This window comes from Eulemur rufifrons, chromosome 10 (assembly GCF_041146395.1).
Source record: "Eulemur rufifrons isolate Redbay chromosome 10, OSU_ERuf_1, whole genome shotgun sequence".
Lineage (NCBI taxonomy): Eukaryota > Metazoa > Chordata > Mammalia > Primates > Lemuridae > Eulemur > Eulemur rufifrons.
The window spans coordinates 14,454,435-14,742,792 of record NC_090992.1 but is presented as its reverse complement, the minus strand read 5'-3'; the positions used below and the strand labels follow the sequence as shown (position 1 = coordinate 14,742,792).

Below are 288,358 nucleotides of genomic sequence, written 5' to 3'. Positions count from 1 at the left end.
GAAGGGAATTCATTAGCTCGTGTAACTATTGTACACCCCAGAAAGGAGTGATGCTGGCGTCAGGGACCACACGACCCAGGAGCTGGGATCCATTCTTCATGTCTCCTTCTCTGTCTTCCTCTCCCTGCCTTTCACCCTTCCCATCCCACCACCCCCACTTCTCTCTTCTCCGCACCTCCTCTCCCTCTCGGCTCCACTTTCTTTGGAGGTGGAGATCTCTTAGTGCAATGAGTAGTCATCAAATTACTCTAGAAAATACTAATGGCCCCTTGCCATGTGTCAGGCACTGTTCTAAGTATATGGCTTGTATTAAGCCATTTAATCTTCAGAACTCCCCGATAAGGTAGATAACTGTTGTCAGCTCCATTTTACAGGTGAGGCAGCTGAGGCATAGGGAAATCGAACGACTTGCAGGGTAAGTGTAAGAGCCAGAACGCCAAGGCAAGCACTGGATCCCATCATCCATGCTGTCGGCCACCTCAGTGGCCTAGAGGGCAGGGCTGAGAGTGCCCGTCCTGGAGTCCGTGCTCCGGGTACCCTCCAAATGGCCAGCCTGGGTGCCAGGACAGCAGGGAGTTGGAGTCCCTCACGGATTGTATTTTAGTCTTTGAAAATAAGAGTTACCATTTGTTGGCACTGGCCTAAGAGCTTAAATTACATGATCTCATTTTTCCACTAAAAAAATCATGTTGGAGATGAGGCAACAGTTTCAGAGAGGGTAAGTAACTTGCCTAGAGACACACAGCTAGGAAGGTAGAGAGCCAAAGGTGTAACTCAGGACTGCCTGACTCCAGTGCCTGAGCTCCTAACCATGAACTTCTGCCCAGGGCAAAGAGCCTGAACTCCGAGTCTGCAGTGAGGAGGGGAGGGCTGGTCAGAGGGAGAACCCTGGGCGGGTGGACTTTCCTTCTCTGCCACACTCCCGTGTCCACTCCCACCCTGACAATCGCATGGCCTCAGAGGCAGGGCTGAGAGGAGCTGCCCGTTTCCTCCCAAGCTGCTGAACTCCTCCCAGCCCTGAGTCTCCACAGTGTCCAGGAGCAAAGCTGCCACCATTTGCAGTAACTGTGGCTCTGCTTGTGTGTGAACTGTCCCCAACCCCTGGCCCGTGCCACTGCCATGGGTGCCTGTGATTTTCACAGGACTGACTCCACTGGACCAACGTGTCATGGTAACCATAGCTACCATTTATTAAATGCCTCGTGTAGGCCAGGCACTGTCCTAAGGCCAGTGGAAGTGACCTCATTCTTCCTAATGACCTGTCATCATGAGCGTTCAGGAAATTGAGACTCAAGGAGGTGAAGGAAGGAATGTGGCCAAGTCTGCACAGGCAGCGAGTGGCAGAGCCAGGATTTGAACCCGGGTCTGGCTGACTTCAAAGTCCATGACTTTAGTGCCAACTTGATGCTGCTTCTTAGTCTGTGCCAAGACAACAGTGAGAAGGAAGCCACCATCCCTAGTCTCAAGAAGCGTGGAGTCAAGTCGCAGAGATTCATGAACGAGACAGTTGGATGAGAATATAAGAAACTGCAGAGGTGTGTACTAGGTCCTGAGGATACACGGAGGAGAAAGATGTCAACTTGGACATTCTTCACGACTCTTAATGACAAGTGACATTAAGTGACAGGAGTCCAACACAAATTGGGTCTGGTGGGGGGAAGGGCAGGAGTGGGGCAGAGACTGATTGTTGGCTCATGTTTCTGAGAAGTTCGAGACGACTGGCTTCAGGCACAGCGGTCTCCAGGGGTCTGTCCCCAGCGTTAGGCCGGGCTTTCAGCCACACTGACTTTATTGTGAAGAAGGCTCTACTCCCTGACGAGCAAGATGTCCCCCAGCGGCACTCTCCAAGGTCAACATGGTTAGCAGCACCTCTGAAAGGAGAGTCCCTGTTTACTTTTGGCTTCAGCCAAATTCCCAGGACTGAGTGTTGTCGATTTGCTCGAGTCACGTGCCACCCTCTCAGTAGTCACTGCGGCTTCACAGAGGTGGCACCGTTGACTGGCTATCAGCCAGGTCTGGGTCCCCTGCTCACTGCTCATACTGAAGGAGGAAGCCAGCCCCACGCAAACTGGGAGAAGGGGAGCAGGGTGCCGAGGGGGCAAAGGTAGTGGAGTCCCACAGGTGACAGAGGCTCCCCAAAGAGGAGGCCAGGAGCTTGGTCCCGAGGATGAACAGAGCGTGCCGGGCAGAGCTGGGGCTGCGTGGAGAGGGTGTTACCGACCGGCGGGAACAGCCTGTGCCCGGGCGGGCGTGGACGTGTGAACTCATAGTTTGGCATAGCTGGAGGCCAGAGCACATGTGGGAGAGGAGTGGAGAAGTGGAGAGAGAGGGGCCGCAAGGGCCTTCAGGCCTGGGGACTTGCTCCTGCAGGCAGCCTGGAGAGGCAGCAACCCAAGGTCAAGGGCAAAGGATCTGGCTGGACCACCGCCTGCCCCCTCTATGGGTGACTGTCTCTCTGGTTCTCAGCTGCCGCATCTGGGGAGCGGGGTGGTAGGGCACAGCCTTCCCAGAAGGGAGGTGGGAGCAGACTGAGCCATCATGAGCACAGAGACTACACGGGGGAAGTGCTCAGAAACACAGCACGACTGTGGGCAGATTTTAGGCGTCAGACGTGCTCTGAGCTGAACTCTAGGATGCTCCCCCGGGACAGAGCGGAGGCTGGGCCAGGCGGCTGGTGAGAAGCGGTGAATGTATGTTCAGGCCCTGGGATAGACAGAGCAAAGCTGCTGTGGGTGGGCAGGGGAGGAACGGAGAACACAGGGAGAGGGCTTGGGGGAGAAAATTCCAGGGCACATGGCACAGAACCGGATGTGGAGAGAGGGAAGAATTCGGGATAAAAATAAACAAGAAGACAAAAATCTATCCTTGACCTTGGATCCCATAATTTTTTACTTTTGAACAAACAAATTTTTTCCTAAAAACATTCAACCAATTTCCCTAGACTTTTTTTCCCCTCTCTTCAAATACCTCAAAAAAATATCCCTAGATCCTTTAATTCCCAGTTTTGAAATCTTAGGGTTCCCCCCCCGGCCCCCCGCTTTGGGCCTGAACATGCTCTGAATGTCCTCCCCACCCCACGCTCCTGGAGGCCCACCTCCCCTTCCTGTTTGCGTTCAGGGGCGCGTTCACCCCGGTTTTCTAGGAAGCGGTGCTGTGTACAACTGGAACGTGGGCTCGTTTGGTTCACGGGCAACGTCACTCACCGTGCCGAGTCCAAATCTCAAGCAAGTTTTCAGGACTCAAGTTCTGAAACTTCACCAAAAATAAGAGAAGAGGAGGACGAAGAAAGGGGACAGGGAGAAAAGGAGGAGGAAGAAGAAGAGGAAGAAGCCCCGCAGCAGTCATCATGAATCCAAAAGAGAACAAAGTTTTAAACCAGAAAAGCCCCGCGGCCGCTCCGCAAGATATTTCACAAGAGCTATTTGATGTCCAAGTGTAAATAATGATGACGCTGAGACTTTGTAGGAAACTTTGTCATTTCAAAGCCATTTTTACAGTCATAAATTAGTTGATCAGTAAATGAATCAGAGACATATGGATCATATTTCACTTGAATCACATGATTTTAAATCAGCGGAAAACAGTTGGAGGGAAAACAAACAAACAGTAAAAGGAGCTTTTTAACTTTTTTTATTTTTTATTTTTTGGTTTTGTGAAGGCCTGGAGCTTGATAACTGGATGAAATGAGGCTGGACACAAATGGGATGGGTTGCTCATCATGTTTAATGAGAACATAAACCTCGGATTTCCATTACAGCACCTACGCTCCCCTGGGTGGGGACACTCAGGAAGGAGGAGACAGACAGGCCAGCTACCTGTCCGTGTACCCAATAAAGTCCCTGTGAGAACTTTCCCTGGGGAACCAGCTGCTGCGTGCAACAGGCCAGACTCACCTTGGACACTCCGATGTCAAACTGCTGTGGATGTTTCCGAAAAAGGACGTGGAGGCTCGTGGCCTTTTCATGCATCGCTCTCTGCTGGCAGCGTGTGGGCAAGTCCTCAGACACCTGAGAGGCCTGGTTATTAGTAATAATAATAAAGATCATAGCTGAAACCTATTAAACCGTTCCTATGGACCAGTACTTTCCCAAGTACTCGATATTCACTAACTCATTTAATCTGATGACCCTATGTACAATTTTCCCCTTCATAGATACTTCAGGAACGGGAGGTCTGGGGTGGTCATGTAAGTTATCCAAGGTCACCAGTCACCACTTGGGGAAATGATCTTGAAGCCCAGGAGCTGGGCTCCGGAGCTCAGGCTCTTGACCGCTAAGCTAGACGGCCCCCAGGCACGCTGGAGGGCTGCACAGCTTCCCCTGGCCAGCCAGCACGCGTGGCGGACGGAAAGTGTTCCTCTGCAGCTGTTCCCCAGCGTTGCAGTGTGCCCTGGTTTCTCCCCAAAATATTGGCTCATGAAAACACCAGCTCCAAGGCCAAGTCTGGGGGCTACTCTTAGTCTTTCTGGGCCCTGGAGAATGAGCTTTCCACTGGGCTTGCCCTCCTCCTCCTCCTACACAGGCCACAGCTGTGAGGCTGGCAGAGTGGAGACCCCTTAGAGGGGGAAGAAAAAGGGGGCAGCACATACTTCCAGAAGAGAGCATCATTTTTTTGTGCAAAGTCCAGAGTCTTCCAGGATGAGAAAGGTCCTGAGCTCAAAGGGGGCTGGGAGAAGAGGCCTGAGGTTGCCTTTTGCACCAGCCGGCCCTCCTCCTCGTCCCGAACCCCACTGCAGCGGCTCCACACGGACCCCTGCCTGTCCCTCAAAAGCACCAAGCACTTTCCCACCTCCTGCTTTGCCGGAGCCAGCCCCTCCGCCTGGACAGTGCTTCCCTGAGGCCCTCAGACCCCACCTTCAATGCCTCCCTCTCCCAGACACCCGCTCTGACCACACCACCAAGGTGGCCCCTCTACCCTCTCGCTGCCCCTGGCTTTTCCCTGTGGTCCCCTGGGCCTCTTTGTGATTGCACAGCTACTTGCTCATGGACTTGTGATTCTCCCGTTTCGTCTCAGCCCTCCAGGAAGCCATTTCCACCTTCTGCGCCTTAGGTAATAGTATCCAACCACACAGCATTTAGCCCAGAGCCCCGTACCGTACCTGGAAGACAGTATGTGCTCAAGAAATATTTTTTGTACAACGACAGTAAATCAGTCAGATTCTGAATTCACAGTGGAGCTCTGATGAGAGAAGTTTCTCTTCTTCGTTTTCTGTTTCTGGGCTTTAAACTCCATGGGAGCTGGCCTGGAGTCCTCAGGGGTACATGCAAATTTATTTTCATTTTATTTTAATTCAACAAACATGTAAAGCTGGGAACCTGGGACATGGAAACTGGGACTACTAGACCCTGCCCCCAGGGAGCTCTGAGTCGGGGGTGGGGTGGCAGGGGGCCAGCAAGGAAGGGGGAGGGGTGTCCCAGCAGAGGGTGGGGGAGAGAGGCCCAGAGCTGGGGGCCTCCTTGGCCTGGCGTGACTGGCATGGGCAGGTGGCAGAGGACGAGGCTGGAGGGCAGGCCGTCGTCAGATGCTCCAGTGTGCCAGGTGAACGCAGCGGGGGTCCCTCAGTGTGGTGGGTGGGCAGTGACCAGTGTGGAGCGGGCGGGACCAGAGACAGGGACACCTGGCAGGGGCAACGGCAGCATCCGGGCAGGATGAGGCCTGAACGGGCTGATGAGAGAGCAGATGTGGAAACTGTTCAGAAATAGATTTGTCGGGCTCCGGACGACGCGGCTCCTGGGGGAGCCGTAGCTCTGGCATCCCCGCGCCGGGGCGGCCCGGCCACCGCTGCGGACTCTCACCCGAGTAAGCGTCGTCCTCGGACTCCTGACCTCATCCTCCGCCGGCAGGTCCCGCTCAAGCACACCGCTCTTTCCTGCACCTGGATGAAGTTTCTGGAAGACCCCGAAACGTCCAGGCCTCTCCCAGGCCATCAGGGCGGGGGCAAACCGCCTCGCTCTCCACCCGCAGCTTTAACTCCCGGGTTCAAGGGCTGCAGGGAGTGTGAGGCACGTTTTGGCAGCTGCCATCGCCATTTCCCTCGCGACACGGAGCCCCCGATTCGCGAGGGTGAGCGGGCGGGCAGGGCTCCAAGAGCAGCGCGCCGCTTCTTCGCTCTCGGTTCAGAGCCAAGATTTAATTTTTAATTTTCGAAAACATGAGTGGTCAGACCACGGCTGGAAAATTGAAACCGTCCTCTGAGCACCTCTGCGTCTCCCACGCGGACCGTCCCGATCGCAGAGCGTGACGTCGCTGGGGCAGGGCTGCGACCCTGGCCGCCGCTCTCCCCCTGCGGAGCCCGGGCGGGGTGCGCCGCCGCTTCCATCCTCGGTTTTCTCCTCTGTTAAAAAGGAGCGTGAACACACCGCCTCGTGGGGCTGTCGTGAGGAGCAAATGAGATACGCATGTGCACTCCCAGGACCGTGACTGCCGTATTTTAGGTGTGTAATGGGAAATAGTTGAGTTTTCTCTGGGCTTTAAACCGAGCCAAGGCTTTTCATTTAGAGGAGCAAAAATGACATCAGCTTTACCCACTCACGCTCTCATTTTCTCCCCTCTCTGGCCAGGGCTACGGAAACTCTGAGAAGAGTGGGCAGCTGGGAGGCTCTGTGACCATGAGCGAGTCTGTGCACCTCTCTGGGCCTCAGTTTATCATCCGCGAAGTGGCAGCCATAGGGCCCACGCGCAGGCTGTGCACCCAGGCCGGGCAGCGAGCGACCATTTATTCAGCACTCCGGAGCATCTTCTGATGGAGGGCCGAGCCATGTGAGGACTCGAGTCTGCCCAGGAAAGAGTAAAAGGATTCTCGCCATTTCCCTTCCAAGAAGGAAGGGAGGGCATTGTGCCCCAGAGGACTGAGGTGTCCTTGGTCCTTTGGACAGTAAGGGGCTGTACTATTTTCAAGATCTTAGGTTCAGAGACAAAGAACTGGCTTGTCTGAAAGGGGCTGGTTCCAGAGGGTGAAAGAGAGGTGAGATTTCCAAGAATGGGCATGTGGTGGAGGGTGGTGGGCTCCACCTGCAGCAGGAAGGGGCCTCACAGCCCCCTGAAGGACACTGGGGGAATGGCGTCTCCAAGGATGATGACACATGGCTGGGCCCTTGGGGCAGGACTGGCTACATAATTTGCACGGCATGGTGCATGATGACAATGTTGGTCTCTTGTTCAAACGTTGTTCAGAATTTCAAGGTAGTGACAGAGAGTGTGAGACCAAGTGTGAGGCCCTTCTGAGCATAGCACCCTGGTCGGGTCGGACACTCGGGCCTCAGAAGCCCAGGGAAGGTTCCATGGCCCAGATGGCACCAAGGGAATTGGAGCCACAGGCAGAGGCCCCCTTGCCTGTCAGCAAACTACAGCCCTTGGCCAAGCAAGGAAGCCCAGATGCTCGGCCCTAATAATCAGTCTGTGTGAGGTTCCCAGCATTACTGTACAAGTTTAGAGAAAGGAAGCCTCTCCCCACTCCCACCCCTAAAGTGCTGGGACTGAACATGCTGAGCCACATTTCATGTGACTTAGAAGAGTGGAGAAATGTGATCACCCTTGTGTCCAAGAGTGTCCTACTGCAAAACTCGCTTAGCCCCCAAAACAGTCCTGCTGGCTCCAAGTCCAGTGCTCTTTCCACAAAGGCTCGTGGCATCCCAGGTCTCAAACCTCAAGCAGCTTCTCCATGCAGCTTCTCTGCCCTGGCTGTCCCGCCAGCCAGCCTTTTGTTAGCCTGAGCCTGGGCACGTGGCACATGCACGGGGAACATGGGACTCGCAGGCTCCTGGGGGGACATGTCCCCTTAGGGACAAGCACCCTCTGGGGAAATGACAAGTGTACAAGGGAGGTCAGGGTGTGTGGCAGGGATCAGAAGATGCCCTGGCCCCCCATCTAATAGCAATAACATTAATAACCATGATAGTAGCAGGAGATAGCATTCGCGCAGCACCTACTGGGGTGCGGCACCTCCTCTAGTGCTCAACACAACCCAGTCAACCTCAACCCCATCGCCCAGAGGGAATTAAGCAGGGTTCTCCAGAGAAACAGAACCAATGGGATGCTTCTATATATCGATATCAATATAGATATACTATATAGAGAGTATACATACATATGGAGAGAGAGAGAGAGGTTTGGCTCATGCAGTTTTGCAGAGTGGGCCAGCAGGCTGGAGACCCAGGGAAGCATCCATGTTGCAGTTCGGGTCCAAAGGCCACTGCAGAGCTCACTCAGGCTGGGGGAGGCCAGTCTTCCTGTTCTACCCGAGTCTTGTCTGGTTGGATAAGGCCCACCCCATTAGCAAGGGCAATCAGCTTTACTCAGAGTCCATTTAAATGCTGCTCTCACCCAAAAACCCCCTTGCAGAAACATTCAGAATAAGGTTTGGCCAGAGAGTTGGGCAGTGTGGCCCAGCCAAGCTGATGCTTAGAATTAACCATCACGGGAGGTAAACTCACCTAGTAGGTGGTGGCCCCAGCTCTAGCCCAGTCCTGGTCCTGGTCCCCTCCTCTGTGTCTCCACAGGCCACTGCCTGTCATGGAGGACAGTCAGAGCCACAGAAAGGGCTGCCTATAAAATGTTAAGTCGGTTTGTACTCTTTCGAGAAAATAATACAACTAGCATGTCAACCCCATGAATTATTGGATGTCATTTTATAGGAAGAGGCCAAAGAGAACAAGTGAATCTATTTTAGGATTTTAAAGCAAGATATTAAGTAAATACTATTAGGTTGAACCATGTGATATTGCCATTTTTATAAACAAAAATGGTCAAATAGCCGCAATTTCCTATGGCTCAAACCTGTGGGAAATTCCGTTTTTCATCATACTGCCTCCTTAGGCAGTGTGTCTAATGAACCAATGTCACAGACTGTCTGTTTTCTCCTCCAAGCGGCTGTAATGGGCCTGGTCGCCAAGAAGTGCAGGTCCAAGGTCCCTGACCACTGCACACTTGGCTGCAAGCCGAAGTTCACCCACGCAGGGATGGGGATGGAGCTTGCTCCCACACAGGGGCATGCAGTAAGCTGGCCGTGCCTGGCAATGTGCTGTTCTGTCATCAGCAGCCTTGAACAGCAGAGGGCCCTCAGGGTGGACCCAGATTGGAATACTAGTTTATTAGCTGCGTGACCTAGTTTGAGGGGCTTGACCTCTCTGCATCTCCTTTCTCTCTCAGTGGGAACTTGAGGCCAGGAAAAAAAATTATCTGTCTCATGAACTTCTAGACAGTGAGAACCACATAAACTCTTTCCCTCTTTGGCTTGGCCATTAGGAAGCTCAGAGCTACACTCCAGGGTTAATTTTCATAGTGTCCATAACTCCTCATGCAGCCATGTGCCCCTTACCTGTCTCCCCACTATAATTTGAACTGTTCAAGGACACACATCATCACGGAGGTGGCACATGATTCCCCAGGGCCTGGCCTATAGCAGGTGCTCAGCAAGTGTGTGCTGACTCAGCGCCTGTAGTCTAAGCCAGGGGCTGTGCTAACCGCTTTGGCTCAGTTAACCCTCACAACTATGAGCCTATGGGACTGTCACTATGATTAGTCCCATTTTTTTTTGCAGATGGGAGCACAGAGACATCAAGTCATTTTCCCAAAGCCCAAGAACTAGGTAGTGGTAGCTATGAGATTTGAGCTCATGTATCCTCGCTCCACAGAGCCCCTGCTAAACCACACTGCAGAACAAGCAGCTAAGAGAGAGAATGACTCATAACTTCTCTCCTCTCGGCAGTCTTTACCTTTTACCCCACACTCCTGGGTCTTGGTCTCCGTCACTGTAATGCCCTAATGTCAGGGCCTCAGGCCCTTTGTGGGAGTTGATGGAGTGACGGTGATGGCGTGACTTGCTCCCTGGCAGTGTTTGCTCATCCTGCCCTGCCAGACACTGCTGCCGGCCCCTTTGCTCTTAGAATCCCCCACGGATGCACAAGGGAGAGAATGGTAGTCCCATTTCACGTATGAGGAAACTGAGGCTCTGAGACGTGGAGTCCCTTGGTCAAGGTCACTCAGCTGGATTGAACCCATTTCTGGGTGACCTCGGAGTTAAACAAACAAAAGACAAGGTAGATTTTCTTCAGCAATAAGGTAAAGCAGGAAAAGACCTGCACATTTTCCCCCTCTAGCCTCAACTTCTCCATCTGTAAAATGGGAGGCATGAAGCCTGCCACTGACAGGAGCACATATTCCATTGTTCAGTGTCCTCGTGCAAAGTCCAGCACTGCTGGCTTTGTCACCACCTTGCACAAGTTACCTAAACTCTCTGTGCCGCAATTTCCTCATCTCTCAAATGAGGGTGGGGATAGTAACTGTCTCTAGTAAAGTTAAATGAGATTAAATCACGTACGGCATTCAGCCCAGAGCCTGGCACATAGTAGGCATTGAGTAAATGTCAGATGTTCTCATGGACATGGGAGGTTGGTTGAGATCTTTCCGGCCAGGACATCCCATAGCCTAAACACAGGCCTGAGGCCTGGTCCCCAGAGGCCTGGCCCCTGTCCCCTGCAGCCTTGGGGCAGAAGCCAGCTGTGGGCAGTGCTGCCCTTCCCTCATTGTCCCTGTGTGGGGGCACTGGTGGGAGTGGTGACCGCCTTGTCCTGCACATAAGCCTGGCAATGACCCAGGAGGTGTTCCCAGGGCGTGAGGTGATGGAAGGCTGGAGCTCGCCATCGTCACTCAGGTGGGGCAAAACAAGAGTGACCAACAATGCACCAGGGCTCCCCGCGGTGGGTTGGGGGCAGCCCAGCCCAGGTTCCAGCAGGCGGAGGCCTGCGGCTGCAGTCACACTCCGTCTTCCTGTCTCAGAAAGGGGAGACCAGCAGGCAGCAGGTCGGCCCTGCGGTGAGCCAGCCTCCTGCCAGGGGACCTGGCTGGAGCCAAACAACCTAAGAGCCCCCCTAAGTGAGCACCTGGCTCAAGGGTGCCCCCTCCCCAACCCACCCCACCCGCAGGAAAAGAGAAATGCAAATGGAATCTAGTTGGGGTAAATGTGCAGAATGAGTCTGGGCCTTCTCCGCTGTCAGACTGGCTGGGTGTCAGGCTCCATGCTGGACCCTGGGGGTTCAAGAGGTAAGAGGACCTGACCCTGAGCTAGCAGGTGATCGGGTGTGGAGGAGAGACAGGCCTCAGAAAGTGCAGTAGCTTTATGGTGATTCAGGGGAGCACAGAGGAGGAAACAACAAGGGAAAGGAAATCAGAGAGGGCTTCTCAGAGGAAGTGACCCCTGAGCTGGGTCTTGAAGGGTGAGTAGGCTGTCGGGCGGCCAGTCACAGAGAGGGTGTTGCAGGAAGAAGGGGCTGTATGAGCAAAGGCAGGGAGGCATGGAACAGCACCACGCTCTCCAGTACCTACAACGTGCTGGCTGGAAAGGATACGAGCAGGTAAGAGATGGGTGACAAGGCTCATGAAGTTGTCAGTGGCCACAGAGCTGTTACCTATGGGGAGCTAATTGGAGGACATGGCACCATCTCATTTCCTGTGCTACTACAGAAGAGGAAGCTGAGGCTTTCTCCAAGGTCAACTAATAGTAGGACATCTGGACCTGGAACCGAAGTCCACCTGCCCTGAAGCTAACCGCCCCGGGACCCCTCAGACTCCTGGGGACCCTCGAGAGCCAAGGTAGAGAAACGGATCTTACCCTGAGGCAAGGGGGATCTACGAAGGAGTTAAGCAGAAGAAAAGATGGTCACGTCTGCAACGAGCAGGCTCGCTGTGGAGCAGAACAGAGCCTGGATGGGAAGGATTTAGCATACAGCAAGGTCAGAAGACCAGGTGAGCCTTCCCCGTGTCCGCCCTGTGCGGAGCTTGCTGGAGGCTCACAGCCCCACAGTCCCTTTACCCCCCATAGGCACCAACTGCACGAATCACTTCAGCCCTCCCCGCTCTAGGGCATCTCTCCTCTGTTTCTGTCTGTGGTTCCCTCTGTCCCTGCATTCTCTTTGCTGCTCTTGGCCTGACTGATGTCCACTCCGCCTGCCAGGGCCAGCCTCACAGTCACTTCCTTCAGAAAGCCTTCCTTGACCAGTCACCTCTTCCACCCAGCCCGATAGCCAGGTTGTTTTGCGACCCCCATCCCCCAGCTCCTGCCCCTGAGCCTTGGTCACTGTTCTCCCCGTGTAGAAAGGGCAGAGCACTTTCCCTGCCTGCCCAGGGCCCAGCACACGGGGCAGTGCCTGGCATCCGGGGGGAGAAGGCTCTGGGGCGGGCAAGACCTCCTTGGAAGGCCCTCAGTCCCATTCCCCTCCCTCCCAGGCACACTCACGCTGGAGGTCCCCCCTCCCCTCACCCTCAGCGTCTCTCCTGGCCTTATAGACAATCTAAAGAACCGGGCACCTGACCCCAGTTTTAAGGGTATTTTCCAATCCTTAGGCCTAGGCAAGTATGTCATCTTGAGATATGGACAAAAATGAGTTGGTTCCAGAGTCTCCTGATCTGAGAAGACGGCCAGGCCCACTCCCGCCCTGTTCAGCCCCCTGTCAGGCCAGGTCGGGGTCCCTTCCTGGGCTCGCCCAGCATGTGAGCAGTCTCTTTGGGGTGTCATGCCTGTCTCTCCACTAGGCTGGGTCCTACTGAGCTCCAAGTCTGAAGGCTGGAAGAATGAATGAGTGAACGAATGAATGGCCTCACAAGCGTGGGGCACCATAAGGAGCAGCTCAAGCCAAAGGTTGTGCAAAGTCTGACTGTGGCCATGGGGCCACCCTGGCTCAGCGTGGCTGGACTGGAGGGGCCCATGTATCACCTGATCAGGGCAGGGATGGGCAGCGCCCACAGATGACGGGGACATGCTTGGCACAAAGTGGGGGCCTCACTTCTAGGGCATCCACCACTCCTGGCTGCTTCCATTGTGGGTTCCCATCTGGGAGGGCCAGTGCCAGCCCCCTCGTTGGACTATTGCAGGAACCTGCTAACCCAGGCAGTGGGACACAGGACTGGCCCCCTCTCTCAGAGGGACCCACAGACTTGCCCTCCTTGGTCTTGGGAGGTGGAGGGAGCAGGAGATGCCTGTTCCTAGAAATGGTGGGACACTCAGAGCTTGGAGTGGAGAAGGCAGGCCCCAAGGCACAGCAGGCTTTGTCCATATTAGCAAGGAGATGGGGAATTAAAATCTGTTAACACTTCCTATGTGCCAAATACTTTACACATTTTGTCTCTACGCTAGCTTTATAGATGGTTATTTACACACACACACACACACACACATGTATGTGTGCATAAACACACCCATTTTACAGGTGAGAAAGCTGAGGCTCAGAGAGCCAGAGTGGTAGGTCCAAGGTAACACACTGAATTCGTGGTGGAGACAGGGTTTGACCCGGGTTCCATGTGGCCCCACAGTGTTCCCAGAGACCCTCCAGCTCGCTGGCCCTCCACCTCGGGTGCCCTGTGCAGCCCTCCCGTCACCAGGACAGGGCTCCTTGGCCTCCTGCCCCTGAGCTGGGCTTTTGCTACCCAGTCCTCGCGCCTGCTGCCAAGTGCTCAGACCTGATTTGAATTTGGGGTTCTCTCCGCCGCAGCTCAACAGAGGTTTTTATTGGAATGCCCCTCGGATTTCCAGACTTTGAAGATGTTTCAACAACGCAGTAAAAGGCAGGTCTTTGCCACAACAAAAGGCAGAAATATCACCGAGGAGTAAACAGAATTCCTTGGCCCCTTCAGAGCGTGTGTCTCTTTTTTCCTCCTTCCCACCCCCTCTCTTCTCTTTTCTTTCTTTTTCTTCTCTTCTCTTCTCTTTTCTTTTGTCTTTTCTCTTCTTGTCTTTCCTTCAGATTCGGACCTTGTCGGAGAGGGTGCCTTCCTGGCACAGCAGATGCGGGGCTTGGGTAAACTGAGAACGCGCAAACTGCTGCGAGGCGCTTTCCTGATGACCACAATTGCCCACATGGAAAAGCCATTCCACCTCCCCGGCCCCTGGCACACACATGTGGCGGCCACGGCTCCAGAAACAGGCCTTCCCGGAGCAAAAATGTGTGCGACGTGTACAGGACGGCCCGCTTTCAACCGAGGCTGGAAATCAAATGCATTTGAAATGTCCGTGCTCAGGAACGACTCGGCAGAAAGCATGTCCCCTGAGCGCCGCATCTCCAAATGACACTGTGCTCCCCAGGCTGATTGCCACGGGATGGGAAGCAGCGGTCGGATCCCTCCGGGGTTCCCCACTCACCAAGGACTCAGCGTCCAGGGGCGGGGAGTGTGTGTGAGCCTGTGAGCTCATGAGTACGTGTGTGAGTGTGTGGTGTGTGTGTGTGTGTGTGTCTGTGGGTCTGCGTGTGAACATGTGTGAGCATGTGTGTAGTCCGGGAGTTTGCACGTGGGAGTGTGTGTGAGGCTGTGGCGGGCATGTGTTCAATACATGTCTAGTCTGTGAGTCTAGCCACAGTGAGTCAGTGTGTGTGTGTGTGTGTGTGTGGTGAATTTGAGTCTGTGCGTGTGTGTGAAGATGTCCAGTGTGTGCACAATATATGCACAGGTACAGCTCTGTGCACGAGTGTGTGTGTGTGTGTGTGTGTGTGTCTGTGGGTCTGCGTGTGAACATGTGTGAGCATGTGTGTAGTCCGGGAGTTTGCACGTGGGAGTGTGTGTGAGGCTGTGGCGGGCATGTGTTCAATACATGTCTAGTCTGTGAGTCTAGCCACAGTGAGTCAGTGTGTGTGTGTGTGTGTGTGGTGAATTTGAGTCTGTGCGTGTGTGTGAACATGTCCAGTGTGTGCACAATATATGCACAGGTACAGCTCTGTGCACGAGTGTGTGTGTGTGTGTGTGTGTGTGTGTGTAGAGACAGAGGAGGGGCAAGACATGGCCCTTCCATATTTTTTCAAGTCAGCAAATGTCATCTGAGCGCCTCCCTTGTGCCTGAGCAGAGAGGGTGTTGAGGAGAGCGCTGATCCCAGGAAAGGGGAGGTCGTGGCTTCTCGGGCTCGTAGTCTACTTGAGACACTGAGACTGTCGAGGAAACACGTGAAGAGCAAGCCCAGACGGTTTTCAGTGCCGAATGAGGCGGGGCGGGAGGAATGAACTGATCGAGCACCCACTGAGCGCTGGTGTGGACTCCGGAGAAACTTAGTCCTGGCTACGACTCCTCCAGACCACTCCCTGGTGGCCAGAGCTTGAGCACGTCACTGGTCTCTGGGCCTCAGTTTCCTTGCTGATAAAATGGGGTTAAGAAAACTTAACACATCCCTAGAAAGATTAAAAAGAATGTGTGCGAACCAGCTGTGTGCCAAGCATTCAATAAATAATAGCTCTTACTCGTATTATAATCATTCCCCCTAGAGGTGACCAGGGAGGGAGGCATCATATTCTCATTGTAAAGATGAGAAAACAAAGGCCCAATGGCCTCAGGGCCACACTGTGACAGAGTCAGGACTAGCCCCCAGGGATGTCTGGCTTCAAAATCCACCACACCATCTCTTCCACAGAGCTCTGACCTCTGTCCGGAAATCCTGGTTTCAGAGGAGGCAGAGCTCGTGTGGGCAGCAGCCCCCAAGATGCAGTGGGCAGGAAGGAGAGGCCAAGCCGAGGGAAAGGGCTTTCCTGCCAGGAGAACACTGTGGACACAGACACCAAGATGGGAAGTGGCCTCCAATGAAGGTCCTTTTTTTTGGAGCAAGGCAGGTAAGTAACTCCCATCTGCCAGGCTCAGGAAATGGCCTGGGAGTTGAGAGGTGACCCAAACACAGCCTGGGCCCTATTAAACACCCTTTCACCCTGGCCATATCCTCCCCCAACCAAGGGCCATTCCACAGCAGCTGTGAGCCTTTCCCAAGGAAAGGGGCTCGAGAGCACAGGGAGAAGCCATTGCCCATTCTAATGCTCACAGTGGTCCAGAAATAGAATGAGCTTCTCTGTGTGGGGCAGTGAGGCCCCCATCAATGGCTAGCCTGGGATACTGTAGAACAGGAGTGCAGAACATGCCGCAGTTCAGTGGCTGGTATAACTTAGTATGACATTATCTATGAAGAGGCTCTATTCACCCATCAGACATGCAGTAAGCACTTATGAGGCACCTACTGCACTCTAAGACTTCTGCTACGCACAGAAGATGCAGAATTAATATAGCATAATCCATGCCTTCAAGAAGTTCTTGTTCCAGCTTAAGTCTCTCTCTGCTGCTTACACCCCTTGATGATTCTTAATTTGGTTTAGTTATGCACTAAGTTTGGAAGGCCATGGTTTTAACTTTCTAAGCAAGTATATTGCATGTTTGGAATGTATTGTTCTTTTTTAAAAATAATCTTTAAAACAAGTCATTTGGGGTTGTTTTTACTAGAATGAGACTTGACCTGACAGCTGTTCTTCTAAAGCGGGGTTTCTCGGTGTCAGCACTGGTGACATCTGGGGCCGTCTGATTCTTAATGTGGGGGGCTATCCTGTGCTAACAGCATCCCTGACCTCTACCCTCTAGATGCCAATAAAACCGCCTCCCCTAGTTGCGACAATCAAAATCTCCAGATATTGCCACAAAATCGTCCCCAGTTGAGAACAACTGTTCTTTAGAAAACTTTAGGTCTCTCTCCACCATTACAAGGCCCAAAGTGGGGAAGAAGATCCTACAGGAAAGTCAGGGTCCCTGTACCCAGAGAGCATATAATCCTATAGGACCTACACATATAACCAGGTGGAAGATAAAGCATCGCCAAGGACCTACTGTGCGCTGGACTCTTAGCCCCCACTACTGGAGAGGAGAGGGCCTGGGTTCCGGGTCAGAGAAACTTGGGCTTGAATACCCGTTTCCTCACCAGGAGAGGGGGAAATGGGATCACTGTGAGAATTTGAGTGAAATCCAGTTTGTACAAAGCACGAAGTAGGTACAAAATAGTTGTCCAATCAACATGAATCCTTTCCTTCCTCCAGCTCCGTCGCCACTGTTCCTGACCCCAGGGTCAATGCAGCAAATGCCACCAGCTAGCAACTTCACTGCTGCTTGTCCCCCACTCTGTGGACCAAGCGGCTGAGTCATACAGTGTCCCCTTGGGAGTCAGGCAGGCAGGCACCTGAGCATCTCTGAAGTGGGGCGTCCAGGGTCTGGGGTACACTCATCACCCCGGCATGACTGCCCATCTTTTATTCCACTCACAGGGCAATTTTCAGACTCATCCAAAAAAAAACAAAAAAGGTTTCCACAAAGCCAGACTTCGAAAGCATAAAATTAGCTGCAGAAAAGTTCTGAATTTTGGCCATTATTGGGCAGATTTTGAGTGCCATTTGCATTTGTTGAAAACAGCTCTTGGAGGGTTTCTGGGAAACCTGTTGAGCAGTGATTTTTCAATTTCATTAGTCACCAGTTGCTAAACACATGGGCATCGTAGCACTGTGGGCACCAGGGTTCGTAAGCAGCTGAAAACCTGAGATCAAGTGCAAGGAGGGCTCTGGCTGCCAAATTTCAGGGCAGGGGGGGAAAAAAAGAAATCTGGAATGTGTTTCTACTTACTGTCCATTCCAGTAAAATGAAACGATCTCTCCTCCAAACATGTGTTACTGCTTAGGCCAGAAACTGTATATATTGGTCTAAATCCAGAATGGTCTATGTGACATATTACTCTGTATGACAAAATTACTACAACCTGCGTTCTCCGTAGAAGTGCCTGCTGCAACAGTATAGGATGATAATTTGTTGTACAACAAAAGTACATAATAACTTCATGTCAGTGTGGGCCAGGCCTTGGGATTTTCAAAAGGAAATCTCGGATGCGTGTGGACCAGTGTGAATAGGCACCCCCAAGAAGCCCCCCCACCCCCGCCCCACGCTCATATGGTGTGTGATCAGAATGGGAGAAAGTGGGGCTTTATTTATAACATACCATATTCTGCTTGAAAGTGACAAGAACGCACACGCACACACAATCAAAAAACTAAAAATAAAGCCAAGTGGAAATCTGGTGTTCTCATGCATGAGGCATCGGTGGCCAGAGCTGTTCACCTATCAAGGGGTGGAGGGGAGCAGAGGCCAGAAGACAGGAATGTTCATCTTTCAGCACTGAGCTGTTTCGAGCCCATCCGGAGTAAAGCCACATGCATTCCACGAGACCCCCCAAACCACAGCCCCCTCTTCGGCCCTTGTCTGGGCTAAGGTTTCATTACGAGGCCCGGGCCCCATTCCAATCCTCTCATCTGTCCCCCTAACGGGCTCCGACAGATCACTCCGCAGTACACGGATTCTCGTCGGGATAATGTCTCGGGCAGTAACAGCCTGAAATACGACCCAGTCGGAGTGCGTTAACGGGAAAGCCTGTCTTTATGGCACTTCGCACAAAGCAAGGCTGCAAACCGGGGAGAAATATACGACGAGAAAAATTCAAAGCAGAACATAAAACAGCTCCGTTGCTGATACACTGTAGTGTGACACCATTTTCCTGATGTGCAAACTTCGGTTCTAGGAAAACGTTAAAACATTCTTTTCCTCCCTCCCTTTCCTTCCTTCCTTCCCTTGCTCCCTTCTTTCTTTTCCTTCCTTTCTTCCTCTCTTTCCTTCTCTCTTTCCTTCCATCTTCTCTCCCGTTCGGTAGGTTTTTAAAGTGGGGAAAAAAGGCCCTGGGAGCTTTACCCAAACTTCCTTTCCCGATGTCCCCAGAGAACTGGGAAATACAAACACCGCCACGGATGCCCCCGGATCACACTGTCTGAATTTCACCCCTACCGTTCTACCAGCAAGTGAGCTGGGCTCTTCTCAGACACACTTCAAGTGTTCCTATAAAAGAAAAGATCCCATAAAAGCCTTTTATATCTCAATTACATCAAGATCTGACTTAATTTGTCTCTGCTATGGAGGGCAGTGGCTCAGGCCTGGGACTGAGCTTCCCGAGGGTCGGCCTGGGCAGCCGGGACGTACGCTGGGTTTGATGACCGTCGAAAATCTATCTTCTGAGAGTTTTTTGGTTCAATAAAACCTGCAACGTATTTTGCCTGGCATTTTTCCTCAGGACTTTCAAACCCGTGTGTACTTTATGGCAAATGGGACCCATCTGTCCCCGATTCACTGATGCTTGAGCCATTAGGGTGCTGTTTCGTAAGAACACTTTGATGTCCCCGGGCCGTCCAGCCGCGCCGTGTGGAGGGCTTTTTTCCTTCACAAACAGGAAGTTTTCCCTCCTCCAGGAGTACACAGAGCAAGGGGCCAGCTCCCCCAGAACCCGCGACAGTGTGCGGGAAGCGGCTCCCGCCTGTCAGGGAGTGTGTGTCTGGCCCCCAGACCCTGCCCAGGGCTTGGGGTGGGAAGGGGTCTTGTGTAAGGAGCCTCGGAGCCCGGATTGGGCCTGGCCCTGGCGCCTGGGTCATTAGTGCCCTGCCCACACCCCGGGGACTCAGACCCGTCTCCCAGCGTGGACTCAACACGCCCTGGCATGTTTACTGCTTTTACGGGACATCGAAATAACACGCAGCAAAACAAACAGCCAAACACCACAGTGAGGAGAAGGGTGGGGACGTAACTTGCCCTCCTTCCCTCATGACTCCCACAGAGATCCTGCCCTGGGGTTGTGCAGGGGACAGACCGGTCCCAGGAGTGGCAGACACCGCCCCCAGGCATCTGAAGGGCTGTGGTAGTTGGGTACGGTGACTCAAATGTCAGGGACCAGCCTGCACCTTACGAGGTCCAGGTGGACTCTGCCACCATCAGGGCAGGGCAGGGGGAAGAAACAGGGCCTTGGACACTGGCAGTCCTGGGTTTGGAATCGCAGCCCTACAACCCACTGGAGCCTCAGTTTCCCCCTCTGCAAGCAGTAATACGCAGCCCACAGGGTTGTCATGAGAACGCATGCCCAGAGTGGGTCAGCTGCAGCACCTCACCCACCCTCACATGGACATGGTCACTCGCTTCCGGCACTCGGCCTGCCTCTCCTTCTGCCCCCTGCACTCCCCCAGGTGTTTCCTGGGTGGGAGGTGTGGGCTCCCTCCCTCTCCTAAGCGGCAGACACGTGACTTAGACCCAGCAGTAGGATGATTGCTTCTATGAGTTTGAATGCGGAGCTTGTGACTTAAGCACATGAGGGTGGCCACAGGGCACACTCACTGCAGCGGAGGCGGCACCGGGACACGGGGTCTGTTTCTGCCATGTGTCCCTGCCTCCTCGACTCTGCGGCAGCCTGGGCTGCCACTCAGTCCAGTCCTAGCTCTCCATCCTCCTGTTAATTCTGGGAGTCCTCAAAGTCCTGCTAACGAGGATTCTTTTCTTAGGACAAAGGAAATTTTTGTTGCTTGCAGCCAAGACCCCTGACAGCTCCACACCTCTAAGCTCGTCCTCACATCCATCCTGACATCTACCCTGATGGCAAGCTTTGTTCAGCGCCATCCCAAACAACTCTCCGCCCACAGCGTCCTGCCCTTCCTGCTCGCTCCCTCCCTCACACCCGCCACACAGGTCCCCACCTCCCTCCTTGTGTCCCTTCTTCCTTTGCTCCCCACATGCAGAGGACCCCTGCACCCTCTGGTTCCAAGTGGAGCTGACTGTTGGGGCGAGCACACACCCAGACCTGGCCCATCAGAGAACGGCACTCTCCTGGCCGTGGGCATTGGCTCAGGAATGGACACGTGACCTGAGTTGGGCCACTGTGGGTAAATCTTGTATGACATTTCCTGGAACTCTCGGAAAGTGAAGCTGCCTTTCAGCTGGAGCCGCTAAACTCACTGGTTGTAGACTGGGAGCTGCTGGGGGCAAAGGTGGACACCGCAAAGCGAGAGACTGTTTGAAAGCGAAGCCGACACAGGAAAGCAGAGCCCAGAGATAAAGATGGTGTCTGGATGACATTGTTTAAACCCCTGGATCCAGCTATACCTGACACTGTGACATCCGTGGGCTTGCTGGATGTGTAAGCCAGTCTACTTAAGTCAGCAAAAGTTGGGGTTTTGTCACTTACAACAGAAAAAGATCTGATTAGTACAACACCTTAAACCTACGATTGCTCACTTGCACGAATCCTTCACCCATGTATGTAACTCCCTTGTGGTGGTCCTTCCACTGCCCCCACCTAGCAAAGCCCCAACCCTGGATCACTGCCGGGGTCAGAAAGCTGCTAGGAAAAACCACAGCAGACATACGGGCATCACTTCAACTCCGTGGTCCCCAAACTCAACCTGGTCTTCGGTGGTGCCCTGTACCACGCTGGTTCGCTGGTGGTGCCCTCCCCAGCCCAACGCAGCTGTCCTCAACCTTTGACCCTTCTTTCAAACCCCCAGTCTTGCCAGTTCCCTCCTGCTCTCAGCAAGTGTTCCTACCTCCTGCTTCCTTGAGAAAAGAAGCATTTACGGCCACCCTTAACCTCTGCCTTCTCCGTTCACACACTGGCCCATGACATTGTACCTGCAGGCACACCCAGCCTTTCCTTCTGGGCGCCGGTCTCAGCGGGAGAGGCAGGTTGCCTCTTGTCCATGTGTGAATCTTCATTCCTTTTCTTTTGGCTTTGAGCTCAGACAGACCTGAGTTTAACCCCAGCTCTACCACGAAACTGGCCACGTGAGGGAAGCCATGGTCGCCGTGGCTTGGCTTCTGCAATCAGCCCCTCCTGGGCTGTGTAGCATCACAGAGGACGGCACATGTCCCCAGAGTGGGCATTGCTGCGTAATTGCAATGTGACTGTTCACAAGCAACGTCACGTAATTATTATACGAGCATGCAGCAATGTGGTCCTGCTGGTATGGAAACAGATTATTCCTGTAATCCAATTTTTATAACTATACAAATATTTGTATTGGAGTTCTTGGGGCTGGGGGCGGGGTGGGGGATGAAAGGCCCGAAAGGCATCCACTCAGAGCTTCCTGCCACTTGGCAGGACTCAATGCTCGCTGGGCAGGCAGAAAACCACCCCTGCCACCCACCCCCCGCCCCCGAAGGCCTCCTTCGAGAGGGGGCTGGGGAACCTGAGGAGGCCCTGCCTGAACCCGGCCTAACGTCACCGTCACCGAGCTCTCCACTCTGCCCAGCCCCCTTCTGGCTCACTGCCCGGGCAGCACGGCACAGATGTGTGTGCCAGGCACGCCTGCTGCCACCAGAGCTCCCCAACCCTCAAACGCAGTATTCTGAAGGGAGGTCTCCCCTCGTGATCTTCCGCAAGCCATTCCGCCTTTCCAAGCCTGGTTGCCCCGTCTGCGGGGTTGGGGTAAGGTGACCCTCTCCTCTGAGCCAATGCCCAGGGCCAGCTGGGAAGCATGGAGGAGGGGCTGAATGCAGCCCTCCGCACGGCGCCCGGCCTGCGGTCAGCACACAGACCAGCGTTTCCCTCCCACCCTCTTCCATGCCGTGAAGTCCTCCTCCTCAGCCTATAAACCCATTCCAGTGTCTCACCTCTCGACTTAAAATGAAACCAAAACCTTCCTCACCCCACATCCAGCTACCTGCCCCCCAGTCTCCCTCTCCCATCTACAACCAAATTTCTTGAGAGTTTCTACCCTGACAACATCTACACTATCTTTTCCCACTCACACCTCAGAGCTCACTGCAATCTCCTGTCCCCCGAGCCCAGTAAAGACCTCGGAGTCAAGGCCTCTTTCTGTATGTACCTTAACCGCACAAACACTGACCACGCTGGTGGAAGACTGAGGGACGTATTGGAAGAAAATAGCCCCAGTAGGGTTGGGACTAGGGCATAGTGGGTGAGGCACCTAAGGTGCAGAATTGCAGGAGGGGACTTGCTCTCGGAGCTGTGCCTCCTTAAATGTTGTGATCAAGGCATCTCACTTGCCTCACTCTAGTCCTGGCCCTGTGTCTCAAAATCATCCAAAATTTAGTTTATTTCCAATCCGGAAAGGATACAAAAGTCACACGTATGGTAGAAAACTACACAGTCAGTAAAAGGAATGAAATGGATCCTTTCATACAGCTTTCATGGAGCTACTCCCTCCAGCCATTTGTTGCCATAGGAACAGAGGCTTCTCACCAGACCTTCTAACGTTTCAAGAGAAGTTGGAAATGTGAGATTTTGTGTGAAAGTTCATGACTTTGGAAATTGCTAACAGGATAGATTTTAAGTGTCCTCACCATAAAAAAAAAAAAAAGTATATGAGGTAAGAGATATGTTCATTAGCTTGATTTAGCCATTGCACAGTATATACATGTATTGAAACATCATGTCCTACACCATAAACATATACAATTTTTATTTGTCAATTAAAATAAATAAGTAAATAAATAAAAACTAAAAAAAAAAAAGAGCTCAGGATTTTAAAATGTTAGCATCAAAGTCAAAGTAAAAACCAAATGCTGTGTCTGCCAGACAAAACCTATTGTTAGGCTAGATTCAGCCCTCAGGCCATGTGCCGCTGACCTCTAGCCTCTGCCAGCTAAAGAGATGAAGACCAGGGTCCCAGAGGCGTAGACATGTGTTTCAGTGGGTGCAGAAAGGGGTGAGGAGGCAGAGAGTAGGGAACGGGGTGTCTCTGAGTGCAGGAAGAGTGGGGAATCAGCTCCCCATGTCCAGCAGTAGTGCCCCAGGAGAAGGCGGGACCCCAGAAATGGCTGAGTGGTCTAACCCTACAGACTGGGGTGAGACTGATGGAGAAGACTCCATCTCTATCAGGAGAACATGCAGCCCAGAGAGCAGGTGTCCCCTTGGCAGCCAGTGTGAACTGGGGGTGACTGATGAGCTCTTCCAGGGATGGGGGAGGCTCAGTCCTGACCGAAGTTGAGTCTCCTGCTGGGCCATCAGGATGGGCCTTCAGATCACTTTGAAAGCTGGTCAGAAGAAAATGGGGCACGCTTATTCTTGCCCACCTGAGATTCACATCCTCTATGCCTTTAAGTGCATTTTCTTCTTTTTTTGTCTACCTTTAGCCTTTTTAGGGATTTTTTTAAGAGTTGTGCCCAAACTAAGAACTGTTTTCCTCACCACTGGACCCGAGTGCCTGGCACGGCACCATCCAATAGAAGTAGAACGCCAGCCCCATACGAAATCCTGAGTCTTCTATAGCCACCTTTACAGAATGAAAACAAATAAAATTAATTTTAATAACATATATCAGTTAACTCAATAGATCAAAAGTAAATCATTTCAACAAGTAATCAACATAAAAAATAAGTGAGATGTTTTTTATGTTGATTTTTTACTTGTACTAAGTCTTCACTGTCTCCTGCGTTTCTGCACACAGCACATTTGTCTCCCGGGGAACAAGCCGTGTTTCAAGCGCGCAGCCGCGTGGCTGGAGCCTGGGTGTCGGAAAGGGCAGGTCCAGCGCGTTGCAAGCGTCCAGGAAACGACAGGCACGGGACCCTGAGGAAGCTAGCGACCCTTGCTAGACCGCAGGGTCCCCATGGGGGATGGTGCGTACCTGGCAGGCTGGTCTGAGGATCCAGCTCGAGTAGGTGACGTCCGGCCCTTAAGAGAGCAAGGGACAGTGTGGGGTCGCCACCACCTCCCAGTGCCTGGCACACAGCAGGCAAAAAATGTGTATTTGTAAAATGAATAAATGAAGAGTGTCAGCTATTGTACTGTTACATCTGTCTAAAGCAGTGACTCTTAAACCTTTTTGGGGTGACAGGTCCTATTGCAAATCTGATAAACACTATGGACCCTCCTTCCCCTAAAACAGATCCAAACTCAAAATATGTGGATAAAATTTCATACTTATAGTGTCTCTGTAAAACTCCGTAGCCCCATACGAAAGTCCATATCACAGACTCCCTGGTGTGTGGACCCGAGGAAGAAATCTGTGGTCTAAAAAATAATTTCTATTCCCAATGAGTGTTTACCAAGTGTGCAGTATATCCTCCATGCCTTTTATGCTTTCTTAAAAATGTTCATCCTTTAATTGGTGAGTTTCTGTTTTCTAGATTCATTTTTAAAAATTGGAAAATAGCTAATCTTCTTCCCAGTTGTGTGAGATGGTTTTGCCTGTGAAAGAAAGATTTTAGGTAAGTCCATCAAAAAATCACTTTTTGCCATAGAACTGATTTCTTTTTATTCACAGTGTCTAAATCGTATACAAGCACTGTATCACCAAATACAACTTTGGTGGCACAAATCGTTTGCTTTACTTGTTCAAATAACATATACTTATTGAAAGAAAATGTATTAAATAAAAAAGAAAATGCATTAAAAATAGGAAGAGCAAAAATACCACTGATAGTGCTTAGCACTTAGACATCTGTTCATGTTTTCATATATTTTTCCAGCATTTTTTCCTATGTATAGGTTTCTGATAATAATTATGTGTTTACTTATATTTTATATGTTTATGTCTTATATTTATGTTTGTATATCATTTACATTATATGAAATGTAATGAAAATACCCTTGGGAGAGGTCCGGTAACAGTAACTCATTTACTCTGTCAACACACTTGCCCTGGGCTTGATCCTGAGGGACCCTGTTCCCCTTCAAGGAGCTCACAGCCTGGTGAGAAGGACAAGCGCATGGCCAATAATTGTGACATGGTGGGAAAGGTGCTCTGATGGAGGCAGGAAGGCCTGCAGGGACACGGGGTGGCTGGTCGAGTTCACTCGGGAGGACAGGCTGCTCTGATGCGGTGGCATTCAAGAAGACTTTGACAGCCAAGCAGGCAGTTTGCAGGTAGAAGGGAGATGGAGAGACAAGGGTATCTGGGGGGGAAGCCCATGACCCTAGGCTTGCTATAGCAGCTGCTTCCTTTATAAGAGGAAAGATCTAGGGACACTGGGAGAGCCTAGCTGCCCTCCCTGCACCCACGAGGGTCTCTCGCATCCTTTCTGCCTCCGCAGTCCAGATCTCTGTAAGGCCCTGCCCAGCCCACCCCCGGCCTGCCTCTCCTTGCCCCACTGTCCTGCTCTCTGGCTCTGGGTCCCACTAGCCCAATCTCCATCCTCAAGCCTGCCATTCCCTCCCTCCTCCAGTCCTTTTCCCAGGCTCTGCGCCTGCCTGGAACACCTTCCTAGGTCGTGCCCACACTCCTTAGTTGATGCACTCCTTTAGAGCTCGGTTCCAAATGTCACTCATCAGGGAGCCATCTGTGACTTTCAGATGACATCAGGCCTCCTCATAGTCCTCTGAACTTTTCTGTCATAGCACTTATCCCGAGGTGTCTCTATGTTTCCTTGTCTGATTCTTTAATTAAAACCTGTCTCTTCCATTGTTTCATGAGTTCGGAAACCATGTGTGATTCGTTTGCTGCACAGCGACTGGTCTGTAGTAAGTGCTCAGTAAAAACGTGCTGCACACATCAGTGAACACTGGTGGGATGTGAGGACTGGAATTGGCTTATGCAGCTGTCGGGGGTGGCCAGCAAGTCTGGAACCCACAGGCAGGCCATCTGGAGGGGCAGCCAGGAGCCCTCGGGGACAGGCTGAAGCTGCTGTCGACGGGCAGAAGTTCTTCTTCAGAGAAACCTCAGTCTTGCTCTTGAGACCTTTCAACTGATTGAATCAGGCCCACCTAGAAGATCTGGGATAATCTCCCTTACTGGACGGCAGCTGATAGGGACATTAGTCACATCTGTAAAAATACTTTCACAGCAACACCTAGACTACTCTTTGATTGAGTAGCTGGAGTCTATAGCCTGGCCACATTGACAAAAGACAAGACCACCACAGACATCAAACAAAATCTTTGCTTCAAAACTGGGAGTCAACAGAGAGAAAAAGACATACTGTGCTTCAGAGCCAGGTTGACCAGCTCACCTTCTGCAACTTGAGCTGAGTGACCCCAGTGTGGCAGAAATTGGCTGGCTCTTCAGCAAAATTGTTTCCTTTTCCTCCTGAGCACACAGCAGACGACATTCCCCAGATCTCTTGCAGTTAGCTTTGGCCGTGTGACCGAGTCTAGCCAGTGAAATGTGAGAAAGCAGGTGTGTCACTTCCAGATTAGTCCAGAAACCCCCCTCCCTTTCCCCATGCTCCTTCCCTCTGACTGGCTGGAATGGAGGTGCCCCCAGGACAACTGTGGAATTTCTGCATTGAAGACGGAAGCCTCTCCGTCATCCTGGGTCTCAGACGACTGAAGAGAGAGGCTGCCCCACTGATTTTCCATCCACCCACTACTGCTAAGTGAGCAAGAAATAAGCTTCGTAGTGTTGAAGACTCTGTATGCTTAGTATTGGGTCTGTTTGTTACAGCGGCTAGCATTATACTGGCTGATACACTTCGGGCAAGTTGTTAAACATTTCTGAGCCTCGTTTCTCTCATCTCAACCAAGGATGGGAGCACATTTTTATAAAAATGCATAATGTATTGCTCAGGGTCTCTTTCTCAGCAACAGAACTCACGTTAAACAATGTAGAGACTTTGATGTCAAACAGTATCGAGATCCATTTGTCTCTCACATAAGAATCCAGGCATAAGCAATCCAGGGCTGATATGGAGGCTCCAAGGTGCCAGGACCCCAGAAGCCTTCCCTCTTGTTGATCTGCTGTCCTTAGGGTATTGCTCTGTCCACGTGGTCCAAGGTGGCTCACCACGTTTGTATTCCCGCCTGCACATAGAGAGAAAGGGACACACTTTCCTACTAAATATGTGATAATGAAATCGTACACTTCTCTTTCGCTCACATCCCATTGCCAGAGTGTGTTTCTACCTAGCTAAAAGAAGAGGGTGGGGTGTGCTGCCTTTATAGTGGACAATGACATGCTCAAGTTAAAATCAGGGGTTCTGAGCCTACGTGCAGAAGGGAGAATGGATACTAGGAGACATATGGCCGCCTCCACGCAGATGTAAAGCAGGAAAGCCCTGACCAGCAGGAAGGGCTGAATAGGTGCCCTTGATCACATCCCGCCAGCCCTTCTCCTGACTGCTCAGTTTCCTAGGCCTCCTCCTGCTTCCTCGTCCCAATCACCCAGACACTCTAACCCCTCCAGTGTGCATTTACATAGGATTGTTCACAGGCTTTCACTAAACAAGGTGCAGGACACCTAGCTGGAGAGAGCCTGCCCCTCCCCACCCTTATGCGGATGCTTAACAGTGTGAACCTATGGCCTGAGCCCCTGTCAAGCCGTGTCCCTGTGGTCTGGGTGACTGGGACGCATCCTCAGCACTTGCTGCTCTGAGCCCAGATGTCAGCCACATGAAGCCTAATGATCTGCAGCTGGTCCTTGGGCATCTCTGGACTCCCAGAGGCCCAAGCCGGGGAATGATAATAATTATAATAATAATTGCTACCATTTAGTGCTTGCCAGTGGCTTGGGTGCCAAACAGGGCCTTTTACATGCTTGCTCATTTGCACACACAGATTCTGAGTGGCGAAGTCTGTTTTCCGCTGTAGAAGTCGGGCAGTCAAGGCTGCAGTGGGCGGATTTGCCTGAGTCCACGCAAGCAAGTGAGTGGCAGAAGCAGGATTTGAACCCAGGGTTTTCATACCATCCATTCCTGTTCTCTAAAACAGCAATGGTGGAGGGCTTAAAGCAACCTCTGGGAGGCTTCTGCCACTTCCTCCCCAGCATCCGTCCCCCTTGTCTCTTGTGTGGACATGGGAGAGGAGGCTCCAGGCCACCCCGCTCAAGCCCGCGCAGTCTGGGTGAGGCTCTGCGCCAGCCTCAGAGGAGCGGGGGTGGGGGCACAGCCCAGGCCTGAGCTAGCTGGTGTATTGCACCTCATGGCCACACTGATGGGCTCAGGAGTTCGCTTGTGATCCAACCAACGGGACTGTGGCTGGGAAGGTGACACCGAATAAGAGAGCAGATGAGACCTGGCCCTGAGGCAGCCAACCTGTGCGGCCTGAAGAATGAAGGCAACGTGTGCTGGGGACACACTCAGGCAGAACCAGGAGAAGGCATTTCCTGGCCGTACCCCGGATTCCCTGGTGCTGCTCAGCTCCTGCTGGAGCTGGAATTACCTGGGCTGTTCAGGGCATGAGCCCAGGGCCACACATCTAGGAAGTGGCGAGACAGGATCTGAAGCAGGTCGGGAGCACTTGCCCACACGCCAGAAGGAAAGGTAGGTGGTGGCCACGCTGCAGCCTGAGAGGGCGGGTTCCACTCTCCCCCTCATCCCGCTGTCCACCAACCCTGCCTTTTCACCCTAACTCGGGCTCACCTGGAACCCCGAAGGCCGTCCCAAGGCTTATACAAGACCAATGTGGCCTTGAGCAAGGGACTAGAAATTCCTTTATATGTTCAGAGTTGGCAAAGTAAAAGCAAAACGACAGTTCCACAGTCTTGGAACTGCCGCATGCTCTCACCAGATTGGCCTTATGTGTCCTACCCACGGAATGCTGGGGGTGCCATCCTGAGCTGCTGGGGTGCAGGGAGGTTTGCAGACGGTGCTCAATGCCACGGTGTTTCCACTGTGTCAGGGTTTACAGTGCACCACGCACCAGGTGCTCTCCCAGCTGCCGGGGAGCCAGGGTGAGCAAACAGAAACAATTTCTGCCCTTGGGGAGCACAGTCTAGTGCTCCATGGAAACACCAGGCCTCCTTCCATGAAGGAGCTCAGGAGTAGATACCACATTCTGCAGCAGACCCGGGTCTGTCTTTGTGCATCTGGGCTTTGTAAGGAAGTCTGCAGCTTTAGCTAGGTTGAATGTGCTGCATGAGCTGGCTGAATGTCTATCAGGTGTGTGTCTGGGTACCCGACATGAGGGAGGATAACATGGTACGCCGCATTTTAATAAACTGGATATTTGAAAATATCCGTAATCAGTGCATCATTCAGGGTCTCAGGAAGAACAGATGGCACAGTCAAAGGGGTGTTAGCAGAGAGTTTCAGAAGGGGACTGTTTATAAGGGTGTGGGAGCCAGCAAGGAACTGTAAGGCCCCCAGAAAGGCAATAGTGGGAAATTGCTGCTGCCCGTGGGCAGAGGAGGCCAGGGAAGGAAGGAGGGCTGCAGAGCCCAGAAAGACCCCAGGTGTGGTTTCCTGAGGATCTGACACACGTGTGACTACGGCCATTGTCGACGTATCTCCCAGTTCTGTATCGGAAGCTTGGCCTTTTCTCTGGAGCACCGTCCCATCCACAGATGGATGGATACCTCCACCTGGCTCTCCCACAGCAAGGCAAAGCCAACACCTGCAAATCAGAACGCAAAGCCGGAACTACCCAGGGGGATGCAGCAAGCGAAGTACACCGTTATTTAAAAAAAAAAAAAAAATTTATCTGTGCAAAAAAAAAAAATGTTTACATTCGTGCCAGGGTGACTAGATAGATGGCTAGGAAGATAAAGGTAAACTCTGACCCTTACCTCACAACCATGCATAAAATATAACTCTTATAAAAGCTAAAAAATTTTAATTTCTAGAGTAAGACATAGGAGAAAATCTTTACAAACTTGGAATAAATGAAGATTTCTTAGATAGGACAAAAACCATGAAACAACAAAAAACCTATAACTTGACTTTATCAAAATTTAAATCTTCTCTTCACAAGATACCATTAAGAAAATTAAGAGGCAAATTACAGACTGGGAGAAGTTATTCTCAAAACAATGATCTGACAAAGGACCTTGTATCCAGAATTTGAAAGAATTTCTACAACTTGGTAATAAGAAGACAAATAATCCAATTGTTTAAAATGGGCAAAAGACTTTGCTTCTCAAAAGAGGATAGATGAATCTCCACTAAGCATATATAAAAATGTTCAACATTTTTTTGGTCATCAGGGAAATATACATTTAAACCACAGTGAGATACTACTTCATACCTGCTGAAAAGGCTAAAATCTTAGGGGGAAAAAAAATCTGACCACACTGAGTGTTGGAGAGAACGCGGAGCAAGTGAGCCATTCATGCACAGCTGGTAGAAAAAGAGAATGGTGCAACCACTTTGGAAAGCAATTTGGGAGTTTCTTTAAAAATTAAATATATATTTATTTCATGATCAAGCCATTTCAATTCTAGGTATTCTCACCTGACAGAAATGAAAATATATATTCTCAAAGGGCTTATACACAAACATTCTTAAGAGTCTTTTCATAATAGGCAAAAACTGAAGACAACTCAAATAGCCATCAACAGATGAATGGATAAAAAGTTGTAGTGTCTTCATACAGTGGAGTCCTACCTGGAAACAAAGATAAACGCACTACCGATATTCACAACTTGATGAATCTCAGAAATACGATGCTGAGTAAAAGGAACCAGACACAAAGTAATATTTTCTGAATAATTCTATTTACTTGAAATTCTAAGACAGGCAAAATTGATTATAGTGATACAAATCGGATCAGCAGGGGAGGTGGGAACTGCATGCACAGGGAATGAGGGAAATTATACAACAACAGAAATACTCTGTATCTTGATGGGGGTGGTGGTTACACAAAAGGTGTGCACATTTGTCAAAACTCATTGAAATGTGCACTTAAAATGTGTACACTTATTGTAGGTAGGTTATAGCACAGTAAAGGTAATTTTTTAAAATCATCTAAGTGGTCACAGGGAAGTCAGAATGCTGTAGGACTTCCTGGCAGGGCAGGCTTCCTAGGAGCGCACTGTCGTCTGACAGTGACCAGGGTCCCTGGTCTCCATCCAGCCCTGCCTAAAGTCGTCATCCTCCCTCCAGTCCCCCAAAGACTTCTCGCCCCCAGTTGGCTCTGGCATGGGCTCCCCTCCCACACCAGAAATAAGAATGGATTCCAGACACCTCCCTCCTTATCCCTCACCGAGTGCTATTGCTCCCACCCTACATCACTTCTCCTCCCCAGCCCCCACTCTGATTCAGGCTCCTTGCCCGCTCCCCCAGCCCCTCCACCACCCCCCTCCTATTGCTTCTTGCCCTTCTCAGTCTCCACCCGCTTCTAACTCTCCTTCTGTCAGAGGAGACAGCCCACCGCCTGCCCGGAATCCATTCTCCTCCTCTCCCTTAGGAAAATAACCCTGATTTTAGTTTGCCTGAAGACATGGGGGTGGGAGTCACTGGGTGAGACTTCCAGGAAAGCACATTTACAAAGGGGTTGACTCAGCTGGGGGACCTTGGGGACCATTTCCATCCCTGTTCCTCTTTCTTCCTGACTGGAATGCTAATATGATGGCTGGAGCAGCAGTGGCCATCTAGGGACCATGCAGGGAGGCTGGGGATGGAAACAGGTATTAGTACTAAGGACAGTTAGAGCTGAGACATGGAAAAGGGCCTGGGTTGTTAACAACATTGTGGATATCAGCTAACAGTGAACTGCCTACCTTGGATTTGTTTACAAGAGAGAAAAATAAATCTCCACCTGCTTAAACCAGGCCTATTCTGAGTCTCTCTTACACAGAGCCGAAAGGAATTTCTACGTGTGATAGTATCCTAACTGCACTCTGGAGAAAGTCTTGGATTCCTTAACGTCTCCTACAAGGCTTTCTGTGCCCTGGCCCTTGAGATTTCCACGGATGAACTTCAGTGGGTTCATAAAATTATATGCAAAATGGCTTGGGCATGTGCGCCTTTTTCCCTAGAAAGAGGACCAACAGTTTTCATCAGATTCTCAAAGGGACCTGTGACCCACCCCACCCCAAGGATGTGTCCAACCTTATATAACAACCCCAGCTTGTGTGCACACTGACCCGCTTCTACACTCGGGAAAGCAGACTCCGACCACGTGGGCGCCCTGTGCGGTGCTGTACTCTGGGCGAGGGAAGGGAGGAGGGATGGTGCGTGTGTTTGGAGAAAACGATGCCAGGAACGAAGCTGAATGTTCCCTGGCTTGAAGCCAGGGCAGAGGGTCTGCATTTGCACTCGGGGCCCGGAACATGCCGGGGCTCGCCGAGGCCCGCTGGGTGTCCTGCCTGGCGGGTCGCAGGGCTTTGGTTACCAAAGGGGATCCTTTCCACGAGCTGCTGTCGCAGTTCTACCTGCCCATAAAGTTCTCCAGCTGATTTCCCAGTAACTGAGAGTTTCTGGCTTTTGCAGTCATCTCATCAAGCTGGTTTGTTGCTCTGTCCAGTTGCTGGGCACCCCCAAGAGACGCACAGCCTCCATGATTCCAGAGCCTGGACCTGGAGCCTTGTGCAGTGGCCATGGGGGTGGGGGTGGGGAAAGGCCCAGCTGATTTGGGTAAGCCCTGGCTTTGCTCAGGTTCCGGAGAGTCCACACGACCGCTGAAAAGTGACAAGGTTTGCTGAGCACCTGGTCCGCCAAGCCCCCATCAAACCTCACAGACTCCCTTTAAAAGCATTGTCTCAGAGAACATTATGAAGGATTTTGTGTAGTAGACATTTGTCTTCCTGCTTTCAGGTGCCCAGTGTCTGAGCCTCCTTCCTGTGTTTGGAGAACTCGGATTGCATGAATCTTAGTGAAAGGCAGGGCCCACCTCCCTCTACCAAAGCTGGAAAGACCAGACTCTTGTTTCCCCCCAGCTCCCTCACAGGGCGCGTGGCCAGCACCACCAGCCATTGCTCCACACTGTCCGGTGAGAGCTGCTGACACCAAGAAGAGGGACAACGGAGAGACCGCCCTGGTAGAAGCAGCCAGAGTAACAAAAACATCTCACTTCTGGTGCCAGCCCCTGGTGGCCAGTGCAGGACAGTAGTGAAGTCATCTGTGACATCTAACAGGTGGTGTCTACAGCAGTAGCAGTGTCCTTGCTTGATGGTGGCCCGATGGTGGCTAAGGTTTTGGCTGCCCCCTATCCAGGCCCAGCTCTCCCCTTCACTTTGTAGATAGGGAAACTGAGGGCCTAGAATACACATGACCCACGTAGACAGACAGGCAGCAGTTTGGGACTGTAGTCGGGTCTCCTGGACCACAGGTGGACACACTCTTCTTGGAACTAGATTCCCTCCTTCAACTTTGAAGTCAGCCAGGACATACACGAAAGCCACACAATAGTGAAGGTCCTCAATTCCACGCCATGAGACTATCTCACCCACAAAACAGGCATTTATGTAGCACGTACTGTGTACCCGATCACTGCAGGAAGAGTGTATCAGCTGTTGGTCTATACAAGCCATCCTTATACTCAGTGGCTTAAAACAATAAGCATTCATTATTGCTCATGAGTTTACAGGTCAGCTGAGTGGGTCTCAGCTGGCTCGTTCATGCGTCCGAAGCCAGCTGTGTGTCATCCAGGTGGCTCTGCTGATCTTGGCCGGGATGGCTCACATACTTCGGGGTTGGCTGGCTGTGGGATGGTCTGCAATAGCCAAAATCTAGAGGAAGAAAATTGTAAGTTCCAGAAGAAAGTCAAGGCTTTGAGAAAATCACTCTGAGGATTCCTGGGCTCTCCCGTGACATCCTCTTCCTCCTTCGCCCTTGACTGGCCCCTCCACCTTCCCCTAGAGCCGTGAGTGTCTCCGCGCCAGGGGCTTCAGCACACGCGTCCCTTGACAGATGCAGAGATTGGGTTTCAGCTGAAGTTATTTATCTTCTCAACATTTTTAATTCTGCACTTCCCAGCAGCCCAAGTGGGAGTCGGGGAGCACTAGTTGCCTAATATTTATTATAAGAGAGAAAATAATTTGCAGCAAAGCTTTCCCTTAACACCTTCTGAAAAAAAAAATCTCACGTAGGGCTCATCCAGGGGACGCTAAATCCCACAGAGGACAAGCCTCTGCAGTGTGGCTACGGGAACACAATACACGGAATACACACAGCTGCTTCTTGAGCTGCCTCTGGGTGAAGATCGACAGACACAGACCAGAGGGGAGACTCATAGGATGTGGAGGTGATGTCTGACATGTGGCTCTGCAAACAGGCAGAGGCCTCGGGTGCAGAAAGCCAGGGGTGTCGTCCTGCAAAAGGGAAGCATGGCTGGCCTCTGGAGTCCCCAGTCTGCCAGGCACTGTGCTCGGCACCGCGCCTCCGGGATCTCCCCCACCCTCCACCTTAGCTCCTTGCGACGGGCATTTCCTCCTTTCCACGAAGGCAAACTAAGACCCAGAGGAGTTAGGTGACCTGCCCAAGGTCCCACGGAGGGTACGCAGCCACGCCTGTTGGATTTGTATCCCTTTTCTTCCCCCCAGGCCACACAGCAAAGCATTCATCTCCTCGGGTCCCTCGACTGTTATGTTAAAAACAGAAAGCTGCGTGAATCAGAAGCATGAACACGCATGGCTCCTGTAATTCATAGTAACACCTGAATTTGGGAGTCTCTGCCTAGTTTTTCGGATTTCAACTCAGGGGAAATGTTTAGCATGGTTACAAGCTCTTTCTCTCCTATAATGGCTTTTATAATGACGATAACATGGCATATTTCATTTGTTTGTTTGTTTACAGCTTCTTCCATTAAGGAGTTTAGAGTGGGGTAAAACAAAAGCATGCAGAATGTGTAGGATACACAGCACATAAGAACCAAAGTAAAGGAAAATGTGCCAATCACAAGGTAGTGTAGAAAAACTTGAGATTGAGGCTTGAATCTGGGTTTGAGCTTCCTGGAAGCCAAAGCAAAAAGGAATACAAGATTAGTTATTCACATATTCAGAAGAGAAGAAGGGCATATCTTTTCCTCAGGTTTCTCCTAATGCTGAATTCTAAAAGAAATTTACTTATGAAAGCATCATTGAGTGATGCATGAGACAATGTCTTCAGTGATATTTTTATAATAAATACATTAGTGAGTTTCATATGGCTATCCATGTATGGCATTAAAGCTCAACTCAGAAAATTAAAATGTGAGACAGGAATTCTGATGGCATTGCAGGAAACTGATAGAAATGGATTTTATATACTGTTATCTCTTTCAGTATTCAGGCATGGTATTGGGATTCTTATTAGACTAAATGCCCCAAATTATTATCCCACTCCATTATCAGATAGGACCATTCCAGCTTTTCAGTTGCAAGCCAAAAGAGAAAATTTTTGATCATGTTATTGAATAGTTCTAGCTTCAGGCACAGCTAGACCAAGGGACTCAAATAATATCAAATAAGGTTGGTCTCTTGACGACTCTTAGCACCAGGTTGGCTTCCTTCTAAGGATTCTTGTGGACAAAAAATGGTTCTTGCAGCTTTGAACCTTATGTATGATCTGCCTCACACCCAGGGGAGAGATCCTGACACTCTCCCAGCAGCCTCAGGAAGGAAAGAATGTATTTGCATCTTATTGTCAGGTTTTGTCATGAGCACATCCCTGCACTGAGTATGGTGGTGAGAGGAATGTCACACCCGCCCGGCGTGGTCTCCATTTCTTAGCATGACCGCATACCTCGGGAGCTTCCCGAAGAGGAGAAATGCACGACGAGGAAGCAAACGGCAACGGCACACAGCACGCGCTTTCTATACTCACGGACCTGCTTGTAAGAAAAGAGGGCTCGATCTGTAAAATTAGCTCATTTTCAAAGGCCAAAGAGATTGTTGACGCTTTCCAGAATTTGATTCTTGTACCTTTAATGACTATTAAAATTTATGATCATTAAATTATTGATAACTAGAGAACCATCTAGTCTGGGTTTTTTTCTTTTTTTTTCCTTTATTTTTCCAAAGACAGGGTCTTGCCCTATTGCCCAGGCTGGAGTGCAGTGGTGCAATCATAGCTCACTGTAACCTTGAATTCCTGGGCTCAAGCAACGCTCCCAACCGCAGCCTCCAGAGTAGCTGGGACTACAAGCATCCTCCACCATGCCTGGCCAATTTTTCTTATTTTTCTGTACGGATGGGGTCTCCTTATGTTGCCCAGGCTGGTCTTGAACTCCTGGCCTCAAGTAATACTATGCCTCAGCCTCCCAAAGTGCTGGGATTATAGGCATGAACCACTGTGCCCAGCCGAGTCCATCTTCTAGATGGGAAAATTGAAGCCTAGAGAGGGTGACTTGACTAAGTCAGTCCTATTCATTCAAACTATCACCCTCACCATGCGGTAATTATAATCTCTCACATTTCCTATTTTATTGGTTCTAAGATATATGTTTCTTTCATGTTAGTGTCTTTGAAATTGGGCTCTGTGATGGTTATTAAGCTGTCAAAAAAATTGCCAATTCTTTTTGCTCTAGGTACAAGGTGGCATTGCACTTCCACAGTTGTGTAGCCCTTTGAAGTTACACGTGCCCCTGTGACTTGCTTTGGCCAACAGTGTGATTCCCAAGTGGAAGCCTCGAAGAGCCAGTGCAGTTGCCACGTGCCTCTGCCCCTGCCACATGATTGTGGGGGGACGTGGCCAGCTGGAGCCTCCACTAGTCTGGGTTCCTGATACAGGCTGAGTTGTGCCCCTCAAAATTCTTCTGTTGAAGTCCTGACCCCAGTACTGCAGATTGTGACTATATTTGAAGATAGGGCCTTTAAAGAGATAATCAAGTTAAAACGAGGTCATTAGTGTGGGCCTTAGTCCAACATGATTGATGTCCTTGTAAGAAGAGAAGATCAGGGCACAGACAGGCACAGAGAGAAGACACAGGAAGAAGACAGCCATCGACTAGCCAAGGAGAAAGAGAACTCCAGAACTGTGAGACCATAGATTTCTGTTACGTATGCCATCCAGTCCGTGGTACTTTTGTTATGGCAGCCCTAGCAAACTAATACGGTTCCCAAGTGACCACAGTGAGCACAGCCCAGCATTTGACACGTAATACAAGCTAGAAATACACTTTGGTTGTGTTAAGCCATGGGACTTTGCAGTTGTTTGTTACTGCAGCATAACCTACTCTGTCCTAACTGAAAAGAGTACCTCTCATGGCTGCTAGAACAAGAAAGCAATGTGCCACTGTTTAATGGGCAGCCTTTTTTATTTCTTAGAAACAATAAAATAATTATCTTTTAATTAATGGCATTTTATAATAGTTGAAACATGATACATGCAGCACTTAATAGCTGATGAAAATGTATCATTATTACTTTGCATTTTAACAATAACACAGTTGTAGAAGAAATAAGAACAGTAATATCAATAATAATAATAATAGCTAACATATTCAAGCACTAACCTTGGGATAGGTATAATGCTAAGCACTTTCCAAATTCTGTGTTTCCGATCCTCTCAAAAAACCTAGGAGAGGCATTTTATCATCCCCATTCAAAAATGAGGAAATTTAGAGAGTTAAAATGAACACCCCCAAAAAACTCCCTAATAAAATTCAGAACTCAAACCAAGGTCCCCTAAATCTGGGACTCTGCTCTATTCCATGAGGTTGTCTATTGACAAAGTTTCTTTTTTTATTTTGTAAATGTCATTTATATCTTATTTCAGAATATGCACTACACTTGATATTAATAGTAATAGAACTCTTTTTTTAGTTTAGTCATTGAGGCTTTCCAATGAAATCTAGGAAGATTTTCGCATTCATGTGATTTAAGGCAGTCTCAAATATCTAAATATATTTAGTTAAACCACTGCACATAAATATGGTGGAATTTTTTATGTGTAATATCCACAGCACATGATATGCCATATTTTTGTTCTTGTTGAAAAAAACAGCCGTCCTACACACTGTGGGATGATTTATTCGATTGTTGTTATTCATGGCTAGGAAAAACTTAGAATGCTCAAAATAAGCAAAAACATTTTCGCAGCTGCTGCAGATGGTCTACTCCCCAGTACTAAGCTGGCCCTGAGCACCAGTGATCAGGCAGAAGTGCCAGCCTCATACTGAAGCCATTAGCACTTTAAAGGAGCACATGCTGAACGGGGGTGTCCTTGTGAACATTCTAATGACTGGTAGAGTGCCCAAGCGAATCTCTGACCCCGAAGTCAGCCCCAATCTCCAGGCCCCTCACATGCAAGAGCACCTTTTCTCATGCAACTGGAGCTGCGTGGAACAGGGAAGGATGAGGTGTTAAGAGAGTCCTAATGAGCCATGTTACAGATGTGTAAAACAGCTGGGGGGATGATGTCACTACGCTCCACACTCACCCCGCCGCCTCTGCTACTTGCTGCTGTTATTAGAAACAGACACTGGAGGAGGACACCTAGAATACGCGCCCGTCCCCTTCTCCGCCACTCTCTGGTCCTAATTAGGTAGGCTGGGCCCCAGCTGTGCACGTAAACCTCACCAGGTGACTCCGAACCGTCTAGGTTTCTAATCCAGATGAGCCCTGTTCCCGCTTGCTCTAGAGAGAGGCCATCTTCAGCAGAAGATTTATTGTACTTGTTACATTATAATCCTGACCTCTGGGTGGGTGGGGAGAAAAATTAAATTCTTAGGGAAAGGATCTGAGAAGGATTGCCATTAGTCACAAACTCGGAATATTTTTAATTAAGAGTGTGATTCTTAATGCTCCTGACTGAGGCCCGATGATGTCAGACTCTGTCACGCTGTCAGTCTAAGACTTGTTTTCCAAAACAAACATGAGGAATCAGCCTGTCTTTTGCTAACTCCAAATAGATACTCCCGGCGCCTCTTTAAACTGGGAAAGGAACCACTGAAGTGCCTACTATGTGCCAAGTGGTCACATACCGTGGCCCATTCAATCCTTTGACACCCCTAGGAAAGATTATTATTGATGAAGTTGGGCTCAAAGAGGTGAAGTGACTTATCCAAAATCAAACAGCCAGGAAGTGGAGTGGAATTTGACTTCTTTTTTTTTATTTCAAAATATTAAGGGTGTACAAATGTTTTCATCATATGAATACGTTGTCTAATGCTTACGTCAGGGCTTTTGGTGTGACCATCACCAGAATCGTGTTCATTGTGCCCTATAGGTAAGTTTTTATCCCTCAGTCCCCTCCCTGAACTCCCCATTCCTGGTTTCCAGTGTCCTTTATATCTCTTTGTGCCTGTGGGTACCCATCGTTTAGCTCCCACTTACTAGTGAGAACATCTGGTGTTTGGTTTTCTATTCCTGAGATAGTTAACTCAGGATAATGGTATCGAGCTCCATGTGAGTTTCTGCAAATGACATTATTTCATTCCTTTTATGGCAGAGTAGTATTCCATGGTGTATATATACACCACATTTTCTTTACCTACTCGTGAATTAATGGGCACTCAGCTTGATGTGGAGTAGAACTTGAATCCAGGCCAGCCGTCCTGCAGACCATGTTCTGGGCTTCCCCAACCACACTCACCACCCCACCTCCAACCTAGTTCAGTTTCTTTGTTATACGTTATTATACAACTGAATTTCCTTTCTTTAAGAACATTGACCTCAGTTTTAATTACAAGTTTATAGGGTTATTAGATAAATCTTTCCCATCAGACTGTGTGCTCCATGAAGACAGAGTCCACATCTGATTTTGCCAGTCATTTGCAGAAGTCACTATTGGTTGCCATCCATTGGTCATCTCACTCCCTTTCTCCTTGCTAACTACGTAAAGATTTTGTTCTGCTGTCTGCCTTCTTTCGAGTGATCCAGGGATAAGGCCCAATTAGTATAAACCACTCATGGTGGCCCCGTTCCCCTCACTAGTAATCCACTGAGGATGTGGGCACAAGGGCCAGTTCTGACCAATGAAGTAGGATGGGAAGCCAGCTAGAGGAATTATGGGGAAAGTTTCTCTGCTCTTAACAGCAAAAGCCTGGGAAGAGACAATCTCTCCTCTTCCTCTTGGCATTGTTGTATCTCCACGAGACCCTTGGAACTGTAGCAGCTGTCCTGTGACTATGAGAAGAGCTAGCCTAAGAGCAAAGCTGTGGGGAGAAGAGGGGAAAGATGGAAAGACCATTGGTACCTGATGACGTGGGAATTGTGAGAATTAAGTAACATTTATTCACCCTGTTAGTATTTATTGAGCGGCTACTAAATATCAGGCAACAAGACTGCAATAGTAAATAAACCTCAATGGCCCCTGCCCTTATGGAGATCCCTCTAGTGAGGAAGGCAGACATTTAGTAAATAAGCATACTGATACACAATCACAGGGAATTATACTTTCAGTAGAGTAACCTGTAGTATAATAAGCCTCCTGCAAGTCACAATGTACACTCTGGACAAAGTAACTACTTGAAGGCAATGGTTAACCTGTTACCAAAAGCAGACAGAAACTGGAGGGAAGTTGACCACATTTTCGCCTTAGAATACTTCTCAGTCTATGTAGCCCAGAGGGGCCAGAACTTAAGCAAAAAGCCTCAGTCATATTGGCTTGAGGAGTCAGAGGACGGAGTTTTAAAGGTACAAAGTGAGGAGGAAATACCGGGAAGGAGCCACAAAATGTGAAACCTCAAAAATTTGCATCAAAACCTCTGCCTCAAATTCTTCTTGCCTTCTGAACTGTGCATCTGTCAGGAAGGTTCTCAGCAAAAAGCAACAACTGAGAATTTGAAGGAATTGAGCAGTTCAGCTGTTATCCACCTCAGGGGAGACTGAGTTTGGAATTCAAGCTCAACCAAGCTAACTGCTTGCTGGAACAAAGATGAACACTATTCAGAGGAAGAGAACTGAATGCAGAGGCTCTACAAGGTGTGGTTCAAAATCTCAGGGATACAATAAAATGTTATTAGATAAGCAAAGAAACAGAAAAAATGTGACTTGTGTTCAAGAGAAAATAATAGGCAAGAGAAAGCAACCCTGAGACAATTGAAATGTTTGAATTAGCAGAAGAGCATTTCACAGTAGGTATTAAAAATGTGTTCAAGGATTTAAAGAAAAGCATTGCCATAATGATAGGCAATGGTTGAGGAATCTCAGCCAAGAAATTAAAACTACTTTAAAAAATAGAAATTCCAGAACTAAGAACTATAACATATGAAATTAAAAATTTACTGAGTGGGTTTAACAGCAGGTTGGAGATAAAAATATAAAGGATCAGTGAACTTGAAAATAGACAATAGACATTATCCAATCTGTAGAACAGAGAAGAAAAAGCAAAAAAAAAAAAAAAATGGAGTTTCAGTGACATGTAAAAATATATGTAGCGGTCTCACTTGTTTACCTAGCAATTTAGTGAAAAACAAAACAAAAAGCTCAGCAAAACCCAAGAAGGATAAATGCAAAGAAAATTATACCCAGGCATGTCACAGTCAAACTGCTGAAAAAACAGATAAAAAGAAAATCTTCATAGCAGCCAGAAGAAAGTAACAAAATGCAAAGGAACTACTCTAAAAATGACTAACTTCTCATCAGAAATAATAAAGCCAAACAGACAATGGAAAAGCATCTTAAAAATGCTGAAAGAAAAAAAAAATTGTCAACCCAGGATTCTACATAAGCAAAACTATCCTTCAAAAGTGAAAGTAAAGGATGGTTAATGGGTGCAAAAATAAAATTAGATAGATAGGATGAACAACATTTGATAGCACAAAAAAATTGTTACCATCAACAATAAGTTAGGGTATACTTTTAAATAACCAAAAGAGTGGAATTGGAATGTTCCTGACACAAAGAAATAATAAATGCTTGAGGTGATGGACACCCCAATTACCCTGATTTGATTATTACACATTGTATGTCTGTATCAAAACATCACATGTACCCTATAAATATATTACGTACCCTTAGTAATTAACAATTTAAAAAGTGAAAGTAAAATAAATATCTTTTACAGGTAAATAAAAATGTAGAGACTTCTTTGCCAGCCAGCTTGAAATACAAAAAATAATAAATTAAGTTTTTTCAGGTTGAAAAGAAAGTGGCATCAGGTGGAAACCCAGATCTACAAGAACACATGAAGAGCACTAGAAATAACAAAGATGTGAATAAGCATAAAAGGTTATATTTTTTCTACTCTTAATTTTTTAAAAAAATGGTAGTTTAAAGAAAAAATATAACAATATATTGTGGGATTTATATATATGCAATATACATTATAATAATGGCACACAGGATAAGGTTAATTAAACTATAATCTTGCAATAATGTATTTTATGTGAAATTATATGATATTAACTAAGTAGTCTCTGATAAGTTAAGGATACATAGGGTAATCTCTAGAGCAATCTCTATAAAATACAAAGAGACATAGGTAAAAATTCAATAGAAAAATTAAAATGAGATACAAAGAAATATTTGACTAATCCAAATAATACAGGAGAGGTAAAATAGAGGAAGAAAAACAAATACAAAAAATATAGAACAAGTAAAAAAATAATGGGACAAAATCCAACCATATCAATACTTGCATTAAACATTAATAGACTAAAAAACTCCAATTAAAAGGCAGAGATTATTAGATGGATAGGATGTAAGATTTAGCTATATGCAGTCTACAATAAAGGAACTTTAACTATGAAAACACAGATAGATTGAAAGAAAAAGGTTAGAAAAAGATACCAGCAAATAGTAAGCAAAAAATCTGGCTTGCTATATTATTTAATAATTCCAAACACACTAGACTTCAAGAAGAGGAGAATTACCAGAGATAAAGAGGGAAGGTTAAAAATGATAAACGAGTCAAATCATCAGGAAGACATAACCATATAAACATTTATGACCCTATTAACAGTGTTTGAAAATATATGACGCAAAACTTACAGAATTAATGGGAGAAATAGACAAATGCAAAATCATGTTGGACATTTTAACATCTTTTTCTCAGCAACTGATAGAACTAGACAGAAATCATAAGACTATAGGAGACCTAAACAAGACTATAAACTACATTGGCCTAATTGACGTGTACAGAACACTACATCTAACTACTGTAGAATAACCAAATGCAGGCCCATAAAACACATCTCAGTGGGTTTCAAAAGATTGAACTTTTACATAGTATGTTTTCTGATGACACTAGAATTAAATATGAAATAAATAACATTAAAATACTCAGAAAAGCTCCAAATATTGAGAAATTAAATAACATTTATAATACATTACATTCAAAGAAGAAATCATAAGGCAAATCAAATTATATTTTTGAACTGAATAATAATAGAATACAATATGTTAAAATTTATAAGATTTAGCTAAATCATCACTTATAGGGAAATGTATAGATTTAAATGCTTATATACAAATCATCTAAGTTTCCACCTTAAAATGCTGAAGAAAAGCAAGCTAAATACAAATCACCTAGAGGGTAAAATAAGAACAGAATTCAATGAAATAGAAAATAGACAAACAATAAAGAAATTAACAAATCAATAATTGGTTCTTTGAACACACTGAATCAGTTGATTAACTGCTAGCAACTCTAAGAAAAAAAGAAAGAATACAAATTACCAATATCAGGAATAAAAGAAAGTATATAACTACAAAGCCTAAATACATTAAAAGGATAATAAAATAATATTTTGAAAAACTTTATTGCAGTAAATTCCATAGCTAAGATGAAATTGATGAATTTCTTTTAAAAATGTTACCAAAACCTCTGCAGGATAAAATAGAATATTTGTGTGTGTATATATATATATATATATATATAAAATTATTATTAAAACCTGTCCCAAAAGGAAAACTTGAAGTACAGATAGTTTCACTGATGAATGTTAACAACAATTTAAAGAAAAGTAATATTGGTCTTTTACAAATTCTTGTTGTATCAAGTCAGATATCATTTGTTTCTCTGTCTGTCTGTCTGTCTCTCTCTCTCTCTAAACACACATACACACACACACACACACACACGCACACACTTTCCCCTGAACCATTGAAGAACAGATGGCGTACATGCATACATCATGGCTCTTTACCCCTAAATACTTCAGTGTATATTTCCTAAGAATAAATATATTTTCTTATATAATGAGTTTAGTTAGAAATTGTATTAGATTTAAAATTGATATAATACTTTCATCGAATCTAATTTTTATCTAAGTTAACATTGATATAAAACTTTAATTCCAATTTTGTCAGCTGACCCAAGATGTACTTTGTATCATTTTTTTCTCTCCATTTTGGGATTCGGTCTGGGATCAGGTATTGTATTTAGTTGTCATGTCTTTCTAGTGTCCTTAATCTTGAATATATCCAAAGCCTTTTGTCATTTATAACTTTGATATTTTTAAGGAATTCAGTTCCTTCTTTTTAAAAATGGAATGCTCTGTACTTTCTCTCCAATATCTCCTTATTGCTACAGTCAAGTTTTATATCCCAGGCTATGACCCTGTGTCCTTCTCAGGTCGTTGCATCTGAAAGCAAACAGTGCGCCTCTGCCCCTCAGTGATGATGTTAATTTTGATCTCACAGAGAAGGTATTACCCAATATCTCTACTGTATAGTTACTAATTTTTACTTCCAATTAATACATGATCTGTGGAGAGACAATTAACACTATGCAAATATCCTGTTCCTCATCAAAATCCCCGCCCCCCCATTTAGCCTCCATTGACTGTCCTTGTCTGAACCATCTTTACCAGGATGGCCGCAGAATGTTTTTTGTTTAACCTCCAGCATCCCTCCACATTCACCAATCACTTATCAACATTATGCTGTCAGCAAGAGCTCTCCCTTCTCCCCATTTATGTATCTACATATTATAGGTGTGGACTCATGGATATCACTTTTCAATGGTCTGTAATTAATTGCCACCCTTAATTATTCTGGAGCTCAAGTTCTCCTGTATTTGGCCAGTGAGGGTCCCTTTAAGCTGGCTCTAATGCTTTATGTATTAGTAGTAATGGGGAGATATTTTTGAAATAGGCCTTAGCAGTTATATAATGCAATCCAAAAATCCAAATATATCAGGTTTTTTTTTTTTTCCTTTTAACTAACACCTTGTTCGTGGAACACATATATCAGCTTTATTTCCTCAGTGATACACAGTAATAGACCCAGAGTTAGTGATGGTGCAATCTTCGAAATGTCACCCAGTCTTATGTTAGGTGAAATAAGCCAGGCACAGAAAGACAAATACTGCATGGTCTTGCTCATATTTGGGAGCTAAGAGACTTGATCTCGTGGACATAGAAAATAGATAACACAGACTGGGGTTAGGGGGTGAGAATGAAGAGAGGTTGGTTATGGGTATAAATATACAGTTAGGTAGGAGAAATAAGTTCTAATGTTTGATAGCAGACTAGGGTGACTATACTTAACAACAATGTTATGTGTATTTCACAGGAACTAGAAGAGAGGACTTGAAATGATATTAACACATAAAAATGATAAACACTCAGGGTGATAGATACCACAATTACCCTGACTTGATCATTATACAATTCTTTGTATGTAGCACTCATGTATTCCCCATAAATATGTAAACTGTCATATATGGATAAAAGGAAAAAATGTCAGTGAGTCTATGTTCATGTAATTAACATGTCCTGGCTATATTGGTCAGGACGCTGGTCAAGACCCTTTATGTAGAAAGTGACAGAAAACCCAACCTAGAATGAGATACATGAAAATATATGCAATTAAATAGTCCAGGATCAGATGGCCTCACGTATGACTTGATTCAGCACCTTAGACACTGGGGTCTGGTCTCCCTCTTCCTTTAGGTTCCACTCTAGCCTCCTGAGTCTGTAGGTGTCACAAGAAGGCAAGATGGCTGCTGTAGCTCCAGACATCTCATCCAAGGTCCAAACTAAGCAAGAGAGAGAAAATGCCTACCAGGGTGACTTACGTAACAGCCTTAGGGTTCTCTCTGATTGCCTCAATATGGTTTGGTTTGAAGCCCATTCCTCAACCAATGAATCTGATTAGGAACATAACACACACTGTGACTGGCTTAGGCCAAAGTTAAATACTCTATTCTTAGATGTGCTGAAGGACCCACATCCAGTCTAACTGGTAACCATTGTCCAAACTAAAACTGGGAGCCGTCTTCCGAGTAAAGGAATATCGAACATTTCTATGTTAACCTGACCCAACCACAGCTACTGAAAGGAGCACACCTGTCAGTTCTGGCCCTCCTCTGACTCCACGTACACATATCCAAACCTCACCTGAAGCAAAATAATTACGCACCTGAAGCAAAAGGAAGTGATCCACAGGCTTGGCCAAGAGCCACTCACACCCTCTCTCCATGACAGAGTAATTGCTCAAATGACCCAATTCCTCATGCCTCCCGGTAGCCATGTCCTTTGCAATGTGACTTCGCAGCTTATTCCATCAAGAGGTGGAATCTATTTCCACTTCCCTTGAATATGAGCTGGCCTCGTAACTTGCTTTGGAAAACAGAATGCAGCAGAGGCGATGGTGTTCTAGTTCTCAGACGAGGGCTCAGGAGGACCTCTCTCTTGGCCGCTTCTCTGCTTCTCTATGAGGACATAACCAAGCCAGTCTGTTGGAGGACAAGCCACATAGAGCAGCACCAAGTCAGCCCATTTGACTCAGGTGAGGTCCAGACGTAGGAGAGAGCCTATCCTAGATTCACAGAGCCACCCAGCTACCCGAAGCTGACCACAGACGCATGAGTGAGTCCTGCCAAGCTCAGCACGGCCCAGCGGAACCAACTAGTGCGCAAAAGTACATTTTCTTCCTTGTATGACATTGAGGCATGAATGTTTGTTACACAGCATTACTGTGGCAACAGATAGCTGTTACACTCTCCCCCAAAACATCAGACAGTCCCAGAGCCAGCAGCCTTGATAGATGGGGCTGAACTTGGACAGTCATACGGAGATGGGGCTGGAAGTGGTGCTAAAATCCCGGTGTGAGCCAAAATTTTGGAGAGACCGAAACCACAGGGAGGCAGAGAGGCTGGCCTGCTGCCTCCCGGGGAGAAGCAGAGGTGCCAGAAAGGAAGAAAGGGGGAGACGAGCTGCCAGCCTGCCTTCTAGCTCCCACAAGGCTGGCTGTACTCTGTGCTTTCTTTTGATAAGAATCTCCTTTGCTAATCTCCAACTAATCACTCTTTTCTCTGAGCTATTTGAAATGGGTTCGTGTTCCCTACAGTCATCCTTTATTACTGTGGAGTAGATAGACCTCGATGTTTGTAATATAAAAAAAAAAAAAAAAAACCCCATCTAATTTCACATATCTTTGTGGGCCCAGATACTGCCCAGAGCTTGGCCACGTGGCCAGAAACATCAGGCTATAGTTCTAGGATCTATACCCACTTCCATGATCAAGGTCACAGGGCTACTGGACAGGCACCGTTTTCGTTCTGCCTCAGCAGGTCCCCCTGAACCTCAGCCACACGGCCAGTTCAGGCATCTGATGGTGAGACTCATCTTCAGGTCTGTACACAAAGGCAGCCTCTGAAACCCGAACCAAGGAGCACGACTCCTGAAAAATTGGGCCGCTGTCCTGAAAGACACCCCTGTCCACAAAATGGCTGTAGGTCGTTCCTAATCCGCGACTGCAGAGTGGTCGGGGCAGTTCACGGTGAAACGGGAACTCAGCTTCCAGTTGCTGGATGCCCGCACCGGTTTGAACCTGAAGTTCTGCATTTCCATCGACAAAGGAGCGTGTGCTATAGTTTCTTTTTCTCCTGTAGTCCCAACTACAGATTTACTCAGATGTCTTTTCACATCATTAAGAAAGTACAATCTTGAGGAGTCACTGGGGAGGCCATCAGGTAAGGTGGGGCACGGGGAGTATTCAACAGGCCAGGTCTCTCAAAGGCTCTAAAATCCCAAAACTCTTGGATCTGAAGAATTCCTAAATTTCCCCCAGGAAGCTGCATGAAACTAAATGGGTTCTTCACACCCAGTTCACACTTCTTACAAATATTCCCCCAAACTGACAATAGAAAAGGCACAAATAGAATTCATGATTTCCGTGGATTTCTTCCGCCCTTGTGTCTTACAATGAGTCTCATCTGCAGAATTCACAGCAGACGAGACCTGATAGTGGAGGGATGAAAGGAGAGTCTGGTGGCCTCATTTTCTGACTCAAGGAAAGGGTTAAAACCATTTTTCCCTTTCCCTGCAGGTGCCCCTCTGGGGCAAATGAACTCAGCTTTTCCATGTTTAGACCAAACGCCTCAAATTCCTTCCTGGCAGGTGTTCATGTATGTGAGCAAATTAGATTTTGAAAGTATTTTTTTGCCCCAAGTCTCAGGCCAGCAATGCAGGTCGGAAGTGGGACGTCCCGGGCTGGCCGGTACCGGCTCCCCAGGGCGCCGTGAGCTGGAGCAGGTGGAAAGTGCGAGAGGCAGAGCTCGGGATTCAGAATCAGGCAAGTCCTGGGTTCCAGTTCCCGTGCTGGGCAACGCTGGGCATGTTACGACAGCTCCCTGAGCCTCAGTGTCCGCACTTGGAAATAGGTATAATAATGCTTTCCTTGCCGGGGCGCCTGAGGATCTGACAAGATGTCACATGTCAAGTGTCTGGCTCACACTTAGCATTTAATAAATGGTTGTGTGTTAGTCAGGGTTCTTGTTTGCAAGCTGTGTGGTAATCAAATGGAATTTATTGGAAGGCTATCAGGGGCTCATAAAATTGGCAGAGAATAGTGATGAGGTTTGGAAAAGGGCCAGAAATCAAGGTATTGCCAGGGGGTTAAGCAACAGGGGACTTAGCAAGGTCACTGGAATGGGTGGCCGGCACGCCACCAGTGCCGCTGGCCTGGAGAGGCTGCAGCCATTCCTCCCGGCCCCAAATCACTCACTCCAAGGACCTAGGTCCTAGAGGGAACATCTGGCCACCCTAGTCTGGATTATGTGCCACCCTGTGGTTACAGCTGGAGCAGAGGGGGAGAACTGGGTGCTGGTGCTTCGGTGTAGGAGGCGGGTGCACCACCCACTGTCCCATGTCTACACGCAATGGCAGAAGGGTGGGTCCCCATAGGGAAATGGAAGTGCTGCTGGCTACTGAATAGTCCGAAACCCAGAAATGCTCGCTGCAGATGTTGCTGTTTAAATCGAGGAGAGAAGGCAGATGCTTCTTGATAAGACCTAGGCAGAGTTACGGGACGTGGTAGGAAGGGGTAGGCTTGGGTCTCCAGCAAGCTCCATCTGCAGGGGTTAAAATCACCTGAGGTGAGGGAAGGTAAGAGGGGCAGAGCGCAAGCCTCCACTGATCCTGATGGTGTCACCTTGAGCAAATGACTTCACCTGTCTGAGCTTCTGAGCTGAGGGTCCAACCAGATGATACACCTGGAATGTGCCCGGAACAAGAGCAGGCACACAGTGAACACTTGGGAAGAGCTAGCTCTGGTGACCACAGTGTCTGCTGCACAGAGAGGAGGACGGGCTTCTCCCACAGCTGGGGGCCCTAATGCAGAAGAGCAGGAGCAATGAACTTGGGTAAAGACTGATGTGTCTGGGAAAGGAAACAGCTGTCTCGGAGGGGCTCAGCCACCCACAAAGGGAGCTGCGTCCAGGCTCCTCTGGGGCTTCCAGCAACAACACACTGTTGTGAACGAGTCCGAGAGCCTGGGGTGTACGTTTCTCTCCAAACGCGAAGATGACTCTGCACCTAAAATGCTCCCCCAAATCACACTCAGTTCTGTCCCCGGAGGTTTTCCGGGAACATTGAGCAACTTACCTAGTTTGCAGCCCCAGTGCTTCCTACCTCACCCCTCATGACTCTGCTGAACTGTCAGAGAAACCCCCGCCCGGCTTCACGTAGCCCGAGAGCTGCGAAGGGCAGCCACCCCCAGAAAGAGAATCTGGTTCAGGCAAAACATTCTAGACAGAGCAGACATACACATCTTTCTTTTTCTTTTTTCTGGAAGATGATTTTCCACAGCGAGCCACGAGATTCATTTTCTAAATGAGAAAATAATGGCTTGTGTGCAGCCCTTGGGAGCCAGAGCACCTATCATTCATCACCTCCGCAGCGTATACCTGGCACCCATTCTGCATGTGCCACTGTATTACATCACCATCAGGGGTGACAGGGAAAGGCCAGACAGGCTTAGGATTTGGCTGGCTCTCGCTTTCTCCTGGGTCCCAGGTATCTCACCCTCGTCTCCCTCCGACATAGTTCAGTGTGACTTTGTCATGTCTTTGCTTAAAACCCTTTGCTGACTCCTCATTACCTTCAGGAGCCTCTCAGCACCTGGGCAGAGTCTTTCGGACCTGGCTGCTGCGCGCTCCTGTGGTCTTTCTCCCCTCCCCACCCCTCTGCCTTCCACCCTTCGGCCACTCACTCCTTCATCTCCTGCTCGTCCCTCCCACACAGGCCCCGGGGCAGCCGCCCACATCGGGTGCTGTGCCAGCTGCTGGGGACACAGCAGGGGGACAAGACAAATGAGATCCCTCCTCTCAAGAAGTTTACATTCTAGGGGAAGGCAAACAACAATGAGAGAAAGAAAGAAGCAGGAGCATTTCAGACTGTGAAAAGTGCCACAGGGAAAATGCCATGAGGTGATACTATAGAAAGTGACTAGGGAGGGGCCGGCGCCTTTAACTGGGTGGGCAGGGAAGTGAGTTGAGAACCAGCCGTTCCAAATGACTCGCAATTCCATAATCATCCAGCTTAGTCTATCCTGTGTGTCCACACGCACTGCTGTCTCCTCCAAAATGCCACCCCCCGGTGCCCACCTGTCTGTGAGCCTGGCCCCCTATCATTTCCCTAGGGAAGCCCTTCCCAATCCGCCAAGGGCCGCCTTGGGCACCCCTCCTCCACGCTCCCCAGAGGCCTGAGCCTTTCTCTAACTAGTGCCCCCTCCGCCCCCACAATGCCCAACATCAAGAGAGCGGACCCAGAAGTCACCCCTGCTGCACAGGGAAATCAGGGAAGGAGGAAAATGCTAACACGGGACGGGGGGGACCCCGCTGGGGTCTGAACTTGGTGAATATCAACAATTTTTCCAGCATTTTTTGTTTGATTAAATCCCAAAGGACATTTTTTCCTCCAACTCTTTTTCCTTTAACTTTTAAGCCATATGGTTTTGATTCATTTATACTTAACTAATTACAACATTGGTTTTGTAAGAGCTATTTGATGTCCGTGAGTCCTCTGAGCCCTTTCATACAATTTTCTAACTCTTTTTACTGTGAAACCCAAAGTGGTCTTTTGCCAGCCATAAACAGCATCCAGCGCCAGAGGTCATAGTTTGGTCTCGGTCTGATCACCAGGACCAGGCCCTGTGGTTACAAGGCCTCCAATTTTGGCAAACTGTGTTTTTTGACTCCCAGTGACATTCTCAAAAGGTTCTCAGAAAAATAATGAGAAGAGAACACATAAATAAGACAAACCACTCTTCAAAAGCAAGGTCTTTCCCTTTAGAGAAGGCCTCCTGTGGTCCTGGCTTCCTCCGACCTTGCTGGGACCGGCGGCCTGCAGTTTGATTGCTCAATCAAGTCCTGAGGCTTTTCACTCTGCAGTCCTGCCCTGTCTCCAGGATGTCAGAAAGTGGCATTTGTGTAAACAGGTAGGATTTTATGGGGACGCCAGTGTTCTGGCCAACTTGGCCACCAAGCAGCTCTATTTTTGTTGTAGGAGATGAAAGGAACTGAAACCAGCTGAGGGCCCACAGTGTGCCAGGCTCTCTGCAAGGCCAAGGTCATACAAAGATGAAAAAACACAGTCCTTGCTCTCAAGGGGTTTAGAGTCTAGTGTTCCGGTAACGTGCTATAGCAATACCATTCACTGACCACACGCAGTACACCAGGCTCTGCAGTGAGTGCTTCCAGAACGTTATTTCAGTGAATGTTTGTGATAACTTCAGAGGTTAGTACTTGTCTTAGTGCATTTTCTGTTGCTTATAAAGGAGTATTTGAAACCAGGTAATTTATAAAGCAAAAGAATTTATTTCTTGCAATTAATGGAGGCTAAGAACTCCCAGGTAGAGGGACTGCATGTGGTGAGGGCCCTCTTGCTGGTGGGGACTCTCTGCAGTCCTGAGGTGGCAGAGGGTATCACATGGCATCACATGGCATCACATGGCAAGGTGCTGAGCACGCTAGCTCAGGTCTCGCTTCCTCTTCTTATAAAGCCAACAGTCCCACTCTTGTGATAACCCATTAATCCATTAACCCCTTAATCCATGAATCAATGAATGGATAATCCATTCATGAGGGCAGAGCCCTCATGACCCAGTCACCTCTTAAAGGTCCCATCCCTCAATACTGCCATATTGGGGGTTAAATGTCAACACGATTTTTGGAGGGGACCAGCATTCAAACATAGTAGTACTCTCGGTTTCTCCCACTGGCACATGAGGAAAGTGAGTCTCCAAGAGCTTAAGTGACACAGTTGACAAGCAGGAGAACTGGGACTGGAACCCAAGTCAGTCTAACTCCAAAGACCACAGTCCATGGCACATGGAAAGAGGTGTACAAGGAGGCCCATGGATCCCGAAAAGGTGGATGCCAAGAATTAGACAAAGGTCATCCATGTAAAGCTCAAAGAATGAGGCATGGGGTGGGGGCAGGGAGGGAGACCGAGGAGGCAGCTAACATCATTCAACACCTGCTGGGTGCTAGGCACAACAGCCCCACAAGGTCAGCACTATTTTTATCCTCCTATATGTAGATGAGGAAACTGGGGGTAGGACTGGTGAGCTCACTTGCCCAAGGCCTGACAGCCAGAAAAGAGGAACTCATGAGTTTGGACCCTATTCTCTCTGGTCCCAAGGTTCCCTCCAGTGTACCTGTACCCGTGCAGGTGTGATCTCTCTTCCCCATGGGGTTAATGATAAAATCACCATCTCCCACATTCAGCTAAAATCTACCCAATATGGGACAATTCAGATGAAATCAAGGGAAGGTTTATTTAAGACAAGTTACATAAATGCTAAACAGGGAAAGGAACTCTGCCCCGAGAGCAGGGCTGAAATAATGGAAACAGGATTTGGAACGATTAACAATGGAAAAGATGTATGAAATGCAATAATCCCAAACAGTATATGTGCAAAGTCCTCAACAAAAGGATGAGAAGGGAGCAGACAATGGCCAGATTTGGGTGTGTGCTGAGAGGATAAAAAACTGAAACCGTGAGACCAAAATGTGCCTTGGTTGGTCAGGGAGAAGGGAGCTTGCTGACGGACTCCTTGCAGTTTCTTTTCAAAAGAAAAAGAAGAAAGGAAACCTTTACAGGGGCCTGCCAAGGCCCAGCCGTTTTCAAACAGGTTTATCTCATTTAGCTCATTTTCTCATTTAATCTTTACAGGGTCCTTCAAAATTGGCCTGATTCTCATCTACATTTTACAGAGGAGAAAAATAAAATCTTGGAGACATAACATGACTTTCCCAAGGTCACAGACCTTAGAAGTATAAATTGGATCTTATCCATCGACGCCTTCCCATGTGCTCAGAATCAAACATGAACCAGAACCCAGGCATCATCTGGCCCTGCGGACACCTCTGACTACATCCTCACGCCCTCTCCCCTTGCCTTGAATGCTCCATCGCAAGGTCATTGCTAGTTCCTCAAACACGCTGTTTTATTTCCAATTTGAGGCATTCAGATATGATGTTTTTCACCTACCTGAATGATCCATCTGAGTCCTTTGATTGTTCAAGTTCTGGCTCGGATGACATCTCCAAGGAGCCTTCCTTGACTTTATAGTCTGCGGTGGTCCCTCCACCCCTCGCCACTGCTCTCTCCGACAGCAGCCCCCGTTTTACCACTGACCGTGCTTAGCTTGTACCGGGGCATTTTCTTGTCGGCTGCCCATCTCCCCACGCGGGCCGTAAGCTCCACGGGAGCTGACTTCTTAGTTTTAACTCTCACGTGAAACAGTCCTCACCACGACTCAGTGACACTTTAGGCTATTGTTCAATAGAGCCTTTCTAGCAGGGATGTGAACCACAGCGCTGCCCCGTCACAGCTGCTCCTTATGTAGGCCACGTGACACCACAGCTGGTTGGGTACCACTCGGACACCAGACTATCTCACGACCCCGGGCACGGCCGTCGGGACCCGAGACGGGTGGCAGAGCTAAGAAGCCACAGACGGACCTGCAGCAGTCCGAGGTGTGTGAGGAAAGGGTGAACGGGGCGATCCTACTCCTCCCTCGGGAGTTTCCGGCGAGAACTGAAGCTGAAAGGATGTCATGGGGTCAAGTCGGGGTCTCGATGATTAGAGGCAGCAGGACTCATGAGGAGGCAGAGGGCTCTGGCCAATGAAACTAGAGAAGAGCACACAAGAGCAGACAGAAATAGGGTTGCCGCAAGAAAAGAAACACAACAGCCTCCTGTCCCCAGGGCTGCCTTGGTTTCTGCCTGCACCCCAATTCCAGCTCCCATAAAGGGGGATCCTTCTCCTCTTCTAGGAGGAATCTAGAAGTTACTTGCATAAAAAAGAACGAAAATGAAGCAATCTCCAAGCCAAAGTTAAATACCAAAAAGTGTTTGAGCTTGTGTGTGCTGGGGGAGGGGGGATGTCAATCCGTACACTCATGAAAGTACCAAAGAATTTTTTGTAGGAGAGATGTGCGGAAAATTGTGCTAGAATGACTGCCTCCATGACCTACGCCATCAGCATATTGCGGGGACAGCAGGTGTATCAGTCATGACTTTTCCCACTGCAAGAGACAGAACTGATGGATCTAGGTGCTCAAATGTGCCTTCTGCCATCTCTCAGTTCTATTTCCCTCTGCCTCAGCCTCTAAGAAAGACTTTCACACTTGGTGAGCCCAGAAGTCTGCCAGCAGAAAAGAAGCTTGTCTTTCCCAGTGGTTCCACAAAAGTCCCAGGACTGCAGATCACTAGACAACTTGAGCACTTAGCCTTGAACATTGGTCAGATGGAAGAAACACTCCGATGGGCCAAGATTAGATCATGTGACCATCCCTGACATGTGAGTAGGAAATGGATGGAGAGGAGTCAGTCTCCCCAAATGCATTAAGAGTGGAGTTGAGGTGATTTCTCCAAGAAAAAATTTAGACACTGTCACCAAAAGAAGAGGGGATTGATGCTGAGCAGGCACAAACACCAACGCCCTCCATGGGAGTAAACTCCACTTGGGGCAGAGGCCACCTGTGAAGACGACCCCTGCTCTCTGCCTGCAGGAGGGTGATCCGGTTCTAAGAGGAGGCTGGAGCAACTGAACCTGCATGAATGCTTCCCCTAGGCCTGGTCCTTGGAGTCACAGCTTTACCCTGGAGCATACTTATTTGAGGAACATGGTTTCCTTTTTGAGATGCATCAGAAACAGTCATAGAGACAGAATGCCTTCTCAGTACAACAAATCCTAGCCTGGAAGTTCCGATCTCCACTCTGCCACCTACCAGCTGGATGTCTTGGGCAAATCCTCTCACCTCTCTGAGCCTCAGCCTCCTAATCTGTGAGGTGTCAGTAATACCCACCTGGCATGTTTGCCATGGGGATTCAATAAGTCTCCACAGGTAGAGGACTCAGGGTGGTGCCTAGTACCACATAACGCTCAAGGGATGGTGATGATGATGGAAAAGAAGGTGGAGGAGGAAGAAGAGGAGATAATCATGGTGTTGGAGGTAGTCTCTAATCTTCAGAATCAGAAGCTCAGAGTTGGAAAGGACCGTAAGAAGTCACCTGGCCAACGCCCATGATCCACACAAAGACCTTAAGACACAGGATTTGACTTTGCCCAAGCTGGGAACACTGAGGCTCAAAAGGAAGAAGAGCTTCCCCATGGTCTCTCGGCCAAGGCAGTTGCAGAGATGGGTATGAAACCCAAGTCAGTTAGCTCCAAAGCCTGTGCTCTGTACCAGAGCCTGCTGCCACCCAGCATGCCCATGACGAGCACGGAGTATTCAGTGCCTCCAAACAAGCACATCCGTGACTTTGTCACTTTGCACCCGTGCACTGGGGGAGGAACTCACTGCATTATAAGACTCTCACCTCTTTTTCTCTGGGCTTTCTTTCTACCCTCAGTGAGCCCCAAGCAAAAGAAAAACTTCTATGTAAAAAGAAAAAAATAACACAAATTATAAGAGCCATCCATATTTCAAAAACAGTTTCACATCTGCACTGAAATTCCTCTACTTACAAACATTCGCAGATAAGCACAAAGCTATGCACTGAAGGAAAAGTAGGCCAACTCTGCCTGCACCCACAGATGGCGTGAAGCAGTCATGCGCATCCATTTAGTCTTGGCCATCGCGTTATTCATTAGTGTTGGCCCATGAGCTGTTTAAAGAAGTGTCTTCTTACCATGAAAAGAAGAAATTCAAAGAAAAACATCTTTGGATACATTTTTGAAGAGCTGAAAAGAACCAAGTAGAGCCAGAATCAATGCCAGCACGTCGCTGGTCCTTTTGTGAAACTTCACTTTACACAGACACGTGCACTGCCAAGGCCTATATATAAAGTCTCTTTGGGCTTAGAAAGAAATGGACTTAAACGTAGCCTTTTGGACATGATATGTTTGCACATGGATGGTTTCTGAATTTCTATCAACAACACTAGCACTGAGCACTCCCTTTAATGCTTTTATTTTAAGCAGACAATAAATGATATTTTCCAGAAATGACCATACTGTGCGTCTTACTGTGGCAGACATGGTTGGTTGCCTAAAGAACAGCTATTCCTCTACTCTTTCTTCTTCCTGGTAAATTCTCTCTCCAGTAATAAAAGTTGAAAATGGCAGATGCTTTCTCAGATGCCCTTGCACAGTGCATATATAGCACTGACCAATGAAATGTAAGAAGTCTCCAGCAGACTCCTTGATTGAAGAAATCAACGCAGGAGGAGAGGCCTTATGCTTCCTGGTCTGGATACTATCCTGTGCAGGTGTGATGCCTGGAGCTGCCGCAGCCATCTTGCAACCCTGAAGCAGTAAGCCTAAAGACAAAAAGCAACAGGCTACGATGGAAGAACTGCATCCATGATGCAGCTTCTTGATGACAGGGTGGAGCCATGGAACAAGCCAGCATACCTACTTCAGACTTCTTGTTATGTAAGAAAATAAAAGCGTTTGATAGTTAATCCACTCTCAGTTCAGTATTCTATGGCTTACAGCTGACAACATTCCAGCTCTTATAATATGCTCATGAAACCATTCTATATAGATAAGGAACCAAGACAGAGAGAGGACCGGTCTGCCCCACTCCTGGTGACTATCTCTGATGGACACCCCATTACTGGAGTGGGGCCCCGGCAGCCGGGTTTGTACCACACAGCCCCACCTCCTGGCCACTGCTGATGGAGTCCTCACCCAAGCTGAGTCCATCTGAGCCCCTCTACTAGGAGCTGCAAATTGGGATTCAGAGATAATTAGATTGTTTCTGTGTGTAAATTTGGGAGATACGTACACAAAGAGACATAGAAAGCCCTTGTGTGGACATGTCAAAGGAAGCAGAGAAGATAGATTTATTTGCTCCAGGAAGGAAGGACAAAGACGAAGTAAATGGTTGCCTGGTGACACTAACCTTCCAATCCTGGTTCCAGGCCCTCGTGATTTTCCATCTTTGTATTTTCTACCGTTGGGTCCCATGAAAGACCCTCATTGCCTTTGCTTAAGCTGGTTTGAAATAGGATTCTCTTTATTTCAAACAGCCTTGCCAAGACGCCAGGGAGTTGGTGGCCAAGCTACGATAGAACTCACATCTCCCTACTTGATGCTGTACCCTGCTGCCTGCAAAACCCATAACTCATATTCCCTGAGCATTTGCTAAGTGCCAGGCACTCATCTAAAGCACTCTCATGTGTTATTTTTCATCCTCACAACAATCTTATGAGATAGCTCCTATTAATAACCTCATTTTCCAGAAGAGGAAACTGAGGCTCAGAGATTTTAAGTCACTTGCCTAAAATCACACAGCCAGCATGTGGCTGAGCCAGAACTTGAACTCCTGAGCTGAAGCTTGTAACCACTTAGCTTTACTATCTCACCTTCCTATTCCTCTTCCCTACCCTGCCACCCAGTAGACTGACAAATTACACACATTTTCAGGGATTGCATCCTAACTATCTCCTGTCTTGCTATAGCCCCCATGATACCTTGTACGCACCTGGGAGCCCAGATGCTCTAGCTCTCATTGCCTGAGGAATCCACACCCGCTTCCTGGAAGAGGTGTTATTTGAGTAGAATGTTTAAAGGTGAGATGGAATTTGCCAGACAGTGGAAAGAAGAGGGAGGGTGTCTTAGCCTGTTGGGGCTGCTATAACAGAATACCATAGACCAGGTAGGACAGAAATCTATTCTCACAGTTAGAGGCTGGGAATTCCAGTGTCAAGGCACTGACAGGTTCGGTGTCTGATGAGAACCCATTTCCTGGTTAATAGCCATCTTCTCACTGTGTCTTCACATGGAGGAAGGTGTGAGGGAGCCCTCTGGAGTCCCTTTTAGAAGGACATAATCCCATTCATGAGGTCTCTGCCCTCATGCCTTAATCACCTCCCAATGGCCCCACCTCCAAATATTGTCACATTGGGCATTGGGATTTGAACATATGAATCTGTGGGGAATATTCAGTCTGTAACAGAGAGTGTACTAGTCAGAGTTCATAGTTGCAAGCAAAGGTGCTGACTTTGGCTCCTTTTTACCAGGAAAAGAACTCATTGAAAGGGTGCTAGGAGTTGCCAGAGCTGCTGGGAGGGACAGAGAACCGCATTCTAGGCAACACAGCCTGGAGCATTGCACTAAAGCATGTCACAGAACTGGCCCAATGAGGACCCTACTGCCACCCTGCCCCCAGCACAGGACACCACAGCTCCCACCACCAGCCACCTCCACAGGGGGTTCCTGGCTCCCTACTACTGTGCTTCAACAGCTCCTGATCTCAAGGTCAGGCCAAGTGCATCTTAGTGGTTTGACCTTGAGTCTGGATCACATGCCATGCTCTAGCTGCAAGGGAGGCTGGGAGAGTAGGCATTGGCATTCCGGGCTCCTACTCTGGGGGAGGGACGCTGTACCCACAGAGCCTCATAGGAAGGGCATTCAGTTGCTGGGTGGCCAAAGACAATGTCAAGTGTCCAGTACAGGGGGCATTTAAGGCAAAGGGAACAAATCGTGCAAAGGCACAGAAAGCATGTGATTGTCTTGGCTCAGAGCAGTGAGATGGTCACTGTGCTCCTTGGAGTATATATTTAGTGCTGAATTATGCCTCCTGAACTGCTGTTTGGACAGCTTGCCTTTGCATTTCAATGTCTTCCGTCTGCAAGGGCAGACTCGGTTCTTGACAGACCTCAGAAAGCCTGGAGGGGTGCCAAGTGTTCCCGAAAGGTTCAACTGCTGTTGAGAAGAAGGGGGAGGTAAGGGTAGGAGGAGGAGAGCAGCAGGGAGAGGGGAGGGAGGAGAGGACAAGCCCAAATGTAAAGCCATCACCCTCCTACAGTCAGAGTCCTGGCTGGTGGCCACCACACAGTCCCTTTGTCCAACCCAGAGAGCAAGTTCACCAAGGAGCCCAGCCTTCATGGAAGGTCATCCTTGCACATAAAACCTTCCCTTTCCCAGAAGACGCCGAAGTCCTGCTGAGAACAGTTCTTCTTAAAGGGCCAGCTACTGCAGGTCCAGTCTTTTCACGCCAAGGCCTCCTCTGCACACTCACATGACACTCAGGGAGGGGTGGTGACATCTGCTCAAGTTTCCTGTTTCTCCCCCAGACATTTACAACCTGAGACTGTCTCCAACCTTCAAATCCTGGCTAGAAATGCTACTCCAGGCTCTGGTCCACCTAAAGCCAAAATGAACTGATGTCAGACGGTGGTAGCAACAACGCAGCCATAGCCAGAGTTTTCGCTGGGAAGATGCGGGGCCCTCTGGCCAGGACAGTGACCCATCCGGCCTCTACTCACTCTCCTGACCTCGGAGGGCAGCAGCCATGGAGCCGGTTCTCATAGATGCTAAGAGACAGATTTCAGACCGGCCTAGAGAAGGTGGCAGTGACCAGAGAAGGAGGCCTGGATCCGGGGCTTGGCCTTTGCCCTGAATGCCACTCATCCACGCTACTCCTTGTCCAGGTGCCCTGGCGTGGTTCCTGGAGCAGCAGTCTGCACAGTGGCCCTAGCCAGGCACCAGAAGTCACCCTCAACGCCCCAGTCTTCCTCAAGCCCCAAACCCAAATGCCTCTCAGACCCGTCACTCCACTCCCTTTCCTCAGCCACCCCATCACCCCTCTTCAGAACAGCCCCAAAGGCCCCTTACCGGGACCCTGGCCTGATCCACCTCCTGGGCCGCAGCCTCTCTGGCTCCCCTTCAGGTGCCAGCCCTCCAGCCAAGCGGCCGGCCCCTGCCTCTGGTTTTGCCCTCTCGGAATTATCCACATGGCCCCTGAGGGGCGGGCAGTGTTTCCTGTGGTCCTAGCAGAACTTTTTTGTTCTAGAAAGGTCCAGTGTGCCTCTTTCTTCGCCTTAAGGTCGTGGTTCCCAGGCTGAGGTGATTTTACCAACTCAGGAGGCATTTGGCAATGTCTGGAGAGTTCTTTGGTTGTCACAAAATGGGAGAAGGGATGCTACTGGCATCTAGTGGGTAGAGGCCAGGGATGCTCCTAAACATCCTACAATGCACAGGACAGCCCCACAAAGAGGCATTAGCCCACCCAAAATGCCAACAGTGCCCAGGTTGGGAAACCCGTACAAAGGTAAAACTGTTCAGCCACATCCTGGTGGCCCCGCCTAGGCCTCCCAGGATCCCCACAAAGGCTTGCCCCGCCCCTGCTTCAATTATGCCCGGCCTCTGTGCCCAAGTGTCTTGCCTGTGCTGTCGCCCATGACCTTCAGGCCCGGGCACCCCTTCAAGGCCGAAACCCAGATGGCCCAGTCCCCAGCCCCACTGCCTCTAGAGGTCTCCCTGGCAGGCCCTGTACCACCTTGGCGGCCCTCCCAGCAGATCCAGGAAGACGCAAGACCCAGCGACCCTCTGTTCATTCAGAGACGGGTCTTTCTCCAAAGAGACTGGAGAAGCGCCTTTGCTGGTGCCAAGAGGAAGAGCCAGGCAAGGACCTCTCCCTGGCAGTCGCTCCACTTGGGGGAAAAATATGCTAAACAGCAACAAGGCCTGAGTCATTCCTTCTGTCTCCCAAGGCCCAGTGTCACACTCGTTGCCAGGAAGGTTAGCCAAGGTTGGGGCCGCAGATGGCTGGGGCTCAATGCAGGGAGCTGGGACAAAGGTGGCCTGAGCCACCTCCTAACCTTCCCTGCCTTGGCCCCTTGGGTTCCCCTGCAGGCACCCAGCACTCCAGCCAAGTGGCCGACCCGAGCCCTGCTTTCCTGCCTCTGGAGGGCGTGTCCCCTGCTAACACAGCCAGGCCTGCCTATTAGGTGCTGCCAAGGAAGCCCCCTCTGTCCCCTCCGTCAGAAAGGATGATAGCATTTTGAAGACATATTTTCCCCCCTGGGTTTCTAGTTATGAATGTTCATGCGTCATCCTTCCTAGAGAATAGTGACTTTCCCAAGGGCAAGGACAGGAGATGTCCCATTCCTCTCTGAGCCATCGGTGCCTAATACAGGGCTGGGCCCAGAGGAGGTGGACAGCCAGTGGAGTGAACATGCCACCTCAGCCATGGCCTCTCCCTCCTCTTAGCCTTCTCATAAGCTGTTCCCTCTGCCTGGAACAACATTCCCGCCACCTACCACCATGGCCCCTCTCCCCACACTGACTTCACAGGGCTGCCGCCCCAGGTAAGTGCCCCACCAAAGGAACCCATAACAGCTGTGCGTCTTTTTCTTCATCGCTTTTGCAATGCTTCAGTTAGGTGGCGCACCTAACCAGCCTCTGCTTAACCACCTCCCTGCATCAACGAATGCTCCCCACGCTCTCCCTCTGTAAAACACACAAAGGATGCCCGGAGCAAGCTGAATGCTCACACCCACCAGACCCCAATGCCCTCCATGCTGGGCTGCCTTCCTGGTACTCATGCCCCTGCCTTGGCCTTCCAGCAGAGCCCATTTCCCTGTATAGAGGCTGAAAATGCCAGTTACCTGCTTTCCCATCCTCCCTTGCAGCTGAGGCATAGACAGGTGACCAACCCTGGCCAATGGGACCTGAGGAGAAGTTGGCTAGGGGCTTCTGGGAAGGTTTCCTTTCTCTCTTTTTTGTTGGGTGCAGTTGTGTCTGCATGTTACAACTGCTACATGTGGGAGCCGTTTTGCACCATGAGGGGATGTTCCTAATTCTCTGAAGATGGCAGAACAAAATCTATATAAAATATCTGTGACCTTGAGGACACTGCTGAGCTACCATACCAGTACAAGGGCTTCCCTGTGTCTGGACTTCGTCCTGTGTAAAATAATAAATGTCCTCTGTTCAAGCCAGTGTTTTTCACACTGTGCATTGTACCCCATTAGTAGGACATGACATGATTCTAGTGGGTTGGGACCAGTGTTTTTTAATAGACTAAGAACAGAAAGGAATAGACTAGGATAGAAAGCATTAGATAGCATCAAAGTAAAAGTAAGTACCATTTGTGAAAATTTGCTTTAGTTCCTGCTTTCTGCATGTGTATGTGCATGTGTACTAAGTATAAAATGTATTTTTTACTATGCATCGAGAGTTTTTTGAAAGCAAAAATTATACGAGTTTTAAAGATTCTGTTACTTGCAGCCAAACACATCGTATCCCATATAACCACTCTTTAGCATGCCCATGACCTGCTGCTCCCAGCAGGTGAGTTGTTTACTGACCAAAAGATCATTGCATTTGTTGTCTAAGCTGTTTATGGCAGATATATTCAGTACTATCATTGCGTAATGCAATTAAATACCATGCAAATGAATGAAATATGAGCAGTAAAGGAAAACTGCTCTTTCTAAGTCGACTGCTTTGGAAATAATCAATAAAGTCAAGTCCCAGAAAACATATCTGTTGGATATGGTGAGGAGAATACTCTAAACAACTGGCAACAACAACCATAAAACCTTAGAAGGATTATGTATTAATTTATAAATATCTTGTTTCACTTAAGGAAAGTGGTTTATGCAAGACAATAAAATATACAGAATCTAGACCTCACAAAAAAAGACTCTTTCCTACATCAAAATATTGGTAAATAAGGGTATTTGTAAATATTTTTAGTAAAAATGTTTAAGGCATATAGGTATCACTTTTATAATTTCTTATTGTCGCCAAGTTTTTGTTTTTTTTTTTTTGTAATTGACTGCCTACCATTCCCTATTGCATTACACAGGGAGCTTCGAGTAGTTGTTTAATGTCTCTGTTCTACAGTTTATTATAAATTCCGCAAGAGCAGAAAACAGGCCCATACTGGTCCTCACTTTATACTCCTGCACAGCACCAGGTGCATAGGAGATTCTTTATAGATACTGTTCGAATGGATAAATAACTAAAGAAATTAACAATCAAACTAAGTGTTATCTCATTTGACCCTCACAAAAGCCTTGTAGGATAGACAGGGTTTTTATAATTTTTATCACCAAATTGGAGGTGAATTAATTAGGTTTCAGAATAGAAAACTGACTTAAGTCACACTAGTAGTACCGACAGCCAAGCCAAGTGCCCAGAATTCTTAGGTTGTGGGATTACTGTGCCACGAGGGTTATGACATGAGGCCATGGCATTACCAGAGATTCCTTACTACATTTCCGCTTCTAGTGCTTTGACTTGGTGATTTATTTGGAATGCTGCAGAGAATTCTGAGTTTTGTGAGTTTCCATTAACATTTTGAGGGTTATTGATGAAGTCTTATTAAGGAATTGGTTGTTTTTAAAGTGTGAATCTACAGACAGAGGCCAATATTTCTTCCCCAAAACAGAGGGTGTTTCCAATTTTATAATAGGAGTTGACAGGAAAGATTATTTTTGACAGAAATACACTTTACAGGAGACTTTGTTGGGTCACATCTCTTCAGTGAAGTAAAAGAACCCTGATTCTGAGTAGTCAAACAATTTCATACCAGTTGTCAATTAATATTAAAGATGTTTATATCCTTAGTTTAGCTTTCTGCTTGATCTTCCTTGAGAACTTGTTTCTTTTTTCATTCTAGGACATTAATGGTTGCTTATAAAAGAAAACATAAAAAATTGTAAAGTCTTTTTTATCAAAAAATGTGTCAGGGGACAGGACGTGAGGGAGTCTTCTAGCATGGGACATGTTCTGTATCTTGATCTGGGTAGTGCTTACCCAGAGTAAAAGGCTATTTAGTCATTTAAAGCCCATGTACTTTACTGTATATAAGATATACCTAAATTAAAAGGGCATTTTAATATGACTCTAATCTTACAGAGAGCCATAACATGTGAAATGAAACTAGCACATTCAAAAGTCAATCAGTTCAAGTCTATAAACATTTATTAAGTGCTTACTATGTACAGGGCATTGTGCTAGACCCTGAATGAGACAGAGAGTAGTGATTATACTAATTATAAATGGTCCTTGACAGAAGATGGGCCCTCAAGAAATATCTGTGGAATAAAAGAGTTAATTAATTAATAGCACAGATGGAGGGGGTAATTTTAAATAGGAACAGAGACATATTGGAAAAAGGAAGATAAAGATGTGTGAGTATCCTGGTTATTCCTTGTGGTCCTAGGGTATGAGAAATCCCAACGTGAATAGTTGGTCTTATCTCTAGAATGTCAGCATTCAGTCTTTTATGTGAAATATATTAATTTGGCACCTGTTATAGTTCATGCATCAAACCTGACAATAGATCAACAGTGAACAAGCCATTCATAGAGGGGAAAGGAATATAAGGTTGATCCTGTAGGGCAGTGAGGAAGTCACTGGATGCTTAGCCGTGCACTGATTGGAGAGAGCTGAAATAAGAAGGCAGAGAACTGAGCAGGAAATGGAAAGGGTAGAAGTCAGACAACAGTTGTAGATTTCTCTTTTGGAAATTTTGTAGGAGAAGAAGGAGATTGGACATTACTCAGAAAATGACAATGAAACAAAGATTATTTTATAAAATAGGAGAGACTTGATTATGATATAGACTGAGGAGAAAGGGAAGAGACGAGAAAGGTATTGAAAATATAGGGAAAGAAGGGAAATGGCTACTGAAGTAAGGTACTATATAAAAGATGGAGAGCCTTTCATCAAGGTTTACATCACCTCTCACCTAGTGATTGCAACAGACTCCTAATTGGCCTCCCTGCTCCCACTCATATCCCTCCAATCTATGCTTCTCAGGCATTCAAGGCAATCTTCCTGAAATGTAAATCTGATCATGTCATGTTCCTATTTAAAACCTCCCAAACCTTCTTAATCCGTGTTGTATAAAATTCAAATTTCTTGCCATGAACTTCAGAGCTTTCATTGGCTGGCCCCATTCATCTCTTCCCATTTTCTCTTTCCTTTACTGTGTTCCATGCACATTAACCTATTCCCAGTTCTGAAATGAGCCAATCTCTTTCCTGCCTCAGGACTCAACTAAAACAATTATTACATTAAGTATAAATATGCTGGGCATGTTGTCTCATACCTATAATCTTAGTACCTTGGGAGGCCAAGGCAGGAGGATCACTTGAGACAAGTAGTTTGAGACCCTGTCTCTACCAAAAAAATTTAAAAATTAGCCAGGCATGGTGGTACACACCTGTATTCCCAGCTACTCAGTAGGAGGATCACTTGAGCCCAGGAGTTGAAGGTTGCAATGAGTTGTGATCATGCCACTGCACTTCAGCCTGAGTGGCACTTTGGGCAACAGAGTGAAACCCTGTCTCAGAAAAAAATTAAATGTAAATAAACCAGAAGAAGCACTTCTGGAATGAAAATGTAGGGACCTCCAAAAGTCAGCTACAGCATAAAAGCACCACAAACACTGGCATAAACTGTCAAAACAAACATTTTCAGAACACTGGAAATTAACCAAAGGCTTGCAACAATTCAAAGAGACACTCTGGAAAGCAGCAAGAGAAAAGCAACTCATCATGTACAAGGGAGCCTCAAAAAGATTAACAGCTGATTTTTTTCATCAGACTCCATGGAAGCCAGAAGACAGTGGCATGACAAATTCAAAGTGCTAAAATTAAATAAAACAAAACAAAACAAGAAAACAACCAAAAAAAAAAAACAAAAAAAAACAAAAACAAAACCCTGCCAACCAAGAAGTCTATGTTCAGCAAAACTATTCTGCAAAAATGAGGGACAAAGTAATACATTCCCAGATAAACAAAAAGTGGAGGAAGTTCATTACCACTAGACCTGCCCTATAATGAATGCTGAAAGGAGTCATTAAAAATGATCAAAGGACTCAGATAGATACTTCTCCAAAGAATATATACAAATAGCTAATAAGCACACGAAAAGATTCTCAACATCATTAGTCATTAGAAGATTTCAAATCAAAACCATAATGAAGGCCGGGCGCGGTGGCTCACGCCTGTAATCCTAGCACTCTGGGAGGCCGAGGCAGGTGGATTGCTCGAGGTCAGGAGTTCGAGACCAGCCTGAGCAAGAGCGAGACCCCGTCTCTACTAAAAATAGAAAGAAATGATCTGGCCAACTAAAATATATATAGAAAAAATTAGCCGGGCATGGTGGTGCATGACTGTAGTCCCAGCTACTCGGGAGGCTGAGGCAGTAGGATCGCTTAAGCCCAGGAGTTTGAGGTTGCTGTGAGCTAGGCTGACGCCACAGCACTCACTCTAGCCAGGGCAACAAAGTGACACTCTGTCTCAAAAAAAAAAAAAAAAACCATAATGAGATAACACTTCATATCTACTAGGATGGCTATAGTCAATAAAATAAAAAATAATAAGTGTGACCTAGGATATGGAGAAATTGGAACCTCATACATAGATGGCAAGAATGTACAATCACTATGGAAAAGAGTTTGATGGCTCCTCAAAAAATAAATATACATATGTTTATATTTTACTCAGTAATTCTATTCCTAGGGATATATTCAAAATAATTGAAAAGAGATTCAAACAGATATTTGTATGTCAATGTTCAGAGCAACATTATTCATAGCCAAAAGGAAACAACCCACGTGTCTACCAACAGATGATAAACAAAATGTGGTACACATATACATTGGAATGTATTCTTCAGCCATAAAATAGAATGAAGTTCTGATACATGCTACAACATGGATGAACCTTGAAACATGCTAAGTGAAATAAGCCAAACACAAAAGGCCAAATATCACATTATTCCTCGTATATGAGGTATCTAGAACAAGAAAATTCATAAAGACAGAAGTAGAATGGAGGCTACCAGGGATGGGAGGAAGGGGGAATGGGGAGTTATTGCTCAATGGTTACATAGTTTGGGTTTGATGTGATGGAAAAGTTTTGGAAATGAATCATGATGGTTGCACAACATTGTAAATGTGATCGATGCCACTGAGCTGTACGCTTAAAATCATTAAAATGGCAAATTCTATGTTATATATTTTTAACTACAATAAAAATATTTCAGAAATACATCTATTCACATACGAATATGTACTGTTTAATAAAGGACCGTCTCCTCCCCACACACCATGTCTTTCAGTTAATGTTGCCTATTCATCAAAACTTAACATCTGCTGCTTGTCTTTCTTATCCGGGGCTGTCTTCCCCCTGTCCATTGAACTTCTATCAACAGAGTACTGACTCTCATCCCTTCTCACCTTCCTAACTGGCTTTTCTTACTCCAGACGCCACACACCAATAAGATGAAACTTCTGCAGTTTTCATAATGGCTCTTTTGTACTCAAGTACCTCTGGGGACTCTTCATGAATTTCTGTATCACCCAGCCTCCTGAACTTCATATTCTTGCCTCTCCACCATGTGGCTGACCTATCTTTCTACCCTCTCCTTGATTGTCTCTGTGTGAATCATTACTTTCAATTTAAATGGAATTTTTATTTTTGTCCTTGCTTCTGTTTCTTTATTCAAGCTGCTTACTCAAATGGAAACTGTGATCTCTGTTAACCTCATCTACTGACATATTGAATCCTTGAGCTCCCATCTCTAAACACATATCCTCTAAGAAAGCCCAGAGGCGTCTTCCCTCCCTTAAATTGCATAACAAATCCCCTTCTCTCTCCAACTGTATAATATACTCCTTAAGAGTTCATCTTTTTTTATTTTCCAAAATCTTTTTAATTCTAAGATTCTCTGGTAAATAATTTCTGAAATATTTGTCTCAGAATAAGTTAATGAATTTTTTATTGCTGTACAATGAAATGTACGTGGACCCTTTGAGTCTATGAATACTAGCGATGAGCCTCTGATACTGGAATGCAGTTACACGAAAGAGCTAGTTAACGGACTTTTAAGACATGCTCTATCGAAACAGAAATATCAGTAGTTTGGGTCTTGATAAATCACTGTAATCACAATTATTTTCATCCATTAAGTATACATAATACAAATACTAGCTTTAAAAAATGCTGTGTGGGCCGGGCGCGGTGGCTCACGCCTGTAATCCTAGCACTCTGGGAGGCCGAGGTAGGCGGATCGTTTGAGCTCAGGAGTTCGAGACCAGCCTGAGCAAGAGCGAGACCCCATCTCTACTAAAAATAGAAAGAAATTATATGGACAGCTAAAAATATATATATAGAAAAAATTAGCCGGGCATAGTGGTGCATGCCTGTAGTCCCAACTACTCGGGAGGCTGAGACAGGAGGATCCCTTGAGCTCAGGAGTTTGAGGTTGCTGTGAGCTAGGCAGACGCCACAGCACTCACTCTAGCCTGGGCAACAAAGTGAGACTCTGTCTCAAAAAAAAAAAAAAAAAAAAAAAATGCTGTGTGGCTATACTATTAATAACATACTAATATACTGCCAAAGCAAATTTTAACCAGAAAGTAGTACTTAGAAGGGCTAATGTTCAAAGGAACACTTCATGATGATAAAAGGGTTAATTCGACAAGAAGACAAAACAATTCTAAATTTGTGTGCTCTTAAGAATACAACTTCAGAATATACATAGCAAAAGTAGACTATAAAAAACGTACAAGAAGTTGAAAAACAAGTAAAAGCAGAAACAGACAAGTCCACAAGCACATTTCAAGATTTTTACATATCTCTCTGGATAACCGATATAGTAAGTGAATAAAAATCAATTCGGATACAGCCGATTTAAACAATGCCATCAACCAACCTGACCTAATGAACACTTATTGAATACTATACTTAGCAACTTCAGAATACATGTAAGTGTACACAGAATATAAAACAAAAAATTTTTAAAACTCTCAACAAATATCAGAGGAATAAATCATATATAATGTGTCCTCTGACCACAGTAGAACCAGCAATTCAAATGAAAAGATAACTAAAGCAAATGTTCCCACCACACCTTCTCCACTACCTGTCATTCTCCATCTTAGCGCCAATCATAGCATTTATCACAGCTTGAATTGTATTTTTTTACCTTTTGTATTTTTTTCTTCTATCCAACGAGACATCAAACTCCATGAAGGAAAGACCTCATCTACTTGTTTACTGTGGTATCCACCAGTGCCAAGAATAGTGTCTGACTCAAGGTAGGCTCTCAATAAAATTTTGTTAAATAAATGAATAGCACTGATGAAGGGCTTAATCTGAAAAAGAACCAGGTTGCATTGCCCCCTCATACTGGAATAAAGAAAATAAGGGTGTGTGTGCATATTGATCAGGACATTTTTAGTTAGTAGTAAGAGAAACCCAGTTTAAACTGACTTAAGCATAAAAAGGGAATTTCCTGGCCCTTTGGGGGCTAAAAGTCCAAAACCAGCATTACCTTCAGGAATAGCTGGATCAAATGGTGTCATTGGCTCCCTCTCTCTTTGTTTCTCCATCTCTTAGAGCTCCAATGGCTCTTTCTCCATCTCTTAGTGCTATGATGGATCCAGTCTCATGTAGACCCCCTCCTCATGGTATAAAGATACTCATGAGTAACTCCCAACTGTTATCCTCCCAGCTCAGTCATCCCAGTAGAAAAAGCTTCTCAGAATCATTCCTGCAGTCATTCTTATTTGACACTCTTTGGTCCCATATCTATCCAACACCCAATCACCATGGCCAGGGAGGTTGACCCAGCTATTAGACACCTAAATTCCAAGAACATGATGACTCCCATCCAAACCAGACATAGCGGGGCAGGGTTTTCCCAAAGGCAAACTGGGACACTATTACCAGAAGAAAGGGGCATGCATACTGAGCAGGCAAAACTGACAGAGGCCCCTCTAGTGCAGATGTAACAAGTGTATGGATGAGAAACAGGAAGTTGTAAAAGATTTGCCCAAGTGGCCACTGCAGGACACTGTGAAGGAGATGGGAGGTTAGGTTGAAGAAAAACAAGACAGAGGTTGATAAGCCGCAGTGGAGACAGCAATGTTTTCATGACGGTGTCAGTCCTCACAGTTGCATGAGCTCCTCTAGCACCAAGCCACCCGGGGACTTGCGAAGGTGGAGAGTGGCACTGTCCCAGGGCTGGGGGCTCACGAGGGGGTGTGGAGGGGCAGGGGTGCAAAGGGAGTGAAGATCCTGGAGGGATAACAAATGAAATAACCAGTCATGAGGTCAGGCAGAGCAGTGACAGGAGAGGAGCTGATAAACGGAGCAGTCAGGGACCTGGGAGTGTCAGGGGGCACAGAACAGACAGGAGATGCGAGAGACCTGAGGATGGGACACCGGAGCATTTTCAGGTAATGACCAAGTCTAGGGAGTGGAGCTTGAAGTGAAATGGGAGTAAGAGTTACCAGAGTTAAGAAGGCCCAGGAACTGTGATGTGAGTGTTCAGATGAGTTGTCTGGAAGGCAATGGGGATCTCTGTGACAGCTGGCAGGCGCCAGGGTGACGGCAGATGATTGCTCTCTGAGCCTCAGTCCTGCCCTCATTTGCACAACATCCACCAAGCAGGATGTCTGCAGACTGTGCCTGGACAGCATCTATTCCCCTTCCTCATGAAAAATAGCACCTCCTTTTTTTTTCTGGAGAACAGCCCCTCCCGCTATTTAGTCAGGCGGATCATGTGAGATTGATCCTACCCAGACTCCAGCATGGGCATGTGGCAAGGCCTAAAACATTGTCACATTTTATTCTCTTGCCACACTGATTGCATCAGGGTGGACACATGCCCCCAACTAGGCCAAGAGGAGCCTTTCTAGGACTTTTGTAGACTCTATTGAGAAAGAAGCTTTCAGTTTCTGCCAGGATTGTTCATCTGCTATGATATAAATCCGGAGTTCCTAGAGGGGTTCTCTGCAATGTCAAGGGCACCTCTGTTTGAGAAGGAGTCTATAAAGAGAGTGGAGCTGAAAGAGAGGGAGAAATACCTAATAATATCCTTGGTCATCTGGGTTCAGGTTCAGCCATTCCTATAGTTCCAGATCTATCCTCAGACTTTTAAGACACGTAAACCAGAGACTTTTGCTTCCAGGTATGATGGAGTAGATTACAGCAGATCTACATTTTCTCTGAGAACAACTGGAAAAAAACAGAAGATTAGAGCGGACAAGATCCAGAAAGGGAGGAACTGTGCAGAGGTGAGCTGGCATTCTGAAGCCACCTTTTCCTTGGGCACAGTTGCTGATTCAGGCAACAGGGGAACAGGAAGAGAATCCAGACCTTTTCTGGGCAGAGCTCACTACTGGAGGACAGAGAGATCAATAAAGCTGCCAAATTCTGAAGCTAAACACAAAGTCTTTTAAAAGAAGAGTGATGTTTACAGCAATCTCACAGTGCTGAGTAGACAAAGATTGGAATTTGAGGCCTTGCCAGGGAGAGGGAGTCCCAGTGAACACACTAGTCTCTCAACTGGAAGTCCTGGAGGATGAGGAGCAAACCAGAGTTAGATGGAGCCCACTAAAACTGCAACTCAGCCTGGATTCAGCTCAGTTTCATTTGATTAATGTGCTCAGCCCCCACACCATCCTCCTAATGTAGAAAAAGATGAATGAGCCTTCTCTGGAGGAAGATAACATCATCTGGAGACTCCACAATTTTTTAATATATACTGTCTAATATTTAATCAAAAATTACTAGATATGCCAAGAAACAAGACCATATGACTGAAAATAAAGAGAAATGATAAATAAGACACAATTATGTGAGCCAATAAATTCTCCGTTTAGCTTAAGCCATTTTTGAGGTGGGTTTCTGTCATGCACAATAGAAAGAATCCCAACTAATATACTCACATGCCTTCACTGCCTACACCAGCCACCACAACACCCACGGCAGCACTTGTGCCCCAGCTTTCCCTTATACTTAATCCAGGTATCAATCAGAATATTTTAGATGACAAGGTTCTAATATTTCACTATTTGGTTTCCATTACAAAAGTTGCCATATATAACAATTATATTCTCTGTTGTCTCAGACCATTCAAGCTGCTGTAACAAAATACCTTAGACTTGGCAGCTTGTAAACAACAGAAATGCATTGCTCATGGTTCTGGAGACTGGGAAGTCCAAGTTCAAGCATTAGCAGATGTGGTGTCTGGTGAAGGCTTGCTCTCTACTTCACAGATGGTGCCTTTTGCTGTGTCCTTATGTAGCTAGGAGCAAGCAGATTCCCTCAAGTATCTTTTATAAAGGCACTAATCTCATTCATGAGATCTCCACCCTTATGGCCCAGTCACCTCCCAAAGACCCCACCTCTTAATACCAACCCATTATGGATTAGATTTCAACATATGAATTTTGGGGAGAGACACAAATATTCAGACCATAGTATGTGTCTTTCAGCAAAGATAGCAATAATAGCTAGTAATTTGTATGGAAACTTACAGTTTATAAAATGCTTCACATTCAGGCCTTGCCAGGGGGAGGGGATCCCAGTAAACACACCAGTCCTTAACTGGAAGATCTGGAGGACTAGGAGCAAACCGAAGGTAGATGGAGACTTACTGCAATTCAGCCCCAACTCAGCTCAGTTGGACTAGGTTAAGGCGATCAGCCCCCATGCTCTTTGCCTAATACATGACCAATAGTCAAAGTCACATTGAATACTTAGGTAAATATTAGCATCCTCATTCATAGATGAGTAAACTGGAGTACGTGGTCATGTTGCAGCTATAGATGAAAAAGCTAAAGATTATAGAGCATGCCCAAGCATATAAAATGACTTGCCCATGGTCACACGGAAGTAGCAGAGGGGGGTCCTGAGTCCGGGCTTCTTGATTCAGCTGGACAGTGAGTCCAGTAGCCCTGGGTTCTGGTCCTAGCTCTAGCATTTACTGGCTCTGTTACTTTGAGACAGTCACTTCACCTCTCTATGCCTCGGCACATTCATCTGCCCTCCAAGATTGCTGCTGCTGCACTTCACCCTTCCTGGAAGTATTCGAAGTGTATCTGGCCTCTGTGTCTGGTCCAGTAAATTTGGTGTGAACATGTGATGTGCATTTTATGAGGGCTCATCAGAGTCACAAGGAGTTCCACGGCCCCCAAAAGTTTCAGAAACCTGCCTGAGAGCCATGCTAGGTGAGCAGCTACATATGACGTGCCTTAACATGTTTCCTCTTTTCTGAGAAGATCTGCATTTGAATGTGAACTTCCAATGCCGAATCCAAAGCAACGATAAATGTCAGAAACTTCAGTCACCAGGGCAGGGCCAACTCAGAGGATAATGTGAAATGGGAAGTTTTTGTTTCCTTCAATAAAATTAATACTCCTAATGATAATGCCTGTAGCACTGACAACTGATATTATCTCAATTTTGTTTTCAGCCTTCGTTCATAATCCTGTCATTAAGAAAGGAACAGACATAATGGTTCTCTGCATTAAATGGTTCCAAGAAGTTAAAAGAATTATTCACTATCTGGGCGGGGTGGTGCGCACCTGTAGTTCCTGCTACTTGGAAGGCTGAGGCGGAAGCATAGCTTGAGCCCAGGAGTTCGAGGCTGCAGTGAGCTATGATGATGCCACTGCACACTAGCCCAGGCAACAGAGTGAGACTCTGTCTCGAACGAAGGAAAATAATTGTGCAGGTGCAACAGTCAGTGTTTGAAATTGGGAGTTTTTGATTGCTGGCCATGTGGGTCCTTCATTCTTCCCCAGGGTGGAATCGGTGCAGTGAGGAAGGGGGCAGAGTCCTAAGCACACTCCTGGCCTCTGCCACACTCAGTGGGCAGCCCGCATGGCATCCCTCGCAAGATACCACTCTCAGGCCGAGAAGGGATGGCCAAAGTAACCGAGATCCACAGCGTGGCGTTAACAAATCACAGTTTCTTAATAGCATGCCATCCCCTCAGTCACATGCGTGTTTGTGGGCGTGCTGGAGATCATAATCAAGTACAGCTGGCCTCGCGCGGATGGCCAGGACACACGGGTCCGCACACACGCCCGCGAGCGTTCACACACACATACACATGTTTGGAGGATGCCTACTGCCAATTTCTTGCCTGGCAAACCAGAAACATTTTAGTGGTTTATAAATATGAGCCCAATCCATCTTGGGACACTTCTCAGGTTCAAGCCCATCTGTGTCAGGTGCTTACAGGGCTGTGAGTCCTTTTCCGTCGCCACCCACACTCCACCCAGCCAGGCTTCCACGTCCCATGACACACGGCAAACTCCTCAGCACCAAACTGACGATTGAACTGGACGATTTTGCAGGCTGCATCAGTCGTGTCTTGATTTGTTCTTTTTTCTCTCATGTTATTGAAATGTTATTTTTTCCACTCATATACCACCACCTCTCACCCCTCCCAAATCAGCCTGTTGGAAAAGATGTTTATTTTGCTTTTCCTTGGCATAATTTAATATCAGACAAGTGCATCCCTGATGCAGACAGTATATTCTTAGGGCATACATTTGAGATCCTGGTAGATTAGAATTACAAATTTGTCATGCAATCCTGGCCAATTTGGGATTTGGCACCATGACATCATGTTTATGTCCTTTTGGCCTTGCCAGCGGTTGCTAGGATTGTCGGGGGCTTTTTTCAGCAATAAGTTAGGATTTCATAAATAGTTGGCAGTGCCTTCAAAGAAGCCTGCTCTTTAACATGAGATAATGTATGTTTTCATTCTACTTACTTGGAGTAGGTCGGATTGGGAGCCACCCAAGTTCACTTTTAAATCATTTCTCCACATGCCAGATGAGGCTTTTGAAGTCGTCTGCAAGGGAAGCCAGTGCCCTGGCCTCTACCAGCGGCCCCACTGTGTGCCCGCGCCCATAACAGGAAGTGTGTCAGAGCCGGGTGGGCACGGGGTGGGTGGAGCAGGCACAGGGCTCAGTTCCACCAAGTGGAAAATCATCTGACGTGTCCTCAGTGTGTGCGTCTGGAGCAGAAGCAGGTCAGATGTCACCCTGGCCTCCAAGTCTCCACACGCCTTTCTGGTCTGCCCTGTTGGCCTGCGGAGGCAGCACATGGCGTAACAGCAGGCTTCTTCAAAGTGCAGGCCACAGGAAATCACATCTGAAGTGCCTGGCATGGAGGGTATTTTCGTACCGTTCACTTTTTCCCCTTTCTTTTCATCTGTTTTCTGCATTTTTTTCAGTTTGCTTTTTCTTCTTGATTTATTGTTGTATTATTCTATTTTTAAACCAAGACATACTTTCCCATCAGACTTTTTAATATAACTCATATGAAAATTAGGGATGGGTGGACCTCAGACGGTGCGGGGGCTGGATGCAGTAGGAATCGGCTTCCCAGAGCTCAGATGGTTATCTGAATCCGCACCAGCTGCTGCGGTTGAGGGCAGCAGAGCAAGGAGGAGAAACACACCCCTCCTTTCCTCCTTCACCAACCAATCTGGGGTGCGATAATGGGGCCCCTGCCCCACCACTTGAAAACGTAACGAAAGGCTTCTTTGTCCCGCTGGTGGCTAGGAAGTCACTATCGGCTTCCCCTTCGGTGTAGAAACACGTATTCCAATAAGAACCAAGGAATACCCAAGTCAGGAAAGAAGAAAACAGGTCGGGCCCAACCCAGCTTGCCCACCTGAGTACTGATCCCACTTGAGCCAGATTTCCAAGCAGGATGCGGCGACAGGTTAGGGTCACACACAAACCTCAGGGTGGCTGGAGCGTGTGGATGGGGAAGAGAGTGGTCTAAGACAGGGTCAGAGAGATACAGAGATACAGACCAAGTAGGGTTTTATGTCAGGATAAAGATTTTAGATCTTATTTCTAGTGTATTAGGGAACCATCTGCAGGTATTAAGCAAGATAGTGTGACATGATCTGATTTATGCTAATTAACCTCTTTGAGCCTCAGTTTGCGCATCTGTAATTTTCTCTAACCCTGGTGGTTATGGATGGAAAGGAATAATGTGTGGAAAGTGTTCAGCACAAAGCCTGAACTATACCCATTCCATATGTATGTTTGCTATAATTATTACTCCTATTTTATGTCCTCTGCTTACTCTACAGTGCCCAGAGCAAAGCAGACATTTAAAGATTTACTGGATGGTTTAGAATGGGAATGATAACAGTCAAAATATTTGTCACATTATAGAAGATTTTAGGGTTCCATGGGTTCAGGTCACAGCTCTGCCACTTAGGAATAAATTACTTCCCTCTTTGGAAGACTCACTTACCTCCTCAGCAAGAGGGAAAATAATACCTATCTCAATGGACTGTTGTAAGATAATGTATTTAACAAGTAAGGTAGATATGGCTTCTGGAAGGTGGGAGCAGTGCTGATGGACATATAGTTTTGGATTTCTCAAAATCCCATATAAAAATAGAGCAACTGGATAGAAAATCCAAAACTCATGTGCAACACTTACAACCAAACTACGAAAATTAATGCCCACAACCCCCAAAGCACTAATAGCCATAAAACCTGCATGTCATTGGCGCCCATGAGAGAGAATGTCGAAGAAACAACAAGGCACTTGATGGTGCTGAGTACAAGAGGACCCCAAAATAGCCAAGAGGTCTTCACGAGAAAGTGGGACAGGCCAATTTGAACACAACAACTGAAAACAGGAGGGGTTTTGCTGAACTCAGTAAGGGGTGAGAGCTACGAGTAAGACCTGAAGAGACCGGTGCAGTCTGGTTCCTACCAACTGTCAAAATGGACCCACCAGGCTCCTTTCTGGGACAGGGTCCCACGCTGAGGGGAAACTGCTGGGAATAAAATCAGAATTAAACAGGACAGGGAAAACAGACAAAGCAATGACAAAGTACAGATAAAGTGGGGGAGGAAAATATAGCCAGGAAATCTCAAAAAATATAGCAAGCTGCTGTATTTTTAAACTTTACATGAAAATAACAGAGGAGAGACCTGTGAAGGTATAAAAGCTTCCTAAGCCAACTACCTTTCTAGACGTTCTGAAAAATTAAATTAACATAAAAATGATCAATAAAAAAGCATCAAGAACAAATGCTGTATGAAGTCACTGTAAGAAAAAAGAGATGAAAGAAGAGAAAAATAATACTACAGATAATAGGAACACATCATAAAAATTCCTTTTAAAAAGAAATCAAAATTCTAACACACTATTTCAAAATAAATAAAAGACATTAAGACAATGACAGAACCACATAAATCAAAATGTTAAAACCTCATAAATGAAATGGCAGAACTCAAGAGATAATTAGAAATAAAAGAAAAAAATTATTTTATAAATGAAGACTAAACTGGAAGAAATGCAGTGCAGACAACACAACAAATAATGCCTTAAAAGAAATACGATAAAAAAGAGAGAAAAAAATAGAAAGAGAAAAAAAGAGACTAAAAGTAATTTGAGAAAAGAGATGGATGTCAGGAAGAATGGACTTAAAAGTTGATTAGCCTCACAAGACTAAAGTGTATGAATAGGGGTATCATATACATCCTCTTCTTGGCATCCTGCAAAGTATTCTGAAAATGTGAAACAGCATTATTATTATTATTATCAATATTATTATTAACCATTCAAAGTAAATATTAATAAATTGAGAGAAAAAACTTTAAAAAAATAATTTGAGAGAAAGTTACAATACTAAATGTAAACAAAGAAGATCCAACATAAAGATAAAAGAATTCCCACAGAAGAAAATGAAAGTAAGAGAGCAAAACAAATACTAAAATTTATGATTCAAGAAAATTTCCTAAGCTAAAAAGATTTTAAACTGCATAATGAGTGATGACACCATGTACCTGAGAATTTATTGACCCGACATGACCAATACCAAGTTATGTCCTAGTAAAGTTACTGTAAGAGAATAGTCCTTTGAGCATATGGGGGAAAATAATGTGACTTAGAAGGGAAAGAAAACATGATTATTATCAGACTTTTTGACACCAACACTTGATAACAGAAGTCACAGGAAGGAAAAGTGATCCCAGGATTTTATATCTAGCAAAACCAAACTTCAGGCCAGGTGCGGTGGCTCATGCCTGTAATCCTAGCACTCTGGAAGGCCAAGGTGGGAGGATCGCTCAAGGTCTGGAGTTTGAGACCAGCCTCAGCAAGAGCAAGACCCCGTCTCTACTAAAAACAGAAAGAAATTAGCTGGACAACTAAAAATATATAGAAAAAAATTAGCCGGGCATGGTGGCGCATGCCTGTAGTCCCAGCTACTCGGGAGGCTGAGGCAGAAGGGTTGCCTGAGCCTAGGAGTTGGAGGTTGCTGTGAGCGAGGCTGACACCACGGCATTGTAGCCCAGGCAACAGAGTGAGACTCTGTCTCAAAAAAAAAACAAAAAACTAAACTTCAAGTATAAATGGTACAAACTGCCGTGAACTCAAAAAAATGTTATTCCCATGAGCCTTTTGTGGAGTCAGCTGGGAACAAGCTTCAGATAACAAAAAAAAACTGGAGGGACAAACTGTGTGTAGAACTAAGACTAAATGAGAGTTAAGAGGGAAAGATGACAGTGGAAAATGGTCCTTGGATCTACGTGGATATAGTACAACCATTTTTTTTAAATGAGCAACAATGGAGCTAGTATGTGAAAAACATAACTGTTTTCAGTAAACTTAATCAGTGGTGGTAGCATTCATATTGCTATTTTGAGATTTTTGTATGTATAAAGTATAATAAAGCCAATGAGTAATTACGGTTTATTCTGATTCTACCATCTCTTGTGTCCTTAAGAACCAACGTTCTCAGTGTGGAAGAAAGCAGATAAAATGTAACATAGAAGAGGTTAAGTAAAATCTGTGAACTCCTGGATTTGAGTAGGAAATAGCATAAACTCACAAGGCATTTGTGCATGTGTGCATTCAAGTGCACACACGTGCACGGGGTTTTAGGGAGGAGGCCTAGAAACAATGAGGAGCCCTGTAGCCACCACCAACCAAGCACCCAGACTGTGATCTTTAAACACTACTTCCCATTAGTAGAAACAGGTTCCTTGGCTAAACAGCTGGCTCCAAGTCTGGAAATGGAAATATACAAGATGAGCCTGGAATATCTTGACATATCAGATAGCTTTGAGACTATCAAAGGCTACCAAAGTTGTATTCAAAGGAGCCAGAAGCCAATGCGAAGAGGCTCCCACTTGCCAAAGATGGGATAATTTGAGCTTCAGTAAGGTTAAAAGTTGCAATGGATTGGAAACCCATCAAATATATACTTTTTTAGAGACAAGGTCTTGCTCTGTCGCTCAATGCTCCTAAGAGCACTCCCTGATTAACCCAGTGTCCCTGGAGCTCTCCCTTCTGTGTGCCTGCTTTCCCATGGTTCCAAAGCCATTCCCACAGCCCTCCTGCAGAAAACCCACGCCACCTAACTGGACAAGTCCTGCCCTCGGCAACTTTGCCTTCCACCACTGCCCTCCTGAGCCAGTCTGAACTATTTGCAATTCCTCAAATGAGCCCTTAGGTCTCCCTGCCTGTAACACCCACTCCTTTCTCTACTAGTGAGTTTTGTTAAGATTTAACTCCTCTAGAGACATTCTTTGGAGGCCTCTCCATAGACCTCAGGCTGGGACCCTCATCCGTGCTCCCTGGTATCTGCCGTAATACCTATATACTAGAGTGTGACAGTCTGCCTACAGTCTGCAGGCTGCGAGCAGCTTCAGTTCAAATTGGGTCATTTGTCTCTGTGTCCCCAGTGCCCAGTAGAGCACCCTCAAATCTCAATTCCCCAGGCCCCTATAAGTACCCTTCTCCAATTTCCCCTTTTGAGATATTAGGAGACCGTCACAGGGTAGTGCTCCCCCTTGCTCAGGAAGTTTAATAAACCTGGCTTGGCATGATCAACGGGTTTCCCTGGTAGTCTTTGTATGGAACTTCAATAGAACCTAGGGCAGTGCCTGGCACACAGTGGGTACTCAGAAAAATATTCGTAGGAGGGAGAGAAAGAAGGAAGGAAGCGGGGGAGGAAAGGGAGGGAGAGAGGGAGGGAGATTGAGTATGTGGATCAATAATGAACGCACGGATAAAAAATCTGGCATTTTATTATTATTAATAATTTTTTAAAAGGGCACAGAGAAGATATTGAGTCTTTGATTTAGTTCTCAGTTTGACTGTTGTTGGCGTATATGAAAGCTACTGATTTGTGTACATTGATTTTGCAAACTGAGACTTTACTGAATTTATTTATCAATTCCAGTAGTCTCTTGGCAGAATCCTTGGGGTTTTCTAGATATAAGATCATATCATCAGGCCGGGCGCGGTGGCTCACGCCTGTAATCCTAGCACTCTGGGAGGCCGAGGTGGGCGGATCGTTTGAGCTCAGGAGTTCGAGACCAGCCTGAGCAAGAGCGAGACCCCATCTCTACTAAAAATAGAAAGAAATTATATGGACAGCTAAAAATATATATAGAAAAAATTAGCCGGGCATGGTGGTGCATGCCTGTAGTCCCAGCCACTCGGGAGGCTGAGACAGGAGGATCGCTTGAGCTCAGGAGTTTGAGGTTGCTGTGAGCTAGGCTGACGCCACGGCACTCACTCTAGCCTGGGCAACAGAGTGAGACTCTGTCTCAAAAAAAAAAAAAAAAAAAAAAAAAAAAAAGATCATATCATCGGCAAAGAGCAATAGTTTAACCTCTAGTTTGGGTTGACAAATATATATTTACCCTATTTAGCTTGGAGACAGCCAACCTGTCCCAGCTTAATGTATTATTTCAGGGTCAGAAAAATTAACTTGCTTATCCTGAAAAGAAGAGAAAATTTATCCCAAAAAGTGCTATTCTTTCATTAGTCCACTCAAACAGACACACACACACCTTTCTCCCCTTGGTAGTGTAGTCTCTGACTTTTAAAAAATAATCATTTCTTTCTGCTTTGAAAGACTGTATTAGCTACTCAGGGAATACTAGCTCTTTCCTTGGATTCAAAAAAAAGTATTTTATCCATTAAAATCTAACCAGGGTGTAGTAACCATAAAATCCAGCCACTCTGTTAGGAAGACGGATATCCTCAAAGATTTATGTCTGGCTGTCTCAAAGAAAATGTGTAAGATGGAGTTTTCTCAGAGACTTCCTGGCTGTGCTCCACCCCACACATAATTTCTGTTTGTATAAACCTCAGCTCAAAATTCAGGAAGGGTTAAGGGAAACCTTTTTGAACCACGGGTTATGTCTGCTCACCATCCTCGGTTGACCGTTTGGAATGAATTAACCAGTCCCTAACCAGCCCACAACTGGTTCTTGGACGGAATTAACCAACCTCTTCATCCCAAATAGTCAAACCATTTAGGGTCTCGGATACCATCTGGATTTGGGGTGAGGGCTTAGGTCACAAACTATATTCAAAGTCATTTGCATATCCCTATTGTTGTGGCGAGAGATAATGAAAACACGCCACATGATTAGTCTCCAGGATATGGTGGAGACCATTGGAAACAGCGGCATTCGGGAAGGGGTGGAGAAGGAGGTGTGCCTATTTTGAATGAACCTGAAAGAAAATACTTCCCGAACCTTCTTTCAGAAGGCGATTTCAGTTCCAATTTTTCGTAAGGTTGGAAAAAGTTAAGCAAACGAGAACTATAGACACTTGTTTATAAAAGGTTTTTCTCTTTAATTACTGTTTTTGTTTCATGAAAGAAAAGTCTCGTAAAATAAAAGCTCATTTGGGGTTCAGCGAGGCAGCGAGACTCCTGAGAACGCCGCAAAAGGGCCGCCTTGACCCTGGCCAGCCGAGGAGTCCTGAAGAGTCGAACGTCTGTGTGTTTCCATAGCAAGGCATGTGCCGTTCCCACCCTCCACCCTAAAGGTCTCTCCATACATTTGAGACAGTTTTTAAAATCTGAACTGTGGGACCGTCTGGTGGCTGGCGAGCATTCCAGACAAGTGGTTTTCTAAGAAGCCAAGTTCTGGTTTGACTCTTTGATTGGAAAAGTATCCATTTCACTAAGGGTGATAGGCCCCTGGATGCATTCTCACCAAAAACCCATAAACCAATACTTGAAATGCCAGCAGCCAGTTGTAGGGAATTCTTTTGGTTTGCCTTCAAGGACACAAAACATCGCAAAGGTCTTCTCTTTGGCAGAGAGGGGTCTGGCATGGAGAGTTGGCCCAGGGTGTGTGTGGAAAGAGTGAGATGTGAGAGTCAACAGACCTGGGTTCGAATCCCGGCTCTAACACCAGCAAGCCAGTTCTGACCTTAGCTGAGCCTCTTCTCTTCTCCTGAGGCTGACTTTCCTCATCTGTAAAATGGGGGCATTGACCTCCGTCTCAGGGAGGTGATGAGGGCTCAGTGAGATGATTTTCCCATGATTCCTTCCACCATGCCTAGTACACAGTGGTAGCTTAACAAGCATTTGTTTCATATCCACACCTCTCCACAATAGAGTGATGGAAATGCACAACCTCTCTGAGGTCACTGAATCCTTTCCGAGACTTCTGTCTGGGGTCACCTGCTTTGGGTAATCCAATCAACAGATCATTACAGGTCATGGACCCTGAGGCCCACACAGCCGAGACAGGAGGGGTTCTGAAATGTGGAAGGCCTTTCCCTGGCATAGGAGCTGGTGCCAGACAAAAAAAATGCACAGGAAGTGTTTGCTAATAACCCAAGGCATTGTGACTAGATTACTAAAGAGAGAGTAAGGTTCGAGGGTAGGGATCACAAGCCAGATGCCTTCAAAGCCGGGCAGGTAGCATCACAGCGTCTAGTCACCAGGAGAAGCCCCCAGGCCCCATCTGGAGGAAGCAAGACTACTCGGCAGCGGCAAGTGTTGTCACGCAGGAACGTGGGTCCGTGTGGCCAGATTTCTCACTCTCCATGAAAAGCCAGAAACCTGGATTTGCATGGGAAAGCTTCTAATTTTTCAATATTGGCAACTTTTTTAAAAAAATTAAACATTCGTCTGTGGTCCAGATGGGTAGAGGGAGACCCCTGTGGCTGGAGGACTATATACCAAGGAGGTGGGGCCCGTGCCAGGCCTTAAATGTGAGTGGGACTTAGACGTGCCTGTCTGTGTGCACACCGTTTGTGCACCTCTTAGGAGCAGTGTGGCTTGGTAGCTATGGACTGGGGGACTGATTCCTAACCTACCACATAAAAGTAAAATGGTGTCTATTCAGAGGGCGGGGGTGAGCATTGGATGAGACCAAGCTTGCTGGACTCGGCACAACGGAGAGTTTAGTACTGTCAGCTGTTGCCGCCTGTTAGGCCATCTTGGCCTTTGGAATTACTGTTGGTATCGAGAGTAGGGACTGGTGGCTTATAGCTCTGTCACTCTCCACCCCAACCCTCCCCTTCAGAGAGCCCACGCTTGCCGCTGCCTTGACACCATGGCCCTGTAAAATGGACAGTAACGTCATTTTCCCTAATTTACAGATGAGGAAACTGAGGCAGCACAGAGACAGGAAGGAAGCCATGCAGAGTTACGGAGAGTCAGCGCAGGAAAAACGGGAACCCTGGTCTCCTGGCTGCACAGCTCACTTCCCACCTCCCCTACATGCCCACGGGCCTGGACTGTGGATAACCCAGGAAGCCCCCGGGGCCCAGCTGTCCCCCACCCCTTGAAGCTTCTTGTGGGTTCATCCACATAGTCCCATGGCTCACTGTCCACGCCCTGCCCCGCCCCACCCTCCAGCTCCATCAAAGGCTCCTTTGAACTTGGTCGCAAGGCTCCTCCACAAATCCCAGGAAGCGCCTTGGAGGCAGAAGAGGATTTCATGGTGTGCCTTGTGAAAGCACAACCTGACATGCAGCTATTGTGTCAAGACTCCCTCTATTCCCAATTACCGGAAACCCCAAACAGCTTAGGACAAAAAGACACTGGCTCAAGGTCTGCGGGAGCCTCCTTTCAGGCCGTGTCTACGCGCTCACTCTGTTTTTATTAACTTGGCCAGAAGGCTTCCGACTCACAGGCCTGGGCAGGTCTCCCAAGCGCAGACCCAGCCCCCCTCAGGAGACCCCTGAATGTCCCCGGCCCCACGGGAAAGGGGCGTGGGGATCTGTTGGTCAGGGAGCGAAGTCAGAACTGGGGCAGTATTCTCAGCCCAGACACGGCCCAGACACGGATGTTTTGATCTCATCTTGAAGCCGTTTCAAACGCAGGGGGCTGGCTGCCAACCCCAGACACTCACCCTCTGCCACGTTCCTTTGACAAACAGAACCGAGCGCTCGCTGAGTGCCTCTGCGTTCATCACCCCTACACAGGGTCTTCCCGTCTAACGGGCCCTTGGCCACCTTCTTGACTCAAATTCGTATCTAGACAATCAGAGAGGGAAAGAAGCATCTAGAACATACCAAAGCAGTGCTGTCCTCGCACCCTCTGAGCATCTCCGCCACGTCCTGCAGGCTCTGCTCTCACGGGTCTCTCCCACAGAGGGCATCTTGCCCCTTTTAGGGTAACCCTCCTGGGAAGGGTCTTGTCAATTCAGGTGTTCCCGAAACAACCCGGACTCATGCTCGGATGAAGACGCCGCGGTCCTGCCGCCGCCGCCGCCGCAGGAAGGCGCAGCTGCGCTGGACTTTGCCTGCGTCTGTCCCTGCTCGGCCACACTCTTGCCACCGCGCTTCCCTTTACAGCCTCGCCTTCACGTGCGGCAGTAGACGTTTAGAACCCGCGCTCCGGAGTCTTGGGTGACGCCTTCGTCCCCCTTAGCCTCAGTTTCCTACCTGCGAAACGGCAGCCGTGTTTGTCTCTACCTCGTGGCGTTGCTGCGAGGATTCCTGAGAGAACATTCCACGCCGGGCAGTACACGTGCAAAGGGAGCAAATGTTGCCATCACTGTGGGCCAGAAATGTCACCTGTGTTATCTTTTTTTCCGTACGAAAAAAAGATAGGTATTATTTTTATCCCTACCTTACAGAGGAGAAAATGGAGACCTCCCAAGGTCGTGTGCAGCCCAAGGTCCCACGGGGAATGGGGGTGAAATTTGTCCTGAGGATGCCTGCCTCCACAGCCCAGGACCCAAACCCCGACTCAACAAGCCGGAGATGCGTGTAGACGCCCCTCGCTTTCGTGCACGTCCTCACCGAAGGCGGCTTTTGTTGGCCAGTGCAGAGCTAAGCCCATCCCCCACTTTCCTGCATCTGCAGAAGCTGCTCTGTCTGCCAAAAACCCGGCGTTCAACCAGGACTTCCAGGAACAGAAAAGTCACAGATTTCACACTGACACGCACCGGGCAAAGGACCTTGCATGGCAAAGGAGACGTTCGCCCTTCAAGCCTCAAAAAGACCATTTATGGAAATTCAGGGGAGCCCTAGAATCATCTCTCTGCCCATCGGCAGAGCCTTTCTCTCTCCTTAGCATCATGTTGCCCCCGAACGCAAGTGTCTGGGCTGTCACGTCTCAGAATTCTATTCCTAAGTTAATTTTCCATGAAGAGTCTTGGATTCGGGAACAAGCGGCCTTAGGAATTCAACAGCCCCACTGGGATTTCTCCCTCACCCTCCAACCCGAGACCCAATTTAACACACTCAACTAATTGAGGGGAGCGCTTCGCACTGCAATCTTTTCCACTCCTGCAGGTGGCGGCTGAAGTCATGTGCGGAAGGGCCCAGGTGTCTGAGGAATTCTCGAGCCCTGTCGTTGATTCATTTGTCTGCAGACATTCTAGACTCCGTGTCTCCGAGACAGGCCACGACAGAGTGCATGACGAGGTGAGCCCGCCTTAGTTTTCCCTCCAGCTTTCCCTCCTTTTTTTTTCTTCTTGGCCTCAGAGCCCAAAGTATTCTGGACATATTTTTCATTTTTCCAAATATCAATTGCTCTTTTATTCTCTCTCCGAAGCAGTGAGTAATAAGAGTTGTGTCTGGTCCTGAAATTCCGACTGAAATAAATTAGCCCAATGACCAACAGGAGGTGCCTAGAACAATAACGGCAGAATATTTGGCATGTTACAAAAGAGCCCCTGGATGTCGAAGTACAGTAAGTCTAGAAGCACATTACAGAGCAGCGTTGCCAGAACGGGTATGCAATGAGCCATCCAGGCAGCAGAACGCCTCATAAATTAATCCCGCTTTTTTTTTCCTTTTTGGTCCACTGTTCACAGTTCTCTCACCCTGGGCTTAATGGGGCATGCAGATGGGTGTACTGGGTGTGGCCTGTGTCCCTAGCAGGCAGGCACGCGCCAAGGCTGTGTGTGAATGTATACATTTGCCCCTCAGCTGGTCTCGACTCCCAGGCACTGCTTGCTGCAGTGACAGGAAGAGGGAGAAAACAGAATTTAGAGGCAGCAAGCTGTTAACAGATACTGAGCACCTACTAAGTGCGAGACCCGGCTAAATTCTGGAATGCCACACAGCACAATAGGGAGAGGATCCCTGCCCTCCTGGGGCAGGAGCTTAGACATCCCCCAGCCTCTCAGAGCCGGGTCTCTACCTCAGTGCAAATGGGAAGAGGGAACAGCAAGCAATGCTGAGCATCCCAAATCCCTCTTTCCCTGGAGGCAAGCCCCCACCATCAGAGTCTTGGGGAGTGGCACAGCCCTGCCTCCCGCTGCAGGAGCAGTGCGAGCCCCCATCCTCCTCCCCACCTCCTGGCGGCTAGGGCTCAGCCCAGCACTTGTCCCTGCCCAAAGCTTTGACTCTTCAGGGAGTGTCCCAGAGACATGGTGATAGGCTGGAAACATCTGCCCAAAGATACCCACACCCTGATTAATCCCCTGAACCTGTGACTATGACCTTATATTGCAAAATAGAAGTTCGCAGATATCATCAAATGAAGGATTTTGAGTTGAGGAGATTATCCTGGATTCTCCAGAGGGCCCCAGTGCAATCCCACATATCCTTGTAAGAGGGAGACAGGAAAGTTTCTCACACATGGAAGAGAAGACGACCATGTGACCACGGAGGCAGAGATTGGAGTGGTGCAGTCACAAGCCAAGGAATGCTGGCAGCCACCAGAGGCAGGGAACGGATTCTCCCCTAGAGCCTTCGCAGCGAGTGCAGCCACACTGGGGCCTTGATGGTTCAGCCTGGTGACACTGACTTTGGGCTTGTGGTTTCCAGAACTACAAAGAAACTAATTTCTGTTGTGTTAAGCCATCCCATTTCTAGTAATTTGTTGCAGAAGCCATAGGTAACTCACATAGACATCAAGAGAATTTAGAATTCTTTCCTGGCCTTGGAATCCTGCCACCTGGAGTGTGCATTCACCCCAGCATACAGCTCTGAGTTCAGGCTGTACCCGTGACACCCCCTCACCTGTGGTCCCAGCCTTCAGCCTGGATCTTCAGCCTTCCTGTCAAATCCAGGGGCTCCTCAAATCCCTCCACGATTTGCCCTTTGTGATTTTAGTGAGTCACCGGAGCTTCTGTTGTTTGCCATAGTAGGTAATACATGCCACATGACAGGGCTGTTGTGAGGATTAGGGACCAGGACAAGCTGTGTTTGGGCACAGTAGACACACAACAAATCAGAGTCCACACACTAAGGGCCTGCATTTAGCCCACACAGTATAGTGTTTTGTGAAGTTGAATTTGTTGCCAACATTTATAAGTCAGGAGATTTCACATAAAAGACTGACTTTCTAGCTTCTCTTGAAAAAATGTCAGATCTTGCAACACTGAACCCCACTTTCTCTTGGCAACAGTTGGCTGGTCTTTCTGAACACACACATTATGATCTTGCCACAGTCCCCACCAGGCCCTTTTGTTTTACAATCAGATTACTTCTCTGATTTCATTAATTGTTCAGTACCTCTAGGCATCTGAGTCTGCAATCCTTGCTATAAATATAAATCTTTCTTCCACAGACTAAAGGTAGGGCCCCAGACCCAGGCTAGCACTGGTCTAAAGCCTAGATTGTGAGGTCTTTTTGCCCATAATACTCAGTCTCCCCAAAAATCCTTTGTCCTCCCTTCGGGCTAGCCAGAAATGCCTCCTCCCTTATGAAGTCATCCTGTCTCTTCCTCCTACACCCTATTAGTGCCCACCCACTCCCATCCAGGCTTGCCAATTACACCGTATCTATCAGCTGCTGGATAGACCTTTCATATAAAGTCTTTGCATTGTTATATTACGGGAAGAATTAAATTGAATTGGCACAGGACTCGATAAATACTTGGAGAAGTGAGGAGAAGAAAGGGAGGGAGGACAGGAATGGAGAGAGAGGAAGTCAGGGAAGGAGGCAGGATGGTGGAGGGTGGAGGGACAGGGGCAGGAGGAGAGGGAAGGAGGGACACTAGCTGAAGTTCCAGTCGGAAGCAGGCACTATCCAGTCAGTTCGTCCCATTTAGCCCTCCCAGTGACCCCACAAGATATTTGTTATTATTGGCCTCAGTTTTCAGGTAACTGAGACTCAGACACATGATGTCACTTTCCTAAGTGAATGTTGCAGTGTCACCAGGATTTGAACCCAAGTGTGTTTGGGAGACAGGACTCAAGCACAGAGCACTGCTTGGTCTCCACTTGCTAGGTAGGGGGCAGATCTCTCCCTTGGCAGGTTATCATTTTTCAAGGCTGATTAGTTGTTTGCCGGGAACTCTATTCATTCACACATTTTCCCTTCTTTCCTCCCTCCCCCATTAGTTCCCACATTGTCTGCTCCTAATTCCCTGTTCCACTGGCCCATCTCTCCTTTCTCATCCCTTCCATCTTCCCTTACTGGGAAGTGGGAGCACCCAACAAAGCACTGCGGCTCCCCCAGCCCTGCCCACCACCTCTGCTTGGCACATCTCTGTGGCCCAAGGGGCTGTTCTTCCTACCCGCCCCCGCCCTGGGGCCAATCCTAGAAGCTCTGCTCTTCAAGGCCATTTCCTGGAAGAATTCATTGGGTTTCCCAGAAAATGTTCCTTGTCATCTTCTCTTTAGGTGACTTTAACTCATTACTTTTGATGTGTTAATTAGCTTCCTGTGCAGTCCTTGCATATCTGCATTTGACATTTGAAATGTGTCCACCAGGTAAAGCCCTGCAGGCGGGCAGCTTCTCGGGCACATGCAAGATCACCGAAGTGATGCAAATGGCCTTTTGAAGGGCCCCCAAGTGGGAGGCAAGAGACTTGATGTGAGTCCCTTTCCTGCACCTGTGTCGGGCAGGGCCCTTTCTTTCTCTGGCCTTGAGTCTTCCCATGGAAGGAGCAGTATCTTCCTTTGCTTTTAGCTGAAATTACATTAACTCCTGTGGTAAACTAAAAGACTTTGGAGATAAATAGACCTGTACTCAGGCAGGATATGTGACATGGAGTAAGGAAAGTAATGTCCCCAACAGAGAGACTAACAGCACCAGCCTTGCCAGGCAGTTATTGAGGGTAAAATGAGATAATACAAGGAAAGCACTTAGCATGGGTCTGGCACATAATAGGTACTCAGGACATGACAGCCACTATCGCTGACACCTTCCTTAGCCTCCCAGGCCTCAGTTTCTTCATTGGTAAAATAAAAATCATACCACCTGCTTTACTCATTCAACAAGTGTTTACTGAGCCAAGTTCTGTGAATATAAAAATGTATTCACCAGACACAGTTCCTGGCTTTTCAGAGCCCACAGTTTGAGATTTTTCATTATTCATCCTTTCAACAAATATTTTTATAGAACATTTACTATGTAACAGGCTGCATAATGGGTATTAGAAATACAATGGTTAAGGAGAGGGGAACAGACCAACCTAATGGGTACTATGAACACTATTTGGGTGACAGGCACACCTAGAGCCCAGACTCAAGCATTACAAAAACGATCCATGTAACCTAAAACATTTGTACCCCCTTAATATTTTGAAGTAAAAAAGAAGAAATCCAATGCTTATTAAAATAGATTCAATCCCCAACTACCTACAGAATTACAGTGTAGAGAAAATATAGTAAAATAATCTAGTGAAATGCCTAATGTATAACAGGTCTCAAGAAATAAGTTATCTGGGTGCTAATGAGAAGCTATGTATGTGTAACTTTGGGAAAGTCAATTCACAATATGTGGAAAATTAATGATTTCTTAACGCATGAAATTTGTTTGATACACAGGAGCCTTTAAAGTATGAGGACAGTCCAAAGAAAGTGAAATATTTAGATATATACTTTAAAAACATGGACAAGATCTATGTGCTGAAAATTACAAAATGCTGATAAAATAAAACAAGCCTTGGCCGGGCGCGGTGGCTCACGCCTGTAATCCTAGCACTCTGGGAGGCCGAGGCGGGTGGATCGCTCAAGGTCAGGAGTTCGAGACCAGCCTGAGCAAGAGTGAGACCCCGTCTCTACTAAAAATAGAAAAAAATTATATGGACAACTAAAAAAATATATATAGAAAAATTAGCCGGGCATAGTGGCGCATGCCTGTAGTCCCAGCTACTCGGGAGGCTGAGGCAGGAGGATCGCTTGAGCCCAGGAGTTTGAGGTTGCTGTGAGCTAGGCTGACGCCACGGCACTCACTCTAGCCTGGGCAACAAAGTGAGACTCTGTCTCAAAAAAAAAAAAAAAAAAAAAAAAAAACAAGCCTTAAATAAATGGAGAGGCATACCATGTTTATGGACTAGAAGACACAACATAGTAAAGATGTCAGTTCTTACCAAAGTGATGTGTAGGTTTAATGCAATTCCTATCACAATCCCAGTCGGCAACATTTTTTGTAGATATAGACAAGTTTATTCGAAAGTTTGTATGGAAATGCACAGGCCCTAGAAGAACTGAAACAATCTTGACAAAGAAAACAAAGTGGGAAAATCACTCTACTCAATATTAAGACTTACTATATAGCTCCCGTAACCAAGACAGTGTGGTATTGGTGCAGGGATAGAAACACAGACCGATGAAATAGAACAGAGAACCCAGAAATAGACCCACACAACATGCTCAGTTGGTTTTTGACAAAGGTGCGAAGCAATTCAAAGCAGGAAGGGCTGCCTTTCAACAAATGGTGCTGGAGCAATTGGATATACATAGGCAAAAAATGGACCTTGATTTAAACCTCACACCTTATACAAAAATTAATTCCAAATGGATCATGGACACTGGAACATAAGGCATAAAACTAAAGAAAAAAATAGGAGAAAATCTTCAGAACCTAGGGCTAGATGAAGCACTCTGAGATTTGACACAAAAAGCACAATTCATAAAATAAAAAATGATAAATTGGACCTCATCAAAATTTAAAACTTTTTCTCTCCAAAAGTCCACGTGAAAAGGATAAAAAGATAAGACACAGACTGAGAGAAAATATTTGCAAACCATCTATCCGAAGAAGGACTAGTATCTAAAATAAGTAAAGAACTTCCAAACTCAGCTTGGAAAAACCCATCCAGTTCCAGATATTTCACTGAAGAGGATGTGCAGATGGCCCATAGCACATGAATAGATGTTTATCGTCGTTGGCTACCAGGAAAAGACACATTAAAGAAACCGCAATGAGACTTCTCTAGACATCTATCAAAATGGCTAAAATAAAAAATAGTGAAAACACTAAATACTGGCATCAGGAGAAACTAAATCATTCATACATTGCTGATGGGAACATACTTCTTATAAAACCATCATGCAGTTATTAAATACATGACTCGGCAATTGCACTCTTAGGCTTTATATGAGAGAAATGAAACTTATGTTTACACAAACACCTGTACAACAATGTTCATAACAGTTTGATTCGTAAGAGCCAAAAACTGGAGACAGCCAGTTTTTGAACAAGTTTTGAACAGGTTTTGCAGTGGATGAATTCTTAAACAGACTGTGGTGTATATACATCATTGAAATACTACTCGGCAGGGAAAAGGAATGAAATACTGATACACGTAACAAACTGGAAGAATCCCAGGGAATTATACCATGTTTAAAAAAATCCTCAAAGGTTACATATTGTTTGATTCCATTTATATGACATTTTGGATTGGCAAAATTTTAGAAACAGAGAACAGATTAGTGGCTTCCGGGAGTCAGGGACTGTGGGGGTGAGGCTGGGAGAGGTGGCAGGCGCCAAAGGGCAGCACAAAGCTCCTTGCGGTTGTGGAATTCTTCAATATCTTGACTGCAGTGACAGGTACACAGACCTACATATGTGACAAAATCGTTTAAAACTATACACACCCGTGTGTGCGTGTGCACGTGTGCATACACACACAAACACACACACACGCAAAAATGATACAAGTAAAACAAAGTCTGGCTGAGATTGGTACATGGTACCAACGCTGACGTCCCGGTTGTGATGTGACACTACGTGAAACAGGACGTTTCCACTGGGGGAAGATGGGGACCGGGTACACAGGCGCTTGCTCTATTGTGTCCTACAACTGCATGTGAGCCTACAATTATCTCCATTAATTTCTCAATTAAGGCCGGGCGCGGTGGCTCACGCCTGTAATCCTAGCACTCTGGGAGGCCGAGGCGGGTGGATTGCTCAAGGTCAGGAGTTCGAGACCAGCCTGAGCGAGACCCCGTCTCTACTAAAAATAGAAAGACATTATATGGACAACTAAAAATCTATATAGAAAAAAAAATTAGCCGGGCATAGTGGCGCATGCCTGTAGTCCCAGCTACTCGGGAGGCTGAGGCAGGAGGATCGCTTAAGCCGAGGAGTCTGAGGTTGCTGTGAGCTAAGCTGACGCCACGGCACTCACTCTAGCCTGGGCAACAAAGTGAGACTCTGTCTCAACAAAAAAAAAAAAAAAAAAAAAAAAAAATTTCTCAATTAAAAATAGCTTTTATTGTTTTTATATTTTAGAATTAACATCTTATTTAAAACTGGCAGATATAGAAGAAAAGAAATCAGAAAAATCATTATCCCGAAATACAATCTTTTGATGCATTTTTTCCTGGTCTTTGTTGTCTATGTTTATATGGGAAAAAAAATGTGAGGGAAGGGGCTAAAAATCAGGGTGGTGAGAAGGTGGGGGTCCTTGCTGTCCCTCACCTTCTGTGACATCAGAACTCCATGCTCGCGGGATGCCTGGTGACCAGAGGTGGGGGAGGGGAAGGGTGCTATCTGCCTGCCTGGTGGGGAACCTCGATCCACCCAGGCAGTCTGACCCGAGGCCATGACAATCCAACAGGTGGGCAGCAGGGGGCGGGTGGCAGCCGAGCTGCTTGAACAGAGAAGGGGCAGCCACTGTGAGGACAAGAAGCAGGTGAGGCCAGGCCAGGTGCGTGCCACTTTCCTCTCATTCGGGCCCCCTTTGCCACTCCAGACAGACTGTAAGGTCCTCAAAGTCCAGAATGGGCTTTGGACCCAACTGTCCCTGGAGCCTGAACTCCTGGAGCATAGTTTAGGGGCTTAGGCACCTCTCCTGGAGGTCATTACTGACACTGTCTCACTTCCTTCTCAGCACCACCAGCGGGAGGTGTGTTCCAGGAGGGCTGGGTTTTTTGTTTAGTTTCCTACTAAATCCCTCGTGCCTAGAAGGCTGCTTGGTGCATAATAGGGACTGAATGAATGAATAAACTGAAATAAATAGGGTAATACTCTTCAAGCAGAGAGCTCCTGGAGGATTCGTTCTCAGGGTTGAAATTCCTCAACCTCATGTGGAATTTTGTCAAAACATTGACATTTGCTGTGCACAGCCTGGTGCTTCCACGTCCCCACTCTTTCAGAACTTGGAACTTTCCTGAGAGGCAAATGCCGTCAACCTCATTCACAGATGGGTATACTGAGGCTCAGAGAGAAAAAAGGCCATAGAGCTGGGACATACCAGGATTTGAAACCACATCCATCTGATTTCAGAATCCGTGGACACCAGGTCCACCTGACAGGAGAGCCCTGGGCAAGGCTCACCTGTGCTCCACGCTTCCCGGGGGGAGGACAGAGGAAGGGGTGTACACGGAGGCTGGGAAGCTCAGCCCGGCCTTGCACACTGTGCAAAGGGGTGGATTTTATTCTCAGGATAATAAGAAGCTCTTGAAGAGTTTTAAGCAGAGCGATGAATGACCGGCCTGTACTGTATGTGTTTCCAAAAGATTAGTTCACTTGTTCATTTAGGAGACATGCAGCCAGCTCCTCCTGCGACGTGCTGGACTCTTAGCATATGACGGGGGCCTCGACGGGCACCCCCCGTGCTGCAGCTTTTCCTAAGTGTTCCACAAACACCAAACCCCAGGAGTGCTTCTTTTAGCAAAATCGTAAAAAGAGTTCTGTGGTTTGGGGACCGCTGTGTACCCTCGTCCCCTCTTGGAGATTTGCACTGCTCGGTCACATGACAAAAGACTGACATGTCCTACAGCAGCGAAATCCACTTAGCTTTGTTAAGGCAGCATTTCGCAAATTGATTCTACCGCAGAGCCCCACGGTTTCTTTTTGAAAAACCATTCAGTGTATTTCAAAATCCATTTTACAGAAGAACAAACTGAGGCTCAGAGAGAATACATGATTTGGCTCAGACACCAAGCTAGTACAAAGAAAGGACGAAAACTTGACCTCGTCCGTGCTCCTCCCTTTGCCTCCCTGCAGCGCGGAATAGAAACAGCAGCCAGGGTGCTGGGGAGGAAGTCAAGCTACAAAGCGCATCGACAGAGCGCTGCTTAACTAAACAGAAGCGCATCCAGACCACAGGGTACTCATCAACCATTTGAAAGAATGAGACAGTTCTGTGTGTCTTCCATGAAAAGATTCCTAAGGAATCTTTTAAGCAAAAGGATCCTCAAATGTCAAGTGCGATGACTTTTACATTGGGGTCCCACATCCGGGCCACGACCACTGTAGAACATTTCTAGCACGGCGGAGGGTTCCTTGGGGCCCTCCCCCAGCTTGCACGCCATGCCCCTAACTGCCATTCTGACTTCTGTCATCAGAGATGAAGCTTGGACGTTCTTGCCTTTCATGTAGATGGCACCGTGTGTGCCTTTGTGTCTGGCTTCTTTCCCCTACCACTGTGTCTGTGAAACTCAACCATGCTGTCGCTATGTAACTTATTTTTATTTTTTAAAGTTAGTAATAGTAATAATATAGTTGTTAGTATACATAAAGAAAACTATCAGGGGAGAGGAAAATTAGACAAACTTTTATCTTCTTCATTGCGGTAGCAGACCTAAATCTTGCTTCACAAACTTGGGTGTGTAAGAAATGTTTTTTTTTTAATTGTTTTGTTATTATTGTTATTTTTATAATTTAAGAAATGTATTATTTCTTTAAGGCAAACTAAATCTGACTCAGCCCAAATCTAGTGATTTTGGAGAAAATTTAGTGTCAGTCAATATGTACACACATACACACACACACGTATATTTGAAAAATGAGAAAATTTTAAAAGCAGTGGCCAAAGTTTCCAAATTAGAAAGCAGAAAAAGAAGTAAGCACAATGGTAGAAGGAAAGAAATAATAAAGATAAAATTAGACATTAATAAAATGTAAAGCCAACAAATAATAAAATAAGCCATTTTTGAAAAAATTAATAAAATTGGCAAACTTCTAAATAGACTAATTTTTTAAAAAACAGAGAGAGAAAATATAAGTTTCCAATATCAAGAATGAAAGAGGTAAAACTATTGAAGCAAAAATAAAAGGCAAATATAAGCATAATTTCTTAAAAAATAAAGGATAGGAGAGGTCTCTTGCTTCCTCTCTCAACCTCTTTTCTTTATAAATCTTTTTAAAAAGTGAAAGAGAGATATCACAACAACTCCCACAGGCATTAAGAGAATATTAAGGTACTAGTAGGAACAACTTGTTTCCAATATATGTGAAATGGACAAAATTCTTGGACAATACCACTTATAAAATTGACTAAAGAAGAAATAGAAAGTCTTAATAACTATGCGCCCCAAAAGTTTTCACCAATAGGTTTTATCAATCACTTGAGACAAAAATAATACCAGTCTTACACAAATTCTTTATAAAACAGAGGAAGAGGGAATTCTTACCAACTCATTTTAAGAGGGCAACATAACCTTGACACCAACGCTGGACAAGCATATAGGAAAAAATTTAAACCAATCTTTCATGAGTGCATATGCAAAAAACTCAACAAAATAGTAGCAAATCGAATTCTGCAATATATAAAAAGGCTAATGCACCATGAACAATTAGGGTTTACTGAAGGAACTCACAGCTGGCTCAATATTTAAAAGTCAGTTAATGCAATTTATCACAAAAAGGGGATACTCATATAATCACTCAGTGGGTACAGAAAAAGTATTTCTCTAATTCAGCACTCGTTCATGTCAAAGTTCTCATGAAAGTAGGAATAGAAGGAAACTTCTTCCACCTGATAAAGACAACAATGAAAAATCTGCAATTAACACTGCACTCTTTCCCTCTAGGATATGAAACAAGATGATGGTATTGGTGGTTCAAGTCAATACACAGGCAAGGAAAAAAAGACTAATGACTTTTTTAAAGATGAAGACTAGAAAGGATAAGATAAACTTTCTTCATAGACAACCCAATTTTCTATATACAAAATCCTAAACTCTACCAAAAAAAACCGTTAGAATTAATGTCTCAAGATATAAACTCCATTGTATTTCTATAGACTAGCAACAAACAATTGGGATATGAATATTTTAAAATATCATTTATAATAGCATCAAAAAACATAGACTACTTTGCACAGATGTGCAAGGTCTCTACATTTGAAAACTACAAAACATTATTAATAGAAATTTTTAAAAAGCTAATGAAGAGATACACCATGTTCATGGATTACAAGATACAATATTTTTAAGACATTATTTCTTACCCAACTGAACTATAGATGTAACATAATACCAATCAAAATCCCAATAAGTTTTCTTATGGAAACAGAAAAAGATGACTCTAAAATGTGCATGAAAATGCAAGGGATGTAGAATAGCCAAAAAAAACCTGAAAAAGAACAAAGGTAAAAATTTTACACTATCTGATTTCAAGTCTTATAATAAAGCCACTGTAACCTAAATGATGTGGTATTATATAAGATAGATATATAAATCAATGAAACAGGGTGGTGACAGTGTAGTCATTATGGACAGAATTGTGTCCCCCAATATTCATATGTTGAAGCTCTAACCCCCAAAGTGACTATATTTGGAGATAAGGCCTTTCAGGAGGTAATTAAGGTTAAATGAGGTCATAAGAGTAAGGCCCTAATCCCACAGGACTGATGTCCTTACAAGAAGAGGAAGAGACACCAAGGATGGGCAAGCACAGAGAAAAGGCCACGTGAGGACACACTGAGAAGGCGCCATCTACAAGCCAAGGAGGGAGACCTCACCAGAAACCAACCCTGCCAGCACCTTGATGGTGAACTTCCACCCGCAAAACTGTGAGAAAATAAATTTCTGTCGTTCAAGACACCTCATTTGTGATATTCTGTTAGGTATGTGATATTCTGTTGTGTATATATTAATACAGATTTAGTATTGATGCAAAGATAGACACATAGATCAATGAAACAGGGTAGAATCCATCAGTAGGCCAACAGAATAGCCAGTGGATATATTTTTGACAAAGACACCAATGTAATTCAATGAGGAAAAATTAATCTTTTTAAACAAATAATTCTAGAACAACTGGACACCCATATAAAAAATCTCAATCCCTATTTAATCATGTACAAAAATCGATTCAAAATGGATCATACTCCTAAATGTAAAAGCACAAACAATAAAATGTCTAGAAGAAAACAGGAAAAAATCTTCACAACCTTGAGTAGGCAAATTTTTCTAGACTGCACACAAAAAGCACAACCACAAAAAGAAAACTTTGATGAACTGGACTTCATCAAAACTGAAACTTTTAAATTTCAAAAGACACTGATAAGAAAGTGAAAAGACAAGCCACAGACTTGGAGAAAATATTCACAGTGCAAATATCTGGCAAAGGACTTACATCCAGAATACAGGAAAAAAAACCTGTTACAACTTAATAAGAAGAAGACAAATAGTCCAATAAAAAATGGGCAAAAGACTCAAATGGACACACCACAAAGATAACATATGAATTATGAATGGTCAATAAGCACACAATAAAATGCTCAACATCATTAATCATTAGGGAAACTCATATAAAAACTAGATCAAGATATCACTAGCAATAGAATGCCTAAAATTAAGATAGACAATACCAAGTGTTGACAGCATGTGGAGCAACTAGAACTTTCATGACTTGTTGGCAGGAACGTAAAATGTTACAAACATTAGGAAAACAGTTTGGTGGTTTCTTATAAAATTAAACATACATTGACCATATGACCAAGCATTTGCATTTCTTGATACTAACGCAAGACAAACAAGAACATATGTCCACTCAAAGATGTGAACACTCATGTACTTTTATTCATAATAACTCAAACCTGGAAACAACCTAAAAGTCTATCAACAAGTGAAGAGATTAATTGTGCTATTTTCATACACTGTAAGTACTCATCAATACAATACTAGCACAGCATAAATATCATCAATAAAATTAAACACACGAAAACATCTCAGAAACGTTATCTTGAGCAAAAGAAACTAAACGCAAAAGCATATATACCATGTGATTCCATTTATACGAAGTTACGAAACAGGCAAAACTACTCCATAGGGAGAGAAAGTTGATCAATTCGTGATTCTGGCAGAATGAGGGTAAGGAGGGAATTGACTGCAAAAGGGCACGAGGAAACTTTCTAAAGTGATGGAACTGTTCTGTGTCTTGATTGGGGTGACAATCCACAGGTAGAGACACTTGTCAAAACTCACCAATAAATGTGCGCATTTTATTGTATGTAAATTATACCACAATAAAATTGATTCCTTCTCCAGATTAAATTAAAATGAAAACTTTTTAAATGAGGCAAAGAATGAGGGAAGAGGTGGACCTTCCTTCTCAGAAGGGAGAAAGAAAGGAGGCAAAAGACAAATGAAATGTCAGTAAGTTGCCAAGTTATCCATTTCCGCCATGTTTGGGGGTTTTGCAGTAAGCGTGTGTGACTTAGATAACTAGAAAAAAGGCTCTAAAAACTGCCTTACAGCAGCCCATGCCTGGCCCTCTGAGCCGGAAGCAGGGGGCCTGGAGAGATTCACCCTCGTGTTCCCTTTCCTCCTCCTCTCCCCAGACGCTGTTGGTATTGCTGGTCTTGGTGCTGTACTTGAGCACAGGGATATCAGGTGAGCGTTCTGGAATCTGAGAAAGAAGGAACTGGCTCCACACGGAGTCTGGCGGAGTATTCCGGAGATGGTTGCATGCTAAGGGGACTCCATAACCTGACTTCTTCTGCCCCCCGCCCCCTTCACCCTACTGGAGTGACCAACCATGTTGATTTCAGTTACCGCTCACTTACTCTTCAGAGATGTTGTTTGTGCCCATTCCAGGAAGAAGTTGGGAGGTGTCAGAGAGGTTCAGAGAATGTAACTGTTACCAGAATCCTGTGGCTTCCCAGGTAACATATTCAGCAAGGTACTGAGGTGAGGCAATCTGAGCGGGCTTCCCAGAGGAGGTGTCATTGGCGAGCTGGGTCATGAAGGATAAGTAGGAGCTGGCCAGGTGGCTAAGGTGGGGATGGGTACTGTAAGCAGAATGAATAGCATGTGCAAAGGCCCGGGAAACTTTTTGAAACCAGTGGTAAGGGGCCTTACATGAAAAAGCTCAAGATGCAACTTTGGTGTCTGCCTTTCAGGGGCTTGAATATCAGACCAGTGAACCCACAGAAGACCCAATAAAGGTCATCAGGATCTGGTTGAAGGAGAATTTGTATGTTTTCTTGGAGAAGTTAGAGGAAGAGGTACAAGAGCTGGAACGGCTAGTGCGAGACCTGGAATTGTGGCTGGATGCTCTTCTGGGAGAGTTGCAGCCACACTCGGAGGAGCCCTGCTGTGCCCACAAAAGCCACATGTAAAGGGCGGGGGTGGAACTGGGGGGAGGGGTTCCCAGGGGCTCCTCTAAGCAGGGCTGAGCTCTGACACTTGAAGTTCGAGGCAGGCAAGAAAATAAAGTAGTTGGGAAATGAAATCTGCTGTTCACCTTCATGGACGCTGACAGAAACAGCCTCAGGTGGACACCAGGGCCCTGCTGAGATGTCGTCCTTCACACCAGGAGAGGGTCCACTGGAAGCAGCACAGGCTGCAGAGCCCGCCATGGGTTCGGGACTCTTCTGCTTACTGGAGACATCGTGTAAATTTCCTTAACTTCTCTGAGTCTCACTTTCCTCATTGGTAAAATTAAAAAAAAAAACACACACTTTGCCTCATACAATCACTGAGTATATCTAGAGTGTGTATATAGTGTGTCTGGCACATAGTAGGTACCTGGTAAACATTTCGTCCTTTCTGACATTCCTTTTCCTTCCTCCCTGGAATGTTGCAGTAGGATACTTAGCTCTGGCTGAGTGTATGGATATACGTGGCACTCAGCCCTCTGACTCTGCTGGTAGAAGCGTCAGTTGCTAAAATCCCTATGCAGGGCAATTTGGCAATAGCCATCAAATTGACAAATGCATTTACTGTTTGACCTGGCAATCTGCTTCAGGGGACGTGTACCACAGCTATACTTGCACGTGTGTGAAGTTACATACATATAAGATTAGTCACCCTAGCTTCGTTTATAATAGCAAAAAAAGGAAACAACCCAAATGGTATCAGTGGGACTCTGGTTGAATAAGTTATGGTACATCCAGATAATGAGCTACTGAGCAGCTATAAAAGCGAATGAGGAGCCTTTCTGCTGTGGTCTGAATGTTGGTGTCCCCTACGTATTCGTGTGTTGGAACCTAACACCTAGTGTGATAGTGTTCAGAGGGGGCACCTTCAAGAGGCGATTAGGTCAGGAGGACTCTGCCCTCATTAATAGGATTCGCGCCGTTATAAAAGGTGCCTGTTGGCTCCTTCCACCGTGTGACACAGCTAGAAGGCACCATCTATGAGGAACAGGCCCTTACCAGATACTGAATGTGCTGATCCCTTGATCTTGGACTTCCCAGCCTCCAGAACGATGAGCAATAAATTTCTATTGTTTAAATGACCTAGTCTTAAAGTATTTTGTTGTAACAGCCCAAACGGACTAGGAAACTTTCCTTCTACCGATACGAAAAAGCCTGCAAAAATGGGGAAAAAAATCAAGGTGCAAAAATGGGGCGGGAGATAAGAATATGTATTTTGCTGTTGATGACATTATTAAATGCACATAAAAACTCTAAAAGGATACAAACCTGGGGGGTGAGGGGATTTGAAACTGGGCAGATATGTGACAAGGATGGGAGGGAAACTTTTCACTGTACACTTTTCATACTTTCTTGTTTTCAAACTATGTGAACGTTTTGCCTATTCAAATATTTTTGAAAGATAAAATTATCTACATCTTGCTTGCAGATAAGACTAGAATATAGTGTGTACAAGCGAAAATAATAGTATGATGATGAAATTATGAGGGACTTAAAGATTCTAATTAAAATTTTTTAATTATTCCAAAATAATAAATTAAATAATTCAATTTAAAATGATTTCAAGAGAAAAATGATTTATTTTGATTAAACAATGATAATTTTTATGTAGGATTTTCCCTTTTTCCTTTTGCCTCCAGGAAACTTAGAATTTAGTTGTTCATTATTGGAATTATGTCAGCTTCATTGTTTGGGTTATTTATTTTCCCCTTCCTATGACTTTTGTGTTTCCTATTTTGTTGGAGTTACTATATATGTGCCAATTATTAGAACTACCTCAAATCTTTGGAAAGTCAAGAGGGTTCCAATTAAACTAATCTCAGAGGACATCTGACTTACAGGGATAGCACAGCAATTCATTTGCCAGGAAGAATTAATCAGTTGCCATTTGGGATGGAAAAAGCCTTTGCAAATTATAAGCTCAATTTTCCACTTTGAATATTTGGCAGGGGGTGGGAACCAGAATCTGTTTTTTCTTGTTTGCACTTATTTGAGCAAAGGTTCTATGGGAGGGGTCTGATTGATATTTCCTTGCATATTACCGTATAGGGCTGTTGTTACATATGCTCATATTATACTTATATATTATATATCACTATATATTTTATATTATATATAAAGTAGGATTATAAATATATTAATAAGAATATATTTTTATATATGTATGTAAAATTAAGGGGAATACATGAAAAAAAAAATGGAGCTTAGATCCCTGAGGAATTGAACCGCCCCTGTGGATATTAGAGCCTTTGAGCTTCTTGTGCACCACCCGCCCTGCACAACACACAGGGCCTAGCCGGGCGGCCCATGCTGGTGTGGGCCCTCAACCCATCGATGGCGGTTTCTTTTGTTATGTTGGCTTGTGAGCCCATAAAGAACAGTGAGTCACTTAGAGTAACTCAGGCAATTAGAGTTTATTGTGGCGTAATAAGGGAGTCAGAATATTCCCGAAATACCATGACCTGGGATCATGGAGCCTGGAAAAGGAAGGTCTTTGAAAATTCAAGCTGGCTTCGGCACCCAGCTGCAGGGAGCTGGAGCTGCCCTCTAGCGTGCCATCTTTACCCGGATGCGCCACTCTCTAGCACCCACCTCCCTTTGTATGTCTGCCCCGTCTCTTCTTGCTTCCCAGCCTTGCATCTCTTATGCAACTCAGCACTTCTCCTTCTGACTCCTCATAACCCTGAGTTGCTCCTAGCCCTATATGGCCACTCACCTTCCCATGACCTTCCAACTTCTACTGAGCATGCGATTCTGCCCACATTCCCCAGGCCACATCCAGGGGGAGTGCATGGGTTAGGACTGACCCATCTCATTGGCTGGAGCCTCCTGTGCCAGGCCAGGCTCTACATCCAGCCTGCCTTTGGGGTGGATTTGGGGTGGGGTGACCACCCTTGATCCAATCAGCCACAGCAGGAGGACGAGGGGAGGATCAAATACTCTAGAGCAGAGGTACCTCCTACAGCCAGAGCCTTTCCCTCCCAGGGGCGCTGTGCTGTGCTGTGAGGACCTGACTTACACCATGCACGGTGGTCACGAATGTGGCAGATCCCAGACCTGAGCTAGGGCTGGTGTGAAGGCCGGTAGCTGAAAACAGTTGCTGAGAATGAGGTGGGTGGTGCTTGACCACCAGACTCACCATAGGTGAGTGGTCAGCCTGCCTCAAAAGCACTAAATTAGCCACAATAATAATTGGGTGATATTTCACTCTCTGCCTTCCATTTCTGGGTGTGAAAAATACAAATTACACACTTAAAAGGAAGCATATGACTACCTTTCATGACTTTGAAGTCTGTTATAATTTGAATGAGGTTAGCAAAGTATTGCCCAGTAGACCTATTAAGGAGCTCACTTTCATATGGACAAAGTATATTTCCCTTTGGGAGAGAAAATGTCTTTTGCTTGAGAAAGCTGCTATTCACAGCTCCTTCCGTTCAATCCAGAAGTATTTATTGGGCCATGCATGTGCCAGCCCCTGGTGATCGAGAAATTTATAGGCTAATGGGGGAAACAAATAAAAAACAAGTGGAAAAGTCAAGACAAGGTAATTTCAGAGGATAACAAACAAGAAGACCACTGAGCAAGCCACTGCAGTTTTCCAGATGAGGGATGGAGGCTTGGAGTCGAGAGAGCTGGCGAGGAGCTGGCAGGAAGTGCAGAGAATGAGGATACAGTTGGAAAGTATCATCGACCCGGCTGATGGAGTCGGGTCCAGACAGCTACTTGCCAGGCCTCAGGACTTCTCTTTTCTGCCCAGAGGAAACTGAGCCGGGATTTCAGGTAGCCCATGAGGGCACAATGGAAGAGATAGGTTTGGTCTTGTTAAAGGGAAAGTGGCCAGTTGGGAAAATACCATGACTACCCAATTATCCACATTCCTTTTCTTTGTTCCAGGTACCTGGTGCATGAGGTCAGCATCAGAGATCATTAAAAACTTTTAATTAATTTTAATTGATAGCTTTCTCCTCCATCTCTCTTTTACTGCATAGGTCTATTGGGCAACCCTCCGCGTGCTCCCTCAGGTTCTTCTATTTTGCTAACACTGGTTTATTCTGGGTTTTTCTTTTGTTGTTTGTGTTATTGTTTTTGATCAGCTTCTTTTTTTTCTCTTCCTTCATTTTATATAATGAGGGGGAACAAAACCCACAATCATTCAGACAATTCATGTTTTAAAGATAAGAATCTGACACTCTAGACAAAAATTGAATGAGGTAAAGGCTACTTACGTGTCAATCATGTCTATTTCTTAAGAATATAAAATTCATTAGGAAGAAATAATAAAATTACAATAGCTGACAATTTAGACGATGCTGCCTGTGTCCCAGCACTGTTTTAGGGGGATGTCAAGCGCTACTGCTCTTTCCAGTTTATGAGGTGGAAACTGAGGCGCAGGGAGATTATGTCATGGTTAAGTGAGGAGCTGGGGTTCAGACTTGTCTGGCGTCAGAGCCCCCACACTAAGTCAGTGTCCTTCACAGCCTCCTCTCCATTAAGCTCAGCCAAGATAATGTTTTTTCTCTCTGGAAACGTTCTCGCTTTATTGTTAAGTAATCAAATGCCAATTGAATTTATAAGGCCATAAATATTCATTACATGCTACTACATGTAGGGCACACACATATACAAAGAAATAGAAATCACATTCCCTGCTCACTAATAGGTTGTCTTTCTACCGGGAGGCCAAGAAACAAAGATAGGGGAAATGCAATAACTATATTGATTTACAAGCCATTGGACGAAGTGCCAAAGGCATCTAATTAATTGCCAATGAACTATATAAATATTTATTGGCCTACGAGTTCAGGGACGGGATAGGGCACTTGAGTTGGCACTAACCTGAAAATCTGTTAGAACAGCTATACAAAAATTCTGGAACTAAAACCAGGCTATGGCCAAGGGGAAATTGTGGGGAAACTGGTAAGAGATGAATGATGGGGTGTGGGAGGGATCACATCTCAGGTGTGGGTGCCGTGGCCCGGCCTCAACCTCAGGACCAGATCCCAGGTCTCAGGGAAGATTCGAGGACAGGCTTCCCAAAGTCATTTGTGAGAATCAAGCTGAAAAAAAACAACTCTGACTAGCAAGGATTTGGACTCCACTGAATCTATTCCCAAACCAGAAATGTCCGCTTCCTGTCTGCGTGTCATATTTTTGATGGTGTCAAATAAAAAATGTGGATTTAATTTGTTCCCTTAATCTACAAATTTGTTCAACAAAATTGTGAAATGCACTAAATCCAATTTGGCTCCAATCTGGCTGTCAGGAGGACAATGGAGGGTGATGAGGGATGGAGCTAAGGAAGACGTCTACCCTGGGGCGTGCAAATCCCTTCCGCTGTGACATTTCCATGAAGGAATGCATCCTTGCCTGAGGGCAGGGAAGGCAGAGGAAGGAAGAAAGAGCTTCATGCAGACCCAGAGACTGGCCTTCTCAGTGGGGTGGCTGTGCCCTCAGCAGAAAGGGCCTGGAGTCACCTGTGTGTTCTGGACAAACCACTCTTACCTCAGAGCCTCAGTTTCCTCCCCTGTCGCATGGGGTCACTGTCCCCTCCTCTGAGCATCTCCTGGGATGTTAAGGGGGCCTAATGACCACAAAGCAGGTGCCAGAAACCTGGCAGGTGCTTAGGACAAGGCAGCAGAACGGAAAATCTGGGTAGATCTAGTTCCAGGCTCAGTTAAATTCAGGGGACATGGACTTTGTTTCACTCTCACCATCTCACAACTGAGCTTGCCTCTGGGCTGGCCCCATTCTCAGGCACGTCCCCACCGTGGGGGCAAGATGGCCGCAGGAGGGACAGGCTATTCTGTCATATCCTCTGAGCCTCCCCAGAAGAAAGGAAATGCCTCTTCCCCGACAGCTGTGACCAAAGTGCTGCCATCAAGCCTTGTGGCTCTCTTGGATTGGATCACAGGCCCGCTTCTGAGCTAATGCTCATGGCTGAGGGGACACAGGCTCCGCTTGGCCAGACCTGTGTCACGCGGCCATCCTTCTAGCCAGGGACAGAGTCAGCCCCACCTAAGTGCGGACTGAGAGGAGGAGCTGCGGCTCCCTTAGGGAAACCGGGTGCTGCTACCAGAAAGGAGAGGAATGGGCAAGAGAAAATTTGAAATACTTTGCTAAATTATCAGTTATAACAATTCTTTACATTTCCATCATTCTCTGGCGGGGTATAAAGTGCTTTCTTTGCGACACTACCTCATTTGGACCTTAGCTCATCTGGACGCGCGACCTTTTTCAACACCCTGGTGTGTGGGACGTGCTACCACAGACTTGATTTCTGCTGCCTCCGAGCCTAGACGAAGTACATGGCAGAGGAGGTGTCATGAAAGAGCAGAAAGGACCAGGCTTTGGGGCCCAACGTCCCTGGTTCCAGTCCTGCCCCTCTCCCCCACTTCTCCACCGTGTGACCTCAGACAGGTCCCCCTACCCTTCTGAGGCCTATTCTGCTCGCCCATAAATGGGGTACGTCTACACATCTCTCGGGCCCACTGCGCCGATTAAGTAATAAGAGCCAAGTTTTATTTAGTGTTTACTATGCTCCAGGCGCTCTTCTAAGTGCTTTACGGGCATGACCTTATTTAATCCTTGCAGCCCATCTACAAGACAGTTCCTATCGGTGCCTTCATGGGACACGTAAGGAAACTGGGAGACCGGGTGCCTTAATACTCCAGGGCCCCTCAGTCCCTAAGTGGTGGAGCCGGGATGCAAACTCAGACAGCAAACTCCAGGGCCACGTGCTCAAACCCCACCCGGGGCTCCTTTCTGGTTACATGAGGTAATGTGCATGCAAGAGCTGTGTAAACTGTAGCACACTATATAAATGTCACTCGTTATTGCTTCTCTCCTCCTGCCCTGGCCATTAAAGCCATGAGGGACCTAATGAATCTACCGTTGAGATATTTTCTCACAGCTCTAGACTCAGTCCCTGAGCTTGCACTTCCTCCCAGCCTGCCCTTGACTCCGAGGCTACACCTAGAGACCCGTCGGATTCTTCTCACTCTAGAGCACCTGCCAAGTCATTTCTCGGATGTGGCCAGTTACGTTCTAGAGAGGAGTTCAACGAAGCCACGAATAGGAAGAGACACTGAGGCACCAGCTGAGAACCCTGGCTGGAGGAGCTTTCCTTGCACACGTGCACTCATTCACACAATGAGTGGGAAGAGACTTTGCATCACGCGTAATACGGGGTATGATGTCAGAGCCTCCCTGCTAGGGTGGGTGTGAGACTCGTGCCAGAGGAAGCACGTGGGGCAGGTGCGGTCAGAGCTGAATGCGTGCAAGCTGTTGTCGCAAAACAAATTCTATCGCCTCACTCGCTCCAGCATAGAGCTCAGCACTCACCGTTGTGTCACTTACTTGTCCCCTCGCCACAAGACATTCCCTGTTGCTCTTCGTTTCTCCTTTATTCTACATATCAGACACATACTTGTTAGCAAAAATCCAGGAAAAAAATGAAATGGAAAAGTATATATTTTTAAAACAGCAAGAGAATAGAAACAGAAAGCAGATTGGCAGTTGCCAGGGGCTGCTGGAAGGAGGGAATGGAGAATGCTTAATGGGTACAGGGTTTCTGTTTGGGGTGATGAGGGTATGAAAAAGCTCTGGAATTAGATAGTGACGATGGCTGCACAACATTGCAGGTGCACTTAATGTCACTGAATTGTACACTTTAAAATGGTGAAAATAGTAAATTGTTTGTTAGGTGTATTTTCCCATAATTTTCAAAAAGTCGCAGGAGAGCACGACCTCACTACCCAGGGTCAGCCAAAGCAATGTTTTATGTATTTCCCTCAAATTTCCTTGTAATGCATATTTTAAAATAGTTAAAGGCATAATTGCAAGTACAATTTTGTAATCTCTTTTTTAAACGCAACAGTACGTCATAAGCATGTTTCCCATGTCCTGCATAACACCGTTGGGCACTTAGGGGGTCCTTTTCTCCAAAGAACTATTCACTAATATTTACAAACACATTAAGGAAATGAAAGGCAAGCTATAGAGCGGGAGGAATTATTCATAGTACGTATATCTGACAAAAGACTTACACTCAGAATACATAAAGAACTCCTACAAATCAATAAGAAAAAGGCAAACCACCCAATTTTTTAAGAAACGTGCCATAAGTTTGAAAAGACACTTCAAAAAGAAGGTATATAAATGGACAATAAGCATGAGAAATGTGCTCAACATCATTGCTCATCAGGGACACACAGATTAAAATCACAATGGGCTGCTATGGCAACACCGCACATCGGCAAGGAAGGCAGAGCACTGAAAATCTGGTGGGATTACACAGTTGTACAGCCACTTTGGAAACAGGTTGGCAGCTTATTATACACACCTGCCCTATGTCCTAGTGATTCTACTCGTAAGTATTTATCCAAGAGAAATGAGAACTAATGGCCACAAAAAAAACTTGCACAAAAATGTTCATAACAGCTTTATTCATATAAGACAACTACTGGAAACAACTCAAACATCCACACATAAGTTGTGGTATATTCATACAATAGAATACTATTCATAAGCTTTTTTTAAAAAGAATGAACTACTGATACATACAACCGGATGAATGAGTCTCAAAAGCATCATGTTGCATGAAATAAGCAAGATACAAGAGTGCTTATTGTCCAATTCTGTGTAAAAGGAAACTGTGGTGATATAAATCAGGTCAATATCTCAGGGGAGGTGTACAAGGAAACTCTTTGGAGTAATAGAAACATTCTGTATCTTTATTTGAGGTGTTGGTTACATGAGTGTATACAATTGTTGAAAGTCATCAAACTGCACACTTTAAATCTCTTCATTTTATTGTATACAAGCTATACCTCAATAACATTGACTAAAAACAATAAAACAATACACCAACTCTATGAGCCAAAAATTACACTCCTAGATATTTACACAATTAAAAATCATATAGCCACAAAAAGTCTTATACAAAAATACCTACTAAAACTTTATTTATAAGGGCCAAAAACTGAAAATGAACCAAGTGCTCCAATTAAAACAGAAAGAGTATTAATCTGGATTTTTTAAAATGTATGTTGCTTACAAAAGATACAAATATAAAGACCCAGGAAGGCTGAAAGTAAAAGGATGGGAAAACATACCCATAAAAATACTAAAACATAAACAGAGATAGATAAGTAGGTAGATAGATATTTTTAAAAGCAGGGATAGCTCTGCTGCTCTCAGATCAAATTGACATGAAGACCAGAAATATTACTAGACATAAGGAATAACAATTCAAATTACAGAGGGGTCAATTCAACAAGATTACGTAAGAATTCCAAATTCAAATGAGCTTGCTAACGTGGCCTCAAACACTGTAAGAACTCAAAGGAGAAATGACAAATTCCGTAATCATAGTGGAAGGTTTTGAAATCTATCTCTTGGTAACTGATAGCCCCAACAGAGATGCAGATTGATAAGGATATAAGATTTAAATTAAATGAAGAACAAACTGGATCAGACCCAAACCTACCTCCCCACCTGATGCATGGCAAGGGCACCGCGGCAGAGCAGTGGTAGGGAAAGAACTGTCTTAGCAGTAAATGGTGCTAGGTCATTCGTGCATCCTCACAGAAAACACGGTTGACTCTTCCGTCACGCCATACTCAAAATTCTACTTCACGTGAATGATAGATCTAAATGTGAAAAGTAAAACAACAAACTTATGGAAAAAATGTAGAAGTATATTTATGACCATGGATAGACAAAGATTTCTTAAACAAAACACAAAGAACACCAAACATAAATGAAAAGATTAATAAATCAAGACACCATTCAGAGGGTGAAAAGGCAAGCATCATGGGGGAAGAGTTTGCAACACATGCATCTTACAAAGAACCTGCATAATGAACATATAATGAAATCCTACAAATCAATAAGAAAAAGACAGGTGTACCTCAAAACAGGCAAAAATTTGAACAGGTACTTCATAAAAGGGCATACCCAAATGGCCAATTAGTTATTCATGAATGCTAATTAAAGCCACAATGAGGTATCATCACCTACAGTGAGATGTCTTAATTTTTTTAAACCCACACCAAGTTTTGCAAGGATGTAGAGCTACTGGAACTTTCATATACTTTTGTGAGAGTATAAACTGATACAAGTGCTTTGAAAAACTGTTGTCAGTATCTATTAAATATGTATATGCATTTTATGACTCAAAAATTTCAGTCCAAATGTATCCTTTCAGAAATGCATATATATGTGTACCAAAAGCCATAACCAAAAATATCAGAGCAGCATTATTCTTAAGAACTAGAAACCATTCAAAAGTCCTGAATAGTAGAATAGATAAATGAAGAGTATTGCATTCATTTATATAATGGAATACTATCCAGGAATGAAAAAGAACAAACACATGTAAAATGATGGATAAGTCTCACAGATACAATGTTGAATGAAAAAAGTCAGATACGAAAGAGTACATGCTCTATGATCCATTCATACAACATTCGAAATCAGGCAAAATCAATCTATAGTGATACAAGTCAGGGTATCAGTTACTTTTGGGGAAAGGATCAGGAGAGGACAAAAGAGGCTCTTGGGGTGCTGGTAATATTCTATATCTTGTTCTGGATGATGAGTGCATAGGTGTGTGCACTTTATAAAAATTCACCAAGCTCTTCACTTAGAGTTCATGCATGTAACTGCATCGCATTAAACATCAGTTTAAAAGTTTAGCAAAACACAGCATAGGAATATTATTAAAGTCCATGGTACATATTGCCAAATTACTTTTGAGTAAAAATGTACCAACTCCCACCAGCAGTGTATAAGAGGTGTGTCCCAACTAACCCTCCCAAATATTGAACATATCATATTCAAAGACATCCTTTAGCTTTATCTTAACTTGATTTTATCCAACAAACCAGCTACAATGGGTTCAGATCAAACTGTGTCACTCTCTCTCCACTCCAGACCCCCGACTCCCACCGAGGCCGTGGGAAAGGACAGGAAGGGACGAATTTGAGACAAGGGAGGGAGAACCAGTAGGACTCAGTGCAGACTGCCTATGTGGCGCTCGACCCCTTCCTGAACGCAGTCTGTAAAGAAATGGGGAGGATGCGTAGACACTCGGCCTGGCGCAGAGAGCACTGGGCAGGAGTCAGGGGGGCTTGGTCTTAGCCCAATTCTACCATGACTCCATGGTGACCTTGGCAAGTCCCTTTCCCCCTCTGGGCATCTGTTTCCTAAACTGTAAAATGAAGGGTTAGGCTAGCCGGTCCCCAAGGCCTTTTTCCGTGTGACTTGGCTGTGACCACGTATGATACTGTGGGTTTATGTAACGCCACTGTGTGTTTTCAATGCTCTGTGAGGCACATGTGGGCGTAGTTAGAGATTAGTAGAACATTTAATTCACCAGAATCCTCCTTAGGAAGAGAAATGCATTGTTGGGGGGGAAGTGAGTCCCCACGGGAACCTGCATGTGCAGGAATGGGACTCTCTCATGGGAGGAGAAAAGGAGAAACTTCCAGTGAGGGAAGAAGGCAGAGGAAGGAAAGAGAAGTCCCCATAGACCCGAGAGATGGCGGAAGGCAAGTGGTTTGTAACGCAACCGCCTTCTGTGCCCTCCCCAGTCATCAACAACCGCCCTAAACTCATGGCGTGTTTGGGGCAGATTTTCTTATGGAAACTGGTCAAGGGGCTGAGCTTCCTGCACAGACGGACACGAGCCAGAGCCAGTCCCGAGGCAGCGCGTGCAAACACAAGCACCGGGAGGAAGAGGGACACGTGACAACATTGACCCAGGAACTGGCGTGGGGTGGAACAAGCCCTGGGATTTATTAAAGGGATTTGTTCTGTAAAATTTGGATTCCCTCAAAAGGCCACACTCAAGGATCCAGAAGGGCACAGGTTCCCCACCCCTGCTAGACTTTCACATCACAGGCAGGGAATTGGGACTTGGGTCTAACTGAACCCAATCTCCGGGGCACAGGAGAGCCCTAGGTGACGAACACATTACATTTTCTATGCCAACGACAGCTACCCACCACCCTCAACCTGCATGAAATAAACCTTGGGAGACAGACAGGACCCGGCTCATTTCCCTCCCCTCCTTTCTAACTGGACTCCCCTCACTGCAGCAGCTGCATCGGACACCCCCACCCCCACTGTCACCTGTCTGCCTCCTGCTGGAGGCCCCTCCCCCCAGCAGCGCCAGTGCCGTGGGCCAGCAGTGGGTGCTCTGGGAACACGTCAGAGGGCGAGGCGTGGCTCTCTCCACCCCGCACACGGGCTTTGCACCCTGCAAACCATTTCCTCCCCCTCCCCTGATTGGAAACAAAGTTGAATTCATAATCTTACAATTTTTCAAAACTGTCTAACTCCGAGGGGGGAAAAGGGAGCTTTCGGTAACCCCTGTTCGGTAGCGAAGAATTAGCAAGGAAAACACTGCTTCCCACTCTCTAATTGATGCCTCTGCCAAGGGCCCCAGGTATGTCAGATCCTGAACACGCGTCTCTGGGGAATTAGTCTCAAGAAACATATCCTCCCAGGCCACGTGTGCTTCCTGTCGCCGCGGGGCTCCCGCAGGCCGCTTGACGCTAATTTTCTTAATACAAAACCATTTCTTTTTTTGAAATGAAAAATGACTTGTTAAACTCCTCCCAGGTCACTTTTTTTTTTTCCGCCTCCCAGAGAAACACATTAAAGTAAACAAACGTGAGACTTAAAATGAAAACAGCGCCCCCCCCCCCCCCCCAGCACCTGCAGGGTTTTACCAGCTCACATTACAAAGCCCGTCTGAAGTGGCCCCAGAACTGTTTCCATTACAAATAGCCAGTTCTCTTGCAAGTAAGGCAAACGCCAAATTAGTCAGATTACATCAGGATATATTTTCCTGTAGCATAAGTTCTTTGGAAACACCTGCCTGACATATTTCAGACGTGTGCCGGGGCAGGCCGGGCCCTCGGTGGTTTCAAGGGCTCGTCAAAGTCTCAACAAAAATGGGTGTTTGGGTTTTACTGAGTAAAACCGGGTAAGATGCCTGAGTGGAATCTGAGCTGCTACGGACTGACTTTCTGGCACCTTCTAGCCAACAAGGTTTAACCAACTCTTGTCCTTGGTGCCAAGAGGATCCAGGAACTCAGGCAACCTGTACCTGAACCTCCCCCGAATGGCAGGGAGAGAGACATCGGGGTTACGTGGTCAGGGGGCCTGAAGGGCCTGGATGGAAACGCTAAAACGCTAATTTAGGGAAGAGCAGAGTGAAGGGGGGGAGGGGGGGGAAGCAGGAGACAAACACAGGGGATGGAGCGCACACCTGCGGCAGCGGTGCTCTGGGTTAGAGCCGGGGGGAGACAGCCCAGGCCCTCTCCTCTTTTCCTATATCCTAATTAACACCCCGCCCTTGACAACCTTCCCCATTTAGACTTTATTATTTATTTTGTTACCACTCAGTAACCATGGGTAATTTACTTTTTCAAACGATCTGTGTTGCTGAGAAAGTGCCCAGTCAAGTGGGTGACATAAATCACAGTAAAGCCATAATAGGGAATATTATGTAACTGTCACAATGAACGAAGGAGAGCGACAAGGACGCTCTCCTGTGTGGAGAGACCTCTAAGATAACATGCTGAGAGGGGGAAAAAATCAAGTTGCAAAATAATACAGATAAAATGATCCTGTTTATGAAAAAGGAAGGGGAGCAAAGGTGTGTGCATACATAACACACTCGGGCGGCAGGCGCATGGGGGTGGGCTGGGGAGGGATGGCCAGCTGTCGCTAGTGACCGCCTCTGGGGAGGTGATGAGGGGCGAGAAGGTGAGGAGGGACTTCTGTAGTCTTTTTGGAATGTGCTTGAAAGATTTATAATGAGAATGGAGTCATGTATTACTCGTGTAAAGAAAAATCCCCGTAATAAAATAATACAAAAAGTATAGAGATGGCGCATTCCGGTTGAGTTCCTAAAATCTGACAGCTGAGGAATTCCCAGCTCCCAGTGTGTGACGGGCATAGCCCTGGGGCCTTGCTCGGCACCGGGATCTGGATTCCTTGCACCCTTGTGCTGGCCAGCAATGCGCATTGGCAGAGCGCGGCCGTGGAGAGGGCTCCTCGGCAGCGACCTCAGGGTGGCTAAGGGAGCAGCAGCGGGTACAAGCTCAGGGACCGACCAGTCTGGATTCAGATCCTGCCTTTGCCACCCGGGAGCAGCAGGACTTAGGACACCGTCCTTGACCTCTCTGTGCCTACAGTAGAAGCTGCCTAATAAAGTGGGGATTACGGAAGGCAGCTCAAGCAGAAGCACTTAGCACAGTGCCTGGCGCGTGATGAACACTCCAAAATGTGAATTGTTGTCAACATAAGACAAATAATAAGGGTTTTCTTTTTATATCTTCTAGACAAGTGCCTGGCAGGGTCCAGTTCAATGGGTTTCACAGACGAAGCTTTCTCCCTAACACAAAGATGTCAATTCTGCCCATGGCAGAGTAGGGCCACACTGGTATGATGGGGCCGGACTGGGTTCCTGGCACCCAGCAGAGAGCTCTTTATTCTGAACAGAAAGATCCAAGGTGTGGACACACAGGACAAGACTCCACTCGGCTTTAGGTGAGGGCTTCCAGTGGGTCACCCCGAGGGTAGGAGCAGACAACAAAGCCGGAGGAAGGTGTTGGAGCAGCAGGCCCCAGCCAAGGAAAGGAAGGCGTCTGCAACCAGGGAGCCGGAGCGCCAGGCCTGGGGGCGGAGCGCGGAGGGCAGGGCGGCGTTCCACCCCAGCTGCAGCACCTCGCCGGGCTGCCAGCTGTATTAAAAGGCCAGAGTTGAACTAAACAGCCAGAGTCTGCTTAAAGCCAGGAAATTATTGACCTGGAGAGCAACCGTAGACGATCGTCAAATGCAATGTGTGCCGGGTCCGCCGGCCTCCCCTCCCAACCGGCAGCCATCGTAACTGTGCGAACCCTGACACCGGCCCCCTGGACTCCTTTGTCTCATACATCACAGCCCAGACCGTCAGCACAATTCCCCCCGGTCAGGATTTTATGACTGGTGATGATGTAAGGACGCAGAGAAAACACAGCTGGCCCTGCGTGCAGTTTACAGGGAGTGCGCTGGGAGAACGTGTGCCTGTCCCCACACACCAGCTCTCGCAGCTGCTCAGCTCCCCCCGCCCCGCCCCCCAGGCGGAGGGTCCCCACCGCCTCTCTCAGAAGGAAACACATGGCACAGACCGATGAGACATTCCTTTAATGAAAGAAAAAAAAAATCAGATGTAGATGTTTTTAAAGCCCTGAGATGTTTGGGGTCCTCCTTCCCTCCCCCCATCATCCAGTGAGCCCCCATTCTTGCCAGCTTTACCCACCCAATATCTGTCTCAGATGCATCCCCGGCTCCTCGCCTGGCTGGGATCTCCTTATCTCTCACTAGGGTTCTGCAACCACCTTCTCCATTCTCCCAGCCCTCAGTCTCCTCCCATCCCGCCTCCGCCCAGTAGCCAGAGGGACTTTCTCAAACACAAATCATACCCGCCTTCCTCCTGTTTAAAACCCTTCAGTGGCCCCCCATTGCTTCCAGGATAAAGTCTAAACTCCATTTGCCTGGTACAGTCCCTTCTTGTTATTCACCACAATCATGTTCTATAAAAGCATCGCAAATGCTGCTTGAATGAATACTGAACCACTGCTCCTAGGGAACATACAGGGTCAGGTTCCTGCATGCCTCTGCTCACAATATTTTCATCCACAGATCAATACATAACCTTGTTGTCTGTCTTCCTGTTTAATTTTAATATGTATTTAAAATCTATCGCTGATTCATTAACATTGAACTCAACATAGCCAACAGGACTACAACTCATGCCTGAATGAGGCTTCTCCAATGCACATATTTTCCTCATAAGACACATCAGATCCATCTTGTGCTTAGGAAAACTGGACAGCACTTCAGCACTATGTTTAGAGGGGAGGCACATTTTATACAGGGCACTTTCAACATTTTAAATCATTAATGAAAGGCTAAAAATGCAAAAAAAAAAAAAAAAAAAAAAGATGGCTTTAAGGACACTTGCTTACAGTGTGAAAGCTGGAACAGGAAGTCAGAGTGTGCCCTCGTTTGGCTTCAGCCAGGAACATGTGCAACTCAGTGGGTCAGGCAACTTCTCACTGCTCTCTGAATGTCAGTGAATGACCACAAAAGCACTGACTATTAATTTGGGGGTTACAAATAAATCTTAGCAAGTAAGCAAATTCACAAATAAGAAATCTGCAAATAATGGGAATCAACTGCATTTATTACCATAGCTTACCCAACACCTCTTTCTCCCATTTCCATCTGGGAGTGAGCATGAGGGTGGGCAGGTGACCGCAGACCTCGTCCTAATGTCCCACCCCGTTGGTTGCAGGGACTGATCCAGAGATTGGCACACACCCCAAGCACAATTGGAGACTTCTCCCTGGTTTTCCTACTAGAACCAGGAGAGAGGATTCTAGATTTGGGGGATGAACTGGGAAATAATTGACTCGGGGCTCTGATGATCATGTTCCTGGCCATGTTGGCCGCCTGTGGTAGGGACAGATGTCACCAAGGATAAGAGAGAGCAGGAGAAAGGACCAGGCACTGTCTGGTCTGGCCTCTCTGCACCTCCAGCCTCAGTACTCTGAGCTACCCCGGGATCTTTCAACAAATCCTCTCTTTTGCTCAACTTAATTTGGTTGCCTGTCACAATTAAGAGTGCAGACTAACACTGCCAATGAGGCTTTTCACGCCCAGGGCCCCACACATGCCACCTACTATTGGGTTCTTACTGCAAAATGTTGTCCCACAGTGCAGGGACACTGAGAGTTCCCTGCACACATGCTGCTTGGAGAACCACCTCCACCGCTGCTCGAGCTCTGCTCTCTGCCTGGAACCTGCTTTCTCTACCCCTCAGCTCCGCATTTACCCAACCTTTCCCTGACGCCCACCCTGGCTCTCTGCCGCTCTCTTCGGAAGAGATGTCACTGCACCAGACCAAGGTCCTCTCTTATCTCAACACGATATTGAACTTACCTGCTTATAGACCCTGAGCACCTTAAGGGCAGATCTGGCTTGAACATCACGTAGCAGGGCCTGGTGCGCTGGGGACACCCAGCAGCAGGGCGGCAAACTGTTGGATTTTGGGCTGGAAGTCCAAGGACGGTGGAAGTCTGCCGTTCTTTCCTGGGGCTAAGCTAATCTGCTGAATTAGGCCCTTAGTAAAACACTTGCCATCTGAAGGATGTCTTGCAGCTCAGAAAGCCCTTTTCCACACGTGATTTCTTTCGAGGCTCACGAGAGCCTCATGAGGCAGTGAAATCATTCTCTCCCTTTGAGGAAATTCAGTCTCATGAAAGTAAAGTGCTACTGTCCCAGTCACATAACCAGCTGGTGACAGTGCAGGGCACAGAATGCAAGCTTTCTGGCCTGGAAGCTGATGAGGTCTAGATTATGATGAAAACCTGAGCTCTTCTTAGATTGACTGTTCCTGTACCTCAAGAAGCCTGTCAACCTCATCTGACACAGATGAAGAACGTGGATGACAAGTGCCTCATATGAGACAAGAGAGTGGCCTGTCCTGTGCTGTGCGGAACTTGTGCTCTCTTGGAGGAAGAGGCCTCGCATTTTCTACTAGCTCCAGTCAACAGGTACTTGGTCAAAAGTTAGGTGGTAACCTTATGGAATATTTTCCACATGTCCTAAATACTCTGCCGGCCCTGTCTTGTTTCATCCTCACAACCAGGTGACCAACTCATCCCTGTTTTCCTGAGAATGTCCCAGTTTTAAAACCTAAAGTCCCACATCCCAAGAACTCCTTCAATCCTGGGCAGACAAGGATGGTTGGTCCCCACACTGTGCAGCAATGACATGAGACAGGTAGTATTGGAATCATTCCCATTTTACAGATGAGGTAACTAAGGCTCAGAAAGAGAATGTCAATTCCAAAAGTCACACCAATAATTAGTGGCCAAGCCAAGATGCAAACCAATGTCCCTCTGACTCTAGATCCCTTAACACTCCTCAACAATGCCTTGACTGTCACACAGCCAAGTGATCCGTCACCCAGAATATGTCAGCAAATCGAGACCTCTTGCATGAGGAGTGTTGCGTCACAAACACAGCACAGCCATGAAACAGGGCAATGGCACACCCAGCCACCCTGTTCACTGGGTCCACATTTCTCATCAGATCTTAACTACAGTTGTGTCTCCACAGAGATTCAGATCAGCTAGCAGAACAACAGGCTTGACAGATGTTTCTCCCCACAAATTGGCCAATGATTTGACTGTACCCGGTGCCAAAACAACAGGCCAATTATTTCAATTCCATTGGCCAATACAGTGGAAAGAGAAACTAAACAAAAACCAGTTGTCTAAGAGAGATGACCCATTTGAGGACTGAATCTGGCTGGTTATTTCACTACCCTGGGCAGTAAGTTTGGTTGTATCAGGTCACCTTGAGGACTTTGGTAGACCCAACCTGAATTAGTTGAATTAACCAGGTCTATACCTAGTCCCCATCTCCTCAACTCTAAAAGACTAGATCAAATTGATGATGGGAGTTGTCCATTTTCCGTGTTATGTAATGACTGCCCATGCTAAATGCTTGCTGGGAATCGTTACTTTCAAAGGCCTCTGAGCTGCATGTAAGAGGTGTTATGTAAGAGGCACTAGCTCATGCATTATGAGCAGGCCGGCGCAAAAATGACATTTAAGATATTGCACAAGTTTTAAAACTAGTGGCTCTACAAATAAACAGTGATTTTTAAAAGAAAGAGGATAAAAGCATTTATAAACCCAATAAAGATGTGACAAGAGCCAAGCAAGATGAAAAGAAGAAGTTTAAGGCTGTGGCAAGCCACCTTCTGATGCCTCCGGAACGCTCAAATCCAGAATTATTCCTGGTGCAGAAGAAGGCAGGGACGGATGCTGAGAAATGACAGCAGTGACTTACCCTCCTCCTGCCCCACCCGCCACCACCACTGAGCTGTTTGGATCCAGTGGAGAAAGCAAGTGGGAGCCAGCAAGGGTTTCACCAAGGAGCAGCCCTATCTCCCTTCCTTCTCTGGCCCTTTAAGCCTACTCAGCCCAGGTAGCTAGCCCAGCTCACCTCCCAGGGCAGGAGCCGGACACCTGCTCTGCTTGCTGCCCATCCAGATCACACCAGCTTACCCACTGGAACATCCAACAATGAATAACATTTATTAAGCACTTACTGAATACCAGTCCTGTTTAAGCATCTTATATACGTTATCACACTTAATCCTCAAAAAACTTCATGATAGATGCTATTATTGAATCCACTTTAAAATGAGGGCGTGGAGAAGTAAATGCCTTGGCCAACTCTGGTCTTACAGTGGTGCAGCTGGGATTTGAAACCCAAGGTCTGATTCTAGAACCGGGGCTCTGTATTTCATACTAAGTACCCATCCTCCCGGCCTCCCCCAGACTTGCTAGTCATTGGTGCTATTTCTGCCTCTCACTCACTGCCCCAGGTTCTTATTGAGGGGGACCCCACTGGAACCCTAAACTAAGATTGAGCTGAGGCTGAGTGTGCAAAAGTGGCCAGCAGGGGTGGATTGGAGGGGCTTTGGGCCAGAAGAGAGAAGAGAGATTTGCAAATAGCCAAGAACCAAGTCTCGTGATTTGCATCTGAGTCCTTGCAAGAGAAGAGCTAAAGACAGAAGGTAGAGAGAGCTACGTAGGGTCAAAATGCTTCAGCTAGCATCTAAAAGAAAACCCAATTCAAATTGGCTTAAGGTAGTCAATTTATCTGTTCATGTAAGAATAAATCTTGTGGAGGGTAGGGGACACTTCAAACTTAATTGCTCTGGTGTCTCAAAAATGTCATCAAGGACTTGGGGTCTTCCTATCTTTCCATCCACTGTCCACAGTGTCACCTTCATCCAGAGGCTGGTTCTCCTTGTGTCTGGGAGATGCTGTCAGCAACAGGTAAGGTTACTGTCTCCTCACCATGTTTGGTGTGAGAGAAAGAGAGCTTGGCTTCCTGCGGATCTCTCAGAACACTGAGAAAGCTGTTTTTTTCCAGAAGGCACCTCCCCTGCTCTGCCTGGAGCTCACCCTGGCTCCAACACGGAGTGAGCCCGAGGAGCACTGTTGAACCGGCCCTTTGAAGGTTGCAACTGTGGGGCAATCAGGGTGTCACATCTCCACCCAAGCATCTTGACGTCGCCAGCAGCATTGGCACTGGTAATGCACTGCCCTCAAGGAGTTTTGGGGGCAGCAGACATTATTAAGGGGCCTGGAGAATCATTGAAATGGATGGGTTCACATGAGACACCCAGAAGTAACCAGGAAGACATCGGGAAGCCCAATGTCCTACAATGTGTGAGTTACAGTAAAAGTCTGTGAACATTGAACGCATTTGCACCACAAACATGGACAGTCCTGGGAAAAATTAGGTTATGTTTGCTTTAATAGCCCTTTCGGAGCCGCTCGTACCTCTACCTGACCCTTAGCCCTCTCCCAGACACACTGTCCCCTCCGGCTCTCTGCATCAGGCAATGGGTGAGAGACACCTTCAGCTGGCACAACCTGTCCGGGAATGGCAATTATCTCTGCCAGAGGAGAGGCTCAGACACCAATTGACTCAATTTGCTCATCAACTTGCACAGCCCAACTAGTGTAGAAGAATGTTGGCTTAAGTACCCAGGTCCCAGTCTGGCTCCCATGATTCTAATCACCCCATTTCTTCTCCTTCAGCCTAACAGTCCTCTGCTTCGCAGACTAAGCGTAGGGCTAACAAAGACAGATGTGTTCGTTAGGGAAATGTGAAGGTCATAAAATGACCACCATCACACAGCCAGTCAACGGGCAAAGAAAACCTTAATATCAGACCTTGGTAGATCTGATGCCCCCTGCAAGACCAAGGAACCACGCCCTACACCTGCTGACCGCTCACAGCTGAGACCCAGCCCGGGAGTTGCTCTTGGCAAAGACTCTCCTTGACTAGACTTTATGTGAGCTCCTCTGAGCACTCTTTTTGGGCTTCTGGGTCCATCTTTGCAAGTATTCTGAGTCCCATCTTAGCTAAGTCAGTTTAGCAAGAATCCCTTCTTCCTTGACATCTGATCACCCTTGATACCTGATCAAGCTCCTTATCCCCCACCTTTGATGGGTATAAGTCCTTCACCTGCCATTAGCAAGAATCCTGGGGGGCCAATTTGGCAAGAATCCCCTGACCCCTGATATCTCCTCCTAGTAATTTTCCCATCCCCTGACCGTGCCCCCTGCCATCCTACTCATTGGCTATAAATGCCCACTTGTCCTTGTTGTTTTCAGAGTTGATCTCTCTCCCCTCTTGCAATAGTCTTAAATAAAGTCTTTCTTATCATTTTAACAAGTGGCAGAATAACTTTTTCTTTATCTTCCTCAGCTAAAGGAAGCTGCCTCATCCACGACTACACCCTCGCCCCCGCCAAGAGAAGCCCACATCACATGGCTGGTTGATGCAGGCACACAAAGGCCTGGCCTCCTTGCCACAATTCAGGACCTCCCCGAAGGACCATCTCAGCTGCAGAGTTCCAGAGGGATCGGCTGAACCTTGGCTGTGACTGCACCATGGTTCCACCTTCCATCTGCCCAATCTTGCCTCCTCCTCCCTGTACAGGTGCTGTCCCTGAGAACATGCCACCGTCAGCTACTCATTTGCAAATCTGTCTCACAGTCTCTTCCCTGGGAAATCCAGCTTAAGATAGATGGAGCAGAAATGGGCTCTAAATGGGATTTTAGAGTTGGATTACCTGCCGGCCAGCTGGCAGGGCCCCTCACTGTGGTAAGTGGAGCACAGTCAGCCACTGGCATGAGGGTTGCAGTGTAATGGTTACAACCTTCACCAGTCACGTGGGATGGGGTCGCTGGGCAGGGAATGCACGGGCAGGTACACTGTCTGGCTTTCGAGAGGTTTGGGGAAGTAGTAACTATAAGGACAATGGAACAGGATGGCTGTCGCTGGAGATGTTCGGTACCTTGGAGAATGGCAATGAAGGGCTGAGAGGGATGGATAATCACCAACTGAAGGCATAGTGTGAAAGCCAGAGGGTCTCTTTTGGCAGTATGCAAAGAGACTCGCCTTTCCTGCAGGAAAGTTCAGAAGAAGTTGAGGATTGGGCCCAGAACTTCATGTAGGGAGCAGAACTTCAGAGAAGGTGGAATTCTCAGCACCAGCAAGGCACTATGCCAAGATCAGGGTCCTAACTGGGGACGAATAGGACCTTGAGTCTTGGGATGGAGACATCTGGGTCAATACAGTTGAAAACCCTGAATCCCCAGAGTCCCCTGAAACTTTGGGGGCTGCGGAAGTGGCCCACTCTTCCCTGTTAAAGGCTGGAATTCTCCCCTTGCTTGAAGACGATGCGGCGGCCTGAGAACACGCCCACACTATGCCTTCCAGCCACTAGACTGGCAAGTGGGGTTAAGACAAAACAGAATCCAGTCAGGGAAGTGCTGGGCCCGCTAAGGGAAGAAAGGGATTGTGCCCTGCAGGAGCTGCGGGACCTCACCAGCATGCACGAGCAGGAGAAGGATCATCTGCTAGACAAAGCAGGCAGAATTAATCATCAAAGGGAGAGTTTATCAATATGGGCACACTCTCTTATGATGGAGGATTTAAGACCCTGGCACAAACCCCGAGAGAAAGCAGTTAACATGCCCCTTGATGGCTTTGAGAATGGCTGACACCAAGCGAAGGAGAAATGCCAGAGCTGCTGTCACAGGTGACGGCAGAAGGAATCAGGACTGAGAGATGCGAGCGTGCGGGAGTAGGTGTGTTCTCCAAGCGTGTTCCCCGCTCTGTTCTGCAGGTGGGTCCAGAAGATGCTCCGTCTACTGAGGGACAAAGGCATCGCTGAAGTTCAGGGCAACTGTTCTCCATAGGTCAGGGCCGCTGGGAGGAGATGATGCTACAGGAACAGGCTCCACGATGAATAAATAATAAGAGTCCAGGTGATAGTGCTTGACCGTAAGAAGCAAGGTCGGGGGCAGCATAGTCATGAGTGGCAAGACAGAGTGGAACCAAGGAGCCTGGTCCACGGAGATCCATGGGAATGGTGCCCCAGTGCCCCTCGGGGCAAAACAGAGGGACCTTCCCCAAAAGGATATTTCTCAAAGTACACAATTAAAAGAAATCAGGGATGATTGATCAAGAAACTGAAGGAAGTCACTTCAATAAAAAGTCCTGCTGGCTTGCTCAGTTTTTAGACCTGGAAACTGTGAACTGAAGGAGAGTTGGAGTCCCCATGTGGCAGGGCCCCGGAGCACCAGAGTGAGTGTATACAGTAATGATTTTCTCAATCATTCCCAAAGGGATCTAGAGCCAGGAAAAATGTCAGGTGAAATACCCAGACATTTGCAGGACTATCGGACACCAGAGCTGAGTGGCAGCATTGACGCAGTGGAAACATGGAGGCAGAAGGGAGCCAGGCAGCACATGGAGGCAGGGCCCAGGTCTGGGTCATGTCCCTGGTTCTCCAGTGTGTGAGTGCAATGAACATTTGTCAGTTATCAGAACCCCCACACTTGTTCCTTGACAGGTGGAGCCATCCTAAGGGAGAAAGCCAAGTGGAAGCCTTTAAAACTGCCCCCAATCCCTCAGCCAAGATAGTCAATCAAAAAGAAAATCACAGCCCATGGACAATGACAGAGATTAGTGCCACCCTTGAAGACCTAAAGGAGCAGCAGTGGTGGTCCCCATCATATCCCCATTCAATTCACCCATCTGGTCCCTTCAGAAACCAGATGGATTCTGGAGGACAATAGTAGACTGCCACAAGCTCACCAGTTATAGCTTGCTGGTCCAGATGTGGTACCTCTGCAAGAGCAGACCAACACAGCTCAGGTATGTGGTACCCAACCCCAGCTCTGGTAAATGAATTTCTCTTTGCCTACCGAGAAAGATCACCAAAAGCAGCTTGCATTCCCATGAAACGGTCAACAGAGGGAATTGATAGTCTCACTCTAGGGCTATATTAACTGTCTCATTCTTTCTCATAACACAGTCCAAAGGGGTCTGAACCCCATCTGGACATTCTGCAGAACATCACATATAATAATGACAGACACGGCAGATGTCACTATGTCAATGACATCGTATTAAACTGGATGGGCAAGGAGTGGCAAGAATGTGGGAGGCCTTCAAAAGACAATGAGCTCCAGAGGTTGGGAAATAAAACCTTACAAAAATTCAGTGACCTTCTACATTGCAGAAATTTTTAGTCGTAAGCATGCAGGAGCGGGTATACTATGTAAGGGGGCATCTGTTCCAAAATAAAGGACAAATTAAAGCATCTCCCACCACCCACCACTGAGAAGGAAACACAAAGCCTGGTTTGGGTTCTGGAGGCAGCACATTCCACACTTGGGAACACTGCTCCGGCACAGTTTACTGGGTGACATCACCGTCTCTAGGTGTGCTGGGACCCAGAGCAGGAAAGGGTTCTGCAGCAGCTCCTAGCTGTGGGCAGGCAGCCCTGCCACTTGGGCCTATGACTCAGCTGACCCTACGCTATTAACTAAGATCGTAGCTCTACGATATTAGAGTTCTCTGGCGTGGGAAAAGATGCCACGGGGAGTTTGTGGAAGGCCCCGTAGGAAAATCAGTGTGGAGCCCTGGGCTTCTAGAACAAGGCCATGCTATCCATGTTGAAGAAGTATGTACCTTTCAACAAACAGCTCCAGGCCTACTATTTGCCTGATAGCTATGAAGCATCTGACCATGAGATTCCAAGTGAACATGCAGCCGGAACTGCCCAGCATGACCCTCCAAATCACGAGGTTGGACAGGCCTAGCTATACCCTGTCTTAAGGTGGAGGCAGCACATTCTAGAAGGAGCAATAGCTCAATTGCACTTGAGCATGTCTGCACAGGACCATGCTCTTGGTGGGGGCACACTGAACGGGACATAGTTGCAGGGAGAATGTGTGCGGATGTGTTATTACACGGCCCCGTTCCTCCCGTTCCCTTCCCCTTCCTTCTAAGTTCCTGCCCAACACAAGCCGAGTTGCCGACTCTCCTCGAAACTCTATCCAGGGAACACGGTGAACGCTCAATAAAAATCCAGACGGTCTTGAAGGAAAGAAGTTTCCTCGGGGGAGTTTGTATATTAATCAGGAGAACATATGAAGTCAGATTTGGGTTTTTTCCCCTGAACTGCAAATATTTTTGAAGCTGGTTTGTGGTGTGCGCTCATCCTGTCCGAATGCTTGGCCTCTGAGGGCCCTGCACCCTCTCCCCAAGTTCTGCTCTGTGGCCGCTGGAACAGCAAACATCCCCTGCTTGTACACAGGGAGCTAGAGACAGGCCAACTCTAGCCGATCTCTGCTGCTTCCAAGATTATCCAGCAAGTTTGCTGGCACTGGTTCACGTTCTTTCAGGTTTTAGGAGGGGCAGAGGCTGGAAATTGGCCTCTTGAAGCACTCTTGGCTGAACTGAGTAAGCTCATGAAAAGGAAAGAAAAAACCGTGGAAAAACAGTTCCAAAGAATATTCCCACTGGGCCGCAGTTGTGTCCCTGCATCTGACCTCTTCCAAAGTAGGGGAACCATCTCTACAGAATAAAGTGCCCCCAAGGCAAGGGCACACCATGTACTCTCATGGAACGTACAGAGCTTGGTATCAGAAGGAGCCAAGTTCAAATCCTAACTCTGCCTACGTGTAGCCTTGAGCTATTCGCATGGCCTCTCAGAGCCTCGGTTTCCATTTCTGCAAAGAAGAGAGTGGCTGGAAGGTACCTGAAACACAGCAGATGCTCTTGGAGTCCCTTTAGCATAACTGGACCAGTTTGCACAGAACTTGAGCTCGTCAGAGTTGGGAAGGGCCAGAGAGAGCATCTTGTTTCAGTTGAATATTCAATTGAATATTTCAGTTGAATATTCAGTTGTAACAGCTCCTGAGGCTTCCTTCTGTCTTATGGCTGGCCTCATCCGAAACGGGTAGAGAGGGCTCAAGAAAGGAAATCAAGATGACATTTTATTAAAAAGAAAAATATTGGAAGGTGTGTTCCCCTACCTCAGTTTCTGAGATTTTGCTGTCATCATGGTTTCTGGGTTGGTCTGCTATATGGACCAGGGCAGGGGAGAGGAATGGAGGAGGAGGAGAGGCTGGTCTTTGGCAGTCATGCAGGGATCCGTGACCTCCTCTCCCCCGCCCCCATCGCATGTCCCCTTAGTCCAGTGCAAGGGTATAACTCAGAGACTGCCCCTGCAAGAGGGCCTGAAAACACAGCAGGGTGGAGGCAGTAGCTCTCTAAATCACTTAGGGACGATGCATGCCCAAGTCACACAAAACTAAAGAGTTAAGAGAACTTACTGGCTGCTACAACGAAGTCCAGAGGAGGGATAGGTTTCAGCATCCTTAGTGAGCAGCTCCATGCAGTCTCCAAGAACCTGGTTTCCTTCTATTTCCCCCCTCTGCCTTCGGCCCCGTCCACCTCCCCTCTTGGTCACAAGATGGCTGCCAGCAGCAGCAAAGGCATCCTAGCCCAACGGGAAAGGAGAGCTCCCCCAAAAATAGTTTCTGTGTGAGAATAACAGAAAAGCATCCTTCTCAGACGTTCCCAGCAAATGCTCCCCCAGGACACGTGCCAATCACTGAGGCTGGGGCGTCGAGCTGCAAGCACATGCTTAGGCCAACCAGGGTCTGCCTCCTGCAGCTGGGACTTGGGCCTGCTTCCCCTGGAAGTACCAGGGCTATGTGGGGGACAGTTCCCAAATGAAACTTGGGGTGCTGATGCCAACAGAAAGGGGGAGAAGATGCTGGGCCAACGGCAGCAAATATGCCTGACACTGTCAAATGCTTTGTCCTCCCTAGACATGCAGCCTTGGTTCTTCCACTGTGTCCACTGCCCTCTGTTCCTGCAAAGACAGACGAGTGAATCTGGCCAGTTCATGTCTCCCCAGGGTGGGCGCTGCTTCCTGATTCACTAAGGTTTCAGTGGAGGGGCCCAGGGCGGCCCAGCTCCTCGAGCTCGCTGGTTTCCAAAGTGTGTTCCAAAGGGTGCTTTTTTCCCATGGAGCAGTGTCAGGGTCCATTGTAATTGGAACAGAAAAGGGGTGCCTGGGGATAGAGGAGGCCAAACACGTGAGGCTCTGGACCCCCCTCTTCCACTTCAGACTCATGCACCTGCCCCTGGCACCACCTTAAAACAGGTCTCTGACACCCACTCACTTTCTTCAGCCTTCACGCTGCACTTAGACCTGCCTGCGTTCTACGCAAATGACAAATCCTTCCAGCCTCCACCTTCAACAGCTGGTTTCCTCAGTCCTCAGCCCACTTCCTCGCCATTTGCTTCCCTGGGGACCCTGAATTGACCCCTCAGCCTTCTACACGACAATGGCACTGCCACACACAGACAGCACTGCCCCTGGGCCAACCTGGAACTAGCCCTACGCTGGCCACTTCCTGCCTGTGTGACCCTGGGGGACTGCTTCTCCTTTCCCAGCCTCAGTTTGCCTCTCTGTTCAACTGCAAGAACAACCCTCAATTTAGACGAAGAAAAATGTTCCCTGTTAGGGCACTGGGGTGGCTGCTACACTTGCAGAATCTCTCTGTTTATTATCAGCAATGGCTGGAACTGCCCGACCGGTTCAACGTTAATGTTAACAGTATCCAGGCTCCATTAAAGAAATTTCAAAAAGCTCTTTGTAAAGGGAATTGGAGGCCCCCAAAGACAACACTCGCGCTAAGTGGGCTGCCTGAGTGGCCCAGGCTGGTTCCCTAGAGCTCCATAACCTCCTAGAGCCTCTGCAAATGGGAGCCTCAAAGCTGAGTCCCCACCCCAAAGCCAGGTCAGCCTTACAGACAGCACGCCTGCTCCTCGGCAGGGCTTTCTGCGGTGCCGATCCGCGCCCTGTCATGGCTGCCCCGTCCCTCCTGCCTTTGGACTGCAAGGCCCCGTCCTGATGGAGAGCGGAACGCTGCACGAAGGAAACGTACCCATCCATTCACTGGCTCATCCATTCACTCATGCAAAATCTGCTGCCAGCCACTCTGAGTAACCTGGCCTGTGCCTGAGGAGAGGACAGGTGGGCAGGGAACTATGTCATGGTGTCACCACACAGGACCCAGGAATGCCGGGGTGGGTCTTGCCTTTTATCACCATCACCGCCCTCCTCACACAGAGAACCCCAGGAGCAAGGGCAGAAGAGAAGCCGGAGGAGCCACTTTACAAGGAGCATTGCAGGTGGCCCTCGTAACTGCAGAGCACCCTGGTCAAAGTTCCAGATTGAAGTGGGGCCACCTATCTACCTCTACACCAAATCGTAACCTTAAAAAGATCATGCCAATGCATGCTGGGAACAAGAGCGAGGTGAGGGGGGGGTGGGGAGGAGAGAGGGAGAGAGAGTGCTCATAAGTGAGAAGCAGGCAGCAAGAAGGGCCCTGAGTTCCCCTCACCCACCCATAGCCATGGAGAGGGAAAGGAAGGCAAATAAGAATGTCTCTTGTGACCTCTCGAGCAGGCCTTGCTCAGTGAGGAATCACGTGACGGGGCTGGCCAGGTGCCTGAGACAGGAGAGCATCCCAGGCCCCTGGAACAGCATGTGCTCAGTGTGGAGTGTGAAAGGCCGTGGCATGTCCAGGGGACACGTGTGGCTGTAGCAGAGGGGCCAGAGAAAAGAAGAAAGAGATGAGGCAGGGAAGATTGCGGAGGACTGTACAACCCCACCTGCCCCACGACCCTAAAAATGCACTTTCCTATCCTTGACTCTGGACGCAGCCACGTGACTTCTTCTGACCTGTGGACACTGGCAGACATCGGGGGAGCAAAGGCTGTAAATGTGCTTCCAAGATTACGGCTGGACTTCTTGGACTCCTGCCTTTGCCACGAGAAGGACATGTTTTAGGCAATCACTGATACGAGAAGGTTGAGAGACGCTTGGGGCAGTCCCGGGACTCGACACACAGCCTGGGGTCCGGCCCAGGTGAGCGCGGCCACGAGTGGCCGCATCCTGGCCAGCCCACACGCGTGGGCAAGAGCAGGAAACGCTTATCGCAGCGATTGTGCCACTGATAGCTTGTGGTTATCTGCCACACGGCAGACGTTGACTCATCCAGCCTTGGATGCTTAGGAAAGACATTGGAATTTATCCTGGAAGGAGAAGAAAATCATTTTAATAACTTCATGCAGACAGTGTTCTCACAACCTTCTCAGCCCAATCTGGGGAATGAAATTCACTCCTTCAGTCCCTGGAACAGCGTTAGGCATCTGGAACATACATGCTAAATCCTTGCTAGTGAACTGACAGAACCACGTGCCTTTGCTCAAGCTGTTTTCTCTACCTTAAAAAACTTTCCCCACCTCTGCACCTAATAGATACATTTTTCTACTTCAAGCATCCTCTTTTTCAGAACCTTAGCAGAAACCTCCGGGGGCTGGATTCGTAGCTCCAGCAGACGTTATGCTATGGACTTGGTTTCTCCTCTTCTAGGCTGTGAACTCCTTAAGAACAGGGAAAGGGTCTCTTTTCTCTTGGTCCCAGCACCTAGGATAGTGTCTGGCATAGAGTGGGTAACTGGTAAATGTTTGTTGAATGAACAAACGAACTCCCCCCGCAGCTCCGAGCACAATGCTGAGCCACTGGCCCTCGTGCAAGGAAGACTTGGCTGCCCGGCTGCTGCCAGTACTTGTCCCAGTTAAATCCCACGCCTGGTGCTTCTTTCTTTCCCATTTAGAATCACAAACTCCCTCTCGGGCGCTACTCAGCTGCCGCTACAGTGACCTCTTTATTCCAATTTAATAATACCTAGACTATGGACAGAGTGACATAAAGGAAACCCGTGAGTCAAAACATCTATGGTAGGAAAAATACAGGTGACCTATAAAGCACTTCACCAACTTTCCTGAAGACTTCATGCTTGGACTTTATAAATCACGGGCGCCCGTCCCGCCAGGCTGCGCCAGCACCCGGCAGCAGGCTGCCCATCTTTAAGAGGCCTGGCGACACAATGGCTTGTTGATGCAGGGTATTTATACAGAATTTCCCACATCAATCTTGGTGTAAAAAGGGAGGTGATGTCATTAAGTGGCGAAACAAGTATCATCTGTACAAAGTCCTGAGCGGCCTCTGGGACGGAGTCACGCTTGTTTATTTATTCAAGGGTGTATGAATTGCAAGAGGAACACCGAAGCCGTACTACAAAGACCGGGAGCTTTCAAAGCATTCAGGCCCTCTGACCCTGAAACCATTCCCCTTCTAGGAATCTGCCCTAATGAAATCATCAGCGAGGGGCATTGAGAGATGCGCAGAGATCTGTGTGCACACATTGCTTCCTGGAATGGTATCTAAAACAGCAAAAATACAAACAACTTCTGCTTAGTACAGCTGAAAGGTGGCTATGCAAACTGGATTCTATCCCCATAATGCGGTGTCTTGCAGCCATTAAAAATGATCATTTAGGTTCTTTCCCCTTCATTTCCCTTCCTGACTAATTCAGTCTAAAAGCCATTAGGTGTGGCTGCGCAAGGGAGGTGTCTACAGAAGGTGGGAGAGGGAGAGGTGAGGAGGGTGTCCACAAAGGTGGTGGCTGTGGCAGGGGTTCCCAGCCCAGGGTGTCTCAGCAGGCAGGGTGAGAAGGGGACCCATGCAGGGAGCCGGTGTTGGTGGCAGACTGGCACGAGGATTCAGAGACTGAGTGGGTGAGGAGAGTGTCTGTGTCCACAGTAGTGGCAGCTGCAGTGGGCCAGCACATGGTGTGGGGGCCACCCTGGGGTGAGGAGGGGCTCCCATATGGGAGGAAGGGACATGCGTCCCAACATATCAGCTCAGAAGGCGAGTGGGTCAGCAGGTCATTCACATGATTGCAGGGTGGGGAGCAGCGGCTGTGATAAGAGATTGGTTACTTGCAGAAGCACTAAGCAAGTTATAGCAAATACATTCTGGGTTTCTCATTGTCCAAGAAGTGTTACTAGAATGAACCTGTTGTATTGGATTGAAGAAATCTGTGTGAGTTCATGAAGAGAGAGAGAGAGAGATTATTAGATATATCTGAGCCTAAGTGTGTGTGTCTGTGTGTGTGTGTGTTTGTGTGTGTGTATGCATATGTTCCCTAGCTCTGTCCATGGAGAGAATGTGGAGCAACCACAGCTCAATAGCAACAAGCACCTTAGCAAGCAGATCTTGGTTTCTAAATACCATCCTCCACTGAAAGGCACCAAGAGTCCATGAGGAAATGGCTCCTGGAAGAGGCAAACTGCTATAGGCCCAAGCATTCCCACACCTTCTTGATTGGCGTGCCAAGAATGGATCTGACTTCTCTTTCCCAGGCCTGTCTCAGGGTTGTGTTTGCAGTGAGCAACTTTGCAGAATGAGTAATGTCTCCTTTGGGGTAAAGATCAGGCTTGCTTAGTGCTTGCTGTAAAGGTGGTGGATTCCCCAAGCTCAGTGTTCTTTGACCGTCGTGTAAACACACTGCATGCATGACATCCAGTCGCAGCACACTGCTCCCATTGTACTAGGAGGAGGGAAACCAATGAATTGTGCTAAAGCTTGTGTTGCTTCCCGTGTTGTGAGTAATAAAGTCCTTTGTCTCCGATTCAGAAGTCTCATGTATTCTGCCAATATTCATGAAATACTAACAGGCTCTTATTGGCATATAAGTAGGGTAAAATCAAATCCCAGACTCAATGAGGAGACAAGCCTGAAATATCTTTTACTAGAAAATAAAGAAGTGCTCAGAGAAAAATGGGGACACATCTAAAGGATACAGAATTCAGCATGAACATGCTCTCACTGGCCAAATCTGGGACAATTTGACCATCAAGTAAATGATGATAGTAACTGATTATAATCTATTGAATAAGATAGGAACCCAAGATTTCATACTATATAAATGAATAAATAAATCCAATTGACCAATGATATTTCTTGTGCTGAGGAAAAAAAAATGTTCAAAGAAGTTTTAGAAGACATGGGCAAAATGATCACTCTACATATAGAATGGAAGACATGAACTCCTTTCAATTTGTTTATTTATCAAAATCCATTCCCTACTTCCGAATATTTGTTTGTGGTCCTCCCCTCTCTTGGGCCATGAGCTCTTGGTGAAAATCTCTGTTTCAGGCGTGGAGCACGTGACCCAGTCCTTGTCCGTCAAAGCAGGTCATGCTTTTTGGCCACTGCAACTAGTTCAGGGATGAGCACTTGACCTAGCCTGTCTGATGAAAGTGAATCTCAAAAACTTTTTAGGGGGTTGGGGGCACCACTTACTCTTTTCCCCATAACTTGAACTTGAGCGGGTGTGAGTTTGGAGTTGCTCAGTCATCTTGGCACAATAAGAGAAGAGACTGGAACTTTTACGGATACCATGTAAAGCCTGTGACTAAAGCTGTTGTGTGGACTTGTCAAGATCATTGAACATCTTTGATATGTATGTAGAATCTTTGGCTTTACGAGTCCTTCCTCCTTAAGGTAGAATTCAGAAAACGTACTTCTCTAGCCCCCTTTGCACATAGCCACCAATAAGATGTATCTGTGAAGACTTTGAATATTTTTTTTCTTTTCTTTTCTTTTCTTTTTTTGAGACAGAGTCTCACTCTGTTGCTGGGCTAGAGTGCCGTGGCGTCAGCCTAGCTCACAGCAACCTCAAACTCCTGGGCTCAAGCAATCCTCCTGCCTCAGCCTCCCGAGAAACTGGGACTACAGGCATGCGCCACCATGCCCGGCTATTTTTTTTCTATTTTTAGTAGAGACAGGGTCTCGCTCTTGCTCAGGCTGGTCTCGAACTCCTGACCTGAAGTGATCCTCCCACCTCAGCCTCCCAGAGCGCCAGGATAACAGGCGTTAACCACCGTGCCTGGCCTTGAAGACTTTGAATATAAAGTAAGCGACATGGAGGAGGCCCTGCTCAAAATCTTTCTTGCTGGAAAAGTAGCACCAAAGCATCTGGTTGCAAAGGTGATGGTGGAAGCTAGAAAGTCAAATTACTGGAGCGGAAATAGCACCAGTGCTAGCAGCAGTATCCATTGTACTGAAGCTGAGTTCCTGGCAGCGTTGCAAGCTATAGAATTCCGTGCTTGCTGGCAGCAGTGGCAATAGTTTTCTCATCATATCATGGCCCCAGCATATTTAGGGACATTATTTCTAGAAACTTAGTCTTAAACCTGATTCTTCTGCCCTTGCAAAAATTTTAAATTACCAAGCATTCTTTAATTAGTCTCCTTTTTCTGCTGACTAAGCCAAAGTAAATTTCTTTTGCCGGCAACTAAAAGTCCTTTCTGATTTTTTTTAACTTAAATTGGTACCAGGAGTGGGGCAATGAAAGTAACAGAACCTGAAATGTGGCAGAAAAAGGATCTAATCTTTTTTATACAATTGCAACCATTTGGTCAAACTGTTGCCTACTCCGCCTTAAGATTTCATGTCTATTGGGGTTGTAGAGTCCAAAGAAATTATTGGAAAATTCCAGACTTTTAATCCATGGTGGCTACTTTCTTGCCATGTTTAGCAAGGTCCTACGAGAGAGATGATCTCAGACAAGAGCTACTTAGTCTGCAAGCCAATGGAAGGGCTATAGCTTTGCTAAGGAGGCACTGTCTGACTGTAGCTTCTAATCTAAATTGACTGAGAATACCACAGTTTGAAGTCTTATGAGTTGAAAAAGCTCAAGTAACAGAACAAGCGATAACAATGAAGCTACAGTGTGAGCAGGAAATTAGACTAGTACCCAAGGTGTCGTCTAGTACCTTCCCTTAAGAGATCCCTGCCAAGTAAAGAGGGAGCACAACATGCAAAGATCAGGTTAAAGGAGGTGTCTCTCCACCCAAGGTTACTATTTTAAATTGCCCCCAAAGGATCAGCCAGTAAACCAAGAGCTAGAGAGTTGGACAGAGCACAGAGAAAGACAGTGGATTAAAAAATGACACTATTTAGGCTGACACACTGTGCCTAGATGAATTCTGCTGTAGTTACCTGCATATGAAAGTCTCTAAAATCAAAGACCAGATCTTCTATTACATGTTTTGTGGAATGTATATTTCCAAAACAATCTGAGTCTGGCCAAAGATAGCTTGTGACTGTTAAACTCTAAAAATCATCCTTGGGGGTCAAATTGGTACTAAGACGAAATGGGCTACAAAAGCTGTACAGCCCCCTAGAAAAGGCATCAACCCTGGTATCTTTTAGATGTTGCTAAGGTAACGGACAGGCCGTATCCTTCTACATCAGGACCCGATGAGTGGACCACACGTCAGCGCTCAGAGATCCTGGAATTCAGGATGGCTGCAGTCACTGGCTTTGGCCTTTGGACTATACATAAAACATTTGTACAGGAAGAAAGACCTGTGGATACTGGGTAACTAAAGGGGTGAACTATGGCAGACATGTTTAATTCGCCACCTAAAAGCCACCCACAACCATCTTCCTTGCTTTCCTGGATTAGCAAAACTAAAAAATATTCACCTTCCCAGACCCAAGGATGGCCTTGTGGTGCAGTTCTGGCCAATACAACATAAGGGAAATTGCTTGATGGGGCTTCCAGGAAAGATTTTTAAAAGAGATAGTCTCAGCTGATATAAGTCAGGCAATTAGCATTTTTCTTCACAACATATTAAAAACATTACATGCAAAGGTGCAGACTCCCTTGACCACCCCTCAACGCTAGCCTTCTATCCTCCCCTCACCTCGTGTTGTCAATTTCATATGCACCCTTCCAGACCTTTTCCCATGCATTTAGAGAGAGAGAGAAAGAATGTGTAACATTGCTGAGGGTTACGTAAATGATACCATGCTGAGGGTCAAATTCTGCAACTTGCTTTTTCATTCAACAGTGTTTTGGGTAGTCAGGCATGGAGGCACGCGCCTGTGGTCCCAGCTACCCGGGAGGCTGAGGCAGGAGGATCGCTTGAGCCACGAGTTTGAGGTTGCTGTGAGCTAGGTCACGTGGTGTCAGCCTAGCAACAGAGCGAGACTCTGTCTCAAAAACAAAACAAACAACAACAACAAAAAAAAAATGTTTTAGAGATATGTCCATGCCATATTTGTGGATCCACGTCATTCTTTTTACCTGCTGCATAGTTTTCAGTGTAAGGGTCTCGCACTGGCCAGATCTGGGACAATTTGATCATCTAATAAATGGTGATAGTAACTAGTTCTGGCCAACAGGCTAGGAATAAAAATGGCATGTGTCACTTCCAGGGAAAGCATTTAAACGCCGGTGTGTTATTTTCCATCTTCTTTCCTCTACCATGGTGAACCAGGAAGGATCAGGCTGAGATGGAGATACCCAGGGTTGAATCCTGGAATGGTGGGCCACCTCATGTCCCAAAGAGCCACCTGAACCTGCAATGGATTTCTTTAGCCATTTTTTAATTGATGAATATTTAGACTGTTTCCAATTTTACTACTTACTACTCACTCTTAGAAATGATACTGCAATGAAAATTCCTGTACGCCACTCATCGTACACGCATGCAAGCATTTCTCTAAGGTAGATACTCAGAAGTGTAATTTCTGGGTCACAGGCTATGCACATTTTTTTATTTTTATGCCCTTTTAAATTTTTAATAGATCCTGCCAAATTTCCCTCCAAGGTGGCAGTACAAATTTACAGTCTCTCAGCAGTGCATGAGAATTCTCCACACTCTCACCAACTTCAATTTTTTTTCCACTCTGAAGTTGGGTAAGAAATGGCTTCTGGTCATGTTCATTTGCAATTTTCTGATGAGCAGTGAGTTTCCCTTTATTTTTCAGACTCCGCTCTTTTTTGGCCTCAGCACCTCAGTGGGTTGACATCGAGCGTCTGTGTGAAGTAGAGGGAAGGTCTCTGGAGTAGGAACGACCAGAGTAGGGTCCTAATCCCTTTGTCAGTCATTCAGGGAGGCTAATGAGACAATACATGGGGGGGATTTAACCCAGTGCCTGGCACATGAGGAGCACCCAATAAATGTTGGCTTCTTCACTGTTGGTATGACCACATCACCACTCCTCTGACGTGTGACAGGTAGCTGCTGACATGGTTTCCAGTGGTCCCTGCCCTTGGTATTCATGCCCTTGTGTCATCCCTCCCCTTGAGTGTGGGCTGGACCTGGTGTCTTGTTTCTAACCGATAGAGTCCAGCAAACATGATGGAATTTCACCTCCATGGTTAGGTTACAAAAGACTGTGGCTTCCATCTTGCTGACATACTGCTGTTGCCTTCTCCCTTTGCACATTTGCTGAAGCAAGCAGTCACATTGGAGAGGCCCACAGGGCAAGGGACCAAGGGTGCCTTCCAGCCGTCAGCCAACAAGGAGCTGAATCCTGCCAACAGCCACGTGAGTGAGCAAGGAAGCAGATCCTCCCCAACCCAGCCTTGAGATGACGACAGCCCTGGATGACACTTTGAGTGCAGCCTGTGAAAGACCCTGAAGCAGAGGACCCAGCTGAGCCATGCCCAGATTCCACACCTACAGAAGTTGTGAGATAATTAGTCTTATCCCAAGACAGTAACTTCTGGATGATTTGTTACACAGCAATATCTAACCAATACATGATGTAAATTTCTTAAACAAATAAGCTCCATTGACCACCTTTCTTGATCAGTAACATGGAACCCAGAATCTCCCCCCAAAAATACAACAATGGTGTATATTTTACCAAAATAAGCTTACTGAATACTCCCCAAAGACAGGAAGATGTTGTGAGTTATTTTGGAAGAAAAGGGCTTCAGAGCATTTCATTGCCCTTAGCTTGATCTGCCACCTCCCGTTTACAAAGGTGGGAGGCAAGGTGGTGTGACAATGGACTCAAGGGCTGGATGGTCAGATGCACGTGGCTTTCAGGTTCAGCTCTGCAACTTCCTAGTGGTGCCACCTTGGGCATGTGACTTCTCCTCTCTAAGCCTCCATCGCCTCAACCATCCAAAGAGCTTTACAAAAAGAAAACAAACTCACATGGCTTTACAGTGGGGATGCAGAGATATATGACACATCCAAGCAGCTAAGCCACAGCAGGCACAGAAATATTACTAGCTTCTTCTAAGACTTTTTTGATCTTGACATTTATGCCCCTTCACAACCAGATAAAATACCGAGAAGCACGCCACGGAAATGGTACAGGATAAACGCCGGCTCTTTCGTACGAAAACGGGAGGGAGGCCCAGGCTCTGGCCCAGGATTAGGAGTAAGAGATGAGAGGTATGAGTCCACTCAGGGCTAAACAGTATTGGGAGGGACTGTTATCAAAATTGCAGTCAGCTGTTGCCCTCTCTTCAGCCTTGGAAAGGAAAGAGAGAGATGTGGAGTGTTACCTAGAAGGCTGAGGGTTGGCTTTTCTTTTAACTTTCAGTTAATCTTCTCAATTGCCTCTGAGTAATTAAGGGCTGAAAAGTAAAAGTGGTTGGTTTGAAGGAACCTTATCTGGGGCACTTTTCCTATTTTTTTCCGAAAGAAATACTCTTTCTAAAACCACAAACCTGCACCTGTTTCCCTTGACTTAAGGGCCCCCAAAATGATGTTTTCAATTAGTAGATGCCTTTCTTTCTAAAACTGATCTCCAGACAAAGTTTTATAGCTGAAATATTAATTTTTCTCACCGCCTTCCCCCAAACAAAAAGATAAGAAAGAGAAGGAAACATCCTCTGTGTCTTTCCTCTTTCGCTGAATTTTTCACTATAAATGTTCAAGCTTTTCCTTTGGTAGAAGCGCGAATCCTTTGAAATAGGAGCGAGAAACAGCCCGAGGCCAATTCTGGCTGCGGCCCAGGCGGCCAGGGCTCCTCTGCGGATGGCCCAGGAGGGACTGGCAGTGGTGGCTTGAGTTTCAGTTTTGGCCAGAGCCGGCTCCTGTCTGCCCCCCTCCCACCCAGAGGAGCGAGCCCTGTCTAGACAGTCAACCCTGCGGATTATTTCCATTTCAGACCCACTCCTTCCTTCACCTGCTCGTGAGTGGCGAGAGCTCATTGGTAAGAAGATCCTCAAAGTCTCTGCATCCAAGATGACTGGCGGGGGGAGGAGGGGAGGGAGGGGAGGACCTATCTTTTGCGCTATGAAAAGTGGGCACAGACAAGGAATGACCTACACGGCCCTCTTTGGGTGAAGGCAACTTTGAAAACCAATCAGGCAGGTGACTTTTTAAAAATGGGCGGAGGGCTCTGAGGAACTACAGCTGGTATTAGCTTTTCGGCTATTCTCAGTGTGATGGATCCAATCCCCTAAGAATCACACTCTCAGCAAGAAGTGAAAGGGGCAGAGGTTCCTTCACGCCCACCACCAACGCAGAGCCCAGTCCTCTGAGCAGGGGACCAGAGGTAGCAAATCAAAACACATGATGCCCAGTTAAATTTGAATTTCAGAAAAATGATCATTTTTTCTATTAAATTGGTTTTCGGTTATCTGAATTCAAATTTAACTGGGCATCCTGGGTATTTTATCTGGCAAGCCTACCCGTGGGGAATTTGACTCTGGAAGCAGTGACCCAAGGCACAGAGTGGCTCTCGGAGACTCATGGGGTCTGGATCGGGGCGGCACAGCCAGTCCCAGAGCTGGCAGTGCAGGTGGAGGGATCATGTGTCCCGTGGCTAATGGTGCCAGTGGCAACATGTGAAAGGAACCGTCGCTGGGCAGGGGCTTTGTCCTGCCTCAGTTTCCTCCTTGCTGCCTAAGGCTCCTCTCTGGCCTTCCTATTCGTTCTGGGACCTACCTAATTATCATCCAAGACATGTCTTTCCCGATAACGCATTTTTCATTGTCGTTTTTCTAAATACATCTCCTTTTCCAGTTCCCAGGGCAGTCCCAGAACAGCAGCGAGGTCCAGAGCCCCCACCCCGGCCCAATCCCTCAAAAAGGGCCGGGCACATGCTCGGGAGGACACTTCTCGGGTGGACATGAGGTGGCCGTGCTAGCCCTGACCTTGGAGCACTTGGCCACGCCGCAGAAATACCTCTGCTTGGCGCCAGCCACCTCTCCTCTGCTGTCGGGGGGCTCGCAAGGAAACGGGCCACTTGCTGGGTGGACTTTAGTGCCACTCGGGCGCTGCCATACCAGTGCTCGCTGCTTTTTATTCGCCCCCGAAGGCCGGTGCTGCCAGGGACAGGGGCAGCTTTCGCACTCCGTTCGTTGCCAGTGGAGAGGCCCTCGGTCCTCTTGTAGCCCAGCTGAGAACGGGTTGATAGAGCCACTTGCTTAAGAATTCTGTGGGGCACGACATGGTGGGACACAGCACCTGCCAAATATGGGGGCCCCTGCCCTTGCAGCTCATTCCCGGAGGCCCCAGCAGAGCCGGCCCAGAGCCACCCTCCACCCTCCACCCTGCGACCCTCCGCCTCTCCTTCCACCGTGTCCTCCCTACATCACCTTTAAAACCAAGGGGTGTGGCATGGTACACGTTCAGGTTTGAACCCTGGCTGTACCTCCCTGACACTATGATCTCAGTTGCTCTCCCTCTCTGAGCCTCAGCTTCCTTATCTGTAAAATGGGGGTAACAAATGAATCTGGTTTATGGGATGGGGATAAGGATGCAGAAACGATGCAGGTGAGGCGTTTCAACGGTGCAGAGGACATGCCTGGCCGTCCCTTGTGCTGCCCCTGCGTGACAGGGACCTCATCCCATCCCGGGAGGTGGGCTTGCTAAGTGTACCAGAGGTGGTGGCCTTGTCTTCCCCACCTGGACCAGGAGCCCACAGACAGTCCCTGCAGGATGCCACACAGAACAGCCTCGCCCGGTGCCAGATAACAACGAATCCTAATAACAATAGTAATTTCTCCCATTCACTTAGTGTCTTTATGTCCCAGGAACTGCAGAGGGAATAAAAGTAAAATAAAATGACCCCCAAACCCCTGCCCTCATGAAGTTTACCTGCTTTATCTCAGTCAGTTTTCACACTCGCCCTGTGAATAAGTGCTATTGATGGGTTCATTTTACAGATTGGGAAACTGAGGCTTAGAGATCGTAAATGACTTACCCAAGTCCACCCAGCTTACTAAGTAACCAAACTGGGATTCAAACACAGAGATTCCAAAGCCTGTCCCTTTAGGACTGCTTGGGTCCACTTAAGCTTCATGAGAAGGTTGTGAGGTTGGTGCCACTTTGCCAATGGTGAAAAAAAAAGGCTCAGTCACTTGCCCCACGTCCCCAGGTTGGCCCGGCGCAGAGCTCCACGTGAACGCTGGTGCGTCTGATTCCACAGCCGTGGCGCCCTCACCTTCCTGCCAGAAAGGCCACCTCTGGCACCCCTGGAGGAGGCCAACGGAGCACTGAGCTGAGGGCCCCTCAAAAACCTTTTGTTGAAAGAGACCCCAAGCCGCGCTCGGCTGTGCTGAGATTGGCCACCACACACCTAAGGGGGCTCCTCTTCTGGACGTGGCCAACTTCAGGGAACACCAGAGAGGTGTCCCGGGAGGGGACATCCTTTCTCCCCGTTCTTGGACGGCCGATGGCGCTGTGTCAGCCACAGCCCTCCCTGCTCAGCCCGGGGATGAGCTTGTCAGTTGCCCCTGCCCGAGCCCACGGGCCGCTGGATGAAGCCCACTGTGCCTCTACGCTCCCTCTGAGTGTCCCTCGGCAGCACCTGCCAGCCAGCGAAGTGACAGCCCCGGCTCATTTTTCACAGCCCCCATTCGAGGTTTTCCAAAATGCTTCTTTCCCTTCTAGAAAGCCTTTTGAAGCCCAAACTACTTTTTAATTTTTACCTGCCAGCACCCAGCCTGCTCCACACAGTAGGGGCATTGGTAGTAAAGTGAGCTTTCTCCGGCTCTGTCCTGCTTTGCTTCGGAGCTAAGGTGGGAGTTCTCGTTTAAATGGAGAGGCTGGTGCCCACGTGGCTCACTTCTTTTCTGTAGGTGCTACCTCTAGCTATTAGACTTGCACAGACCTGGGTGCAAAGACAAGCACTATCCTTGCAGGTGGTAATTTAATTAGGGGCACACTATCTTAATAGTTTGCTGACTAGTTCCCTTGTGTATTACTCAGGAATTTTAACTGTGACAGAAATCCAAACCAGCTAGTTTAAGAAAAAATAAGGAAGGGGTTGGACTTATATATTTATTGGTTAATAAAACTCAAGAGTCCAGGATTGTATTGGGGTCAGCTTCAGGCAGGGCTGGATCCAGGAGCCCAAACAAGGTCAAGAACTCAGTCTCTCACCTATCTCTGTTTTATTTTTTCTGTGTTGGCTTCCATTATGGGCTGAATCGTGCCCTCCCCACCACACCAAATTCATATGTTGAAATCCTAGCCCCCACTACTTCAGATGTGTCTACATTTTGTGATATGGTCTTTAAAGAGGTAATAAGGTTAAATGATGTCATTAGGTGGTGTCCTTATAAGAATAGGACACAGACACACGCAGAGGGAAGACCATGCAAAGACACTGGAAGAAGACAGCCATCTATCTACAAGCCAAAGAGAGAGGCTTCAGAAGAAGCCAGCCCTGCCAACACCTTGATCTTGGACTTGTAGCCTCCAGAACTGTGAGGAACTAAATTTCTGTTGTTTAAGCCACCCAGTCTGTGGGACTTTGTTATGGCAGCCCGAGGAAACTGATACACCTTCATTCTCAGCCAGGCTAGTTCCACGCGGTGACAGTTTGGGCCCCTACTGCTCCAGGTAGACATCCCCAGCTTAGCATCCTCAGTAGGAAGAGTCTCTTCTACCCAACACGACTAACAAAAAATCTCAGAACTGAGTCTCCTTTGCCAGCCTTGGGTCACATGGATGTTCCTGAGCCAATGCCTGCGGACAGGGGGATAGAAGAGGCTGGTTGGCCAGACCTGCGTCATGTGCGCCCCCTCAAGGGGTGGAGTCAGCACCCCTCAAGCCACAGGGCCTGAGGCAAGGGGTGGTTGGTTCCCCAGGGAAGAGCAGCAGCTGTCCACTCTCTGGTGTCTCCAAGCTACCCCCGCCTCACAGCGCAGCCTCCGCTGAGCCACCAGAGAGCTCTTCCTTCGTTTAAAATCAGACCGTCCCATCCCCTGTTTCAGCAAAGTTTCACGATCTGGCCCTGCCTGCCCCTCTTCTACTTCCCCCTCTGGACACCCCTACCCCTTGCAGCTCTTGGCATGTGACAGAGACCCTCAACTGCTGGGACCTCCTGTTGCTACTTTCTCTACCTGAAAAACTCCTCTACTTGCTCCTCAAGGCCCACAGCAACACGCTGTCTCTGGAACCCTTCCCGCTGAGCAGACCCGCCTCATTCCGAAGCGGAGCTGGTGGTGTGGAGCGGGACATGCTGCCCAGGTGCACATCTGTGCACTGTGTGACCCTGGGTAAGTTACCTACATCTCTGTGCCTCATTCCTTAGTGCCTGGCTCCTGCGGCTGGTGACAGAAGCGAATGGGTTAGTACCTGAAAAGCGCTCGGAGCAGAGATGCCCACCAAGTGTTCGCTGCTGTTACCTCGCCTCGTTTGAGCTCAGCTCTGCTGGAAATGAGCGACTTGCCCATCTGCTTCCTTCTTCTAGTCTGGGCCCTCCTCTGAAACAGGGTGTCTTAGCCATCTAGGGCTGCTGCAGCAAAATACCACAGGTGGCTACAAATAACAGCAAAGTGTTTCTCTCCGTTCTGGAGGCTGAAGTCTGAGATCAGGGTGCCACGTGGTCAGGCGCTGGTAAGGGCCTCTTCCAGGCTAAGGCTGACTTCTTCTTGTATCCTCACGTGGCAGGAGAGCCAGAGAGTTCTCTGGGGCCCCTTTTCTAAGGGCACTAATCCCATTCATGCGGGCTCCACCCTCATGACCTAACCTCCTCCCAAAGGCCCCACCTCCGAATACAATCACTTTGGGGATGAGGTTTCGACACACGAACTTCGGGGGTGGGGACACACACACTCAGTGGGTGACGGACAGATGCCTGTTCTTCGCAGGTGCTCGGGAGCTGTGCTGCGTCCCCAGAGCAGAGGAGGTGCTCAGAATCTTGAAACCATGAATGCAGCAATGAGTAGGCGCATGAGTGAGTGAGTGAGTGAGTGAGTAGAGGAAGAGTCTTGGACAATGGCTACAACAACAATCTCCCTCGAGCTGCACGAACCTCCACCTATCCCTGAAACAGCCCTCAGACCTGAGCCAGCCCCACCCTTTCTCCTCGAAACCATTTTCCTCCCACCCCCTCCTCCTACTTCATTCAGCCGAAGTTCAAGTGCAAACCACCGGGAAAACCCAAGGACTTCATGGGATAAATCACCCAATTACTAATCAGGTCCATCCGTCCCACCGTTAACCACTATTTTCCCTGCAAAAAGTAAACACGCCTCCTCCCCACGGCCTGACAGCGAGGGCCATTAAACCCAGGAAGGGTGTGTCTCCACAGCAGCCCAGAAACAACTCGAAAGTGGAAAAATACGGTGGATCGGGTGATTCAGTGGCCGTTCAGATAGCCAAAATGTTTGGTTTCAGCCTTGACGAAGCCGTTCCTCTCCTATTTTGTCTCGCTTGAGATCAGAGAGGTGGAGTCTGATAAGACACGCTGTGCTCCCCGACTGAGTCTGTCACGCGCTTGAGTTTCTTCCGGGTTTGCCCCCCCCCCTCGCCCATGGACTGGGCCTAGGGGTACCCAGAGGTTCTGGCACAAGGCAGGTGAATCTGAACAGCGCCCCCCAAAGGACGCTGGAGAACTGCTTCGGAAACCAGGGAGCACAGCCCCCGCACTTGGGTGACACATCTGACTCTGGCTTCTGGCAGCTGAGGCAGAAAGAGAAACACGTCGGCTACATAGTTTTCATTTTCCGACAACAGAAAGCATGTTCAAACCTCGGCAGAGACAACATTTGTACTGGAACCAGGCTCCAGAAGGAATGTATCGGGGCACTCTGGGGATAAAGAAGGCTTGGTGACAGGGCAGATGAGTCCTGCAGCTTCCTCCGTCCCCATGTTGGATTGTTGGCTCAGGTAGCAAACACCTGCTGAACCTGTGTGCTGTGTCTGGCCTCGGCTGGGGCCTGGGGCCACAGAGAATGCATGACACTGTCCCTGCTACCCAGAGCTTCCAATTTTCTCCCTCTTCCTCCAGCACTTAACGATTCCCACTCCTCTGTCCATCTGCCCATCAGGAACAACCACAGCAGCAGGGTTGCCCTAAGTGCTGGATTGGACTCACTTCTGGAATGTAACCATCTGGAGAGGAGATAAGGGCCAGGAGTTGCCTAGGGCCCCTCCTGCCCCCAACAGCCAGCTTCCTACTTCCTCTTTGCTAAGAGAACCCTAGTCTTGGCAGGGTGTGCCCAGCCCTAGGGGCTGCATGGTTGATCTAGGAAAACCTGAACATTCCCATTCCCCTCTATTGGATACTCCCTCTCCCACCCTTTGTAGCTAGGGATGGTCATGTGACCCAGTTCTGCTCAAAGAGATGTCTGCTAAGGCCTCTGGGAAAGTTCTTTCCTCTTTAATGAATGGAAAGCCCCTACTTTCTGCCTTGAACGCAGTGTGCAAAGACATGATGCTCTGAGCTGTGGCAGCCTTTTTAGGACTAAGAGGTGATAAGTCTGGACTCCTAAAGGAAATACATTGAGGATGGCAGAATAAAGAGACAGAAAGAGAGTCCTTGATGTTAACTTTGAGTCATTGAACCAACCTAGGACCTACTGCCAGCCTGCAGATATCTAGTATAAGATTCTTGACTGCTTATGCTACCGTAGTTGGTTATCCGTTACTTCACCCAAATGCATCCTAATTAATACAACAGGTATGCGTACAGCTTAAGAAAATTCACAAGAGATGTCAAGGGGGGGAAGAAAGCATGCTCTGGAGTGAAATGATTCTGGCTTTCACTGTGGGCACTAATATTTATTTGCTGTGTTTTTGGAAATACATTTTTACCTGTCCAAGCCCAGGTTTCCTCACTGGATTAGTGTAAAGATGAAGCAGAGATGGGGTGCGAAATGCCAGCCACGCTCTCCATCCACCTGGCCACCTGTCTGGTTCCCTACACTTTCCCCCACATCTGTAGACACTAGATAAAGTTTTATTGACCAAAACAACAAATTCCTTTCCTTCCCTCCCATAAAATGAGGGCTCCAGGGTTATTGCCAGATGTTCCCCATTGGTTAATTTGGATCCTTTCCCCCGATTCCCTGCACGTCCATTGGCCATTTGAGCTTCGCTCTTGGAATGTTTAATTAAGATTATCTTGATAAATGTTATCAAAACATTCATTTGATAAACACCAGAACAGCCCTTTTTTGCTTTTTCCAAACACTTTCTCTATCTATGATCTCACTGCCTCCCAGGTGGTGGTCTCATTTTGCACATGAGAAAATGAAAGCTTAGGGAGGTCGTTGACTTTCCAAGGTCATTTGCTAGTGGTAGAACCAAAGTACAAGAGGCCAGGTCTGTCCGGGACTGGCCCCTGGCCTCTCCCCGCTGCCCGGGTAGGGGGCGGAGGGGCGATGCTTAAGGAGGTGTGGATGATGGCAGGGACCGCAGACCCCCTCTTTGAGGGGGCTCTTCTCTGTGATGCGCCCTGCCCACCCTCCCGTCTCCCACCCATCCCTGTCCTTTGCTCCAGCTACACACACCTCGTCATTTAAGCCCGGGCACTTTGACAGGCTGCACCTCGCTGCCTCGTATGCGTGCCCTGCTCCCCCGAGGCAGCCTCCATGTCTTCGAGATTCCCCCGGAGATGCCCCTCCTGCCTTTCCCTATACTCTCAGGGCACAGCCCCGACCTCAACAGACGACCGCCTCCCACTCCAGCCAGGAGCATTGCCTGTTCGCCCCCATATCCTCAGCATGCAGCAGTGGCCCAGAGCCCAGCAGGGCCTCGCTGTCCCCAGAGAGAGATGGCAGCCTGTTTCCCACGTGGAGGGACTGTTTGGGAGACTCGGGGAAGGGACAGTTAACTGAGGCAATGCAACTTCGAGCCGAGCCAAGGAAAGGAGGCTTGGGCAGAGGCCGCAGGGGAGGGCTGGCGGCTGGAGAAAGGCTGCCCTGGTCCCAGGCCTCCGGGAGCGGGTGGGCAGCTTGTGCTCAGACCTCCCCTCCACGGAGAAACAAGGCTCGGGCTTTACCTCCTGTCTTCGAGCCAAAAGGAGAGGAGCCAACACCTGAGCATCCCATACACAACTTCCTTACTCAACTAAGGGGGAAAGTCCTATTTTACTGCCAAGGAGAAGGTCTAGCTAGCGTTCGGTAGAGAAATAATGACATCCAGTGGACACACGTGTCATCCCCAGACTCGGGCCTCCTAGAGCTGGGCCAACAGGAGCCAAGGAAAGCTGAGTCTGAATCTCGATTGTGCCTCTTAGCTGCATGAACTTGGGTAAATCACTTCCCCTCGCCGGGGCCCTGTTTCTTCCACTGAAACAGGGTCTGAAAGCGCTTTTTGTGAACCGTCTTGCAGATGAGTTTCTCCCACTATCAGAACTCGCTAAGACCGGGTTCAAAGCAGCGCTACCCGGGGGAGGGAGGGCAAGCCTTGGAAGCAGGCAGGGCTGGGATCGCGTGCCGAATTCCTGGCGGATTGACTGAGGCACGTAGCATCTCCCCGAGCACCCGGTTCTGCAGAAGGGCTCACGGCTCTTTCCAGCCCTGAAGGCTGTGGCCAGTACATGATGAGAGCCTCCTGCAGGTGCACAGGTGGCAGCGCTCCTGGAACAGGGGAAGGCAGAGGCGTCCCCACCCTGGGGGCAGAGGGAGGGCTCCGCAGATGGCAGCCTGGGTGTCAGCACCTGGGAAAAACGGTGGGTGGAGAGAGCCTCAAGGCCCCGCATTTCCTGAGCGGGCTGGGGCAGACCTCTCTCGCCACATCCAGGGGGCTGCGTTACATCTCACAGGGCTCCGGGGCCAGCGCCAGACAGAGGTCAAGGCCACCGTTTGGCAGAACACTCACCCAGGCCCAGACAACAGGACAGAAGGGGGGAGAGCCAGGAGAGAGGGGGATGCCCCCACCCCCATCCTACCCCACCCCCTCTGCCACCCTGAGAGGAAGGAGCAGCAAGCCCCAGTGAGGCCCAGTTGTAAACCCAAATCAATGGAGCCTCAATCCCCGAAATCAAGCCGGAAAATGGCTGGATAAGCCATCTGCCGCCAGGCACGCTGGGGAGCTGGGAAATCGAGTTAGCCTGTGCTCTCGACACAAGGTTGCATTTTCACGTGCCTGAGTCTGTGGCTGAGAAATTAATACTCTTGATTCAGGCAAAGCCTCTGGACGTAGTAGGCCCTCAAGAGAGGTCACTTGCCTTCCTGTTTCCTTTTCTCTCCGTGAAATTAGCTCCCGGCTGCACGTGAGAATGTGCTGAATAATTCGTCCAGCTCATCTCGATTTCCTGGAAGAAAGAGTATGCGAATGTAACCCTGACCCCCGACGTGGCTCACTCTGGCCACGAGCGAGCTCTCAGCACGAACAATGACTGGTTGTGCACCGTACCCCACGCTGAGCACCTTGCAGGCAGCGCCTCTCGTCGCCCAAGAGACCTGTAGGAAGCCTTCTCCCCCGGCCCCCCCACTCTACAAATGAGGACACAGCGGCCCTTCGAGGGGGCGTGACATTCCCCCAAGTCACGTGGATAGGAAGTTGAGGCGCTGGAGTTTGAGCCTGGCTTCTGGCCCCTGCCTCCCAGTAAGGACTCTGGGCTTAGCGGCGCTCGCTGAGCCCCCGGTGTGTGCTAGATAGACCTCGTGCCCACACTCCCAGTGCAACAGGAAAAGTTCCTGCTTACTCAACAAAGAATGCACGCCAGGCCTCAGGCCTGCTCTCCGTGCAGTCTGTCCTTCATCCCTCGCGAAATCCCTGTGAACTACTCTTTTCCCCCATTTTGCAGATAAGGACACTGGGGCTCCCGGAAGTTGACATAACTGAGGTGACTCAGCTGCTCAGCAGCAGGCCCAGCACTCAGTCCTAGGTCTATGCAATGTCAACGTCCCCACTCTTGACCACCGTGCGATTCCAGGTGGGGAAGTGATGCTGTAAAAGAGCCCAGGCGGTGCCTTGACGGGTGACAATGTCCATACTCTGGACCAGAAAGGCTTTAAGGCCTTCACTGTCTTTCAGTTCCTGCCATCATCCTCGTCACCATCTCCATGCCTGAGATTTGGCATATTCTTCTGCTATACACTATAAAATATTTCATTTCTCTTCCCTTGCCTACCTAGCTCTGTGATCGTGACAAGGGACCCCACCTCTCTAAGCCTCAATGTTCCATGCATGAAAGGGGGCCTTAAATCTCGTTTGCAAAAGCATGGCGAGCTGTTGTTTTCACCCCGCCCCCGTCCCTGAGCACACCCCGCGAAGGGCCCTCCACCCCCACGGCCTGGCCTCCAGCCACCAGCCCTCCTGGCCTGGCTTGTAACGTGGGTCCCTGCAACAGGCCAGAACATCTGCCTGCGAGCACCGTGGAACTCTGTCCCTGAGCCCGGGTCCTGCCAGCAAAGAGTTTAAACAAACAGAGCCGGGCAGAAACGAAATGGCCCATCGGTTGTAAACGGTCGCACCTCACGCTCATGCGCTCAGGTTTCATGATAATCCAAGTGATGGTTCTCCTGAGGAGGATTAGGAAGAAAACACTAGGGGCTCTGAGGGGAGCAAGGAAAAATGGTCGTGTACCCAAGACAAACACTGCCAAGAAAGTGGCCTTTGATGGCCAATAAACCAAAGTTAGTGGGGGGATGGAATCGGAGAACCGAGGAAAGGAAAATTCGGGCTCTTTCCAACTCTTCTAGCGCCTAAGTCAGACCTTCACCAGTAGGGGACCTTCCACTGAATTTGTGGGAAGAGAGTACGGTACCTCCAAATCCCTGTGGTGGGAAGCTGGCGGGGTCCCTGGCGTGGAGAAGGGCGGCAAGCTTACCTGCCTCCGCAGCTGGGCAGGCAAAGCACAGGGAGCACAGGAACACGCAGGACACACCCCATGAGCCAAAGCAAATGACACTTGGCCTCAGTGTTGGGAAGGCAATAGGGAGTGGTGGGGACTGCAGTGAGCTGGAAGACACACACCCCACCCAAAAGGGACACCTGGGACCGAGCTGTGAGCTCCCGTCAATCTCTGCCAGGCAGGAATATGGGCTCCGATGGTATCAATCTTCTGATTTTTTTCAAGAGAAGCAGGAAAGAATGGATTTTGTTTTTCAATGTGCAGGTTGTCAATTTTTAAACATTGGCAACTAGTTCAAATGTTTTTTGAAATACTGTGTGGGCCAATCAAAATATATCTGTGAGCCAGATTTGACTCACTGGCCACCGGTTTGTAATTTCTGAGGTTTTTGTGCTTTGGTAGAGGCAATGGGATCTGCCTGGATTCCAATCCCAGTTCTCCCGTCTGCTCGCCGGGTGACCTTTGATAAATCAGCTGGCTTCCCCATACCTCGGTTGCTCCATCTGTAAAATGGGGATAATATAACAGTAGCATCTACTTGATACCATATTTGAGAAAACACAATGAAATTGTGTCATGCAAATTCCTTGATGCTGTGTCTATCACGTGGCAAGCCCCCTAGACACGGGAGTTAGAGCAGTGGCAATGGCGAAAAGAGATGATGAAGAAAACAGACCGAGCAGGTGAAATAGAGCCAGGCCTACAAATGCCAGCCAAGCTTTCCCTGTCTTGCCGTGTCACAATGGCCCTTACGAGATGGTTGTCACACACTGGCATCACATTGACAAGAGAATTTTGAAAGGGTTGGGCGACGGCCTGAAGGGTGGCCCTCCACTGTCCCTTGACCTCTTTTCAGACTATCACCAGAGGGATCTTGCGAAACCTTCTGGATTATTGCAGAAGGAAAGGTGGTCAGAGAAGGGGTCCTAGAAGAGATAAAATGATGCCCCTAGTCTGGAGCTCAGCCACTGCCCAATGGTGTGACTTTAGCCAAGTCTTCTACCTCTGAGACTCCACTTAGCCAGCTGTAAAATGGGTTGCCGATAGCTGCCTCTCAGGATACTGGTGGCGAGTAGGAAAAATGCAGCACAGGGTCCTGTATAGACCTCATGTTCCACAAACGGGAGCTGCCACTATTGGTCATTGTTGCTATGGTTACTTTTATTAATGGCGCAGTAGAGGTACTTGCCTGACCAGCATCCCTTGACTTCTCTTCAAGTAACTGCCCTGGTTTCCTCTAAAGGACCGTTCTTCTCCCCCATCCCCAGCGAGCGGTTCAGTTGGTGTTGGCTCTGCCCCAGGCTCCGGGGACAGGCGTGTGAATCAGGCACAGTTAATGAGAGTAGCATAGTCTCCTGGGCCAATGGGAATAAGATCCAGGATTTCCATTCAAACTGTTAGGGAGAAGAAGCTCTCCCTTTTCCACCAGATCTGTTGTAGCGAGCAGTGGGCCGGAGGTGCTGGCAGCTTCCTCACCACCACACGGGAAGAGCCTAAGAAAGGAGTCAATACCAAGGAAATCAGAGCAAAGATTCGGACAAAAAAGTCTCGATTCTTAATAACATTGCTTAAGCACCTGGATCCAGCTGTGCCTGAAGCTAGAAATGTGTTGGACTATTCAGTTACATGAGCCAAAAAAAAAAATTTTTTTAGACCAATTTGGATTGGGTTTTCTGTAACTTACAACTAAGAAACTCAACAGATACATGAGCCTTAAAGATGAGTTAAGAAAAATGCTCAAAGGGAGAGTTTAATTAGCTGGCAGGTCTCATTGGCTCTCAGACCATGCTTTGAGCACGACAGCACTACTTTTCTTCTTCCAAGAGTATGATAAAATACTCTACAAGCCTTTCACAGACTTTGGATAAACTTCCCTTAAAGCAGTGGTTCTTAATGGGGGCGGGGGAAAGGGTGTGGATTTTGTCCCCCATAGAACATTTGGCAACAACCACATATATTTTTGGTGAGGCCAGGGATGCTGCCAAACATCCTACCAGGTACCCGGCAGGCCCCACAAACAACGATCCCACCCAAATGTCAGTAGTGCTGAGGTTGAGAAACCCAGGAGAAGTAATACATCATCCCATACTTTACTCCTATCAGCCCTCCATACTTAAAGGCAAAAACCAGGCTGCTTTGTGGAAGTTAAGGAACTTTAATACGCCTCATGATGTTTTCTTGGTGTACACAATGCTGTGACTCAAGCCCAATTCAAAGAAAGAAATTGCCCCAAGTTGTACGCAGATATGCATGACCCCGTCCTGGGCCTGCAGCCTGCCTCCTGTCACCGTAACAACCACAGCCCAGAACTAGTGGGCCAACAGGAAGAGCAAGCAACCTCTCTAAAGATGGGCAGTCCCATCCAGTGCCACATGCGTGTCCCCCACACCCAGCAACCATAGATCAGACACGTAAGCAAATTAGACAAATTCTGCAGATCCAATGAAGGGGAAAGACGGTATTTCCTTTCTGTCTAGAGTAGCATTTCTCAGTGTGTGCTCCTCAGAACGCTAGTCTTGTGAGAAACTGACGGGGAAAAATCATGCCAAGGTCCAATACGTGTGGGCAACAGGAAAGCCTCCATTACCTCCGTGGATGATAACAACAGGCATTAGCACATTAAAGACTGATAAGTTCGGCAGTTAAGTAAACCTGTTTCACTTTCTTTAACTCTCTACTTTCCAAACTCACGTGATCACAGAATCCTTTTTTGCTTATAATATTTAATTAATATTCCATGGAGCTACTGTCCCACAGGGCACACACTGGGAAACCTTGCAAGGGAACTACAGAGAAAATGAAATTTAAGATATTAATGAGATGTAAAAGCTGATCCAGGGAAACCAAGTGCTGGTGGAAAGAGACCAAGGCACTTTGGCCATAGAACTCTGCCTTAAACGTCTCTGCTTATCCTAATTTCATCTGGGCATCCCTATGTATGCATGGCTACTCCAGAAAAGTATCCTGAGGGCTAAGTGCCAGGCATTGTGCTAAATACTGGGATTTAGAGATAAGTCAGACTCCAGTGGCGACTGCAGCCGCAGAACCCACAGTGCGGGCCTGTGAATGGCAGCCCTCCTGGTGCACCCCCCACTCTGCCAGGAGACAGACAACAGGCCGGGCATTCTGCCCTTAAATCTTAGAGACCCCCAAGTAAGTTCCGGAGCCTACAATTCCTACACAGCAGTTTTATTGACTTTGTCAGTGCTTGTCAAGAAGCCAGAGCGGCGCCGAGGAGAGCAGACCTCTCCTGGCGGAGTAAGTGCCCTGATCTGGGAGTGGTGGCGCCAGCACACCTGAGCTCCCTCCTAAGAGCCCGCGTCCCATCGTCCCACCGTCCCATCCGGAGCCCCTTGGAGGGGAATGGCCCCGGGCCCTGCTTGAACAAGGGGTGACCACTGATTGGGCAAAAGATGTCCCCCCATTCAAGAGCAGCCCATCCGTTGGCTGGTTGGTGACCTATGAGAAGGCTGGAATGGAAAACCCGGCCCAGGAGCTGCAAACAGCTGGGCTGGAGACACACAGGAGCCGCGTGGACTGCAGACCCAGCCGGACTTGGGTTCAAATCCCACCGCGCTCACCGACCCCCACTTCCCTCCACACACTCTCCTCAGTTTATTTACATCTGTGATCACATTGTTCTCCCCGTAACAAATAAGCCTCTTGCCACATGTTAAAGCTATGAATAAGGCTTCATATTAAGCCAGAATGTAGTGATTTAAAATTTAGAATGGACCATTTTCTCGTCTCCTTTTCCCCTGTCAACTCCAGGTGGTTATTTTTAAGAGCAGACTCAATGGAATGACTGTCTGCAACTAGACTTTTCTCTTTCTGCCCTTGGCCAGCTTGATGGTTCTCAAAGTCTGTATGAGTGTAAGAATGGCTGCCCTGGGTCAGACGGCTCACACTCCGCGTTGTAAGGGTTTTTCAAGAGTCGTGGACTCTACGTTTTTTCACCTGAAGCGCTCACTTTACAATCTGCGATCAATGAAAGGGGAGACCCCACCGTACCCTGACAGTTCTGGAGTCCAGGAGTTTGTTCATTCAATACATCTGTGGTCGGAGCTGGGGACACAGAGAGGACCAAAACGTGGATCCCGGTGTGGAAGAAATCAAAAGTCCTCCGTGAACCCAGGCTAGGCTCACTTCATCTCTTTTAAAGCTCAGAGCAGGTCCAGGAGGAAGGACAGGTTAGGAAGAAGTGCCTGTCCTCAGTCACCTGGCCAATGCAGGGCTTAGATGAGATTGGAACCCAAACCCCTGTAACCCCCGAAGGCAGACTCTTTTTACCCTTTCCGCCCACAGACCTTCTAGCATGCACGTTAAACACTAAAATACCAAGAGAAGGTGATAAGGGCTCAAGAGGAGCTCAGGGGCTGGGGGATCAGGGAGGAGGTGACATTTGAGCTGTGCCTCGAAGAACATGCAAGAGTAGTCATTTCCCAGGTGGAAAAGCCACGCCCGGAGCAGCAGCAGGGGACACAGGTTTTGTCTGCACAGCCTCCGGTCCACCCTCGTTTTGGACCCCAGTGCCCTTTGGGGGACCTGTCTCCCTTCCATTCTCAGTTCATGTGGTTTGTGTGGGATGGGCTCCAAACCCCTGACCACAGCGGTGAGTTCTAAGGGGGCAGGGGCGCATGATCCAATCTGGGCCAAGGAGACTTAATTCCAAGACTCTTTGGGCCCTCTGGGAGGAGAGATTTTGCTCTACCAGAGATACTCAGAGGACAGGATGTGCTCTTGGGGCTGCTGGCAGCCTCCAGGCTACCACATGGGAAAAGAGCCTACCTTACACTGAGACCATGAAAGAGGAGAGCAAGACAGAAAGGCAAAGAAATGGAGACTCAAGAGCTGATGATGTAGTTTAAGCTCCCAGATCCAGCCATGCCTGAAGCCAGCCCATTCTTACCCGCGATGTGTGATATGAGTCAATAAATGCCCTTCTTTGCAAAAGCTAATTTGAACCGGTCTTCAAACCCTAGATCAATGGAGTGAGCAGAGTAAGGGCTAGAAATATTAGTCTGAGAGGAGTTAGCAGCTGAAACTACCCTGGGCATTACTATTCAGCTGGGGATGCAGAAATCAAAATTATTTTTCAACCCCTTGGTGAACACAATTTACAGATTGGTTGACTTAGAAGGCAGGGCAACAGAATTTTAAGAGCTTTAGCAGATCTACTGTGGATCCAATTCTCATTTTGATGAGGAAAGTGGGGCTCAGAGAGCCGAAGGATGTTGTCCAAAGTGTTGCCAAGAGCTAATAGCCCTGCCGAGAGCAGGATGCTGGGAGGACAGTCCAGGGACACGTCAGCTTGGATGTGGGGAGAGGGGAAGGACCCTGGAATTGGGCTAGGGAGAAGGAAGCAGTGGGGAAGGCACCCAGCAAGACACGGGGGCTGGACAGGCGTCATTGGTCACCACCTTCAGAGTCAGACAGAACAGGGTTCAGATCCCTGCGCTCTGTTTTACTGCGAAGACATATTGAAAGCCACTTCCTGTCTATGCCTCAATGCAACTGTTTATAAAATGTGGGTTCAGTTCTTCATTTAACTACAGTTCTTTGAGCTCTGTGATTACCACACCCCAAAATGGCCTCTGAACAAGACAAACAAGGTCCTGGTACTTAGGAAGGTCATATTTCTGTTACAGGAAGTCAGAAGACATGTCATTCATTTATCATCTGCCTTTCTGTGTCGTAATGTAGGCTTCCTGGAGCCAGAGATATTTGTCTGTTTTGTCACTGCCTAGCTCATACCCAGCACATAGTAGGCCTTCAATAAATGTGCTTTGAATAAATGCAAGTAAACAGAGTAATTGTAAGTACGATAGAGCAAACAGAACCCAGGGTGCAAGAGAGTGCAACGTGGCTAATTAGATTACCTACCAGCGAACTCTCCTCGGCGAAGGGGGTATTTGAGCTGAGACTGAGTGATGAGGATGCAGCCATGCATGTATCCAGCTGAGGGAAAAACATGCTAGGCAGCGGGAACAGCACATGCAAAGGCCCTGAGGTAGAAACAAAGAATGGAAAGAAAATTCATGTGGCTGGAGTGGGAGTGACAGAGGGAAGCATGACACAAAATGAGACAAAATGACACAAAATGAGTGGGCAGGCAGGAGTGAGGTCACTGCAGACCATAACAAGGAGTTTGAACTTGATTCTGAGCACAGTGGCAGGTGCTGGGCAGGGCAGTGACATGATCTGACTTATGTGTTCAAGAGGTTGCCCTGCCAATCACGTGGCAGATGGATTTCAGCAGGAAAGACAATGATGTGTGTTGCACACAGCATCTGGTACACAGTAGGTGCTCAATGCACAAGGCAGCTGCCACCACCCCCGATGCCACATCCACACCGGCTTGCCACTCTTTCCTCCAAGCCCAGGCTCTCTCTGGCTGCCCTCTGGGTACATGATGGACCTAGTAAAGCCGACAGGCGAAGCCTTGGGGAAAATCCTGTCCTCTGTTTCTGGTTACGGGAACAACCCCGGCGACGCGGGCAGGCACGCGGTGAGGGCGGAGTGGGGCCTTCTGTTAAATGTTGAGCTGCTCCCAACATACTTTTCAGACATTCGCTTGCTTTGCCAGTCTCCTCCGTAAGAGACATGCTTTCGGATGTGTTTTGAAAAATATTCCATATGCTAATGGAATGTCACCATCTGCCAAAGAAGGCAGAGCTGTTTTTAAAGGAAAAACTATTACAGAAATGAGGTATTCACAGAGGGGCACTAAAGAGCCCAAACGTCGCTGACCTGAGTCTGACCTGGGCCGACTCGTGTTACCAACATGAAAAGGCAGTGAGAAAATCTGAGGCCAATTAACTTTCTCTCTCTCTCCCTCTCTCCCTCTTTCTCTCTCTCTCTCTCCCCCCCCCCTTTCCCCTCCCCTTCTTGGAGACATGATGAAATTTCCTGAAACAAAAACTTGCAGCCCGTTCTATAAAATGCTTTCGCCTTTGGTGGAAAAAGCCCCGATGGTCCCTTTTATCTCTTCATTCCTGAGGCGCAGAGCTGGCCCCCGTCTGTTTGTGCAGATGGGCCGCAGGGAACGTTCCCAAGGACGAGCCAGGCGAGGGCCGCAGTGGAGAAGCTATCCGGGCGCCTGGGTGTTATTGCTGCCAGACCCTGGCCACGGGGACAAGCGTGACGCGGGAGTAGGTGTCCTGCAGGGTGATTAGCGGACAGGCATTGTTCCCTCGGGGGTTCCGGGCAGCTTGCAGGCAAGTGTTTGCAAAAGAGGGTTTTCCAAGTTCTGGAAGCATCCACTAGCCCTGCAAAGACAGCTGGTTATCACGCTGCTACCTTCCAGCCCCTTCTCCCCACCTCTGTCACAGGCTCGTCCTCCTGTGCCCTGTTCCTAAGGGCCGATGTTCCTCCATCCAGACTCTTCCTTTGGAAGCCACCACTTGCCTCTGTCTTCTAGGCAGCCTGGGTCGGCCCCACTTGGACCTCTCTGGGGTACCCCCAACGTCCAACCCCCGAACCAACCCCCATTCCCTGATCTGGGAGACAGGACGGCCCTGCAGCCGGCTGCCCACTCCAGGGGATGCCCGCCTCGAGGCCTTTGCGTTCCTGTCCCCTCAGCCTGGAACATCTTGTCCTGGCTCATCCCGTGGCTGGCTCCTTCTTACGGTTGAGGTCTCGGATCAGACGTCCCTCGGGCCGCTCCAACGCACTGTCCAGTGTAAGCTCTTTGCACATCTGGATGTACCGCGATAATTCACGTGCCTGTGGGCACTGTGGCCAGCACTCTGCTTTGTCGATTTCTTCTGGAATGTACGCTTCCTGAGAGCAGGGACCTCGTGTGCTGCGTCCACCGTGGCCCCAGTTCGTGGCGCACAGGAGACACGCTCTAAATACAGGTGCCATGGTCAGCCACGCCGCCTCCCTCCACAACCAAGTCCCACGGTTTCCACCTCCTCAGGACCCCTCCCCACCGCCCCCGTCACCTTCTCATGTTCTGCCTTACTCCAGACCTCAGTATGTCTCTCCTGAATCTTGCCACTGGCCTTCTAACTGGTCACCTTAAAACTGGCCAGCGGCTTCCCCGACCCCAGGATGGAGCTGCCACTACTCAGCATGGCCCACAGGGCTGGCCACAGTCGGGCCCCCGCACCCGTCCTGTCCAGCTCCTTGTACTCTGCCACACCTGTGCATTGTCCAAGGCACACCACGCACGTTTGTCAGCGGCCAAAGAACACATCCCAGGAACATTAGAGCGGAAGGGACGAGAGACGGGCACAGGCTCTGTTAGCTCAGAGGCGCCGCACAGTCTGATCCTGGCTCCTCAGGGAGACCCCGCAGGCATCGTCAGTGCCCACGGAGCGTGGAGAGGGAGACGCCAGGGCAGCGTGCTAAGATGCCAGCTGCGGCCACCAAGATGGCTGGAACCAAAGCTAAGCCCAGCTGCTCCCTAACAAGACAGAGGTGAGCCTCAGTTTCTTCGACCATAAAATGGTCATATAAACCATGCAGGGTTATCGCGAGGGGGAGAGTAGCCGCATGGCCCTTACCAGCGGCCTGGCACCCCCTCAGCGGGAGCTACCTCTGTCCTTGCTGCACCCGTGTGAACTGTACTTCCCTGCGTCACCCGCCCCCGACACACACACCGAGGCATGAAAGTCTCCCCTGTGCACTTTAGAGACCAGACAGTTAATACAGTGGTATGTTTCGATCTCACTCTCTTCCCAGAAACACTCCCTGGGGATATTATAGGTTGACTACCGTTCAAGCTGAATAATTCGTAATAGCAAAATTAACGATATAACTCGGTATAAACGCTATCCACTGGTCCATCTCCCTCTCTTCCACCCACCCAACAGCCCAGTCCCTGGTTACAGACTCAAGTTCTCACTGGGACCAACCAGTCCTCAGCAGGGACCGTCAGCTCTTGTATTTCCCTCCAAGAGGCCCGTGCCGGCTTCGGGCTTGCCTGAGCACATTTCACTTGGTCTCCTTGCACAGCGTCCTAAACTCCACCAACCCCTGGACCTGTCTCTGATCTGAGCACTCTGTTCCATCTGTTTAAATGCCACAGGTGAAGCTACCAGGCACTGTGCTAGGCACTTTAGAGTATGTCATTTAATCCTCACTGTAATCTTAAAATAGTGTCTCCACTTTCCCGTTAGGGAAGCTCGGGTTCAGGGCAAGGAAAACCCTTGCCCATGGGCCTGCTGCCAGTTGGGCCCCAAAGCTCATGCTCTTTCCTCTCTGCCATCTGGTAGACAAGTGACCCCCGTGGCATGGTGTAAATGGTGTTCTAAGAGCATCCTTCCTAACCCGCAGAGCTGGTGGGATTTGGAAGTACAAATAACAGCCTAGAAGAAATGGAAGTCGGTTGGATCCGAAGATGGTGGTGAAGGGTGGAAGGAGCTTAGGTCGTACACATTGAGATCTCACTAGAACACCAGGTTTAAGCTGTTCCTATGGCATGTCCCCAAGTCCTTAGCCGTGTAACTTCCAAGTTCTCCCAGGCCAGCCCAGCAGTAACTTGCATACTCTGAGCAATAAAGTCAAACAATTACTAGAGACAGGGCGAGTAGACGACGACAAAGTTGAAAGCAATGGAACAATTCCATTTACAGGACTCTACTCTCCAGGTTGCCCGGCATGCACTAAGAAGTTGTTTATGGGCTGCACCACAATCCTTTCACATAGCTACATCTAACCGATAACATTTTTAAAAACACTGAATTAGAATTTCCGTGCATTTGGTGCATTTCATTCTATCTTTGCGGAGGTAAACACCTTTAGATGGCCATATACTTAGTCATCCCACGGATGTTTACGGAGTGCCTACCAGGTGTTAGACCCAGGTTTGTGCAATGAACCAGCAGGACCCCAGAGATCTTCTTGGAGCTTCGGAGACAAGCTCCCAGCGGCTTCCCCAGCTGCAAGACCAAGCTGACCTTAGAACTCAATCCCAGCAGAAAGCAGGCAACTGGTCTGAACACTTACAACGTAACGTCAGAAATGGCTGCCGCCTCTTGCTCCTTCTTCCTCCTCTCTTTTCAAACAGCTCCCTTTTCGGGTCATTTTTCATCAACAAACATGTAATAAGTGACTACTGTGCGCTGGTCACTTTGCCACAGGGCGTTTCACTTGATTTGTGCCTTTCCTATGGAACCTCTTCAGTTCTTCGAACTTGGACACAGTGCTTCAACAGGTCACTAATAAAAATGCTTAAAATCACATTAGTTCAGAGATAGTAAACTGGTGCTCCAGAGATTTACTTTTTTAAAAAATTAGTTGCCAACCTTTATACATTGGGTCCCTACATAATCTAGATTTCCAGCTTTTCTTGAAAATTTGGACTTGGCATCACGGGGTCTGCATTCTTGCAAGGCAATAGACTGTCCAGAGCTGGGGCATGGATTCTCTAGGAGTCAAGCTGATAAAACCTCCACTTTTATACACAGGGAAGTAAAGATCCAAAAGAGGGTATTAACAGGCAGCTAATTAGTAACAGGATTATCAGCCAGATGGCCCAACTTCTCTCCTTGTTAACTGGAAAACAAACAGGCTGGAATGGTAAAGCACCACTCTAGTCTCTGATTATCCCAGGAGTTCTACAAGATCTCTCTTGGAGTCTCCTTAATTACGGGATGCATTCACAGCTTTGAATTTCTTGCAGTAACACCTCACCTACTAGAAGTTACTGAACACCAGCTATGTGAGGGGAGGAGAGAGGGCTGGAAAGGTTAAGGGCCAGTCCAACACCTGAGCTCCTGTCCTTCCCACTACGCAACAACGCCTGGGTTCAATCTCTGCTGTTCATAATGATGAGACCGACCAAATCACTGACAATAGTTTATTATGTTTAGCAAAGGCAGGGATAGAAAGACCTGTGAAAAACAATAGTCTCTACAGGAAAAGGCAAGAAACAAACTAAAACTCCACCCTGAAGGAACTGGCTAAATGAATTATGCTATAGTTTTATAACCAAATACTACGCAGCCATTAACGAGAATGAGGTAGAATTACAAAAACTGACATGGGATGATCTAAATATCAGACGAGAAACCAAGTTGCAGTAAAGCGTGTATAGCATGCTCCCACTAACATTCAAGAAAGAAGGGGGTGTGTGCATATGTGTGTTTGCGTGTGGGTGTGAGTGAGCGTGTGTGGTGTGTTTGGGCCTTTTGGTGTATGTGCACACACACACATACACATATGCATTCTTCTATGCACACAGGGGTATCTGTTGAATGATATGCAAGAAACTGGTTAACAGTTTCTGGGGGACTGGAGGGTCAAGGGAGAGGGAGAATTACTTTTTATTCTGTTTTTGTGGCTTGTAAATTTTCTTAACCATATGTTCTCATCCAAAAAGTCCACATCACCAATTCGGCTGACTAATGGGCCATATCGAGGTAACCAGAAAGCTCAGCTACTACTCAGAAAGACTTCCGAGTAGAATCGTGAAGATGCTATTCCTTCTGCGTTAGTGCTCAACCTGTGATGAAACTGATGAACTAAACGACTCCATCCCAGTGCCCAGGTGCTACGGTGAAGAGGGCTGCAAAACTGCACCTCTCGCACCTCCACCCCCCTTCCTCAACAAGGGTGGGATCCACTCACACCTGGAAGCCACTTTTGACATTTTCATATTTTTACAGGGACTTGGGAAGCAGTGATGTGTGGGAAGGAGATTGGCTGGAGAAGAGTTCTCAACTTGCCCCCTGCTCCTGAGGTTCAAGTTAGCTTTCAGCCAAAAGCCCAAGACAGGGAATTATATCATCGTTTACAAAGTTCTCACAGGCCAAAAAGTTTGCTTTCAACCTTTTACAGAAGAATTTTTAAATCTATAAACTTTAATTGAATGTCACTGAATTTCTAACAGCACATAACAGTTTTTTCGAAAAATTTCTTAACAGAACATCAGAGTATTGCAACACTTTATTAAGAGTATTGGCTTTGAATTAGTAGCTGAAGTAACAATCGCATGAAGCCAGATTAGGTGTACTGCATAATATTCATACTTGATTTATTGACATTACTTAGCAATTTATTGGACAAAGGTCAAAGTTTTTGTTTTTTATTAAGCACATTCCACAGTACAAAGCTGTCATGAATAATATCTGTACAATTTAACAGTTTCAATAGCTGTTCAGACACAAATTTATTTCAAACAGATAATTGGCAAACATAATTAATTACAAGTTAGAATTAGACTTATCCCAGTGCTTTAAAACATTAATATAGCAGTAATTTACAGTTGCTCAATTATGGTTAGCAAAATAAAGTCCAGAGTACGGCTGGGAATTACTATTATAATCCCAGAAAGTCAGAATTCCTTGGGTGCCAAAGTCCCCTGCTATAATTTAGTAGGCACAATTCAAAGGTTGTGTGCATATTCAAAGGCCATGATCTCCCAAGGAACAAGAGGAACTTCTATATTAAACATGCAAAACAACAACAAAAAATCCATTCATTCAAAAGACTTACTTCCTCCCTTCCCCCCCTCCCCGGGCCTCCCTGACCATTTGATATGGAGGCTGTAAGATGAAGAGTGGTCCAAGTTCAATCACTTCCACAACCACTGTCAAGCTTACAGCATCCACCTTATGAATGGAGGCTTATTTTTCACACTTTGAGACTCACTCTCCCAAAAACAGAAATTAATTTAGTAATGTGGGAGGGAAGGATGTATTTTTTTAAAAAAAGAAAAACGAAAAAGCAAAGCCAACTCAACAAACAAATCACACACACACACATTGATCCCCACACCGTTCTCAACGCAAAGGACAAATCAGAGCCCAGGGACTTTCCCTTTATAGTAGAGTGTGCTTCCACGGGAAGAGGTTTAATTTACAGGAGGTTGTTTTTATTGGTCCTTTAAAATGTTATTGACATTCTTTGATCTTTGGAAACAATGGCAAGGGGCAAATCAAAACCTAATATTGAACAGGGGAAAAGGGTGCCAACCAGCTGCCAACGTCCTTTCCATGCACAGTCAGTGCACCAGTGCCATTCACACACTGGGCTACAGGGCACTGGGGAGCTTTGAGGACCTGCCAGGGCCACGGCAGTGGGTGACACCAGAGATGACTGGGGTGGGATGCATGGGCTTGAGGCTTTGCACCACTTAGGGGTGCCTGACCTGCTCTGCAGGCTCCAACATACAAGCAGGCCCTGCTGACACCCTGGCAAGGCCGAGATGCATGACTTCTAGAGCCAGGAAGCCCAGTCAATGGGGCCTTCTTGTTCTTCCCTTCCCAGGGCTATGAATGCACAGAATAATGATTTTTGACAGTGAAGCCAAATAATTGCTATGGGAGGTGACCACTAGTGCTCAGGAGTACTTACGAAGAAAAGAACAACAACAACAAAAATTTTTAAGGTACTTCTCTATTGTATGTACTGCACAACAAATAAAACGTTTTGTATTAAACTTTAGAAATGACATTTTAATACAAGATTCCCATTACAAACACACACACCACACACACACACACACACAATGACAATGACAAAATAAAAACACCGCATTATGAATACTGCAGGAAGGGTTCTAGGTAACCACATCAACCCTGGTATCAGGTTCTTGAGCCCAGCCCATGGCTAAGTGCGAACACACTCTGTATTAGTGTCTCAGGCACAGGGGGCCCTGACTCCAGCAACCTTGAGGTTAAACTGTTATGTACATTATATCTACATGCGGATACAGTGTTTTAAATTAGGAGGCAAGCACACATATAAAGGTGTTACTCTACCAAATATCAAGAGATGGCTGGGGGACAGAGAACAGTTAATAAACGAAAAAAGCTATATTACCTGTCGGGAGATAATATAACTGGCTTATAGTTCTTTAAATTAAAAGAAATCGATACAGAAAGAAAGTATAATCCAAAAAATATTACTAAAACGATCCAGAGAGATGTTTCCATTGTCCACCATGTTCCTAATACGACAAGTCAGAATTAATAATGACTTGGACGGTCAGAAGGAGAATGCTAACTTCTGAAAAGGAAAGCCCTGGACATTCTGGGTAGGTGTTTGGCACCCAAAATTTCACTGAAGAAGAATGCTGTTTCTTAATATCAGACCAAAGTGCAAAGCAATATAAATTAGAGGCCAAGTCTTCTCTTGCCAGTCGATTTACTTCTGTAAAACAGACCGTATGTTCCTTTTATATGAACAATTTACATTTGAAGCGTTAGATTTTTTTCACTGATGAGGGGAGGAAATGGGCTTCTGTTCTACTTGAAGTCGGTGAAGCTAAGGTATCCTTCTCAAAGTAGAGCCGGAATCAGAGGTGAGAAAAGTCGGTACTTGAAGAGTTAGGCTGCTTTGCATCTACCCAGCGTCTAGAACCAATTCCAGCTTCGTAACTCAGCTGTGAATGAACTCCCTTAGGCATTTGGTAGCCATGTAGCCAGTAGTTCAAGACTAGAAAACCCTGGAAAAACAAAAACAAAGGGCTACGGATGGGTATTCAGGTTAGACAAAGATCTATATACCACACCCCATCCCCTTTCACACATACACATATGGACTGTTGACAGATTACTACTTCTCAAATATTTAGTATTAAAAATAGAAGCTGCAAGTTGTTTTGAGTGTACTATATACCAGGCATCATATTTATTTAAAACTCTCAACAACCCTATGAGTAGAAACTAGTATGATACTCACATCACAAACAAGAGAACTAAGGATCAGAAAGGTTAAGTGTTTACTTCCGAGAGTTAGCCCTTAAGTGACAGGGGATTCAAAAAGACTCCTGACCCTATAAGCTGTCGTCTTTCAGGCTGCTGCTAAAAGTATAGACATAACAAAATATGCTTAATATTAGATTTTATATTTAGCACAATCTTTCATGACATGCAGAACCTACAAGGGGCCGTCTCACACCCTAAAGAGAAGAGCCTTCATCTATTACTGTGAAGCAAAAATATGCAAAAAATTATCCCTTCTAAATAGAATGCTAGTAATCAGAAATTACTTCTTTTTCAAATAAATCATTTGCAAAAGGACAACACAGTGTAGGGGAAAAGACCACTGAATGTTCCACATTTTTTTTTACCATGGCCTTGAGTCAGAAACACATTTTAATCACAATTTCTAACATTTACCTGTGTATGTAAATATGTACACACACATATACGCACACCTAAAACAGAATATTCATGAGAATATTTACCATTACTATGTATAATGCAGGTTGAAATTTTCTACTCTAAATCAAAACAAAGTCAAAACCCACTCCAGTTACATCACAGTTACTGATGGGTCACCGCATCACCTTTTCCAAACACTAAACCACTGGCCAAGAAAGTCTTTATAAAGTCACCTTAGGTCTAAAATTCTATGCCCCACATCCCTCCTCCCCAAAAAAAAGAGAAGAAAAGAAAGACTTTTTAAAGCTTGTATACTTTTTTTAAAGCAAGTTTCCCAAAAGGTTGTCAATTTTCATAAAGATCAAGAATTCTAATAAGCCTTCTCAATGAATTCACGAAAGATTAAATTTCATTTACCACTGTTTTCCCATTGAGGATATTTAGGAGTACCTGAATTATTTTGAAAGTATTAACGCCCAGAGATGAGAAGGGGGCATTCTCAAAGGCTGCTGGTGGGAGAGTACAAACTAACTTAACTTCTGCAGGCCAACGTGACCCTATGTATCAAAGTCTTTAAACGTGGTACCTTTTAACCCAGACACTCCAGGCATTTCCAGAATCCTATCCAAAGGTAATAAAGTGTTGGGCAAAGATTAAGTTTAAAGAATGATCATAGCACAGTTCTTTATAATAGCTAAAAGCTAGGGAGTGGGAAATATAAATATCTACCAACAGGCATATCCAAACAATTGAATGATGATTAGGAATGATAATTTAGACAAAAACTGACATTACCAACATGTAACAATTTCATAATAAAGAGGGAAAAAAGAATTTAAAAACATGTATGGTTATAAACCATAATTTCAGAAAGCCTGAAAGGATATATACAAAGAAGTTAATAGTAGTGAACCATGAGTAGGAGTTTATTTTCTTCTTTGGCTTACCTACTTTTTAAAATTTCCTCATAATGATTTTACATTGTTTTGTAATAAGAAAAGAATAATTTTTCAGCTACTATATATACATACAGCTTTTAGGAGTTAGTAATTTTTTAAAAAAATGACTCGGCAAATAAATCTATTGTTACATTTCCTGACACAGAGATACTCTTACCTGATATTTTAGGGGTGACGATTTTACTGCAAGGTTAAATCATCATTAGGATAATGTTTCTTGTTACGCATAAATCTCATAGTATCACATGGTAATAATTTTTTTAATGTTACCATAAATGAAAAGAATTTGGAAAAACACAATAAAATCTATAAAGTTAACTGCCAAGGTTGTCAAAAGTAATTCACTTTGAAGAGACAAACACATTTGGGGTTTCATTCCTTGTGCTGGGATACAGGGAACCACTACCTTAAAAAACAGATAAGATTTTTCCACTTATAATTGTGGATTATAACAAGGCATTTGTTCTTCAGTTCCCAAAAAAGGGGGTGGGAGGAGAGCCTGGAAGAAGTAACAGAAGTTTCCTTTCTACCACAGCCCATGAGAAACAGCACTGATGACCATGCTTCATCTCTCGACCAAAAGAATCTTGTTTCAGGGCACTTTTAGGTAATAAATAGAAGTTGTTGATTCATCTATTAAAAATGCCAGGAAAAAAAAAACATAATATGAATGTCCTGGATTTTACCATGTGCCTATTTAAACAGAGTGTGAAGATACAAACAGTTACCAAAAATACAAAAGAAGTATACTTAAGGGCCGGGCGCAGTGGTTCACGCCTGTAATCCTAGCACTCTGGGAGGCCGAGGCGGGAGGATCGCTCGAGGTCAGGAGTTCGAGACCAGCCTGAGCAAGAGCAAGACCCTGTCTCTATTAAAAATAGAAAGAAATTATCTGGACAACTAAACATATATATATATATATATATATATATATATATATAAAAATTAGCCGGGCATGGTGGGGCATGCCTGTAGTCCCAGCTACTTGGGAGGCTGAGGCAGGAGGATCGCTTGAGCCCAGGAGTTTGAGGTTGCTGTGAGCTAGGCTGACACCACGGCACTGTAGCCCAGGCAACAGAGTGAGACTCTGTCTCAAAAAAAAAAAAAAAAAGTATACTTAAATTGTTCCATGATACACCTGTTCCCTGAGTTTATTCATCCAGAACTCCAGCTACAGTGACAGTTGTCCATGTTCTATTTTATGTGCTTCTCTTATGTGGAAAATAAAAGCAGGCGCAAGATGCAGCTAAAGCAGTGCATAGAAGAAAATGTATGGCTTTAAAAGTTCCCATTACGAAAGAAAAAGAATGGAATAAATTTAACAAAAGATGTGTAAGACTTCTATATGAAAAACTGTGAAACACTGCTTAAGAAAAACTAAAGAAGACCTAAATGAGAAAGATATACTATGTGTACAGATTGGAAGACTCAACATTTGTTAAGATGAAATTCTCCCCCAAAATGATCTTGATTCAATGCAGTCCTAATCATAATCCTAGTAACCATCTTCTTAGAACTTGACAATCTAATTAAAAAATGAATATGAAAACCTAAGGGACCCAGAATTGTCAAAACAATTTTTAAAAAGAAAAAGTTGGAACATTTATTATAAAGATAGTGTGGTATCAGTAAAAAAACAGGCACATAAATCATGGAATTGAATAGAGTCCAGAAGTAGACCTATACATAAGTGATCAATTAATTTTTTGACAAAGATACTAAAGCAATTCAAGGGCAAGAGGAAGGTCTTTTAATCAAATGTGCTGGGACAACAAAATAGCTGTATGAAAAAGAAGAACAACGGCATTCTTACCTTACACCATACATAAAAATTAACTCTAAATGAATCAAAGACCTAAATGTAAAAGCTAAAAATATAAAACTTCTAAAACTACAACTGGTCCAAATATAGTAGTTATCAGTCACATACGGCTATTTAAATTTAAGCTTAAATAAAATATAAATTAAATACAATTCAAAATTCAGGTCCGAAATGGCACCTGCCACATTTCAAGAGCTCAACAGCCACATGTGGCTAGTGACTACTACAGTGGACAGAGAGTGGACAGTGCAGCTCTGGAAAACACAAACTCATCTAGTGACAGAAAGCAGGTCTGCGTTGCCAAGGCTGGGCTAGGAGCAGGCTCTGATTACAAAGGGACACAGGAGAACTTTTGGAGTGATAGAAATGTTCTTTTCTTGATTGTAGAGGTAGTTACAAGTATACACATTTTAAAACTTTATACGTTACGAATATGCTTTAAAAATTTATCAAACAGTACAATCTATCTTACACAAATCATCCCTCGATAAAATTAATTAAAAAAACAACAACAGGGCACAGCAAAGGTGAAGGGGGCAGAGCAGAGGGAGATAAATAGATCCAGGTACCTCTCTATGTAGGGAATATATCTAGTATCTCTCTGTGCCAGTTAAGATCACTTTTTCCATTTTCCACTTATTATTTTATTTGCTGAGGGCAACTGTATGAATACACTGTAGTTTCACACACATTTATTGCCTTATGGGCAAATTCTTGTGTGGCCTAGGACGAAGAACACAAATACATTATGTTGGCCCTGGGTGCCACTTACCCAACAAACAACAATGAGTGTCTGTGATACTCTGGGCACTGAAACAGACGCTGCGGCTCCATGATAAAGAAGCTCCCCGGCCTTATGAGGGAGACAGGCCCACAGACCATTTCAGTACAAATAGTAACCAAGCCAGGGGACGTAAAGGGGTGGGCATAGGGAGTCCACACAGCCCTAATAACAAAGGCGAGGGGAGGGAAGTGGTAGAGGTTTGCACACTCAAGTGTGATTAGGGAAATTAAACGCATCTCAGTCTGGTTGAAGCAATGGATTTTGGGGAGGGAGAGGCAGAGCTAAAATAACCCCAGTTGGTAGCAGGACGGAGAACAGGCTAGGGAGGGAAAGGGAAAGATGGGGGGTGGAGAGCCAGTTTTCACTTGGGTCCGTTCCTCCTTCCCTGTATTTTCCTTAGGCAGTTTGGGTCAGGCGGGTGTCTGGTGGAGCAATCATTCAAGAGATCCTTGCCTTTACCCTCTGTCCTATAACGTCTATTTTAAGACTCCACTCAATAAATATAATAATTCTGCCATGTGGATTTTTCAACTGACTTATGAAGAATCTATTCAGAGAGGAAGCAGCAGGGGAAAAGGTTACTATCCCAAGAGACAACCTGAACACACTCAGGACCAGCAACAGCAAACAGGTCAGTGGCTTACAGGTCACTCCTGCTTGCTTCCCAAACCCATGGCGTACACTGCCAACCCCAACCAGTCCTTGGGGGTCTACAGAGTCCTTCCCAAAGGCAGCACTCCCACCACTCACTACTGACCAAACTGAGATGACATGAGGAAAACACTTATTTGCCATTCCTGACGCAGACCCTTGGTTTACCATTAATAGACAGAGCAGGGCCAAGACCAGAGGTCAGCAAACTTTTTCTTAAAGGGCCATATGGTAAATATTTTAGATGTTACAGGCTGTAAGTCTCTGTCTCAACCACTCAACTCTGACACAATAGCACAAAAACAGCCACAGAAAATACGTAAATGAATAAGCATGGCTGTGTTCCAATGAAACTTTATTTAAAGACACTGGAATTTAAATTTCATATTATTGTTACATGTCATAAAGAAAACTATTCTTCTTTTAATTTTTTTAAAGCATTTTAAAATGTTAAAACTATTCTTAGCCTGTGGTGATAGGGGGAAAAAAAATCAGGGAAGTGGGTCAACTTTGGACCCTAGCTACAGTTTGTTAATTCCTGGGTAAGATAAACTTCCTAGAAGAGATCTAAATACTGGATCTTAGAATCTTGATGAAGGAGCATCTGAAAAGATGGTAACTTGGTGAGCAGGTACCAGGTGTTCCCTCTCATTCCATCAAAAAAATTCCCAGTTCTGTACATGGACTTTCTTTACACTTTTAATATTCAATGAACAGGAAAATATATAATGATTAAAAGCCACTAATAATTAAGTAATCCTTTTAAATAAATATGAATTTATCAATAACAATCTTTATATACATATATTCACAGTAGTACAAATGGATGCAAACATTTATTCAATCTACAAAGTTAAATGTGCATAAAATTCACTGGTTCACAGCGAAATGCTCAGAGTTGTCAATACTGTTCTATATGGTCATCAGTTCCTAGGATACAGCCAAGTAAGGCTTCTCATCTTCCAAACTGGACATCCTTAGTCATCAAAACATTCCATCATCAATGGTTACAATGGCTCTAAGTCTTCCTGTGACCAGAGCAAAGGACTTTGCTTTTCAGGGTACCTATTGTCTTTCATGGATGAAGAATGGGTTTTAGGGGTTCTCATAACAGATAGTCCTCTTTGATTCATCCTTGAGGGATTGGTGGTGGTGGGGAATAGAGGGATTTTATTGATGACAATTTAAAAAATAATAATAATAAAATAAAATATACAACTGAAAGGAAAGAAAAAGGAGATTCTTATACTTCAAAATAAAATTTGAGGGACTTTACTGGTGTTAAATTGATGAGACCTGGAAAACTATTTAGGAAAATAGTTTTTAAAAACAGGAACCATAGTCATCATCTGTCAGTATGAAAACCTACACCCTATGCAGGATTCTAATTTAGATCTTGTTTTGATATGACTGTAAAGATCTAGCCTTATAATAGAACTGTTCAAAAATCGACACATCTAACAGAGACCTTGGTTCATATCACCAAGGAACCCAAATCACAAATTTTCCCCCAAAGAAAGGTGAATTCAATCAGCAAAATTAGAAGCAGAGGAGGACTCACCTGAAACGGGTAAAAGTGCAGACTGTTATCTGGAGATGTAAGTGTATGTTCTGGAAGGAGAACGGGTCTCATTCTGGGCACTGGGAGGCACATTTAAGAAATCCCAAATCAAAATAGTGTCATCATGGGAACTGCTGATGATCTGAAACTCATCAAACTGTAGCCGAAACACACGTCCAGAATGTTCCTATGAAATATAACAGCTTAATGAAGAAAATGAGATCTTTACAATCCCTTGTATCTCACGAGGAATTCAGCACAAGCTGAAAATGCAGCTGCTTATCCAGGCTTAGTAATTTTCCAGAATTTACTGAGCTTTGTCCTTCACCCTAAGAACAAATACTTTTCTTTTCCTTCTAGGCCTTTTCTTTTATTAAACTTTGTATCCTAGATCCTGGCCCATTTATATGTCAAAGAAGATCAACTCACAAAGGACCTTAGAAAGGTAAACAAACAATATTTAATATCTATTCTTGATACACTGTAAAACCTAGAACAGGAAGGATACGTTGTCTTTTATTTAACACGACCAAGAATATCTATCTTAAACCACAGCCAACATCAAAATTCATGGTGAAACATTAAAGCATTCCCATTAAAATCAAGAAGAAAACAAGAATAGCCCCAACTACAGTCCTGCATGTTCTAGTAAAGCAAGAAGTAAAGAAATAGAAATAAAAAGCAAACTACTGAAAATAAGACAAATCTATCAGTATTTTCAAATGACTATCTCCTCAAAAATATAACAGAACCAACCAGACTGTTAGAAATAATGAGCTTGGTAAAGTTGCTAAAACAAAATTAACATATAAAAATACAGTATCCTATATGCCAAAGCTATAATCCATAAAATATAGATTGAGGGGAAATTCCACCTTAGAAGTATAAAACTTATATATATATCAAAATATAACACAACCACAGATAGCCACATTAAAAAATCTCCCAAACCTGCAGGAAGAAAACACTGCATGCTCTGTGAGGAGACCAGCCCACTTACAAATGAGGAAGCCTGTGTTCATATCTCAAGGCACATTATTACTCCCTCAGGAAAGAGCTCACAGTCACGTAAATGTCAAATATTCTCTGATTTTGGCTAAACAAAATTAACAGTGAATTTCTCTGAAGGCATGGTGTGAGATACAAGCTTCCTTGAGATACACCGAGACAAGGCCATCTGCAGATTGTCATCCTCCAGCATAGAGAGCCACTCCCCATTCAAGAGATCACTTACCACCAATGTGCGCAGACATAATGTGCTTGCGGGGGCTCGAGGGTCTAGAGCAGCTTGCAAGTCCCAAACTTTAATTTTCCTAGAAAGGAAAAAATGAGATGGTAATTAGTGAAAAAGTTAACATTTTATATATTGCTAAGCATTTCCTTGACAAAAAGGAGTGCATTTGAACTGCCTATTATAAAAGCTAATGCTTTTGTTTTTACAAATTATTTGAACCAATTACACTTGATTTTGGAACAACAACAAAAAAAAAGAACCTACACATTCTCAGAATTGCTGAAATTTTGAAAAAATATTATTTTAAAAGCGACAAGAAAACAACTTTAGGTTGTCTAAATTCAATTCCTAACTTGATAATCTATGTCACCAAATTCATTAATCAGGGGCTCTCTAGAGCTGAGTAGGTGCTGCTGACAGCTCTGCGTGAAATTCCAAGGATACCTTTCTCCAAATTAAGCCAGTGCTGAAAGTCAGTAATAGGAGTATAAACAGACCAACTAATCCATTTGTGAAGTATATATAAGGTCATCTTGAAAGGTTTACAATTGCCATTTGCTCATTTTAAAAGTTGTGAGGTGTTTTAAAGAGGATTTGTTCAATTTACAAAAAGGGGAAAGAAATTTATTATTGAACTCTCTCTACCTCTCTCTCTCTCTCTCTCTCTCTCACACACACACACACACACACACACACACAGAGCCTGGCTTAATTTAGGGCTAAGGCAAAGAACTGAATCCCCTCCACAGCCTAAGCTACTCCCAGAGTTTACAATGATGGTTAAAAGCATAAGTTTAGGAACCACAGTGGCTCTGCTTCTGTGTGACCTGGGGTAAGATTTAGTTCATCTTTCTGGGCCTGCAGGTTCTCATCTGACTGACCGGTATAATAATATCTAACATCTACCATTACATAAAAAGTACCTAGCACATGACCTGGCACATACAGAATTGCTTAATGTACAGCACTTCTTTTTCTTCTTGATACAGCTATAACAATGCATTTGAAAATCTGAAACACATACCCATCATAGGCCCCACTGACAATCCTCTTGTTATCAAACCGGATGCATCGGACCAATTCTTCATGTCCCTCTAAGACTCTTAAACAGGCGCCACATTCAATATCCCAGAGCCTTGAATGAAAAACAGATCCCTGTGAAACAATTTCCCAAACAATTCACACTATCCTCAAGTTCTTCATATCCGTCCCATACACATGAGGTTTTTCACTGTCCCTGAGTCCTTTATTTCTATTATCTCACTTCCACTCCACACTTCACATATAAAGCTACATGTGTACATTTACATCATTTGTGTTTTTAAGCACTAACTTAGGAGGAAGCCTTACTTTTCATTGTATTTCCTTATATACGGTTTGAAACCGTTGCTAATCATGTTCACGTGTTAGTATTTAAATAAGATCAACAAACAAGAAGCTTCAATCGTATTTAGTTCCTAGGCATTCTCCTGATATCTCAGTGGATGAAACCATGTAGCCAAATGGTTTAGGAAGGATTTTTCTGGGGAGACAGGGATTGCAGTATGGAGTACGAGGGTGGGGAGATACTACGTACAGCCAAGGGGTTAGGCTTCCACCCCGGGCACCTCCAGCCTCGAGGCCATGAGGCCAACTAAGGTTAGAACTGGTGGACTGGCATGGTGGTCTCCCTCTCCTGATGAGATTTAGGGACACCCCTTCCTTGATATATACTGTATACTAGGGTTGGCTGGTTTACAACGTCAGAGAGGGAGATTCATTAGGTATATGCAGTGTTTTGGAAGTATAAACCCATAGACCACACCAAGCCTTTTTCTCTGCATATGATTTATATAACAATTTTGGAATTAGGAATTTTTTCTTTTTTTTCTTATTATGATTGATTTTTCTACATTATTTGCAAAAAGAAATAACAGCTAACTAGCGTGTACAAAACAAACTAATTCTATCATGAATTTTTCTTAGGCTCTCCACCAGTAACTCCTATCATACACCCAATGAACACTGTACCACAGCTGCCCTCAGGAAATCTTAGTGTTAGTAATGAGTTTCTCTAACCTGTGATCAGAGCCATTCAGCACTGCCACTAGGACTCCAAAGTGGTTCCCTTCTATAAACTACAGAGCAACACACATTATTATTTTATAAAACCTCACAGATTACAATGAGGAAGTTAACTGTTTATTGTTGAAACATTAAGCAGTACCACAAAGCATGACAAACATAGTAGAACCAAGATTTAAGCTCTAAACTTAAATCTTTATGATATCTTAAAACCTAAGATGATAAAAGTTAACAGCAGTTACAGCGTTTTTGCTATTGTTTGTTTTCTTTTTTAATAATCTTGAACCCAATCTTTATTTTGCCCACACATTAGACATTTTGGTTATAAATGCCAAAATTATAGTGACTTATGTAAAGCTACTAGCCTGTATTGGGATATACGCTAGTAAAAATGACTTGGGATAATTAAATAAACATTTAAGAGATGTTCTTAATAAGATATAAAATGTCTGAGGTTAGTCATATTTACTAGAAAGCCAGGAGACTGAGTGTTAGGAAGAGAAAAGGGTGGTGAAACAAACTACCTAGCAGGAATGGATGATTTTGTAATACAGTCTTAGGAAACAAAAATAAAGTATACTCCCATCTGTTGGGGAGGAAGGTGGGAGCTCACAGGTAAGGGAAATCAGAGTGAGTGGGGCTAGAACGTTTCAGTCTGTTCTAAAGTGCTTGGGTATTAAGTGATCCTGGGTGGAGTTGAGGTTATAAAACGTTGTGTACCAGGGGAATCTTGGAAGAACACTCAGGGCATAGTTTTCCCACTTGAGTATGCAGAGCCAAATAGATTTCTAAAAGTTACCTAAAGCTTTCTCATCTGAAGCATCCCATTTACTCTGGAGTTGTTTGAGCATTAGGACTGGGAGATGAGCCAACACTATGGCAAAATAAGCCTGCCCTGTCAGCAGACTAATTTCTACCCACCTAATGGTATTATCTGATGATCCACTAACAACCAGCCGATCCCTGTACTGGAGACAGGCAATGCCTCGCTTGTGCCCATTGAGAGTACGAACAAATTCACAGGTACTCGTGCTCCAGACCTGTATAACAAATTAGCATTAGTTTTAAGAATGAACGCAGAAAAGTTCTCCCACAGTATACCTTTAGAAAAAAAGAGAAAGCATCTGAGAATGACTCAAATATGTGATTATAAAATACGGTGTCTTCTAACTCAAAGGTGGGAGGCTGGGGGACAAACTGGACAGCATGAAATTTTCTTGGCCACTCTAAGTGACAAAACTGGAATGAAATACGGAGGGAAGCAGTAAAGTCTCCAAACTTTGAGATATTTACAAAGAGAACATCTCCTGGATGGCCGAGACGTTCATTTGTCTGGAAGAAATAGTTTGGGCCAGATTTTATGTTTTTACATGAGCTGACAAGTCAAACCCAATGTAACTGATGTAAGAAAGCTTCGCCTTTCTTATCTTCCTCTTTCCCAGCATAGTTTCGTGAATAGCCCCATTTGTTTTGACTCATTACTCCTACTATTATGTATATGGAATATCATCTCTTTTATGAAATCATCTGCAAGACTTGGATGTTCATAGATATCTTAATATAAGACAAATAAGGAGATACAAAGCAATCTGAATTATTTTATCAGCTGCTTTTGTAGACGAATGGGATAAATACATATCCACGTGCAAAAGAATGGAGTTGGACCCCCCACCTCACACCATATTTAAAAATTTAATTCAAAATGGATCTAAGAACTAAATGTAAGAGCTGAAACTATATAACTCTTAGAAGAAAATGTAAGAGTAAATCTTTGTGGCCTTGGATTAAGCAATGGTTTCCTAGTACCACAAAAGTGCAAGCAACAAAAGAAAAAAATTAATAAATTGGACATCATCAAAATTAAAATCATTTGTGCTTCAAAGGACACCACCAAGAAAGTAAAAAAAATAAGCTTACAGAATGGGAGAAAATATTTGTGCAACATATATCTGATAAGGGACTTGTATCCAGAATATACAAAGAACTTTTACAACTCAACAATGAAAGGACAAATTACCAATTTTTTAAATGCGCAATAGATTTAAATAGACATTTTCCAAAGAAAGTATACAAATGGCTGATAAGCAAACAAAAAAAATACTCAATATCGTTAGTCATTAAAGAATATAAAGCAAAACCACAGAGATACCACTGCACACAATTAGGACAGCTATAATAAGAAAAACAGATAACAACAAATGTTGGCAAGAATATGGAGAAATCCTCTAGGCTGATATTATGAAACAGCTGTTTTGTAGTAAGGCCCAAACCCTCTTGACTTCCAGCCACTGGTCTTGTACCAAATAGTGTGACAGTGAGAGTTTACAAATTCTAGTTGTTCAGCTTCTACACTACCCACTCTAAAGTTTGATGCTACACTGCCTTTAATTTATAGTGCTAAATACCAGAATGCTATCTAGGACTGGTCATAAAAAGAAGGTTCTTTGAGTAAGTTCACATCCTCATACGCTACTGGTAGGGCTGTAAAATGGTACAGCCACTTTGTAAAACGTTTGGCAGTTCCTCAAAATGTTAAAGACAAAATCATCATCCCAAAAGAATTGAAAATACACTCAAAAACTTTTACACAAATGTTTATAGCAGCATTATTCATAATAGCCAAAAAATGGACACAACCAAAATGTCGATCGACTGATAAATGGATAAACAAAATGTGGTATATCCACATAGTGGAATTTTATTCAGCCATTAGAAGGAATGAAGTACTGATTATGCTACAATGTACATGGATGAACCTTGATAACTATGCTAAGTGAAAGAAGCCAGGCACAAAAGGCCACATATTGTATGATTCCATTTATATGAATGTTTAGAATAGGTAAATCCATAGAGACAGAAGGTAGACTGGGAGGCAAGAATGGGGACTGAATGCTAATGAATATGATGTTTTTATAGAGGTTGATTAAAATGTTCTGGAACTACACAGTAGTGATGTTATACAACACTGTAAATGTAGTAAATGCCACTAAATTGCACCCTTTAAAGTGCTGACTCTTACGGTATGGAAATTGTATCTCAGTAAAGCTGTTATAAAAATATAAGAAAGCTAAAATTCGAAAAAGTTAAGATGCATGTTGGAATCAGAACTGCATTTACCATATCCTATGAATCACCCTGGACTATAACTGCTTGTCACATACTTGCCTCCCACCCAGCACATGCTAAGCTTCTTGAAGGCAGGGTCATGTCTTGTTCATCATTATATCTCTAGCATCCAGGCCAAGGTCTGTGGCATGGCAAGCTTTCAAAATTAGATGAATAAGTCAAATCTAAGATCTGCCACTAACTAGCTGTGTGATCACCAACCCAATTCTTCAGTCTCTCCTGAGCCACATCTGTAAAATGGGGGCAATACCTACCTCGGAGTACCATAATACCTACTCAATACCTCAGAGTGCTGGGACAGTTAACTGAGATGGTAATGTAAAGCTCCTAACACACAGTACATGCTCAATAAGTTAGTTCTCTTCTCTTTAAAAAGGTGATCAAGAATGTCATTTCATGAAATAGAAGATTGTTCTCTCTTCTGGACCTGGGACTTCCCTTCCAACCTTGCTTAGGACTCTAGAAGCAGGTAGAGTGGGATGGCCTCAAGGGCTCATGAACACAAACATAGAAGAATTTAGATCTTGCCAGGTACCAGGTTGGCACAAGCCACCTCTGCTTTCTTTCTATTCTAAAATGGACAAGAGCAGACAGGGTTATAACACACTTACTTTGATGGTCCTGTCACCAGAAGCAGACACGATGTACTTATCGTCAAAGTCTACTACATTGACAGCAGCACGGTGGCCAACCAGGACCCGGCGTAAAGTGATATCGGTGGCAGAAGCCATGTCCCACACAGCAATGGAACGGTCCTTGGAACAGGTCACCATCAGTCCATTGCTGAAGCGTAAGTGCAGTACGGCTTCATTGTGGTGGATCAACGTGTTAAGAACTTCACCCGTGTTCACATCCCAGACTCTAGGTGGGAAGAGAAAAGGATGATGCTCAATTATTGAAACAGCCAGGAAAAGATTCTGGTATTGGATCACTGGTATCTGAGCTCTAGGTCCATTATTAAATGAACCTAAGGACATGCTTAAAAGGAGCCTCCAGAAGCAATTTCTTTATTTGCTGAGAAGTGCAGAGACAGTTTCAGAGAAGGCGGCTAATTCTGGCTCTGCTCAGGTTCAGGTGTATTTAACAGCCAGGTATTCAGGGATGGCGTTTGCAGGCTTGTGCTGATGGCAAAAAGTTAATCCTCAAGAAAGTGGGCTTTGCAGTGAGTCTGAGAGGACAAGAAGAAGAAGGCTTGGCCGGGCGCGGTGGCTCACGCCTGTAATCCTAGCACTCTGGGAGGCCGAGGTGGGCGGATCGTTTGAGCTCAGGAGTTCGAGACCAGCCTGAGCAAGAGCGAGACCCCATCTCTACTAAAAAAAAATAGAAAGAAATTATATGGACAGCTAAATATATATATAGAAAAAATTAGCCGGGCATGGTGGTGCATGCCTGTAGTCCCAGCTACTCGGGAGGCTGAGACAGCAGGATCCCTTGAGCTCAGGAGTTTGAGGTTGCTGTGAGCTAGGCTGACGCCACGGCACTCACTCTAGCCTGGGCAACAAAGTGAGACTCTGTCTCAAAAAAAAAAAAAAAAAAAAAAAAAAAAAAAAAAAAAGAAGAAGGCTTGATGGCTGAGGAATTAAGGATGGTTCCTAGCGTAGGGTTCTTATTGACCTCTGACTGACAGGCCTCTGAGTCTATTATTTCTCCACTGCAAACTGGAGATTGTAAGTCATGACGTCTCATCAGTCACCACACTCACATTTTATCTAGCTGTTTAAGGACAGAGCCAGGGTCTCCCAATTGGTTCACACTTAAAACACAAGAGTTTTTAGGGGGAGCCTTCCACATCATAGCTTTGCCTTGTCTGTAACCCCAGTCTCCTAAGAGGGCAAGTTCATACAGAGCAGAGGAGAAAACACTCAGGCCTGTAATGCTGAGACATGGTATCTGGCAGAAGTAGTGGCCTAGAAGCACTGAACCCAGGAAAGGATAGTAGCCGTGCTTCAAACAGGGTGAGTAAAGAGTCTAGGAGTGTGGCAAGAGGCTAGCAACCAAAACTAACTTAAGGAGAGGAGTGAAAAGGGGGAGAGCAGGGGAACCCAAGGATGGGATTCAGTAACTATTCCTGTCTTTTGGGTGCGTGGGCCTATAAAACAATTCTCTTCAAGTATTTGACTCAGCCCAGAAGAGGCATTTCCTTTCCTTCCACATTTTGTCCAAGCCACCAGCAGTCCAGCTGAGGCTTTACCACATGACCTCTAGCTCTGATGGACTCATCACCACACCCAACTCCAAAGCCCATCTGATGTGGGAAAATGTCCTTGTCCCAGAGAGATGGGAGTGGATCACAGTAACACTCCCTTTCTACTCTCAACTCCCAACTAACAGTCATTGCTTCCCTTCTACTAGGGAACATCACCATTTTCATCTTTATCACTCTGCCCGGGGAGGGGCGGGGGAGGGGGGCAACTGAAAACCAGTGTCTCCACTGCTAGAAAGGCCACATATACAGTCATGACCAATAACAATTAGAGGCTCAAAATTTACTATGTGACTCTGAGGAAATTATTTAACCCCTCTGGTCTTAGTTTTCTAATACAAACTATATTAATGAAGGTAATATCGATTTACTCAGAAAGGTTGATGTGAGAACTCAACAGGATAACATTATACAAAATATCTAGTATACTACCTGTCTCTCAACTTTTACTTTCCCCGTGTCCCTCAAAAGATTCTGCAAACTGCTTCTGATTCTTTCAGTATTTATAGGTTGGTGGCCATCACACTCTCAGAATAGCAGCCTTCCTTTTCTCTGCTCTGGACCACAGTTTCCCAAAAGGAGAAAGCTATGCTAATACTAGGTAATGTGTTCTTATAGGAAAGCATGTTGTCATCTGTATAATGTATGTCAATGGGAATAGGACACACTTAACAAAAATTAGTTTTCCTGCCTAACTTGCTCAAATACATCTACATCAAAAGTAATTTGAAATACAGCATGTAAAAATGCACGCAAAGTTTGTATGTGCCTATCAAAGAGGAGGGTGTGAATCTCAGCCTCTTCGTGGAAGGCATCTGAGGTTTAGACCAATGAAACCAGATCACTCACCTCACTGTAGAATCTGAAGAACCAGTTACAATGACACGTTCATCATACTGGAGACAGAGGACAGAGCCTGTGTGTCCTGTTAACACTTTCAAACATTCCAGGCTGGTTTTATCCCAAATCTATTGAGACAAGATCACACGAACAGTGACTCAGTATATCACATTTTGATGAATGTTACTGTCCCACCTTGTGATCTGAATCATAAAACAAAACACACCTGTGTTACAGTAAATAAGAAAAGTTAAATATCAAACAGGTAGGAAATGACAAATAAGAATAGGAGCAATACTAACTACCAGGATAGATGTGCCATTTTGTTTAATTTGTACCCTTAGCCATTGTACTCATTAGACTTCACAGCCTTATACAGGGGATTTTTAAAAATAAAATCTGTGAAAAGAGTTGGCTAACCCTCTGAAAAATGCTGTAACATCTATTAAGACCCTCTAAAAATACATACCTGTGTTTATTTATAAAAATTAAAAATAGAAAACAGAATGTTGGGCATTTCAGAAAAATCTCAAAGTAAACTAGAAGGTTTTTAATGATAAAATGCCATGCTTTATTACAGAGTTAAGCATTTTTAAAACTCAGAATAAAAACTGTCTATAAAGTGAAATAATGATGATGTATATTTAAAAAAAAGAAAAAAGATTCAAGGAAGTAAAATGTTATTAATGCTTGTTTTTTCTACTCTGTGTGTTCATTGTTCCCCTTCTTTTTACTGCCTCTATGAGATCTGCCTTTCTCAGAATGTCATATAGTTGGAATCACACAGTATGTCGCCTTTTTAGATTGGGTTCTCTCACTTAGTACTATGCATTTAAGGTTCATCCCTGTCTTTTCATGGCTTGATATATCGTTTTTTTTTAGTGCTGATAATTATTTCATTGTCTGGATATTGCAGTCTATTTATCCATTCACCTATTGAAGGACCCCTTGGTTGCTTCCAAGTTTGGACAATTATGAATAAAAGCGGCCATAAACGTCTGTGTGCATGTTTTTGTGTGGATATAACCTTTCAATTCCTTTGAGTAAATACTAAGTAGAGCAACTGCTAGATCATGTGGGATATCATTTTGCATTTCCACCAGCAATGGATGAGAGTTCCTGTTGCTCCACATCCTCAGAAGCAGTTGGTGTTGTCACTGTCATGGATTTTGGCCATGCTAACAGGTATATAGCAGTACCTCATTGGATTAATTTGCATTTCCCTGATGACTTATGACATAGACCATCTTTTCATATGCTCATTTGCCATCTGTCTATCTTCTTTGGTGAAATGTTTGTTAAGGGCTTTGGCCCATTTTTTAAACTGTGTTTTTTGTTTTCTTATTACTGAGTTTTAAGAATTGTTTCTATATTTTGTTTTTTTTTTTTGAGACAGAGTCTCACTCTGTTGCCCAGGCTAGAGTGAGTGCCGTGGCGTCAGCCTAGCTCACAGCAACCTCAAACTCCTGAGCTCAAGCGATCCTCCTGTCTCAGCCTCCCGAGTAGCTGGGACTACAGGCATGCGCCACCATGCCCGGCTAATTTTTTCTATATATATATTTTTAGCTGTCCATATAATTCTTTCTATTTTTAGTAGAGATGGGGTCTCACTCTTGCTCAGGCTGGTCTCGAACTCCTGAGCTCAAACGATCCGCCCACCTCGGCCTCCCAGAGAGCTAGGATTACAGGCGTGAGCCACCACGCCCGGCCTGTTTCTATATTTTGGATAACAGTTCTTTGTCAAATATGACTTTTGCAAATACTCTCCCAGTCTATGGCTTGTTTTTTCATCCACTGACAGTGTATCTTGATTAAAACTTTTACTAAAATAAAATAAAATAAATTTTATTAAAATTAAAATTTTTAATTTTAATCAAGCCCAACTTATGAATTCTTTCTTTCACAGATCGTGCCTTTGGTATTATACCTCAAAAGCCATCAACAAACTCAAGATTATCCAGATTTTCTCCTATGTTGTATTCTAGAGTTTCACAGTTTTGTATTTTACTTTAGGTCTATAATCTACTTTGAGTTAATTTGTGTGTTGTGTACATAGTCTGTGTCTAGATTCTTGTGTATGTGAGGGGGAGTTATGGATGTCTAGTTGCTCCGGCATAATTTGTTAAAGAGACTATCTTTTGTCCACTGCATTGCCTTTGCTCCTTTGTCAAACATCAGTTGAATATACTTATGTGAATCTATTTCTGGGCTCTCTATTCTGTTCCACTGATCTAGCTATCTATTCTTTTGCCAGTACCACATTGTCTTGATTACTATAGTTTTATATTAATTTTTGAAGTAGGGTGTAGGGTAGTGTTAGTCCTCTGACTTTGTTCTCTCTTTCAATAATGTGTTGGCTTTTGCCTCTCCATGTAAATGTTAGAGTCAGTTTGTCAATATCCACAAAATAACTTGCTGGAATTTTGGTTGGGATTTTGTTGAATCTATAGATCAATTTGAGAAGAACTGACATCCTCACAAAAGCCTTCCTACTCATGAGAATGAAATATCTCTCCATTTATTTAGTTCTTTGATTTCTTTCATCAGAGTTTGATAGTTTTCCTCATGTGGATCTAGTATGTATTTTGTTAGATTTATACCTAAGTATTTCATTTTAGGGAACTGCTAATATAAATGGTATTATGTTTTTAATTTCACTTGTTCATTGCTGGTGTATAGGTAAGCAATTAACTTATGTATATAAACCTAGTATCTTATAACCTTGATATAATCACTTACTAGTTCTAGAAGATTTTTTGTTGATGCTTTTAGTTTTTCTGCAATCATGTCATCTGCAAGCAAAGACAGTTTTATTTCTTCCTTCCCAAACTATCTTTTATTTCCTCTTCTTGTGTTAACGGAAGCTAGCACTTCCATTACAATGTTGACATCTTTGCTTTATTCTCGATCTTAGTGGCAAAGCTTCTAGTTTCTCACCATTAAGTATGATGTTAGCTATAGGCTTTTGGTAGATACTCTGTATCAAGTTGAGGGAGTTCTCCTCTACTCATCATTTACTAAGGATTTCTTATCATGAATAGGTGCTGAATTTTGTCAAACGATTTTTCTGCATCTATTGATATGATCAGGTGATTTTCTTCTTTGGCCTACTGATATGATAGATTACATCAATTGATTTCTGAAGGTTAAACCAGCCTTGAGTACCTAAGATAAATCCCACTTGGTTGTGTTGAATAATTCCTTTTTAGACATTGTTGGATTCGGTTTACTAACATTTTATGGAGAATTTCTGTGTCTACGTTCATAAGCAACATTGGTCTGTAGTTTTCTTTTCTTGTAATGTGTCTGGTTCTGCTATTAAGGAAATGCTGATCTTTATAGAATGCGTTGAGAAGTATTCCCTCTGCTTCTATCTTCTGCAACAGATTGTAGAGCTGGTATAATTTAAATGTTTAGTAGAATTCACCAGTGAACCCATCTAGGCCTGGTGCTTTCTGTTTTAGAAGGCAATTAATTATTGATTCAAGTTCTTTAACAGATAAAAGCCTATTCAGATTGTCTATTTGTTGTTGTGAGTTTTGGCAGATTGTGTCTTTCGGAGAATCGATTCATTTCATCTAAATTATCAGGTTTGTAGGCACGGAGTAGTTCACAGTATTCCTTTATTATCCTTTTTGTGTCCGTGGGCTCTGAAGTGATGTCTCCCCTTTCATCTCTGGTAATAGGAATTTGAGTCATTTTTTTTCTAAGTTAGGACAACTAGAGGCTTATCAATTTTACCCAGCTTTTCAAAGACCCATCTTTTGGTTTCATTAATTTTCTCTGTTGAGTTTCTATTTTCAATTTCATTGATATCTCTGCTCTAATTTTCATTAATTCTTTTCTTCTGCTTATTTTGGATTTAGTTTGCTCTTCTTTTTCTAGTGTCCTAAAGTGGAACCTTAGATAACCAATTTTAGATTTTTCTTCTCTTCTAATATATACATTCAATGCTACAAAATTCCCTTTAAGCTTTTAATGCACCCCACAGATTCTGACAAGCTGTATGTTCATTTTCATTTAGTTCAAAAGATTTTTAAAATTTCTTTTGAGATTTCTTCTTTGACTAAAGTGTTACTTAGAATTGTGTTATCTAATCTACAAGTATTTAGGAATTTTTCCAGCTATCTTTCAGTTATTGATTTCTAGTTTAATTCCATTATGATCTGAGAGTAGACATTATATAATTTCTATTCTTTTAAATTTGTTAAGGTGCATTTTTACAGCCCAGAATGTGGTGAATGTTCCATGTAAGACTGAAGATTGTGCATTCTACTACTGTTGAATGAAGCAGTCTATAGTCTACACTAAAAAGACTACATTACATCCAGTTGGTTAATGGTGTTGCTGAGTTCAATTATGTGCTTACTGATTTTCTGCCTGCTGAGTCTGTTCTCATAGAGACGTGTTGAAGTCTCCAACTACAATAGTGAATTCATCATTTCTCCTTGCAGTTCTATCAGTTTTTATGTCACACATTTTGACATTCTGATGTTAGGACTGTTACATCTTCTTGGAGAACTAACCCATTTATCATTATGCAATATGCCTCGTTACCTCTGATAGCTTTACTTGCTCTGAAGTCTACTCTGTCTGAAATTAATATATCTATTCCTGCTCTCTTTTCATTAAGAGTTAGCATGGTATATCTTTCTCCATCCATTTACACAATCTATGCATCTTTATATTTAGAGTGCTTTCCTGTAGACAACATATAGTTAGGTCTTGCTTTCTGATCTGCTCTGACAATCTCTATCTTTTGATTGGTACACTTAAATTAGTAACATTCAAAGTGATTATAAATATAGTTGGATTATAAATATAGTTGTATCTACCATTTTTGTTACTGTTTTCTATTTCTTGCCCTTGGTCTTTGTTCCTATTTTTCTGCCTTTTCTGGGTTTAATTGAGCATTTTATATGATTCTATTTTCTCTCCTTAGCATATCAGTCATACTCTTTTTTTTTTTTTTTTTAATGGTTGCCCTGGAGTTTGCAATGAACATTTACAACTAATCCAAGTCCACTTCCAAATAACAGTATACTGCTTCACAGTTAGTGTATCTTATAATACTAATCCCTCCCTTCCATCCCTCGTATCACTGCTGTCATTTTATTATCTTCACTTTTGAAGGATAATTTTGTAAGACACAGAATTGTAGGTTGGTAAATTTTTTTCTCCCAAAACTTTAAATATTTCACTCCAGTCTCTTTTGCTTGCACGGTTTCGGAGGATACAATTCTTAGCTTTGATCCTCTATCAGTGTTTTTTTCCTGACTTTTTTCAGGATTTTTTTCTTTATCTTTGATTTTCTGTAGCTTGAATATGATGTGCCTAGGTGTAGTTTTTTTGGCATTTATCCTGATTGGTATTCTCTGAGCTTCTGGAACTGTGGTTCAGTATCTGACATTAATTTGGGGAGATTCTCAGTCATTATTCTTTCAAGTATGTTCCTTTCTCTCAATCTTCTTCTGATATTCCCATTATATGAATGTTAAACCTTTTGCAGGTGTCTCAACAGTTCTTGGATATTCTAGGGTTTTTCTTTTCCAGTCCTTTTTCTGTTTGCTTTTCAGGCTTGGAGATTTCTGTTGAGCTATCCTCAATCTCAGGAATTCAGAGATTCTTTCCTCAGCTGTGTGTCTACTAATAAGCCCATCAAGAGTTTTCTTTGTTTCTACTATTACAGTGTTTTTGATCTCTAGCATGTCTTTCTGGTTCTTTCTTAGAAATTTCCATCACTCTGTTTTTATTGTCTATTTTTGCACACTTTCTACTTCACCCATTAGAGACCTTATCATATTGATCACAGTTGTTCTAAACCCCTACTTTGATAATAACAACATCCCTGTCATATCTGAGTCTGGTTCTAACACACTGTCTCTTCACACTGTGTTTTTCATCTTTTAGTATGCCTTGTAATTTTTTCTTGAGAGCCAGACATGAAGTACCGGGTAAAGGAAATGCTATAAATAAACCTTCAGTAATGTGGTAGTAAGGTGGGGGAAGAAGGGGAGCATTCTATAGAACTATAGTCCAATATGATTGGGTTTCAGTCTTTTAGTGAGCCTGTGCCTCTAGGCTGTGAACTAAACAAGTGCTTCTCAGTTTCCCCTTACCCCTTTAGGTGGGACCAAATGGTTAGAGGGGGCTGGAGTAGGGTATTTCCCTTCCCCCAGGTCAGTCAGGCTCTGATAAAACTTCAGCATGATAGGCTCTGCTTAAATTAATTTCTCCTGAAGGTAGATCTGGTTAAGAATATAATACTCTGATGTATATTTCAAAATGGCTTCTTTTTCCCTCTCCCTGCTAGAAAGACAAGGAGATTTTTCTCTGATAATCACTGTGAGAACTGGTAGAGCCCTGGAGGTAAAACCCTGATGACTGGGTTCTCTTGGAATTTTTATTTCTCAGACTTGTTGACACTGAGCCTCCAGCAATTTGTCAATTACAATTCAGGTTAGCCTACCCAGGCATTGGTTTTCATGGATGTTTCCCCTGGTGGGTTTCTGCTCTGGTAAGTTTTGATTTTCTTTATTTGCCTGTCTGCCTCTCCAATTTGGGGGGCAGTGGTTTCTCCTGTGACCTCACTTCTCTTAGGGATCTAAGCAGAGTTGTTGATTTTTTAGTCTGTCCAGAATTTTACTTATCAGGACAGAGTGCCAACTTCCAAACTTCTTACCTGCCAAACCCTCTCCCTTCTTTTCATCTTTCCAGTGCTTTCCACGTTTTCAATATTGTCCATATTTAATGGAAGATAAAAATTTATTTTTTCAAAGACAGACTCTATGGACCTACTTCTTGACTTGTAAAATAATACTATCATAATTTGCAGTGTCCCTAAAGTTTAATGCTAGTAGACAAGATTTTACAAATATTATAGACTTTTAAATTTCTAGGCTGGGCATGGGGACTCACATCTATAATCCCAGCACTTTGGTAGGCTGAGGCGGGAGAATCACTTGAGCACAGGAATTTTAGACAAGCCTGGGCAACGTGACAAGAGCCCATCTCTACAAAAAAATTTAAAAATAAGAAATAAATTAGCTGGACATGGTGGCGTACACCTGTAATCCTAGTTACTTGGGAGGTTGAGGCAGGAAGATGGCTTGAGCCCAGAAGTTCAAGGCTGCAGTGAGCTGTGATCAGGCCACTGCACTTCAATCTGGGCAACAGAGTGAGACCGTATCTCTAAAAAAAAATTTTAAATAAAATAAAAATAAATAATAAATAGCAAAGCTTACTTTTAATTTCTAACTTAATGGATCCTACCTGAGGTATTTTAAAAGTGATCAGCAATTAAAGATTGGTGCAGAATCAAGTACCAAAGGTTTACAACCACTGGTGTAGATAATTTGTCTAAAGTGTATTTCTGCTTTACTGTTCTATGTCTTATGAATCAAACATAAGCCTAATTCAAACATGGGTGTGCCTCTATTCAGAGAATTCTTCAGAAAACACATCCAACGTAAATGAATTACAAGCCCACAGCCAGTCTATGCTTTGACAAAGTTGTTATAAACCATTCCTTAAATGTCACTACCAAAATTAAATAGTAACATATGTCACTCTTTCAAGAGTATATTGGTGGCTACAGGTTAGGGCTATCAATTAAGTATTACATAGAGTTCTTGATCAAATAAGTTTTTGGACCTGGGAAACACTAGGTGTCTCTATTGTAGGCCTTTTCAGAGCCTTTATATGCTACTATCCTATGAATTTCTAAGGGGAAGATAACAGCATTCAGTGTTATCTAAACTTCTTTGAAGAGCATTATTCTTTGCCTAGAATGCCTATTAACATCCTTTAGATTCCCATCCACAGAATACCTTCTGGCAAATACTGCCATACGCATAGGAAACCAACAAAACAGTTTCTTTATATTTTATAATTCAGATCTTTTGCCCTAATTAGCTGAATTACTAAAACTCCACTATTGTTTTAAAACAAAACAAAAAAATTTTAAAAACCAAACAAAAAAACTTTATTTCACCCAAAGTAAAACAATACAGAAAACAGTGCCAAGATGAAGAAGGCCCATTACAACCTATTTCTCCTGATTACAACTAAACACTCTAGACAAAATACAAAAATTAAGTAGCTGAGGACTCTGAAAAGTAAGGGGGATGGAGAGAGAGTAGGTGGATTGTAGCAAGGAGTCAAAATCTGGAGAAGCAATCTGCATGGGGTGAGTTTACCATTCATTTTTTTGTTGTTTTCTCTTTTCTTTCTATTGTGGCTTTGGCTCAAAGGCAGGCCCCAACCAGGAAGCTACACAGTGAAACAGTGGCACAGGCAGCTAAAATTCTGAGAGAAACCACTTTCTGTCTGTACACAGGGGCTGGAAAAAGGGACCCTCCTCATGAGCCAAAGAATGTATGGAAGACATCCATGTGAGAGATTTCTCACATGGCTTTGACCTACAGACAGGTCCAAGTCATGGAGAAGCATTACAGAACAATGGAAAAGATAACTAAAATTCTAAGAGAAACTCCACTTTTCTGGCCAGAGGAAAATGAAAAAAGTGTCCCTGTGGGCCAAAGTGACTTAGGGAAATCTAACAGGAAAGAGACCAAAAAAAAAAAAAAAAAAGGAAAAGAAAAGGAAAAAAAATGACCAGGCTTACCCTTTAGCTGTGCATGCACAGGACAGACTGAACCAACATATCAAAGGCTGTAAAAAGTGAGCTGATATTTAAACCATTGCTGAAGTCTCAAACTAAACTCTGAGTAGTACAAGCCCAAAACAGGACCAAAGTAGCATGGCAAAGGCTTTGAAAAGTGGAAGAGATTAGAACCATCCCTCCCAACACCTCTGGTAAAGTCAAGGCAGAACTACGTTCTGAAGCTAACTAGCTTGATGATTTGCTTAAAAATACACTCACCTACAAACATTTTCCAGAGGATTATAACAGGATCCATAGTCTTCACAACATAATATCCACTATGTCCAAGATACTATTTAAAATTACTTAACATACAAAACCAAGAAAAATCATCAATTCTCAGGGGATTAGACAATCAACAGATGTCAAACTGGAGATTACCCAGATGTTGACATGGTTAAAGACTTTAAAAGCTCGAGGTGAATGAGAAAGAGAGAAATTCTCAGCATGGAAATAGAAACTATAAAATATAAAATCTGCAATAAAAAATTCACTTGATAAGGGGGGGCAACAGCAGAATAGAGATGAGAGATAAAAAATTCAGTCAACTTAAAGAGAGACCAATAGAAATTATCCAGAAAAGAGAAGAAAAAAGATTGAAAAAATGTGAGACAACATCAAAAGATCTAACATTTATGTGATTAGAGTCTCAGAAGGAAAAAAGAAGGAAATTAGCACAAAAAAAATTTGGAAAAATAATGGCCAAAGACTTCTGAAATGTAGTGAATGAAAGACATACATTTACAGATTTGAGAAGCTCAATGAAAGACTTCTTAGATATAGGCAAAAAGAGCATGATCCATAAAAGAAAAAAACCAGTAAACTGGACTTTACCAAAATTGAAATCTTCTGTTCTATCAAAGAGATCATTATGAAAATAAAAAGACAAGTCACAGATTGGGAGAAAATATTTGCAAAACATATCTAGCAAAGGACTTATATCCAAAATATATAAAGAACTCTATAAACTCAATAATAAGAAAGATCTGAAAAGCAACTTCACCAAGGAACATAAAGATGGTGAAAAAGCACAAGAAAAGATGCTCCCTATCATCAGGCACTGGGGAAATGTGAATTTAAAGCAAACTGAGGTATGTCTAAACACCTATTAGAATGGCTAATATTTTAAAAAACTGAGACTATCAAGGGCTGGCAACAAGGCCGAACAAAAAGAATTCTCATATATTAGTGATGGGAATGTAAAATGGTATAAGCACTTTGGAAAACAGCTTGGCAGTTTCTTAGCAAGTGAAACATACATGCATGCACCATGAGCCAGCAATCCCAGTCCTAGGTTTTCACCTAACAAACTGAAAACTTACATTCCCATAAAAACCTACATGCATACCTTTATAGTGGCTTTATTCATAATTCTGAGAAACTGAAAACAACACAAATGTCCTTCAAAAGGTAAATGGATAAGCACAGGAAAGGAAAAGGGTAGGACAAGGGAATTGGGGGCAATGAGAGAATGGTTCTGTATCTTGATTGTTGTTTCAGTTACATACTTCTGTGTTTTTGTCAAAACTCATAGAATTTTACACCAAAAAGTGTACTTCTTTGTATGTAAATTATAACTTAAAAAAAAATTCAATGTTTTTTTAAATATAAGGAAATAAGCTACAAATAACATATAAAACAAAATCTGTCAGATCAGATTTATTACAGGGAGAAATCATCCAGTTTGTCTATTACTGAGAAGTGAATGAAAACAGTATAAATTGCTCTATCATTCTCTTGTATTATTATCTGAATCCTTCTCAGAAACCATAAAAGGTAATGACTTTGATTTACAGGCAAACTAGCAACCCTCTCACCAGCAAGCAAAGTAATCAGGAGCCCTGTGATACTGGGATATTTTCTATTTACACCTAACACAGAATACAGAATGTGAATGGGCTTAGAGGCAGATAAGAAGTGAGACAATCCAGGTCTTGTGTTTGCTATGGGGAAATGCTCTGGCTCTAGTTCTGTAGAGCCACACTGCCAAAATAGAGTGGAAGAGATAAAAACCAATCTGAAGTAAATGGAAAGATTGTCACATCCAGTGTCTAACACATAACCACGATTCTAAAAATAATACATACAAAATTGTCATTCACCTTAATAGAATTATCTCGTAGGCCACTGATAATCTTTTCATCATCGTACTGTAAACAGTAGACACCTTTACTATTTTCAGAGCGGCACTGAATCCTCTGCAAGTTGTGTCGTCCACACCGCCAGTTAGATTCTATAGTCTAGGGAAAAAAGGAGGCAAGAGATGAGTTTTTATGAATCAACTGTTCTATTAGGCTTCAGACTTTGGCGTTGCTTCCAGAAACAGCATACCACTGATACCCCAATCTTGGTTTGCATAAATGTCTGTGAATAGGAATCATGCTCTTTTCCAAGTAAAACATTAGCCCAACAATGTTTTTTCTCAAACTTTCCCTGCCCGTTTGGCAACTACCACAGGATTTCCTATGAGTTTTGGGTTGGGTTTGGGGAAAAAAATAAATAATGGCCTAGACAGAATTCAATATATGTTTAAAGAATGCCATTTGTACCCAACACACACAAATAAATAATAACCCATTGTGTTGCTCCCTAATGCCAATTAAAATACTTGGCAAAAGACTGCCATCACCATTAATAAGCATATATTGACAATCTACATATCCAAACAAAGCATTGTCTTGATCACTGAGATATTGAGCAACTACTATACCAACTACATAGAAAGAATTTTGTTTGTTATTTTTAATCTCCCACCAGACTGAAGTTTCTTCAGAGTAAGAATGGTACATTTAAGCCCTGGATTCTTATTCTTTTATCATTCATGCAACGTTTGCTGAGATGTTAATATAGTCCAGGTATTGTGCTAGGCACTGGGGATACAAAGACCAACAGGAAGCTACTGCATTCAGGGCGGCGGCACTCCAGTATCTGCAACTAGATATACTCTAAGTTTATTTGGTTAAATGATCCATGCAATAACCTTGGAAGGAAATCCTTATTATCTCCCTTTTACAAACAAGGAAACAGTTTAATTTGCATACAGCCACAAAACCAGTGCATGAACCTACTGGAAATCGTACCCAGTTCTTTCTGACTCTGAGCCCGTGCTTTTGCTACTAAGACATTCAGTGCCTATGAGGAAAGATGGTCCTAGCTCTTGAGGTAATGCACACAGAACATAAGAAGACCAGAAATAATTCCAGATAAAATATAAGTACCAAATGAATGTAAAAGAAAAAAAAAAAAAAAACTGTTAAGTGCCGCAAGACTTGAGATAAAGAACACTATGGCCTGACACCACTGGGCCAAGTTTAATGAGGAAGTGGGTCATGCCCAGAGCACGAAAAGACCAAATCTCTGGTAGAAGATATGAGGGATTTTTCAGGATCAAAAGATACAATGTCTCTATTAAGAGCAACGAAAGTCTGAATTCCTGATCCTTGAAATTGGGGGACAACAGGGACTATAATAACTGGTTACACTCCGGTTCAAGATACAGTTTGAAAGATTATTATTCAGTAGCTCATTATCTCTGAGCAGCTAAAAGTTTAATTACTTGCTTTGTTAAGAAGGAGATAATTCTCATCTTTATTTACAATAAGCACTTAATTACTGGCTCAGCTTACATCTAACAAACCATATTTCCTCTTATTTTGAAGGCAGTACGCTTCTGTACACTGTACTATAAAACGTTAAAATTTATTGAATGCTACGTGCCAGCACTAATCTTTCCTAACACTATGCTATGCGCCTTATATATTTTGCAGCTAATTTAATTATCATAACTCTGAAGCAGGAATTATTGTCCATATTTTACAGAAAAAGAAACGGAGGGTTGGAGATGTATTTTAAAGGAAATGTTTCCATCGTTTTATGGCCCCAGTGCTTAGCAAGGGTCCCGGAACTAGGACAGAGCTTCCACACACATCTGTGAGTGCGGGCAGGACGGCATACTTCCAACACCGAAGGGATGCCAGGAGGTGCCATGGAGATGCCAGGAGACGCCATTCTGCCACCGAGACAGCACTTCCTATTCTGGGTCATCATGTCTAGTAACTTGGTAGAATGTCAGACACGAAAGACCACACTGCTAAACCAAAAAAATTAATTCACCCCACCTCTGCTACCTCTATGAAGGTAGACAACAGATCTGTCTGAACAAGCAACTTTTTAAAAGGGGTCAAGAATATAATGCATTTCTTAAACTCAACTCAATGCTTGGGATAATTTGGAGAAACAATGTATTTTCAGGTAGTGACTGAGCCACCTCAGCATGCTAAGCATTCCAGGAAAATGCTGACTTAGAAGGCAGATGTACTGGTAACAAGTCTAATTTGTGGCCAGTAACTCTTGGCAGTGGTTGCCAGTGCTCAGGCTATATCCTCTGGAGGCCCACAGAGTTGCTGCAGAATACATGACTTCATATGAACCTAAAGTATTACAAAGATGAATATACCTCATGGCTTACATATATATCAGCTGTTATTTTTAAAATCATATAGCGGTCAGCTGTGGTGGCTCATGCCTGTAATCCTAGCACTCTGGGAGGCCGAGGCGGGAGGACTGCTTGAGGTCAGGAGTTCGAGACCAGCCTGAGTGAAAGTGAGACCCAGGTCTCTACTAAAAATAGAAAAAATTAGCCAGGCGTGGCAGTGTGTGCCTGTAGTCCCAGCTCCTTGGGAGACTGAGGCAGGAGGATCGCTTGAGACCAAGAGTTTGAGGTTGCTGTGAGCCAGGCTGATGCCACAGCACTCTAGCCTGGGTAACAGTCTCAAAAAAAACAGAGTCTGTCTTTAAAAACAACAAAAAATGTTCATATAGCTGTTCCTAGGTTTAAAACGTATGCAATTGCTTTACAATGCTACTGAATCAGTTAGTAGCTTTGTCATTCCATGCATTTTAATGAATAGAAAAAGCACATTTACTACCACATTGGAGTTTCAGGGGGGAAATTTCTTTTTTAATCTAGAAAGAGGGGGTGGGGGAAATCCCCATACCAAAAAGAATTTCCCACAGGTTCTCCCACTACTGTAATATGTTTTCTAGAACTGGGTGACTTGGTTACTATCTTTTACTATACCTAAAGTCCTGAAGTCAACAGCAGAGAAGACAACAGAGAGGAGCTGGAGTCAGGCTGCAGGGTCAGCCTGTGAAACATCACTCCTTGAGACGTCTGGACAGAGAACAACACCCGACATTGACCTTCAAACAAGAGCTAGAGGACAGGATATCAGCTCTGCTATTTAATAGACAGCACACTTTCATTCTAAGTTGAATGGAAGTTAGTAACTGGCTTGGCTTCTTTACACTTTTTATAAAGAGCCTAATTCTCTCAAATACATTTCTGAATTTTAAAAGAAAAAGTATGCCAAATAATTCCTGATGTGCCATTTTAGGAAGTCCCCACTTAGGGTGGTTTTAAAAACCATTAGTTTTCTGAATCCCAAGACAAGTGCAGCTTGTTCTGAAAAGCATGAGAACCAGATCAGTGAGTCGATGGCTTTGCTGCACACCAACCCTGGGTAATTCCTGAGACTGCGCTGTTCTCAATTCCCAAGGCCACCCACACAAGCAAGCAGCACTTCTGCTGACCAGGCCTGCCCAAGACACTACTCCCATGTCTGACAGCCTCGACTCTTGCTTAAATGCTTATAAGCCAGGTTTTTTTTAGAAAAACTAGAAAACTAGACCTTTAAAACTGGCAGGCAGCCCATTGTGGCAGCAAATACTAAGGTCAAGTAGCAGCTTTGGCAAATGGCTTTCACTGTCTGAGCAGCAGTTTCCTCCTCTGTGAAAAATGGCAGTATCTGCTCTCTCAGAACTACTGTAAGGTTCAAATGAGATTACATACATAAAGTTCTCATCATAGTGCCAGCAAATGGTAGCAGTTATGTTCTTCCTCAGTCCTTGAAAACACTGACCAAAAATAGTGGGCTGTGAACAACAACAACAAAATCTTCTAGCCAAACTGCCAGGAATTGTTGTTTCAGTCTAGGCTGATATTTATTGCTAATAAGCCTGAGCTTCCTTAACCATTCCCAGGAAGGGGTGCAGCCTTGAAATGGAATTCAGTTGTTATCTTAATGTCAGCAGCAGGGATGCAGGTCATACACAGGTGCACCTCTTTACGTATGTGGCTACCTACCATTTCACTTAGCCATCATGTGGTATGGCTACTGTAGAGGAATATTTCATGTTTTTGAGAACTTGTAAAATCCCCTTACCTTATTCTGTGCAAGTTTTCAAAACACTGGGAAAGTAGCCACGATACACAGAGTATACACAGGCATTTAAATTGGCAACAGAGTAAAAACAGATGTCTGAGTATGGAGGAATAACATTATTTTTAGAAGCCAAAACACAACTGGGTGGTGGGCAAGCTTCGACATTTTCTGGTCAGGACAATGTTAATATCAAGTTTGCAAACCACAAAAAAGCTCCCCACTTTCCCTGAATAAAATGTGGCTTATTATAAGGTGCAATACAACACATCATCATTCTCCCAGTGGGCTGTTCAAGAAGAACACTTCAAAGGCTTCCATGCAGTGAATAAAGAGAAGAAAAAGGTATATTACACGAAGGAGTCTGTCGCTATTCTGAAACGGCAAAAGAGAAAAATCTAAGTTCAAAACATCAGAACTCAGTGACTACGTCTGTTACAACAACTCTCTTGGACACTTGGTGGCATGACAGAATGGAAAGAGCATGGGCTTTGGAGTAAGGATCTCAGCTGTAACAATTTGAGGATTAAATTAAATCACTGTGGCAAAATACCCAGCAGTAAGCCCACTACAATAACAACAACAACAACAACAACTAGGACTCCAGATAGCAAAAGAGAATATAAATATGGCTGCTTCTTTTAGGAGTAAGCCTCAGGTTTATCTCCTCAGTTCAGAGACCCTGTAAACCCTCCGTATGTGAGGCAAGCACACCAGGAGAGATGAAGCTTTGCAGGAAGCTAAGAATGCATACCTATTCTTCCCAAACTGCATTTCTCACATCCTCATTTTCTGAATAATAAGAGCTGGCCACACTAAACCAGGTTCTCTACTTTTTCCTTAAAATGTAGCCAATTTGTGGTGGGTCAATGTAGTACAGCAAGTTCAGAGATCAACATTTCCTCTCTGTTCATCAGAGCCAAATCTAGGAATAGATGGATTATAGGAGCCAGCATGTGAGCTATGCTGTCAAGGTAGAAGAAGAAGGAAAAAAAGAAAAAGCTTGTGAACCGGTAACCTTGCAAAGTATAAGGGAAAAAACACAAGAGACTCTGAAGCTGTGTATGGACAATGGGGGAGGGAGGGGGACATAAACATCCGCCTGACATTCTGGATATAATAATTTATCTTTTGGCAATGTGCTTAAAACCTTTTATAAAGCACTGTCTTTCCTGTACCTAAACTAAAACAAGGCCAACTAATCTTAACTTATATCATTTCTTTTCAACTAACAATCAAGGAAACTGAGTATTCACCCAACTAGAGAAAGAAGACCACCTTGAAATTCTGCAGGCATAAAATAACATGCTTCTTTCTCCCTCACTTCTTGAATTTTCTACTTTGAAAATGACAATGTTAAGCCTAGAGCTACACACACCTCGGTTAAAATCCCATCCCATATCTTCTACTGAAATGTGTAACAAGTTCTAAAACTCCTTTTAGTCTCAGTTTACCCTTATTATAAATAGGGATAATAATATGTACCTTGTTGTATAAATTAAATGCAATAATCTACGTAAACCACCCAACATAGTTCATGGTATACTGTAAGGGCTCAAAAGAAGGTGCTTAAAATTACTATATTCTGCTTATGAGGGTTTCATACTAGCCACATGGGCAGAGCCAAGCCTGTGCGTCTCTCTCATTTGATCCACAGATCACTGAAAGAACCCTCTACATGTATGTCTACCCTGGACACAATAAAACATACTCCCAAAACAGAAGTAAAGAATTCTATTTTGATGTGGTACCAGTGATCTGTATTATAAAAAAAATGTATTACTGGCAGAAGAGTATAAGGTTGATCACAAACTTTATTACACACTAGCTATGTGATCTTGAGCAAGCAGTTTAACCTTTTTAAGCCTCAGTTTCCTCAACTTTAAATAAAGACTTGGCTCACCTTTCAAGTTTTGCCCAGAATGTGAAATGAGAAAATGTATTATAAAGTGCTTAACAAAGTATCTGGCACAAGTAAATGCTATTAGTGCCACGTTATTTTTATCATTATTGCCAGTAGTGAATATACCAAAGTATTTAATAAAAACATCATCCCTTACACTAGGAGATCTAGCCCACAAAAATCTGGAGGAGACTCTTGTGGCCAACCAGTGGGTTTTCCCAAACCACGCTTTAAGAACCACTGGGTAGACCACCATGATGTAGAGGTTTTGTGTCAAATATGATTCTCCCCCATAGTTTTGTTTCTGCTCACATCTGCCTCGTCTGCTAACTTTAACATATCATTTCAGCCTAAGGAAATGGTTATGGTAGGTGGTGTCGCATACTGCCATGCCACAGAATACAAGTTCATACTGCTGATTATAACAGTAGTCATGAGGATTAGATTAAATAACCTAAGTCACCAAATCTTCAACTTGATCAAAGTTCTTCCAGAGTTTCTGTTTATTCATGATTAGCTTTAAACATTGTTCTTCTCAAAATAAATGACCTGATAAAATTAGTCAAAGATATCTAGAGATACTTTGTAAATAGTTGACTCCCTCCAAGGGAAAAAACACAGAGGGTAATGTCATTTCTAAGATGTGTACACAAGTAATGTCTTCGTATAATTATCTAGGAGTAAGAGATACTCCCTCTCCCCTAAAACACACACACACCCCAACCAAAGATTAAAGTTAACACTATGTCACAGCTACTAACATCGTAGGGGCAATTTATTCTAAGTTTTGTACTGCCAATGGATCAATTAATTCCTAAACTTTATGATTTGTCTGGCAGTTTTAAATTAATTAACCCTCCCTAAAAGGTTACTTTATAGGTCATTTTAGAGAGCAGAATACTCAAGACAGGGTTTATGTTTTAAATAATGATATTCCAGTCACATTCAGATTTACCATTAATGGAATGATTCCATTAGTTCACATCTGCCTGAAGTGGGGAGGGAAGGACTCCAAAAAAGCACATGTTTCTCCATTAATGAATTTTGGCACAATAACTTTTATGTCTATCACCTGGGGGAGAGGATTACTTCACGTTTGGGAAACTGAGTATAACTTTATGGGTGATACAGCATTGCCTAGCAAAAGCTAAACTTTTCTGCCAAGGAGGAAATAGTGAAGTAACCAAGACCTGCCAAGAACACATGGGAAAGAGTTAATGAGAAATGCCTGTGCATGTCTTTCCTGGTTCAAGGAAAAAGGCTAAATAATAAAACTGAACTAATTAGAACACATGAACAATATCAAACATCTCCAATGTTTCTCATCAAGTTTACAGAGTTTTACTGGTCTGGTGAAGTTACACTCAAATCCAAAATGGTCCAGGAGCATAATTTGCTCTATAAAATCCACTAAACTATTGCTTAGCATGATTTCTGAGTCATTTTTATGAAAAAACTATGGGCAATTTACAGAGGAAACTGTAGGAACTGTAGGAAATGTGCCTTCTCCAGTCCTCCAGAGATGGCTAAAAATGTAAAACTAGGCTTACCTAAAAAAAAAACTGGGCCTTGGATTCTGGAAAATTTCTCAAATTAGAATAAAAAGTTGATTTTGGATTAAGGTTTTAATTAACTGGCAGCCTTGCAGAAGCATTTCATGTTTGAGAAAAGTTAGATATTTTTTTGCAAAGGACATTATCTACCCTGCAGAATAGCTGTAGATTATACATTTACTCCAAAAGCTCAACTTTTAAAAAAATTACTAGTTCCATGATTTTAGAACAAAAGAAGACTCTAAGGCAACATAAAAAGTTGAGAACAAGACACAAAGAGCCCATAAAACAGATAAATCATAAAGTTACCTCTATATCCTGGATTATCTTTGGATATAATGACCTATAAAATGAATTGGGAGGGCCATCTGTGGGTCTGTTTTTAAACAGATACTGATCCCTGGCAAATAAAAACAAACAGATGTTACATTTTTGCACATAAAAGGGTGAATTTTATTCAAACATGGTACTGATAAAGATATATCTTTTATGTCTTTTAACTTGCATTGAGCTTGAACAGTTTAAAAGTGGGATTTCTGACAATGAAACTTACAAGTTAGAGACAAGTTTTGTTTGTTTTCTGAGTACCAATACCCAATCTAGCCTTTCATTCTATAGAGTTTAATAAAAAGTGCTAATGCAGCTTTGTGAAAAACGTAACTTAGTACACATTGAACTTTCTCCCATAAAGAAAATACAGCCCTCACCCTCCCTGACACCACCCCCTGCACTTCCATCTGTAGCTCTCTCTTTCTCTGTGCTAACTGGGCCATACAGCATACAGCTAAACTTAACATTTAAGTTAATGAGTTTTTCCCTAAAAAATCCTGTTGTTACACCTCCCATATTCTCAACCACGAGCAATAACAAACAGCAAAATGGCATTTCTTGACTTTCTCATATTTTCTTTCATCTTATCTACCTTTTTGGTGAGAGTATCATCACCTAATTAAAATGTGAAGGAAAAGGCATAAACACATAGCTTTGAAAAGCCAAATCACCCATTCAAACTATACAACATTTTCTATGAGTTAATAAAATATAAACAAATTCACATTTCAGAAGGGGAAATCCTAATAGCTTTAACTTTTTTTTTTTAACTGTTGGCCACTCATTTTTCTCCCTTATTTAAGAGAGGCCAACACATTTGCAAGTATAATTGCCTTTTTGTGTAATCAAGCTGACCCTGTGTCATAGAAACTTTTTTCAAGGGAACAAGCAACTCAAGTACTTACCACCCTCTTCTTTCTGAAAGTCCCTTCCATAGAGGATCAGTGCGTACCATTCGTTCAATTAGCTTCTTCCAAAGCATTCCTTCTGAGATCACTCGCTGCCATTCTTTACATACCAGCTCTGCTGCACACAGAGACCTGGCATCCAGGTAGGAAAGAATGTTTTCTGCTATGTGATCTAAGCCTTGCTCTACAAAACAGAAAAGGGAATGAAGGAATGGGAAGGGAGATAGAAATACACCAGCCATCATTTCCTTAAAGATAAGAGGAATAAAGGAATCCCAAACTAGGTAAAATATTTAATACTTAAGTAATATCAAAAGTTCTACAGATACATAAATGCATGAGTACATAAACATACACACTTTTTTTGGTTCTGACTTTTTATGATTAAAAAAATTGATAACAACTGTTCTGTGTGTAAAATATGACCTTGAACAGTTCTGCATTTGTCAGATATTACGATATTCACAATATAATATGATATCATGAAAATAAGACTTATTTTCATTGTCTTTTATATAACTCTTACAAAGTCCCTATGGAGTAATGAGGCCCCAAATTTTACAAATGAGGCACAAATAGGTAAAGCATTCACGGTTTTACACTACTCAGTGGTAAAGCCAAGCCCAGAACTCAGATTTCTTCCTTTAAAGTTTTTATCTATCCCCCTCTGATTCACTGTCTCTCATAACAAATCATGTCCCATTAATCCATGCCCTCTGTGAATTCCTGAGAGCTAAGGACACCTATCTTTAAAAACTTAGGAAAAGTTAAATGACAATCCAAGAGTTAAAGTCAGTTGTGCTTAGATTTTTTTTTTTTTTTTTTTTTTTGGTCAATCTTGTCATCTTCTTTTTGTGGATACCCATTTTCTGTTCCTAAATAGATAGTAAAAATCCTCAAAAGCAGGAGGCACATGTCTACAAATTCTAGGGCCTTAGAGCTTATTGGGTTCAACCTCTCACAGAATCCAAGCGTCCTCTCAAAGACAACCACTCAAGATTCAGCCTCTGCCTGACATTCATGATGGGAAGATCACTACGGTCAGCATCGTTGCCACCTGTGAACTCCCATCCTGTGGGTCTAGGCATGTCCTCTATAGCTACAAAACACAAAGCTCATCCTATTCTGTGTCAGGAAGAGAGCACACAACACGTAATCAGAAACTTCCAATTTCAAGTCCCAGGTTCACCACTTACTAGCTCTATGACATGAAGCAAATACTGAAACAAAACTATAACATTCCTGTGCCTTGATTTTCTACCATATAAAATGATATTCACTAGTAATAACTGCCCTTTCTCATGCTATCTGTAAAAGTCAAATTAAACAGTTTCATGAAAAGATTTTAAAGACCATAAAACATTCTACAAGGTTAATATCTGTTCTCTTTTTCTTTTCTTTTCTTTTTTTTTTTTTTTTGTTTGTTGAGACAGAGTCTCACTTTGTTACCCAGGCTAGAGTGAGTGCCGTGGCGTCAGCTTAGCTCACAGCAACCTCAGACTCCTGGGCTTAAGCGATCCTACTGCCTCAGCCTCCCGAGTAGCTGGGACTACAGGCATGCGCCACTATGCCCGGCTAATTTTTTCTATATAGATTTTTAGTTGTCCATATAATGTCTTTCCATTTTTAGTAGAGACGGGGTCTCGCTCAGGCTGGTCTCGAACTCCTGACCTTGAGCAATCCACCCGCCTCGGCCTCCCAGAGTGCTAGGATTACAGGCGTGAGCCACCGCGCCCGGCCTCTTTTTCAAAACAAATAGAAGCAGTGTAGTAGCACTAAACTTGGTGTTGAAAGACCAGGGTGTGTAGCTAAATCATCAAACTTTCAGAGTCTCACTTTCCTCATCTGTATAAAATAGGGATCATAATCTTTGCCCTATTTTGAAAATATCAAAATGAGACAATGCATTAAAAATGCTTTACAAACTAAGGTTTTCTTTAACTCTAAGAATGACTATTGTTACCCTTTGATTATGGTTTCCAGGCCCTTCATATATTAATTTTCCCGCTCTGGACAAGATCTAATACTCAAACTATGGTCTGACAATGAAGACTACACTGGGACCACTATGCTTTTTTGCATTACCTTACAGTTAATGCAGAACTGGCATTGCCTTCATCTAATAGTCATCACAGTAGACTCCTAAGATGGCTGTAAGTTAAAATAAAATCCTAGGCCTCTCCCCCCTAAAACATTTCCCCCTAATTCTGTATTTATACAGCTAGTTGGAAAGGTAGGGGACAGCTTTGAGTAGGGGTTTATATTTATCCTTACTATGATTCACCTTCAAAGCTTTATTTGACCCATCCATTTCAGTCTCTAGAATTCTGATTTTTGATATCCAGAAGAGCATGTTTTCCACATCAGATCTGCATGATGGACTAATGTACTAAGTTTTTATCCTAAGTGGCTGGCAAACAGGTTAAATGGGTCAGAACCAAGGACAGCACCTATGACACTAGCCTTTTCCCTCCAGGCAATCACTGATGTATATGCATTCATTAACATTCACAGGGTACCAAAACTGCACCACCAGCTCTGTAATCACCTGTGTATATTGCCCAACCCATGTCTCTCTGTTTAGTCCTCAGAGACATTTGGAGAAACTACCCCATGAAGACACTACCATCCTAGCATCATTATTTCTGACCTACTAGTCTGATAACCTTATCCAAAAAGGAAATGAGGTGAATTTGGTATAGTTATTCTCCATGTTCTCTTAACGGTGCTTACTACATAAAGTTGGTATTGCAATTTTTTATTTACATGTTGGCACTAGCTGTTTTGGGTCCCCTTGTAACATATTCAATCCACATTCACTATCTTAAAAAATTATTGTATATAAGCAAAAATTTTCGAATCTCTAAACCCCGTATCCCAGAGATAAAGGCTTTTAACATTCTGTATACCTTCTTCTAGGCTTACACAACCATACACAATCTTTTCAGATGGTGACTAGCTTTTGAAATGCGTCTGAGAATTCTGCTAGAGTGCAACATTGAATTTAACAGCTAAAGCCCCCTTATATACCTTCTCCAGTTCTTAAAACCAAGAAATCTGCTCATTAGTCATCTCTGGGTGCTATCATGCAGGACTACCACGTGCAACTGTACAAGCTGTACAGGACACAATTGTACCCAGTAGCTCTCCATACTGGTTTTCAATTACTTCTCAATGTTCCACAATTCTGAAAATCACAACCACAGGTTTTGTCACTATCCCGGCATGTAATATATTTAGGCCTACTTGTTTATGGGAACTACGTGATTCCTAAGTATCATCACATCTTTCTTGACTATAACTTTTCTATCCTTTCTTGTTTTAAAGTCATTATTTTTAGTGATGGGAAAAAACAGACTAAATGAGAATGAAATGTGCTGTTTCTTTCCACTATAACTATACCATCTATTCTAAGCACACTATCCCTTCATTCTTTATAATCTTGCTCCAAACAGTTGATTATTTTGTTTATTCTCAACTCAGTTTACTTTAACATTTTAGACAATTTTACATTATTTGGGGTTTGGCCTTCTTGACACCATTCTCACAGGTTCAGGCCACATTCCTGTGTACCTCCATCTTCTACGTTTACATAAAATCAGGGAAATCCATGGATAATCACATATAGTTCTACTTATGCCTCTCCATCACTAGAAATGACAAATCATTCATCAGAATTTCAAACTGCAGAATCTCCCAGCCCTCTTTAATCATAGTTTCATTTAAAGTTTCTTGCCATGGGCTAATAGACTTAGCTCTTCTTTTAATTTTTCTAATTCTGGAGTACTTATCTATCTTCCTTTTCTAGATTCTGCTCTTAATATTAGAACATAGTCACTTTTAAAGGTTTATATTACTTCCATATCACTAACCTAATCTTCTTAATGGATTATAAACACACCCCAAACCAATTTTCGTCTTGAGCCCTCTGCTCTCTGAGAGATAAAACAAACAGCAAGACAATGCATTAGACAGTTGCCTTTTCAGTCCTTAACAGCTGCAACATCCCTGTCATCTGTGTCTGAACTGAGAAAGCAGCACCCAAATTGTCTACCTAGCTGTGTGGTCTATCACCTGGTAGAGCCCGTGTGGTTGCATCTGAATCACTTAGGGTTAATTATTTTCAAAACAGCAATACAAACAGATTCCCCATGACTTCTCCTGACCTACTGAATCAGAATGTCCAGATGGTGAGGCCCAGGAATTTGTATTTTTAAGAAGTGCCACTAGATAATTCTGACATGTTGGAAACTATTGGTTTATAGCAATGATATCCTTCTCAGTCCTGTTTGATTCCCGCCCCCCCCATGAAGTGCTCACAACTAGGCTATCAATGAGTTTTTGTATAAGTAAATCCCTTACTAATACATATTTCTTCCTCTTTCAAATGCCATCAGTCCAATTAAGCAACATCTCAATCATTTCTATGAGATTAGATTTATTTTCTTTGGTTAATACTTTAAATGTACTTCATCCTTCTAGGAAGCAACATGTTTTAGTCTTGTTTGTAGAAGATGCATTGGCTGTAAAGTCAGATAATCTGGGCTGAGTCAGTGTTGTCAGCTGCTAGTTGTGCAACCTTCAGCAAATCGTTTTCCTTTCAGATCTCAGTCTTCCATAACATAGGAATGATAGTAAATGCCTGGAATGGATTATCTCATATAATCTGCACAATAACCCTCTGAAATAGGCACTTTCAATACACTCATTTTAGACAGAAGGAATCTCCCAAACTTGTTGAGAAGGTTAATAAGACAATATACATAAGGAGCCAGATACATAACAAGTACTCAATAAATGTCAGTCTTTGTTCTCCTCTCCTCTCCCTCAAATACCCTCAGCTGATATCAATGGCCAAGGAGGCTATACATACACAATATTCTTCTTTATTTTCTTCAGAGAAAATATTGCACATCTTCTCTAGAAAAACGCTAAGCCCACTGTATTTTCTTGGTATAAGCCTCATATCCCCTTAAATGTTTTAAGAAGAATAGGAATCGCACTCTCTATTAAGGCACCTTAGAGCAGTCACTCCCAGGAGCCATGCAGACCTTACAACTTTCCGGTTTCAAGCCTATTCAGGACAAACGGGTTACTAAATAAGGTGGTCCATTTGCCTGGGCTAAAAAGTGCTTTGAGCTGTTTAAACTAGGCATTTTCTTAAGTACCTATGTCTGGTTCTCATTACTCTAACATGCTGAGACTCCTCCATCTCCCACCACCACCAACCTTCCCAAGGCACCAAGAGGACACATTATGGCCTCTAAAAATTGAGGCCATAATATGGCACACACATTACTGAAGAAGTGCTGCTGTTGCTAATTATAGGCACCAGATGAAAGTCTGGAAAAATTTCAATAATAAATTAAAACAATTAAAAGGCACAAATTTCAAAGCTCAATATGTAAATAACACTGTATCAAAATGAAACTCAAATGTCAGTTCAATGCCCTTGACTACAGCTAGTTTCAACACAGTTGCTTAGATCATACAATTACAGAAACTTTTATTATTTTAGAAATGCATTTCAAAGAGCAGTTGCAAAGAAACTTCCTTCCCCACCCACCACTGCTGTCCCTTCCCCCTTCCTGGTCACAGATCTAGTTGTAAAATCTGAAGCTGGAAACATTTTTAAAGAAAACAATGCAATTCCTGACAACAACAGTCAATCAATGGGCACCTTTCACTTGGAAACCACCAACCTAAGGATTCAGACAGAAATGAAGTGAAAAGAAGTCCAGGTCACAAAACCCAACAGCTTTTTCCATAAAACATCCAGGAAACAAAACAACAAAGTGGCACACACACCTATATGATGTCAGGATGAATCAATTCGGAAATTAGTGGGTGAATAATTAAAACTTCCTAGCAATAAATCTTACTACCTCTGGAGAAGCAGGTGTTTCCTGCTCCTCTGGGTTTTTTTTTTTTTTTTTTTTAGCTGCCATCCTTAGAGTACCCACTAGATGCCAGGCACATTATAACCATTACCTTTAATCCTCACAATATCCCATGTAGCGTTATTATTCCCAGATATACGAGGAAACTGAGGCTCCAAAAACTGGGATCACATAGCTATGAAGTGTAGGGGCTGGGATTCAAACCAAGGGCCTGTCTAAACGCAACATCCATACTCCTTCCACTGTCATGCTGGGTCTTCATGTGAGCAGCCTGGAGCCTTAGTTATGCCCTGATTCCTTCACCATCTCCCAAGACCTTTGATCTAGCCTCATATTTACAGTCCATGATGATTTATCATCCTTACTAGGGGACAAGACAAATGAATAAACCATGGCCAAGAAGCCAAGTGTTCCAAAATTTTTAATTGCTTAGACACCTCACCAAATGGATCACCAATGCTTATCATCCTTTCTGAAGTACAATCTGCCTCTACTTTAAATGCTATGAATTTTCCTGTTAACAACAGGTTTTACAAACCACAAACTTAGCCTGCAGAAACTGACACTGCAGACTAAACATTTACCATGATTTTTTGAAAAGCGTATCATAATTATCACTTTTTCCACTGAGCCAAAAGAAGCCAGAGACCACAAACATTCTCCATTTTCTCCATAGTGACAGGTACAATAGTTACAATAAGCATTAAAAAGCCAAGGCTATAGACAATTTTTTGTAGAACTAATGGTTTGCACAATCAAATGAAGTCTTAAGTTGACTGTCAATTTCAATAGAGTAAAATTCAAACTCAAGATGATCTACAGTAAAAGTGAAACACCAAACTAGTATGATTCATAAGTTGCTCCACACATTATTAAATCTAAGTATGAACACAGAGATGGACCTATTTCTCCCCTAATGCTCTTAATGCAGGGTCTGTGTTAAGGTACTAATGCCAGGTATCCAAGTCTACTAGATACTAACTAACACAATCAACTTGGCTAGCTTGTCCCCAGCTATTAGATTCGTATGTATGATATATACTGACATATGTATATATGTTCAGATCAAATCTTGTTAAAACAAATAGCATTTTAACAAAAATATTTCCATGTCCCAGCCAATGGTCCATTCATTTCATGTAATATTCCATACCACAAAATTCTACTTTAACAGAGATATGGACAATGCCTTAAAATTCACTGTAATGAAAACTGAATTGTATGTAATTATACTAACCATATTTATATACATAACACATGTTCATCTGTTCTGCCTTCTCTCCAAGACTGTACACTCCCCAAGAGAAGGGGTTGCCTCTGAACTATATATTCTGCAAATCAAGAGAACTTCAACAGTGCCACCTTGTGGCTATCCTGCAAATATAAGGTGAGTTCCCTGGCACTCTAAAACGTTTGAGAAGCAAATTACAGGGAAAAAAATAAAACCAAAACGGAATTTGCTTGAGAAAAATGGAGGCATAAGCTCATTTAGTAAAAAGCACTTATGAGGAACAAGTACAACTGTCAACTCAAAAAACTGTCTTTTATTGGTGTGAGATGCGACCTGATTCCACAGGGTTCTTCTGAGTTCCAGCACTGCACACATATGTGTACACTCATTTTACGTCCATTCACCTGTAATTCTCTCTTTCGCATATTCAAAAGCACATCTTGGTCTCTTTCTCTCTCTCTCTTTCTTATAATTGAAAGTGAGTATTACTGAAGTGGGTTATAATCCATGTATTCAACACTTAGGACCAATTTAAGGAATTTTCCTTAGCCTTTGCATTAACTTTTCAACCAAATCCTACTATCACCCACACCATCACCACAATAACCAAGACATATGATCATGGGAATCTCACCCAATTTCTCTGATTCTTGGCTTCCTAATCTACACAATGAGAAATAGGACTAATGGTTAAGATCCTATTCAGCAATTAAATACTATGATTCTAGACAGGGTTCATATTTTTATTTTCTAGAGATTCTAATAGAAGAAATGGGCAACTTGTGCTACACATCAGCATAAAAAGAACAGTGGAGTCAAAATTTTCTAAGTTTTAGACAAGGTATTAGAAATCAGAAGCTGGCCTGTCATTTTGCAGCCCTAGGTTTCAGGCCTGAGCCTTGAGCCAGGGACTGTTTGCTGAGGATGTACTTAGAACATGGAGTCCTGATGTTCTCCTGCCAATCACAGACAGGAGTGGTTACTCCCTGAGGGGCCATCCAGTAGCTCTGACAGAGGTAGGGTAGTGGCAATGGCACCGACTCATCCCTGGCTATTTCTAGGTCTACCCTGATATGGCAGTTGTAACTACCATACTATACTGATCACACCATAGGAAAATGTTCTAGCCACCATTCTCTTCAGGAGTGAAATCTGTTTATCTTACCTAGCCAAATTTAAGTTGAAATTTTTAAAGAGAAGACAGAGAGACAGAGACAGAAAAGAACTCATGAGTTATCAAATATCAAATCCCTGCACATGTGTTGCCTTCAAACTAAAAAAAAAAGAAAAAAGAAAAATCAAATCCTAGCTACTCAGGAGGCTGAGGCAAGAGGATCACTTGAGGTCAGGAGTTCAAGATCAGCCTGAGCAACATAGCAAGACCCCATCTCTACAAAAAATAGAAAAATTAGCCAGGTATGGTGATGTACACCTATAGTCCCACCCACTCAGGAGGCTGAGGCCGGAGGATTGCTTGAGCCCAGGAGTTTGAGGCCAGCCTGGGCAACATAGCAAAATACCCCTCATTCCCATGTCTTTAAAATAAAGTGGTACGGCATAGAGCCAATAAAAAAATATTTCAACGGGTGGGTGTGTGAATAAGCAGAACACAGTGAAACTATTCTATATGGTACTATTATTGTAGGTACCTGTCATTATACATTTGTCCAAACCCATAAAATGTATACCACCAAGAGTCAACACTAAAGAAAACCATGGATTTGTGGTAATAATGATCAGTTAATATACTATAGGTTCATGAATTGTAACAAATGTATTGTTCTGCTGTAGGATGTTGGCAGTGGGACAGGCTGTGCATGTGTGGGAATTGGGGGATATAGGAATATGGGAATTTTCTGTACTTTCTATTCAATTTTGCTCTGAACCTAAAAATGCTCTAAAATATAAAGTCTATTATAAAAAAATCAAAGTAAACATAACCAGAGAAGTGTGCGTGTGTGTGTGTGTGTGTGTGACAGATGGGGGTAGGAAAGGTGGTGAAGGAAAGGATGCAGAAACAATTTTTGAAAAATGTAAAAGACAAGCTACCAGTTTTCCCAGTATGTTTTTGCCATTCCCTCATTCCCTAAGTGTCATTTCAAATACAAATAAACATCCTAAACTTTGGGACACTTCCCAGGCAGACAAACTGAAGGAAAAAGAATGCCATATATTTTTTTAATTACATATAAAGGCAAAGTATGCCTATATACAGACTACATCAAAATAAAAAGCACATCATTAACTCATTAAACAAACTACATGAAGCAATAGTATTGACCAATGATTAACACTATTAATCAAAGAAACTGCCTACATTTCCCAGATAGACGCTAAATTATAATTCTCCCTCAAGTCCCATGTATTAAAAATACAGTATGTGTCCCAAAGAAATGCCTTGCACAGTACTCATTCATTCATTTCATAAATTGTCTACTCAGTTCCCAACAGACCCTTAGGCTGGGCATTCTTCCACTGCTTGGCTTTTTAAAACACACGTACAGTTACCTGGTAAAGCGGTAATAAAGTCCCGCTGCAACATGGGCTTCAGGTAAGAGTTAATATGTCCATGCTGATAATGACACATTCGTGAAATAAGATGTTCCACAAATTCCACTTGATCTGATTCAGACCACTGGTCAAAATATTTAATACACAAGTCTTTTTCTTTTTGATAGTTTCCTTCTGATGGCCTCTTTCTGGAGACGATCACAGATGATGTTCCATTACTTATCTATTTTAGAAAAACAAAAAAATAATTAGTTTAACAAGGGAAAGAAATCTAATTAATATGTCATTAGAATCATTTTTTACTCTGTACATTTAATCTTAAAATGCCAGCTTTACCCTAAAGCCAAACTCATTCCTTTATTAATTCATTCAGGAAGTAATTAAAAATGTATTCAGGGCCCATGTCCTCAAATTAGTCACTATAAAACATGCCAAAGTTATCACTATTTCTAAAGCTAAATGGCATCTTAAATCATCATTTTCCAATGCTTCTTCCAAAATCATGCTGTTATTAGATAACTAATGTTGTAGATAACCATCTTGGAAGAACTGCTCAAATTGGCAAAGTGGCAACTGATTGATTAGTAAGTTTGTTTTATTTCCTCAAAGTTGAAAGTTAATACTATATACCCTATGCTAATGGTTATTATACATCTATGCTAGCAGTTTTCACACTGGAGCTAGCATCAGAATAACAAGAGGGCTTGTTAACACACAGATTGCTGGGTCCCATCCCAGAGGCTCTGATTTTATTGCCCTGGAGTAGAGCCCAAGAATTGTATTTCTAACAAGTTCCCAGGTGATGCTGATGCAGCTGGTCTGGAGACTACACTTTAGGGACCACACGATGAGAACCATTGGTCTATATAACACAGACAATAAGCAATGTTGTGCTGAAACCTGAAAGCAATTCAATCCAAAAAACTTCATTTTACCCAACAGTTTAAATCTCCTCTATACTGTCTCCCTTGGCTACTAAACTTCAGACAAAACAGTTTAGACCGTCCCTCCCTTCTTCTGATCACCTTCTCAGAAAGTGACCCAAGGTAAACCCCATATACCCGAAAAGTTCCGCATCTTATATAAGTGGTTTGGGGATAACCTACAGACTCATATACTAACAATACGTTTCTCATCAAATCTACCTACGCGTCCTTGCATAAGATCAGGATTTTTTTTTAAATTGAAACTACATATACTGCATCTGTACGATAGCATCAAAAATAATCTGAATCACTAGACTCAAGCCACATCTACTACTGATGCTGTGAGGCTCAGTAACTACCCTGTTTAAAAACAAAATAACCTCAATACTTTTGTTGAACATTTGCCAAGCCATCTGTCAATCACTTTTCTGATAGCCTCCTTGTGTATGATACCAGGAGGAATAACATACAAGAGAATTTTTAGAACTGAAGAACTGGATTACAGATGTCCATTAATTCCATCAGGAGCTTATCTCAGAAGTCTCACACAGAACCATGAACTTTCATTATCCCCTAACTTAAAGTGGACTGAACCTATCCCTGGAAAAGTCATTCTTTATAAATACCCAGAGTCTTTGGTCTTCCTTGATAAAAAAAATCTTATATATTTCATATCTGAAGTAAGTTCTTAGGTCCACATTTAGAGGTGTACGGTCAGAAGTCATCTATCTTCCATCCAATTTATCTTATCACCCCGTTGTCTAGCAATGTTTCTTCCCTTGTAACTTGGGTAAGGGAAAGTTCATTGACAATAGATACCACCAGGGGGCAGCATTGAACAGGGATTTTTTTTTTTTTTACTTGTAGTCAGACACATCTAAGAGTCCCCCCAAAATAAGAGTTCAAAACAGGAAAACAGTGAAAATTCTTTCTGTGGCAAGTATAAGGGGCATCTATGCTGTCTTTAAGCATAAAGATATCCACCCCAATATAATAGAGAAAAATTAAAAATAACTTCAAAACAAATTATAATGGATCTACATAAAGTGCTATAATGTAGCCATTAAAATTAGGTCTATAAAGATTTTAATAGCAAGAGAACATGCTTATGAAACAATATTAAGGAACAAAAGGTAAGAACCAAAATTTTATGTAGCATTATGATCACAATAATTTGTGAGAAGAGGAACATACCAAGACAGAGTAAAGGATATATACATCAAAATGCCAAAAGTGCCTTATCTTGAGAAAGAAAGCCATGCGTGTTTTCCTTCTTCCTTTATTTCTACATTTTTATATAAATATCTTCATAACTTGCCAAAATAATTGTTTTCATAACAGGTTAAATATGACAGTAACTTGCGTTTGTGTACTGCTTTATAAAATTTACAAAGTATTTTCACAGTCATTAACTCATTTGATAAGCAAAAGGGTTATTATTTCATTTACACAAGAGTTCCTAACCATCTAAACTCCCTAGAGTATTTGTATAACTATTTACTACTTGACTGAAGACAGATGAAAGAAAAACTAAAAGCTAGCGTTAAGAACTACTGCCAATTGAAAAATCAATAGTAAATGAAGAGAATCCTATCACAAAATAACAAATGCAAAGGAGGGAACAAAATCCAGCCTGTATACGCTGTTCAAAAAAAATAGTGGCATGTGCACTACACTATTCTATAGCACATTTTCAATATTCTATTTCCAACCAGCTGCTCAGCCCAGCAAGCTCTTCCTAGAATTGTTTTGCTGTTTCATCTCATCTTAAATCTGTTGGGCGCACTTTATTCTTGCTAACTAATTTACTTCTTTAGTTTCAAATCAAATGAACCCAGAGAACTTTTTTTACATTATTCTCTTCTGATTGAGATTTGTTTTGCTTTTAATCGTGTCTTCGTGAAGGGAATAACCATGTGTACCACGATGGTTAATGAAAACACCAAATCATGAAACTTTACTTGCTCCTCACTCCCAAAACAAAAAACAAACCAAAAAACCCTGAGGGATTGGGAATAAAACTGGCGAACCTTAAAACAGAGCCAAAAGAGCAGGAAACTGAGTTCAAAAGGAAAAAGCAAACAAACCAATGGAAATGGCAAAAAAGAGTGAGGATCAGGAGAAAAAGCCATCAATGCACACATCGGTGTGTGGTATGGTGCCGTTCTGGTGACGACTACTATCCATCTTTGGCTTAGACAGTGGCCACAGAACATTTTAGGATACAGACACTTCAGAATCTTTGTGAAAACTCCAAAATTCTTTACTATTTCTAATGACAATTCCCTAAGCAAAAGAAAATAAATTAGGGTAGATTTTGAAATTATCAAAACTGCACAAAACAAACAAAAATGCTTGGTTCTTGATTTCATTGAGGACATTAACTGAGGGAGCATCTCATCTACAGTAAGTCAACTGCTATCTTATCTGTGCGCCGTCAATTCCTACCTGCCAAAGAGTATTTTTCTTTGGGGACTCATCTTCATTTTGATCTTCCATAACTGAAGTGTTCTAAGGGGGGAAAAACAGGTTATTTGAATTATGCTGAGTTTTATAAACCCTAAATAACTACAAGAAATAATTTTGAAAACCCAAACTAGAGTGTACCAACACAAACCCAAGAACTATTTGGCTTGTGGCTAACACATGCTATTCTGGGTCAATGGAAACGTGCTCATCTTTCATAAATCAATAAAGTTAGTGGCTAGACAAAAGTAAGCATAAAGTCTTTATTCATGAAGGTTGGGGGTGCTTAGAAAACAGGCTAAATTGCGGGAGTAGGGCTCGACCTCAGTCATCACTGTTATTCTTTTACTTACGGCAAAAAATCCCAGAAACCCCATGAAGTTTCCGATGATTGCACAAAACATTTACTAGAATGTCTGCTATTCAGTAATCCACCCTAACGGATCAGCAATTAGAAGTGGCAAAGGCCTGGACGCCCCCCTGCCGTCCTCTTTCCTCCCTTGATAGCCTTGTTTTTCTGGAATGGCTTTGCGGTCTCCCCCAGCAAGCATGGTGGGTGCCCCAATCTTTCCCCTGAAGAGGAGGATGCTGTTAGCCAGTAACAATCTGGCCTTGGGAATGCATTAGCTTTTGATTTTTGTGTTTACTGCACAAAGAAGCACTGTGTAATTATTCTTTCTGGTGACCTAGTCGCTCAATAGACGCCCATTAACTGGAGATTATACATGATTGGATTTTTCCCTTTTGAAGCTCCTACCTAATGGCTAAATGGAAACTTAATGAGAAGGGGAAGTGGGAGAGTTGTGCTCTGAAAGGAGTAACAACTCATTTATGGACAGCAGTCTCAAGATTCCTTCCCAAACCTAAAATCCTAAGATTGAGGTACAAAATTTAAACACAACATTTTTTCCATAGCGTTATTCAAAAGGATAACTACAGATCTATTTAAATTATCAGCGTTTACAAGATTCTGTTTATTGCTTTAGGGGATTAGCCTCTCCCTCAAATTTTCCCTATTTTTCTTTTATGTTCTTCAAGTTCTAAAATGTCTGGACCCACACAGTATTTCTAAACAATCCATTTGAAAATACCCAATACAGGTAACGGCAGAAGAATAGTCACTGAACACTTGGCTCTACAGGTCACACTGCTGGCTCTGATCAGGGGTGCAGTATGACGCAGCGGCAAAGCAAAAGGCTTTGAAACCAAAGAGAGACGTCGATTCCTGATTTGGTCACTCACTCACTGTGTGTGTGTGACCTTGAGCAAGTTATTTTGCCCCTGAAACAAATACAAACCACACAGAGTTGTGCGGATTGAGACTACTCAGCACAATGCTTGGTGCAGAACAGGTATTTAAAAACATATTCCTTCCTGCCTGTTTTGAAGATGCTACTTTTCCCTACAATGTTATCTTCTCACACTTTTCTAATTTCAGAGATTTTTAAAAGCATGGCTCCAGATGGCTGACTATGGGGAAAACCCACCAGCTTCCTCAATAAAATCTTATAAGCCCTACAGCACCAAGGTCTGTGACAGGGGAAGAGGACAGGAGGGCGGGGGCTCTATATGTAAAAGGCAACCATGAGCTAAAGGGGGAAGCAGTGTGTCCAACAGTCCAAAATAAGGCTGGAGTGGTAGAAGCAATAAATAATACTGAAGGGGACAGAGAATAGGGAAACAAAGACAGTATTTATGAAGGTCTCTCCATGTAATTTTCTTTTTACTGCTATCTGGAAGGGACCTAGGAATTAATGAAGCCAGCAGGTTTCCTTAAGAGAATAAACAAAGCGGAAACAGTAACTCAATACACATCCCCTGAGTTTGGTAGTTACAAAGCCATCTTGCAATGTCACGATGTCTGGGTTCTACGAGTGGCAAGAAGAAGAATGGTTGGAAACTTCAAAGGTTGAGCATGTAAAGGGATAAGCAATTAAGTGGAAGAGAGAAAGTGAGTGCTCACTCACATGTCTCCAGGTATCCCAGAGGAAAATGAATGAGATATATATATATATGTGTGTGTGTTTATATATATATATATATATATATATGTGTGTGTTTTAAACTAAAAACTTTTGAAATATAGGACCCTGAATCCTCCAGGGCTACTGTGACCTAAGCTACCTTAGTACTTTTTCACTCAAGGAGGAAACACAAAACATCGGAAGTCCCTGTGAACTACAACTGTCATTACAGGGAGGAAATTTAATTCTTCCTTTCACTTGTTCCGAAAACAGAGAAAAGATGTTTACTTATACAGGTGAGAAGGAACAACCCCTCTGAAGAAAACAGCAACTATTCTCTTAAGGCTTGATAAAAGAAGATAAAGACATACAATTTAACAAAATTGCATTTAATAAAACCCTGGAGGGCTGGAATAGCTTCATCATCCCATATATTTTTCCAATTTCTTTTATAAAGGCTTCAGGAGAAGACACCAAAGAGAAAATGCTACTCTGAAGCTACAGTGATCAGAGGATCACTTTCAAAGAGGATTCCAGGTGACACAGGAGATGTTCAGAGAAAATAAGGGTCCCAGGGTCTAATTAGGTTTGAGAAATGCTACATACACTCTGTTCTAGCGCTGTCTTTCCCTCTCTTTTTCTCTCAGAGGTTACAATATACTCCATTAAGATACTAAAGGCTCTATCTATAATGTACTATAATTTAAAAATCAGGCTAAATTAACTCAACGCAGCTTTCTCAAGTTTGTTGCACATGAACACCCCCATTTTACGATACTGCTATGAATCGACACATAGTAGCAAACACTGAAGTGCAGCAATAGCACAGCACAATTCCCTCTCACTTCACCAAATACTTCTCGGAGACAAAAGAAATGCCCACTTTCCCCCTATTCCTTATCATCTTTCTCAGCCTGCTACAGGTTGAACATTCCAAATCCAAAAATCCAAAATTCATAACTTTTTGAACACTAATATGACATTCAAAGGAAATGCCCCTCGGAACACTCCAGATTTCAGGTTTTTGGATTTGGGTGCTTAACAGGTAAGTATAGAGCAAATATTGCAAAATCCGAAAAAATCTGAAACCCAAAAGACTTCTGGCCCTAAGCATTTTGGATAAAGGATACTCAACCCGTATATAGGGTCATGGGGATAAATGGTGATGGCAAGAATAGAAAACTCTCTTAAGGGAGCCATAGTTTTTTGTTTTTTTGTTTTTTTTTTTTAAATCATTTTGGATTTTATTCTTTAAAGGCAACAGACAAAAGGTTACAGGTTCAAAAGACGAGGGAAGAAAAAACAATGAGCCTCCCAAGAGAAAAGGAAGGTAGTTCCCACATCCAAACTCTCATGTGAAACCATGGCCAATCTGACAGGTGAAATCCTCTTTAAGTCTCCAATACTGCTGGGAAAGAAAAGTTCTTTGAAATACCAACCTGGCTTATTCACATCCTACCCTTCTCATCATTTCTTTCCTCCTACATCTGCCAAAGGGCATCACACGTAAGTAGGTAAAAATGCAAACCCTCCCTGTTCTGATACTACCAATAAAAGATATTATCTAGGAAGAAGCAGTTTGTCTCTAGGGCAGGTCAACTTTGGTACTACTGACATTTTGGGAATGTCAGTAGTTTTGTTGTGAGAGCTGCCATATGTGTTACAAGCTGTCAGCAGCCTCCCTGGCCTCCACCTATGCCAGCAGCACCCCCCCAACCCCCGCCAACACTCACAGTCCTTCCCCCGAACTGAACTGTGACAATGAAAAACGGTTCCAGATTGCCAAATGTCCCCAGGGGAGAGGGACTAAATCACCCTCTCCTCTTGAAACCCAGTGCTCTAGGAATGTGATCCCCTAAACTTGCCTCCTTGGGAAAATATACTAAAACAATGCCATCTCAGTCCTTCTCCTTGGCTCCTGTGACAATATGTGATGCTTTTCACATACAGCTTGACCTTACCATGGCCAAGTAATTCATAGAGTATGTTAATATCTAAGGCCGGGCGCGGTGGCTCACGCCTGTAATCCTAGCACTCTGGGAGGCCGAGGCGGGTGGATCGCTCGAGGTCAGGAGTTCGAGACCAGCCTGAGCAAGAGTGAGACCCCGTCTCTACTAAAAATAGAAAGAAATTATATGGACAACTAAAATATATATATACAAAAAAATTAGCCGGGCATGGTGGCGCATGCCTGTAGTCCCAGCTACTCGGGAGGCTGAGGCAGTAGGATCGCTTAAGCCCAGGAGTTTGAGGTTGCTGTGAGCTAGGCTGACGCCACGGCACTCTAGTCCGGGCAACAGAGTGAGACTCTGTCTCAAAAAAAAAAAAAAAATAATATCTAAATTTAGGGGTATGTCCTACTTGCCACTAAATTCATAGCTGGAAAACAACCATGATACCGAGGGTTCTTTACTAAAGGTCCATGCACTTGGGGGTGTGGATGAGGGCTATAAATAATATGAATCCTTATGTATGGCTGACCATGGAGTGGATGAAGCCCAGGCATATGTATTTCTTTTTTTCTTTTTTTCCATTCTCCAAGTAATTTTGATCCATGTCTATGCTCAAAAATCACTGCTATGGCAAAGTGATTAGTCCACATGGTAACACCAACCTAAATAAGGAAGCTGCATTGACAGACTCCATCCCAATATGTGTTATTTCAGAACTACCAAATACCACTAATGTCTGTTCCTGGGTATTTTTTTAAGTAAAATTTGTGAAATCAGTCAATAACTATATATTAAAAATATGATCAACTATATACTTTATCTAATAGCTCCACAGAGTAATAAAGATAACAATAATTACTATTTAATGACTACCCGTCATAGCCAGGCATTGTGTTAGAAATTTTATATAAATTATCTCTAATCCTTAAAATGACCCTACATGGTAATACACATATCCTATTTTACAGATTGGGGGAACTATGGCTCAGAAATGTTATGCAAATTTCCTGGGGTTATGCATCAAATAAGTACCAAGATTCAAACCTAGACTCCTTCTACCTATATGATGCTCCCCACACCCTCCACCCCCAGTTAGACTACATATACACTATAGCTATTTGCAGCATAATGAAAATCTCAATCTCATTTTAAAGACACTTTTTCCATCACTGCAAAGGAAAACACAGACAGGCACAAGTGGTTGCTCTGTCTTCACAAACAGATTTCTGAGCATAACTGGTACTATAAATTTCTATACTAAGGACAATTGGTTTGGCTGGTTGGTTATTTCAAATAGTCAGATCTCCATTACCCTCAGAGTCAGGTTTGGAAATTTTATACCACTGATCACAAATGTGTCTAATGAAAGAAGATAGAAAAATAATCAAATTCCACACTACTGTTAAAAAAAAAAACAACCTGAAAATACATGTAGTGTGGTCTTTAAATACGGTAAACAGCTTAGCAAAAGTAACTTTCCATTTTACCTGTGCATTTTCATTAACACTGCTACCCCAGGCTGTTAATGACAAAAACTCCTCACCTTAGTAAACAAATGCATTCTAGGTAGCATCTAGGTAACCCAGATGTAAATTACTTTCCTTAAACTGAATTCTATTTAAACCCAAACAAAACTCGGGAAAGTGCACCCCATTACACCATCTTTTTTTTTTTAAAGGTCACACAATATTGTGAGCTGAAGATTTTTCATCAGCTGTGTAATTTAGTCCAGCAATATTGCATCTGCTATGAAATCTCAGCTACCACACAGAATTCCTTGTCTCTTTGTAGCGTATCACTAATCCTGGAATCTCTTTTATACATTTTGCCTTCTCAGTGTCAGGCCAAACAAGAGAAGTGGTAGGCTAGTTGCAATGACCTAGCCTTTATTTTCTTTTAGTTTGTATATAGGCACAGCTGGCTCTGAGTAGTGATATATCTTTGCTAGTAGGTTCCACCAACTAACACAGAATATTTCACTTGGAAAATTCCCCACTTTGAGAGTTATATAAGAGGAATCAATTTCCTAGTTTAAAAATGCTGCTAGTTTTGCAAGTAACTGGTTAAGAGTCACATCGCTGGTAAATGAGAGATGCAGCATTCAGACCCAAGTCTGTTCTACTCAGAAGTCAATGTACTTTCCATACAGAAAAATATGTCTCAGGTGTTTTCCAGCTGCTGGTTGTAGCCCATGAAATCAACTTAATTCGTTGCAAGCAGCACGTTTTAATAAAACGAAGTTAAATTCAAGAATTCCCCTGGCCACAAGGGTAAGCGTAATATCAAATTCACACAAAAAGGCTAAAAGAAATGAGCAAAAACATAGCAGAAATTTTCAAATTAAAAGGAAAGCAAAGGGTCATTATTGCAAGGAGAGTAATATTCAAGTCAAACCACTGAATAACAAAGAATTTTCAAAAGCTCTAAAAAGCAAAATTTATAAAGAGGATAATATGTGCTTCTATATACTGGATAGAATTTCACAAAGTACATCAAGAAAAAAATGGAAATATTTTTTATTTTTCAAAAGTCTTTCCATCTTTGATAGATGAAGTAGACAAAAAAAAAAAAAAGCAGCAGCAGTTTGATTTACTATTACTAGATAGATCTCAAATTTCTACCCTTTAAGAGACTATACATTATTTTCAATTTCCCATGGAACATTTTTTAAAAAACTGATACAGCATCCTATGCCACAGAAGAAATCTCAAATACAGTTAGAAATCATAAAGAGTCTGCTATATGTTTAACACTAGGCCAAGCAGAAAAATCTAAATCTATTCTGCCAATTACTACTTGCCATAAATTCCAAAGATAAATACATAGAACAGTGACTGGACAAGGCAAACCAAACACCTTTTTGTTGTTATTGTTAACTGCATCTACGCCCCTAAAACCTAAACCTTAAACCTAAATCTTACCAACACATTGCTGGGAATTAAAATCCCTAAAAAAGCTAGAAGTATTCATTTTGAAAAAGAAAAAACAAGCTTGTCCAAAACAGAAGGCCCTCTCTCTCACACTAACCTGGCAACTCAGAAGGAAGAAGGCCGTGTATGCAGACACATTGACCTGACCCCCGCTAAACAGCTCGACTGGTAACCTCCTCCTCCTTCCACACAATGCTTAAATACAGGAATATGCCAGTTGTTTTCTTTCAACAACGTAATAAAAATACAAACTACTAAAACATTTTAAATCCATTGGGAGTTTGGTTAAAATTGTTGTTACGTAATTATCACAATGCAGTAAGTTTTCTTCTAATTAATCTAAACTAGTTCCACTCGAATTTATAACAAGTATTTTGTTGTTATTGATATTATATGACAAGAGATGATACTAAAAATACCTGGAAGAATGTAGGTTTTTCTTCCTTTCGTCATCACCAATTATTTTTTAAGAGAGAGGAGCAACCATATTATTAGACAGTAGCATTTTTCTTAAAAGCTACACTAACTAAAGTAGTGTGGTCCTCACAAAGTAAAATCAATGAAACAGAAGAGAAAGTCCAGAAACAAATACACTTAGGAATTTGTGTACGACAAAGTTAGAACTTCAAACTGGTGGGAAAGGGATGAAGAGTATTAAAAATAAAAGTCAAATGCTATCTTATAACACATGCCAAAATATACTGTGGATAAAAAGAATCAAGCATGAAAAAATAAAGCCATGAACTATTAAAAGCAACACAGAAGAATATTTAAAAACTGGTAAAATAGGGAAAAGGCTGTCTAAGCATGATGTCACCAAACAGTAAAGAATTTAGATTTGACTAAATAAAAATTTTAAATTCCTGAATGTTCAAAATCAACAAGTTATAATGACAAATACATTGAGGGAAATATTGTAACATATGATAAATAGCAAACTATATAAAGATATCTTGTAAATTAGTTAGAAAAACAAAGTTAGTACCTTCATAGGCAAATAAGCAAAAAGTACATTTTTTAAAAAAGAAACTTAAATGGCACCAAAAATGAACAACCACTGTAACAAAAAAGATACAATTTTTCACCTATCAAATTAGTAACTTTTATTTACTATATAGAAATCAGACTCTCTGGTAGGATTATAAATTGTCACCTCTTAGGGACTATTTATCAATGCATAACTTCAAAGAGTACTATATAACAATGGACACAGTTTAACTTACAGCAATTTATCCTAAGGAATTGTAGACCTATATAAAATTGCAGCTACAACAATTTGTAATGTGTAAAAAAGAAAACATTGTAAATGTCCAACAATAGGATTTCATTTAAAAATATGGTACACAGAGCACAGAGGATTTTTAGGGTAATAAAACTATTCTGTATGATACTATAATGGTGTATTCATGTCATTATACATTTGTCCAAACCCACAGATTTGTACAAAGCCAAGAGTGATATAAACTATGGACTATGGGCAATAATGACATGTCAATGTAGTTCAAAGGTAACAAATGTACACTCTGGTGGCACATGCTGAAACGGAAGAGGCTGTGCCATGTGTGAGGCCAGAGCATATATGGGATGTCTCTGTATTCTTCTCCAAATTCTGCTATGAACTCAAAACTGTTTAAAAAATGAAGTCTATAAAAATAAGTAAATAAATGAAAAGATGGCACTGATGGAAAAAAAATTATTTTTAAAACTGTTTTTATTAATACAATATAATAAAGAGCCAAATTCTCAAGTATAACGTTATTAAGATGAACGTAAAGAACATTACCAGGGCCCCAAATGTCTCCCTCATATTAACTCCCTAGCATTAACCCTTCAAAGGTAATCACTATTTTTTTTTTTAACATCACCATATATTCATTTTGCCTGGTTGTTTTTTTAATTGTGGTAAGTACCCTTAACATGAGATCTACCCTCTTAACAGATTTTTAAGTGTATAGGCACAATGTACAGCAGATCTCTAGAACTTACTCATCTTACATAACAGAAGTTTTATACCTATTGATTAGCAACTCCCCATTTGCCCCTCCTCTCCGCCCCTGGCAACTACCATTCTCTATCACCATTTTTTTCTTTGCTTTTATGAGTTTTACTACTAATATTTCAGATACCTGTTCATATAAGCAGAATCATGCAGCATTTGTCGTTCTGTGACTGGTTCATTTTACTTAATATAATGTCCCCAAGGGTCATCCATGTTACCACACTGAATTTCCTTCTTTTTAAAGGCTGAATAATATTCCATTGTAGGTATATATCACATTTTTTAATCCTTTCAACTGCTGGTGGACATTTAGGTTGTTTCCACATCTGGGCTATTGTGAATCATGCTGCAATGAACTTGAGTGCTAGTATCTCTCCAAGATCCTGATTTCAATTCTTTTGGATAAATACCCAGAAATTCTGGATCTAGTTCAGTTCCATTTTTAATTTTTTGAGGAACCTCCATATTGTTTCCCATAGGGGCTGCACCATTTTGCATTCCCACCAACTGTATATAAGGGTTCTAATTTCCCCACACCTTAGCCAACGCTCGCTCTCTTTTGGGTTTGTGGGTTTTTTTTTCTTGTTTTGTTTTGTTTTTTCCATAGTAGCCAACCTAGGCCAGAAGCAGTGGCTCACACCTGTAATCCTAGCACTCTGAGAAACCAAGGAGGAAAGAATCACTTAAGGTCAAGACCTCAGGAGTTCAAGACCAGCCTGAGCAAGAGTGAGACCCCATCTCTACTAAAAAAAAAAAAAAAGAAAGAAAAAAAAAATTAGCCAGGCAATTAAAAAGAGAAAATATTAGCTGGCCATGGTGGCATGCACCTATAATCCCAGCTACCCGGGGAGCTGAGCTATGATGATGCCACTGTACCCTAACCCAGGCAACAGAAGAGACCCTGTATCAAAAAGAAAAAAAAAGTAAAAAGTAAGTATACAGTCATCCCTTGGTATCTGCAAGGGATTGATTTCTGCAGATAACAAAAGCTGGGGATGCTGAAGTCCCTTGCATAAAATAGTGTATTATTTGCATACAACCTACACACATCGTCCTGTATACTTAGAATGAATTATTTCTAGATTACTTGTAATACAGTGTAAATGCAATATGAATAGCTGTTATATTGTATTTTTAAAATGTACATTTTTTATTGTTTTTAAAAAAATATTTTCAACTGTGTTGGCTGAATCCTCTGATGCAGAACCTGTACATACCAGGTATTAGTTACCAGGTGAGAGTGTTCATTTGTTTTTCGTTTGTCTTAATACTAACTTCCTGCTGGGTGTATAGTAGTATCTCTATGTGGCTTTAATCTGCATTTTCCTGATGACTAATGATGTTGAGTACCTTTTCATAAATTTATTAGCCATGTGGATTTCAAAGCTTTTAATCAATTTTTAAATACTATAGACTTTGACTTACCAATTTCTAGGAAATCTTTACATATTCTAGAATGGAGTCCTTTTGCAAATATATTTATTACAAAGGTCTTCTCTCAACCTGTGGCTTAACTTTTCATTCTCATAATGGTATCTTTTGATAAATAGAAGTTATAAATTTTAATGTAGTTTAATTTTTCAATTTTTTCCTTTATTAATTTGTGCTTTTCTGTGCTTGCTCAAGAAATGTTTCTTCTAAGGTCATGAAGCAGTGGGCCCTAACCTTTTTGGTACCAGGGACTAGTTTCATGGAAGATAATTTTTCCATGGCCAGGGGTGGGGGTGGGGGTGGGGGTGGGAGTGGGGGTCGGGGGAGCTGAGGTGGTGATGTGAGCGGCTGTAAATACAGATAAAGCTTCACTCACTTACTTCCCGCTGTGGGGCTGGTTCCTAACAGGCCACAGGCCAGTACCAGTCCACGGCCCGGGTGTTGGGATCCCGGAGTATATTCTCCCATGTAACAGCTTAAAAGTTTTATTTTACTTTGTACATTTACATTTAAAATTCATCTTTACTAATTTTTTTAAATAAAGTTGGGTTTAAGATTCATATTTTTAAATTTTAAGTTCATGTTTTTCAGATTGGAGGCTGCAATCCATTATAGTTCAAAATATCAATTTAAGGGATAACCAGCATTTTTTAAAAAACTAAAACAGAAAAACTAGAACATATTGCATACCTCATTTCATTAGTTCTAAGATGCATTTTTTCACATATTAACATCTCTGAATTAGAGATGTTTCTTAATGATCAAGGGTATCTTACAATTAAAAATGGCAGTGCTTTTTCTGAAGGAATACACATACATAACATATACATGCACATATAAATTATATTCACACACACATGAATACACATGTTCATGTATAGCAGGTCTAAATGTAAATTTTATTTCTTACTGTGAAAACATCTGAAAACCCCTGGTGTTAAGGGAGTGGAATACAATAAATTCCACAGTGCAAAAGTTACAATCTTTTCAGTTTCCTTTCAATTTTAATTCCATCAAAATATATTTTTACATCTCTCTAATACTTGCAAATGTCTGTTTTTAACAAAAAGAGCTGATCGTCTGTTCAGTTTTCTGCTAAAAAAATTATATCTGGCTAGTATTTCATATGGGTTTTGTTTTTATGGCATTTATTTTTACAGTAACCTATGCTAGTGTCATTGATTTTCCAGTCATGCAGTAATATACAGTTCCCACAGATTTTTAAAATATGTGAAGTAAAAGAACAAATGATATACAGACATGTGAAAATTGTGAAGGTTGTACACAACCATCTAAAGTTAATGAAACACTATTTTAGAAGAATAGTGACATGGAAAAAGGTCAAAACTATTTTAAGTGGGGAAAAAAGCAGGTCAAAATATGTCTGTATGATCTCATCCTTACAAATAAAATTTAATTTATTTAAGTATTTATTTAGGAAAGCAACTGCACGTTAAAATGCTTACAATACTATCTCTGTAATTTTTATTTTCTTGTTGTTCATATATCCCATCTAAATTTTCCTTGAAGTGTATATATCTCTTTATAACAACAAGGAAAAGTGATCTGTGGCCTGTTAGGAACCAGGCTACACAGCCAGAGGTGAGTGGCAGGCAAGCAACCTTCATCATCTGTATTTACAGATGCTCCCCATCACTCGCATCACCATGAGCTCCGCCTCCTGTTCTGAAACTGATTTATCATCATGACACATCATTGAATTGCATACATGGAATGCTTTAATTTTATGATATGCATAATATATCAATTTTTTTAAAGGGAATTAAATGTAAATGAAAAAAGGCAGCCCACAGAGTGGGAAAAGACTGACAATACATTCAGAATATTTTTTTCAAGCTCACTTCAAATCAGGGAAAAATCACAATCACATATAAACACCATTTTTAAAATGGGCAAAAGACTTATACAGGCATATCAAAAAAGGAAATATACAAATGAAGTTTCTTAAAAAAGAGAAAACAATCAACCCAAATACTGCCACCCCGAAATAACCACTGTACCATTTTGGCACACAGATTGTAAACTCGTGTGTCCGTGTGTGTGCGTGTGTGTGTGTAAAAATTATTTAAAACATGCTCTTCAGTAACTGCTTTTTTTCCATGTGTTGTGCACATCTTTCCATGTCACTGTAGATCTGCAGTTTCGTTTTTAACAGCTACAGTTTACTTTATCCCATAATTTGCTTACACAATTCAATGGACATTGTATTTTTACTATTAAACACAATACGGCAATGAACCTTCATGCCTACTTTGACAATTACCTCTTCACCAAATTCCTAGAAATCCATGAGATCCAAAAGAATATGTATTCAGTAAACAGATGGCTGAATTGAATTTTACTTGCTAATTCCTTGCTAATAATCGTTTATCTTCATCAGAATAGATGAACCTAATATATTTCAAATAAATAGCATAATCACATTTAATGGTAGAATGAAAAAAATTAACCCAAGTGACTCTTGGAACTTGTTAGTTGAACTACAAACAAGATTTTTTTAAATTATAAAAAACTTTTCAGTATGGTTAATACATTAATTTTCAGTGATGTTAGTGAGTACAGTTGTCCCCCAGTATCCTCACAGGGATTGGTTCCAAGACACACACATCCTCTCCTCTCAGATACCAAAATCCCTGGATGCTCAAGTCCCTTACATAAAATGACATACTATTTGCATATAATCTAAACACATTCTCCTGTATACTTTAAATCTCTAGGTTACTTATAATACCTAATACAATGTAAAAGCTATGTAGATAGTTGTTCTACTATATTTTTATTTGTATTTTTTATTGTTATTTTTTTATTATTTTTTTCTCCAAATATTTTCGACCTGAGGTTGGTTAAATCCATGAACGTAAAAGGCCGACTGTAATTCTAAAACTACTTACTATGCATTCTAGGACTGAGCAAGTCAGTAAATATATTGTGAAAAATAGGAGCTAGGTTTCCCATTGTTAGAAAAGGAAGATGTAAATATATGAAAAGGGTTACCTTACGGAAGGCTCAAATGAAATCTATGAGACGGGACTAGAATTGGAAGTGTCAGTATGAACTTATGGTTCACACTGACACAGTTGGCTGAGAGGGCCTGGAAGCAATGACATTCTAATAGCTAGCACGAAGCACACTTGCCACCCAGATCTAATACCATTCTTCACTAAAAGGAACAAGCGTTCCTTTGGAGAAATGGCTGATTCTGAGGCTGAGTATGGGAAAATACAAGACAAGCCTGGAACATGTTGCAGCAGAAAGTAAGGAAGTGCTTAAACAATTACGAGGACAGATCAAAAGGATAAAGAACCTGACTTGGCCTAACTTTGAACAATCTGACCATCAAAACAACTAATGATAATAAAAGATTATAACCTACTGAATAAAATTGGAAAACCCAAGTCCATACTTACACAATGAATGAAAACTTCAAAATCTGATGAAAATAGGACATTTATATATTAATAATTTCAAAGTACCTCCCCACATAATAGTTAATAACAAAAGGAAAAACAATAACTTTATAGTGAAGAAGTCTTATTAGACATTAACTTATTCATGCGATCAGAGTAATCATCATTCTTAATGAGACAAATCAAAATCATATATCACCTAATAGGATGCAATGAGAACACGCAATCACTTTTGTGATACTCCCACCAAAGATGTATAGCCTAAATCTAATTATAAGGAAATAAAAGACAAACCTAAACTGACAGACATACTTCAAAATAACCAATTTGTAATCTTTAGAAGTGTCAGGGTCATGAAGGTCTAGCAAAGATGAAAAAACTGTCCAAAACTGAAAGAAACTAAAGAAGTATGACAACAAAAGGCAATGCATAATTCCAAACTGGACAGCTCTGCTACAAAGGACATCATGGGGACCTTTGATGAAACTTAACCAAGGGCTGAGGATTAGATGGCAGTAATCTATACCAGTGTTAATTTACTGATTTGATTCCTGTATTATGATTATGTAGAACATCCTTCTTTGTAGGAAATACACACTAAAACACTCTAGCATGACAGAAGCCTTCAGTCAGCTTTACTTTCAAATTGTTTGGGAAACAAAAAATTCTTTGTATTACACTCGTAACTTTCCTATAAACTTGAGATTATCTCAAAGTAAATAAAAAGCAATCTTTCAATGGCTTGTTTACATATCTAACACTTCAAATAGTGAGCTCACATCCCCAGGAATAAATGTGCTGCAATCTTTTGTGGCCTCCCCTTTTTTAAATTACCACTGTCAGACAACAATAAATATCTCAAACTAGTACTGACTACAGGTTCATGTGTCTTCCCCAAGCCACCCACTACTAGTCAACAATAATGGGTTCGATCATCCATCCCTTTTTTGTGAATTCTAACAGATGTCCCTGAGCAATGTTTCTTTTGGCAAAGTCTTTTTTCTTTGAAATTAATAATGTGATAGTTTCTTCCTATCTACCATCATGGCTACAGTTACTTTAATCCTCAATTTTTCATTTCCTATTGTCTTAAAGATGAAGGATTTTAACACCTGCTTTTTACTCCAAATTAAGTAACTAAGCAGCAACCTATAACACAGAAGATTTTATAAAGACACCAGTAAGTGACTCTTGGTTTTCTAAAGAGAAGAACCTTCCTTATATTAGGGTATAGAGTGTTTACATGCAACCTGTCTACAAAGATTGTCAGCTTGTTCTTTGCACATAACATAGGGTATGGGACATAGTAGATACTTATACCCATGGTAGGTAGATATGTATAAAAATGTATGAGTGATTCTGTTTCCTTAGGTGTTTTCTAAGTAACCCATTCTAACTGAATGATCTCAATTTTGAACTATAGTCATAGCACCCAGGCAATTCAATAGGAAGGCATGGGCTGGCACAGTTGTTACGTGTTTGAAAATGTCTCCGGAGTTCTTTTTCTTGGCCAAGCACATCCAGCTGTAGTGGATTTTCTTTTAGTAGGCCATGCCTTAGCTGACTCAACATATATTCAAACTGCTGAGAGTGAAGAATTGCTACTAGTAAAGAGGTTTAGTAGCATACTTAGAGTATGCTAGTAAATCTCACAGAGCAATAGGCTTGTTAAACCTTTTCAAACTAATAATATTCAATCTAGTGAAGGTACAATGAGATGTAAACCCTCTGAAAAACGATCTGACAGGATACACACAATATATCACCTAGAAATATATCCTAAGTAATTCAAAATGAAGGCAAAGATTTATATACAAAGATGGTGATTAGTTTTTTTAATAATTAAGAATGAAGATTCTAAACATCAAAAAAATGACAAATTATGGAATGTTCATGAAATGAATCATATGGTAATTTAAAATTATGTTGTAACAAATTATAGGAATACTTTAATATAATCATCCTATGGAGTGATTATAATGGAGTACAAAGCATAAAAAGTAAAATAAAGTATATAAAATTATATATACTTTATTTGGTTACACAATTGGGTATATACAATATACCCAATTGTGTAAAACATATGAGTAGATTAAAAGCTCAAATATGCCAAAATATTAAGAATGGCACTCTTTAAATTGTGCATTATTTCTCATTTTTCTTTCCACTTTTACCCCAACATTCTATAATATATAGTACCTATTAATTTTATAATCCAAAAAGAGTACTTTTTAAGCAAAACAAAATAGAACAAACAAAATCAGGTTTTTTTTTTCAAGATAATCTTTCAACTTACAGGAATACTTAGATTCACAAAATTCAAAGAACGAAATCCAACGTAGTCCTGAGCATGGCAGGAAATAATACCATACCATATAATCCTAACAAAGTCTTTCCTCCACATTCCAGTTTACTATGCTTATTGTTCATTCAATCAATAATTACTAAGCACCTACGACCTGTCAGGAACTATGCTAAAATCAGGTATGTTTACCAGTAAACAAGACATGGCCTTTTTTATCATGGCACTTGGATTCTGGTAAGAGAAAAAGAAAACAGGAGGAAAAAAACAAACATGGAATATAATTTTAGATAGTGCTAAGTGCTATGAATAAAAAATAAAGCAGGTTTTCTATTATACTTTAGAAAACCAAGAGTCACTTATTGGAGTCCTTGTAAAAATCTTTTATGTTATAGGTTCCTTCTTAGTTACTTAATTTGGAGTAAAAAGCAAATGTTAAAAAAACAGTGGAAAACAGGAAGCTATTTTAGATTAGATGGTCAGAGAGGTCTCTCTGAAAAGGAGATATTTGATCATGTAAGCCACTAGAATAATATAATAACATAAATAGTATTCCCAATGCAAAATTGCCCTAAGATTAAGAAAAGTCGATTTACAACTTAAAACATAAATATCATCCCTATGAAAGTAGTTTCTATCTTAAGAAGCAGTAAGGTATATTAGAACTAGACTAGGTTTGAATCCCGGCTTCACCTCATGGTGGGTGTGTACCCTTAGGCAAGTTACAAGCTTTCTCTCCCGGGAGTCTCAATTTCCTCACATATAAAACAGACATAATAGCCTCTAGTTTATGAAGTTGTTCAGAGGATTAAGAAAGATAATGTATGAGAAAGAGCTTAGTAACGTGTCTAGGCACATAAGTGTTTATTAACTGTAAGTTCCCTACCTACTTATGTTCTTGCACAAAATGAGCACTATTTACTAATGATTCTCCATGAAGCACTCACTATTTCATTACTGCAAGTAGAAACATATGTATATTTTTACCTTCTGACCATACCAGGGCTCCAAACTCCAAATCACCTCTGACTAAATTCTTGTTAGATACTGGTGTTATAAATGACACTGGCTTGAGAAAACTGGTATCATTTTTACTAACATTACACTCACCTTTCCTTTCATTTCACCATGAACTGCTTCTGTTTCCATTCTGAATCCCTAACTCCAAACTGTAGCCTCTTCCCAATCTGATGGTTACTTTTACGTGTCAACTTGGCTAGGCTACAGTGGGCATTTGGTCAAACACTAATCTAGATGTTGCTCTCAAGTTATTTTCTAGGTGTGATTAACTTTTACAATCAGTAGACTTTGAGTAAAGCATTTTACCCCCTCCATAATAATGTAGGTGAGTCTCACCCAATCAACATAAGGCTTTAAGAACGAAAACTGAAGTTTCCTGAAGAATGGATTTTGCCACAAGACTGCAACAGGGAAATCCTGCCTGAGTTTCCAGCTAACGGCCTGCCCTATAAATTTCAAACTTGCCAGCTCCCACAATCACGTGAACCAGTTCTCTAAAATATCTATCTATTCACTACTGATTGTGTTTCTCTAGAGAACCCTGACTGACACACTGGTCAATCTTAGAGTTGGTCTCCCTGCCTCCACCTCTTCCTTCAATGTCTACACAACAGCCAGAGTAATCCCATTAAAACATCAGATGACTCCTCTAGTAAAAAAATTCTCTAATGACTTCCCACCTCATGCAGAATAAAAGCCAAAGTGGAGCAAGGCCTAGAAGCCCTACAGAATTTGTCCTGCCTTCTCTCCTTTCCGCTTTGAATTCATCTCCTACAACTCTCTTACTCATTTCACACTGTAGCCAGATATCAGCCCTCTATATGTATGTTATACTTCTAACTTGCCACAGACATTCCCAGCTCTGGGCCTGTACACATGCTGTTCCCTCTACCTGGGATTCTTTTTCTCTAGATAACTGCACAGCCCGCACCCTCATTTCCTTCAGGTCTTTGCTCAAATGTCATCTTCTCAGGGAGGCTTTCTCTCATCATTCTATTTAAAACTGAAGCCCTTCTCAAACCTTGGGTTACTCTACCCCTATTTTTGTCCATAGAATTTATTATCATTTAACACATTCTTTGTTTTACTCACTTTCTTTCACCACTAAAATGTAGGTTCCAAGACAGCATGGCATTTTGTCTGTTTTGTGAACTCCCATATTCTCCAGATCCTACAATAATGCCTACCATATAGTAGAAACATCATAAATATTTGTTGTTTAAAGAAAAACCAAATGAGTAACCAGAGGGTAGTTTTAATTTATTCTTTGTGCTTTCCTCTATTTTCCAGTTTTCTACATTGGGCATTTATTTCTATTACAATCTGACATTGCTGATGAGATTGAAAATTAGAATAACGCTTTTGGTAGACGTTTTTAGAGGCCTTAAAAAAGTCTATATCCTTTGACTTGGAATTTTTTTCAATGAATAAATAATATATCCTAAGGTATTAATCATAAATGTACACTAAAATTCAATGACCTTAATGTTCATGAGCGAGAGACTGATTACTGTATGCCCAATGAAAATGCAGTTATTAAAAATGTAGACCTAAGTTCACTAATATGAACCATATTGTTCAATGTAAAAATTGGTTATAATTCAATATAAAGTACAAGCCTTTATAAAAACAACAAAGTATATATATAAGCATACATATATAGAAATAAAATGTCGAGAGAAAAAAAGAACACTAAAATGAAGTGAATAATTTCTTCTTTCTTCTTGTCTACTAAAATTTTTGCAATAAAAAAGTGTTACTTTCATAAACAGAATAAACAGGAAATATAAATCAATAGAAATAAATAAAACCAGCATTTTTACAAGCACCATAATAAATATCTGTGGTATGAGGTATACGATACCATTTTTGTTCAAAAAATAGAAAGACATTTTTTAATGTGGTTTGAACCCCATATACCCACTTCCCTATTCACAAATTATACTGTGAAACTTTATCCATCAAGGACATTGTTTTGGAAACCATAAATTATAACTGTTAGTAAAGCAAGGTGTAGTTTTCATTTTCCCACAGCAGGTGCTATCTTTAGTAGCAAACGGATGTGATTTTTTGAGTGCTAGTACTATATGCCAGACATTGTGCTATCATTAAAACTTTCTTCAAAATATTAATTTACTTGCTGTTCTGCTGCTGCTTCAAAGTCTCAGATCACCAAGTCACCCTACATGTTTTCAGAAAATATGATAAAGAAATGATGAAAACAATTTCAATTCATAGTAATAATAAAGAAAATCACTCTTTCAGAAAAATGTTAAAAGAAATCTTTCTGTTTGGCACTGAACTTTGAAAGTCTGTATCATCATTAACAAGATACTTTCAAACTAAAACTACATATAAAGGCCACATGATACAGCTGTGACCATGAGCCTACAGAGATTGATGTCTGATGATGATAATAGGGAAGTAAAGAACAAAAGCTTGAATGAGACTTCTATGAATGGGCATCACTGGATACAAGGAAATGAAACATACACGTATGATTTCAAATCAGTGGGAAAACACTAGATTAGTAAATAGTGTACAAATAACAGATTAGCCATATAGAAAAAATGTGGATCCCTAATTCACAGCATATAGCAAAATAAATTACAGAGAAAATGAAAGATTTAAATGCAAAACATAATACTATAAACCACTAGAAGAATAGTAAAGGAAAGGAATAGGTATAACTACACAAAAAGTAAACATTTCTTTCAAAACTTTCATCATGGCCAAAAGCATTACCAAAAAAACTGAAAGGCAAATGTCAAACTGGGGGAAATATTTGCAATAAATGACAGAGTTAATACATTTAATATTTAGAGTTCCTACAAATCATTTTTTTTAAACGAAGCCATCGATAGAAAAATGGAGAAAGGAAATGAAGAGGTAATTGATTTAATAAGAAATAGAAATGGCCAATAAATATTTATAGATATATATTCCATCTCATTAGCAATCAAATAAATGTATATTAAAATAACAAGATATCATTTTTATATTTCATCCATCAAAATGACAAAGAAATACAAAATTAAAATATCTAATGTCATCTGGGGTATATGAAAAGGGAATCTCTCATATGCTGATTTTAGAATTATAATTTGGCCCAGCTTCTTAAAGTACAAGTTGGCAACCTAAATTTTTTAAACGCGCATGTTTTTACCTAAGAAAATAATAACAGTATTCAAAGACTTAGTTACAAGGATGTTCAACTCAACATGGCTTAAAATTCTCAAAAACTGGAAGCAGTCCTAATGTAGAAGGGAACATTTCTTAAAATAAGTAATATATCTATTAAATGGAATATTATGCAATTATTTTACATGATGGTAGAAAATCTTAATTTATCATGTTACTATTTGTCATTTTTTATTTATTGGTTTAATTTTGAACAAGTATTTTATTTTTAATAATATATTTAAAGTAACCCCTAAACATTCTAAAATGATATCCAGAGCTTATGGCAATGACTGGAATATAAACTGGTCCACCCTCCATAAAAGCAATTTGGCCATACCTATCAAAATAAAGCACTGCCCACTTTGAGATAAATCAGAGAATCTTAAGAAGATTCTTAAATCACTTCAGATTTTTGTACTTTTCTATATGTATGTTATTACCTCAAAAATGAAAAAGAAACTGTACCCGCCCCCCAAGATCTAGGGATGATAAAAGCACCATTGGTTAAAGAGTCAGACTTTACTGATCTGGGGACATGCCTGTAATATAATGTTAAGTAAATAAAGCAAATAAAGGAAGCTGCATTGTGATTTTTCTAGAGTGAGCCCATTTTCTCTATTTAAAAAAATGGGGAAATCCCCACCATTATGGGGCTGCATATCTTCCTATGAACAAAGAAAACAAATATGCAATGATAGGCAACAAAATGTTAACATTTGTTTCTTGGGGGAGAGGGAGGAACTGGAAGGGAGAGATTATTAAACTTTGCTGTATACAGATAATTTAATTAATTAATGATAAAACACCGTATCGCTTCTCGGCCTTTTGGCTAAGATCAAGTGTAACAATAACACACTGATATCCTTTGACCAAGCAACTGCACTTCTAGGAATTTATTCTGCAGACATAATCATAAAAGCCTAAAGATATATGTGCAGTGAAATTAGTGAAGTGCTTAGGATACCAAAAAAAAAAAAAAAAAAAAAACGAACCTGTTGTGTAAAGGTCTTTCAAAGGGAAACAGGCTATTTTTTTTAAATAAAAAAAATGATAAAGGTATATGGTGAATTATTATTGCAGCTATAAAAAAGAGTAGAGTTTTACTTGGTTTTATATGCTGATATGGAAAGATGGTCAGTGTATATTATTAACATATAGTATGGTTCTATTCCTATTTTTTTTTTTTTTTTTTTTGTTGAGACAGAGTCTCACTTTGTTGCCCAGGCTAGAGTGAGTGCCGTGGCGTCAGCTTAGCTCACAGCAACCTCAGACTCCTCGGCTTAAGCGATCCTACTGCCTCAGCCTCCCGAGTAGCTGGGACTACAGGCATGCGCCACCATGCCCGGCTAATTTTTTCTATATATATTTTTAGTTGTCCATATAATGTCTTTCTATTTTTAGTAGAGACGGGGTCTCGCTCAGGCTGGTCTCGAACTCCTGACCTTGAGCAATCCACCCGCCTCGGCCTCCCAGAGTGCTAGGCTTACAGGCGTGAGCCACCGCGCCCGGCCTATTCCTATTTTTTTAAGCTTTAGTCTAAAAAGATAATGAGAAGCTGAAAAGTGATAGTCTGGGAGTGAGACCTACGGTCAAAGGAAACTTTACATGTCTTCTTAGAACCTTCAGTACCAGCTGTATTATTTTTAATGTTTTGAACTTTGATTAAAATTTTTTTGGCTGAGTGTGGTGGCTCACACCTGTAATCCTAGCACTCTGGGAGGCCGAGGCGGGAGGACTGCTTGAGCTCAGGAGTTCGAGACCAGCCTGAGCAAGAGCGAGACCCCGTCTCTACTTAAAAAAAAAAAAAAAAACAGAAAGAAATTAGCCAAATAACTAAAAATAGAAAAAATTAGCCAGGCACAGTGGTGCATGCCTGTAGTCCCAACTACCCGGGAGGCTGAGGCAGGAGGATCGCTTGAGCCCAGGAGTTTGAGGTTGCTGTGAGTTAGGCTGACGCCATGGCACTCTAGCCCGGGCAACAGAGTGAAACTCTGTCTCAAAAAAAAAAAAAAATTTTTAAACGCTGACATAAAACAGTGATTTGTAAACCTTTTTCTTATTAATCCATCTTAGATTTGCTTTAAAATGCCCCAGAAAAAATAAAGCTGAAGAAAACCTCAAGTTTCAAGATTAAGTGGAATGATTCTCTTTATTTTTGTGTATGTTTGGAAAATTTCCATAAGTAGAACGTTTTTAAAAAATTAAATTTTGGCCGGGTGCAGTGGCTCATGCCTGTAAGCCTAGCACTCTGGGAGGCCGAGGTGGGTGGATCATTTGAGCTCAGGAGTTCGAGACCAGCCTGAGCAAGAGCGAGATCTCGTCTCTACTAAAAAAATAGAGAAAGAAATTATCTGGACAGATAAAATTATATATATAGAAAAAAATTAGCCGGGCATGGTGGCGCATGCCTGTAGTCCCAGCTACTCAGGAGGCTGAGGCAGAAGGATTGCTTGAGCCCAGGAGTTTGAGGTTGCTGTGAGCTAGGCTGACACCACAGCACTCTAGCCCGGGCAACAGAGTGAGACTCTGTCTCAAAAATAAATAAATAAACAAATAAAATCCTTCTAAGAGTTCCACTATGTAAAACAAATAGAGTACAATTCTAGGTGAGACAGGAGGGGGGCACTATGCTAGGTCCTCTTTTATCCCTCTAGTGATTCTAAGGTCAAACTGGGGTTCCATCGGGCATTAAGAACACCACTGTTATAATCATCATCATCATCATCACCATAATAACAAAGAGAATGTGCACAATTTGATGGATTTCTCCCTACCCAACAGACAGAAATAAATGAGATCCTAAAATATTTAATAGCAATAAACACTCTGAGTGGTGATGGGTGGTAAGGTTACGAATCAATTTTTTTTGGTAAACTACATTTCGTAAATTTTCTTATAAAGAATGTTTTTTAATTTCACAAAATATTACAGATTCTATCATCGAGCAACCCAAAAGGTCACTCCAAGCCTTCACATTATTGGACCCAGAATGCCACAGGATAATCAACAAGAAATGACAACTCCCCAGTGCTCATTAGAAAAGAGACAAAGGCAATGAGCTGGAACAGCCATGTCTGACCTAAGGAGACAAGCCCTCAACAAAAGAAGAATACCAAACAGTAGGGGCCTTGACTTATGCATAGGCTTTTAGCTTATCCTTACCCTACCCTGGAATCTAAGACAATAAGACTGGAATTCCCTCTTCTTGAATAGAGAGAGAGAAGCAAGAGCAAGCAAAGAAAGACAGTAGGAATCAGTAAGAGGTATTTTCTTCCTCTACTTCACAAAAATCCTGTAAGATAGACACAATGGCCTTCATTTTTAAAGATGAGGAAACTGAGGTTCAGGAAAGTAATATAACCTGCCCAGTGTCACAGTAGGACTAGAATTGAGGTTTGTCTGCTCCAAAGCCAGTGTTCTTTCTATGAATCTATCTTCCTTCTCTAAAAAATATCCTCTTATGTCAACAGCTACAGGTTCTCAGACCACTGTGGCTCACTACATATACTGAAAGTAAGAAAAGAAAGAAGAAAGGCAGCTCTGAAGAGGTTGCATTAATTATTACCTAGCACTATACACACCGAGCTTAGAAGGAGGCACTAAAACTTGATTCACATTATCCTCATTGTCATTTGAAGTAATCAGTCCTACTCCTGAAAAAAAGATTATCACTAACACCCTCCCCTAGCTGAGAATCTAGAAATGGCATTCCCAAGAAAACTTGTCAGTCTACTACATCACTCTGGTTGTGTTAGCTAAGGGGAATTTGTTTCAACCTAAAAATGGCAGTTGCCAAGTCAAAATGGCAGCTGTCATTAAGTGTGGTGACCAGAGCGCTGGCTTTGCAGTTATCCAGATCTGGGTTCATAACCCAGTTCTGCCACTTAAATAAATGTGTAACCTTAAGTAAGTCAATTCAATTCTCTAACTTCATATACAAAAAAGGCAAGATAGATAACTTCTCCATAAAAGATCAAATGAGATAACCCAACATGTAGTGCCCCAGAAAGATTACATGGGAAATAAATGAAACAGTACTATTAACATCAGTATTATTCTCATTCCATAGGAGCCTTGGCAAATTAATACTGTGCATGGTCTGAACTCCTGATTATCTGATGTAACAATCAACTGGTCAAATCTGGGTATCTGAGACAAATGAAATACTGATTCAGTTCAGCATGGTTCAGACATATCCAGATATTCCAGTTCAACTGTTCTAAAATATGTAGAGAGTTAGTCCTGGTTTAAACTGGTTCACACTGTTTTGAAAGCACACATAGGTTTGTCTAACTTCAGACTTTTAACAGACACATACACCCCTCCATTGGCCTTCATTTGTGGTTCAATCTAGATTTTTTTTTTTTTTAGAGACAGAGTCTCGCTCTATTGCCCTAGGTAGAATGCAGTGGTGTCATCACAGCTCACTGCAACCTCAAAGATCTGGGCTCAAGTGATCCTCCTGCCCCAGCCTCCCAAGTATGTAGGATTACAGGCGGGCACCACCACACCCAGCTAATTTTTCTACTTTTTTTAGTAGAGATGGGTCTCACTCTTGCTCAGGCTAGTCTCAAACTCCTGAGCTCAAGCAATCCTCCCACCTCGGCCTCCCAGAGTGGTAGGATTACAGGCGTGAGCCCCTGCGCCCAGCCTCAGTCTAGATTATCATTCACAGGGTCTGCTTACTACAATGGGCTCCTTGAGAGCAGGAAACAAGTTCATCTCTATATGCCCGGCACCAGTACAGGCCCTGACACATACTGATTGCTCAGTAAATACTCACAGAATTAAGTTTGCAGGAGTCCATTCAGGAACTTCACTAGCTTTAAGATTCAGGAGGGCTCATTTTAGCAAACAATGCCAATTTTTTTTTCTTACAGAATTTGAAGGTTATTCTTCATTTTCAAATAAATAATGACTAAACAAAACAAACACCAGATACCAATAGTAAAGTTTCCACAAATAAAAATAAGATGGAAACTCTAGAAAAGTAGCATTCCAGTGAAGAGGAAGGAAAACTAGTTTGGGAATCAGGCAAATGTGGGGTTCATACACCAGTTCCACCACTTCACAGCTATAAAAATATTAGCTTAGGTCAAATAACACACATCACCTCAGACTCAGTTTCCACATCAGAAAATTGGAGATAATAGCACCTACCTCACAGGGTTGTCACAAAGCTATTGTATGTGAAGCACCAGGTACAGTTGGTAGTGAGTGATTTTTAAGTCTCTGTTATCCCTTTTCCTTTCTCAGAAACAGGAGTGGCTAAATCATGCCTAACGGCAACTACTATCTTCACTCCTGCTTTTTCAAAAAGGTATACTAATTCAGCCATGTAGACCGGTCAATTGGCTAAAGTTGCAACCATCAGTGGGTCCAGTGTGACAATTTTAAACAGGACCCTTTCAGGGAACTCCAGAGCCCAAGCAAAGTTAACTAAGGCTCTGTCTTCTTCAAGTAGCCTGTTCCTTCTCTTCTCAGGCCCTGCTTAAAATGGCTTGCTGAGAGGTATGCAATGTCAAGGAAGAGTCACCTTTCTGATAAACCAAAGATGCAGCGTATAAGCAACAAGCATTCTTTGAAAGCTTACACCCAAATTAAGGGACTAACTTTTATCGCTGTTAGAGGTAGAGGGGAGAACATTGGTGTTAAAATAAATAATAATTAAAACAAATAAGTGGAGAGAAACGAAGTCTTCCAGGTTCATTAATACATGTTAACTTTCCATTCACATATGGGAAAAAATCGAGTAATGATTTACTAATTCCAATCAGCTGAGTACTTCATTTTATTTCACTTTACTGTGCTGCATACCCTCAGTTATATACTAGCAAAACTTAAAACCTAAGTAAACAAAATACCCTATATACCTCTAAACATAATATTGCTCCACTCACTGAAATAAGGTCCAACCAAGGGCAAAGTTTCCATTTTTCTCTCTAAGTGACTTTCACTGAGAGAGATGAGTCAAAGAACTTTTAACAAATTTGGGTTTCCATTTTGAACAGAGTAGGAACCCATACTTCCTCCTATCCATCCCACCTGCAGAGAACTCACAATACCGTTACTAAAATATATTGAATGATGTCTTCCATTGGTCAATTACTTTTAACCAAATGCATTAAAAAGAACCTACACTTTAGGACCTCATTAACTACAATTCTTCCCCTACCTAAATTTCCAGTTCTAGAAAAAACTGGGTCAGCCCACTAAAAAGCAACTGTAAAATTCTTTTTTTTTTTTTGCCCCAGAAAAATAGAGACAAAGAGGTACACTATTATTATAATGCAAATATCCATCATACAACACCAAGGAGAGCACATGCAATAATGTCTGCCATTTCAACAACATTTTTGTTAAAGTTACATTGCATGCAGGGAAACGATATTTTCCAAAGATAAACATACATTCATTGCACTGGTGTCTCATTGAAATACCCAATTTCTGTATCATAGGACTTGTAACCCACCTTTATATATAAAAATCTAAACACAACTGGGTTTAATACTGAATTCACTCTCCAGTTAATTGTGTTAGTGAGGTTCTACTACAATTTTCTAAAGAAAGCAATTTGAATAAATAACCACACCAATACTACTCAGAATGTTTGCCAATAATAAAATGCCTGACCCAAATATGGAAAAAAATTTTCCTCCTTCCTGGCTTCCCAGTTCCACTTAAAGATTATAAACATGAATAGAAAGATAACCTTGAGAACAATAAAGTCACCCAGGCCATCAATAATATCCCTCTAACTCATTTCCTAATTTTACACTGTTTTCATGATACAGAGCAGTCTCAACAGGATGCCAGGAATTTAATATTGCTTTTTAAAGACATATCAAACTGTCTGGAATATGCAGTGATGAAACTGAATATTGCTACTGAAACCATGCTTGATTAAACACAAGCTTTGTCTAAACAGAGCTTCACAAATAAAGCCACAATGTTTTCTGCCTTCGCTCTCTTAGAAGCCATCCCAACAAGAGAAGGTCACCAACTGCACTCCTGCTAACAATTTTATCCTGAGCAATCCCTTCCCACCCACCCCCCAAAAACTTTACTTTTATCTGTGGAATTCTCTGCCGGCCTCGGCCTGGAAAACTGGGTGGACCCTGAAGACAGGTGTCAGATCTGGCCTTTGGGAGGAGGCCCAAACTGACAAGTTACAGGCAGCTTAAAGCTGTGATCTTTATAAACTTCAATTTGAGGCTTTATATCAGTAGTGATTCCCTCCCCTCTCCTTTTTTGAAGGGGGGAGAGAAAACAAGTCAAAAGGATGAGTTTCAAAATAGAAAAATCACCACTTTAATTATGGAACCCTCCCAACTCAACAAAGAACTATTAAAATAGCCAAATGGAAAATATCAGGGCTTTTTTTTTTTTTTTGCACATGCAGAACTATTAAACATGAGAATCACAACCTCAAGGTGAGGGGGAAAGAATAAAAAGCAGGAGCAGAAAAGGGGAGCAGGACAGGGCCCAGCCAAAGACCCATTTGCTCAGAAGGGCCCCTCTTGGTACTAACTCCTCCATGTGAGGCACCCAGGCTGGAGGAAAGCAGAGGGTTACACAGAACATTTAGCAGACTTAACATTGGATTAAACACACTACTGCAAGTTTCAACAAATGTTCATGGCATACGTAAAACACATTTACAACAAGAAAGAAGAGAGGCACCTGGAGACATCTGACACTGGGCATGCTCTGCAGGCAACTCAGTGCGCACATGCTCTCTACCAGGTTGGCGCAGCCTAGCCACAAAGACCTTGGCACAGAACACTGCAGGATGACAAAAAGGAAGGAAGAGAAGAAGCAGTTAGAGGCCGCAACAAATCACTCCTTCACACAGGCAACTTGAATGTTAGTTGGGGAAGGGGGTGCACCCTTGGCAGTTTGGAGGTTAGGGATGGTCCTAGACAGCTTACTGAACCCTTGGGAGAGGGCCCGCTTTCTGTACTATGGAAAGGAGGTTTCTGCTGCCAATCACTAATTTCTCAGGATACAGTGAACAGAATCAAGAGGGAGAGAGAGAACGCTTAAATGAAAACCCACTAAAGGGAACTGTGAAAGCTGGAGTACAAAACAAGATTGTGGCTGTAACTTCATCAACGTAACAGTTTTTGGTCTATGTCATACAATCATAATTGCCATCATTGCTTAAGAACCTACTGTTTGCTCAGCACTTAGTCGTGTTCTCTAATCCTCACACTACAGTGTAAGGAAACTGAGGCTCAGAGTTTAAGTGATTTGCACAAGGACACACAGCAAAGGAGGGGAGAGCCCTTCAAACTTTGGTTTGTCTGCTACCAAAACCCACATTCTTTCCAAAAGACTATGATGCCTCTATTATAAAAACTTTGATCACCCCAACTTTTATCATGTGAGGACACTTTCGTACTTCACTAAAGTAAAATCACAGGAGACCTAGAGAATAAGGCAAAAGGAAGAAGAAAGATGAGTGATAGATTGATAGATACAGGCAATAAAAGACCTGATTAAAAACACATCTGATTTTCAGTGTCATCCACATCTCTGCCTTCCCAAAGAAAAAACATTAGAATGTCTTGATTTTCATTTTGGATTTTATTTACAAAGTTTGTTTGACTTGACTAAGAATTTAAAAGCTTATTTCATTTACCCTTTTACACCCTCTTTTAAAAGCCTGCTGGTTTTAGCTCAGGCACAATGACCTGTGCCTGTAATCCTAGCACTCTGAGAGGCCAAGGCAGGAGGATCACTCTTGAGCTCAGGAGTTCAAGACCAGCCTGGGCAAGAGCGAGACCACATCTCTACTCAACACAGAAAAGATTAGCTAGGCGTGGTGACGTGCACCTGCAGTTCCAGCTACTCGGGAGGCTGAGGCGGGAGGATCACATATATATTATGGCTAGTACTTAATAACCTTTAGACTATGGTATTCAATAAATACTTTTTCAGATCTAAGGTTAATTACTTTACTATGGCAAAATCAATAATCATGCAAAAAAAAACCCAAAGTGGGTGTTTGGGTTCCACCAAAACATTCCAGAAATCTTAGATCTGAGCTCATAAACTTGTTCATCCTAGCTTTAGTTAGGACAGCCAAATATCCTCATTTGCCTGAGATAGTCCTGGTTTACACTTATTGTCCCAGCATAACTTTCACTCTCAAAGTGTTCTGGTTTTTTGGATAAATTCTATGATCACCCCAATTGTCATATAGACACAGACAGCTTTGCTTGAAATCAGATAAACCTGGGTTCCTCTCCAGCTCTTGAGCATCTGCCACTTACTAGTTACATTTCACCTATAACGTAAGGAATACTGAGATTATTAGTAAAGGCATTTAAAGAATACAGAATCGGAGGAACCAAATGGAATAAAAAATTGAGCATCTTTCTGGTAACAATGAAAATGCCACATTTCCAAGTTGTGTCTTTATTCCAAAGCTTACCATAGCCAATACAGTAGCGGTGTACCACTGACACTCCACACACACATATTCTGTTGCCCCAACACTTCATATCAGAGTGCCAACTACAAAAGATACTGAATAAATGTTTGTATAATATAATGAAAGTAGTTCCTGTTATATGTTAGACAGCTGACATAATAAACTCTCACAATAACCCTTTTAAGATAGGTATTACTCATAAATGTTTGTATAATACAATGAAAGTAGTTGCCATTTATCAAGCTCCTGTTACATGTTAGATAGCTGACATAATAAACTCTCACAATAACCCTTTAGAGATAGGCATCACTCTATTTTACAGATGAGGAAACCAAGGGTCAGGAAAGCTTGATTTGTTAAAACAGTAACTTGTCCAAGGTATAAGGGAATAGGGGCTAAGTGATGGCAAAATTAGGACTAGAAGTTAATCCTGTTTGACTCTAAGCAACCTGATTTTCTTTCCACTACCACAAACTCTCTTCACCCAGAGGTATTCTTGCACATGCTTAATAAAAAAATACTTACATCAGCACACATCAGAAGGGGATGGGCAAAGAATAGAGTTTAAGGATTACACCTAGATTCAGCAACTAATACCAAATAATTACCAAAGCTCACCTATAAATCAATTTTCATTTATTCCATAAAAAGTCAAGTTCCCTCTGTAAGGTTTAATATTACTTGCTTCAAAGAGTAAAAATCATGAAAGCGTAAGGTATTGATCAGCTTCCATTAATAACCTATATAATCTAAAACGTTTTTAAAGGCATTTTTTTCACATTCAATAAATAAAAAAATCATTGATTATAAGAACTGGAAGGAATTTTAAAGACTATATAGTCTAACTTCCCACCCCTGATTTTAGGTAAGTGAAGAAACTAAGCGCAAAGAAGAAAAATAATGATCTTCCCAAGGTTTGTTAACTATCTATGATCTAATCAATACTTACAAAAATGTGAGAAACACAAAGAAAATTTTCTGTGAACTTAATTTCAAAGTATTAACCATTTATTACAAATCTGATTTTTAAAGCTTTTTAAAAACTTGATATTGAAGTTATATATTAAGGAAAAGATTTTTAAAGGACCCTCTGAAGGTCTGATTTCCAAAAATTTATCTTTATAATATCTATAGGAGACTATGGGGTATAAAGAGTGATACCAGTATTTATTGAGGGCCTATTAGATGCCAATACCATGCTAAATATCTTACAGAGGCTATCACATCCCATTTTCACAATAATCCGACACAACAGGCATTACTTCTCCCAGCATTCATTAGAGGAAACACGGGTTCAAAGAGATGAAGTAATTTATTTATCCAAAATTGCACAGTGCTAGGTTAAGCTGAGATTTCAACCCAGGTCTGGGGCAAGAGTCACTTTTCACTACTTTCCGTACCTTACACTGTTTGCTTCAGAATAGAACATAGGAAGAGACAGCGTGATCCTAGGCATCACCCAAGTTGGTGTATGATGCAACTGCCAATATCTATTAATCCAAAGTCTCAACTCTCAGATTATCCCAGGACTGGGACCTTCCAGTTTCAAGACCAGTGTTATCCATTCAATAAGCATAAAGACAATGGTGATTAAAAGGTATAAGAACTGTCTATTTTCACACTTAATTACCTTGAAGCTAAACTGAACAACCACATTGCTGAAAAAGTCTTTACTCAACAGAAAATGCCACTCTAGGAAATACGCCCACCTTTTAATAAGAAAGGCTGTACCTGCTGGCCTAAGCAAGGTTGTTTTTAGGTCTAATGGATCAGAAGGACATTGATTCAATTTGAAAATAATGGATAAAAATAAAAGTTCCACATTCATCAACCTAAGAGCATTAACATTCACAGCTAGGACCACAACAGTAATTGATTCTTAAAGCTTCTAACTTCAGATTTAGGGACTTGGTTAGAAACTCATGTTGATCATTCTGCTATAATTATTTTTTAACTGAATAATGAAAAGATTTCTTCATATTAACTATATTCACATATCATCTCTCTTTTTTTCTGTTTTCTTTTATAAAGCAAACAGTGTTTTAACTCTGAGCTTCTGGAACATTACCTTATGGCTAAAATATGTCTGATGAACTTACCCTGATACTGTGGGTATTTACCAATTTTAATAAATACTTATTGACCTACTTATTAAGCTAACAACAATACAAACTAAGCCTCTTTCCTCTTGAGACTTCAGCCTTGAGCCAAGGGAAACCCAGGAGGATCACAGTGGAGATTCTTAAGAGACGACTCTGGACGGTAGAAAACCTCCAAGATATGTCTAATTTCATATTTAGCTACTTGTAATAGCCAGTATTTTAATTTAATTTATGACTGTTTATAAAGAACAAGAAGTGATTCATAGTTGGTTCTGATATTAACAGCAAATACCCAATAAGATTGTATATTTGTAGGTTCTGTAGCCAAAGAAAATAATATCAGCCAAGGAAGCTGATGGTATTTATTACTTTGACCATACCCACTGTATAATCAAAAACCAAAACGAGGGCCACTATGCTGAGAAACACTATAAGCCAGTAAAGACAAGAAGAATAGCTTTTGGCATATTTCAAAAGCAAAAAGTTTATTAAAAGAGGTAGAAGAGAAATGTCCCAGGCTCTCTTCCTATTGCCATAGGAACCACAAATCAAAAGAGAAAAGTGGTTGCAGGCACCTTGTCTCCTGATTGGCTCCCTCGAAGAACTCACAAAAGCTAACTTCGCTCTGTTTTTAGATGGGATTGTTTTGAATCTCCTGCCCTGATTCCTTCTCAAAGAGGCAATTCTTTCAAAAAGTTCCCCAAAGAGGTATTTTATGTTAATCATCTCTCCAATGTTATAACCTCAAATTCAGAAATCTGCCTTATTATAGGTTTTCTATAGCACCCTCCCAAATTCTTTTTCTTTAAACCACTTCCTACAGAATCATTACCAGCCTCTTCTAACTCCTACCATTGTGCTTGAGATAATCAAGTTGAGTGGCTTAACTATAATGTTCTATTCAACAAAAAACTGACCTTGTATCTATCTGCACATAGAAAAGCAATTAAAACATTCTACCTTCCAAGTTCATAGGAGGGAATCTTGAGAATGTGCAGTGTAAATACATATACACACACATAAAGAGACTCAATCCACCCAGAGGAGGAGGATACCTGAACTAAGTCACAAAGGGTGAGTAGGAGGCAGCCAGAGGGAAAGGAGAAACATTCCAGACAATAAATAGCATAAGCAAAGCCAAAGAGCTAAGAAATGACACATCCTATGCAAGTATGTGCAATTAAATCAGCACTGAAATATTTAAGTGTGAGGTGAAGAAAGCTTAATTAGAGAGATAGGGAGGGACAAAATCACAGAGGACTCCTATACCATTCTGTCAATCTTGAGACTTCACCCTGTAAGACAACAGTTCTTAAACCATGTGCTACAGCCCACTGGTAGCTGGCTTCCAGATGTGCCACTCAATTTTATATCAATCTATACAGTATTTTTTTCCTGCAATTCAGCATACATACTGTTTCCACAATATCTATCAGAGAGAAATAAAAACGGGTCATGCAACACACAGGTGGGGGTGGGGATGAAGTTTTTACACTGAGAGGTAAGGGGTGAAGCATAGTATCAAGTCAAAGCCAAGCCAATTCAAGCCAGCATCAAAGAAGGATCCCATGTTTTCCAGAACAAATGGGAAACATTTGCCACAAACAAAAAAAGAAGTGTGTTCAACAGTAACCCAATGATAAAGGTTGGAAGTAAATAGAACAAAAACCATGGATGTTTTCATAGATATTATGGATTTTACTAAAGACCAATAAGAGTGCTTTGAATCTTTTAAATTCCTTTAAGTGAGATATCAAAAACTTTAATATTCAAACCACTGCTAGAGGCAATAATATGACAGCTATTAAACTGTTTTAAGCAGAGAAATGACCCTTTGGCAGCTGGAGCAGAACATGATTTAAAAGAAGATAAGTCTCTTAGAGAATCTACAAGACAGTATCTCATTTTTGTTTTACAACCAATGCAAATTTCTTTCAGCTTGGCTACAAAAAGTAGACACAAGGATCAGCACTTACCAACTTTCATACTCAGCCTAGGTCTTTTTTTCCCCATAAAACTTTCACCTTGCCCTACTGATAGGCTATAAAACAGAGTGCCGTGATAAAGAAATGAGGGCTGTCAGATACAGAAGGAGGGAAATAAAAGATCCATTTCATGGTAACTATTTGGCAGTAACATCCTTTCCACCAGAAATCTCTAGCCAGGAGTGGGGACTGGGTCCTGAAGAATCACACAGTAGTTGGGCTCAAGGAGAGTACATGACTCCAGCTCTCTAAACCTGAGTCGGAGAGCTATAGAGTCCCCAGTTAGTTTCAGCGGAAAATTGCCCTCACCTCAAGGCAAATAGAGCGAGCATTAAAATTAATCCAAATTAGGAATTATCCTATTGTGTCTCATCTTTCAGACTGTTGCTTTTCAAGAAGCAGCAGTATTTGCCATAAAAATAAGGCCACAAAGCTTTCAGTGGAAGTCTTCTAAAATTCAAAACCTGATGGAAACCTGTAAGAAATAGCAAACTCTCACCAAAATAACTGCATTGTTTTTAAAACCAAGAAGCATAATACAGTAAACAGCTTGCAGAATAAAAGCTAATTCACAATTTAAAGGCATTTTCTATAGCCTTTTAAATAAGTGAATATTGGCCCATCACCTTAATGTGTAAAAAAGACTTTCTTTTCCTTATGATGGCATTTTATAACAGAACTTGACAATAAACATGTGACATATAACCAAGAAAGTTTACATTTTGATTCTTAGCATTTTAGAATTATATACTTATTTGTCGTAATATTAAACCACAGGGTATTTTCAGGGTGATATATATGTTAAGGGAAGAAAAGGGGACAGGGAGAAGGGAGAGGAAAAAAGAAGAACAAAGAAAACTGAAATTTACTATCTGCCAAATTTTAGAGATTCAAACACTGCCAAACAGTAGTGGGATCAGGACTCAAAGCCAGAAGCCAACTTTCCCTACACACTACTATAATTTTTTTAAATTATTTTAATGTCTAAAAAAATTATCTCATCTTCAATGATTCTAAGATATCAGAAACCAAAAGCTAACAAAACTAAAATGGATCTTCATGGTCATCTTTGGTAAAGGGATGAAGGGTAATTTTCTTTTAAATTTTTCATTCATCCATATGTTCTAATTTTTTCCCAATCCCCATCCATCTAGTACTCATGTAATATTTTAATACTACCTTGTATAATTTTAAGTGATGCTTTATTTTGTTTAATTACAAATAGTAACTTGACAATTTAAATAAAAAATTCTCTGCCCAAGAATTAATTCTGAGTCCATCTTAAACATCTATACTTTGAAATGTGTTAAAATGCTAAATGCTAGAAAAATATCTTACCTAGCCGCCCTCAGAAACAGCAGTGAACATCAAAATCATAATGGCTTATTTCTAAGGAAATCCAAAGGCAAAATCATCCTTATACACCTCACAACTACCACCCATGATTCAAAAATGTCACCAGGTTTTTCAAAGCTCTTACAGAAGCTGGAGGAGGGGAAGATTAGATGTGTGAGGTGGGAAGCAGAATCTCTATTCTAAGCTGCCTGACAGAGAACAGGATGCAACAAAATAACCTATTTCTGGCATAGCCACATGGGTCCTCAGTTGTACGAGGACCAGTCTGAAGTTCAGTTGCCTAGGAGGAACAGATTCTTTCAGCAAGCTGCAGGTCAAATCAATCTGAATCCAGTCCCGATATAGTTTATCCAAGATCCATAAATCCTTAGACTAGAGAGAATTTAATAACACTTATGTACATCTGGGCCTTTGTCAGTTAGCCTCTGTGGTCCAATTAGGAACGTTATTCAGGACTAGGGGAGAGCTCTCAACTCTAAGTTTAACCTTTTTCAATAAAAGTTAAATGATATGAAAATTTACAAAAAAAGGATAAATTAGGAGGGGGTGCAAACTGAGTCCTGTACAGCTATATTGTATTCATTAACTCCCACACCACCGCTGGCCAGACAGATAGTTGAGCTTTACAGAAGAGGAAACTGAGGAACAGAAATATCAAACAACTTGTCAACGGTCAAAAATGACAAAACTGCAATCCTACAATTCTATCTGACTCTACAATCCCTGCTTTCTTTCCTAAATTTATACTGCCTGTCACTTCCTTTGCTTGACACTAAACTAAAGCAGCAAGTTCCCCTGATTTATTTTCAACTTTTATCTACTTGTCACTCATCTATGCCACTGATGGGAGTGTAAATGGTACAATCTCTGGTGTGCAACTTTGCAATACAGTCAAGACTTAAAAAACATGCACACTTGACTCAGCAATTGCATGTGTAAGCCATTGTACCAAGAAAAAAAAATAAATGTTCAAAAATATAGCTAAGAAGATGTCCATTACATCACTGTTCATAATAGCAAAGGAGAAATGTCAACAAACGGACTGGTTCAATAAATTAGGGATTACCCATAAGACAAAATATTATGTCTCCACCAAATAGAAATCATGTTGTAGAAGTATATTTATAGACAAAGAAGAAAGTTTAATATGTGGAAAGAAAGTTACAATACACTGAAAGAGTTCAAGAAACATTAAGTGAATAAAGGTAACAAATCAGGACTTACATTATGATCCCATTTTTATTTAATAAATATAAAATACATCTAAAAATCCAGAATTAAATACAGGTAATTTTTATTTTATTCTTTTTGTCTACTATATTTTTTCAGATGCAGCCAATATACAATATACACCTCAAGCTTCTCAATCCTCTCCCCTCCAGGCCTCCTCAAAACAGAATACTGGCATTTCCACAGTTGCTTGGGAAATCTGGTCATAGCAACTTACCCCTGATTGTGGGCCATTGCCCTTCAGTAAAGGCGGGAAGCAGATGAGGTTAAGACAGCTATCAGAGTTTGGCTACACTCTGAGTTAACAAAGACACTATCCTAAACTCATTTCAATGTTGTGGCTTCTAAATACCTAACTGAGGGTATCCAGTTAGAAAACTCCTAAGGCTGTCCTGTCTTATAAGGCTACCATTTCTAAAGATGTGACAATCCGTGCTCCATACTGCATGACAACTGACAGGATTTCAGTTGATAAAACTAAAAACCTACCTTGTTTTTTAGACATTGCCGAGGAACTGAGAGACATCTGCTCTCATTGTCTATACCGGTGCCCCTGTCCCCACCCTGAGTTAGTTAATCCAACTTTCCCTTCTTTACCATCTCAGACACAAGTGCTGGTTGTATCCCTTCCTAGTCCTTCTACCTCCCCTCACAAGTCACAAATGTTTAATCAGAGAATTTCTGGAAGTGAGTGACAAAGATCCTGACTGCCCTCCAATATACCAGGCCAAAAATGTTTACCCTACGTTCATGTAAGAGAGTGCAAAGTTTACCATGTTTTAGAAAGAACATTAGTCCCTTATATATAATGGCTTAGACAGAAAAAAAAAAAAAGAACATTAGAACACAGGAAAGTGAAAACTTTTTTCTCCTGATATAATGAACATTCTCATTTTTTCTCAGAAGAGGTATCAGTTTCAGGAAGATGACTTTAGGAATATTATTGTATCTACTCTCAACAAAGGTTTAACTCAATTATAGCCAGACTACATCATATTTCTATTTTTACTTTTTCATTTTAAACTGCCTATGCATTCAAAAAAGTTTACTAAACATGCCAGTATATTGAATGTTTCAATAGACAAGAATTCTCAAAACCAAATATACAGGTATTAAAAATTATTTCTGCAAATAAAGCTATACTATTTCCTGGTTCGCTAAAGGGAGAAAGAAGGCTAAATTCCTAAAGTTTAAAACATGTTCAATACATGCAGTTTCACTGCCTTCAAGAGTATTAAGATACCTAGTGGTATTTTTAAAATCTTTTGTAATTTATCACTTCCAAAGATTTTAAAAGCTTGCACCATCTAACATGCTCCCTTGTCTCCTTGCAAGCTCTGAGTAAGTACCTGTAGAATGATAGTTGATCCTGATTAAAAAAAAAAAAAAACCTTTTAAATTCAAATCTTACACCATTTAAACAAGCACTCTACTATTTTCTATTTCTTTTATTTATTTATTTATTTTATTTTTTTTTTTGGAGACAAACTCTCACTCTGTTGCCTGGGCTAGAGTGCCGTGGCGTCTGCCTAGCTCACAGCAACCTCTAACTCCTGGGCTCAAGCGATCCTACTGCCTCAGTCTCCCGAGTAGCTAGGACTACAGGTATGCACCACCATGCCCGGTTAACTTTTTCTCTATATATTTTTTTTAGCTGTCCAAATCATTTCTTTCTATTTTTAGTAGAGACGGGGTCTCGCTCTTGCTCATGCCGGTCTTGAACTCCTCAGCTTAAGTGATCCTCCCGCCTCGGCCTCCCAGAGTGCTAGGATTACAGGCGTGAGCCACCGCGCCCGGCCAATTCTACTATTTTCTAAACACTGTTCATTTCTTAACTACATATAATATTTATTTTCAGAGACCTAACCTGTCCCTATCCTAAATAAACACATATTCCAAGTTAGTAGAGTCTCAATTTTATACACATACAGACTTAGAAAACAATGGTAATCAAAATTTTGCTCCTTTAGCTAGAAAGAGCGTGAAAAATGGGTTGTCAAAGCTAATTGATATAGGCTGGGCGCAGTGGCTCACGCCTGTAATCCTAGCACTCTGGGAGGCTGAGGTGGGTGGATCACTCAAGGTCAGGAGTTCGAGACCAGCCTGAGCAAGAGTGAGACCCCCCCATCTCTACTAAACATAGAAAGAAATTAGTTGGACAACTAAAAATATATAGAAAAAAAATTAGCCTGGCATGGTGGCACATGCCTGTAGTCCCAGCTGCTCGGGAGGCTGAGGCAGGAGGATCGCTTGAGCCCAGGAGTTTGAGGTTGCTGTGAACTAGGCTGACGCCATGGCACTCTAGCCCAGGCAACAGAGCAAGACTCTGTCTCTTAAAAAAAAAAAAAAAAAAAAAAGCTAATAGATATAAAGGGACATTAATCACCCCTTAATGTTAGAGTAAACTTTACACTTGCTCCTCTTTTTCATACGGCCCATTGTTCACCTATCCTAAGCTGACTTTGGTTTCAAATAAGAATAAAATATGTGCTGTAAGAACAAATGAATCTGTCTATTGGTCAGGGGCTAGCATAGCCTTAGTAAGGGATTCCTGCTGCTTGCAGCACAGCAAGGATGTCTTTGATTTCCTTCATTATATCCATTTCCTGCAGGCAACTGGGTATGGGAAGTTCTCACCACTGGAACCAGGAATTTTACTGAATTCTGCAATTGAAAGGGACCTTATACATTTTATAGACCATCTGTTCATGTTCTTAAAATATTTTCCTAGCCCAGGTCCTCTAAATCTCCCACACTGTGCAATTAGTAGGTACCCCCTTGAAAGCACTTGGTCTTAACAATAGATACTACAATAAAAAGTCAATTTATAGGTTTACAGATGCTTTTTGCATGTGTACATGTAAATATGGGTAGAATGTAACACTCTGGAATTTTTCACAAAGGAAGTAATGAAGTCATGATGAAAAGGCCCAATACAAATTTGAGATACTAGACTGCTTATCAATTTCTTTGTCAAAAATCCAGTTCAACTCCATTATTTTAATAACTTTATGAATGACTTAGCTATAAGCAATCATCCACAAATCACAGAATATAGATATATACCACCAACATAAAAATTATCATTAATTCTGAAAGAATACAGAATTAAGATCAGAAAACAAATCTTATGGGGACATTTCCAACTTCATTTGACAGAAAAGACAATCTGTAATGCACCCTTCTTTTAACTGATGAGTTTAAAAGTCTATAGAGAAACAACAGAAACAGCTACCAACTTTGGGAGGTGAGGAAGAAAGGTTGACAGGGAGACATTAGTCTTACTTTGAAATTAATAAAATAAGAAAACCAAAAACTTGTCCATAAGCTACAGGAAAATACTTTAATAAACTTTCTTATAAAAACTGTACTTACTTATCTTAAGTGGGTGTTTTATTTTCAAAATAATTTATAAAAAAAACAATTTACAAGTTATCAGTAAGATAGTTTATGAATTTTCAACTTATTATTTTCAGGTCCTTATAGTGCCTGTAGAAAAGTTCACATGTAGAGCAAAACCTTGAGTAGGAAGCTAGAGAAGAATATAATGTTAAATTTTTAAGGGGCTGACAGGAGACACTTATTTTTTGGTCACGTCGACTACTAATCACAATGATTGATTCAATGATGGGTCACATACATTGAATCCTAGGACTTCCATGGAAGCCACAAGAAATGAAATCTTTTCTCCACTGAACTTGACAATGAGAAGATGAGAACTAGAGCTGCTAAGGCCACCATGCTACCTATCCCAAGGGAGAGCCTGGATTCCATGAGGAACACTAGGAGTTTGAAGAAGAAACCTGAATCCACATGTACCTCCAGCATTTCCAAATCATTAACTCCCTATTTTGGCTTAAGCCAGTTTTGAGTTGGGCTTTCTGCCACTTTCAACTGGAAAATCATAACAAACCTTAAGTTAGTACAAATAAAACAGGAGAAACCCAAAAGAGGTACTTGACATGGCCAGGGTCATAAAGATACAATATTGTGCAGATGAAACATCCTTAAATTTATATTTAGTTTCCACCAAAGTCATTTTATTCTACTGGTAAACCAAAGTGTTAAAAACTAAATGTTCCAAGAATATCTCATGTATGCTAGAACCATGGATACTAGAGAAAGAAAGAAATAATAAGAGGATAAACTCATCAAAACCCTAAGAAGACTGCAGAAAGAAAACACAACAGAAAAATGAGTCCTGATTTTCCAAAGAGCTCTAAAACCTATTACTGAGGAACCTGACTCACATCTTTATAAGCACTCCATTCCGAGTAGCAATGAGGCTAACAAACACAAATGCCAAATAAAGAAATAACCTTAGAGAAAGGAATATATTTATCATCTAAGATTACAAAAGTCCTACAGACTACTACAGAAACTGAGTATTACTATTAAAAGTAGAGCCTAATCTGCGCCCCTCCTCTAACTAACCCTTTTTCTATGCGTTGTATATAACTTTACCCCGACTTCAAATTATTGTCCTAATTTATTTTCCTTTTGTCTTCATTTTCTCACTTGTTTTTAATCTTCCTACATTGTATGTGTCACTATAATCACTCAAATCATTGTTTTGGAATAAACTAAGGTTTAAGTATATACTAACAGTAGCAAAAGTCACTACAGTTCTGAACTGAGAAAAAGAATAAAGTTGAAAATAAAAAAAAGATAGGACTAATACTCTAATACTGGTTGTCAGGGCCATAAAATGTGTTATATCATTGACTTTGGCAAAAGTATTAGTAACAACCACACGTGGACACTCCAGCAGCCATGTTATTGCTTCACAACCTACCATCATAAACCGTGCAGATTTTAACTCAGAAAAATGCACAGCATAGAAGTCCTGCTTCTTCAAGAAGCACTTACTTAGAAAGAATAGAGAATATTACAAAAGTAAGAAAACACCATGACAAAGGGGAAAGAGCAAAGGTTTTGGTTTTTGTTTTATTTTTTGTTCTGTTTTTTTAATTGAGGCAGAAACATCCTGAATCTAAATTCAACAAGCCTCTAGATCTAGCTACAATTTACAAGAAATACAAAGAAGAACAGAATATCTAGACCTAATGAGAATATAATCAGCAAAACCCAGAAAGTGGGAAACTATACAGAACAAATAACCAACTCAGTTTCTTCGATAAATAAATGACTACAAGATGGGAGAGACAATTTTTATAGATTCAAAGAAATGTAACTACATACAATGTGTACGTCTGGATCCTGATTCAAAAAGCAAACTATAAGAAAAAAATTATAATGAAAACAGCTGGTAAATTCCAACAGCAGGCAACCTTTCAAGGTTATAGTAAAGGTTAAAAGGAACAGTGAATATAAATCTGGTAAACAGCAGGCATTTAGCAAATACTAGTTCCCTCCCTCCATACTTTGGCAGGATGACAGAGAAACTCTTGGTGAATAAAAGGAGTTGGGATGAACAAAAATCATGAAAAATAGCATTTCCAAAAGTGTGTCCATTGGCTCTCATAGATTTTGAACCAAAATATAGGGGGAGAGGAATTCTGGGATCAGAAAGTTTGGGAAATGTTGGCAAACATTACAATAACAATTATAAAGTGAATTTCCAAGAGGAGGAGATCATATGCAACATTTACTAACAACTCACAGGAATGGTGATCCTATTAACCATTGATACATACACAAGGATGGAGGAAAGAAGGGGCGGAAGGGAGGGAAAGAGGGAGAGAGGGAGGAAGAAAGGAATGTAGGTCTGACTGAGGGAGGGACCGTAGTTAAGGCCACTGACAACTCCTTCCAAATGACAGTTGAAGTATCAGTGACATAAAACTATCTGGACAAATTTAGAAATCAATGACAAATTTAAAATCTAGTTTGGAAGCAGAGAGGGAGAAAGGGAATGCTTTTTGATATCCTGAAAGGAATTTCTGATGCCAACTGCTTAATTTTCAGAATCAAGTCAATTAAGATTAAGAGATGGTATTAAAACAAAAAAAACACCAAGAGTTTAAGGAGCAAATGTATTCACTTTAAAATAAATAGACTTCCGATACAAGATAGTAATTCTCATTCGCCCTCCCAAATTTATTCCCTCATTCAACTGGGCAACTGTTTGGCAAGCACTGTGATAAACGCTGCTTGAATGTGTCCCCCAAAAAGCATGTTTTGGAAACTTAATCCCAAACGCAACAGTGTTGGGAAGTGTGGCTTAATGGGAGGTGTTTAGATCACAAGGGCTCTACTCTCATGAATGGATTAATGCCAATTATAAAAGGATTTGAGGCTGCGAGTTCAATCTCTTGCTCTCTCAATGTGCACAAGCGCTCTTGCCCTTGTGCCTTCTGACATGGGATAAAGCAGCAAGCAGGTCCTCGCTAGACCCAGGCCCTCAAACTTGGAGTTCCCTGCCTTCAGAACTGTAAGAAATAAATCTCTGAGACCAGCACGGTGGCTCATGCCTGTAATCCTAGCACTCTGGAAGGCCAAACTGGGAGGATCACTTAAACTGAGGAGTTCAAGACCAGCAGGAGCAAGAGGGAGACCTCGTCTCTACTAAAAATGGAAAAAATTAGCCAGGCAACTAAAAGTAGGAAAAAAAAAAAAATTAGCCAGGCATGGTGGGGCATGCCTGTAGTCCCAGCTACTTGGGAGGCTGAGGCAGGAGGATCACTTGAGCCCAGGAGTTTGAGGTTGCTGTGAGCTAGGCTGACACCTCGGCACTCTAGCCTGGGCAACAGAGCGAGACTTTGTCTCAAAAAAAAAAAAGAAAGAAATCAATCAATCAATCAATCAATCTCTGTTCTTCATAAATTACCCAGTCTTGGGTATTCTGTTATAGCAGCACAAAACAGACTAAGACAGATGCTGGGAATGAATATGCTATGAACTGAACATCAGTTAACAGACATGATCCTTGTCCCCATGGAGATTACTTTCTAGTAAGAGATGATTATCTAGCAGGGGATTATGCCATACATTTTTTTTTTTTTTTGAGACAGAAGCTCTGTTGCCCGGGCTAGAGTGTTATGGCGTCAGCCTAGCTCACAGCAACCTCAAACTCCTGGGCTCAAGTGATCCTCCTGCCTCAGCCTCCCGAGTAGCTGGGACTACAGGCATGCGCCACCATGCCCAGGTAATATAATTTAGTTGTCCAGATAATTTCTTTCTATTTTTAGTAGAGACTGGGGTCTCACTCTTGTTCAAGCTGGTATCAAACTCCTGACCTCGAGCGATCCTCCCACCTCGGCCTCCCAGAGTTCTAGGGTTACAGGAGTGAGCCCCCGCGCCCAGCCTATGCCATACATTTTTTAACTACAATTATGTTAATAGCTGTGGAAAAAAATAACTGAGTACTGCTAGAGCATGACAAGGAAACTTAATCATAAGGGTACCTAGGGGACCCAGACACAGTCCCTGAGGAGTTGATGCTTGAGCTCAACTCTAAAGGACAAGCAGAGGTTAACTGGACAAGGAAGGAGGAGACAGTGAAGTCTCCCTAACAATGATAACAAAGGGTAAGGCTTATTAGAACCCTCAAACAGAACCTGGTACACAGGAGGAACAAAGAAAATGAAGGGAAAAAAATCACTGTGACTGAAGTACAGAAAGCTAGGGTGAAAAAGAATAAAAATAGACAAGACTCAGGATGAAAACAGAAGTGGCAAGGGTGGGATTGCTGACTGGTGCAAACAAAACCATCAAAAGAATATCAAAATAACAGACAATCTACATTAGCACTGGAAACCTGGCTAGGGTGCCCTCCACAAACATAAGACATTTCAAGGAATTTCTGTAAAATATATATTTAAAAAAAAAAAACTGGACTAGAAACAGGGTTCACTGCATATAAAGAAAGAAAAGCCCACCTACCAAGTGGAAAGAATTCCCAGCAAAACCCCACCTCCTAGCTCAAAGCAGCAAAGGCTAGTTAGTAGCAGGATTTGAAACCTGTCCTTGAAGCTGTTAGGGAGGCCAACTGAAATTGATCCTAAAGTGTTTCATAAAGAAAATCTATAGCCAGTGTCTGCCCAGAACAGGGACCCAATTTATGCTTGCCATGGAGAGTATGCAGAGTGAAGCAAAGACTTCTGTCCCTACCTTCTAACAAAAATGGCCATTTCAATCACAAAAGGGCTACAATGCCCTAGCTATGACAAACACAGAAGTTCCTCACCCTGGTGATTTCCTTCTACCACACTCCCCCATGAACCTAAGTGAGCAGAGCAGAAGTATAGCTAATCTAAACATTTCCCTTTCTTCACAAAAGAAATACAAATAGACACAAACATAAGAAAAATATGGCCAACGTCACTAGTAATTAAAAACAAATTTTTAAAACTTTAATCAAATTGAGATTTTTTTTAGAAATTATTTGAAACCCTAAAATGGCATAAACATGTAGAAAACATGTTTCATACAGAGAATATGGTCTGTCACGTCATGTTCATAAAGAAGAGAAAGTGAAGGCCTGGCATGGTGATGCACACCTATAAGCCCAGCACTTTGGGAGGCTGAGATGGGAACATTACTTGAGGCCAGGAGTTTGAGACCAGCTTGAGCAACACAGCCAGACCCGGTCTCTACAAAAAAAATTTTCTTAAAAATCAGGCCGGGCGCGGTGGCTCACGCCTGTAATCCTAGCACTCTGGGAGGCCGAGGCGGGTGGATCGCTCAAGGTCAGGAGTTTGAGACCAGCCTGAGCAAGAGCGAGACCCCGTCTCTACTAAAAATAGAAAGAAATTATATGGACAACTAAAAATATATATAGAAAAATTAGCCGGGCATAGTGGCGCATGCCTGTAGTCCCAGCTACTCGGGAGGCTGAGGCAGTAGGATCGCTTAAGCCGAGGAGTCTGAGGTTGCTGTGAGCTAAGCTGACGCCACGGCACTCACTCTAGCCTGGGCAACAAAGTGAGACTCTGTCTCAAAAAAAAATAAATAAATAAATAAATAAAATCAGCCAGAGGCTCAATGCTGCGGCTCACACTTACAATCCTAGCACTTTGGGAGGCCATGGTGGGAGGATTGCTTGAGGTGAGGAGTTCAAGACCAGCCTGAGTAAGAATGAGACCCCATCTCTACAAAATAATACAAAAAAATTAGCTGGGCACAGTGACACACACCTGTAGTCCCAGCTACTCAGGAGGCTGAGGCAGAAGGATAGCTTGAGCCCAGGAGTTTGAGGCTGCAGTGAGCTATGATGACACCACTGCTCTCTAGCCAGGGTGACAAAGTGAGACCCTGTCTCAAAAAAAAAAAGAAAAAAAAAAAAAATCAGCCAAGCCTTGTGGCGCACAACTGCAGTCCTAGCTACTTGGGAGGTCTAGAGAGGAGAATCACTTGAGCCCAGGAGTTCAAGACTGCAGTGAACTATTATTATCTGCATTCCAGTGTGGGCAAGAATGAGACCCCATCACGGAAAACAAAATAAAATAAAGTGAATAAAATAAAATAAAATAAAATAAATAATACAAAGTGGGTAAAACCTTTGGCTATATAAAATACTCATGCTCCTAAAAATATACACCTCCTTTGATCCAACAATTCCACCTCAGAACTTATCCCAAAGCAATACTCATAGACGCATGAGAAGATTAAACTACAAGAAAGAATAACCCAGCTTTATTTGAATTATTATAAATTAGTAATAATTAAAATGTCTAATAAAGGATTAGTTTAGTCAGCCATTTTCACATTCATACATATTAGGTATACCTAGAAAATATTATAAAGAAATATATAATGGTTAGAGAAAGGTGCCATAAAGTATACAGCAAAACTTGATCTGGGTAAGTGGTTACACAATGCACCATATACACATGTAAAACTTCACTGACCTGTACACTTAAGATGTGTGTTTTTTCCTATAAGTTATACACAATAAAATACACACACACACACACACACACACACACACAAATGCCCTTTTAACTGATCTTTGCTCATTCTTTGAAGCTGGAAGCTTATTACACAGTAGCCAGGTAGGGCTTCTGTCAGTCAATCAGACTTCTAGTCTGTTCATTTACATGTTCTTCACGTCTGTGTCCCTCAGAGTATCTGGCCTGGGGGTAACACTACATATCTGGAGTAACGGCACTGGCAATGAGACTAGATAAAGTCATGCTCCAATCAGACAGGGAAGATTTCCAACAAAATACTTATCAACAGTACAGACAGTCTTAATATGGTATAATTTTAAGTATAGAGGACAGGACCTTGTAGATTCACTACATTTTTGATTAACCTCTTGTAGAGACTGTCTGAAAATTAAATACAAGCAGCAAGCTGTTTAAAAATAAGTATACAGTATTGCTAATACTTGTTTGAAAATTCAGCTGCATAATTATAAGAAAAGTGATAGAAAAAGAAGAATCACAATATAAATATTTACTTTATACACAATTTGCCAAAATAAAGCCAGGTTGGAGTTACATTTTTTGCCAAGCATGTTATTTGCATATTATAAAATAAATTTTACAGTTACAATAATGCATGAAACTATTACTACTGTCTTCCAAAATTAACAAAACAGATTATAAAAACAAGTGGTAAACTTCCAGAAACCAATTTAAAAATGAAAAGGTTTTTAGAAATAAGACTCCCCCTTGGGGGGAAAGGCGGTACATGGGCAACGTATGTAACCTGCAATTCTGTATCCCCCACAACAATAAGATGAAATAAAAAAATAAATAAATAAATAAATAAATAAAAGAAATAAGACTCCCTGTTGTATGTAATAGAGTCTGATTTACATTCTTGTCAATACGTATACACATACTCACATCTATCAACACAGTCATCCATTCTACATCTAAAATGTCTCATTTCCTCCTCTTCATACCATCTGTTACTATCTTGTCATTTCTTCCCTGGAATATTCCAACAGTCTACTAATTAGTCTCCCTGCTCCAATTTGTCCTGCTCTAATGCATCATCTAAACTGACAGCCAGAGTGTGACCTTTGTAAAGCATAGATCTTGCCCAACTTTATAATCAACTCTCCCCTCAAACCCCATTCAACCACCCTCACACACCTCCTCCAACCTATGCAAGGATCACAAGCTCAAAAATTTACATGACCAATTAGATAAAGTGAAAATGGCCTTATAGGGGCTACAGTGAACAGGAAAGTATTAATACAAGCTCTGACTCAGAAGGGCAACTACTACCGAGCTCCAATTTTCAAGCAAAACCAGAAATTAGTGTTTTGATATGAAATGTCCCAATTTTCTTTATCTGTGCAGATCAAATAAAATACGTCTGTGAAGCTCTACCTATCCACCAGCAGTCTGTAACTTATGACCTAAAGGGTAAAGTCCAAGATTTGGTGGTTATAATCTACCTTTCCAAATTCATCTACCTCAGTCCCTTCCACACAAACTATACTGCAACAATCCACAGAACTACTTACTTGTCTCCCCAACACACAACACATACCACTGTTTGCCAGTCATTGTTCACTTGTTTACCTCTGCTATGAAAGGCACCCGATCCCCCGCCCCAATATATCCATGTCTATGTCTAATTTCTGCTCAGGCCTCAAAGGATAACTTTGAAAAATGTCCCGTATGAAATTTCCTTCCTTCTCTAACTCCCACAACACTGTACATCTACCTCTCGTCAGACTTACCAGTTTTCACATTATGCTATAATACTTTTTTATGTAAAGGACTGAAAGCTTCTGGAAGTAACATATACATCTGATTCTATTCTGTACTTCCCGTGTTACCAAACAGTAGCTGGAACGGGGTACATGCTCAGTAATGAATTATGAAACTATTTATCTGCCTATTTATGTAACATTATGTGCCTCAATTTCATGGTCATTTACCAAAAGGTGCCACAGATTTTGAAAATCAAAAGGCTAACCAGGTTTAGAAAAAAATCTCCATAATATTACATTTGAATTAGAAATGGCTCTTTATAAAATTATTTCTTAGCTCTGTCCACCAAAAAGGTATAGAAGTAATGACAACCCACGGCAATGATTTTTGTTTCTAAATATCATTCCCCACTAAAAAAAAAAACCAGAGCCTGTTGGAGAAATGGCAGATTCCTAATCTCCAAGAGAAGTACAAGATGAGCCTGGGACATCTTGTGCCAAAAAAGCCAAGAAACACACAAAGAACGATGGGGTCATGTCAAAAGAAAGCAAGAGCTATCTGGAAGGAGCTCTCAGCAGCCAAATCTGGGACAATATGAGCCTCAATGAATACTGTAATTGATTAACACACTGAATAAATAAAAGCCCAGGAGAGTATGGTGATAAAGGAAGAAGGAGAAATGGGGGTGGCCTCTGTGAATGCTATCATAGCTAATAAATGTATAAAGAATGACAGAATTAGAAAACTACAATTTTGCAGCCTCTATCGCAACAACCAATTTCAGGATCTGGGTGCTGAAATCACTAGGCAAAGGTTGTAGTGGTACAGATTTACAAGGTGCCAAAATAGTGTCCCATAAATTCCTCTCTAATAGCAGAGGAGAAAATTTTACCTTCAAAATGGAAACATCTGGCTGTTACCATGTTGGCCAAGGGATCAAACTTAGCGTAGCTCATAATGGGATAATAACCTGTCATTAAATGCCTCCTAATATGACTCAATGTGAAGTACACTTCACTTATGATGAAGCATTCTTGTCAAAATATTTAACCTAGATGCATCTCAATTAACTTCCACTTTACAGGAAGTACAGTAGCTAGAGAAACAAGTTAAATGACACCATAAGGAAATATTTAAATAAATGCAGAATGTTGCATATCCTACAAAGCAACTGACTGAGCTATACTGTTCAAAAAAGTTAATGCCAGGAAAGGAGGGAAAAGGATAGAGAGAATGTTCTAAATTAAGAGAGTTAAGAAAAAATAAATAAATTTCAAAAATTTTTTAAAAAAAGAGAGTAAAGAGACATAACCAAATGCAAAAGGTGTACTTTGTCTAGATCCTACTTTGTTGGTTTATTTGTTTTAAAGGAGGGAAGGTGCTATAAAAGACATTCTTGGGACAGTTAGGAAAATTTAAATTAACTGAAAATCTGATATTATAAACTGATTATAATTTAATTTCAGTTAATTTAAATTAACTGAAAATCTGATATTAAAACTAAGGAATTATCTTAGTTTTCTTAGATGTGAAAATGGTATTATGGTTATATATAAAATATATGGATATTTTTTTTTATATATAAAATATATAGATATGGTTGTGTGTGTGTGCACATGTGGGGAGAGAGGGAAGGGGAGGAGACAGAGAGGAAGGGAGGGAGAGAGACAAAGGGGGGAGGAGGAGGAAGGAGGATGAGAGGGAGAGGAGAGAGAGAGAAAAAAAGAGAGAGAGATTATTCATGTATCTCCTTATTCTTAGGAGATACATGCTGAAAAATTCAGGGATTAAGTATCATGATGTTCACAAATTACTTTCAAATTTTTAACAACAAAAAAGGGTGTATATTGGGGGAGGAAAGGGGACTGAGGAAAGGAAGGGAGAGGTGGGTAGCAGAGAAATGATCCAAACAGCAAAATATTAACAATTGTTGAATCTAGGTGGAGAGAGTATATGGGTGTTTGTTGTACTGTTTTTTCCCAACTCTTCTGTATATATGATATTTTTCATAATAAAAAGTTAAGGGAGTGGCGGGGTGCAGTGACTCACATCTATAATCCTAGCACTTCGGGAGGAGGAGAGGATCATTTGAGGCCAGGAGTTTGAGACCAGCCTGACCAAAGTAGTAAAATCCTGTCTCTAAAAAAAGTTAAAAATTAGCTGGGCATGGCTGAGAGAGGAGGACAGTTTGGGCTCAGCAGTTTGAGACTGCAGTGAGCTATGATAACATCTATAGCCTGGGCAACAGAGCAATAGCCTCTCTCAAAAAAACAAAAAAAAATTAATGGAGGGGAGAAAAAAGAGAAGAACAATTTAAATATAACACCATGAGAGCATCAGGCAATAAGAATACTCTTGCCCAACAAACCCTGTAAGACTATGAATTGTTGCAACGTGACTGGAGAGCAATAGGGCAATGTGGCAATGTCTGTCAGACTTTTAAAAGCCACAATCCAGCATGCCTACTCCTAGGAATCTGTCCTGAAGATATACTCCTTCATGTGTGAAACGACATATGCACAGAGTTATTCTTTATAGCATTATGTGTAACAGCAAAAGACTGGAAATAACCTACATATGCATCAGTCCAGACTGATTACACAAATTATGGCATATTTGTGCAATAAATCAGCAGGCATCTTTTAAATCATCTCAAAAAACACAAGAGCTCTTGGAAAATGATACAAAAGATGACCAAGTCATATTTTACATTAAAAAAATCAAGGTGCAAAACAATGTGTACAGCCTACACATACCTACAGGAAGATGACACAAGAATGTAGCTGCATGACTAGAACTAGAGGGAAGAGGAGACTCTGGTTTGTTTGTTTGTTTGCTGTAGACTCCCCCTCACACCTTATTAATCTTGTTCTATAGATATATTAGTAATTTATTCAAAAAACTGTCAAGTATTGACTGACTGTAGCTGTAATGAACTCTTCATGTCTCTCTGCTTTCGTTACCAAAACTTAATTACAGTGGAGTTGCAGATCACCTAGGAATTAGGGTCTGAAGTGAGTATATAAGGTGAAAATAGCATATAGCAAAAATATGCCTCAAAAATCCCTTAAGGATATACCACACTAGAGAGCAACATAGCATCTCAATAATTCCAACACAGCTCATTTCACTCCAGCACTGGAACGGTTCACTGTTTCTTTAACTGACTAGTGGATAAAATAGCTGGCTTGTATTTAGGCCTCATGTTGTGATGTTAAAAATGTGTGTCTTTAAAATATCATAATCACACTCATCACAGCTAGATAAGAGGCATTCAGGAAATGAGACAGGCTGAGAGAAGGGCAGATTTCCACTTCCCATCTCACACTTGATCAGATCCCTCACTGTTTAGGTTCTTTTTCTCTTGTTTTTGTCACCAGATGCATAAAATTGAATTTGTGTAAATGTACATAAGATGTGCAGTGACAACACTGAGTTTTTAAGAACACATTTCAAAAACTGTGCCTCTATTAAAATTAAACAAACTATTACAGTGGAAGAGAAAAATCACAATACAAACGTAATGGGCTATTTTGCTAACTGAGTATAAGTACAATATTAGCTAGCTGTAACTAAAGTCCCAGGTCAAGGGGAAGAGAGTGATAACAATACCTCTTGGTCATTATCACATATGATCTTAGGTTCTAACCTTAGCTGTAGGCCACTCCTTTATGTTGGCATTCCCACACACCAATATATATTATAGATTCTTCAATCTATACTCTGAGTAATCATATAACTATACTAAGTAAAGTCAGTTACCATTGGGGCTAAAAACTCCCAAATATTTCTCCCTAACTCTACCCTCTCTTACAATGGCCAATATTCCTACCAGATACTTCTCCTCTTAGACAATTCACCCATACATAGCCAATTTGAATTCACCATAACCCAAACTGAACTAATTCTTTCTCCTCCCCAATCTGCATTTCTTCTAGTAGTCCCTATCTTGGAGAAGAAAACAAACATCCATCTAGGTGCTCATGGCAAAAAAATCTAAAATTCATACTATATTCTTTCTCTCTCCTACTACTATAAGCAACCCCCAAATTCTGTAGATCCTACCATCTACATCTCTCTCGAATCCACCCCACCTCCATCATCCCCACTGTCAATGCTTTGCTTCACCTTCATCATTGCTCACTTAGACTAACTGGTCTGCTTGCCTTCAGTCTTTTCATTCCATCTTGCACACACCTGCCAAATTAACTTCCTAAAATACGAATTTGGTCATGTTACTCTCTCTACTTCAGGAACAGGAGAACAAGTCCCAAAGTAAGGACATAGTGAACTAAAACAAGCTCTATTTAATAACATGATGTAATGCAAAGAGTATGTACCATCAGGTATATATTTTTATGAATGTGTTCCTATTCTACAACATACTATATATGACCAAGTTAAATAAGCTAATACATGTGTTTTAGTAGAAAGAAGCCATAGGGAAGCAAGAAAAATTCAACTGTCTTTTTAGAGTTCAAAATGAACACAAAATGGATCACAGTAGTGATGAAGGAAACTTAAGGAAAACAAAATGCCTCCCGGATCTTTAAGTCAACAGTGTATTCAAGCCAAAAAAACTATCTAAAAAGGAATGCCTTAATGAAAAAAGGATTTGGGAAGCAAAAGCAAGCAGAGAAGATAATGGAAGAGCTTTTATCATAGGGAAAAACCACTATCCCTAAAGTAAGCTGGATGAAGCTGTCTCAGTCCCAGTCCAGCAGACATCTCACTTCCTTGGTTGCGTCTATGATCTGACCTGGTGGGTAAAGTGTGCCTACCTGGAGAGAACATTCCAGTCATTTGGGTGAGTCTTCAGGTCCCCTTGACTATTGTTTCTAATTTGAAAAAAATTAAACTAGCATGTTAATTAGGATCTAGTAAGTAAATCTATCAGAAAAGAACATACTAATTATGCCAACACACATATATCATTATAAATTAATAAATTAGAATTCTGGTTTTACACATTAGTCTTGTAAGGCTGGTTAATGTTAGTCCAACCCTGGGATAAGGAGATGCTTTGGGCATGCTGATCTGATCAGATTTCTTCTTCTTTTTTTTTTTTTTTTGAGACAGAGTCTCACTCTGTTGCCCAGGCTAGAGTGAGTGCCGTGGCGTCAGCCTAGCTCACAGCAACCTCAAACTCCTGAGTTCAAGCGATCCTCCTGTCTCAGCCTCCCGAGTACCCGAGTAGCTGGGACTACAGGCATGCACCACCATGCCCGGCTAATTTTTTTTTTATATATATATTTAGCTGTCCATATCATTTCTTTCTATTTTTAGTAGAGATGGGGTCTCGCTCTTGCTCAGGCTGGTCTCGAACTCCTGAGCTCAAACGATCCGCCCACCTCGGCCTCCCAGAGTGCTAGGATTACAGGCGTGAGCCACCGCGCCCGGCCCTGATCAGATTTCTGAGGGAGCTAAATCAAGGACCAGACCTAGGATGATGTTAAATTCTAAAATTGCATATGTGGCTATTTAGATGTAAATTTAATTAAAATAAAGATTAAAAATTCAGTTACTTAGTCACATAACCACATTTCAAAATAGTCACATGTGAATAGTGGCTACCACACTAAATAGTGTAGATACTGAGCATTTCAATCATTGCAAAAAGTTCTATCAGACAGTACTATTCTGAAAGATAACCTCAAAATAACGTCTTGCAAGTTATCTTGGGAAACAGCCTGAGCTAGATTGTTTTCTCAGAAGGTAAAAAATAAATATTCAGGCCGGCCGGCGCCTATAATCCTAGCACCTAGGGAGGCCAAGGCAGGAGGATCACTTGAGGCCAGGAATTCCAGACCAGCCCGGGCAACATAGTGAGACTCCATCTCTACCCCCGCCAAAAAAAAGTATATTAGCAGGACATGGTGGTGCACATTTGTAGTCTCAGCTTCTAGAGAGCCTGAGGCAGGAGGATTGCTTGAGCCCAGGAATTTGAGGTTGCTGTGAGCTGTAACTGTGCCACCGCACTCTAGTCTGCCTGAGAGAGGGACCCTATCTCTAAAAAAAAGAAAAAGAAAGAAGGAAAGAAATATTTAACACCTGTTTCCTTTCCTTTTGCAATGATTTCTTGAAATCAAAATATATAGTTTTAGTCTTCAAGATTTCTGCCTCTCTATTATTGGATTATACTCTAAACTAGAGGTAATATAGCAGAGGTTAGAAGCATATTCTTTGAAGCCAGACTGACTAGGTTCATATCTCATCTTTGTCTCTTACAAGATGTGTGAGCACGTTATTTAACGACTCCATCCCTCAGTTTCCTTACAAGTAAAGTGGAAATAAAGGTACCTACCTCATCTAGGTTACTACAGATTAAGTATCCCTAATCTGAAAATCCAAAATCCAAAATGCTCCCAAATCTGAAACTTTTTGAGTGCTGCCATGATGCTCAAAGGAAATGTTCACTGGGGCATTTCGGACTTCAGATTTTTCGATTAGGGATGCTGAACCAGTACAGTGCAAAAATTCCAAAAAAAAAAAAAAAAAAAAAAAAAAAAAAATTGAAATTCAAAACACTTCTGGTCCCAAGCATTTTGGATAAGGGACACTCAATCTGTATAAAGATAAAATGAGTTTATTATACACATAAAGTATCTAGAATCATGCTCAATACAGAGTGTTAACAACTATTATTTCTACTAGTACTATCACCACCACCAGCAGCTTCACAGCTCTTCAGAGAACAAATGTGAAAAATGCTCACAAGGGAGAAATATTAGCAAATGTAAATGAATTAAACTAAAATGAGGATCACAAAGTCAGAGTGCCAATCTATGATTAAAAAAAAATGTTCAAGATCAAAGGGAGTGGGGTAATCTGGAGAGGCTATTAAATACCGAAAAGTCATGTTTTCAAGAGAGTTGCATGACAATGTCTTACTTGTAAGGCAAACAAACCACTGGTCAAAGGAAGTCTACAGAATGAGCCACTGAGCTATTCAAATAACCCATAAATATGAAGGAGGAAGTGAAAAAATACATGTTTGAGTTCACTAGACCAAATGATACTTCCCTGTCAAGCGTGTTTTGACATTTAAATGTACTGCCTTTTTTATACTCCCTAAATTATGTTTAAGTTCACTTGATGGACTGAAGATCTGATTTTTCAGTAAGCAAGCAGAGTACCAGATTACATGAGTAAAATACCATGCCAAACAATGATCCAGCATGTGTTCTTCCAGTGGAAACCCATTGTAGAAAAATCACACTTTGCTCTTAAAGACAGGTAATTTAAAAATCTAGAAATTGAAGTACAAACTTCAGCAAACATAGTAAGATGGAAAGAGTTAGAGCTCTGGGGATACATAGACTCAAGTTTAAAGTTTGGCTATGCCTTTAACTAGCTGTATGATCCTGAGCAACTTGCACTTAAAGCTTCTGAGCTCCATTTCACTAGCTGTAAAATGCAGGTGAAGTCCCGTGCCAGTTAAAAAATACATGTAAAGTGCATATAAAGGTGCCTGTAGCAGATGCTCTCAAACAGTTGCTACAGTCAGTAAACCTTCCTAAGAAGACCCTCCTCCAAGAGTCCTAAAAATAAAAGACCACCACTTCATATGGCAATTACAAAATATATTTTGACCAGGCATTTATTAACTATAAATCATGTGAGATAATGCCTCAAAATTACCATTTGTTTTACATATTTTATAAACTATTCCCCAAACAAAATTTCCCTGTTTACTATATTCCCTATGACTAAAAACTCTTTGGGCCTATAGTAAAAATAACTGCACTTATTACACTGAAACAAAGTTTTTAACTAGCAATTCAGCCACATATACCTCTACTGAACTACACTCAAACATGACACTAAGCACAAATATCTAATCTTTCTTCCTTTCCCTATTAATGGACAAAAGAAATAAAGGAAAGGATTTTTTAAAATTTCTTTCAGCGAGTTGAGTTCCACAAAACAAAACAATACAGGGTAATCGCTTACCTGGAAAATATTTTGTACTTCAGATCCACCAATCCAGAATGAATGGGGTATTCCCTTTCAGACTAGTCTGAGAAAAGACAGCAGTCAAGCATCTTCCAAGATTCTTTCCGTTTACTGTATCCAGCTTTCTTCAATAAAATCCCAAACATGCACTTCGGTAACTGTTGAAAGACAGAAAGCAATCCATACACCCACCATGGCACCAGCGGCAAAGGACAGCCACCAGGAAATGGAAGGAAGGGTCAATGGAATGGTGGATCTGAGGCACAGAAAAAAAGTTACAACCCCTGAGTCAGCTATTTGGCATAAAAGGTCTGTAGCAGTATTCTTCACCTCTGTGTTGAAAGAAGGATACGAAATTCTACATAGCAAATAACAAAAACATCCCTAATATTAATATTTACTCATGAAAAATAGCATGCAATTTACAAAATAGAGCAGCTACAAACTTCCCCTATCATCCACATAAATTGTCCCAACCATTTAGCTACCATGAACTTTCTTATCCATTTTCTAAGACTGCTCCTCCACCACTACAAAAATAGTTTGTCAGCCAAAAATAATGATACGTGAGGTCTCAAATATCTCCCAATAAAGATCTTTATTTAAGCACCTAGCAAAGAAATCTTTTGGTTTGCTACATACAAGACATCAATCATGTCTACATGTTACCCAAATCCTCAACCTTCAGCTGAAATGCACGACATTTTAAATCACATAATTTAAGAGTGAATTTCTGATTCAATAAGGGCCAATCCCCTACAATGGCCCATCACTGGGTAAACTGGGGAAAAATAAAGAACACTAATAAACAATTTACTAGGTGACACCTTTAAATAAAAGCCCAGTCCATATCATATTAACATTCTTTTTCTACCATACCAAATTAGACTGCGTTCTAAACTAAGAGAGAAAAAAAGGCACGTAACAGGATGACACAGATAAAAACTTAAAAGACTGTGAGCTTACTTGCACATAAATTTGCTATTTCCTCAATTGCTATTACACTACTGCCAAAATGCTTCTGCAGTATTATAATAATACCTACCTTTATTGGAGGACTATTAATGGGCCAGGCCCTTTACATTAATTACCCATATTTAATTCTCAAAAAAGATGCAGGGAAAGAAGTAACTTGCCCAAAGTCCCACATCTACTAGGTGGTCCAGCCCACGCCCTTTTCACAGAGTACTGCTGCCTCCCAAGTCCAAGGGTCAGAAAGGCCATGATTTCTGGGACAAGAGAAGAAACCAAGCTTTACTCTCAAAAGCCCTAAGTTAATTAACTTTAGAATGGAGAACTACAAAAATACAGAAGAATAAACATTTCAGCCCAGCTGAACCAGTTGAGCCCTCCTGAAAGGGCTAACTCCCTAGGTCCTGCCACTTAGAAAAGCATGTCATTAACAAAGAGCCAAGCAATTCAAAGGCCCACAACATTAATGTTAAAACAAAACACATTATAATGGTGCTCGAGTAGTCTTTGTGTTTAGCAGCAAAGACTGTGTCTGTAACAAAGAATCTCAAATCCAGTTGAACCCAAGTAATGTTTAAATTCCAAGATTTGTTAAAAGTCCACAGGCAATGACTAAAGATGTGCTGCTTTTTCACACTGTAGGCAAAATAATGGAAGTGACTAAAATACCAGTCTATGATTAACTTCACCATAACAATCAGATGAAAATATCTTAATACCTACAACTTAAAAGAGGTCATATAAGTAAAATCCCAAGCAAATAATGAGTGCTCAAGTTTTTCCCAGTAATAGTACTCTTGAGTCTAAGAATAAACCAGAAACCCAATTTTGATAAAAGTAGCTAGTGAGCTATGTCTAGTAGCTAACTGCTAAAGCAATATACTATGGTTTTCAAAGTGTAACTTACTGTTATATCCAAAATGCAGAACAAGTTATAGCAAAACACAACCACAATAATTTGACTAAGACTCATTTCTGGACCTCTTGAATCCTCATACCTTTTCCTTATACTACTAGTCAGTTAATTTTTCCCTCTTCCCTTGGAAAAAAAAAAAAAAAAATTCTTGAATGCCTAATTTGTGACAGGCCTTATGCTAGACATACAAAGATTAGCAGATGTCAGAACAGGAGTGTCAGGACTGAGTTCTTCCTGTCCTCTGTCCCTTTCTGTCTTTCAAGGGGTCATTTCAGAGAACCAAAATATATCTTATTATTAGTTCTCAAAACTAGTTAAATGTTCTCAATGTCATTCTTTAAAAATAAAAATTAAAAATTACTCAAGTTCCTTTTTCTTAATACTAGAGCCCTCATTTAATCTTTCTTTTCTTCTGTGGATCCGAGGCTCTAGAGAATGGTTTCCTACATTCATTATACTTGTATTTGCACACCTCTCTATACTCACAAGCAGAAACTTTTTTTTTTCATTTTAATGTCCCAGTGTTTCTACTTTACAGCTTTCTATTCTGTGAAGATCTTCATTGTTGACTAATCCAGGGAGAGAATTTCCTAAAAATGCCTCCTGCTGACATAACAGAACTCTGCAATCTTTTGAGTTTTGTTAAAACAGTAAGATCCAGATTAGAGAGATACACCCTACTGGACTGTCAAGTCTTCCTGGTTGGTCTCTCATTTGCCTACAAAGACAAACTTCCTGTTAAGCAATTGTGATCAGCAGAAACTTAACAGAAGGTAACAAGCACATTCTTGACCAACAGGTTTTTCCCCCCTACTGTCAACTAATTCAATAAACACAATACAACTCAGAAGGAAATCTTATGTGGATACTCACTGCTGATTCTGTCAAGGCCAAAATCATCAGTTTTCCTGATGATAAGAATAAGAATTCAAAAATCACAATTTGCCAGTTTAAACTAAACTGAGCAAACAAACATAAATCAATGTTCAATGTTAATATAAACTAATCACCAGTCTCTTTCTACCAGGATACCTAAAACAGGGCTGGGTGGGTTCTCTCTACAGTTAGAGCATAGGTCTAATTATATCAAATTGCTAGTTCTTTGTAACTGTAACAGTCCCTCCCAGATTTTCCAAGACAGTATTGATTCTATATTATTTCATCATTTCCTTCAAAGATGGCTCATCAAATGTATGGCTAAAAGCAACTGAATGTTAGGCCTTTATAAAGCTTCACAAATAAATACATGCACAATGCAGGGGAAAAAATTAAAACCTTTTCCACACCATCTGTCCTGATTTTGCTTTACAAAATATGGTCCCTGTACTTGTGGGGAAAGTTAGTATGGCCAGCGCTTGCAGAAGAGCAAGCCTCCGCAAAGTCCTTTCACATACATCACTCACATAATCATTTCAGAAACTCAGAGCCATATCTAAGTCTTCTTATTTTTACCAGTAATAAAATCATACTATAGAAAGGTTACCTTTCGTAAGGTGACACAGCTAGGAAGTGACAAAGCTAGGATACAAACTTAGGTGTTTCCCTCTAAAGCTCATGCCCTTTCTGCTAAATCCTGCTTTTCTAAGGTCATAGAACCCTTAGAGCTTATCAAATGTTTGGCAAATTCGCACCCACAGATTTAAAAGGAATTTGGTTTCCTCAGTTCTTTACTATCAACCACTCTCTGGGATATATAAAAATCAATCTGTACATGTCGAAAAGTCTGTAATAGTGAAAATGTGTATGGATGACCTGTGTACCACATACCACCCACCCTTCCCCCTCACCGGTCTTTCTCCCCAATTCATTTCTACCTTTGTCTAAGCTTATCAAAAGGAAATCTTAAAAGGTTTCACAGCACAAAAAAAGAAAACATGAATTTAAATCAGTAAGTATCTACTGAGGACCCACATGCTAAGCACTGTGAAGGAGTAAAAGAGCAATCAGATACAGCCTCTGGAAGAGGAGTTTATTAGACACAATCACAAGTTGTTATAATATACAAGAAGATATAAGTCCCAAAAAAGTTAAGAACTGATTATTGTGAGAATTAGCAAAGTAGGTGAAATTCCCCAGAAAAGAGGATGGCTAAGACACAGGCAGAAGGCAATAATGTATGAAAATGATCACCAGGAAATTCAACTCAGCATTCACTGAACACCTACTACAAAGAAGGCACTGAGAGTCTGAAGGAGCTGTGTGTCATAGGAAGATAAATAAGGCCCCATCCCTTCCCATGAGGAGTTTAATCATTTAATCGGGGACACAAACAGGTAACTATAATACAACCCCAGAATATGTTAAATGCTACAAGATAAATACAAAGTACCAGAATTCATTCATTTAACAATGATTATCATGTAGGCAGTGCTACAGACACAAAAACAAGATGGTATCTGCCACCATAATATAAACTGACATCAAGAGAGGTGGCATTTATTGTGTTTTGAGGGTAGATAGGACTTCATCAGCATAGCCAGAAGAGAATATCACTGAGATGTGACCTAAGCCAATCTGGCCAGAGAACCAACTATTAGGTCCTTTTGGTAAATATCAGTAGCCTTCAATAAGTGGGCTTAGGTCAGCTCCTATCAGTGCTGACAAAGGAAACTGTGAGTGAAACTTGGAGGACCATGGTCCTCCATGCTTTGGCTGCATTATAGAATAAGGGAGGAAAGAGGGAGGAAAAGCCAGAAGAGAGAATGGAATTAGAAAGGAGATTGGAATTGGAATCACTAGGACTTGAAATGCTTTCATTTCTGTGAAGTGCAAATATCACAAGGTAGAACCCAGGACTTCAGAGATCTCACAGAGCAGAAAACTTTGTTTCTAGAATTCATAGGCTCAAACAGCACTAATCAGAGGGATATATACTGTTTTCTGTACCTATGTAATGGCTTAGAGATTTTCCTGGGCTAGTTCTCTCAGTCTGCAGGATACAGACTATAGCAGTAAGGGGCCAAGAATGCCAAAGACCTGTGTGCAGGAAACATAGTTATCCTTGTCAAATCTGAATGGACATCTAACCTACTGCAAAATCAGGGGTAAAAAATGATATATTTGAGCCACAGCCTCTTTAAGCAGGTCGGTGAGGTCTGTAAATATAAATATGTACGTGGCTAATTTATTTGGACCCTACGGAAACATGCGTCTGTCTGATTTTATCTGCATTTGGTATAAGTTAGCACTCCACTAGAAGTACACGAGGATAAGTGACGGTGACAAAGTAAGATCCAATTTCTTGATGGAGTTGCTAAACAATCCCACTTACCCCACTTAAAAAGTCAGTAACAACAAGGAAAAAAAGATCCAAAAAGAAAAAAGAAAAAATTTCCAGTTTCTTTCACCTCCTTGGCCTTGTGGCCTGCCTATACTACAACAGCTCTACAAACTATATTTGTATCACACCTCCTTAATAAGGATCAATGCATTTTAATGTACATTACTTCATTCAACAAGTAATACAGCCACTTAAGAGATAACACAGAAGGGAAATGACTCACTTAACACATTAACTGCCATGTGAGTTGTATTTAACTCAGGTTAGTTTTGAGCCTGGGGCTTTCTGAAGCGTATGTAACTCACAAGTCACTTCACCTTGGGGGCCCCGTGAACTATTTTTCAAGTTGCATATAACTCACACACAGAAAACAGTAAGATATAACAAATTTTTCATTAAATTAGAAAGGATCATTTCATTTTCAAAGTTTTTACTATATTTTCATAATGAAACACCGTGGTCCCAAGGAAAAAATTTTTCTTCTAGTGTGGCAGTCAATGTGTTAAAGTCCCTCAGCAAAGAGGGGAATCATTCCACAATGAACAATAGAGTATATACTGCCCATTAACTGTGTAAAGGGGGGAGGAGATTCACTCACAGCCATCCATAGAGGGGGCAGAATACCTTTCTTAAACTTAAAACATCAATTTCTGCTATCTTCTAATCTGGGGGCTAACCATCTTTCTCTTCCAATCAGCAGCTCTTGTGAGTGCTTTCTAGTGATGAGTCCCTGAACATCAACACATATTTCTAACTTAAGTGTTAATAAATGTCACGTGATATATAATGTACAATTCTCATTCTTTCCAGTGAAGTCCACCAAACTAAACATAGCCTGGTGAACTTTGTGTGTTTCAAAAATGGATTACTAATTTTCTACCTCATTCATAATAAGGCTGCTTTTACCAAAGTCAGAAGTTTGAAAAACAGGCCCACCAACTAGGTAGAGTATTGGGTCAATATAAGGCCATGAAAGTCATCTGGTTGTTACATTATTTACCATCAACAATTGTAAATTCAGTTGTCTGAGTTAAGCTTACAGACTTAATATTAAAGTCTGAATCCTCTGCAGTGAGGCAGTGGGAGAAGCACCCTTTGGGGACCCAGGCCTGAGGTGGGGATAGGAGTCAGAGCAGGGGTTATATTTTGGAGATTTAATTATTCTGCTACCACCAGTTTATTTCCTACTAAACTTATCAAAAATCCAAGAAAAAAAAGAAGAATCAAAATTAAGGAAAGTAGAGGGATGAATATTAAGAAATGAAGATAACCAAGAAGTCTGTTTCCTCTTTTAGTATAGCACCCTCTGAAATATCAAATGAAAGTTATCTTGTTAACCATTAAGTACCAAACTGGTACATGCAGCACAATCACAAATACCTGAGTATTGAAGCTGACTCATAAAAACCTAAAAATATTTCATGCTTTACGCTTTTAAAATACCATTAGTTTAACCCCTTCCCCTTCTTCAATCATGTTATTTTGAAACCAATGTAAAAAAATATTTTTAACCTAGTTCTAGAAACCATAATTTAAATGCAATGAATACAGAAAGCCCTCCGCAATTAGATTTTAAGGCATTATCATTCCTACATTTGATCCTGGATTTACTTAATCAATTGTTAAGCACCTGTGCTATCTACTATACTAAAATACATATAATGTATGTTTGTGAAAAGAGTTGTGTAAGAGTCTTAACTAATATGCCTTTCAGGAAATACTAACATTCTTAAATAAAAAGTCATTTTAAAATTGATCATAACTACTAAACTCTTTGTTAAATTTTCTAGGAATCCCAATTTAAATCCCAGTTTATAATGTCCTTAAAAGGCTGAAATCTCTTTTCAGATCAGAGACAAGTATTACCATGTAAAAATAAAACTTTTTAAGTTGTGAGCATAAGAAGCCAGTAAATTTAAGCCAAAGATTTTTTTTTCCCCATACACCAAAGGCACTGACTTGGGTTACGCTGTATTTCTTCTAATCCTTTTGAAAATAAAGACATTTTAGCTATTTTCTTAAAGAAACTGAAATGGAAGGAGCTCGGAAGAGCTAATCAAAGAGGTACCAAGTAACAACGTTTCAATATGAAATATTCCTTCTGTAGTAAGTATTGTATATTGTTAAGAATATGTAGTGTATATGTCATTCCAATTAAGATATTTAGAAAATAACCCGCTATAAAAGCTGCAGAATATCAAACACTTGCCTACAAATTTGATAAATTATGCTGAAAAGGAAGAATTACTCGGTAAGTGATATTATGCCTTTTAAAACAACCACACATGCACACACACACAAAAATCAAAAACTACCAGGTTTTCTTTTTTCTCCAGTTTTCAAGAATGCTGGAGAAGACCAGTTCTGAGAATTACGCCAAAGACAGCAAACATTAAGCTGCCTCTGTATGTATGCTACTGTACTTCCATTTTTAAAACAAGCATCTCAACTCCCCAGACACCGTCATCCACAGAAACCATGCAGCTATCCAACAGACTTTCAGTGTCACCATTTATTATTTATAGCATTAAATGGGGGAAGTGGCTCTGATGTCACCAACCCTACCCAGTGGAATCACTGACTCAATAAACATTTTCACACTGAAGAAAATCTGGCTAGGAAAACATTTTGCTGGGTTAAGTAGATTCTTCCACCTTTCCTCTCAACCCTGGGGTAAAAGTTGTTACTGTGTTAGGAGAAATACAAAGAAACTGTCAAGGTTTCCACAGGAAGAAACCCTGGGCATGTCCATTTGCTGAGGCAGACTTCCTCCTCCCAACTCTCCAGAGCCCAGTTTGATTTCCCTAATGTTCAAACTGGCAAGGCAATACCTGCCATATTTTATTTCTTCCACCAGATCATCCACCAGTTAGCAAATTCTTCACTTTTACTAGCCACTCTCTCATGGTCCTGTTTCTAAAAATCCCTTCTGGCTCCAAATCCTAAAGCGGAAAGGGGTGGGGGGAGCGTCCGCGGACCAGGGAGTCTGGCCTGGCTGCCAGTGGTTTCTAACAGAAGAGTAGTCGCCTCCCCAGGGGCCAAGGATTCCCCTCCTTTTTTTTTCCCCCTCTGAGAAGAAAGAACTGGCGGCAATCATGAGGATGACCCCCTCCCCCTTCTTCCCCAATTTCCCAAAGCAGCTTGGGAACACGTGAAGTTACGGTTTCTCTTTCCTGGGGGATGGAATCCAGAGTACCTGGGGCCTTGCTATGCAAACATCCCTCTCGGCCGGGTAGGAAACCCTTTGTCCGAGAAGCCGGACACCACAGGGGCCCGGGAAAGAGGCCCCCTATCCGCCACAGCCTCAAACCCGCGAGCTCCCTACCCCCCAACCCTGTAGGGCCTATCCCGGCATTCACACACCCCTAGGCTGGGAAGAGGGTGCTGAGACTCCTCCTAGGACGCGGAGGCCGAGGCGGCCCTGACCGATGTCCTCCCTACTCCCTCCCACCACCTCACTCGGGCTGAGTGGGGCTTGCAAGCGCGGTGCGGGCCTGGGCCAGAGAAATACAGAGAGGGAAACATCGCCTTCTAAAAGGAGGAGAATGAGATGCTAGAGCTTGTGTGACCTAAGTCTACAAGCATAAACGAGCGAGGGTCGTCCGAAAGATGGGCCCGGAGACGGGACAGGGAAAAAGAAGAGACAGAACGGAGGGGCAGAGAGGGGGCCGGGCCAGGTCCGGCCTGAGAGCTCGAGGGATCCGGAGGAACAGCGCCAGGCCCGAGGCCAGGGAAGGCGGGTGGGCCGTGGCGGCGGGGAAGGGCCAGAGCCGGCCTCTCGCCGGACGTTGAGGGGAGCAGGCCCGCCCCGGGGCCAGACGGACGGAAGAACAGACGGTCCAGCGGGCCGCACTCACCATGAGCTCGATGGTCTTGTCCTCAATCACCGAGTCGGGCTCCATGGCGACCCCGGCGGCCCCGCCTCGCTCTCCCCGCGCAGCAGCGAACGGCCCGGGCGGAGGAGGCGACGGCGGAGGCGGCAGAGGCGGAGGCGGCTATCGCACCCACTCTAGCTGCCAGCCCGCCCGGGCCGCCGGCAGCTCCGCCCTCCCCCTCGGCGAACGCAGTACGCAGAGCAGGGACTACGGCTCCCAGCAGGCGCCGCGGGCCCCGCAGAGCGTTATGGGAACGAGAGGCCGACCCCAGGCCAATCTCTCCTGGCTGCCCGAAGCTGAACCCTGAGCTGCAAGTAGCACTGGACTGTGCACGCGGGACGTGCAGACCTGAAGAATTAAGGGCACGCTCAGGGTACGGCCTCGAAAGCGCCACGACTACATGTCCCAGAAAGCCCTGCGCTGTGATTCTCCTTCCGGCTAGTTACTGCTGACTTCCTGGCAGCCCAAGGCTGCCCAGACCGGGACGGAAACTCCGAGGCGACTCCTCACTTGTCAGAGATCCTCTGTGTGCGACCGATTTCCGCACATGCGCAGTCGATGACCGCATTGCCCACTCGACGCCCGGGTAGCTGCGCGGCGGGTCCGCCAGTGTCTGGTGATAGGGCCAGATGGTGGAGACAGGTGGGTTCTAGGTGCGTTAGGAAGGTGTAGCAGTCTGAGGCTCAGGGCTGCGAGGGGGCCAGAAGGTGAAAGAAGCTCTGCCAAGGGAGGAGACTCTGAGAGGATGGGCATCCCAGGGGCGAGGAATTTGGAGACGTAGTTGTTGGGAAAGAGGGGTTCTGTGAGATGTGCTGTGGTGTTATCTGTATGTCGCACGATCTGGGAGGAGCCGAGGGATTAAAGGGAACCTGTGTATATCGACCCCTTCTTATTCATTTGTTCAGAAAATATTTATTTTTTAAGTATCCACACTTTGCCGAGTACCGCTCTAGCTGGATGAATCATCTCTGAACATGACAGACAAGGCCTCTGTTCTTGTGGAGCTTAATGCTAGTGGGAGGACGACAAACATTAACCAAAAGAGTGGTAGGTGCTAAGAAGGAACCCAACTGGAGACTCCTAGTGAACTCTGCCTCCAACTCTAGGTGAACTTTGACAGGCCTGTCAATGCCCTCTAACCAAAATCCACCAGGAATACACTGATAGCTGAACAAGATAAGTTTATTACTATTTGCAGTGAGGAAGAACGCACACCATGAGGACCAATGGAGCGTCTCAGCAAGAGTTTTTGTTTGTTTTTTGTTTTGTTTTGTTTTTATTTTTATTTTGAGACAGAGTCTCACTCTATTGCCTGGGCTAGAGTGCTTTGGCGTCAGCCTAGCTCACAGCAACCTCAAACTCCTGGGCTCAAGGATCCTTCTGCCTCAGCCTCCCAAGTAGCTGGGACTACAGGCATGTGCCACCATGCCCGGCTAATTTTTTCTATATATTTTTAGCTTTCCAGATCATTTCTTTCTATTTTTAGTAGAGACGGGGTCTTGCTTTTGCTCAGGCTGGTCTCGAATTCCTAAGCTCAAGCAGTCCTCCAGCCTCGGCCTCCCAGAGTGCTAGGATTACAGGCGTGAGCCATCGCGCCCGGCCCCTCAGCAAGAGTTTTAAAGTGATCTGGGAGAGATTTTAAGGAAGTGAAGGCTTTACTCTGGATTAGATGCTGTCAGGAAGTTAGAGTAATTCTATCATTAGGCATCTTAATAAATCTTATCTGGAAGAAGGAAATACTAGATTGAGGCTAAAGCTGTACAGGTAAAGAAGCGGCAGCCCCTTGTATTAATCAGATGGGGATGTTTAGGCATTTTTTTATGGTTTGGACAATGTGGTTTATCTGTGTTCAGAAATGTTAATAGAGTAATTTTGTTTCTGTCTAGATCTGTCACGGTCACAGAATGACTTTGTCTGATGTTGATGCTGTGTAAAATTGTTTATATTCTGCAGGAGAACATGAGACCTAGCTGTAAGGACCCTGCTGTGGTCTAGTAACATAATGGCTTGGCTGATTGTACCAGGCCAGCTTCCAAATGTCAGAGACTGCTTTTCTCTTTCTCAAATGTTTTTGGATTATCTGCACCTGTAAAGTGAAGGGACTGGATGACCTAGAAATCTTTCCATTCCCAAGGACTAAGTTATTACAGTAATTTGTATGCATTCAGGACACAGTGTAAGTTCCCTGCAAGTAGAGCTCGAAGTTTCATAGTCCTTATTTGGTGCTTTTCACCAAGGGAATTGAAAGAAAAGCAATAGAAAGAAAGAAAAAGCACAGAATTGGAAAGTTCTTATACTAATGTGCTGTCAGAATTTCACCAGACCTTTTTCCCTATCTGGGCCATAGGATTTTCATTAATAAAACCAGGGGGTTAGAATAAATGACCTCTGTTTCAGTTACCTATTGCGACATAACAAACCACCCCAAGACTTAGTAGCTTAGAATAACAATGGTTTATTATCTTTTACAATCCTGTGGGTTGACCAGGCTCAGTTGGGCCCACGTGGTGTAAGCTGAGGTTACTCATGGGGCTGCAAGCTACTGGGAACTCATTCAAAATGACTTCTTATCCTCTAGGGCCTCTTTTCTCCACGTGGTCTTTTATCATTGAAGCTGCTGCCTGGTGGCTTCAAAGAGGACAAGCCCTGATGAACAAATGCTTATCAAACCTCTGGTTGCACCAGACTTAGTGATGCCCCATTGGACAAAAGCAAATCATATGGCCAAACTCATAGTCAGTGTAGAAAAGGACTATACAAGAGTGTGAATACAGAGTCATGGTGTAAAAGTCACAAGCTGACTGTGACCACCTCTATGTTTATTCTATGCCATCTTTTTTATTGTTTTAAAATTTGACAGTTTCACATTTTAGAATCTGAATTTCCAGCTTTTCTTGAAAAATTAGAGTATCTAACTATTGGATCTACATGGCAACGATATGTAGGAGTTAAGTAGCAACTACCATCTTTATATGAAGCATGTACTCTGTGTCACCCAGGCTGGAGTATGGTGGTATAATCATAGCTCATTGTAATCTCAAACTCCTATGCTCAAGTGATCCTTCCACCTCAGCCTCCTTTAGTAGCTGGGACTAAAGGCATGCCACCACGCCTATCTAATATTTTTTTGGTAGGGACGGGTCTTGCTGTGTTGCCGCTGGTCTCCAACTCCTGGCAAACACTGGGATTACAGGAATGAGCACCTTGCCTGGCCCTCTGTTGTCTTATATCTGCATGCTTCACTCATTTATGTTGTATGCCTGACCTGTATAGACATCTGGTTTGCAACCCCTGGTGTTGGAACTGTAGTGGAGAGAACTCAGTTTTATTAAAATTTTATCCTACCTTAGAAGGAAAAAAGTATTAATACTGTTAGGTCAAATTCCAGGAGCTCAGTGGGGTTAAATAGGTCATGTATGTGACAGATGTCTTATCCAAGCTTATGAGAGGCAAGCTGAACCAAGGCTTATCATTTTGCTGTCACCTCTTCTCAAACATGGTGCTCAGGTATTCTTATTGCTTTTGATGTTAGCTGATGATTAGATTTGGTCATAGACAAAGACAGAAGACCTTGAGGCATACTTTCCCCCAGTGTTGCAGATAGCTCTTCATTGAGGTTTGCAAGACATGATAACAAACTGGTACAGGTCCATGATCCCTTAACCTGAGGTCCAGTTATGTTTCAAAATTCAGAATTGTTTAGATTGTACAAAGGCAGAGTGGTGCATATACCACGTGTACAATGTAACACTCTCAGTGGGGTCTAGGACATCACTCCATAATCAAATACATTAATTTTTCTACAGCAGAATATGTAGGTGCCTATTATCAATCTATAGCCTCTCAGCTCCAAATCCACCCTTCTTTGCCATACTTTGAGATAGTGGAGCAGGATCCTGTAACTATTTCTCTTTCGCCAGCTGGCACAGTACAGTGTTTAACTTTGTCAGTAGAGAGCACTAGAGGATCACAGCAGAATGAAGGGGCTTCCATCTGGTTCCAGTGTACTTTCTTTTCCTTCTTTCTTTGCGGCACATGGCAGCAAATGGCCTCCCCACATACACAGGTGGCTAGGACATTCAAAGGGTGGCTTCCCAATGAGTTCAGTGGCAGCTAAGTGGGCAGTCTTCTGCTTGCCAGCCCAGACCTGTATCACTTAAGCAGACTTTACCATGCAACAGTCTACAACCACCCTCTGCAGTGAGGTCTGAATCTCCACCTAGGGGTAAGAGGAACATGGGGACTCTTCCAAGTTTGTTCCTTCCTTGGGTACTTTGCCTCAGCCCTAAAGTTATAGGTTGTTCCCTGTAACTGCTATTTCTGTACTCCTCAGAGTTGTCTTTACCCCTTAGTACTTAACCCCTTGTTAATCATTAATAATTGTATTTTGTTTTTTTTTTTTTGAGACAGGGTCTTGCTCTGTCACCCAGGCTAGAGTACAGTGGCATCATCATAGCTCACTGCAACCTCAAACTCCTGAGTTGAAGGGATCCTCCTGCCTCAGCCTCCCGAGTACTGGGACTACAGGTGCATGCCACCACACCCAGCTAATTTCTCTATTTTTTGTAGAGATGGGGTCTTGCTCTTGCTCTTGCTCAGGCTGGCCTTGAACTGCTGACCTCAAGCAATCCTGCCTCAGCCTTACAAAGTGCTAGGATTACAGGTGTGAGCAATGACACCAAGACTAATAATTCTTCATACTAAATTTTCCCAAAACAGATTATGGCAAAAGTGATGGTGTGTGAGTTCCAGGACTAGATCATAGGAAGCACGTGGCTTCCTCCTTGTTCTCTGTCTCAGGTCACTCACTCTGAGAAAAGTGAGCTGCCATGTCATGAGGACACTCAAGCAGCCCTGTGGGGAGAGGTCCATGTGGTAAGGAACTGAGGCCACCTGCCAACAACCAGTACTAACTATGTACTGGTTACGAGTGAGCACAACGTTCTCTTCCTGTATACATAGAAAAAGGGAAACAAGGTAAAATTTGGTAAACACATAGCATTGCCTGCCTCTCCTACACAGGTATACTTGGTAGTCATTAATAAATCTTGGTAAAGCCCTTTTTTTTTTTTTTTGAGACAGAGTCTCACTCTGTTGCCCTGGCTAGAGTAAGTGCCGTGGCGTCAGCCTAGCTCACAGCAACCTCAAACTCCTGGGCATAAGCAATCCTTCTGCCTCAGCCTCCCGAGTAGCTGGGACTACAGGCATGCGCCACTATGCCCGGCTATTTTTTTCTGTATATATTTTTAGCTGTCCATATAATTTCTTTCTATTTTTAGTAGAGACGGGGTCCCGCTCTTGCTCAGACTGGTCTCGGAATCCTGACCTCGAGCGATCCTCCTGCCTCGGCCTCCCAGAGTGCTAGGGTTACAGGCATGAGTCACTGCGCCCGGCCGGTAAAGCCATTTTGTTGTGCTTCCCAGACATTGAGAAAGTGAATTTCTCTAGTGACTATATAAAAAATCCTTTACTAGTCTGGTGGTTTCCAATAATTTGCTCTCAACAAAATTGGAGGAGGATTGAATTGAGTTTTAATGATAATAAAAAATAATTTTGCTGAGAGATCGCTATGTAATTTTTGACATAATAACTTGAACAGAATCCAAAAAACTTGAATAACAGTGCTTTAAGACAACTTTAATTCTTTTATGAACAAGTCTTAGTAGTAACATTTATAAGAATGAAACATAAAAATAAATTTGATATGAAATTGTTTCATTCCAGCAACAGTAATATTCACGTACAGATATACAAAATGTTTTTAAATTTATCAATTGAAAAGATGTATTTCTAATAAAATTCTATGTGTGTAATCATTATCAAAATGTTAATATATTTTTGTTTAACCAATTATGTTTAATAAAGACTTTAATAATAACTTAGTCCAGAGGGATTTTTTGGCTAATATTTAGAACCTGTGATCATAGAAAATGAAAATAATAACACAATACACAGAAAAGTATGATAGGGTAAAAATAAAAGACTTTCAAACATAAAAAATAAATTAGGATAAAATTCTTTGGGGAAAATGGAATGGAAATATGAGTTCAGGAAGGAAAAAAGGAATGATATAAAATTTCCACCAATTAGAAAAGAACTTTTCATGTAATTTTAAATGGACAATGGCATAAAATTGCTATTATACTTAGATTTCATTAAAAAGATAACTGAACAGTTTTATTTTTAAATGTCAGTATTTATAGTACACTGAAGATTATATTTTCAACTATTTCAATTTATGCTGAAAATGTTTAGATGTCAATTTAAGTAATGAGGAATTCCATAATGTTTCAAATTTCTTTTGGGAGTACACAAGCGACAAAGGTTAGAGATCACTACTCTAGAGCACTGTGGTGACTGCACAAATGGCCCTGGTATCCTGCATGCCAGAATCTCAAGTTTGTGATCTTGAATGAGAGTAGACATCTGCCAAGAAGTCCTTGGCCTAGATGTGAAAACATTGGATTTGGAAAACATCTCCCCTCAATAGTAACCAAAGACACACCAGTTAAAATAACCATCAGGTAGCCAATCTTTGTGCCCCACTTCTCACTACTCAGGTAGCTTCACACTACCCACCAGTAGCACTGAAGGCTTTTAACAGTGAAAGTTCAATACGCCTTTCTAACCTCATTTCTCACTGCTTACCCCCACCTTGTGTTCTGGCTCCTCACATTTCCCTGAACAGATCATAGTCCCTCACAGCTCCACATTGCTCTCTCTGGCTGTTCTCCCGTGCTGGGGAAAGTGAGCTGGGTGCTTACAAATGGGGTGCAAAATGAGAGCCGGCGGGAGGCTGGGCAGTGCAGGATTCAACAATCTTGGTGTGAACTTTTTTTGCCAAAGCCTATCCCAGGCCCTTCTGGACGCTCTAAGCAGTGTGGCAGGCTCCAAGTACAGTCATGCATGTTTTAGTCAACGACAGACCACATATACCACAGTGGTCCCATAAGATTATAATGGAGCTGAAAAATTCCTATTGCCTAGTGACATCTTATAACACAAGGCATTACTCATGTGTTTTGGTGATGCTGGCACAAACATACTGTGCTGCCAGTTATATAAAAGTATAGCACATACAGGCCGGTGCAGTGGCTCATGGCTGTAATCCTAACACTTTGGGAGGCCAAGATGGGAGGATCGCTTCAGTCCAGGAGTTCAAGACCAGCCTGAGCACGAGTGAGAGCTTGTCTCTACAAAACATAGAAAAATTAGCTGGGTGTGGTGGGGAGCACCTGTAGTACCAGCTATTCAGGAGGCTGAGGTGGGAGGATCGCTTGAGCTCAGGAGTTTGAAGTTGCTGTGAGCTGTGATGATACCACTATACTCCATCCTGGGTGACAGAGCGAGACCCTGTCAAAAAAAAGGGTATAGGCCGGGCGTGGTGGCTCACGCCTGTAATCCTAGCATGCTGGGAGGCCGAGGCGGGTGGATCGCTCAAGGTCAGGAGTTCGAGACCAGCCTGAGCAAGAGCGAGACCCCTTCTCTACTAAAAAAAATAGAAAGAAATTATCTGGCCAACTAAAATATATATAGAAAAAATTAGCCAGGCATGGTGGCGCATGCCTGTAGTCCCAGCTACTCGGGAGGCTGAGGCAGAAGGATTGCTTGAGCCCAGGAGTTTGAGGTTGCTGTGAGCTAGGCTGATGCCACGGCACTCACTCTAGCCAGGGCAACAAAGCAACACTCTGTCTCAAAAAAAAAAAAAAAAAAGGGCATAGCACATACAATTATGTATAGTACATAATATATGATAATGATAATAAATGACTCTTACTGGTTTATGTATTTACTATACTTTTTATCTTTTTTAATTGATATTTTGTTTTTTTTTGGTCTTTGGCTATTAATATTATATTCTTTTTTATTCTGCCTCTGCTGCTTGAGTCAGAATTATCATTATTTTAAAGTGTACTTCTTATTACAAATAAAAATTAACTTTAAAACAGCCTCAGGCAGGTTCTTCAGGAGGCATTCCAGAGGAAGGCACTGGTGTCACAGGAAATGACAGCTCCATGCGTGTTATTGGCCCTGAAGACCTTCCAGTGGGACGATGTAGAGGCGGAAGACAGTGATATTAATGATCTTGATTTTGTGTAGGCCTAGGATAATGTCTGTGTTTGTGTATCAATTTTGAGAAAAAAATGTAAATAGAAAAAAGCTTATAGAATAAGGATATAAAGAAAATATTTTCATACAGCTGTACAATGTGTTTGTGTTTTAAGTGAAGTGTTATTTCAAAGGAGTCAAAAAGTTAAAAAAATACCAGGTGCGGTGGCTCACACCTGTAATCCTAGCACTCTGGGAGGCCGAGGCAGGCGGATCGTTTGAACTCAGGAGTTTGAGACCAGCCTGAGCAAGAGCGAGACCCCGTCTCTACTAAAAAAAATAGAAAGAAATTACCTGGACAACTAAATATATATATATATATATATATATATTACCTGGGCATGGTGGCACATGCCTCCTGTAGTCCCGGCTACTCGGGAGGCTGAGGCAGAAGGATCGCTTGAGCCCAGGAGTTTGAGGTTGCTGTGAGCTAGGCTGACGCCATGGCACTGTAGCCCGGGCAACAGAGTGAGACTCTTGTCAAAAAAAAAAAAAAAAGGTTAAAAAAAATTAAAAGTTTATAAAATAAAAAAAGTTACAGTAAGCTAAGGTTAATTTATTATTGAAGAAAGAAAAATAGTTTTATAAATTGAGTGTAGCCTAAGTGTACAATGTTTATAAAGTCTACAGGAGTAGTATACAGTAAGATCCTAGGGCCTAGGCCTTCACATTCGCTCACCACTTGCTCACTGACTTAACCAGAGCAACTTCTGGTCCTGCAAGCTCCATTCATGGTAAGTGCACTAGACAGACCACTTTTTATCTTTTATACCTCATTTGCATTGTATCTTTTCTGTGTTTAGATACACAAACACCATTGTGTTACAGTTCCCCGCAGTATTCGGTAACATGCTACGCAGGTGTGTAGCCGAGGAGCAATAGGCTATCCCATATGGCCTGGGAGTGTAGGAGGCTGTGGCATCTAGGTTTGTGTAAGCACATTCTTATGATCACACAAAGATGAAATCACCTAACAATGCATTTCTCATATTGAGAAATGTGTGCTAAGGAATATCCTGAATTCTGAGGAAGCAGGTTAAAGGAAAACAGGAAAGGGATGAACTAGATTCTAGCTGCTAAAACACAGAGTCGATATGACTGAGGTTTCAGATAATCTCCATGAGCTTTGTGTTTTCAGCTATGACTTCATGTTGAGTGCCTTATTCTGCTTCCTCCCACCTGAAAGGGAGAGTTGTTTGTCTGCCTTCTGCCTTTTTTCTCTCTACGAAAGGAGCTTTGTAACCAGTAGGGGCACAGAATTACCAAACTTGGAGCAAAGTACATGCACAAGAAGCCTTATCTATGTAATAGGATGTTAAAATGGGACTCTTTCAGTCCTGAGTGTCACCTGTGGCCCCAAAATTAAAAACAGTCAGTGACATTTTGTTGCAAAGTCTTAGGTCACTTCGGCAGACCAAAAGCCTTCCAAAGAAGATTGTCAGAAAACCATTCAGGGGTTGGGCATGACGGCTCCTAGTGTGGGCAGCTTGTAGGCTGGCCCTGCTAAGCACAGTGCTGATCACCAGGTGAAATGAGGGCCTCACCCCAGTGTGGTCTTAGCTTACTCAGAAGGACTGAGCACCTTGGCCACAGCTGAGGAAAGGGGATATGTTGGGTTTTTATTTGTATTTTTTATTGTTGTATTGTTATTTTATATTTTTGTGGAATCTGCACATACAGAGGGCCGACTATAGTTGGTATGGGCTATTAGAAAGGAAAATACCCTTAAGCCTGTAATCCCAACACTTTAGGAGGCCAAGGCAGGTGGATCCAATGAGGCTGGAAGTTCAAGACCAGCCTAGGCAACACAGTGAGACCTGTCTCTACCAAAAAAAAAATTGGCTGGATGTGATGGTGCACACCTGTAGTCCCAGCTACTCAAGAGGCTGAGGCAGGAGGATCGCTTGAGCCCGGGAGTTTGAGATTCCTGTGAGCTATGATGACGCCATGGCACTCTAGCCTGCACGACAGAGTGAGACCCTATCTCTGAATAAATAGATAGATAGATAGATAGATAGCACCTAGGAGCCAGGGAAGGGGTAGAAGAATTTATAAACAGGGATCTGGGTGGAACATCAAAATGGTCTGCTACAGATCATGCCATGCACTGCTCAGGCCTACTCACATCTCATTTAACATAACTTCATCCTGATCCAGCGTCTTCAAGATTGTGGTTGGTCACAAGTTCTAGGGGAAAACTCAGAAGAGGAGGGTAGAGGGATGAGCTACAGCCCCTGTTGCTGCAGTAGTAAATAATAACACACATCATCTGCCTCTCTAGGTGCTCTGATTCCCCTCACCCTTGGCTACCACTTCTGCTATTCTTGATGGCTTGTCTTGTAGGGTGTCTCACGCTTCATCCCTAAGGGGTCTGAGGCCCTGGATCCTCATACCTTTATCAAGCTGGGGTTGCTGTCATTGGCCATTCACTGTTCCAACTCCTGTGGGAGTACAAGGGCTCCCAGAGGTTAGAACCGCTAAGGGAACATTGCCTGCCCTCAGTCTCAACTTTATCAGCCCCACTTCAGCTCTTCATGAGGCCGTATTGCATCCACCTGGGCTCCTCTAGCAGAACCTTCTGTTTCCATTTCTGTCTTATTTCCCTTCTGCAGTCTCAGTGCCTGTATTAATTTCCTGTGGCTGCCACAACAAATTACCACAAACTTGGTGGCTTAAAACAACAGAAATTTATTCTCTGGAGGCCAGAAGTCTGAAAGCAAGATGTGAGCAGGGCCATACTCCCTCCAACGGCTCTGAGGGAAATTCCTTCCCATATCATCTTTTCTTTCCTTTTTTTTTTTTTTCTTGTGATAAAATTTATCATTTTAACCATTCCCAAGTGCACAGTTCAGTGGCATTCAGTACATCCATATTGTGCAACCATCACCACCATCCATCTCCAGAACTTTTTTCATTTTCCCAAACTGAAACTTTGTGCCCATTAAACAGGAATTCCCCATTCCTCCCTCCTCCCAGCTTCTTGCAACCACCCTTCTACTTTCTGTCTCCATGAATTTGACCACTGTAGGTACCTCATTAAGTGGAATCATACTCTATTTGTGCTTTTGTGACTGGCTTGTTTCACTTAGCATAATGTCCTCAAAGTCCATCCATATTATAGCATGTGGCAGAATTTCCTTCCTTCTTAAGGCTGAACAATATTTCATTGGATATCAGATACACTACATTTTGTTTATCCATTCATCCATCAGTGGACTGGGTTGCTTCCACTTTTTGGCTATTGTGAATAAGGGTGCTATGAACGTAGGTGTACAAATATCTCTTCATTCAAGTCCCTGCTCTCATTTCTTTTGGTTATATATTTAGAAGTAGAATTACTAGATCATATAGTAATTTTATTTTTTAATTTTTTAAGGAAACACCATATTATTTTCATAGCTGCTATACCATTTTACATTTTCCCCAGTAATGTACAAGGGTTCCAATCAGTTTCTCCCTATCCTCACCAACAGCTGTTATTTTCTGGGTTTTTTTTTTTTTTTTTTTTGGATGTATAATGTTATCTCGTTGTGATTTTGCATTTCCCCAGTTACTGGTGATGTTGACATCTCTTCATATGCTTATTGGCCATTTGTATATCTTCTTTGGAGAAATGTCTGTTTAGGTCCTTTGCCCATTTTTTAACTTGGTTGTTTGTTTTTATTGTTATTG

At 43.2% G+C, this 288,358-nt stretch overlaps 2 protein-coding genes across 11 annotated transcripts; one reads left to right on the top strand and one right to left on the bottom strand.

Moving 5' to 3' along the window:
- Positions 1-93,281: 93,281 nt before the first annotated feature.
- Positions 93,282-100,031, top strand: SMIM23 (small integral membrane protein 23). Its single transcript, XM_069483998.1, has 4 exons — positions 93,282-93,371; positions 99,252-99,303; positions 99,508-99,575; positions 99,813-100,031. The coding sequence occupies exons 1-4, from the start codon at positions 93,282-93,284 to the stop codon at positions 100,029-100,031; spliced, it is 429 nt and encodes a 142-aa protein (XP_069340099.1).
- Positions 100,032-160,638: 60,607 nt separating this feature from the next.
- Positions 160,639-276,740, bottom strand: FBXW11 (F-box and WD repeat domain containing 11). 10 transcript variants are annotated; one of them, XM_069484198.1, is made up of 15 exons: positions 276,560-276,740; positions 267,532-267,692; positions 239,571-239,672; positions 211,661-211,723; positions 208,284-208,509; positions 198,642-198,828; positions 197,716-197,806; positions 189,832-189,969; positions 179,074-179,192; positions 176,633-176,882; positions 173,817-173,935; positions 171,856-171,966; positions 170,832-170,910; positions 169,598-169,784; positions 160,639-163,159 (listed from the first exon to the last, which is right to left on the bottom strand). In XM_069484198.1, the coding sequence occupies exons 3-14, from the start codon at positions 239,619-239,621 to the stop codon at positions 169,623-169,625; spliced, it is 1,596 nt and encodes a 531-aa protein (XP_069340299.1). In that variant the 5' UTR covers positions 239,622-239,672; positions 267,532-267,692; positions 276,560-276,740; the 3' UTR covers positions 160,639-163,159; positions 169,598-169,622. The 10 variants fall into 10 exon arrangements, with proteins under 10 accessions (XP_069340299.1, XP_069340303.1, XP_069340302.1 ...); XM_069484202.1 differs by lacking the exon at positions 211,661-211,723; XM_069484201.1 differs by lacking the exon at positions 239,571-239,672.
- Positions 276,741-288,358: the final 11,618 nt, after the last annotated feature.

What these genes read in the sequence shown, in the direction of transcription:
- SMIM23 (XM_069483998.1), top strand. Translation starts at nt 93,282, where the DNA reads ATGACAATCCAACAGGTGGGCAGCAGGGGGCGGGTGGCAGCCGAGCTG. An exon ending in CTTGAGCACAGGGATATCAG is followed by an intron (nt 99,304 to 99,507) that starts GTGAGCGTTCTG and finishes TGCCCATTCCAG; the next exon opens with GAAGAAGTTGGGAGGTGTCA. An exon ending in AGAATCCTGTGGCTTCCCAG is followed by an intron (nt 99,576 to 99,812) that starts GTAACATATTCA and finishes TCTGCCTTTCAG; the next exon opens with GGGCTTGAATATCAGACCAG.
- FBXW11 (XM_069484195.1), bottom strand. Translation starts at nt 276,604, where the DNA reads ATGGAGCCCGACTCGGTGATTGAGGACAAGACCATCGAGCTCATG. An exon ending in AGAAAAATACTCTTTGGCAG is followed by an intron (nt 208,510 to 211,660) that starts GTAGGAATTGAC and finishes TTTCTAAAATAG; the next exon opens with ATAAGTAATGGAACATCATC. An exon ending in CTGGTGACAGGACCATCAAA is followed by an intron (nt 173,936 to 176,632) that starts GTAAGTGTGTTA and finishes TTTGTTATACAG; the next exon opens with GTCTGGAGCACGAGTACCTG.